The following is a 288,358-nucleotide window of genomic DNA, read 5'->3' on the forward strand; positions in this document are numbered from 1 at the left end:
GCTTTTCTTGCTCCCCCTCCTGACCCGGAGAAGGGCAATCATCACTAAAGCAGAATTCATGTTGTTCTAGTAAGTTAAAGGGACATTTCACCAATTGTTTTGTGTATGTGCAGTCTGTAGTGATGAGTAATGTAGTGGACTGAAGCAATGAAGTCCTCACCGCACACTGTATAGATGGAGATACGGTTGAAGAACATTGAATTTTCCCTCTAAGCATCTATTTTTGCACATGAAGAAATCCCTTGCAAAGATGGAAGCCAAAGTACTTTGACTTTTCATTTCAAATGACCCTCAACCACTAGCCATAAAAAAACGCAAACAACTCGGAGAAATAAAAAACAACAACGAACAAGCTTGCTGGCTCATCATCACTGAGAAGGTCTTGAAAAACATCTTAGTGGACTTTCATTGTTGTTGAGGCGATATTGAATCGATTCATATTTATTTATTTTTGCATCATTACTTTTAGCACGACAGTGATTCGAGAGTCTTGTGGATCTCAAACAGCCCCTCTCTGAATGCGCAGTAAGCCTCCGTTTCACAGGCGGTGATTCACATCCAAGTTTTGTGTGTTGATTGCATCACAGATCAGAGCCTCGGTTTCTCAGTTTTTCTCGCTTCGGGGCATCGTAGTTTGCGTCTTGAATGTTAATGGTGTCCGTTGGTTGAGTGTAGTTGAAAAACTGACACTAGATCAGCGTGGACTGGCAGCTTCGCCCACACAGGCTGTTATCGCCCACGTGGCATCAGCTGCTCCTTGGAAATGAGTGTCTCTGTTACTTGTTGTGTAACTGACAACCAGCAGGAAAGGATGGTTAAAAAAGAAAAGAAGAAAGAAAAGTGGGCTAAAATGAAACAAAGAGACTAACACAAGCACCATTCAGTCAGATGTCATGTCGAGATGTGAGCGAGAACAACATGAAGAATTGAGGAGATGCGGAGAAAAGATTCGATAAAGGGAAATGTGTGGAGTCCTATCCCGTGTGACAGGCATTGTGACAGAGATGAGCATGAACAAGTGAGGGCGTCAGACGAGGAGTGGAAACACAAAGAAATTCACTGTTAAGACGATACTTGGATGACTTTAGTTTTAATTGACAGTTTTCATACTTTTTGTGTTGTTTCTGTGGTTTTTTGGTTTTTTTTTTTGTCATTTTTGTTATGGCAGGCATCTGAGAAGGAAATAATGATGTGGGAAGAGAAAAAAAATATATATATGTGCAGATCTGTCAACTAAATAAACTGATTTGTCAACAGATAATCCATAGAATATCTTCGGTTAAGTTATCGTGGCATGGGCGTCCAGGTAGCGTGGCGGTCTATTCCGTTGCCTACCAACACGGGGATCGCCGGTTCGAATCCCCGTGTCCCTACATGGGCGTCCCTACAGACACAATTGGCCGTGTCTGTGGGTGGGAAGCCGTATGTGGGTAAGTGTCCTGGTCACTGCACTAGCGCCTCCTCTGGTCGATCGGTGATGCCTGTTCGGTGGGGGAGGGGGAACTGGGGGGGAATAGCGTGATCCTCCCACGCGCTACGTCCCCCCTGGTGAAACTCCTCACTGTCAGGTGAAAAGAAGCGGCTGGCGACTCCACATGTATCGGAGGAGGCATGTGGTAGTCTGCAGCCCTCCCCGGATTAGCAGAGGGGGTGGAGCAGCGACCGGGGTGGCTCGGAAGAGTGGGGCAATTGGCCAAGTACAATTGGGGAGGAAAAAGGGGGGGGGGGTCCAGAAGGAGGGAAAAAAAAGATATGGTGGCGTTTTTGTTTCATCTCTCTTATCTTGTATAATGACAGAGGGTGCATTTGATAATGTACTTGTAGCGAGAACAAGACAGAGGACGACTGAGGAGCATGCGGAGGAAAGAGTGAGTCACATGTTAGGTAACTTATAATGAGAGGGAAGAAAAGCAGTGACTGAGAATAGGGGATATAAGTGGAGAGGGACATGGAGATACAAAGGATAAATGATGAAATAGAGGGGGGAAAGAGTGAAATGGAGGGGCAAGAGGAGAGGGACGGAGCGGACAGTGATTTGAACTAATGGGAAGAGGGGCGTCGGCACATTCAGGATGAAAACGAATTCAGCGCAGAGTTGCAGCTTCAAAGTTGCTGCTCTTTGCAGAGTTGCCTCCTACCAGAGTCCTCACACTCATCCTGCTGTAGCGCCTGCCATAACGCTCGCACATGTGTGCCAGAGCATCGCAGCATAACATGTGTAACACGATGACTCACACGCACACACACACACCTACACCCAAACGCACCAAAAGGGTTGTGTAGCAGCCAGCAGCAGTCTAGCTGCGAGTCTGGCTCTCCACGCCTTTAACCGGAAACACCCACATGAGATCTCACCATGTCTAAAGTTTGGTTAAAAGTTAGCCCGCTGACAGTAGGACGGAGCGCGCTCACTGAAAAGCTAAACTCATTAAAACCATTTTAACTGTCACGTTGTGCCAGCCCCTCGTAGCAAAATGAGGTAATCTAAAAGCAATCATGTGTCCTCGGTAGAAAAACAGCGGTCGAGTGACACTTGTTCCCACACAGAGGGCGCCATACTCCCAACTCTGGACCGAACCATCCAATTAAAACTGCAGCCCTAAACAAAATTTACATTTTAATGTAAAGTGTGGTAGTTAAGTCAACATCTGAAAACGTCGGTATGCCCACAAATTTGTCTTGCAGCAGTCAACGGGCCAGCCCTCATTTGTCGTTTGATGTCTTGAGGTTTTTGTTTTCATCTTTCCGGGAGACTTCAGATCGCATCACAAAAGGCTGTTGCATAATGCATGTGAAATGGAATAGATATTTTTGAGCCTCGAGAGCATCCTTGTCCTCCCAATCGCTCCACAGCTCTTGACTGGAGGGTTTACTTTACTGGAGGGATTACTTTACTCACTTCATGCAGTTCTGAAAATTGCCAACAGGGATGCAATGACTGTGGCCCCATCTGACACATTGGCTCTTGCAAAGAAGGAAAGAGTTTTGCTCCGGGGAAAGGGTATAAACTGTGCTGAAATTGGCACCCTTCTTCTTTGAAGTCTCAGGATACCTTCATCCCTCCATCCATCCCCTTCTCTCTGCATCTTGTCCCTTGTCTTTTCCGCTGCTCTAGCCCATTCATCTGTCTTCTCCCTGACAGATTTCTTTCTTTGTGTCCCAAAGACCAGCTAATCCTCAGGAAATCCAGGCAAGAGATTTCAGGCCTTTGCACACCCCTACAGAGTTTGGTGCAGAATTTCTTGAAATTTTTTGTCCGGATCATTTTGACAGATAGGAAAGTGCCTTATGGACTGGCTGCACAAAAAAAAAGAAGAAGAAAAAAAAAGTCCAAAATGTTTGTGAAAAAATGGGGTACTTGCTCCTCTTCCATTCGACCCTTAGTGCAAATTATTTCTGGTTTATCCCATTTAAAAAAAAGTCTGAACCGAAGTTTAGAGTCCTTGTGCGCTGAAACATCAACAAGCCCCATGTCTTCCTCATCCTGAACACAGCTGAAGCCCGAGACAGACCATGGTGCAGACCAGGAAAGTCCAAACCAAATTAAGAAAATGGCGTGATGCAGTGCACTGTTGGTTCACAGGAGGATGTTTTGACTGCAGTAGAAATCCAAGAGATGGAGACTGAATACCAAGGCAAGGTGGAGCATCGCTCAGAATTTAGCCACTTTCCATTCGAACCCACAACTTGTGACGCTATGGTTGTACTCTGCCCTTCAGCCAAACTCAGTTTCTACTGTAACTAGTAGTTAGCAAGCTGAAAGCAACAAGGACATCTCACTGTTAACACACAATGTGTTGTCCTCATTTCCTAATTATTTGAATGACTTTGGATGTTAACCAATGGTGAAACGGTGAGCTTGGTATGAGCTAAGTGAAACGAACCACACTAATTACTGTGTAGCAGTGGTGTGAACTTGAGACTGTCAGACTTTCTGAGGTGAGTTATATATAGGTGCTTTCATTCACGTCAAGGTAAAATGTAGGACATCCAATTGCACCTTCAATTACATTATAGGAAATTGTACCGTCAATTATATTAGCGTGTATTTTATGATCTACTCAAGGCTCAACGTTTTCGGTTTTTACCGATTTTCACCGAAAAATACCCAGATTTTTAAACTGATTTTCACACGGATTTTATGTTTCCACCAATCCAAAAGTTGTTCCTGTTCGTGTGAGGTTATGTAACAGTGCCCTCTTGTGGCGAAATTCGGCATGCTGGATGGCTTTGAAAAATAAAAACCGAAAACGCTGAGCCTTGGATATACTATACTGGCAGAATGGCGGCACGGTGGCACAGGGGTTAGCGCGGTCGCCTCACAGCGAGAAGGTCCTGGGTTCGAGCCCCAGGGTAGTCCAACCTTGGGGGTCATCCCGGGTCGTCCTCTGTGTGGAGTTTGCATGTTCTCCCCGTGTCTGCGTGGGTTTCCTCCGGGTGCTCCGGTTTCCTCCCACAGTCCAAAGACGTAGGTCAGGTGAATCAGTCATACTAAATTGTCTCCGGGTGTGTGGGGGGGCTGTGATGGACTGGCGGCCTGTCCAGGGTGTCTCCCCGCCTGCCGCTCAATGACTGCTGGGATAGGCTCCGGCATCCCCGCGACCCTGAGAGCAGGATAAGCGGTTCGGATAATGAATGAATACTGGCAGAACCAACGCAAAACCAATGCGGTACTCAAAAGCTGAATCACAACACACAACGGGACATCCAGTACCCTCGGTTACATAAGGGCACATTACTGGAATCAACACCCCGGTAGTTAAAGCAATCACCATGTAATAACCTTCAGCTTTGCGTCTCCCAAGTAGCGATGAGATGGAAGCGGTTTCATAATTTCGATCGGCCTTAAATTTATTTTTTGACGTCATTTTGGGGTTTGTGAAACTTTCCGAAGGAGAAGGTGTTGTTTTTCAATGCTCGGAAACCCAAAAAGACAACAGGTTTGAGGTTTCTGCGGAATAGTGATGATACGAAATCAAAATAGCCCCGAGGGATGAGAACGCTGAGCGCGTAGCGATCAGAGGAGTTTGTAACACGGGTTTGATGTTTGGAGCGAACAGGAGAGAGATGGATGTTTGGCGAGGTGGAGCGATTCATATGAGTCAAGACCATCCCACACACACACACACACACACACGATAATTAGCTGCTAGCTCTGTTCGGCCTCATGGCGTTGCAAATATTCAGAAGGAAAAAAAAGATGGAGTCTGCATAGGCAGATTTGTGATATTGGGCTATACAAATTGACTTGACGTGATTTATATGCTTAATATTCTCACCAAAGTATTAGTATACTTTGGTGAGATCATTATATGAAATGTTCAGCACAACTACCCATGCTTAAGACACGCACAAATCGAGTCAGCTTTATTTGTGTAGCCCAATATCACACACTACAAATTTGCATCGGGGGGCTTTACGGCAACACAACATCCTGTCTTTAGACCCTCGCGTCAGATAAGGAACAACTCCCTAAAAAAAATCCCTTTAACAGGGAGGGAAAAATTGGAAGAAACCTCGGGGAGAGCAAAAGAGGACCCCCCCCCACACACACACACACACTCCATCATCAACAACTGCTGCTGTTACTTATGAAAAAACCAAGAAGATGAGGGCTCGAGTAATTAAGAGGAAACAGCTTCCCCCCCCCCCACCACCACCACCACATCAGTACCGTAACATCGTTTATGGGTGTGTTTGGGGTGTTTCATGAGGTATGAAGTTATGTGGGCCACATGTGTCGGCTGTTTCCTGTCCTACGTGTGGCGTAGCTGTACACTTTGTAGAAGTGCTTGGTCTCTCGGCTGCGGGTTGTTCCACGCTGAGCTGCCTCGAACGCCAACAGTGCAGATGACTTAAGTGTGGACCCGTCTACACCTGCTATGATCCAGTTTTGTGTCTGGCCAGCAAGCAGTCCCATCACACACTCGCTCGTTGTCTACATTGTGTTAGCACCGTGGCTAGATATCTGTGTGTTGTGTTGAGGAACTCGTGTGTGGGCACGTGTGCAATTTGCATCAGAATTTGTATTGTCTGCTTATTTATTTACGCTCCTGTGCCAACCTGGTGTACATATCAGTGTTAAGTTACACTTTTGCATTTGCTGTTTTTAATTTTCTTTTTTATTTACTTGTTTGTTTATTTTCCATTTTTTCATTCTGAACAATCATTCACGTGTAGCCACTTGATTAGGAAAGGCTTTCGAAGGAAGAATATTGTGCGAGAGCTTAATTTGATCAAATTTGACTTGGCATTAAAGTAAAGGGTTAAGGTGTTGTGTAGTAAGTCAGTGTCATCACAAGTACGATATAACCGCATGTGTCGAACCCCTCCAGGCTACAGCACCATGAGCCCGCAGGAGGACAGCGAGAACCCGCCCGGCAACAACGACCCTCTCTCCGCCGGCGTCGACGTCGGGAACCACGACGACGACCTGGACCTGGACACGCCACCGCAGACGGCCGCGCTACTCAGCCACAAGTTCCACCCCTACCGTCACACCCACACACACCACCACCCGCTGCACACACACACGCACCACCTACAGGCCGCAGTCACGGTGCACAGCGTGGACGCGGAGTGCTGATCGGCAGCGCGGCGTATACAGCACCCTCTCCCCGGGGATGGAGCTTTTTTTTTTTTTTTTTAGCAAATCCTGTTTTTGAAGGCATTTGTGCTTTTCTGGAGCACACACGGTGGGGGAGGTGATAGGATGGAAGAGGGGGGGGGAGGAGAGGCGGCATGACAGCGATGAACTCAAACCCACGTTGTCGCACGAACTGACGCAACTGAGCCATCAGGAACTGAACTTTTGACCCACTTAATTTGGGTACTCATTAAACGGGATGGTGTCGCTTTCTTCCACCTACACCTTGTTCAATGTGACCTCGTGCAGATTTTGGTTTAGTGAGGCCGGTTGTACACTAGTTGAAAATTGGCAGCCCCCCCCAAAAAAGACAGTAAACATGAGTACAGCTATTTTAAGAGTGGCCGCAACAAAGTTGGGATACAAGTGATGAGACCACATAACCTTTGGGACAAACATTAGACAGTTTGGACCAATTTTTGCCACTAACACAATGAATAAACACAATGGAGAACTCGAATGCCTTAAGTGAGGACTCGATACTCGGATATAACGTTTTTATTTAGAGCAAGTGCTTAAAGGGCTCCGTAGAGCAGCGTGATGCAGCTAATTAGCATGGAGAAACCTGGAGCCCATGATGGACCACTAGCGGCCTCCACACAGGCTTGTATCCTCAGCGAAGCCTCCTCTTTAGCCCAAAACCTCTCCATACCAACCTCCATGGTCCTCACTCTGCCCGGCTGTGCTAAAGGGAAGGTGGGGGGAGGAATTGGATCACTGCCTGTTCGGGACACCCGTGAACGTCTCTGTTTTACACCACTGAAGCTTTTCTCTTTTTTTCTAACATTAGATGGCCGTGTATTCTTCACCTTAAAAACACTGTAACACTCAACCAGCATCGGTTTGCTCCGAATATGTCCAGCTTTACCCAAAGGAGGAAGCCGCTGACCTTACCAAAAAAGGGTTGGGAGTACTTCTGGACTTCTCCATAAATGTCCATACATTTGCCAATAAATATTCTTATCAGATCCATCAAAAAGACAGAAGGATGTGAGGGGCAAAATTATTTTTCTACTATTTATTAAAGAGATGGATTGTGGGGCAGATGGCTGCGGGTAACCGGACGCAGTTACCTGTTGTGGATTGATGCTCACCCGCACACTCTCTCCACTTCCTGTCAGCCAGTGTGTCATGTCCTGTGTCACAGCGATGAGGAGAATGAGGTTGGTAATGCATCACACGTGTTTTTTTCCTTTATCTCTTCCGCTGTGAGTCAGCGAGATCTGTGTGTCCCGTGTTTTCTATACGGAGAACTGTCCTTTTAAACCGCCAGTGGATGGTAGGGCAGCTACCAGCAGATCGGTCGGACGGTTACACCAGCCAAAACCCCGGCTTAAGCCAGCCCTGGGGGATTTAGTGTATCGGGATGATGAGGACCATTTGCAAAGCTGCTCTGAGTCTCACGGAGACTGGATGTCCAAACGTGTTGTCCGGCGTCTGAACAGAATCCAGGACAAAGATGGACTCTTCGATTGGAGCTCACGACAGCGTACCCCCGACATCTCATGGGCCAAGATACGTACCTTGGCCCAAGGTATGTGTCTCTGTATGTTACGGCCGGAAGTCTGTGAGCTTCATAACTGGTGTAATGTGGAGCGGTATTGAAGATGGAGAATCCCTGAAAGCAGAGACGAGATGCTGCTGCTGTTGTGCAGAGGTTGCACCCATGTGTTAAGCTCCTCTGTGTTTAACCACTCAAAACGTCTTTTCTACACTTCCCTGGTGCAACTGTGTGTGTGTGTGTATATGTGTGTCCTTGTTTCTTTGTGTGACTGTGAGTAACAGAAAGAGAATGAGTAGCCGTTCAGAGCATCTTTCCTGAATGCATTATTATATATTTTTTTCTTTTCAAGATAGTATTAGAGAGTAGGGATGAAATTACTACGTTTGAGCAGTCCACTTGTTCTGATGAAGAGTCACTTGACCCAGTCTGTGCTTAGTGGTTTCGATAGTTCAGTCGCTCACGTCAAGTCAGCACGGTATTCATTTAATTTTGGATGCAAAAGAAATGTCTATTGTTTCCAGAGATTCAGTATGAAGTGTAAATACAAAGTCATCAATAGCTGTAATGTTCTGTACACGCCATTATTTTATGTCGGAAATACGGTGACATGGTTCAAATGATGCTCGCGTACTCGGGTTGAAATTGAATTGTTTGTTCATGGTATCTCACCATTATCTTGATGCCTTGGATGTATTTTTTTAGGTTTGTCTTTAGGTCCATATTGGATGGAAGTCGGTACTTGGAAAACGAATACACACTTTTGAATTCAAGTGTTTTTAAGAGACTGCAAGGTTGTATGAGTTTGTCACGTTTTCTTCAGAATGTCAAAGGAAGCTTTTCTCTCTGTGAACTGATGATGAGTCTCAAAGCCGTACTATGTTTTTCATGTAATAATGACCGATTTAGCAGCCATGTACTATCCTATTAGAAATCTTACTTTAGCGGAATATTTTCTTTTTTTTTCCAACAAATACACACTCCCCATGTGTGTTCATGCCATATTTAATAATGCATTATCACAACCAGCGTTCCAAGTCTTTATTTTTATGACTCAATATCAGCGTTTGCCAGATGGCTAAAATGACATTTTAATTTCCCCCCCCTTTTCCTCCCTAATTGTACTTGGCCAACTACCCCACTCTTCCAAGCCGTCCCGGTCGCTGCTCCACCCCCTCTGCTAATCCGGGGAGGGCTGCAGACTACCACATGCCTCCTCCAATACATGTGGAGTTGCCAGCCGCTTCTTTTCACCAGACAGTGAGGAGTTTCGCCAGGGGGGACGTAGCGCGTGGGAGGATCACGCTATTCCCCCCAGTTCCCCCTTCCCCCCCAAACAGGCTCCCCCCCCGACCGACCAGAGGAGGCGCCAGTGTAGCGACCAGGACACAGACCCACATCTGGCCCCCCCTGCAGACACGACCAATTGTGTCTGTAGGGATGCCCAACCAAGCCGGAGGTAACACGGGGATTCGAACTAGGATCCCCGTGTTAGTAGGCAGTGAAATAGACCGCTACGCCATCCGGACACCCAATTTTTGTTTTTACGACAGAGGCCAGGGTAAAACACGTTACAAGTAGTCTATATTTTAACAGTGTTAGCAGGTGAAGGAGGTTTGAAATGTCACCTAAGTCGCTCACGGTGGAGGTCATTATCATTGTTTCCTTCAGACTATAAATCAAAGCTCGTTGCACTCCGAGAGGTTTGGTCCGTATGAGCTGAGGCGTCTCGGGTCAGTAGGTAGTGTAGACGCTTGGTGAGTATGTGACAGTCCGGTCCGAAGCGGCACCATCGGGGGTTCTCCACAGTACTGCACACAGCAAACCAGCCCGCTTTACACCACCGGCAACAACCCATAATCCCTGTTCCGGATGGCACCAAAGCAGTCATTTACAAAACACAAACTTTGGCAGTGTTGTCAACAACTTCCTGTATTTTATATTCTGTTTGACGTAGACTTTTTTTTTTTTTTTTTTAAATGGAGAGCATTTTAACAGTATTTACCAGCTGTTGTAAAAAATGTATATGTGTGTATACAGAAGAGTCTGAATCACATTAATAAATGTACTGAAGGAACTTCAATGTGTGTACACCAACCCCCAATGTATCATATAAAGCTATAAAATGGAGATTTATTGCAATGTGAATGTGATAAAAACAAAGTCCACCTTACACTCAAAACTGGCCCAGTGTTTTCTTATTGTGAACAAATTTGTATTCTCACGTTGTCTCTTATTTGAAATATTTTGGTTGATCACACAAATATTTAACAATATCACTCTTTTTACAATTCATTTCCGGCAAGCGCGTAGTTCACAAGGTATAGAGTGAAGAGGAAGTACACTCTACTTCCTTCTTTATTCTTGGCTTAAGTAAAATAATCCTGTAATGGCCAATAATGCACTCTGTTGTTGGTCTTCCTTTTTAGATAGAAATTACACATTTAGAATGTAAATGTATCCCTTTAATGAACTTAAAAATGCCTTTACAAAGCTTGGGTTGGGCCGCTCTGATGGCCGAGTGGAATAAACCGCCGTTCTTGCAGTCTGCTCGTCATGTGGCTGGCAGGTTCGTATCCCAGACTCGCCGTTACCGGTCACGGCCAGAGTGTCCACAGGGTAAGGCATTCATTAGGCCACGCTTAGTGGGTGTAGATCGGTGTAGTGTTCGGGGACTCGTCGTTCTCTAGCGACCCCTCTGGCCCATCCGGGCGCCCGCAGCCAAGCGACCGAACGCGTTCTCCCTACGTCTCCTTCACAGCCTGAAGGTAATGCAATCCATGCGAGGCTTCAGCGTGTAACAGGTAAGTGAATAACATTCTCGTTAACACTGGCACCTGTTCAGGGGTGGGGTATACGGGGCAGCAAGTGAACAGACCATTCTTGAAGTTGATGTGTTGGAAGCAGGAAAAATTGGCATACCTAAGGATCTGGGTGACTTTGATAAGGGCCAAATTGTGATGGCTAGACAACTGGGTCAGAGCATCTCCAAAACAGCAGGTCTTGTGGGCGTGTTCCCAGTATGCAGTGGTTGGTCAGTACCTACCGAAACTGGTCCAAGGAAGGACAGCTGGTGAACCGGCAACAGGGTCATGGGCACCCAAGGCTCATTGATACACGTGGGGGGTGAAGGCCAGCCCGCCTGGTCTGATCCCACAGAAGAGCTACTGTAGCTCACATTGCTGAAAAAGTTAATGCTGGCTATGGCAGACAGGTTTGAGAACACAGTGCATCGCAGCTTGCTGCTTATAGGGCTGTGTAGCCACACACCGGTCAGAGTGCCCATGATGACCCGTCCACTGCTGAAAGCACCTACAACGGGCACGTAAGCGTCAGAACTGGACCTTGGAGCAATGGAAGAAGGTGACCTGGTCTGATGAATCACATTTTCTTTTACATCATGTGGATGGCTGGGTGTGTGTGCATCGTTTAGCTGGGGAAGAGATGGCACCAGGATGCATTGTGGGAAGAAGGCAAGCTGGAGGAGGCAGTGAGATGCTCTGGGCAATGTTGGGAAGCCTTGGGTCTTGGCATTTAAAAGCCACTTTATTTTGTCATTGTATTCTTACAACAAATTGTATTGTTACAACGAATGTGTTCTCTGCATTTAATCCAGCTTATTGTATAGGAGTGGCGGGCAGCTGCAGCACCCGGGGACCAACTCCAGTTCTTCTTTCCATTGCCTTGCTCAGGGGCACAGCCAGGAGTATTAACCCCAACATGCATGTCTTTTTGATGGCGGGAGGAAACCGGAGCACCCGGCGGAAACCCACACAGACACGGGGAGAACATGCAAACTCCACGCAGAAAGGACCTGGGACGGCCTGGGGTTCGAACCCAGGATCTTCTTGCTGTGAGGCAACAGTGCTAGCCACTGGGCCACTGTGCCCCCCCCCTTTTTTTTAATGTAGATGTTACTTTGACACATACCACCTACCTACATAAACATCGGTGCAGACCAGGCACACCCCTTCATAACAATGGTATTCCCTGATGGCAGTGGCCTCTTCCAGCAGGATAATGTGCCCTGCCACACCCCAAAAATAGTTCAGGAGTGGTTTGAGGAACATGACAAAGAGTTCAAGGTGTTGCCTTGGCCTCCAAATTCCCCAGATCTCAGTTCGATCGAGCATCTGTGGGATGTGCTGGAAAAACAGACTTAAAGGATCTGCTGCTAACGTGTTGGTACCAGATACCAGGGACACCTTCAGAGGTCTTGTGGAGCCCATGCCTCGATGGGTCAAGCTGTTTTGGCAGCACGAGGGGGATCTACAGTACATATATTTAATGTTTTGGCTGATCTATATATATATATATATATATATATATATATATATATATATATATATATATATATATATCCATATATATATACGTATATATACCAATCCATCCATTATCCAAGCCGCTTATCCCAACTGGGGTCGCGGGATGCTGGAGCCTATCCCAACAGTCACTGCGCAGCAGGCAGGGAGATGCCCTGTACAGGCCGCCAATCCATCACAAGGCCCCCCCCCCCCACACACACACACACATACATTCACACCTAGGGACAATTTAGTATGGCCGATTCACTTGACCTATATGTCTTTGGACTGTGGGAGGAAACCGGAGCACCCAGAGGAAACCCACGCAGACAGGGAGAGAACATGCAAACTCCACACAGAGAACAACCTGGGACGACCCCCAAGGTTGGACTACCCCGGGGCTCAAACCCAGGACCTCCTTGTTGTGAGGCGACTGCGCTAACCACTGCAGTTCAACATTGTCTGATGCCTTTCTGGTCTGTATTAACTCTTATTGGTTTACAAAGGCTCTTCGGAGGGCCATATCATTAAGGGAGTATAATTTGTTGGCACATAACAGATATTTCCAACTGTGTTGATGGAGACCAAGTAAATTCTATCTGTCTTATTGTTTGTGAGTGGTTTGTTTTATTTCAAACAAAACGCCTGCCAGGTTCAGTAATACCGTCTTAACGGTTTTAAGGAGGGAGGAATGCAATGGTTCTCAACGGTCCCAAAGCAGGTAATAGCTGGATTCTTTTCTTCCAACATCGAAAATCTTCAAATGTTTCTCTGTCATGTCTTGCTATGTGCAACAACAAAAAAAAAAGAAAAAAAAGTTAGGTTGTAGGCAAAGGGTGTCTTCATTTCCAGCGCAGGACTCGTAAGGAATGTGATCTCGCCTCCTGAAAAAGGCTCATGAAGCTATTAAGCTGTTTTTGCTTTGGTTTTGAAGCGGATGCTTCCAGAAAAAAAAGTGGTTCAAGACCCACTCTGACTCCAGTCACTGAGGAAACAGGCAGTTTGAAATCGATGGTAATCCAGGCAAGATATTTGTCCACAGTCCGGCTCTCACTTGAGAGTACGTCTTTCTCTGAGTGTTTTCCTGCAGAGGTATATGAAGCTCGTAAGCACTGTGTATGGGGAGAAGATCAGTGGTACATATGTTTGCCTGGAAGACTAATTAGTTATTAATGAAGCTTCTCTGTACAAATTGACTGCCCGGAGACTTGGGGAAGAGCCGGGGATGAAGGGGGAACTCTGACATCAGAAAGCATCGGCTGGTTGAAACGAAGTTTTCATGTAGTTAGGGGTTTTCTTAGTTGAATTTTAATTTTTACAGCAGTGGACACTGCAGTCATTTAGCTGGAGTCTAAATCTCACGAAATGCAACCTTTTGATATGTTAATATAACAAAACTTAAAACTAGCCAACATCAGTTATGATGACACAGCATTTACATATGTTAATCTATCACATGATGTATGTCTGTTTTTTATATATATATATACACTACCGTTCAAAAGTTTGGGATCACATTGAAATGTCCATATTTTTGAAGGAAAACGACTGTACTGTTCAATGAAGATAACTTTAAACTAGTCTTAACTTTAAAGAAATACACTCTATACATTGCTAATGTGGTAAATGACTATTATAGCTGCAAATGTCTGGTTTTTGGTGCAATATCTACATAGGTGTATAGAGGCCCATTTCAAGCAACTATCACTCCAGTGTTCTAATGGTACAATGTGTTTGCTCATTGGCTCAGAAGGCTAATTGATGATTAGAAAACCCTTGTGCAATCATGTTCACACATCCGAAAACAGTTTAGCTCATTACAGAAGCTACAAAACTGACCTTCCTTTGAGCAGATTGAGTTTCTGGAGCATCACATTTGTGGGGTCAATTAAACGCTCAAAATGGCCAGAAAAAGAGAACTTTCATCTGAAACTCGACAGTCTATTCTTGTTCTTAGAAATGAAGGCTATTCCATGCGAGAAATTGCTAAGAAATTGAAGATTTCCTACACCGGTGTGTACTACTCCCTTCAGAGGACAGCACAAACAGGCTCTAACCAGAGTAGAAAAAGAAGTGGGAGGCCGCGTTGCACAACTGAGCAAGAAGATAAGTACATTAGAGTCTCTAGTTTGAGAAACAGACGCCTCACAGGTCCCCAACTGGCATCTTCATTAAATAGTACCCGCAAAACACCAGTGTCAACATCTACAGTGAAGAGGCGGCTGCGGGATTCTGGGCTTCAGGGCAGAGTGGCAAAGAAAAAGCCATATCTGAGACTGACCAATAAAAGAAAAAGATTAAGATGGGCAAAAGAACACAGACATTGGACAGAGGAAGACTGGAAAAAAGTGTTGTGGACAGATGAATCCAAGTTTGAGGTGTTTGGATCACAAAGAAGAACGTTTGTGAGACGCAGAACAAATGAAAAGATGCTGGAAGAATGCCTGACGCCATCTGTTAAGCATGGTGGAGGTAATGTGATGGTCTGGGGTTGCTTTGGTGCTGGTAAGGTGGGAGATTTGTACAGGGTAAAAGGGATTCTGAATAAGGAAGGCTATCACTCCATTTTGCAACGCCATGCCATACCCAGTGGACAGCGCTTGATTGGAGCCAATTTCATCCTACAACAGGACAATGACCCTAAACACACCTCCAAATTGTGCAAGAACTATTTAGAGCAGAAGCAGGCAGCTGGTATTCTACCGGTAATGGAGTGGCCAGCGCAGTCACCAGATCTGAACCCCATTGAGCTGTTGTGGGAGCAGCTTGACCGTATGGTATGCAAGAAGTGCCCATCCAACCAATCCAACTTGTGGGAGCTGCTTCTGGAAGCGTGGGGTGCAATTTCTCCAGATTACCTCAACAAATTAACAGCTAGAATGCCAAAGGTCTGCAATGCTGTAATTGCTGCAAATGGAGGATTCTTTGACGAAAGCAAAGTTTGATGTAAAAAAAATCTTATTTCAAATACAAATCATTATTTCTAACCTTGTCAATGTCTTGACTCTATTTTCTATTCATTTCACAACATATGGTGGTGAATAAGTGTGACTTTTCATGGAAAACACAAAATTGTTTGGGTGATCCCAAACTTTTGAACGGTAGTGTATATATATATAAAATTTTCAGACATGACCGAGACCTGACAGTTTTAGGCTGTAGCATGATCTACTCTATCTTAATCTACGTCCACAAATTTATGAACAACAAAGTGCCACTTCATTCTCAAAGGTCAAAATAAATGCATAATATATGCTGGAATGCAAAGAGATAGAATTAGCCAAAAAACAACAACAACAACAACAACACAAAGCTACGTGATATTATGATACAGCTCAAGATGGCATATATACCTATACAGCTTTCTACTGCCACACATATTATATGACATAAAATCACAAAAATGTAAACAGAAAATGTTGAGGTAAATATTTATTACCACAAGCTTTGTTTATTTTACAACCAAATGACTATATATATATGAGTCAGGGGCGTCTGGTCACTGCACTAGCACCTCCTCTGGTCGGTCGGGACGCCTGTGGGGGGAGGGACTGAGGGGGAATAGCGTGATCCTCCCATGTGCTACGTCCCCCTGGCGAAACTCCTCACAGTCAGGTGAAAAGAAGCAGCTGGCGAGGGTGGAGCAGCGACCGGGACGGCTCGGAAGAGTCGGGTAATTGGCCGGATACAAATGGGGTAAATTGGGTAAGTGCCCTTCTACCTTTTTACTTGCAAATTCTTCCAAATAAGTGGGTCATGTCTCGAATTTGTGTTCTCCGTTGGTATTATTGAAGACCTCGAACGTGGGATTAAACGGGATTTCTGTCTGAACGTGGGGCCATTTTCGTGTTAGCAGGGTCTTAGCACTGGTGGTGTTATGGGATTTCTGTTTAATCATTATGAGTCTGGAAACATGGAAAAGCAGGGAAAGAACATGAGTTACATTTCACGTACTCCAAAATGGCTGAGAGGGTTATTGCATTGTGACATCATCCACAATAGCTCGCTGGAAAAAAGAAAAACGATGGAGGTGCATTCCCCGTGCCAATCCCGGACAATATGACCCCCTGTGGTCGTATGTCCTCCCACCGACCCCGTATTGGCACGCCCACCGGAAGCGCTATTCCTCTTTCCATCTCCAACTAAATGAGATCGGTCGATGGCTGTTTCTCTCTCGCTGGGACTAAGAGGAAAACTGCAAATACGCAAGTAATCTTGTGATATACTGGTATATTAGATACTAATTTATAGTTAGCTTACCTTTTATCGCCAAGATGTTCATTAATCCGGTCGATGTGGCCGGATTCTACGCTTGGTGCGGGTGTGTTAAACCGGCGACGCTCCAATGGGACCCCCATCCGGACTGTGTCTCCCATATCCCGCATGTTCACTACACGGGCTACTTGAGGGATGTAGACCGTAATGAGATCGACTCCAATTTCTGTAAAACCATCAGAGGATCGGGGCGCCAAAGGTGGGCAGCCCTGTACCGTCAAAGATGGGGACTTGCAGATCCCTTCGCACCTGCTAACGAGGCGGCTAGCATGGTGCTACCTAGCTATAGCCATGGGGCGGAGGCTAGCAACATCCCTCCGATGCTTCCTAGCTAGAGTCACGGGACGGCGGCTAGCATTAGCATCCCTCCGGAGCCAGAGGCTATCCCACCATCAGGGATAGTTAGAGAGGACTGGATCAATGAGATCCTATCTCTCCCTGGTGAATCCGTGGCATGTTATTCGGCGGGTGCGGAACCCGAGGATTCACTGCCTGAGGAAGTAGACGATCAGGGCGTGGAAGACGACCAGCCAAGTTCGTCTCAACCAAACAAAGAAGGCGACGCCATGCAACGTGGGTCCGAAACCTTCCTCGCCAGTTTCCGCGATCTGTTCGCGCGAGCGGTCAAGTCTGCCGACATCGTTACCGAGCCGGGCAATCCTCAAGATCCGGTGGTAGCCGATTTTCCACGAATGGCAGAGAGGGTCAGGGACTCCACTCTACCACCTTATCCTCACATCGAACGAGCGTTTAAGCGGGCGGAGGCGGATCCGCTACTTAAATCGTCCTCAAAGTTCAGTCAGAAGGGGGTTGACGTCTTAGCAGTCGAGGTTAGGAACCTCAACTACAAAGACTGGAAAATTCCGCAACCAGAGAGGGACGTTTTATCGTTCAACCCTAACACCAAGGTGGGGTCTCGCGATACTCCCAAACACCCTTCGCAGTGGGGCCAACAGGTGGATCGTTACGCGTGTGATGCATGGCACGCCAGTACACGCGCAGCTGGACTCGTCTCAACGGCTGGGATGATAACGGCGTACATGCGCAAGCTCTGCAGCCTATCAAACGTCGAGCAAAGCAAAGCCGCCATCGCTACAGCAGGTATCGACGGGGCCGAGTTCGGTGACGTAGTGGCCAGCGAAGCAGGTTGTGAGTACATCTTGGAAATGGAACGCGTAGCTGACTCCCTGGGATCGCTGCTGTATTCCATCGCTCTAGAGTGCGGTTCTAGCGCAGCTGCCTCCACCCTTTCGCGCAGACGTCTCTGGCTAGAGACAGCCGGGGTAAAAGAGGAATTCTGCAAGGAGTGGATGGCCCACTCCTGCGCAGGGAACCAGGGCCTGTTTGGAACGACCCCGGACATTATCAGCAAATACAAGGCCGCCCAGGCCGAGCGCGAAACCTTGCACAAGGAGCTTCTCCCGATGATGAAGAACCCGCCTACCCCTAAGCCCGCGGTGGGCACAGGGCAGGGGGACAAGCCTGCGCGCAAGCAGAAATGGAGAGAGACTTATCCAAAAAGAGGTGGTAAAGTGGGGCGCGGGCGTGGACAGGGCTCACGTCCAAACTCCCAGTCTTCCACAGATCCAGCGGCCAAGGCGGCCAAGCCGGACAGCACAGTCACTTGCAAGAAGGGAGCTGCCAAGTGACGTGTTTCGGCAGGATGTTACGACCCACACCAACAGACTGATTCCTGAGCCGTCTCCGGCGATATAGACGCTTGTTCAGGGGACACAGCGTGCGCAGGGCTAAACACTGCGCCTTTTATTTTGGTTTCTGATGCACAGTCTACTTGTTCTATTCCAAAGGTTGTGAATGTGAATAAAAGTTTTTATGTTGGTGATGATGGTGATTGCGTTTTAAAAGGTTTGAAACGCAAGTCTGATTGTCTGTCTGAATCTTTAGGTAAAGATGATGATAACAATGTAATAACATCCCTGCTGGAAATATTGGATAATAATGACATGAGCGCAAATGAGCCCCTGGGAGGGGACTATGATGCGACAATGTTTAGTCTCTCTGATGGGTCAAATGGTAATTTGGAAAGGTTCAAAACGCCAATTCCCCCATCTGGGTCTCCTTTCCAAGGACGAGGCCCCCCCATGGATGCAGGGCATGGCGGGCGGGGCTTCCCCAGACCCTTTACGCGCAACTTACGCGCGCTACCTGAACAGCAAGGTACAGGAGGCAACGAGACCTCTGTCACGCATGTTACACAGGTGGAAGGAATTGGTCCCGTCGGCTTCTGTTTTGGATCAGATAGCCCACGGACACCAAATCCTTTTCGAGAACGGTATTGTACCCCCGTACTTGGGAATAGTGCATACGGAACCGGGGTCGGTGGCCGAAGCACAAATCCTAGACAACGAACTCACAGAGTTACTCTCGAAAGGGGCAATCACGGTGGTTCCTCCCCTAGAAAGAGAAGACGGGTTTTACAGCCGTTACTCTCTGGTCCCGAAGAAGGATGGGGGCATGCGCCCAATCCTAGATTTGAAACCCTTCAACAAGTATGTAGAGAAGGTCAGTTTCAAAATGCTACGCACACCGGTTCTGCTGTCAATGGTGACACAGTCCGATTGGCTAACTTCGGTCGACCTAAAAGATGCTTTCTATCATTGTCCGATTGCGGAAAGACACAGAAAGTATCTTGGGTTCTGTTACCGGGGTCAGTGTTACCAGTACACATGCCTCCCGTTCGGATATCGCCTCTCTCCTCTGACATTCACAAGGTGTTTGAAAGCAGCGCTCGGAGTGTTGATGCGCAAAGGTATGCGCTTGGCATGGTTCCTAGACGACCTGTTGGTGTTGGCCCGGTCGCCGGAACAAGCAATACTCCATACTCAGGAGTTGATGGAATTCATGGAGTACATGGGTTTCACTATCAACATAAAGAAGAGCGCGCCATGGCCTTCGTGCCAGGCAACGTATCTGGGTCTGAGTTTGGATACGGTATCCATGCGCGCAACCCTTACGCAAGAGAGATGGCATTCCACCAGGACCACGTTAGCACATTTCGTCCCGGGGACATATGTCACTTATCGGATGATCAGGAGGCTGCTGGGCCTTCTGGCATCGGCTCACCAAGTTGTTCCTTTAGGTCTGTTGTTCATGAGGAGACTGCAATTGTGGTTCGCAGTTCACTTCTTGAAATACGGCAACGAACGCCGGTACAACAACCATCTTATCCTGGTCCCGCGCGTGGTAGCGCAGGACCTAGACCACTGGAACAGAGCCTGCGTGGACATGTCTGGGGTCCCTATGGGCCCCAGGGGACCCGAGGTAACGATTTATACGGATGCGTCCCTCTCGGGTTGGGGGGCCATCCTTGGCTACAAAACAGCGCGAGGAGTGTGGCCGTCTGGGGAGAAGGTCCACATCAACGCGCGCGAGACGGAGACGATTTGGCTGGCTATCCAGCATTTCGCTCAGGATCTCGTAGGCCGTCACATACTGATAATGACAGACAGCATGACGGCCAAGGCCTACATCAACCGCCAAGGCGGTATGAAGTCCAAGCGTTGCAGAGAGTTGGCCGTGCAAATTTGGATTTGGGTCAACAGCAACGCGCTATCAATCAGGGCGCTTCATGTTCCTGGGAAGGACAACGAAGCAGCGGACATCCTCTCGAGAGGCGGCCCGCATGCGGACAATTGGAGCCTCAACCCAGCCATAGTGGCTATGATCTGGGAGAGGTTCGGGGTAGCTCAAGTGGATCTGTTCGCATCGAAACTCAATTACAAGTGCCCTCGTTGGTACTCGATGCTCCCGTCCGACCTAGCGCCGTTGGGGGTCAACGCGCTTGGACTAGATCCATGGCCCGAGGAGATGCTTTACGCATTCCCCCCGCGCAGGTGCCTCCTAGACCTGGTGGTCAAGTTCGAGCGCACAGGGGGTCGGTTAGTTCTCGTGGCCCCGTACGAACCGAGCACCCCGTGGTTTCCGCGAATAGTGTCTTGGATAGTAGGCGAGCGGTTCGACGTCCCGGAGTGGGCGGACGCGCTCACGCAAGCAGGAGGGCTGCTACGGGAGGGCCCCTGGATAGGAGGCTCCCGATTAGCGGCATGGATGCTTACAAAGCCAGGCTCTTAGCTATGGGACTTAGTGCGCAAGTGATTCGTGTCATCTTAGCGGCGCGTAAAGACTCCACGTATTCCAGGTACCAGGGGTACTGGAGTCGATTTGACCAATTTTGCGCTGAACGCGACATGGACCCTTTGTCAGTAGGGATTGGCCCTATACTGACTTTTGTGGAGGTCTGTAGGAGTGATAGACTATGGTCTTTCTCGGTCAAAGTCTGTGTATCGGCTCTCACGTTCTTCCGGGGGGAAGATCGAGGGTAGCACGGTTTTCACGCACCCGCTCATGACGCAGTACCTTTTGGGTGCTAAGAAGCTCTCAGCTAAGGAGCTTACGAGAGCTGAAACTTGGGATGCTTCCCTTGTTCTGCGCGCACTAGAGAAAGATCCCTTTGAACCCATGTCTACGGCAGACATGCGTTATGTCTCGGCTAAGCTGGCTGTGCTCTTGGCACTTACCACCGCAGCGAGGGGTTGTGAGCTCACTGCACTCACCATCAAGGGGATGGTGTTTTCTGGTGATCTGATGGTCACGCTCTTTACAGACCCCAGCTTCGTGCCCAAAACTGTGTCTGTCCTGACGAGTAGGGCCCCGGTGGTGATACACGCGTTTCATCCGTCACCGGTGACTAGGGATGAGAAACGCTTGCACCTCTCGTGTCCTGTACGGGCTTTACGCATTTACATGCGGCGCACAGCAGATATTCGTAGGTCTGACAGGCTGCTGTTGACCTACAGAGTGAGCAAACCAGGTTATGCCCTTTCCTCCCAGAGGCTAGCACACTGGCTGGTGGATGGTATTACAGAGGCGTATACCAAAGCGGGTAAAACAGCTCCTAAGCTGAAGGCGCATTCTACCCGAGGGACTGCTACGTCGATAGCTGTGTTGTCAGGTATCGACTGGGAGGTCATCCGCCAGGCGGCGGTTTGGAGTGGTGAGAACACTTTCTTACGGCTTTATCACCGGCACATTAAGGTGCGGTCGGTTGCCGACGCTGTTCTGGAGCAGGCCTCTTAGGATGCTCTCATCAGAACGCGTACCCCTTCCCACCAGGGGTTTGAAGGGTTCATTGGACGGCTAGGGAACGGAGGCACGAATCCTGTCGTTGTTCAATGCAATAACCCTCTCAGCCATTTCGGAGTACGTGAAATGTAACTTTGGGTTCGCGAAGCGAACCCTAGTTATAGGAACAACGACAAAATGGCTGAGAATAGAGCCGTTCTCCTCCTACCCGGGCCACAGGTGTGGTGCTCATTTAGTTGGAGATAGTTCGACTTACAAAGAGGAATAGCGCTTCCGGTGGGCGTGCCAATACGGGGTCGGTGGGAGGACATATGACCACGGGGTCATATTGTCCGGGATTGGCACGGGGAATGCACCTCCATCGTTTTTCTTTTTTCCAGCGAGCTATTGTGGATGATGTCACAATGCAATAACCCTCTCAGCCATTTTGTCGTTGTTCATATAACTAGGGTTCGCTTCGCGAACCCAAAGTTATGTATAGTCGAAGTCACGCCATCCCAGGACATGGTTGGCACTGCGGTCCACTGGGCTGGCAGGGCCCCTCATCAACAACTCTCAGTATACAGTGGCATAAGAATAGATCTCCCCAGAAAAACATGAAAAAAACAAAAAAGGTTCCTCTTTGAACGTACAAGGACACTGCCTTTTTCTGGGTTTATTGGCCTCTTGAGGTAATTTTTCAAGTTCTGAGAGTTTTTTTAAATTTTTTAAACCAATGACCATGAATGGGTGCTTTCCGGACTGGTGTCTGTGTCCTGTCTGAATTGAGGTCATGGAAATTGCCTGCAGGCATTGGATGTATTTCTCCTTGAGAGGCAGTGTAAGAGAGGGATGAAGTAGGGCTTGCACCCTCTCTCAGTCTATTGGATGTTCGGCAAGAAAGTAGTCCAGTCCTGCTGAAGACCAAAGACAACAGGGCAGTGAAGATCTCTCTATCTCCCCCCCGGCTCACTCTCTCGGTCTGCATCTTAATTTGTCTCGCCGTCTTCATCTGTATCCCTTCCTTTATTTGTCTTTTATTGTCGTTGTCTTTCTCTCTCTCTCTCTCTCTCTCTCTCTCTCTCTCTCTCTCTCTCTCTCTCTCTCTCTCTCTCTCTCTCGCTCTCGCTCTCTCTCTCTCGCTCTCTCTGCCATGGATCTGTTTTGAATTAGCGCACAGAGCTCAGCAACCAAGCATCCTCAGGCAATTTCGGTGTTCCCTGTACACTGTCGATCTCCTTATGCCAACTGGTACAGCAAACATGCACAAGCAGCATATTTTTGTACAGGGTCCCATTTTTCCCCATACGCATCATGGCAGTGATCATCTCTGGCCTCACACACAGGCCGTTTGTAGTTCTTTGAGATTGGTTTGCAAATTGCCTCCAAATCATTCATGGATTTTGGCAGACTTTCTTTACAGGTAGCGTTTTAATTGTTAGCATTTTAGCCCCTCTAACTCATCACATTAAGTGTGCATATAAAATTATGTTCTATCATATCAGCTCAGTTATGTGGAAACGTTTTGGTAGCAAAACTCTTTAAAACTCAGACACCATGCCCCTTACATACACTGATGAGCCAAAACATTATGACCACTCACAGCTGAACTGAATAACGTAGAACATCTCCAAACAAGGGCACATGTCAAGGTCTGGGTGGATTAGATGGTAAGCAAACAATCAGTTCTCGTAGTTAGTGTGTTGGATGCAGGAGAAATGGGCAGGAGAAAAGACCTGAGCGACTTTGACAAGGGCTAAATTGTTATGGCCAGATGACTGGGTCAGAGCATCTCTAAAACAGCAAGGCTTGTGGGCTGCTCCCGGTCAGCAGCGGTGAGTACCTACCGACATTGGTCCGAGGAGGGACAAACCACAAACCGGCGACAGTGCGTTGGGCACCCAAAGGCTCATCGATGCGCGAGGGCAACGAAGGCTATCCAATCTGGTCTGAACCGACAGAAGGTCTACTGTGGCACAAGTCACAGAACATGTTAATGATGTTATGGGAGGAATGTGTCACAATATACAGCGCATCACACCTTGTTGTGTATGGGGCTGGGTAGCCACAGATGGGTCAAAGTGCCCATGATGACCCCTGTCCACCGTCAAAAGTGCCTACAATGGGCATGCGAGCATCGGAACTGGACCTTGTAGAAGGTCCAATTCCAATGCTTCCATGCCCATTGGTCGACTGGTCTGATGAGTCCTGTTTTCTTTTAGAACACATGGATGGCCGTGTACGTGTGCGCCGTTTACCTGGGGAAGTGAAGGCATCAGGATGCACTGTGGGAAAACGACAAGCCGGTGGAGGGAGTGTGATGCTCTGGGCAATGTTCTGCTGAGAAACCCTGGGTCCGGCCATTCATATAGTAATCAATTTGACATGTACCATCTTCCTAAACATCGTTGGGAAGGTACCCCTTCATGGCAATTGTATGATGGTACCGGGTACCCCTTCATGGCAACGGTATGATGATGGCAGTGTCCTCTTTCAGCAGGAAAATGCACCCTGACACACTGCACACATTGTTCGGGAATGGTTTGAGGAACATGATGAAGGGTTCAAGGTGTTGCCCTGGCCTCTAAATTCTCCAGATCTCAATCCGATTGAGCATCTGTGGGATGTGCTGGACCGACAAGTCCGATCCATGGCGGCTCCACCTCGCAATTTACAGAAATTGAAGGATCTGCTGCTAATGTTATAGTGCCAGATACCACAGGACATCTTCGGGGGTCTTGTAGAGTCCGTGCCTCAGTGGGTCTGTGCTGTTATGCCATCACATGGAGGACCAACAGCATATTCGGTAGGTGGTCATAATGTTTTGGCTCGTCAGTGTATAAGCCTAATGCTAGCTATTATTTCACCAACTCTTTAAGACTACCTGGTTAAGATGTTCTTTGAATGCAAATATCACCATTTTGTGTGTAGTTCAATCCACTCATTAGGAGAAAATGGTCAAAATAACGTTAAAATTTGGCTAGTGCTTGCTTCAAAAACAAGGAACACCAGTCAGAACAAAATTATCATTCTTATTAGAGGCTGACCTACCGGTCAAAAGTATGAAAAGTGTCAAAGCAGTCATGCAGTCTATTTGATAAAGGAAGTATAAAGTTGACCAAAGTAATTAGGGCACAAATTGAGCAGGGATCTCTTGTACAGAACGGGGCCCGTTTTTAATAATGTATATTGTCCCAAAGGGCTCAGGTCAGCTGTTTAAGTAGGTCGCGGGTCCCTCAATCTGTTCTACGCTTTAGGTAAGGGGATGCCATCCTACAGGCCCCTATCGATAGCCAGGGCCTCGTAACTGCACGTCTACTAAAAAGGGAATATGTCTACAACTCTGTCCATTGATTGCCAACTTTGGGACCCAGGACGAGTCCAGTAGATTAAATTCTATGCAGAAAGATTAATTACACATATTTACTACCCAGACGCCGTCTACTCCTACAGTGGAAATCTCCTAACCCTCCATCTGTCTCACAGTTGCTCAGAGAGGGTGTGTTTTTTTTTCTCACACTTGAGAAAATTAAATGTACAATGAGAGGACACACGCTGATAAGTTCTCTTCACAAACGGCACCCTTTTTTTTTTATCTTACTTCACAGACTTGCAGGTCCCGCTGGACTAAAGGCTGGGGTTGTTACGTTTTGTTGTGTGTATGTGGCTGATTTGTTCAATTATTTCGTGCATGTGCACTCGTCACTCTAAACGAGCCAGGGTGGGGCGTACATCCGCATGCTCGTCGTTATGACGCCTGTTACTGTTTTTAATAAAAGTACTTTGCAAAAAAAGAAAAGAAAAGAAGAAGTTGCACGGAGCGTGACGGAGCTCGTCTCATAAACAGAGAGCATAAGGCTTTATGCATCCTGACAATAACATTAACGCCGTTACTGCAAAATTAGACGGTGGCAACTTTTCCATACACACTCGTGCAATATAAGCAAACACATAAATATGCATACACCCACTTCCTGTGTACACAGAAGCTCTCTTTGCCATCCAGGACTTAAGGTCCCCACTGCCCGACACCTATTGTGCTCGTACGTATGCATCCCAGGTGCTTCCTTTGTCTGCTTAGCCACTCTGGCCATCCACCCCCTCACACTCAGTCCCAGCAAGCAGCGGCAACATCTCCCACCATCGCCTTCTCCTCTCCTCTCCTCTCCTCTCCTCTCCCTCCCACCCACTCCAAGAGGCAGTGAATCACTGGCTGACACTCTCGAACACCAGCAGGGCTCTTGTGTTTGAGATGCAGAGAGACTAACCCCCCCCTCTTGCTCCGTCCCCATCCCCCCCGGTTTGCTAAGATAGCCTATTATTATGAGGTTGCATTTGCATTTAGGTGAAAATCATTGAAAGTGAGAGAGAGAGCAACAGAAACAGAGAGAAAGAGATTGTACCTATGTGCCGATGGTTGTGGGCTATAGAGTTTATGTGCATGGTGTGTGCATGTGTGTGTGTGTGTGTGTGTGTGTGTGTGTGTGTGTGTGTGTGTGTGTGTGTGTGTGTGTGTGTGTGTGTGTGTGTGTGTGTGTGTCCAAGTGTGCTACACAGCTGTCATGTGTGGAAGGGAACGGAATACAAATTAATTGTCCTCTTGTGGAAACCTCGTTTAGCACTTATCGGAGGGATTCATGCGTCTCCAAATTCATCATGTGTGAGTGACGAGCGGCCCTGGCTGTCACTTCACAGAACCACGGTGCTGTGATTCCCATCTCCCAATCTGTCACCATGCGCTAACTGCTGTATAAGACACAGTCAGGTGACACGCTAGTCCCTTGTGAGAGCCGGCTTTTTAAGAATCCCCGAGAAAACAACCAAACAAACAAACAAACAAACAAACAAACAAACAAACAAACAAACAAACAAACAAACAAACAAAACAGTGTTTGTTGATAACTTGATAATGAGGCTCGTTTTTGGAAAAATAATTAGTTTCAATGGATTTTTTTTGGGCCCTTGGAAATTCTGAAAGCTGAAAAAAATCCTGTAAAAAAAGAAAGAAAAATGGCAAATATGGATAAAATAGGTTTTCGTGGAGTTCCCCTGCGCCAGTGTGCTCGCATCATGCCACCTTATGCCTGGCAGCTACAAATTACTATGAACCCCCCCCCCTTTACCTAAAGGCTCCCCCTGAACATATACTGAGGGGTGCCACATCATAATATTTAAAATGATATTCTCATTTTCTCATTTAGCCGGCACGTTTTATTCAAAAAGCTCCTCGCGACGCCCTGCCAACCTGGAGGCAATGCTTGGGGCTTAGTACACACATTGCTGATTGGATGCCAGGAGCTTGTGTGAGACATCATATTCAAAAGGCCTGAGCTTAGGATTTAATGACAGGTCTGCATTACAGGTGGTAGGACCCGAGCAGCAGGAAGGGAGGCTGCTCAGCCCATCCGGCCAATGAGCCAACAGTCTTTCCCGCTGCTGTCTGTTGCGAGTGCCGGGTCTTTGACGTCAGGCTGTCCTCGAAGGACACAAGCCCTGCCTTCAAATAATTTGCCAGCTAGGCTTAATGTCGAGCGAAAGGTAATAGTCACATCTTGTGTCGCTTGCTTGTGACGAGCGAGCTTGCTATGCTAGCCGGCTAACTTTGAGCTCTTGTCTCACGGCAATGACAGTGTAGGGCTTGCTATTTAAAAAAAAAAAAAAACTGTCAACTTTGTAATTTTACTCAATAATTCAGCTTTACATCTTATTTTTGAGCCCACTTTTGCATGATTTCGTGGACACCTCATCACACAGCCACAGATACTACAATGCCCGCACCCACAACCCCCCCCACTTATAAATGCACGCTATTCAGTGGACGAAGGCACAGACATCATGTATTTACCAATCTACAAATAAACCTTGTATTCACTAAGAGCTTCTCACACACACATATACACACATTTTCTTTGTATTCTCTGAACTGCTTGCATGGATTCTGCTTTAATAATCTTTTTTTTTTGGAGCAAAAGCTATACATATATTTGTTTTTCATAGACTTTGTGGGCTTCTTATCTATGTCCAGCCCCGGGGCTCAAGCCGCAATAAGCTGATGCATTAAGTCAGGCCTGTGCACTTGATATACGAGATGCCAGTGTTCCCATTTAAAGATCCTCCTGAATGCTCTTGCAGTAGCACCCCCCCTCCACACACACACACACTAAAATAGGTGTGCACTTGGTTGTAACTTTTCATGCAAATGGTCTATAGTTGTGTTTCAGCTGCATGGTTCTGTCATTTGGCCACCACATGGTACGATTTTCACCCGCTGACAACTGTGATTGTCTGAATACAGATCTGCCAAGAAATGCTACACACAGATGGCGAGAGAAAGAACATGGGGTTTGTGCGGACGGAAGTTGATTTTCCCCAGTTCTTATATGGTCCCAAGTATAATAGCGCCCTAAATATTTCCTAAGGTGGTTGAAGTGTGGTCACTGACAAGTTTGGGTGCATGTGTGCATGTGTGTGTGGATGTGCCCTAGGTGTCTGAGTGTATGTGTGTATGTGTCTATCAGAGACTCATGCAGCCTGCGGAAGCTACACAGGCATTGTGAGGAGTCGACAGGGAGCTCGTTCCTCTGTTGTCTGCCAGGAGCAGCTTTCCACCCACGGCAGGCAAGCAGGCTTGGTTGGCTGACGGGTTGGCACTGAGTGGATGAGAAAAGGGAGGGGAGGGCACGCAGCCATTCATGGTTGCATTCAGCACACTGGGAAGCTATGGTGGATGAGATATTCTTACTGAATGTATTTCTACCATCAAGTGAAATGTGTCAAAGCATATAGGTTTCTCCATGAACTGTAAATTATTGGATCACATGTTAAATGCTGATTAAAAAATGTGTTTTGAGGGACAGCACATAAATAGCTTTGCTTGAGATATTTGAAATGAGACTTGTTCAAATCCACCACATGGAGTGACATTATACTTGTGTTCCCTCTCATATATGCCCCAAAACCACGAGTTGATCACAGGGATGTTTGAACAACTTTAAAGTACACAGTCTAGGACAGACCATACGGTAGACCATGCTGGATTATAATAGGCTACCTATGCTCAACATTGTGATTTTACTATGACCCATAATGTGTGTGTATATACTTCATGTTCCTATATATGTGAGGACCGTTGTGCTAATTGGGGACATTTTGCCGGTTCTCGGTTCTCCATGGGGCCCATTTTAGAGTTGAGTTTAGGGTTAAAGGTACATTACACACTGATAGCAGCTGCCGCCCCACTTCTGCCGTTGTTTTGGTCTGATGTCGTAAACATATTGTTTGCCAATGAGAAAACTAGCCGATGCCACATCGCTCTCAGTTCCTTTTGAGGCTTTCAGTTGTCTCCATTTTTCAGGCAGACACACACAATATTGTTGGCTGGATGGTGTTGTGCGTCATGTTGCTTGTTGTCGGTAGAGCTCTCGTGTTGCTGCAGTACTCCCCATGTGGTGCTGCATGCCAGTATGGATTGTATTGGTTAGAATTAGGGTGAAGATCGAGGTTAGGTATGTAGCAGTGATGGTTAAGGTTAGGAGCTAGGATATGAATGTAGTCTTTTTTCTTTCCTTCTTTCTTTTATTCTATAGAAAAAACATTCAAACCACAACACATATATACCAAACCAATAGGGAAATAAAAAAATTCACAAACCCACTGAACTCTACCGAATCAAAGAGGGCAAGAATCAAAAATTACAAGCACAGGTAGACAAAACAGAAAATAGTGAGGTAACCTGCGGGCCTTGACACGGCTTCCAGCCTGCAGACCCCCCACCAAACAAAGAAACCAAACAAAAAACACACATATACCACACACACAGTACACTGTGTAGTCAATAAGGGGTTCCCAAAAATACGGGAAGATAAAGCTGAATGCGTGTGTGGGTGTAATGATGGGGAACTTGTGTGTGTGTGTGTGTGTGTGTGTGTGTGTGTGTGTGTGTGTGTGTGTGTGTGTGTGTGTGTGTGTGTGTGTGTGTGTACATGTTTAGCTATCCTTGTGTGGACCAAATGTCCTCATTAGGATAGCAAAACCTGACAGCACCTACCTTGTGTGGACCTTTCAGAGGTCCTCACAAGGAAAAGGGTCTATTTTAGGGTTAGGAGTTGGTTTTAGGGTTACGGTTAGAATTAGGGTTAGGTTAAGGTTAGGTTAAGGGTTAGGGTTAGGGTTAGGAGTTGGTTTTAGGGTTACGGTTAGAATTAGGGTTAGGTTAAGGTTAAGGTTAGGTTAAGGTTAGGCGTGTAGTTTACGTGGTTAAGGTTAGGGTTAACGGCTGGGAAAATGAATGTAGTCAATGAGGGGTCCCCACAAGGATAGTGAAACCAGACTGTGTGTGTGTGTGTGTGTGTGTGTGTGTGTGTGTGATGGGACAGTTTGGGTGTATAAGAGAGCAGAAACAGAGAGAACAGAGAGAGAACAGAGACATAAAAATGGACAGAAAGAAAGAGAGATGCCTGGCTTTATAGTTTTGGTGGTGGCATCCCGATCATTTTGACAGGCGTGAAGCGGCCACAGGAAGGCGAAAGTCCAAAACAAGTACTTAATTGTACATCTGGGCTACTTTTCGTTTTCCAAACGGATGAGGTCGACAAGCGTCCGGCCAGGGACGGAATTGGGTGAGATGCGTAGCCTACCTTTTGCTTTCTCTTTGAGTGAGATGCGTAGCCCCCCCTCTCTCTCTCTCCCCCCCTCCCTCTCTCTCTCTCTCCCTCTCTCTCTCTCTCTCTCTCTGATGCTGGCGACACAACAACGGGCACGCCCACCCCATCTCTCGCAACCCGCTCACTTTCCTCTCCGCTACTCAAGATGGCGACAGCCTCATCTATTCAGCCGCCGAGCGTTCACTCTTCTTTGGACCAGGGAAACGCACTTTTCCCGGAGATGATGAGCAGCCCGGAGAGCCGACAGGAGGAAGAGGCAGCGCCGTCCGACCCGGGGAGCACCAGCCTCCGTGACCTGCCGGACCTGGAGCCGGAGGAAACTGAAAGGCGGCTGGCGAAAACTCGACAGGAGCTGAGCAACAGGAGGAAAATCCTCATCAAGAACCTCCCGCCAGACACAACAAACCAGGTAGACATCTCCCGGATATCTGACGTCAGCCAGGTCATCAGAGTCCTGTCCCCCCCCCCCCCACCGCCCCGGAGAAGTTGTGCGAAAACTTTGTACTCTGGTCGAAAAATTATTTCTTCGAGTGGTGAAATTCATCTCCGCCTTTCGTTTGATATGGGCATATCTGTTGGCGGCGAACGACCGGTTTCGAGAAGGGACAGTCGAGCGCTAACGACGGCGTCCACACGCCAATTTTAAGTTCACAGGTTGTGTTTACTGGCGAATTCTTTGAAAGGCTGCCCGAAAGACGAGCCTGCCCATATCCAAACGCGACTCCGTTCCTGTTAATTAGCCCCCCCCCGTCCCTTCGCAAGTACGTCAATCATTACAATATCGTCGATCCGTTAAAATCCCACCTATACGGCGCATGCGCGGGCTAGGGTTATAATTTGGTTTAGGTTATAATAAACCTTCGACGAGAGAGGACAAATCGTCAGTTACCGCACCGCCTTTGCAAGCAGTGCACTATCAGAGCTGTCAATTTGCTCTAATACGCGACCTCATATCTTTTTCGATAAAACGAGATTTTTTTTTTTCCCGAGGAAAGTTGCCAACTCGCTCGAAGCCAAATACATTTGGCAGGTCGACGCGCGTTTGTGAAAATCGCACCTTTAAACTGAAGAGTCGTTTCAAGTTTTGACACGCGGTTCGAGTTCTTCCCGATTTCTGCAAAGCTGCTCATCCAGAGTTATGCAGAAAGGGCAGCAAAGATGCGATGTTGGTGCAGTTTAATGAAGTGAAGATTTACGTTGTCTCCATTCTGTCTTATGACAGTTATAGCAGAAAATAAGACATTTGAGCATTTTGAAGTCTATTTCAGCGCTTGGGAACGAACCGCACGTGCAACTCCCATGCGCAAATATAACGTTAAAGCACGTGGACTATGTGCTTTATGATTTTCATGACTTTGTGGTTTCTCTACATTAATGTCGCCCAGCAGTCATCTTTATGTGCTACCTACTGCCAAGTCATTAGAGTGCCCTTGGTGGTGAATTCCTTCAGTGTTGCAGCAGACATTATTAGGAAGGGGCGTCCTGCCAACGAGAACCTATAATCGACCCAGAGTCAGTGATTGTCCAGGAGTGTGGAAGAGTGTATTTGAACGAGTGGCACGCGCCACTTTTTTGAACGAAAGAGGGAGAAAAATTCATTCAGCACCAAGTAAATGAGGGGAATATTTTTTAATGTATTTTTTTCTCATTATTCCTGTGTGAAAATGATAATACTAGCTAGGTGGACGCGATTGCTGTACTTTTTACTCCATACCCGAGGGGAAGGTTTTGGTATCTATCGACCCATCCATCCACACACCCACCCAGCCATCCTTCCTAGACCTGTTTATTCCAATTCAAGGTTGTGGGGTTGGTAAATTCACGTTTATTAATACCCTCTGCGGTTGTAAGGTGCCAGGATTTCACTGGCAACCAGTTATTTCAAAGGCAGTGCTGTTTACTATACAATAGGCATATATAATATCCATGTTCAAGTTGAGATCATCCCATTCGTTGAAAAAATGGGCTGTACAGCTAGTTTTGGGTTTGACGCGTGATCAAAGAATCTACCGTGGCTGCTGTTGTAGTAACTTTGTTTAACAAGCATTTCGGATCTGATGTGATGTCTTGCAAACCTTTTGTTGTTTTATGTTTGTGGCGTCTACGTGTCAATTTCTGTGTTGCAGTAAAAAAATCCCCAATTGGATTATTATGCATGGCCACGAAGAGTCACCATTCAGACCCCAGTTTCAGTGACTGATGTTTTAAATGAAATTACATCATACAAATACCTCAAGTACTCATATTTAAACCTTGAAGTAAGACCAGGTGCTTTAGCCCCAAAACCACCAGCTGTGATTTATGCCTTAGGAGTGCATTGCACATCACATGCCAGTTGGTGTTCACCATCATCCACCCCACAAAATGCTTAATAATTCCAGGAATACATCGTGCACTTAGTGTGTATCGCCTCACTTGGAATTGAACTCCTATTTCCAGTCTTTGCAGTAGAAATCGGTCAAGCGTGCCCTGGTTAGCCCTACTAATCTAAACTGTGAAAAACAGACTAATATACCCTTGCTAGCCCGCCTAGGCTCTATATTTAAAATCAGACTAATGAGCAATCCCTATTTGTCCCTTAGTAGAAACCAGGCTAAACAGAAATCCCTCCCTAGCCTTGTTTGGTACTGTTATGGAAACCGGTCTGTATTTAAGCCGCAGTAGTTGATATTATGTTCCATAAGGTTCTATGTTCATAGAGAAAGGAATCTCCCCTTCTCTGTATTATGTAACCTGTTTGATGGACCACCAACCCTCAGCCAGCCAACTCCATATCCTATTCCCCCCACACATTGCCACAGCCCCATTACTGAACACTAACACTATATCACAGTTTGTGAACGCGTGCACGCATGCATGTGTGTCTGTGTGTGTCTGTGTGTGGTGTCCGGAGTGCATGGTGTCAGTATGGTCCTGCTGACAGTCACCATATCGGAGAGAAGAGATGGGGGAGGGGAATGAACGAGGGGAGATGGAAAGACAGGATAAGTAACCGAAAAGGGGATGGAAGGAAGATGAAAGAAGGAGGAGAATGTTTAAGAGAGGGTTGGAAGACATGAGGCTAAAAATAGAAAGGATGGAATGAGGGGCAAGGAATGGAAAAGGGGGATGTGGGGGGGGGGTTGGCTGAATGGGGAAAATGGAGAGATTGGATGGAGAGGTGGATGAAGAAAAAGAGATGATGATGAGGAGAAGAATATGGACGATAAGAGTGCGAAACCGGACGAGAGAGAAAACGAGTGGAAGAGATTTTGAACTATATGGTTTACAGTTTTGCTCGAGTGCATTTTTTTTTTTACTAGAAAATCAATATGGTGTGGATAAGTGTGGCAGACTTGAGACTACAGTAGGATTTTGATATAAAACGTTTCATAGATTATTTTGTTTAACTTCCTCTGAAACATTCAGCAGAGGGAGATGTTAGACACTGATATGTGGGAGCAGAAATTCAACATTGGTGGGATGACAAAAAGTGTGTGTGTGTTTAGCTTTCTACTACACTGTGTGACTTCTGCTGTCACTTAAACTCCCATGAGGCACCGGGTGTTGGTGTGTGCATGTGTTGATTTGCATGTGTATATGTGTGCGTAAATGTGACACAGCAGAGTATGTGCTTGGTCTGTTTCTCCTTCTACCCACTCCTTCCTCTCTTTTGCATGTTGTGGCGTATGTGTGTGTGTGTGTGTGTGTGTGTGTGTGTGTGTGTGTGTGTGTGTGTGTGTGTGTGTGTGTGTGTGTGTGTGTGTGTGTGTGTGTGTGTGTGTGTGTGTGTGTATATGTGTGTGTGTGTGTATATGTGTGTGTGTGTGTGTGTGTGTGTGCATGTGCATGTACGAGTGTGTCAACAGCAGATGTTCATGAAATCTGCCCCTCTGTCAGCATCACACACACACACACACACACACACACACACACAGACACACACACACACGCATGCATATTATTTAGACTAGCTGTATTAACATTGCTGTACTAGCCTGTGTTTGCCTCCTCAGGGAAATGAAAAAGCTGACAGGTTCTTTCTCTTTCTCATTCCCTTTCTTTCTCCCCCGGTTGTCTCCCTTGCCCCCTGTCTCTCGTTGCCTTCATCTTTTTCTTCTTTCTTTCTGTCTGTCTGTGTGACTGATTCTGCTGATGATCATTAAAATAGGAAGGAGCTTGGTTTCAAACATACACGCAAATGTACTCACAGGCTTCAATATTTAACCATTTCTATACTACTTTCTTTTTCTTCATTTTTGTGCATGTCACAGTTTCTTAGATATCCCCAAGGTGATTTTGTGTTCTGTGGCAGTTTCGGTATGTTTAAGCTTAGCTGCTCAGTTAGCCTTACACCGCGGTTTTGGGTGAAAGAGCCGCCTCAGCAGCACATAAGGAAAACCCAACAACTCCTCTCAACAACCTCTTCCAGACCTGGTTAAACTGTGATTTGGCTCTGGCCGTGCCCAACGATGACGCCGCCGATGTGTGTGCGTGTGCGTGTGCGCGTGGCCTTCGGGGAAAGCAGCTGGGACCGTGAAGTGTGTAGCGGATCACGGTCCCGCTGGTGCCTGTTTGCCAGCGTTCTGGGGCCTCGTGCGAGCCAGCGGTCTAAAAATTGCATGTGAAACTTCTGTGCATTTAAAAACCTCTCCTTGTTGTTGGAATCAGCTCCCCCGGGTGGTTTAGTGAGCAGAGAAACTGCCCTTCAGTCTGATGGGCCGAGGTTTATACTCCCTGTCGGCAAGCAGCGGCGTTGCTTTCATGTCCTTGAGCAAGGCGCTGCCACCCAAGATGTCATTATCAAGAGACCTCAACTTTTTACAAACTTTTTTCCAATTCTAAAGTGTGATGTTAGCGAATCTTCACACCTACACTTTTTATTTCTTTATTCGTTAAGTCTTGTTAATTTCATCGAACGGACCGAACTGATTACAACACTGTCCCGTTTTCATGTAAGCCCAGGTCAGTCACGTCGCACAGTTTTGGAGTTTGCCAAAAATCATCTCACTGCTTATTGTACTTGTACATGACGCTATGTGACAAATAAACCTTTGACTTTTGAAACTTGAACCTTTAAATTTTTTTATGGCGTTGGACCATGCAGGAGGCAGACATTTTATTCATTTAGCCGACACAGTGGAGAAACCAATAATGGATGTTTTCACAGTATAGCTTCATCAAAATATTAAGATATTCCACTTTAAAGCAGGTTTATTATTGCCACTCGTCACCCATTATTATTGCCACTCGGAGTGGCAATAATAATGGGTGACAAAATGGGTGACAATGCATACATTTTCCTAATGGGTTTTGGAAAGGCTCAAGTGAAAGTAGCTCGTATTTCTTGGCCATCAATTAAAGCGATTTAATGAACTAAACAGAATGGGTTATTCGTGTGACTGAGTCTGTGTACACAGAGTCGGGTGCAAAGTAAACGTTACAAAACTATAGTCATCACACTGTTTTTCAAAGCTATTAGTTCTTGCAGGGTGCTAATGTAATGTTAGGCCGTAATGCTTTGGCTCAGGAAAGCCTATGTATATTTCTTCCGTGAGATAAATTCTGCAACCAGAAAGGAATTGTCATCTACAAATGCAAGCTCCGATATTTGAAATCGACTCTTAAAACAATGCTATTTTGAGTACCTTTCTTTGTTAAAGTACTGCAGATTCAGTTGCACAATTAAGCGTGTCATTATTCTGCAGTGCAGTAGCTTCGTTTGCACCATTTGCTTCTCAGATTAGAACCACATTATGTTTTGTAAGTTTCAGTGAATGTCCATTCTAATGAGCCGTTGTTTAAACTGCTTAAAATCAGGAATAACAGTAAAATATTTGTATGATGTCACCACGTTTTTATGTCTGAGAGGTTGTCTAAGGGGCGGCATGGCTCAGGAGGTAGAGCGGGTTGTCTAGTAATCGGGAGGTCGCTGGTTCGATCCCCCGGCTCCTGCAGAGAGCGTGTCGTAGTGTCCTCGAGCAAGACGCTGAACCCCTAACTGCTCCTGATGAGCAGGTTGGCGCCTTGCATTGTGGCCTCCTCCATCAGTGTATGAACGTGTGCGTGAATGGGTGGCACACACTGTAAAGCACTTTGAGTGGTTAGTAGACTGGAAAAGTGCTGTATAAATGCATTTACCATTTATTACTGGTAGCTCTCTGTTCTATCCATTTGTAGTGTTTTTGTTGGACCATTAAAACACTCGTAGCTGCAGTTGCCGGCTGAATCTGTCTCTCATACCTGAAATGTGTTATCACTGGCACTGGCAGAAAGCCAAACCACTGCCAAACTATGGCTGCAAGATGTTAAAAGTACACGGCTGTCCAACGCACATGGTGTGATGGGAGGGCTCTGCAAGACACCAAGGCGGATAACAAATCAACAAAATCAGTCTTGTGTAGGTTTTGTTTATAGTGAGGAATTGTACACATCCCAGCTCTCCATTTAACACAGCTGACCACCACTACGCTAATGGTGCACAGAAATCCCTGCTACCTCTTCTGCCTCTTCATGTGTTATTTAATTTTCCACCATCTCTCGCCGACATGATAATTTGATGGTTATAGAAAGCTATCAGCGTACCAGCGTCTGCCCCTCTTCACTCTATTTTTATTGGTTGCTAGAAAGGAAAATTATTCAGGGGCATCCGGGTAGCGTGGTGGTCTATTCCGTTGCGTACCAGCACGGGGATCGCCGGTTCGAATCCCTGTGTTACCTCCGGCTTGGTCGGGTGTCCCCACAGACATAATGGGCTGTGTCTGCGGGTGGGAAGCCGGATGTGGGTATGTGTCCTGGTCGCTGCAACTAGCGCCTCCTTTGGTCGGGGTGCCTGTTCGGGGGGGAAGGGGAACTGGGAGGAATAGTGTGATCGTCCCACGCGCTACGTCCCCCTGGCGAAACTCCTCACTGTCAGGTGAAAAGAAGCGGCTGGCGACACCGCATGTATCGGATGAGACGTGTGGTAGCCTGCAGCATCCCCGGATCGGCAGAGGGGCTGGAGCAGAGACCGGGACGGCTTGGAAGAGTGGGGTAATCGGCCGGATACAACTGGGGAGAAAAGGGGGGGGGAATTAAATTATTCTACAGTTGTACATATTCCAAGCCGGTCTGGCTAAGCTCTTCATCTACATGCTCAAACAAATGGTGAAGTAAATTGAAACAAGAACGAGACCGAGGGAAGGGGGTGATGAAAACAATGTGGGTAAGAAGTCAGGGGAGAGGATCAGAAAGAACAAGAATGTCAGAAAATGACAAAACAGGGGGAAAAAAACAACTATACAAGAGAGAGAGAGAAAAATTGGACATAAAAATACGGAGCGGGATGATGGAAAAAAGAAGGGGAGAAGAAACCAAGGCTGAAAGAGTAATGGAAGGGGAGGAAGGAAAGAAAGACTGCGTGAGAAGTGAAAAGTCAGAGAAAGGGAGGGACCTAGATCTGATTGGGTGCAGCGGGTGTGTGTTCTTCCTCCTTGCCTGGAGGGTAACTGTACCTCGCCATGAAAATTTAACCAGACAGCCAGAAAGGCCAGGCACAGGAAAGAGGGAGAGGAGGGAGTGAGAGAGAGAGGCAGGAAGAGGACGCAAAAGAGAGGCTGGAGAGAGGAGTCGAAGGAGAGAGACACGCAGGCAGCAGGGAGGAATCGCGGAAACGTTAAAAGAAGAACGAGAGTGTGGATGGGGGGACAGGAGATGAGGAGAAAGAGTAGAGACAAACTAGTTAAGCCAAGGACTTCTACTCATGCCAGAGGGAGGGGTTTCTTCACCTGTGTGTGTGTGTGTGTGTGTGTGTGTGTGTGTGTGTGTGTGTGTGTGTGTGTGTGTGTGTGTTGAACTTCTCGCGGTTGGCATTCGGCATTCGATGGGCTTAGTGATGCGTGTTGTACATGGCTCGAGCCACCTGTCTCTAATTTGACCTTGGCTCACTCCGGCTTTCTCACATAGCAGCCTCGATGGGATTTATGAAAACTATCTTGTCAGCTAATTTTTAATTTAATTTAATAATCTGTTGAAGGAAATACGTAGACCCAGATTTTCAAATCGATGTCCGTGTGGCAAGGGAATGAAATTGTCCGTCAAAAGGGAAGGTGATGGACATGTTTCATGAAGTCAGTGTGGACAACACCGCAGACTAAAGGAGCACGAACCATTTACACACAAAACAATGGTCATACTTGTTGATATAGTATTTGCTTCATAGACTTGAGGCAAAAAAAATATTCCTGAAGTGAAAAATCCAAAAAGCCCAAGTATTTGAGTACAGCGTTACTATCCTGATATCGCAGTCCAGGGTCCCATACTCCCACTGCTGACTAACTGGCCTGCAGGGTCGCTAATGCCACAAGTATAAAGGCAATGCTATTCTGGTATTAGCTCTGTAAGTGTTAATAATGAAATACAGTCTCACTAATAGGCCATATTTTGTCCTGTAATCATAGTATTTATGTTTAAGGTTAAAGGTAAGCTTTTTTGTTGGCTGCTAGAGGGGCTTTATTCTCTGCTCTCTGTGCAGCCTGTATCACTCGCTCACTGGGTCAAGGACAGAGCTACCGCTGGCGGAGAGCCCATTCAGGCTGTGTGTGTGTGTGTGTGTGTGTGTGTGTGTGTGTGTGTGTGTGTGTGTGTGTGTGTGTGTGTGAGTGCGAGTGTGAGTGTGTGTGTGTGTGTGCCGGCAAGTGTGGTAGGGATACATTCTCACTTGGCCATTCTTTACTAATCCCCCCCCCCCCATTCCTCTCTTTCACAAATACACACACACACACAGACACACACACACGGGCACAAACTATCTCTCTTGCACAGACTCATGCACGGTTGATCTGACAGAGGCCAGGTCCGCTGTAAATCCCCATGGTCCTCTCTGTGTTTGTAAACCATCTCATTAAGCCTCTGTGACTTCGAGAAGATATGAGAGGTTAGTGTGTTTGTTTCTGAACAGAGGGGCCGTGGAGTCGTGCCGATGAACAAACAGATTAATGGCTCTGAATTCAAGTCCTGCCTTCTCCCTTTTCACGAATAGGGCAGTCGGCACAAATATGTCTCGCAAAGTTATTGTTGGAATTGCAGTGATTGCGAATGCAAATTTCTTGGAAGGGCTAATCTTGCATTTTAAACGTGATTGGACGCGGGTCACCACCACTCCTCTTTTTCTCCATACACGTTGTCCGGCTGGTGCCAGATACTCCAACGCTAAAGTTATTTTCAGGCAGAATCAATGTGCAATGTTGTGGCTCCAGAAAGACAATAACCCTGATGTGGTCATTCATATTATAATGGCGTTGTGATCACCGTTTACTTGTAACATGGCGCTTTAAACACCACTCCCTGTTGTGGGAATAATCCCTCATCTCCCGCTCTCTCGCTCTCTCTCTCGACTCTCTCACATATGTTGACTACGAACCCACTCTCAGCCCAGCTTCTGAGCTTTTGGTGAGGGGGTGTGTACGTCTTATGGGGGGGGGGTGTTATTTGGTTGTACTAGGTGTCAGACGCAGCCTGTCTGATGCATGTGACCTTTCCTCCTGGGATCGTCCTCTGAAGGCAGTTTTCTTAAATGTCACACCAAAGAAATGCTTAGTAAACACACGCAGGCCACTCGCATACAAAGCGTACACACACACACGCCCGTGCATACATGCATGCACACACACAGGGCTGTCTACAGGGGGACTGGCATCGTATGGCACAGCACGGGACCGAGTGGTGTTACTCGGAACTTGAGAAACCCATGAAAACCTGACCCACAAATGTTTGTCGTTGTGTAGCCGCCTCATTCCACCTTAATGGTATGGTATGGACCAACAGTGAACAGACCGAGTTCAGTGCTTAAGCCTGAACATATGTACATGCTGTTATTTACAAATGAAAAACACACAGTCTGTATGTTTGCTCGATTAAATGTGTGATTTTATACAGTGTACAATCTACACATCGCTATTTAAGCCCACGTCAGCAAATGTACATGGTTAGAATTTTTTACTTCATTTAAGTTCAACAAAGAAATGGTTTATCAGCAGTGGGCCAGATTTTTTTTTGTTGACCCCCCCCCCCTTTTTCTCCCCAGTTCTATCCGGCCCAATTACCCCACTCTTCTGAGCCGTCACTGCTCTACCCCTTCTGCCGATCCGGGGAGGGCTGCAGGCTACCACATGCCTCCTCCGATACATGTGGAGTCCCTGTGTTGGTAGGCAACAGAATAGACAGCTACGCTACCCAGATGCTCCCAGTGGACCAGATATTTGATATTAAAGATGGGCAACTCTGGTCTTTATTTCCTCAACATCTTAATTTTGGTTTATGGTTGGATGTATGAAGTCTTCTGAAGTAAAATAGCTGGGCCCTTGCCTTGCAAACCAGAGTTCTCCTGAGCTTGTGTGAGTTGTATGGTTCATAAGGCTAGCAATGCTTTGCTAACACAGATTAATTTAATTTCAGTGTTTCAAGAAAAGCTCAAAAAATTTCTAAAATGGGCTCCCCTATTTGTAATGGTACAGCATGAATGAGAGCATTATACTCACAGGCGTAACGAGTCGGTACCGGGACACGGCCTGCCTATCACAATCAGACTTAACATAATGTCATGTCAGGAGTGAATGAAAGAAGTAAAAGCATGCGGCTTTAAAATGACCAGCAACAGGGAAATACACTGCACAGTCGATGTCTAAATGAAATGATTTCTAGGAGAATGCCGTGCTTTTGAAGAGGAGTCACAATCGCAAGGCCAAGATAATGATAGACTATCCTACGTAACAAAATCTGGTGCCGGGTCACCATAACCGATGAAAACCTAATCCGTGACAGTGCACCTTGACACAGATGAAAACGTAATCATGATGGTAAAATGTAACTTGATTGATTGATTGATGGTGCACCCGCACATTTGACAACATTGTTCATATCTGCATGTAGTGTCACAGCCTCTCGCCCTTGACATCAAAGCGTTCGCCCTTGACACCTGCTGACCCCCCCTGTCAAAGCCTCTCTCCCTTGACTTCAAAGCAATCAGCCTCTCGCCCTTGACATCAAAGCGTTCGCCCCTGACACCAGCTGGCCATCAAAGCAGTCAGCCGCTCTCCCTCGACATCAAAGCGATCATCACCCTTAAAAAGCCTCCACTGTGGTCCAGTCTTTGCTGGAACGTCGCCTTTCATGGACTTCAGCCTGCCTGCCTGCCTACCTGCCACTGAGCCGACTCCTGCTCTACCCCTGAGATCGGTTACTTCAATAAAGACTTGATTCTTCCCTTACCTGGTTGTCCCGTCTGCTTTTGGGTTCTTTCCTGATACGTGACAGTACGTTCCAGCCACTATGGACCCAGCAGACCACTCCACGACAGACCTGGCCACGGTCTGCCAGGCTGTAGCCAACCAGGAATCGGTCCTCGGCCAGCACAGCCAGGTGCTACAGGGGATGGCTGACGCCCTCCGTGGGCTCAGCTCAAAGATCTCCGGAATCCAGACCCAACTTAGTGCCTCCGCTAGCCCGGGATCCGCCCCTCCAGCTCTGCCACCCCAACGCCATCAACTTCGGCTAAGGAACCATGGGTTGCCCCGCCCGATAAGTATGATGGAGATTTTGGACTTTGTCGCCCTTTTTTGATGCAGTGTGAGATTGTGTTTAACCAGCAGCCCCAGTCATATTCCACGGATTTAGCCAAAGTCGCTTACATCATGGGTCTTCTCCGGGGAAGCGCCCTGCATTGGGCTACAGCGGTGTGGGAAATGTGGGCCTCCACGTCCTCATCCTACGCTGAGTTCACCACTGCTTTTCGCCAGATTTTTGATCATCCCGTGCGGGGAGAGGATGCGTCAAAAAGACTGATCTCTCTCCGCCAGGGTTCCCGCAGCGTCGCCGACTACTCAGTTGAGTTCCGTACGCTATCAGCGGAGAGCGGATGGAACAACGAGTCCCTCCAGGCCGGGTTTTCCAACGGGCTAAGCGAATCCATAAAGGACGAATTGGTTTCCTACCCCGAGCCTGGAGGGTTGGAGGAATTGGTTACCCTGGCCATTCGTGTGGACAACCGTCTCCGGGAGCGGAGGCGAGAGAGGACGCGTCGCTTTCCTGGTCACAACAACTTACCACGGGCCACACCTTCAAACTCTGGGGGCCGAGCTCGCTCGACTGAGGTTGCCGTCCTCCAAGAAAGCCCGAGGCGTGACTCTTCCCCAGCTTCGGAGCAGATGCAACTCGGCCGCTTCCGGCTCAACCCGGAGGAGCGTCAACGCCGCATCACCGAGAACAGCTGCTTGTATTGTGGTCAGCCTGGTCACTTTCTCGCCTCCTGCCCTCACCGTTCCGTCAAACTAGCAGGCTGACGAGGGAGGGGAAGGATCCTCGTGAGCCCAACTGTCTGCCCTCTGTCTCCTCGTCCACGTACCCAGTTGCAAGCTACCATCAGTTTTAAAGGTCAGTCCACTAAACTTTTGGCTTTAATTGACTCTGGAGCTGATGAAAGCTTTTTGGATGCAAGTGTTGTGAAGCAGCTAGGTCTTGCCACTGTGAGTCTGGACCAGCCTCTTGAAGCTAATGCCCTGGATGGACGTCTCCTGGCCCGGATAACCTCTAAGACTGAGCCTGTGCGCCTCCTGTTGTTGGGAAACCATCAAGAGGAGTTAAGTTTTTTCGTTATCAATTCCCTTTGTTCCCATTATACTTGGTCATCCCTGGCTGGTTAAGCATAGTCCCCATATTGATTGGTCATCGGCCAGAATTTCAAGTTGGAGTCCCGTCTGTCATGCCATATGCCTCCAGTCTGCTCTGCCTCAGTCTGTCCTCTGTCAGGTGTCAAGCTCTGAGACCTCTGACCTGTCACTGGTGCCTCCAGAGTATCATGACCTCCAAGCCGTGTTCAACAAGCAGCAAGCTCTCTCCCTGCCTCCTCATCGCCCCTATGATTGCGCTATTGACCTGCTGCCGGGCGCTCCCCTCCCCAGCAGCCGCCTATATAGCCTCTCCAAGCCTGAGCGGGAGTCCATGGAGAGATACATCAAGGACTCCTTGGCTGCTGGTCTTATTCGCCCATCATCATCACCCCTTGGTGCGGGGTTCTTTTTTGTGGCCAAGAAGGACAAGACCCTCCGGCCGTGTATTGACTATAGAGGCCTAAATAACATCACAGTCAAGAATAAGTACCCTCTGCCCCTCATGACTTCCGCTTTTGATTCTCTCCAGGGAGCCACAGTGTTCACTAAACTAGACCTCCGCAATGCTTACCACCTGGTCCGGGTTCGAGACGGAGATGAATGGAAGACTGCCTTCAACACCCCCCTGGGGCATTTTGAATATCTGGTGATGCTGTTTGGTCTCACTAATGCCCCAGCTGTCTTCCAGAGTCTGGTCAATGACGTCCTACGTGACATGTTGGATCGTTTCGTTTTTGTTTACCTGGATGATATCGTGATTTTTTCCAGAGACCTGTCAGAGCATGTCATGCACGTCTGCCAAGTCCTTCAACGGCTTCTGGAGAACCGCCTTTTCGTAAAGGCAGAGAAGTACGAATTCCATGCCTCTTCAGTCACCTTCCTGGGCTACATCGTGGCCGATGGGCAGGTGAGAATGGACCCCGCCAAGGTCAGAGCGGTTCTTGAGTGGCCAAGCCCGACCAGCCGTAAGCAGCTTCAGAGGTTCGTTGGGTTTGCCAACTTCTACAGACGGTTCATCCGCAACTACAGCCACGTTGCGGCCCCACTAACCGCTCTTACCTCCACCTCCAGACCGTTCCTGTGGACCCCTGTAGGAGAGGCAGCTTTCCAAGCCCTCAAGCACCGCTTCACCACAGCTCCTATCCTCATCCAGCCAGACCCAACCAAGCAGTTCGTTGTAGAAGTGGACGCCTCTGAGATTGGGGTGGGAGCGGTCCTTTCTCAGCGTTCCGGTGAGGACAGCAAGACACACCCCTGTGCCTTCCTGTCTCGCCGCCTCTCCCCAGCTGAAAGGAACTATGATGTGGGGAATCGCGAGCTCCTGGCGGTGAAATTGGCACTGGAGGAATGGCGACATTTTCTGGAGGGGTCGCAGCTTCCTTTTATAGTGTGGACTGACAATAAGAACCTGGAATACATCCAGTCAGCATAGCGACTCACCGCGCGCCAAGCCAGGGGGGCGCTCTTTTTTGGTCGCTTTAATTTTCCCTTGACGTACAGACCTGGCTCCAGGAATGCCAAGCCCGATGCTCTGTCTCATGTGCATGGGGAGGAGTCTGAGCCCAAGCTCCAACCTGACACCATCGTTCCCTCTACCTGTGTGGTTGCGGCTGCGGCTGTCACCTGGAACATTGAAAGGGAGGTCATGGCAGCACAACAGACTCAGCCTGACCCAGGTAACAGTCCCCCGGGGCGCTTGTTTGTTCCAGACGCTGTTAAATCTAGCGTGTTGCAGTGGGCTCACTCTTCCAAACTTACCTGCCATCCTGGAGTAACCCGTACCCTAGCCTTCTTCTGCAGGCGGTTCTGGTGGCCTTCCATGACGGAGGATACTGGGTCTTTTGTTTCTGCCTGTCCTGTTTGTGCCCAGAATAAGCCCTCCACTCGGGCCAGTTCTGGTCTGCTGCGCCCCCTGCCTGTTCCACACCGTCCCTGGTCGCATCTGTCCTTGGATTTCATCTCTGGTCTGCCCGCCTCCGATGGTAACACCGTTGTACTGACTGTTGTTGATCGCTTCAGTAAATTTGTTCACTTTTTGCCCTTGTCTAGACTGCCTTCGGCCCGAGAGACTGCGGATCTGCTGGTCAAGGAGGTTTTCCGGGTCCACGGTCTCCCCCGTGATATCGTGTCTGACCGTGGCCCCCAGTGCACTGCTGCTGTCTGGAAGGCTTTCTGCTCTGCCATCGGTGCCACCGTCAGCCTGTCATCGGGGTTCCATCCTCAGACCAACGGCCAGGCCGAGAGGGCCAACCAGGCATTGGAGACGGTTCTCCGCTGTCTGGTGTCTGCCAGCCCATCCTTTTGGTCCTCACAACTTCCCTGGGTAGAATATGCCCATAACACCCTGCCATCGTCTGCTACTGGGTTGTCCCCTTTTCAATGCCTTTACGGCTATCAGCCTCCCCTTTTTCCTTCGCAAGAGGTAGACATTCCGGTTCCGTCTGTCCAGGCCCATGTCCGTCGGTGCCGTCAGACTTGGCGGCGAGCCCGTGCCGCACTGCTCAGGACCTCCGGCCGTTACCAGCGCTTGGCGGATCGTCATCGCACCCCTGCTCCGGACTACTCCCCCGGTGACCAGGTATGGCTCTCTACCAAGGATCTACCCTTGAAATCGGACGCTAAGAAACTGTCCCCCAGGTATATTGGTCCCTTTCCCATTGTCAAAGTCATTAACCCCTCTGTGGTCCGTCTGAAGCTGCCCCCCACTCTCCGAGTTCACCCTTCCTTCCATGTGTCCTGCCTCAAACCTGTCTCTACCAGCCCTCTAGTTCCTCCGGCCCCCCCGCCCCCACCTCCTCGTATGATCAACGATCATCCGGCTTACACCGTTCGTCGTCTCCTGGACTCTCGGCGCCGTGGTCGCGGTCTGCAGTATCTCGTGGACTGGGAGGGATATGGCCCGGAGGAGAGGTGTTGGGTCCCTCGTCGCCTGGTCGCGAACCTCATCCGGGACTTCCACAGGACGCACCCTGACGGGTCTGGTAGGTCGCCCGGTGGCGCCCCTCGGAGGGGGGGGTACTGTCACAGCCTCTCGCCCTTGACATCAAAGCGTTCGCCCTTGACACCTGCTGACCCCCCCTGTCAAAGCCTCTCTCCCTTGACTTCAAAGCAATCAGCCTCTCGCCCTTGACATCAAAGCGTTCGCCCCTGACACCAGCTGGCCATCAAAGCAGTCAGCCGCTCTCCCTCGACATCAAAGCGATCATCACCCTTAAAAAGCCTCCACTGTGGTCCAGTCTTTGCTGGAATGTCGCCTTTCATGGACTTCAGCCTGCCTGCCTGCCTACCTGCCACTGAGCCGACTCCTGCTCTACCCCTGAGATCGGTTACTTCAATAAAGACTTGATTCTTCCCTTACCTGGTTTTCCCGTCTGCTTTTGGGTTCTTTCCTGATACGTGACATGTAGTGCTAATGAACACAAAACACAAGTGTGTAGGTTGATTATTAGTAAAAAAAAAAAGTTCTACTTACATCATAGGCACACTCTCCCGGCTTTTCGCTGTGCCAAGTCTTGACATTTCGCTAGTAAGCAAAATCTTTTGTGTGGATTTTGCTATACAGTAGTATGCATATGTCCATAATTACATGTGGGCACACTTTGCACATTTTTTAACTTACCGTAGACTCGGTGCTCGAGATCTTTGATACGATAGTGGCGAGATAAAGTGAGGTCCATGCATATGGGCCCTAAACCGTTGTGGGCCCCAATACAGCTGCATTACCTGCATATACATGGTAGTTTCACCTCTGATTATACTGTTAAATGGCCTTTTAAATGAAATGGCAGATGGGCACGTACTAGCCCACTAGCTAGATTCACAAACAAACAACAGAAAAAATGGCACAGAAAATGTAAAAAAGTTAAAAGCAATATCGAAAAAAGCATTTTCTTTTAAATTTGGAATACACAATACGAACACAGTAACAATGAACATCCATGCAGAATGTGCTGTCATAATTAGCAGAATGGCATTTTAAACCCCTCTACTTGACTACACTATTGTGCTTGGGTTAATTGCAATGGTGCTGAAATAGAGCAGATTTCAATGAGACAAAGGGGAGCATTCATGTTAATGGGATGTTGTGATGAAGAAAGAGCACTTAAACATCAAATGTAAAAGCAAGTAGGAAATTAAATGACCTGAAAAATGATAAAAGACACCCTCAACTGTGAAACACATGTTGGATGATGGGAGGTAGGGATATCTACACCCAAAGTCAAGTCATCAGTTTTATTTGTATAGCCCAATATCACAAATTACAAATTTGCCTCAGGGAGCTTTACAGTAACACAACATCCTGTCCTTAGACCCTCGCTTTGGATAAGGAACAACTCCCTAACAAACAAACAAACCTTTAATGGGGAGAAAAAAGAGGAAGAAACCTCAGGGAGAGCAACAGAGGAGACATCTCTCTCCCAAGATGGACAACATGCAAAGGATGTTGTGTTTACACAATTTACACAATACAACATTGAAAGAGGATAACAGAATTATAATGGAATTATAAAATATATGAAGAATATGATGAGGAGGATGCTAAGCAGTGTCCAGATGCCACCGGAATAGCCCAGGACCCGAGCCACGTGACCACTATCACCATGTAGACAAAAAACAAAACAAAACACATAAGTCACATGTCTAAGTGAGAGAAGGATATAACATTGAAACAAAATTATATGGATTTATAAGATATGTAAAAAGAAAATGATGAGGGGGATGCCAAGCAGTGTCCAGTTGGTGACCACCATCACCATGGAGACCAGGGAGTAGGACAGACTTCACATGCACACAAGGGAGACTCACATCACACCTTTCACACCCACAGAAGAAGAGAAAGGAGAAGACATCATTCAGACAGAGAGAAAAGACATGACAGAAAAAGGAACAGTTGCTATAGTCAATAATCTGTGCTTTATAATTTCATTGGCAGAAGTGCTTGGTAAATTCATCGAGACAGAAACTGACCTGCTATGCAGTACAGGTTGTGAAACACTCAAATTAAAGGCAACTAATTGTAAGCTAAGGCAAAAAAGATGAGTTTTAAGTTTGGATTTAAAGGACTCAACAGACTCTGAATGTCTGACAGCAGCAGGCAGGGTTATTCCACAAGAATGGGGCCCGATAGGAAAAGGCCCTGCCACCAGCTGACTTCTTCTTAACTTTGGGTACACACAGGAGCCCTGTATTTTGAGAGCAAAGCGCTCGAGATGAAATGTATGGTTTAAGGAGATCAGACTGGTAAGATAGGGCAAGCCCATTTAGGATTTTATAAGTCAGCAGAAGCACCTTGAAGTCTGATCTAACATGGATAGGGAGCCAATGAAGGGAGGCAAGAATTGGTGTAACATGGTCAAATTTTCTAGTTTAGCATTCTAGCAGCAGCATTCTGAACGATCTGAAGACTTGTAGTACTAGCATGTGGCAGACCGGAAAACAGAACATTACAATAATCAAGTCTGGATGAAACAAATGCATGTATTAGAGTCTCTGTGTCAGCCATGGACAGGAAAGACCGAATTTTAGCTATGTTATGTAAATGAAAAAAGGCAGTCTTGGTGATTTCTTTAATGTGCTTATCAAAGGAAAGCCTGCGATCAAACGTAACACCAAAATTTTTTTGCTGCCACACTTTGTGTAATCACAGAGTTGTCGATTGTTATTGTTACGCAATCAAATTGGTGTCAAGTTTGTTGTTGTTGTTGTTGTCTGTCTAGCAGGGCCAATGACCAGCATCTCAGTTTTATCCGAATTTAAAAGCAGAGAATTTAGTGGCATCCAATTTTTCAGGCCTCTAAATTAGTCATTTTGAGTATGATCATCAGTCCTTATAGGCACATACAGCGGAGTATCATCAGCATAGAAATGGAAATTTATTCCATGACTGCATATAATTTGGCCAAGAAGTGAAATATAAAGAGAAAAAAGTAGAGGGCCAAGAACTGAGCCCTGAGGTATGCCATAGTTAGCGTCAGATAATTTTGATGTAATATTATTATAGCAGACACAATGTGTTCTTCCAGATAAGTAGGACTTAAACTAAAAGAAAGCTAGGTCAGAGACGCCAAAATTACAGTTTATTCTAATAGTACACAGTGATCAATGGTTGTCAAAGGCTGCGCTAAGGTCCAGTAGTAGAAACACAGAAGTGGAATCAGAGTCCATAGCTAGTAGGAGATCATTCACCATTCTGGTCAGAGCAGTTTCAGTGGTGTGACAGGCCCTGAAAGCCAATTGAAAAGGTTCATATTGATAGTTTTCTTCTATATGGGTTGAAAGTTGTTGATACACAACTCTCTCCTAGTACTTTAGAAAAGAATGTAAGATTAGTGACTGGTCGGGAGTTATTAAGAGAGTGCGAATGGAAACACTGGACCTCCCTTGAAAACATGATTCGGAAAATTTTGGGGTGTCTGTGTTTGTTTTAGATATCAATAAGCAATGTAGTCAGAATCAGAATACTTTATTCATCCCCGAGGGGAAATTGGGTAGTACATGTGTTCTTGAATTCAAAACCGATGAGTTAATTGTGGTGATTCATCACTCATTCACTATGAAGATCCAGCTGTGCGTATTCCTACCACCACCATCCAAACATGGTGATGTAATAACAAACTGACCTTAAGAGGAGAATTTATTTGTTTCTATTTATTTATTCTGATTGATACCATGCTCACGTGTTCCTGTGTTATTGGCAGTTTTATATCTGTGTGGGTATGTGTGTTTGCTTTTTGACTTATCTGCTTCTTATTTGCCGGAAAATTAATATGCTTTATTCTATTTGGGCACATTGTGTTACAGATGATGTTTGTATTTGTCTCTGAGGCAGCACAGATCTGCTGATACAGAGCAAGTTTGTGTGTGTGTGTGTGTGTGTGTGTACACACACACACACACACACACACACACACACACACACACACACACACACACACACACACACACACATTATTACCAATGATTCATTATAAATCCTCTCTGAGACAAGCTCCTCAGCACAAAAAAGCTGAGCTCCCCCGAAAGCTGCTGTATAGTTTGCACCCTGTCTGCACCCATAAAATTAGCCTTAACCATCCCAGTTTTAATGCCGTGCGGACGTAATGGACAAATATAGACTTTTACCTCAATTGAATCTGAAAAATAGCACAGAGCCTAGCAACGGAACAACACCAAAATGAATGGCACAGCTCCAAGCAGCAGGGGTGAGCCTCGCCTCCATGTCACTGAGTGATCTGTGCAGTATCAGCATCCACAGGCTGTTCTCTACAGCACAACACTCACTGAGATGGAGTGACAGAAATTTGTTGCAGAGTCATGGTTAGGATTTGAGAGTTTCTTTTTGCTTGTTTTTTCCCCCACAAAATACCAATTTTTCTCTAATGGAAATTCCTGTTTTGTTGCTCCCCCTCCATTATTTCTTTCATTTAGTCAATGAGGTTTGCCTTCAGTCCTTTATTGTGTTATTGGACCAGTACACAGGAGATGATCTCTTGTTAAGACTCCAAGAGAGTTAGAGTAAATACAAGGGTTTTGTTTAAACTCCTATTGATGCATGGAAACACACAGAATGACTGCAGAGGAGAAGAATTAGGGAGAAGGGGGCAAGAGAAAATGAAGGAAAGCAAGAACTGTAGAGCAAAGAACGACACATAGTGCTGGTGTAGAATGTGATTATATATCGAATCATTTTGTTGATTTTTACTATTGTTTTTGCCAGTTTTATTCTTCTAAGACACTTTTATCTGTAAAGCACCTCTTGTTTGATAGTGAATCTCCAGGATACCTAGGTCTCTGTCTCTCTCTCTGTCTCTCTCTCTCTCTCTCTCTCTCTCTTGCTCTCTCTCTCCCTACCCTGTTCACCCCATCAATCAAAAAGGAGTGGAGAGATGAACGACTGTGGGCTGCTTTGAAATGTTGAACATTTCCCCACCAACCTCTCCTCTATCTCTTTCTGCTTGTCAAGAGATTCTGCTCGCTTTGTTCTGATGTTAGGAGTGACCAAGATGACCCTCTGTGTGGGTGGCCCTTGCAGCCCCACACAGATAAAGCACATACCCTCCACTGTGAGCACGTGTGGGCCAATCTGTGGATGGAGCTCAAAAGTGGTAGAGAAGGAGCGGAGGGGTAGGGCAGGGGTGTAACAGAGACAGAGTGAGAGAAAGAGGGATAGACATGCAAAAAGGGAGTGAGAGAGGAGAGAGATGGGAGGGGTAAAAAACAATTCTTACCACATCATGGTTTGGTCACGCTGAATTGTCTTCTTGGGTGCCTGCCTCTTCTGCTGTGAGTGCACAAAAGCATGCAGTAGTTTGAAAGTTGTGTTTGAAGTGCCACATAGAGTAACCATAAGTCTCGTCTCTGGTAGGAATGTGTGAATGAATGTGTGTGTGTTTTATGTTTTTAATTCTTTTTATACTGATCTTTGCACTGATACGAACTGCACTTTCAAATGTCATTGTACTTGTACAATGACAAATAAAGTTCTATTCTGTTCTATTTACCTTCATTGAAGTACACGATGCCTTCGCTATCACAGAAAGTTGAATCAGTTCATCTGGACACAACGTTTATTGAGAGAAACGTTTCATCACTCATCTAAGTGACTTCTTCAGTCTAAACCGACTGCAGGTATCCCCACCCTTTTAAACAATACAGTGGTATAATGACCGAAAACAACAATCGGTTTCATATGCAAATTGTCGTGACCATTAACTAGCGTTTCTATGGCCATGTGTGTTATTCACAGAGGATTGGGGAATGTTTGCAATCACGGCATTGTAAGATGGCGACAGATATACTCTTGCTCCCCACCCTACCCCCACCCTCGGATCAGGGATGGTCATTCCCACCTTTACATAGATGGCCTCTTTGACTCCCCGTTCAAACCAGCGTTCCTCCCTATCAAGGATGTGCACATCCTCATCCTTGAATGATGAGGCTACTGTATTGTTTATAAGGGTGGGGGTACCTGCAGTCAGTTGAAACTGAAGAGGAAGAGGTCACTTAGATGAGTGATGGAACGTTTCTCGCAATAAAATTTGTGTCCAGATGAACTGATTCAACTTTCTATGAGCTTCTTACCTTGATTATTGAGCATGCATAAAGACAGGATACCTTCACTAGTTCAGACTACAACAGGTAGAGTGTTTTAGCATTTGTACTGTGGACCAAGTATGTTGTTTTTGTATATACCTAATATTCATACAATATATGATTTTAACTGGGCTAGAAACATTTATTTTTTTTACAAGTGATTCATTCTTGGCACTCAAGCTATGTACCTTTTTGTATTGTAGACTTTGGTGAGGTCAGTGTGTCAGCGACAAGATCCACATGGTTGCTCATCTTCCTGTCATTGACAACTATGGAAGCAAACAATCTCCTTCAAGACAGAGTCTGTAGGCTACATTACGATTTCTGTAGCCTGAGAGATTTTATAGGCTACAGCTTAGCACAGGTTTCCTGGCTCAACTCTAGAATGTGGTCTATCCCCAAAGGCACTGATTTGAATCTTGGTTCGTGCTATGCAATTGTGTCTTTCTCTTTTCCTAATTTCCCTTCTGTCCTCATTGTATTCTGTTGCCAAAGAAAATAATAGTGTTTAAGGAAGATGGACTGCCCACTCATTTCTGAAAGATTTTTTTTCCATTTATTACTTTGATATGCAGCAGTGTGCATGGGTCTCTTCTGTGGATTGGAGATCTGTGGTGGGATGGTGCGATTACATGCCTGACAGAAGACAGAAAGCCTTTCATCTTGAAAATAGACTTCTCTTAACATCATTCCCTGGTAGGGAAAACCTTACTGCAATTGGGAAGTCTCTCATGGAAGACTTTATTGCTGATGAAAAGTGTCCGCCCAGCTGTCAGAAAAGAGAGAATGGTTTTTGAATGTTTGTGCACCAGGGATGTGCAAAAGACTATTTAATGAGATGTGCCTATCCTTCAACTCATATGGTCATTGTTTTCTTTATAATTGATTTATACCAAAAATCAAGGCAAAATTAGTCATTACTGTTTGCCTAATCAATAAAGAGATCTTGCAATTCATTGACTGTATACAAACATGACTAGTTTATTAATGTTGCTTTCATACTTTGTAATTTGTAGTTATTTCCAGGGTGTTTTTATCTTTGCGCTATATACGTATGTGTGTGTGTGTGTGTGTGTGTGTGTGTGTGTATATATATATATATATATACATACACACACACACATACATATACATATATGGCCCTGTGATGGCCTGGCGGGCCTGTTCAGAGTGTCTCCCCGTCTGCCGCCCAATGACTGCTGGAATAGGCTCCAGTAGCCTCGCAACCCTGAGAACAGGATAAGCGGTTAAGATAATGGATGGATGGATATATATATATATATATATATATATATACACTCACTGGCCACTTTATTAGGTACACCTTGCTAGTACCGGGTTGGACCCCCTTTTGCCTTCAGAACTGCCTTAATCCTTCGTGGCATAGATTCAGCAAGGTACTGGAAACATTCCTCAGAGAGTTTGGTCCATACTGACATGATAACATCACGCAGTTGCTGCAGATTTGTCGGCTGCACATCCATGATGCGAATCTCCCGGTCCACCACATCCCAAAGGTGCTCTATTGGATTGAGATCTGGTGACTGTGGAGGCCATTTGAGTACAGTGAACTCATTGTCATGTTCAAGAAACCAGTCTGAGATGATTCGAGCTTTATGACATGGCGCGTTATCCTGCTGGAAGTAGCCATCAGAAGATGGGAACACTGTGGTCATAAAGGGATGGACATGGTCAGCAACAATACTCAGGTAGGCTGTGGCGTTGACACGATGCTCAATTGGTACTAAGGGGCCCAAAGTGTGCCAAGAAAATATCCCCCACACCATTACACCACCACCACCAGCCTGAACCGTTGATACAAGGCAGGATGGATCCATGCTTTCATGTTGTTGGCGCCAAATTCTGACCCTACCATCCGAATGTCACAGCAGAAATCGAGACTCATCAGACCAGGCAACGTTTTTCCAATCTTCTATTGTCCAATTTTGGTGAGCCTGTGCGAATTGTAGCCTCAGTTTCCTGTTCTTAGCTGACAGGAGTGGCACCCGGTGTGGTCTTCTGCTGCTGTAGCCCATCTGCCTCAAGGTTCGACGTGTTGTGCGTTCAGAGATGCTCTTCTGCATACCTCGGTTGTAATGAGTGGTTATTTGAGTTACTGTTGCCTTTCTATCAGCTCGAACCAGTCTGGCCATTCTGCTCTGACCTCTGGCATCAACAAGGCATTTTCGCCCACAGAACTGCCGCTCACTGGATATTTTCTCTTTTTCGGACCATTCTCTGTAACCCCTAGAGATGGTTGTGCGTGAAAATCCCAGTAGATCAGCGGTTTCTGAAATACTCAGACCAGCCCGTCTGGCACCAACAACCACGCCACGTTCAAAGTCACTTAAATCACCTTTCTTCCCCATTCTGATGCTCCATTTGAACTGCAGCAGATCGTCTTGACCATGTCTACATGCCTAAATGCATTGAGTTGCTGCCATGTGATTTGCTGATTAGAAATTTGCGTTAACGAGCAGATGGACAGGTGTGCCTAATAAGTGGCCGGTGAGTGTATATATATATATATATATATGTATATATGTGTATATGTGTATATATGTGTGTGTGTGTGTGTGTGTGTGTGTATATGCGTATGTATATATGTATATATATAAAATTATGTGTGTGTGTGTTTGTGCCTGAATACTGAATACACTGATGTTATGTAATTTAATGTTTACAACATTCAAAATGAGTAACTTATTCGGCTGACATTTAGAATACATCTTCAAAAGGCAAACATGAAAGATTTATGCTGTATCATCAATATTATTTGTGTCACATTGTTTGTTTTCTGGTGTTACTGGTATCTCTGTATCATTATCTCGATTTGTGTTGACCACCTGCACTGGTACTGGTAGTGACGGTGCTGGATGTGCATCAAAATTCACTATTTTTTATTTTTTTTTATTCCAACACAGCAATATGTATTTTATTTTTTTGAGTTTTCCAATTAGGTGACTGACTGACTCCTCGCTGATTCACAGTGTTTTTTCCCCACTTACTTAATTTCACTCTCTTTGTTTGCCTTTCTTTTTCTTTTTCTCTGTCTTTTTGTAGGAGGTCCATGAAATCCTGAAAGAGTATGAGCTGAAGTACTGCTTTGTGGACCGCAACAAAGGCACAGGTAAACCTTGTTCTGAGTTGTGCTAATAAGAATTATAAATTTTCAGTCGTAGATTTTATTTGCATAGTGCCTTGCCTGAACTGAGGAGCACTTCACAGAGTAAGAAAGCAGAGAAGATACCAGCAGAACAAAGATTGGTACAATAGCGAAGTAAAAATAACAAAACCCCTTGACCCAACATGAGCGCACGCAGTAGTTCCCCCCTGGTCCTAATGTGTGTCCATTTCCTGGGAAATCTTAGATAGAGCCTATATTTAGTCAGTCCAGTCATCCAAGCACCTGGAACGGAATGCCGTTGGAAAGCAGGGAGTTGTAAACAGCTGAGATATCAAAGCACCAGCCTGTGCAAAAGGTTAATGGCGTTTGACGGCGAATGAGGGCCTGATGAAAAACGGGCCCTCATCGGACCGACAATCACGTCATTCTCCTAATTAAAGCGCAACAGTGGCACAGAGCATTTTCTGTGCCGAGGAGGGTCGCGTGGGAGGGACTCTAGTGTCAAGCAGATCAGAAGCTTTTTAAGCTTAATTTTCCCATACAAGCCTTGTGGCGATGCTGCTGATTGAGCTGTTTTGCTCTGTCTCTTCCTCTGTCTGTCTTCATTGTACACTCTCCCTCTCTCTGTCCGACTCTACGTTCTTTCTGGGTCTTTATCATTTGCTCTGATGCTGTCATACTTTTTCTGCTACCACCTCTACTGTTTTCTCACAGGTTGGAAGAAAAGCAAACATTTGAAATAACGATAGAAGGGACACAGAACTTGCATCATGTGTATTCCACTTTCTTTCTTATCTAAATTTAACATGGTGAAGAAGCCAAAACAGGTACTTTGACATCCCCCACCTCAGGAAAAGGGAGGAATCTAATTTGGAAAGGCTAAACGATTAATAACCGTGTTTCCATCAGAGTATTTTTATGCCAAAATTTGTGTTTCAAGGAAAAAAAATTCTTGATGGAAATGGAATATATCTAATAAAATCTCCCAAATTTGCATAAAAGTTTTTATGCTCACTTGAGGTGGATAAACATTTTCTCTGATAAAAATATGGAAATGCTATTGCTGGGAAAAATGTGTATAAAATTTAATCACGTGATTAGCTGTTTCTTTGTCCTAACTGTTTTTGTGGGTGTTGAAAGTATGGGGGAGACAAAGGACTACATTCAGGGTTGTATTTCATTACATAGAGCTGATGGAAATGTGCCTTGATTCACATAATTTATTTTTTGACATTTAATCATCTTCACCAGGCGGTAGCCTGGAGGGGATGATGCGTTTGGTCATGTGTGTGTGTGTTTGTGTGTGTATCTGTCCACTGTTAATCTCCCACACTACTGGGTGTGTCAGCCTAATAATTTTTGTGCGCTGTTATGACTGTATGATCAAGGACCTCTCGTAGTTGCAGTGATTAAAAACCTTTAAAAAATAAAACCTGTTTTATACTGCAATTGAGTGCTAACTTCTCAGCTGGTTTGTTGAGTAAGTCCGACATACACATTGCCGGGGATCTGCACTGTACTGAGCACACTTTTTTAGTTATTCACTTGAAATGTATTCAAAATGTATTTGAAAGTTGCATGTAAACTTGACAGATGATGATGGGGATTCTCTCATTGGTGCTTAGTGCATTACTTTACACCCTTGTTGACAAAATGTAAACACAGGAGACAATTCTCATCTCATCATCAGCCGCTTCTCCGGGGTTGGGTCGCAGTGGCAGCAAGCTAAGTAGGGCACTCCAGACGTCCCTCTCCCCAGCAATGCCCTCCAGCCCCTCCTGGGGGATCCCAAGGCGTTCCCAGGCCAGATTGGACATGTAGTCCCTCCAGTGAGTTCTGTGTCTACCCCGGGGTCTCGTCCAAGTTGGATGTGCCTGGAAAACCTCCAAAGGAAGGCGCTCAGGAGGCATCCTAATCAAATGCCTGTACCACCTCAATTGGCTCCTTTTGACATGAAGGAGCAGCGGCTCTACTTCGAGCTCCTTCTGGATGTCTGAGCTCCTCACCCTATCTCTAAGGCTGAGCCTAGACACCCTACGGAGGAAACTAATTTCAGCCGCTTTTATCCGTGATCTCACCCTTTCAGTCACTACCCAAAGCTCATGACCATAGGTGAGGGTTGGAACGAAGATTGACTGGTAAACTGAGAACTTTGCCTTCCGGCTCAGCTCCATCTTCACTACAATGATCCGGTACAATGTCCACATTACTGCTGATGCTGCACCAATCTCCCTGTTAATCTTCCGCTTCATCCTACCCTCGCTCGTGAACAAGACCCCAAGATACTTGAACTGCTTCACTTGAGTCAACAAGTCATCCCCAACCTGGACGGAGCATTCCACTATTTTCCGGTAGAGAACCATGGCCTCAGACTGGGAAGTGCTTATTCTGGCCATTTTACACTTGGAAGCAAACCGCCCAAGTGCGTGCTGGAGGTCGCATTCCGATGAAGCCAACAAAACCACATCATCTGTGATGAGCAGAGATGCAATTCTGAGGATCCCAAAACAGACACACTGCTTACCTTGGCTGTGCCTTGAGATCCTGTCCATGAATATCACAAACAAAATCAGAGACAAGGGACAACCTTGGCAGAGTCCAGCACCCACTGAAAACGTGTTTGACTTTGTGCCGAGAATGTGGACACAGCTCTCACTTTGGTTATACAAGGACTGGATGACTTATAGCAACTGCCCCGGTACCCCATACTTTTGCAGTACCCCCCACAGAGTACCCCAGGGTACACGGTCATAAGCCTTCTCCAAGTCCACAAAACACACGTAGACTGGCTGGTCAAACTCCCATACCTCCCTCAGCACTTCCGCAAGTGTAAAGAGTTGGTCCGTTGTTCCACAGCCAGGATGGAATCCGCATTGTTCATTCTGGATCCGAGGTTCGACAATCGGTCGGAGCCTCCTTTCCAGCACCCTAGAATAGACTTTCCCAGGGAGGCTGAGCAGTGTAATGCCCCGATTATTAGCGCACACCCTCTGGTCCCCTTTTTTTAATATGGGAACCCCCACGCCAGTCTGCCACTCCACAGGTGCTGTCCCCATTCCTCCATGCGACACTGAAAAGGCGTGTCGGCCAAGACAGCCCAACAATGTCCAGAGCCTTCAGCATCTCAGGGCGAATCTCATCCACACCCGGCATCTTGCAACCGAGGAGCTTCTTAACTAGAGACCTTTGCCAGGGATATGGGTGGGCTTCCCCCTAGTCTTCAGACTCTATCTCATCCACTGAGGACATGTTAGCCAGGTTCAGGAGCTCCTCAAAGTGTTCTTTCCACCACCCAACAACATCCCCAGTCTGGGTCAGCAGTTCCCCTCTCCGGCTGAACACAGCCTGAGTTAAGCCCTGCTTCCCCTTCCTGAGTCACCAGATGGTTTGCCAGAACTTCCTTGAGGCTAACCAAAAGTCTCCCTCCATAGCTTTGCTGAATTTTTGCTTCCACGGCCACAGAAGCCCTTCTGGCCTCCCGGTACCTGTCTGCTGCTTCAGGAGACCCCTGGGCCAACCAAGCCCGAAAGGCCCCCTTCTTCCACCTGATGGCTTCCTTCACTGCCAGTGTCCACCAGCGAGTTCTTAGGTTGCCACCTCGACAGGCACCAATGACCTTATGACTACAGCTCCTACCTGCCGCATCAGCAATAGAGGCTTTGAACATGGACCCACTCAGACTCCATGTCCCCAGCCTCCCTCGGAATAAACGAGAACTTCTTCTAGTGGTGGGAGTTGAAGACGTCACGGACACGGGCCTCTGCCAGACGTTTCCAGTTCACCCTCACTACACGTTTGAGTTTGCCAGGTCTGTCTGGCAGCCTTCCCCGCCATCTGATTCAACTCACCACCAGGTGGTGAGCAGTTGACAGCTCTGCTCCTCTCTTCACCCAAGTGTCTAAAACATACGGCCGCAGATCTGATGACACAACCACAAAGTCTGTCATCGATCTTTGGCCTAAGGTGTTCTGGTACCAAGTACACTTATGAACTACCTTATGTTCGAACATGGTGTGTGTTATGGCCAATCCATGACTCACATAGAAGTCCAGTTATAAGGCACTGCTTGGGTTCAGATCAGGGAGGCCATTCCTCCCAATCACGCTCCTCCAGGTTTCTCCATCGTTGCCCACGCGAGAATTGAAGCCCCCCAGCAGAACTATAGAGTCTCGAGGCGGAACCCTATCCAGGACACCACCCAGAGACTTCAAGAAGGCTAAATATTTCAAACTGCTATTCGGTGCATAAGCACACACAACAGTCAGAGCATTCCCCCATCGACTCGCAATCGTATAGAGGTGACCCTCTCATTCCCCAGGGAGAACTCCGACACGGCAACGCTCAACCAAGGACTTGTGAGCATCCCCACACCCACTCGACGCCTGTCACCTTGGCCAACTCCAGAAAAGTAAAAAGCCACCTCCATACATAGCCCATGCTATGTATGGAGGTGAGTCCAACTATATGTAGTTGGTACTGCTCCACTTCCTGCACCACTTCAGGCTCCTTCCCTGCCAGAGAGGTGACATTCCATGTCCCGAGGACCAGTCTACAATGCCAGAAGTTGGCACGCCCCGGTCCCCGCCTTTGCCTGCCACCCGGCCTGCATTGCACCCTACCCCAATGCTCACCCTCGCAGGTGGTGGGTCCACGGGGTACAAGAGACAATAGGATTCCATTAAAATGATCAATTGAGCCCCTGTGTTGTATGTCACTTTTTATAGATGAATAATATACATTACATCTTGCATTACATCGTTAAGCCAGTGGGTGAAAGAAGTCAGCATTGAATATCAAAGAAAGTTGAATCAGTTCATCTGGAAACAATGTTTATTGGCAGATACATTTCATCACTCATCTAAGTGACCTCTTCAATTGAAGATGACTGCAGGTATCCCCACCCTTATAAGCAATACATTGGCATAACGACCGAAACCAACGGTCAGTTTTATATGTAAATATGGACGTGACCATTATCTAGAGTTACAACGGCCATGTGTACTATTCACAGAGGATTTGGGAATGTTTACAATTACAACATTGTAAGATGGTGACAGATGCACAGGGAGTCAAAGAGGCTGTTACATGTACATTGGGGAAACTAAACAGATGCTGGCCAAGAGGATGGCACAACACAGAAGAGCTGGCAGTATGAACTCACGTTTGCCGTGGCCTCACCCAGTACCGACTATGCAGTGTCTTTGTCCACATTTACATCTGCGTCTAAGTTTGTGTCATCGTGTGAAGTTTTTATTTTGATTGTTGATTTTTTTCGTTTAATGGCTGGGAGAGCTGACATTGGATTGGCTGAGAGAGCTTGGTCTGCCGCGTCCTGTGAGCCCAGGGACCGTGGCCCTGCCCGGAGCTGCGCCCGAGAGGAAACACCAAAGCGGTCTGGCAGCGGCCTCGCCTAGCGTGGACTGTGCAGTATTTTTGTCTGCATCTGCCTTTGTGTCATTGTGTGGAGTGCGGGGGAGGTGTGTCGAAGGTGTCTGGCTGGGACAGCTAGTGTTTGATTGGCGAGGGAGCCTGGTCTGCTGCATCCGGTGGGCCCAAGGACCACGGCTCTGCCTGGAACTGCACCTGAAGAGGAAACACCGAGGGCGGTCTGACGGGACACAGAAGTGGGTTAGTCTAAACTAACTGCTAGCCCATATAGACCGGCAGTTCCGACAGTCATCCTGGCTGGAGTTTGTTCTCTGAACAGTGGAACTTTTGGACTGTGTTGTACTGAGTGGACTGTGTTGTTTGTTAATTGTTTGTGTTTTTTTGCTTTGTTCCCCCTGTTTTTGGTGGTGTCATTTTTGGGAAATTTTGGATGTGTGTTTTTTTGTCTTTTTTGTTGCACTGCTGTGGTCTGAGGGAAATGAAATGAAATTTTATTTCTTTTGTGTACGCACGTACATGAAAGAAATGACAATAAATTGTTCCTGATTCCTAATAATGCGTCAGGCCAGGACTCCACAGTCTACACCCATCAACAGGCCAGTGGCCACTCTTTCAAGGATGAGGATGTGCACATCCTTGATAGGGAGGAACGCTGGTTTGAACAGGGAGTCAGAGATTATCCATGTGAAGAGGGAACGACCATCTCTGAACCGAGGAGGGAGCCCAAGAGTACACTGTCGCCATCTTACAATGCTGTGATTGCAAACATTCCCAAATCCTCTGTGAATAGTGCACATGGCCTTTGTAACTCTAGTTAATGGTCACGCCCATATTTGCATATGAAACTGATTGTTGGTTTTGGTCGTTATGGATCTGTATTGTTTATAAGGGTGGGGACATCTGCAGTCAGTTTAGACTGAAGAGGTCACTTAGATGAGTGATGAAACGTATCTGTCAATAAACATTGTATCCAGATGAACTGATACAACTTTATTTGATTTTCTTACCTGGATTATTGCGCATGCATAAGTCAGCATTGGAGATTTTCACTATAGCAGTACAAGTTATTGGAGAATAGACCTATAACTGAGGCAAAGGTGAGCAAATCCTTTTCTTTTTTTTAAATGAGGTGGGTTTTTATCATTTAGGGAAAAGGCTCCAGATTCATGAGAGTTCCGGTAAAAAACAAAGAGCACTGAGAATACCAAAGAGTACTAAAAATAGATGAACAGAAGGCATTTTCATTTTGGAAATGAGAAAATAAAAATGAGCGTGATCAGCAGATGATGAATCACAACTGCCACATGTATTGTCACTTTTATTCAGCAATGGGTCATTAATGAGTCTCAAGCCCGTTTTCTTAGCTACTTCTGGTGACAAGATTAAAGGTAGCTCCAGAATTTGTCTCTAATAAAAGATGTTTGAGAGCATACAGGGTGTTTTAGAAAGCAGGGGTCTCATGCAAAAAAACTACATAGGATCTATTCTAAAAACTTGCTTATGCTCAAAACAAGAAAACTATGTATGTTCAAAAAAATCAGACTATAAAACCTTGCATACGCCAAATCATGTGCACTTAGAACTTGCACATGCACAAACCTCTTGTCCCACCCTGTTGTCGCACCAAAGTTACCATGAATGGATGTTGAAATGCCCTTTTTTGATATTCAAATGTACATTAATAGCCCATGTTCGTCAGTAAACTCAATGGCAATGTCTGAACAGAAACTAAAAAAAGATCACAGGCTGTGAAGTGGAGACACTGGTTGATGAGATAAAGCTGGAATATATATATTATTTGGTTGTTTTTCAGTTGATAATGTTCAACAAAAAGGGAACGTGTGGGTGTCTGGGTAGCGTAGCGGTCTCTTCCGTTGCCTACCAACATGAGGATCGCCAGTTCGAATCCCCATGTTACCTCCAGCTTGGTCAGGCGTCCCTACGGACACAATTGGCCGCTCCTGGGGGTTGGGAAGCCGGATGTGGGTATGGGTCCTGGTCACTGCACTAGCGCCTCGTCATGTCGGTCAGGGCGCCTGTTCGGGGGGGGGAGAAAGCGCTATGTCCCCCTGACGAAACTCCTCACTGTCAGGTGAGAAGAAGCGGCTGGCGACTCCACATGTATCGGAGGAGGCATGTGGTAGTCTGCAGCCCTCCCCGGATCGGCAGAGGGGTCGGTGCAGAGAACGGGATGACTCAGATGAGTGGGGTGATTGGCCGGATACAACTGGGGAGAAAAAGGGAACAATCCAAGAAAAAAAAAACAATGAAACGGAACATGTGAGTGGCCAAATATCACAGAAGTGGTAAATATGGCCAACTCTGAGCCCTGCACCATTGATGAGTTGAAAAAATGGTCAGACATGAAAGTGGGACCGTAGGAGTCACCGGGGTTCATGGTTTCTGCTGCTGCTATGAGAGAAACCCACAGGCTGTAGGACACATCAGTGCTGCTAGCGAGTAACTTGTGATTTTCCGCATTTTTAAACAGCACTTATGAAGAGCAGGCCGTGTGTATAGGCTTTCATCACATTACCGTAGGCGTCAAGATTTCCCACCATTTACAAAATGTGCACACGCATGGGTTGATCTCTGCGTGGCTGTACACACATTCTGCAGTGGCGCCCCCAGAAATTTTTCATAGGGGTGGCCAAATGGGGCCACTGAAAATCTTGGGGTGGCACACCAAAACCAAAAGCCATGACTGAATTTCGGGAATTCTATGCAGCTGTTGTAGTATACTGTATAGGCTAGTTGAAAACTGTCAATATGAGAGTTAAGAAAAATATACATTATTGATTTAAATGAACAGCAACTAATGTAAAATATCAGATAGAAGCATATTATGCATAATCAGAAGCACATTCTGCATATGCGACTCGTGGCTGGGGGGGGGGCAGCGGGGGGGGGGCAGGGATAGTATCAGGGTGGCCGTTGCCACCCCTGGCCACCCCTTTGGGGCGCCACTGACATTCTCACGTCGAGTTTTTCTTTTTATAAATCTGACGTATGCGTGCGAAACTGCATACGCAAAGGTTTTGTGCATACGCAGCATCTATACAGGAGTTTCCCCTCTGTCAGGCAGCCGCGGTGTAACCGAAGAAAGGAAGCAAAGTTTGAGCACGCTTGGTCACTGTCTTGAAAGTAAAGAAAAATTTGAATGTAATAAATGTAACTTTACAGGGTACCACGGTGGTGTAGCGGTCTAAACATCGGCTTTGTGTAGATGCAGTTGCCCACTGGGGACCGGGGTTTGCGCCCCGGTCTCGTCAGATCAGACTACGGCCGGACTCGACGAAGCAGCAATAATTGGCAACGCTGTCTTCGGGAGGGGGCGGAGTCGGCTTGTGTTCGTCACATGAATGCGTCTCTGGGTGTGTGGGAAAAAGCAGTGGTTCGGCCTGGAGTCGCCTTGTCACGGAAGTGGCGATGCAGTTGGCGAACGCATGCAATACGAGTTCGAACTAAAATAGGGATCGATTGGCCACTAAATTGAGAGAAAAAGGGAAAAATCAGAAATAAATGTAGAAAAAAAATTAAACTTTACGTTAGTATCAGTCAGTTTTGCAAAAAAAATATTATCTAAGAAAGCGTTTTCAGAGCTGTATAAGAAAATTCAAATAGCAACACTACATTACATCTGTATGTAGTTTTGTTGTTCACATTTTCCTGTAAACAACATCGTGTGTCAGCAAGCCAAGAAATAAGTTTTCACTGTCACAGATTGTCCACCAGTGATGTCACAGGTGGACACAACTTTGGCAGCGTTTCAGAGTCATGTAGAAGACTGCTCACTATTATGGCTGCCAATCGTGTGTTAGCCCATGAGAGAGAGAGAGAGAGAGAGAGAGAGAGAGAGAGAGAGAGAGAAAATGTTGAAAGTCGGGATCGTTTCCCTTTAGCTGGTGTGACCATTTATCGTTTAATATGTGCACTTCTTATTAGTGCACATATTTTAACATTTATCTTTTCATTTTTCTAGATTTAGTTTAACCTATAGTTATACCAGCAAGGTTTTTTTTCCTTTAAATTGGCTGCCCAAAAACAATCAAAAACAAGCTGGAGGGGTGTCCGGGTGGCATGGCAGTCTATTCCGTTGCCTACCAACATGAGGATCGGTTGGACGTCCCTACAGACACAATTGGCTGTGTCTGCGGGCGGGAAGCCGGATGTGGGTATGTGTCCTAGTCGCTTCACTAGCGCCTCCTCTGGTCGGTTGGGGGGGGGGTGCCTGTTCGGGGGGGGGACTGAGGGGAATAGTGTGATACTCCCACGCGCTACGACCCCCTGGTGAAACTCCTCACTGCCAGGTGAAAAGAAGCGGCTGGCAACTCCACGTGTATCAGAGGAGGCATGTGGTAGTCTGCAGCCCTCCCCGGATCGGCAGAGGGGGTGGAGCAGTGACCGGGATGACTCGGAAGAGTGGGGTAATTGGCCAAGTACAATTGGGGAGACAAAGGGGGGGGGGATCCCAAAAAAAAAAAACAAGCTGGATAATTTTACGCCACCATTCTGCTGCTTCTCTCTAAACCTCGCTGTTCCCCCTACTTCCGTCTCTTTTCCTCCACCCCTATCTTCTCCACATCAACAGAGCGCTGTTCGTTTCATTTCAAGGACTTCTTTCAGTGGTTTGATAGCATAATGTGCTAGTAACTTCTTGAGAGTCATCATTAGCCTTTTCAATTAAGATGGAGAAAGCTTGAAATTAAATTTACATGTCTTCAAAGAGTTTTAACCTCGGGTGGGAGAGTCATCGAGAGCCTTTTTTCCAAGGTAATGTCCTCTGAATTCTATTAAGGGCCCTTTAATACAGAACGCTGCAGCAGAGGTGAGACTACTGAAGACTGTCCGCATAAAGGAAAGAAAGGAAGGGGCCTTTGGAAGGAAAGTTTGCAGCTCTGAACTTAAGATTTTAGACTGAAGTTGACCACTAAACCAGGAAAGACCTGAGGCATTTTTGTCTCTTTTTTTTTTGAGAGGGTGAGAAAAGAGTGAGACGGTGAGAGAAGGGGGTAAAGAGCGAGAGAGACAGAGAGACAGAGAGAGAAAGAGAGAGCCAGAGAGTGCCAGAGAGAGAGCGATCCCGATCCAGAGAGAGAGAGAGAGAGAGAGAGAGCCAGAGAGAGAGAGACAGACAGACAGAGAGAGAGTGAGCAAGCGAGAGAGACAGACAGACAGACAGACAGACAGACACAGAGAGAGCGAGAGAGAGACAGACAGATATACAGACAGACAGAGAGAGAGTGAGAGAGAGAGAGAGAGAGAGAGAGAGAGAGAGAGAGAGAGAGAGAGAGAGAGAGAGAGAGAGAGAGAGAGAGAGAGAGAGAGAGAGAGAGAGAGAGAGAGAGAGAGAGAGAGAGAGAGAAAACATGATGGCATGGCTCCCAGATTAGAATATGGCATGCACTCAATGCAGTGTTCCACTGGGCACCAAAGAAAACAATGTGTGCATGTACACTCTCATATGCACACACACACACACACACACACACACACACACACACACACACACACACACACACACACACACACACACACACACACACACACACACACACACACACACACACACATTCTCTTATTCAGCATTGATCACAAAAACTTCATCAGATGCATATAGGTGTGTAATTGTTCCTCGTCTTTACATGTGTCTGTGAGACAGTACACTATAGATGTGTGTGTTTGCGTGCATGTGTGTGTGTGTGTGCATGCACTTGCACGTTTGTGTTGGTTTGTGTTCATGTGTGTGTTTGAAAACACCTGACCACTCTAATCTGTGACGTGAAGGATTGATAGCTTATCACTGGTGTGTCTCAGTGTATGTGTGTGTGTAATTGTATTTATCTGAAGGATCAGATATTGAGCTTTAATCTTCCTCACCCTCACTGCACACCACTGCTTGCCAGCAACCCCCCCACCCAACCCACCCCACGCCATTCCCCAAACCAGCTCCTGTGTCAAAGTCAAATTACCATGGGGTCAGATTCTGTGTGTGTGTGTGTGTGTGTGTGTGTGTGTGTGTGTGTGTGTGTGTGTGTGTGTGTGTGTGTGTGTGTGTGTGTGTGTGTGTGTGTGTGTGTGTGTGTGTGTGTGTTTATGTTTGCGACACTCCAGTGTGGATTTGCCAACTCTCGGATCCTTTTCCGATGCAGTTGGACTACATCTCCCCAGCCAGACCGAGTCTCCCTTTCTTTCTATGTTTTTGTTATTCTCTCTCTCTCTCTCACGCTCTCTCTTGCGCTCTCTCTGGCTCTCTCTCTCACTCTTTCAACCATAGTTTCAGCCCAAGATTAAAAAAAAAGGAAGGGAAAAAACCCCAAACCTGTGGTAATTCCAGCATTGCTTGTCTGTCCCTGTTAGTCCTGCTGTTGACCTCTGCTGTAAGTCACGTTTAAACCACAGCGACCGCTGACCTGCTCTTTTTAAAATGGCAGTACTTCACAGCAGCACAGAGGAATCTCCAGTGATTGCTCCGACTGTCACCATTCAACTGTTGCAAAACCTGAAGTCCATTGCGGGCACAGCATTCTGAATCAGGGTTAAACTGTGGACTTCATAAAAGATTGGGAAAGCATAATGGTGTGTTTTTACTTATAACAGTGTAGAAAAGATGACCAATTTTGAATGGTAATTGGCAGTGGAATTGCAGCCCACATTTCCTAATCTCCTTCTCATTGGGGATTTTTCTCATTGGATTCATTGATATTTTCATTGGGTTTACTTCATTGGATTTTGTCACCGAGGATGAGCTGGCTTTTGTGCAAGGTCAAATTACCGAAACCATACTTAACACTTGTCTCCTCAAAGCGACTCTTTTCATGCGGTCACACCCGGACACCCGCTCTAAGATCAACTCTAGCTGACATCCAGTGAGCCAGGCCGCATGCCGAGGAGGCCTGGCTTGTACTGAGATCAGATCGCCACGAGGTGTGGACAGCATATGGGCACAACCCAGACAATTTATTGAGTGTAAGACTCACACCTTTTTCTCACCATAAACGAGTTCCTTTCCCCTCATGTGCAAAGCAAAGAAAGAGGGATCAAAATGGTGGAAAACTGAGGCTGGAGTACAGCTGAGATCCAATGTACTTGTCCTTTTCGGTGATGAGCAGCACAATGGCTGCGATAATCTCAGCTGCTCTCTCCTCAACAATACACGTCTCTTGTGGGCCCTGCCACCATTAGAAAACAAACCCAATCTAAAGAAAAGAAGATTCTCTCGCACCATATGCCATTCTTCCATACATAACAAGTGGAAACATTTAAATCTGATGTCTGTCCAAACAGGCAGTCCACATTGAAGTGTCAAGTGTGGACACGCATGCAGACACAGCAGAGTTCCAATTTGGCACGTCCGATCACAAAAGTTGCATTGAAAAACAAGTGTGACCATGGCCTTCGAACATTAACAGATGAGTTAAGTGGAGGAGTGGTACTTGAAACCTTAGTGACGCAAAGAAAGGGGTGGCGGAGTAGATATTTGAGCTCTGTATGCATAGGTATGCTCGATTACACAGCTAAAACTGCTTCGCCCCATATTAAAATGTTGTGAGCTCTTCTTGGGCACCTCTACTTTGCCCAGTTCAGTAGGCCAGGGGCTCTTTTGGAGATCGCTGAACATCGACGGCTTGGGACTGAAGGACTGTGTGTTTGTATGACACACACAGTCCTCACCGAAAGTAGCTATGCCCGCTGTGCCATTACAAAAATCAAACACTCAGAGAGAGAGAGAGAGAGAGAGAGAGAGAGAGAGAGAGAGAGAGAGAGAGAGAGAGAGAGAGAGAGAGAGACCTTGACCTTTAACCAAATCTTTAATGGTCCAATTTTCCATTCACATTAAAATAACAATATTAACACATATGCTCATATACATAGTGAAACACAACAATCCCCATACACCGTAAAAACAAAATATACAGACCTTCCCTTTTCAGAAATTAAGAAGAAGAAGTAATTGGTTTTCTACAGTGCACAGAACATCTCCATGTCCCCAGAGAGAGAGAGAGAGAGAGAGAGAGAGAGAGAGAGAGAGAGAGAGAGAGAGAGAGAGAGAGAGAGAGAGAGAGAGAGAGAGAGAGAGAGAGAGAGAGAGAGAGAGCAGGAGAGAGATTTTCAGCATCATTGGTCACAGCCAGACCATACTTTACTACACTGGGCAATTAACGGAGAATTAGCAAGGAAACTGCAAAGGCTAAGCTAAGCAATGTGTTTAGCACATCTGTCTGTCAGGAAATGGTAATTGGAGGTAATTTGGTCATATTTGAAAAGGACACAGTCCTATTTTCTGTAGCTCCACATTTTTCTTTCTCATTTTCTCATATTTCACCTGAAATCTACAAACAATATGTATGTGTGTATATATATATATATATATATATATATATATATATATATATATATAATTTATTTATATAAAAATCTAGTGAGTCAAGTAAATTCTCTATGAGACAGTACAAGCCTGTTTCTTGCCATAAGCAATCATCAGCTGTCAATAAAGCTACTCAGGAAAGAACATACCATTTACTGCCTCGTCATGCACATCACGTGCACAACGTCCAGTGGAGAAGGGGGAGGTGTGACATTCAAACATTCAAAAACGTGATCGCTAACGGTTCAATGGGGTGGGGGCGGGGGGGGGGGACGACCATCAAAATTAGTTACAGCTGCATGCCTAACATTCAACAAATAATATCGGCCCACAACACAAGAATCATGAACAAATCAGTGACACCTTCATCACAACCGGACTCCCCCAACTGCAACTGCCGTGTGAACGACTCATGCCCCCTCGACAGAAAATGCCAGGCGAAAGGCGCTATATACCAAGCTATGGTGACAAGAGACGACAATGGCAAAATAGAGACATACGTCGGACTAACAGAGGGAACTTTCAAAAAGAGGTTTAATGCACACGTGTAGCTTTAGAAACAACCGCTTAAAGAATGTCACATCATTAAGCCATTATATTTGGTCATTGGCAGACGGAAACATTAATTATTCAACCACCTGGAAAATCCTCTCAAAGAACAAAGCATATTCAACCAGTAGTAAAATGTGCAATCTATGTCTAACTGACAAATATTTTATCATTTGCAAACCAAACCAAACTAAACCATGCAAACCATTTGCAAATGTCCACATTGAATAACAGGAATGAATTGGCCAGCAGTTGCAGACATAGATATAAGCACCTATTTTGTAATTAAAAATAAATCATGCCAATAGACAAATAAATACCACGCCCCCCCCCCCGATTGGACCGTTAGCGATCACGCGTTTTTGAATTTTTGAATGTCGCACCTCTCCCATCCCCATTGGACGTTGTGCATGTGATGTGCATGATGAGGCAGTAAATGGTATGTCCTTTCCTGAGTAGCTTTTTGACAGCTGATGGTTGCTCTTATGACATGAAACAGACTTGTATTGTCTCATAAACAATTTACTTGACTCACTGGATTATTTTGCTCTGTATTTGTTGAGCACTTTCCCTACCGTTGAGTGTTTCTTTTAACAAAGTTATGCCTATGTGTTCTTCTTTGTTGAATCACATTGGCAGCTGATGGGTGTGTGACACACAAAATAGGCTTGTACTGTTATGTATTAAAGTTTATTTTTTCCTACATCTATCTTAATATTCCGCTCCTGATTTGTTGAGCACTTTTATCAGCACTACTGACTTTTTCCGAAAGAAAAAACCCCCACTCCATTCATTCATTCATTCATTCATTCATTCATTCATTCATTCATTCATTCATTCATTCATTCATTCATTGATCAGCCGATTCTCCGGGGTGGGGTCACGGTGGCAGCAAGCTAAGTAGGGCACTCCAGACATCTCTCTCCCCAGCAACGCCCTCCAGCTCCTCCTGGGGGATCCCAAGGTGTTCCCAGGCCAGATTGGACATGTAGTACCTCCAGCGAGTTCTGGGTCTATCCCGGGGTCTCCTCCTAGTTGGACGTGCCTGGTAAACCTCCAAAGGAAGGTGCCCAGGAGGCATCCTAATCAGATGCAGAACTGCCTCAGCTGGCTCCTTTCGATGCGAAAGAGCAGCGGCTCTACTCCAAGCTCCCTCCAGATGTCCGAGCTCCTCACCCTATCTCCAAGGCTGAGCCCAGACATCCTACGGAGGAAACTCATTTCAGCCGCTTGTATCTGCAATCTCACCCTTTCGGTCACTACCCAAAGCTCATGGCCATAGGTGAGGGTTGGAAGGAAGATTGACTGGTAAATTGAGAGCTTTGCTTTCCGGCTCAGCTCCTTCTTCACCACATGGTCCGGTACAACGTCCGTATTACTGCTGATGCTGCACCAATCTGCCTGTCAATCTCCTACTCCATCCTACCCTCACTTGTGAACAAGACCCCGAGATACTTGAACTCCTTCACTTGAGGCAACAACTCATCCCCAACCCGAAGGGAGCAATCCACCATTTTCTGGTAGAGAACCATGGACCCCGGAGGGAGCAATCCACCATTTTCTGGTAGAGAACCATGACCTCAGACTTGGAGGTGCTGACTCTCATCCCAGCCATTTCACACTCAGCTGCAAACCACCCCAGTGCGTGCTGGAGGCCGTGTTCTGATGAAGCCAACAAAACCACATCATCTGCGAAGAGCAGAGATTCAATTCTGAGGTTCCCAGAACGGACACACTCCTCACCTTGGCTGCACCTTGAGATCCTGTCCATGGATATAACAAACAGAATTGGAGACAAGGGACAACCTTGGTGGAGTCCGACACCCACTGAAAATGTATTTGACTTTGTGCCGAGAATGCGGACACAGCTGTCACTTTACACACACACACACACACACACACACACACACACACACACACACACACACACACACATATATATATATGTATGGCCAGTGAGTGTATATACAATATGTGTGTGTGTGTGTGTATATATATATATATATATATATATATATATATATATATATATATGTAGAAATGTGTGGGAGCAGGGAAGCCGTTGTCCTGTGTTCCTGCTGAATTGTTAGCAGCTACATTTTCTTCTGAGGTGGGAATTTGTCAAGACAACTTGCTAAACAAAGTATTAGAAGAGTGTAGAGTCCCTGGCTTTTAGAGAGAATGTTGTGTCTTCCTTCATTTCCGTACAGATGTGCTCATCACACCACTTGCGGAAAGCTACTCATTTCTCCTGTAAGGAGCGAGGTGAAATAATGAAGGGCCAACACAAGTTTCAGCGTTATGAGGTTAACATTTTTGCTCATTTTAATCTAAAGCTAATAACCTAAATTCAATTATGTGTTTGCATACCTGGTCTACGAGGAAAATTGGTTGTGTGGTTATTTTTAGACATAATTGAAAAGAATTCTAGACATTTGACTTGGTAATGTCAATATGCTGATATCCCACTACATTTCTCATTGCACACTGGCCAGTGAGACAGAATACACAGCCAACGGTGCGATGACACCCATGTCTTGTGAAAGCAGGTGCTCCCGGGTATAGAGAAATAGGATAATGTTAATTCTCTAACTTGATAACTGACCATTAGCATGTGAACTCACTCAGTTTATCCTCTGCTTCTCTTCAACCACTGTTCTGACTAAAAGTTGGCGCTGCTAACATTGACTTGGGTTTTGCAAAGAAATAACCGTGATCCTCTCCAGGTGTTACTTTTCCGGCGGGGTGCTGTTTGCACAGTGGTGTCTAGTTAGTGGAACCGTCTCCTCTGCTTCCCCTCACAACCTCCCCTCTAATTGAAATATACCGCCTGGAACAGCCTTGGTATGCATCTGCACCTCATGACCATATCAGTTTACAGAGATAGCTACCGCTAGACTTATTAGGTCATGGTGTGTGTCTGTGTGTGTGTGTGTGTGTGTGTGGGGGGGCTGTGTATATAGTGTGTGCATATGTGTGCTCTGAAGTGTGATGTATAAATGTGTGCGAGTTGTAGGTCAGTGTGTGTGTGTTGTGTGTTCATGTGGAGGCCTTTTCTCCATGTGTGTGTGTCTGTGTGTTAGCCCTTATGTGTGTTAAAGTGTGCTGAGCTCTGTGTGTGTGTGTGTGTGTGTGTGTGTGTGTGTGTGTGTGTGTGTGTGTGTGTGTGTGTGTGTGTGTGTGTGTGTGTGTGTGTGTGTGTGTGTGTGTGAGTGAGTGCACGTGCGTCTCTCTCTCTCACCGTGTCTGGCTTTGCCTCGGGCTGTTGCTCCTGCTCATAATAAGGATGATTTTTCCTTCACCTCCCCCCCAAGTAAAGTTTAAACTTCTTCCTTTACCTTCTCTATTACTGCTCCCCTCTTTCTATTCATCATTTCTTTCTCGCCGTCTTTCCCACCCTTCCTCTAGTTGTTCTTAACTAAAAGACCTTTTATAGCCAAAAGATTCTCTCTCCAAAAGTACCGCCCCCCCGACATCCCACTATCCTACCCATCTGGTTTTGTCCTTTTCTCCCCTCCTTCTCTATCTCCTTCATCCTTTCATCGGTTCTTTTCTCAGTTCCTCCTCTGTTAACACGTAGTTTACTAGATTGGAGACCCTGAACCTTGTTAGCTATAACCCAGGGCCCAGTCCGAGATGAAAGCATCCATCTTTACCAGTCCACACTCCCATTAACGGGTCTGGAAATGCCAGGACTGGATGAAATCTCAATTAAACTCCCTTTCAGAGTTGGTTGCCTGAAGTGGCATAGCTAGGTTCTACAGAAAATGAAAGGAGATGCATGGAAATCATGCTTCTATTTTTTTTTTGCAGCCATTATGTAATCAGCATAAATATGCACATTGATAACCTAATGACTACGCACTTACTTCTCCAGTTTCTGTCTGCAGCGATTTTCCCCATAGCAACCACTCTTTTCGACATCAGCATAATGGTGGCAATTAACCAACAAACCAGTTATTATCTACCTACGTTTTTGCGTCACACTTTGGTCTTGGAACCTTATTTGACAGCACACTCTTAGATAGACTGGTACTCTTTAATGTTCAGATGATTATTATTAATGTGACTGAACGAGATTCATCAGATAGTGGGGAATTTTGGAAGTAATGCGAGGGAGGGATGTGAGGGAATGACTCATGACAGGTTTTGTGCTGAAGTCAATCCTATGACACAATATATGTGCATGTTAGGCCACCAGGTCATCAGGAGAACCCAGTAATTGGGAGTTTTGATTTCCCTGCATCGATGTGGGCTTCTAAAAATCCCTTACCGGATAGCTGCCACTGTCAAATTGGGACGGACCAAAAAAGAGTATGAGTTCCTTGGGGAACTGAAGACGGAAAAAAAACAGTTTCATGTGTAAGAAAATTTATAATTGGCAAGAAACATTCACATATGGATAGCCTGAGGCAGCCGTCAATATAAAGGTTATTAATGAATATGTCTGACTCATATTTACAAACTGTTTCACATTATGGCCACATTATTAATACATTTGTTTCTTTAATCATGGCGTTTTCAGGTTTTGAGTGCAAAGAAATAAACACAGGCTGGTTCTCAGTCTATAGTTATTATTATTATTATTATTATTATTATTGTTATTATTTATTATAGTCTTAATAAACACAATAAAGCAAAATAAAAAATGAAAATAAATAAATAAAATAAAACAAACAAAAAGTCCATTAGGGTCCTAGAACTAATACTGTAAAACCAACAGACACACTAGATAGCAATATCTAGGCCAAAGTATGTATGCTGAATGGCAGCTTGACACAAGGAGAGCTTGACCTCCTTGAAAGGGAGTGCTGAAGACTCTGCAAACTGCAACGAAATGTAGACTGTTAAAGCTAGGGCGGCAACTCTTCTTTCACTTTTGAATTTTATTTCGACAAATTTTATTTGTCAAAAATAAAATTCATATCCCTCTTACAGCTATGAGTCATTCTAATAGCCTGAGAGAAAATCAAGCCTCTGTTTTTAATCTTGCATCTGTATTCAGGATCTAAAACTCTCACCTGAGCTCCCCTGATTGGTTGAGACGTTACTGCTCCCGGTTGCACTCAGCCAATCAAGGAAAGCCCTCTGTGACTGGGCGGTCCTCCTGCCTGTCATTCATTCACGTACACGGACTTTCTGTTGGTTTTCTTGTCGTCACCGTGGATTTTGTAGAGGTGAATAGTCTAGACGGTGCTCGTCTTAATAAAAACTTCACCTTTAAGTACAAAAGGGTTTCACATCATCAGTGTTGGGGTAACTAAGAGATTTGCTGGGGGGGGGGGTGTCATTTTTTCATGCATAGATTAACAACTGCAGTGGATTTTACTCTCCACGACATAAGGATGTTCACCCACAAGTACAAAAGGGCTTCATACCATCAGTGTTGGGGTAACTAAAAGATTCACTAAAAAAAAATAAAAAATTTTTTATATGAGATTATCAATGAAATTATAAGTTTTGTCAGTTAGAACAGCCAAATTTAGGCATGCATGTGAACCTGATGTGGAGGGAGGGGTTACAGACAGGAAAGAGGAAACAGTGTTCGGGGGAGGATTTTTTTATGAGGTGTAATGTCAAAATTGCTCACCTCTAAAGTTTCCTACTCCAGCTTTAAAAAGTCAAGCCTGCAGTTGGAGGCAGTCTGCAGTAACGATATGGACTGATAAAGAGGTACTTTTGGCTGCTTGTGCTCCAGTGTTCTGGCATTTTGCAATCTTGACTATCTTTTTTTTTTCTTTCTCCAAAGTATGACTTGGCTTGCAACACCTGTATAAGAGGGAAAATAATGTACATCTGAAAAGCACAACATTTTAACTCTGAAATTGGGACAGAAATGAGGTTTGAGGAAACCCCACCACAAAGTCTAACTGGCACTATAAAATATGAAAGAAGTGGGAGGTACTTTTTGGCTTGGACAGATTTGGTATTAAGTCTGTGCTGGAGTGCGGTGCGGAACATCTACCCCAAAATAGTTCAGTTGGCTTGGGGCAGATTAAATTGTGTCCACAACCATATGAAGATGCACCAGGGGCAGGGAGAGAGTGAATGCTCAGGGTGTACATGTGGCATCCACATCGTGTCATGAGGACTCTGCAGACATCTGGTTATTTTAGTTAGAACTCCTTCTTGTGGCTGAAAATTGTTAAGAAATCATTGCTTTTTTCCCAGCCTTCGCTAGTTAGACTGCCGGTCTAACTAGCCAGCTGACAGTCTGGCAGATCATCAGTCAGACTACGTTTGCACTGCAAGCCTTGATGCTCAATTCTTGTTTTTTGTCTCGATCGTCAATATTCCTGTTTGGAAGTGACCCAGATTGGACCAGTGTGACCAGACCTCTGTCTTGAAAGGATGCACATTTGTACATTTAGAATAACACTGTCACATGTATGACTAGCATGGCTCATCCAACAACAAAAAAACGTAAGTGTGGCAGTGTGTGTGGACCAGCTGCCGGACTCGGGCCATTACAGAGCCGACTGTGACGATGTGCACTGAGTGAGGGAGACCCACCGAGATGCAGATATGCAGAAGCTCTCTCCCATTTCAAAGACTGCAGACTGCAGTTTTGTCATTTTAACTGATTTTAATCTTGAGTGTTTTTAATGTGTGTGTGTTGTTGTTGGGTTTTTTTTTTATTAACTGGTTGCTGAGCTTTTTTGAAAACCATCAGTGTCCATGTCTCTGAGGGAGAAGATGGGCAGTGTCAAGGCTTGTCATAGTATTATTTGTGGGACAGTCTATCATGGAAAAAAAAATGAAATAGCAGTACAGTCGTTTGTTTAAAGGATTATTTGCTGTGGAGGTCGGATGATAGTCTGTCAGCTTGAACGCTTGAGTTGAAGTATCTCCCCAAATGTCAATGAGATTATAAATTTCTCCGTCTCTCGTCTGACTCCCATAGCTTCTGTGGTCCTCCATTATTTAAGTGAGCTTCTGTCAACACCGATGATGACAGTGGTCTTTGCCTCCTGGTTGTGAAAAAAAAAAAACACACGAGATCCGATCTGACAGTTCTCACTGTTGTCGCATGGCCGCCGATTGAGTATATATCTGATTCAGAACCACATGTTGACTTGGTGCAAATCTGATTTGAAAATATCAGATTTTTGCATTCACAGTGCTCAGAAGAAACGAGATCTGTTGTCACAAAAAAAAAAACAGGAGATGGGTCACCTCCATCACCTCCACCTGTAATGTGAACGAAGCCCCAGACAGGAAGTTGGACACACAGATGAACCTACGGACGACCGATATCCAACCAGCATGATGGGAAAACAAAGCTGTGCTCAGTCAGCCAGGAATTTAGCCAGCTAGCCAGGCACTCATCCATCTATCCGTCCATCCAGCCGGACAGCCAGCTAGCCAGCCAGCCAGTCAGTCAACCAGCCATCCAAACAATCAGCAGTCGCTTCCATACAAAACGACTAGTCCAGAGCTTTGTGTGCTATTTCGGCCCCACTCCGGAACCAGGACTCTCCAATACAATGGGGAGGGTTATCCTAGGAATCCCGTCTTTTCAATGGAAGCGTTTGTGTTTGCTGCTTGCTGCTCTCAGTAATGAAGACAACGTAGACAAAGCCCATTGGCCTATGGAATTCAGTGTGTGTGTGTGCGCGCGCGTGTGTGTGCGTGTGCGCGTGCACGTCTGCCCATGTGGCACAAAAGCACAGAGCCTGTGGGACCACGACAGGCCTAATGAGTACTTGTCATTACAAAGTATGCAAGGCGCACAGTCACACCATCTATCACCAGCATGCGTTCTTTTCCTCTGCAGCTCAGCCGCTAAAATACTTATGGAAAAGCCATTGGGCTTAATTCTGTCTTCAGTCATTACTGCCTAATGGTTGTTTACAGCCAAAACTACTTCTCTTAAAGTTGTTTTTTTTTTGTGTCATAGTGCTTGCAAAGATAAACTTTTTTTTCTTCCTCCGGCTGTTGTGAGGTTGTGTGCAACGATGCTGGAGAGGTGATGAGAATGGGGTTTAGCTGTTGTCAGTCATTGCATTCGCCCATTTCGAAATGGGTACAGGACTTGTTTAGAGAGGTGGACGCAATTTACCGCTCATGTTTTTTGCATCTTACTGAAAACATCGCAAGCGATAACAATAAAAACAGTAATAATGATGAATAATAATTGTAAAAAGAAGAATTATTAAAAGAAGAAAAAAAGGAAGACGGTGAAAGAGCAGAGGTAATAGTTGTTTAAAAATTAATGACAAACGGTGTTATGGTGCTTTATGAGCAATAATATTTCATTTCATCTCTCAGCCCATAATGTTGCTTTGTGGTTACTGCAGGCAACATTAACAGATATTTCAAGATTGCAGCATTCTGAATTGTCACTGTGACAGGCGATCGGTCTTGGGACTGTGCTTTTGCTACTAGAACAGCAGAAGCGATTAATCAAACTAATGCGTTAGTGTGAAGTACTGCGACTTGTGGTTTTTGGTTGCTATGTAATGCATAGTGTGTGTATGTTTGTGTGTGTGTGTGTGCGCGTGCGCGTGCATGAGTGTGCTTCCTTGGTCCTTGCAGCACGTGTTAACGGAGCCATTAGGACTTGCATGATGTGTTTTACTTGCTTACTTTTGGCTCCTCTTCCCCCTGTTCAAAGTTACAGCAGTACAAGAGTCCCTCTCTTGCTTATCTAATCGCCTCTCAGGGCAGCAGCTTGTCACCACCCTCTCTCACTTTCTGCCTCTCTCTCTCTCTCTCTCTCTCTCTCTCTCTCTCTCTCTCTCTCTCTCTCTCTCTCTCTCTCTCTCTCTCTCTCTCTCTCTCTCTCTCTGTCTGTCTGTCTGTCTCGCTCTCTCTCGCTCGTCCCTGCCTGTGTTTATCACTCTTTCTGTTTCTTTCTGTCACTCACCCTGCATCCCTCACCACCCTCTTTCATTTTCTGCTCTGTCTCTCTCTCGCTCTCTGTCTGTCTGTCTGTCTGTCCGTCTCTCTCTTGCTCGTCCCTGCCTGTGCTCATCACTCTTTCTCTGTTTCTTTCTGTCACTCACTCTGCATCTCTCACCCCCCTCTTCTTTTTTTCACTCTGTCATCATCTGTCCATCTGTCCCTCGTCTGTGAGTCAGAAGATGTGAATTAGCACAGCCCACACCAATGTGATGTTCCTGTACTTGGAGCTAACACACACACACACACACACACACACACACACACACACACACACACACACACACACACACACACACACACACACACACACACACACACACACACACACACACACACCTGTCTTACTGCTATATATCTTTGGAAGGCAGTTTTGATATTTTGTGTGTGTGTGTGTGTGTGTGTGTGTGTGTGTTGGAAAATTTGTAGAGGATGGCTTATGCTATTTATCTGGGGGAAATGGTGTGCCCAAAATAGAGTGAGAAATATGAAGGGGTTGTGATGAACCTTTTTGCATGATTTGAAATCATAAATGATTCTGAGATTAGTATTGATAAAACTGGAATTCCTCTTTTCAGCAAACAAGATTCAGTGCTGTTATGGCAAGTACGGTTTGTGCATTAACAGTACGGTACCATGCCTAGTCCACATGTGCACGGGTGTTTTTTGAAAATTTTGTTTTTCTGTGCATTTTGGCCTTTCGTCCACATGCAAACTGGGTTTCAGGTCACTGAAAACGGACGTTTTGGACAACTCCTTCCGGGGTGAAGATTTTCAGAAACTCCTTTTTCAGTGTTGACGCGTAGACGGGGAAAACAGAGTTTTTGGCTTGTCGGTGGCGTTTTTTCAGACTTCTGATCGGCCAACATGGCTTTATGATTAGGTTTATGTCACCGCCTGTTGGTTTGCCGTGCTCTTGACAGCGTATTCATTGTGTTGAGTAGTGTGTGTTTTTGCGTTTTCATTTGGACAGAGATTTTTTTAAACAGTGCTTGTGTGGATGGGTTTTTTTTTTTCAAGAACGAAGGAGGAAAAACCCCGTTTTCAAAAATATCCATGTAAGTGTTGGCTAGGCATCATCGGTCTTATCTTGGACACATGCACATATAAAATCTTGCTCATGTACAAACACATGCGTCCTTGTATATTTGCAACCATGCATATGCAGACATACACACCATTTCATCAATACACGTGCACACACTCAGATACACTTGCAGCTATGCATGCACATACAAAAAAAATATGCAGTCACGAAAATGTCCATATACTTTTTTTGCATGCAGGCACACACCAACATACCCAGCCACAAAAATGTGCTTCGCATGCTAACATTCTCTTTCACACGATGCAGAGACACAAACATACTGCTTGACACCTATGGGCAATCTTCCATAGGAAGAACTACACACACTCCGAGGCTGGCGTGAACTACAAGTGGAACTACGCCATAGTCGACCCTCTTGAGCGTCGTGTAGGAACCACCAGTCTCAGGAGACCCCCGCTGAACCTCGTCGGTGGCGTAGTAAGCCAACAAAGCCTGCACCTCCTCGTCTGTACATTTTTCGGCTGATTTCTCCATTTCGCTTGATCGAAATTGTGCTTGCTACCACACAGTTTGGTTGCTGGCTTATAAAAATGGCGCTTGTTGAACACTGAAGTAGTAGGCTGGTTGCTTCCGACGTTCAACCAATTGGCATCGAGCCCTGCCCAGCAGGTTTTCAGGGCCGCTCAGAAGTACCTACCCCAGAGCAGGGACTACAGACATTCCTGTAATAGTCCCAGTAAGAGTTCCGGTCAGGGGTAGCTCCTCTAGTGGAAACACGAGCAAAGCTGCCGGCCCCCTAAAAGGTTCGAGTAGTTCCGCTGGTGGAAAAGCAGCTTATGTTTGCACGCACCAGTGTGTGATACACAGGTTTGATACTGACCAGCCAGAGCAGTCCTTTGTCAGGGCTGTTAACCTTGCTGTATGTCTAAAGGCCAGACACACGTGCCCACACAAGATAAGAGGACAGTGAGACTGTTTAAAACAATCAGCTGACCAGACGCACACACACATATGGACAGATGCATACACACACACACACACTTTTCGTTTCTGTCTGCCCTTTGATGCATTGATTTATACGTATGGCAGAGAGAAAGAGAGCTGTCTCCTGTGGTGATGTAACTGAGATGATATAGCTGATTTTAAATCGTATTTTATGCGTGTATGTATGGTTGTGCCTGTGTTTTGTTTGTTTTTCTTTGTGTGTGTGCGTGTTTGCATAGGTGTTGTGATGTTGCTCTATGTTCTTTTATTTAGACTTATTGTTGCACTGGCTTGGAATTGCTGGTGCTCTTACAAGGTACTACACTAGTAACCAATGTTGATGCATCATCGTCAAGGTAATATTGTCTCATTCATCCAGTCCTCAATTACTCAAATCAAATATTATTCAGTTTGAGAATATGTCCTCACTACCAATATAATAATGATTACTACTACTACTACTTTCGGCTGCTCCCGTTAGGGGTCGCCATAGCAGATCATCCGTTTCCATTTTTTTCTGTCTTCTGCATCTTCCTCTGCCACACCAGCCACCTGCATGTCCTCTCTCACCACATCCATAAACCTCCTCTTTGGCCCTCCTCTTTCCTTCTCCCCTGGCAGCTCCATATTCAGCATCCTTCTCCCAATATACCCAGCATCCTTCTCCACACATGTTCAAACCATCTCAATCTTGCCTCTCTTGCTTTGTCTCCAAACCGTCCAACCTGAGTGGTCCCTCTAATATAATCTTTCCTAATCCTGTCCTTCTTCCTCACTCCCAATGAAAATCTTAGCATCTTCAACTCTGCCACCTCCAGCTCCACCTCCCGTCTTTTCGTCAGTGCCACTGTCTCCAAACCATATAACATAGCTGGTCTCACAACCATCTTGTAAACCTTCCCTTTAACTCTTGCTGGTACCCTTCTGTCACAAATCACTCCTGACACACTTCTCTGCCCACTCCACCCTGCCTGCACTCTCTTCTTCACCTCTCTTCTGCACTTCTTGTTACTTTGGACAGTTGACCCCAAGTATTTAAACTCTTACGCCTTCGTCACCTCTACTCCTTGCATCCTCACCAATCCACTGTCCTCCCTCTTATTCATGCATAGGTATTCCGTCTTCTCCTACTGACTTTCATTCCTCTTCTCTCCAGTGCATACCTCCACCTCTTCAGGCTTTCCTCAACCTGCACCATACTCTTGCTACAGATCACAATTTCATCTGCAAACATCATAGTCCACAGAGACTCATGCCTGATCTTGTCTGTCAACCTGTCCATCACCATTGCAAACAAGAAAGGGCTCAGAGCCAATCCTTGATGTAATCCCTCCTCCACCTTAAACCCATCTATCATTCCAACCGCACATCTCACCACTGTCACACTTCCCTCATACATATCCTGCACCACTCCTACATACTTCTCTGCCACTCCCAACTTCCTCATACAATACCACACCTCCTCTCTCGGCACCCTGTCATATGCTTTCTCTAAATCCACAAAGACACAATGTAACTCCTTCTGGCCTTCTCTATACTTCTCCATCAACATTCTCAAAGCAAATATTGCATCTGTGGTGCTCTTTCGTGGCATGAAACCATACTGCTGCTCGCTGATCATCACCTCTCCTCTTAACCTAGCTTCTATTACTCTTTCCTATGTCTTCATGCTGTGGCTGATCAACTTTATACCTCTGTAGTTGCAACAGTTTTGCACATCGCCCTTATTCTTGAGAATCGGTACCAGTATGCTTCTTCCCCACTCCTCAGGCATCCTCTCACTTTCCAAGATTGTGTTAAACAGTCTAGTTAAAAACCCCACTGCCATCTCTCCTAAACATCTCCATGCCTCCACAGGTATGTCATCAGGACCAACTGCCTTTCCACTCTTCATCCTCTTCATAGCTGCCCTCAGTTCTTCCTTGCTAATCCACCACACTTCCTGATTCACTATCCCTACATCATCCAGCCTTCTCTCTCTCTCATTTTCTTCATTAATCAGCTCCTCAAAGTACTCCTTCCACCTTCTCAGCACACTCTCCTCACTTGTCAGAACATTTTCATCTCTATCCTTGATCGCCCTAACTTGCTGCACATCCTTCACAGCTTGGTCCCTCTGTCAGCATTCTCCTTCCTTTGTGTCTAACCTGTCATACAGCTCACCATATGCCTTTTGCTTTGCCTTTGCCACCTCTTTCTTTGCTTTACTCTGCATCTCCTTGTACTCCTGTCTACTTTCTTCATCTCTCTGACCATCCCACTTCTTCTTTGCCAACCTCTTCCTCTGTATACTTTGCTGTACTTCCTCATTCCACCACCAAGTCTCCTTGCCTCCTTTCCTCTGTCCTGATGACACACCAAGTACCTTCCTAGCTGTCTCCCTCACTATTTCTGCAGTGGTTGCCCAACCATCCGGCAACGCTTCACTACCACCCAGTGCCTTTCTTAACTCCTGCCTGAACTCCACATGACAGTCTTCCTTCTTTAACTTTCACCATTTGATCTTCTGCTCTGCCTTCACTTTCTTCCTCTTCTTGGTCTCCAAAGTCATCCTACAGACAACCATCCGATGCTGCCTAGCTACGTTCTCTCCTGTCACAACCTTGCAATCTCCAATCCCTTTCAGATCGCGCCTTCTACATAAGATATAGTCCACCTGTGTGCACTTTCCTCCACTCTTATTCGTCACCCTGTGTTCCTCCCTCTTCTTGAAATATGGATTCACCACAGCCATTTCCATCCTTTTCACAAAATCCACCACCATCTGTCCTCCCACATTTCTCTCCCTTTTTTTATACACTTTTTAACAGCATTTAAAATACAAACAAACAAAGTACAGAAAAAGAGGTCTTGCTTGTAATCATCCAACACCAAAGACAGATACTATATACACTACCGTTCAAAAGTTTGGGATCACCCAAACAATTTTGTGTTTTCCATGAAAAGTCACACTTATTCACCACCATATGTTGTGAAATGAATAGAAAATAGAGTCAAGACATTGACAAGGTTAGAAATAATGATTTGTATTTGAAATAAGAATTTTTTTACATCAAACTTTGCTTTCGTCAAAGAATCCTCCATTTGCAGCAATTACAGCATTGCAGACCTTTGGCATTCTAGCTGTTAATTTGTTGAGGTAATCTGGAGAAATTGCACCCCACGCTTCCAGAAGCAGCTCCCACAAGTTGGATTGGTTGGATGGGCACTTCTTTGAGCAGATTGAGTTTCTGGAGCATCACATTTGTGGGGTCAATTAAACGCTCAAAATGGCCAGAAAAAGAGAACTTTCATCTGAAACTCGACAGTCTATTCTTGTTCTTAGAAATGAAGGCTATTCCATGCGAGAAATTGCTAAGAAATTGAAGATTTCCTACACCGGTGTGTACTACTCCCTTCAGAGGACAGCACAAACAGGCTCTAACCAGAGTAGAAAAAGAAGTGGGAGGCCGCGTTGCACAACTGAGCAAGAAGATAAGTACATTAGAGTCTCTAGTTTGAGAAACAGACGCCTCACAGGTCCCCAACTGGCATCTTCATTAAATAGTACCTGTTAGAGCCTGTTTGTGCTGTCCTCTGAAGGGAGTAGTACACACCGGTGTAGGAAATCTTCAATTTCTTAGCAATTTCTCGCATGGAATAGCCTTCATTTCTAAGAACAAGAATAGACTGTCGAGTTTCAGATGAAAGTTCTCTTTTTCTGGCCATTTTGAGCGTTTAATTGACCCCACAAATGTGATGCTCCAGAAACTCAATCTGCTCAAAGAAGTGCCCATCCAACCAATCCAACTTGTGGGAGCTGCTTCTGGAAGCGTGGGGTGCAATTTCTCCAGATTACCTCAACAAATTAACAGCTAGAATGCCAAAGGTCTGCAATGCTGTAATTGCTGCAAATGGAGGATTCTTTGACGAAAGCAAAGTTTAATGTAAAAAAAATCTTATTTCAAATAAAAATCATTATTTCTAACCTTGTCAATGTCTTGACTCTATTTTCTATTCATTTCACAACATATGGTGGTGAATAAGTGTGACTTTTCATGGAAAACACGAAATTGTTAGGGTGATCCCAAACTTTTGAACGGTAGTGTAGGTACAGGTCATCACACAGGGATTTCAGCAATGTTGCCTAATGAGAAAGAAGAGAGGGAAAAAAAACCCTAATCAACAACAGTTTCCTTTAAATAGCAATCCCATTTTCCCCAGTATTTCTCCCCTTTGTCCTTCTGTAGACGAAGGGCGAAAGTCATCTTTTCCATGGAGCATATATAATTGACAATTCCAGTAAAAAGGTCCGTATTTGGAGGATTTCTCTGCAGCCAACATTTGGTGACAGCTTTTTTAGATGCTACTAGGAAATGTTTCAGGAGATAGGCATCACCTTTATATAAGTTTTCAGGGGGAACTGCAAGATACAGAGAGGAAAAATACTCATCAATATTAAAGCCCAGGATCCTAGATAACGTCCCACTTTTTCCCAAAAAGGTTGAATATGTTGACACAACCAAAATATGTGGGCATGATCCACTTGAATTGATTGATCCACACTCTATCCAGCATGGGTGCTGGGTACCAGAAAACTTGGATTTCTGATTTGGTGTTATAAAAAACAAATCAATGCCTTCCAGCAGAAGTCCCTCCAGGTCAGTGGGTTGGTGGTGGTGCAGTGAGTTTCTCAGGCATGGAACCACATGTCCTCAGGTATTTCCACCCTCATATCTTTTTCCCAATGCAGTCTTACATAGTCAACTGAATTTTTATTCACTGAGGGGATAGCATTGTGATAGCACATTTCTCTCCTTGACACCATACCTACCCATCACCTCTTCCCTTCACCACCATGCCCATTGAAGTCTGCTCCAGTCTGACACTCTTCACCTCCACCTGGTCTCTTGCACACACAGTATACCTATCTTTCTTATTTCAATCATATCAGCCAGCTCTCTCCCTTTACCAGTCATAGTGCCAACATTCAAAGTTTCAAAATTTCGGACTCTCATCTCCACACTCCTACCCTTCCTCCTCTCCCGCTGCCTCTAGACATGTCTTCCCCCTCCCCTTCTCCTTCGCCCTACAGTAGCATTTTTATTCACTGAGGGGATAGCATTGTGATAGCACATTTCTCTCCTTGACACCATACCTACCCATCACCTCTTCCCTTCATCACCATGCCCATTGAAGTCTGCTCCAGTCACCACTCTCTCCCCCTTGGGTACACTCTCCACCACTTCAACCAACTCACTCCAGCATTCGTCTTTCTCTTCCATCTCACACCCAACTTGTGGGGCATATGCGCTGACAACATTTATCAATACACCTTCGATTTCCAGCTTCATACTCATCACTGTCTGACACTCTTCACCTCCAACACACTCTTGACTTACTCTTCCTTCAGAATTACCCCTACCCCATTTTTCCTCCCATTCGCACCATGGTAGAACCCACCTCTGATGCCCCTGGCTACTCCCCTTCCCCCTGGTCTCTTGCACACACAGTATACCTATCTTTCTTATTTCAATCATATCAGCCAGCTCTCTCCCTTTACCAGTTATAGTGCCAACATTCAAAGTTCCGACTCTCATCTCCACACTCCTACCCTTCCTCCTCTCCCGCTGCCTCTAGACATGTCTTCCCCCTCCCCTTCTCCTTCGCCCTGCAGTAGCATTTTTATTCACTGAGGGGATAGCATTGAGATAGCACATTTCTCTCCTTGACACCATACCTACCCATCACCTCTTCCCTTCATCACCATGCCCATTGAAGTCTGCTCCAGTCACCACTCTCTCCCCCTTGGGTACACTCTCCACCACTTCAACCAACTCACTCCAGCATTCGTCTTTCTCTTCCATCTCACACCCAACTTGCGGGGCATGTGCGCTGACAACATTTATCAATACACCTTCGATTTCCAGCTTCATACTCATCACTGTCTGACACTCTTCACCTCCAACACACTCTTGACTTACTCTTCCTTCAGAATTACCCCTACCCCATTTTTCCTCCCATTCGCACCATGGTAGAACCCACCTCTGATGCCCCTGGCTACTCCCCTTCCCCCTGGTCTCTTGCACACACAGTATACCTATCTTTCTTATTTCAATCATATCAGCCAGCTCTCTCCCTTTACCAGTTATAGTGCCAACATTCAAAGTTCCGACTCTCATCTCCACACTCCTACCCTTCCTCCTCTCCCGCTGCCTCTAGACATGTCTTCCCCCTCCCCTTCTCCTTCGCCCTACAGTAGCATTTTTATTCACTGAGGGGATAGCATTGTGATAGCACATTTCTCTCCTTGACACCATACCTACCCATCACCTCTTCCCTTCATCACCATGCCCATTGAAGTCTGCTCCAGTCACCACTCTCTCCCCCTTGGGTACACTCTCCACCACTTCAACCAACTCACTCCAGCATTCGTCTTTCTCTTCCATCTCACACCCAACTTGTGGGGCATATGCGCTGACAACATTTATCAATACACCTTCGATTTCCAGCTTCATACTCATCACTGTCTGACACTCTTCACCTCCAACACACTCTTGACTTACTCTTCCTTCAGAATTACCCCTACCCCATTTTTCCTCCCATTCGCACCATGGTAGAACCCACCTCTGATGCCCCTGGCTACTCCCCTTCCCCCTGGTCTCTTGCACACACAGTATACCTATCTTTCTTATTTCAATCATATCAGCCAGCTCTCTCCCTTTACCAGTTATAGTGCCAACATTCAAAGTTCCGACTCTCATCTCCACACTCCTACCCTTCCTCCTCTCCCGCTGCCTCTAGACATGTCTTCCCCCTCCCCTTCTCCTTCGCCCTGCAGTAGCATTTTTATTCACTGAGGGGATAGCATTGAGATAGCACATTTCTCTCCTTGACACCATACCTACCCATCACCTCTTCCCTTCATCACCATGCCCATTGAAGTCTGCTCCAGTCACCACTCTCTCCCCCTTGGGTACACTCTCCACCACTTCAACCAACTCACTCCAGCATTCGTCTTTCTCTTCCATCTCAGACCCAACTTGTGGGGCATGTGCGCTGACAACATTTATCAATACACCTTCGATTTCCAGCTTCATACTCATCACTGTCTGACACTCTTCACCTCCAACACACTCTTGACTTACTCTTCCTTCAGAATTACCCCTACCCCATTTTTCCTCCCATTCGCACCATGGTAGAACCCACCTCTGATGCCCCTGGCTACTCCCCTTCCCCCTGGTCTCTTGCACACACAGTATACCTATCTTTCTTATTTCAATCATATCAGCCAGCTCTCTCCCTTTACCAGTTATAGTGCCAACATTCAAAGTTCCGACTCTCATCTCCACACTCCTACCCTTCCTCCTCTCCCGCTGCCTCTAGACATGTCTTCCCCCTCCCCTTCTCCTTCGCCCTACAGTAGCATTTTTATTCACTGAGGGGATAGCATTGTGATAGCACATTTCTCTCCTTGACACCATACCTACCCATCACCTCTTCCCTTCATCACCATGCCCATTGAAGTCTGCTCCAGTCACCACTCTCTCCCCCTTGGGTACACTCTCCACCACTTCAACCAACTCACTCCAGCATTCGTCTTTCTCTTCCATCTCACACCCAACGTGTGGGGCATATGCGCTGACAACATTTATCAATACACCTTCGATTTCCAGCTTCATACTCATCACTGTCTGACACTCTTCACCTCCAACACACTCTTGACTTACTCTTCCTTCAGAATTACCCCTACCCCATTTTTCCTCCCATTCGCACCATGGTAGAACCCACCTCTGATGCCCCTGGCTACTCCCCTTCCCCCTGGTCTCTTGCACACACAGTATACCTATCTTTCTTATTTCAATCATATCAGCCAGCTCTCTCCCTTTACCAGTTATAGTGCCAACATTCAAAGTTCCGACTCTCATCTCCACACTCCTACCCTTCCTCCTCTCCCGCTGCCTCTAGACATGTCTTCCCCCTCCCCTTCTCCTTCGCCCTACAGTAGCATTTTTATTCACTGAGGGGATAGCATTGTGATAGCACATTTCTCTCCTTGACACCATACCTACCCATCACCTCTTCCCTTCATCACCATGCCCACTGAAGTCTGTTCCAGTCACCACTCTCTTCCCCCTTGGGTACACTCTCCACCACTTCAACCAACTCACTCCAGCATTCGTCTTTCTCTTCCATCTCACACCCAACTTGCGGGGCATATGCGCTGACAACATTTATCAATACACCTTCGATTTCCAGCTTCATACTCATCACTGTCTGACACTCTTCACCTCCAACACACTCTTGACTTACTCTTCCTTCAGAATTACCCCTACCCCATTCGCACCATGGTAGAAGAGTTTGAACCCACCTCTGATGCCCCTGGCCTTACTCTCCTTCCACCTGGTCTCTTGCACACACAGTATACCTATCTTTCTTATTTCCATCATATCAGCCAGCTCTCTCCCTTTACCAGTCATAGTGCCAACATTAAAATTTCCGACTCTCATCTCCACACTCCTACCCTTCCTCCTCTCCCGCTGCCTCTGGACATGTCTTCCCCCTCCCCTTTGCCCTACAGTAGCATCATTTCCACCAGCATCCTGCTGGCCAACAGTACTGGTGGCGGTCGTTGTTAACCTGGGCCTTGACGGATCCAGTACCGGAATCTGTTTTATGATCTGCATATTTGATTTGGCAAAGATTTTACGCCGGATGCCCTTCCTGACGCAACCCTCCCCATTTATCCGGGCTTGGGACCGGCACTAAGAATGCACTGGCTTGTGCATCCTCAGTGGCTGGACTTCCAATATAATAATCAAGTCAAGTCAAGTAGGTTTTTATTTGTCCCCACAGGGGCAATTGTTGTGTAGCAGCGGCAACATTCAAACACACAAACACTCCACAGAACACATGAGGCAAATAAACACAAATAAATACATGTAGTGAGGAGAACAGAGCCAACAAAAACCAGTGCAAGAGTAAACAGTGTTAAGTGTTTATCAAGGTGGAGCTGGTATTACCTCTTACTATTGGAATAGTAATAATAATAATGATTATGTGGTCAAAAACAAAAATTCATAATTTTCACTGTCATCGTAGCACCTGGTTGGAGTAAAATTCTTATTTTTTTAAGTGTCCATGTTTGATGTTCTCCTTTGTAACTTCTTGGTCCACCGTTTCTTAAAGTAAGGATGGTGATCCATTGCTGTTTATAGTGAACTACTAGTGGTTCAAACTAAATACAACCTATGTATTTTACATACTAACACCCCAACGTATTGTTTGAAAAAAAATCTATATCTTCAGATGTCCAATGTAATGTATAGGGTTGCATGCAGGGCAGTGTTCCTCTCCCCTGGAATTCCCATAAAAAACATAGTAAACATGAAGGGTAAAATGGCCTTTCCTTTACAGCTCTCACCCTAAAATTTGAGCACGTTGCCTCTGAAAATCTGTTGGTGTTTGAATAACTGCTGGTCAGTTCTGGAGTAAGAGGCTTTTCTTTGACACAGAGTGTGAAACCCGTGGAAGCTCGGGAGTTTGTGGCTTAAGAATGATGAGTATAATAATAATAATAATAAATTGAGTTTGTATAGTGCTTCTCATCTGCAGAGACAGATCTTGAAGTGCTTGACTGATAAGACTATAGTAAAAGAAAAATAAGAAAATGATCACAAAAGGATGAAAAAAGTAATTTTTTTGCAAAATTGGACTCATCCCTCTTTTTCCCCTCATATGTATTCTATAGAAAAAGGAAATCTTATAGTAAATCATACTCTTTTTTTTTACTTCCCCATGTTAAGGGTCGGGATGGCACGGTGGCGCAGTGGTTAGCACGGTTGCCTCACAGCAAGAAGGTCCTGGGTTTGAGCCCCGGGGTAGTCCAACATTGGTGGGTCATCCCGGGTCATCCTGGTTGGAGTTTGCATGTTCTCCCCGTGTCTGTGTGGGTTTCCTCCGGGGGCTCTGGTTTCCTCCCACAGTCCAAAGACATGTATAGGTCAGGTGAATTGGCCATACTAAATTGTCCCTAGGAATGAATGGGTGTGTGTCAGCCCTGTGATGGCCTGGCAGCCTGTCCAGGGTATCTCCCCGCCTGCCACACAATGACTGCTGGAATAGGCTCCAGCATCCCCGCGACCCTGAGAGCAGGATAAGCGGTCAAGATAATGGATGGATGGATGTTAAGGATCCAAGTCAGATGTACTATGACCAATTAGCACCCAGTCTGCATAGCTGATTATGCACATAATGCAGTCAGGTTTGAAGAAGACATTTGCCTTATTGTTGCCCCCACCTATGAGAGGCCGTCCAACACACACACACACACACACACACACACACACACACACACTGACTGAATCCCTTGGAATTGCACCTGGGTGACATTAACAATTCTAGCTCAGTCATTGCCTAATAAATTATCTGAAAAAGGACAGACTGTGTTGGAATTTTAAAATTGCTAAATCCACTCTGTAATTGGGGTCGTTAATGTATTCATGGGCTGCAAATCTCCATATTTCACGCAATGGCCTTTGTGCCTAGATGACCTTTTGCTTCCATTTATGATTTAAGATTGATCTGTTGAATTAGTAACATACCTATTGCAATTACTGTTTACTCTACCCAGAGTAGAAAGAGAGAGATGGATAACTAGAAAGGAGATGGAACAAACAGACTGAGAAAAAACTACATTTAGAATTAATAGGATGCAGTTGGATAAATAGTAGAGGGTTAAGGGTAGGATCAATTTAAGATGACAGATTGAAAAATGCAATGATTGGTGAAAGGATATGTGGGGAGAACCAAGGGAGGGAAGGATATCAAAAAGGATGAAGGAAAGGGTCCAATGGGCTCATTTATCTATCTTTTGTAGACACATCTGTTTGTACACACTGGTTTTTTTTGTTTTTTTTTAGCCTTCACATTTGTCTTATAGAGAAGACTTCGAAAACTTAGACTTAAAAGAAGTATCGATAGGCTGCAACTAGTACAGAACGCGGCAGCAAGGGTCGTGTAACAAAAACCAGGATGAGAGATCACATTACCCCAGTTTTAGCATCTTTACACTGGCTTCCTGTAGCATTGAGGATTGATTTTAATTTTTTTTTACTTGTGTTTAAAGCTCTACATGGTTTAGCACCCTCATACCTGTCTGACTGCTTATCTGATGATGTTGCGAGCCGCTGTCTTAGATCCTCTGGTGCTGGCCTGCTCAATGTCCCTAGAATGAACTACAGAAAGTACAGTGAAGCAGCATTGTGTTTATAGACTCCCCCAACAAATAAGAGAAGACATGTCCATAGATAGTTTTAAGAATCGGCTCAAGACCCATTTTTATGCTCTTGCTTTTAATTAATTCCATTTTATTTCTTTTACTCGTTTTTTTATCTTGTACTGTGGTTTTATTTCTTGCCTTGTTTTATGTTTTTTGCCTTGGTCTGTGTTTTATTACTTTTAACTTATTTTACCTGTATTGTTGAGTTTTATTGTTTCCCTTGTTTTTAATGTAAAGCACTTTGAGCTGCATTTTATGCATGAAAGGTGCTATACAAATAAAGTTTATTATGATTATTATTAGAGAATGGGTACGTCCTGAATGTAATACTGGCTAACACTGATGCCTTTGCAAGCCTGGGTGATTGCTAGTTGAAAGAGGTGGAAGGTGGTGGACAATAAGCATTTGGCTAAATTGCCAAGGCTAAGAATTGAAGGTGGTGCAAAGGGGTGTCTTGGAGATCTTGGGGCCAGTGGGAACATGGAAAATGCAAATTTGCCACCGGGCAGGTTAGCACAGTGGAATGAATTCTCCCAGTGATAATTGGAAAAGAGATTCTCAGCAACAGATTATCAGTAAATACCATTTGCGAACTCAACATGAATATGTACAGTGGATATAAAAAGCCTACACAGCACTGTTGAAATGCAGATTTTTTATTATGTAAAAAAAAATTAAACCAAGATCAATCATATCAGAACTTTTCCAACTTTTTTTAAAAAATTGCAACCTATAAAAATAAAGTGAAAAACATTTTTTCCCCTTATCCCACCCGATTAACCCAATGGCATATGGCCGGAGCTCTTGTCAAATAACTCCCCTGGCTCACGTTTCCACAGGAAAGAGATAGTCGTAACACCAGCTTCCTTCAAACTCGTGTCGGCTGCTCTCACTAATTTACACGCTGAAGCCTCGCATGGATTGCATCACCTTCAGGCCGCGAAGGAGACGTAGGGAGAAAGCTTTCGGTTGCTTGGCTGCAGGCGCCCCGATGGGCCAGAGGGGTCGCTGGAGAATGACGAGTCCCCGAACACTACACCGATCTACACCCACTATCCGTCGGGTAAGGGTGGTCTAATGAATGCCTTACCCCGTGGGACGCTCTGGCCGTGTTCGGTTACGGCGAGTCTGGGATACGAACCTCCCAGCCACATGACGAGCGGATTGCAGGAATGGCAGTTTATTCCACCACACCCCGGAACTAATACTTTGATGAAGCACCTTTTGATTTTATTACAGCACGGAGTCTATCAGCTTGGCACATCTTGACTTGGTAATATTTTCCCACTCTCACCTGCAAAAACGTTCTTGATCAAATTGCGTGGGCACCTATTGTGCACAGCCCTCTTCGGGTCACCCCACAGATTTTCTATTGGATTCAGGTCAGGGCTCTGGCCGGGCCATTCCAAAACGTTGATCTTCTTTTGGTGAAGACATTCCTTTGGTGATTTGGATGCATGCTTTGCGTCATGAAATTCCTCTTCAGCTTTCTTGTAGATAGCTGAAAGTTTTGCACCAAAATCGACTGGTATTTGAAGCTATTCATGATTTCCTCCACCTTGACTTAAGCCCCAGTTCCGGCTCAAGAAAAGCAGCCCCTAGACATGATGCTGCCTCCACCATACTTCACCTTGGGTATGGTGTTCTTTTTGTGATGCGCTCTGTTGTTTTTGCACCAAATATTCCGTTTGGAATCGAGACCAAAAAGTTCAACCTTCTCATCAGACCATAACACAATTTTCCATATGATTTTGGGAGGCTGGGTGTATCTTTTTGCAAAATTTAGCTGGGCTTAGATTTTTCTTTTTTTCCGTGTGAAAAGGCTACCATCTTGCCACCCTACCCCATAGCCTGGACATATGAAGAATACGGGAGATTGTTGTCACACCTAGCAGAGGGTGGGGTCGATTCATGTAAGAATCGCGATTCTTATCGTCAGTGATTCTGAATAGATTGTTGGCAAAGTTGACTTGCCGCGCACCTGTTCCGGAAAACACGACAGTGGCTAGTCAGTCGCTGCTAACGTTGGCTCTTGGTAGCCTTTCTAAAAATGGAGCAGCAACAAATTCAGCCAGTCCCATCGTCACTGAAGACAAGCGTTTGGGCGCATTTTGGATTTTACAATCTCCCGGGGATGAAGGAGCTTGACGTGACTCATTCAATATGAAAGATCTGCAAAACCAAAGTTAAGTATTTCAGGAACACTACAAATGTTAGGTCTCACATCATACGCCGTCACTCAGAGTTGGAAGAAGTGGAACAACGACCTCATGCAACATTAACAAACAACCAATGCACCCTGCACCACTTTACCAAACTCCCAGCCAAGTCTGAATGAGCAAAAAGAATAACTAGATCCATCGCCTGTTTCATTTCAAAAGACCTGCTGCACCCCACCCATACAGCGTAGTTGACAATGAAGGCTTTAGATTTATGATCCAGACAATTGAGCCAAAGTACGACACACCATCGCATTGTTTTGTTTTTTTACTGAGAAAGGTCAGGTTTGCCTTTGTGTGTTCACATTATTGCAATCAATCGATATAACTTTTTCAAATATAAAAACGACATAATCTTATACACAACTTAAGTCTGCTTCCATGCCATAATTTGCCACACCGCCTTTCTTGGCGCACAGCGGACTGGAGTAGATCCTGAAATTAGCACCCCTATGTACCAAATCTGGAATCAATTTTGAACCGGGAATCCTTTTGAATCGAAAATTGATTTTGAATCGAATCATGACCCCAAGAATCGAAATCGAATCGTGAGATTTCGAAAGATTCCCACTCCTAATGTAGGAAGCAACCTGTACTTGGCAGAAATTCCTGCAGCTCCTTTAGTGTTGCCATAGGCCTCTTGGCAGCCTCCCTGAACAGTTTTCTCCTTGTCTTCTCATCAATTTTGAAGGGACGTCCTGTCCTTGGTAATGTAACTGTTGGGCCATGTTTTCTCCACTTGATGATCGTCTTCTCATCACTTTGTTCCATGGTATAGCTAATGCCTTGGAAATTATTTTTTTTACCCCTTCACTGATCTATACCTTTCAACAATGAGATCCCGTTCGTGGAAGCTCTTTGTGGACCGTGGCTTTTGCAGTTGGATGTGACCAAGTAGATGTCAGGAAAATCCTACAGGAACAGCTGAGCTTTATTTGGGGTTAATCACAGCTACTTTAATTGATGGCAGGTGTATACAAACTGCTATTTAACATGAGTTTGAATGTGATTGGCTTACTCTGAACACAGCCGCATCCCCAATTATAAATGGATGTGCTCATTTATGCAACCAGGTTATTAACCAGGTTATTATTGGATGGCATGGTGGCCCAGTGGTTAGTGCTGTCACCTCACAGCAAGAAGGTCCTGGGTTCGAACCCCAGGGTTGTCCAAACTTGGGGGGTCATCTCAAGTCGTCCTCTGTGTGGAGTTTGCATGTTCTCCCCGTGTCTGCAGTGGGTTTTCTCTGGGTGCTCCGGTTTCCCCCACCATCAAAGGAAACATGCACGTTAGGGTTTATACTCCTGCCTGTGCCCCTGACCAAGGCAATGGGAAAAGAACTGGAGTTGGTCCCCGGGTGCAGCATGAAGGTGGCAGCCCACTGCTCCCAGCTACACAGATCACAGTTAGGATGGGTTAATTTGCAGTAACTGAATTTGCCCAAGAGGATTAATAAAGGAAACGTCATTACTTAATTATTGTCAGTTTTGTATTTTTCTTTTTCCCCCCAAAAATGTTTGATTGTTGTTTTACTTTATTTTTATAGGTTGCAATTTCAAAAAAAGTGGAAAAGTTCTGACATGATCTATCTTGGTGTAATTTTTTTTGTTACATCACAAAAAAATGCCATTTTAACAGGGGTGTGCAGAATTTTTATACCCACTGTATGTTTGTTTGATAAGTTAACAAGCCGACCAATGGAGTAGTGGAGTAACCACTGGAGTAAAACCCAGGTTTTATACATGAAAAGTAATCAATCATGGTGACCTCAAATGATTCTTTCGTTGGATGGATATGGTTTTCCCAGTACTTACTATGCACAGCATCTCTCCTCTTGGTTGACTTGCCTTTTTATCACTGCTAGTGAGATAGCCAACCATGAGTCAACTGTGCACATGCGCAACTCACATCTACAAATGAATCACATCGGGCAGTGACATGATCAAAAGTTAATAGAAGGTCTGGGTGGTGTAGCGGTCTATTCCGTTGCCTACCAACATGAGGATCACCATTTCGAATCCCTGTGTTATCTCCGGCTTGGTTTGGGGTCCCTACAGTCACAATTTGCCGTGTCTGCGGGTGGGAAGCCGGATGTGGGTATGTGTCCTGATCGCTGCACTAGCGCCTCCTCTGGTTGGTCGGGGCGCTTGTTCAGGGGGGAGGGGGAACTGGGGGGAATAGTGTGATCCTCCCATGTGCTACATCCCCCTGATGAAACTCCTCACTGTCAGGTGAAAAGAAGTGGCTGGCGACTTCACATGTATCGGAGGAGGCATGTGGTAGTCTGCAGCCCTCCCCGGATCGGCAGAGGGGGTGGAGCAGTGACTGGGACGGCTTGAAAGAGTGGGGTGATTGGCCAAGTAAAATTGAGGGAGAAAAGGGGGGGGGAAATCCAAAGAAAAAAAGGTTAATAAAAGAACTTATAACTTGCAAAAGTTATAAAGGAACAACTTCTCTAGGTTGCAGTCAAAACAGGAAGTGTTGCATATTCATGTCGCTGCCCAATCTGAGTTATTGTGTAGATGTGAGTCACGTACGCATGAGTGTAAATGGTTTATCCAGCTTTATTATATTGTGAAAATAAAGACAGGGTTAGGCAAACCTTCTCTCTTTGAAAAGTGTGAGTTCATATTAGACTTGGTGGCATTTGTTTGAGGGTCCACCTAGGAGGCTGCACATCCACAGACTAGTTTTATTATTAGGTAGATTTTTTAGCTTGAGCGCTACATATTAACAACCCCCCCCCCCCATATTTCCCATTCATTGGACTTGGATGATGCACAAAAGTCTTATAATGGCAGGAAAAACACTTTTTCTGTGTGTATGTGTATCTGTCTGCTGCTAATCTCTCATACTACTGGCCCTGTCACCCTACTAATTTTTGTGCAGTTATGACCGTATGATCAAGGACATCTCGTGGTTGTGGTGATTCAAAACTTTTGAAAAACCTGTTTTACACTGCAATTGAGTGCTAACTCCTCAGCTGGTTTGTCGCCTAAGTCCGGGCACCGGAGAAGGGAAAATACGCAAGGCAGTGCCTTCATATTTTCCCTTCGGGTAGGTGGAAAAAAGGGGTGGTTTGTCACCAAGTCCGAGCATCGGAGAAGAGGAGATACGCCTGGCAGGGACCTGAACTCTACTGAGTATACTAGTTTAGTACTTGAAATATATATATATATATAAATTGCACGTGAATCAATGGTTTGTAGTTTTTGGTTTGAATGTTTGCCTTATTACCCCTGATGAAAATGTTCAATGTGTAAGATTTCAGAGGTTTGCAAATGTATTTGTGTGTGTTTATTAAGTTAACAGGCTGACTGAAGGAGTAGTGGAAACGCACAGGTCTCAACTTTCTCACATGGAGACAAATATAGGATATTTTTGAAATTTCAGTCACTTGGTGACTGTGAAGGAAATAAGCACCCCCTCTGGTCGGTCGGGGCGCCTGTTCAGGGGAGAGGGGGAACTGGGGGGAATGGCATGATCCTCCCACGTGCTACGTCCTCTGGTGAAACTCCTCCTCACTGTCAGGTGAACAGAAGCGGCTGGCGACTCCACATGTATCAGAGAAGACGTGGTAGTCTGCAGCCCTCCCTGGCTCAGCAGAGCGGGCGGACCAGCGACCAGGACGGCTCGGAAGAGTGCGGTAATTGGCCAAGTACAATCAGGGAGAAATAGTGGGAAACCACCCCCCTCTCCAAAAAAACCCCCAAAATCACGGTATACTAACACTGATTTGATGTACCCATAACTGATGATCAGTGTGATCCATTGTCTATTGGAATACATTGTTGTGATTGACTATAAATTAACTATTGATTGATTATAAGTTGGTTATTAGTGATGATTGATTTGAACCTAGGGGATTTATTGTTGTCTTTTCTTATTAAAGATAGATGATGCTACTCAAACTACTGGGTTGTAGTTTGCCTTGTCCGTGAATGAGTATTGTACTAGATCCAACAGTCAGATCCCTCTTGGTTGTTTTATATTTTATTTATGCAGCACTTCTAGCCTGTTCTGCGTTTAGTCTGTAAATGTGCCCCTGAAATCCTACAGAACTGACTACATGGCTAAACCACACACAAGACTTGCCATACCAAACTACATGCACTATTATGTTGAAAATAATGCAACCTTTTTTTAGAGTGAAGCATCCGTAAGAGGGATAGAGCGCCTGAGTGAACAATGTGGCAGTGGGTGGATGAGTGGGTGGTTTGATGGAGAGATCCTGAGTACTAGATGGTGTGATGGTCCACTCGAGCACTGCCTCAACACCCTCCATCTTTCTCTCTTTCTGCATCAAACATTCTTCAATCTGTCTCTCTTTGCTCTTGTCGTTTATATCCACACCGAGTATCGTTCCAGCTCTCTCCCTTCAGCCGTTTCTACATCAAACATTCCTCTCCCTTTCATTTATCCTTTCTAGTGTTTATTGTTCCCATTCAGATTCTTCATTTTTAATTTATTACGTAATAGTTTACAAACACTTAGACAATGATTCAAAGCCAGCAGCACGATTGGCAGAAATTCAGTAATATAATAATAGCAGACAAATCAACAGCAAGGTTGCAAAGGAGCAACGAGCCAATTTTCCTTATGGTAAATATTAAATTATAATAAAATATTCTAGCTTGCTCGAAGGACTCATGGTGGAGGCCTGAGTGGATGGAGAAATGGCGAGACGAGAGAGTGAGTAGGAAGAGGTGGTGTATGTTAGGAGACAAAGGTCTAGAAGGATGAGAGCGGCATTGGGGAGTGGGGACAGAGATGCTCACAGAAATAGGCGGATGGGTTAAAAAGAAGCAAAAATGCAAAGGAAACAAAGTGCTAATTGAGTCGATAGAAATATGAGACTCAGTCAATGCTGTCCTGGTGACATCTTGCGTGTGCATACCTGTGTGTGTGTTGAATATATGTTTGGTAAGCATATAAATATCTAGATAGATGGATGGATGAAATGTGCCTATGTGTATGAAGGTGGAGTGATCTGTTTGGAAGTCAGTTTGATTATGGTGACTCATTTCTATTTTTTTGCTCCACTGCCCTCTCTCTCTGTGTATGTGTGTGTATATATATATAATGGCATGAAACAAGCTTGTACTGTCTCATAAAGTATTTACTTGAATCACTGGATTTATATATATATATATATATATATATATACATATATATATATATATAATATACACGGATGACCCAAAACATTATGACCACCTGCCTAATATGCTGTTGGTCCTTCATGTGCCACCAAAACAGCGTGGAGGCATGGACTCTACAAGACCCCTGAAGGTGTCTTGTGGTATCTGGCACCAAAACATTAGCAGCAGATCTTTCAAGTCCTGTTAGTTGCGAAGTGGAGCCACTGTTGATTGGACTTGTCAGTCCAGCACATCCCACAGACGCTCAATCGGATTGAGATCTGGAGAATTTGGAGGCCAGGGCAACACCTTGAACACTTCATCATGTTCCTCAACCCATTCCCGAACAATGTGTGCAGGGTGCATTATCCTGACATCAGGGAGTACCATTGCCATGAAGGGGTGTTCCTGGCCTGCATCAAATGTTTAGGTAGGTGGCATGTGTCAAATTGACGTCCACATGAATGGCTGGACCTTGGGTTTCCCGGCAGAACATTGCCAGAGCATCTCGCTGCCTCCATCGGCTTGTTGTCTCCCCACAGTTTATCCTGGTGCCATCCCTTCCTCAGGTAAAGGGTGCAGACATACACGGCCATCCATGTGATCTAACAGAAAATGGGACTCACTGGACCAGGCAACCCTTTTCCACTGCTGCAAGGTCGAGTTCCAATGCTCGCATGCCCATTGTAGGTGCTTTTGACGGTGGACAGGAATCAACATGGGCACTTTGACCCCTCTGCGGCTATGCAGCCCCATATGCAGCAAGGTGTATGATGCTTTGCGTGTTGTGACACATTCCTCCCGTGACCGTCAGTAAAATTTTCTGTGACTTGTGCCGCAGCAGACCTTCTGTCAGTTCAGACCAGATGGGATAGCCTTCGTTGCCCTCGCGCATCAGTGAGCCTTGGGCACCTAACACCCTGTCGCTCGTTTGTGGTTTGTGCCCCCTCAGAGCACTGGTGTTAGGTAGTCACCATTGCTGATCGGGAGCAGCCCACAAGCCTTTGTGTTTCAGAGATGCTCTGACCCAGCCATCTGGCCATAACAATTTGGCCCTTGTCAAAGTCGCTCAGGACTTTACTCCTGCCCATTTCTCCTACATCCAACACGTTGACTACAAGAACTGATTGTTACCTTACCATCTAATCTACCCAGACATTGACATCTGCCCTTGTTTGGAGTTGATCAGTGTTATTCGGGTCACCTGTGAGTGGTCATAATGTTTTGGCTCATCAGTGTATGTGATCACACACCAGGTAGCTCCTGGCAAGCAATCTGTGTGTGTGTGTCAGACACACATGCCATCTGTGCTTCTCAGCCTGTAGAGCCCACCATGCACTCCAGCTCAGCGAAGTCGAAGTGATTGAGGAGCCACTTAACACTTTTTATGGCTGTCTCAGGTTTTCATTCTTGTTCCATTTATGGCCTCTTATTTGTAAGCCCACACTGGAAAATCTTTTCTGTCAACGCACACACATTTCACACATGTATTGGTGACCTTATCATTGCTTTGAGACTCTCAAGGATTTTCTTTGCTGTGATTTGAGAATTTGCACCCTTTATCATTGTGCTACTTATCACAATTAATAAACCTTTTTTTTCTGCGCTGCACTTATTCAGGTTGAGACTGTATTGATGCCATTGCCAAAGTACTTACAGTGTAGATTATTGAGTAAGAATCAGACTGTGTTTCATATGTCAAGTTTTCACATACCAGAAAATTGATTTTATGGGCTGCACCCATGGGACATGGGACATAACCTAAACATTACAAATGCAGTTATGCAGATTTAGACTTCTGTGTAATTAAAATTTTGAATTTGATAATTTAGCATAACTATTAGATAATTTGTATTGATTTTACAATAGGATAGTGATAAGAAGTTTAAAATAAGAAAACAAAGTACATTAGTGGATCAAAACTATGTAGCTATCACAGCACATTGTATTCACATCAAAGAATGTTGATTTAAAATATACAGTTTATGCAGCTTCTGACAGAGCCACACACAGCACAGTAGTAATGCTTTAATGAGCCAGGTTTTCAAGTTAAAATGACTTTTTGAGGCATGAGTTAAATCATAATGCAGTAATTTGTTGTTTTAAGAGCCCCAAGTCGCTGATCTTTAGAGAAATGTGTATGTCAAGACAATATTGTCTCAATGATTTGAGGATTTGTTTATCCCAATCTGGGTCGCGGGATGCTGGAGCCTATCCCAGCAGTCATTGGGCAGCAGGTGGGGAGAACCCCTTGACAGGCCAGCAGTCCATCACATTTGTTTATTATTATTATTGTTATTATTGATGTCGTTGTTGTACTCTTACTAGATTGATTCAAAATCACAATTAAGTTCCAGGGAGCTTTACAATCACAATTACATTCTGTGCAATGATCAATAATATTTCGCCTTGTCATCCATCCCAGTCCAAAAAGACTAAATTACTTGGAAGGACGAAACCAGAGCTGCTTTTCTGTCATCAAGGAAACAACTGAGAGAAAGAACAACAATAACGAAATGAACTTCAGTTCCAGTGCATTGTCTCCTTGTCAGCCCACAGATTTGTTTACTTCTGAAAGACTCGCCTCCACTTCAGACTAGTCGGCCCCGGGGCCAAGATGAAACGCTTGGACCACCCTGTGCACAGCATGGGGATCGGCCCCTTGAGCTTTTGGCATCCGCCATGTCGCTTATGATTTCCCTGTTTTTTAATTAGCTGCTATGACAGGGGACGAGGCAACTGAGGCGTTTGAGGGGATTTTGGCAGAAGATTGCTTTTCTTTTCCTGTACCCCTACATGCTCCATAGGGACAGGGAAATTAACTGACATGTTCCGAATCCAAGCCTACAATTAAGAGGTTGCCACTTCTGTATCTGTTTTCCTTTCTTTTCTTTTTTTTAATTAAGATAACATTCACTTGGCAATTTAGCAGCCCACATGGTTGGCTGGTGGTGTATACTGAATTGGCTTTAGTGTCAATTTTCAAGGCTTTATTTTGTCATAGGAAGCAATGGAAAGAAGAGGCTATAGTAGAAAACCCAACTTGTACTTTGTCCTCATAATGCCTAATGTTAGCTGGTATATGTAAAGGATTAAAACCAGATTGGGCTGAAAGCTTAGCACAAGAGAGCCATTAGAAAGTGTGTATTTGTGCGCGTATTTGTGTGTGTTTGTGTGCATGTCTGTATCCATGCACATGTGTGTGTGTGTGTGTGTGTGTGTGTGTGTGTGTGTGTGTGTGTGTGTCTGAGTATTAGATCGGATTAAGGTAATTGATTTGGGCGGAGGAGTACTCGGGAGTCGGATGTAAGTTGAGATGGGAGTCTAAGGATGTCTAGATCAAAGGTAGCCGGAGACAAAGAAACACTTAAAGAAAGAAAAACGCATGAACAAACAAAAAGAATGACAGAAAGAAATATAAAAGGAAAAAGACTACAAAGATAGATTGATGGAGATGGGCAGATAGACTGATAGGCTGATACAGATACACAATAAGAGGGAGTGATATGACAGCTACAGTAACAGATACCACTTTGAGTTGCATTACTGTAGCTTTGCCTGTGCAACATTTTACGGATCGATAGAAGTCAAAAGATGCAGGGAGAGAGAGAGAGAGAGAGAGAGAGAGAGAGAGAGAGAGAGAGAGAGAGAGAGAGAGAGAGAGAGAGAGAGAGAGAGAGAGACTGACAGGGAGAGAAAAAGACACAAACATACAGAAAGAGAGAGAGCGAGACAGATGAGATCCTCTTTGTTTCCATTCCCGGCATTACATTAGGTTTTTCAGAGGAGTGCAGTGTGGGGTTTTTTAAGAGAGCACTTGAGAACCAACGGTTACTCATTTGAACAATCCTTGGCCCATAGCCTTGCCTCCCACTCAGTAGCACCTACCCTTCCATAGTCACACATTTATAGATGCCTGCACAATACACTGCACATACACTCACTGGCCACTTTATTAGGTACACCTTGCTAGTACCGGGTTGGACCCCCTTTTGCCTTCAGAACTGCCTTAATCCTTCGTGGCATAGATTCAACAAGGTACTGGAAACATTCCTCAGAGAGTTTGGTCCATATTGACATGATAGCATCACGCAGTTGCTGCAGATTTGTCGGCTGCACATCCATGATGCGAATCTCCCGGTCCACCACATCCCAAAGGTGCTCTATTGGATTGAGATCTGGTGACTGTGGAGGCCATTTGAGTACAGTGAACTCATTGTCATGTTCAAGAAACCAGTCTGAGATGATTCGAGCTTTATGACATGGCGCGTTATCCTACTGGAAGTAGCCATCAGAAGATGGGAACACTGTGGTCATAAAGGGATGGACATGGTCAGCAACAATACTCAGGTAGGCTGTGGCGTTGACACGATGCTCAATTGGTACTAAGGGGCCCAAAGTGTGCTAAGAAAATATCCCCCACACCATTACACCACCACCAGCAGCCTGAACCGTTGATACAAGGCAGGATGGATCCATGCTTTCATGTTGTTGACGCCAAATTCTGACCCTACCATCCGAATGTCGCAGCAGAAATCGAGACTCATCAGACCAGGCGACGTTTTTCCAATCTTCTATTGTCCAATTTTGGTGAGCCTGTGCGAATTGTAGCCTCAGTTTCCTGTTCTTAGCTGACAGGAGTGGCACCCGGTGTGGTCTTCTGCTGCTGTAGCCCATCTGCCTCAAGGTTCGACGTGTTGTGTGTTCAGAGATGCTCTTCTGCATACCTCGGTTGTAATGAGTGGTTATTTGAGTTACTGTTGCCTTTCTATCAGCTCGAACCAGTCTGGCCATTCTCCTCTGACCTCTGGCATCAACAAGGCATTTTCGCCCACAGAACTGCCGCTCACTGGATATTTTCTCTTTTTCGGACCATTCTCTGTAAACCCTAGAGATGGTTGTGCGTGAAAATCCCAGTAGATCAGCAGTTTCTGAAATACTCAGACCAGCCCGTCTGGCACCAACAACCATGCCACGTTCAAAGTCACTTAAATCACCTTTCTTCCCCATTCTGATGTTCGGTTTGAACTGCAGCAGATCGTCTTGACCTTGTCTACATGCCTAAATGCATTGAGTTGCTGCCATCTGATTGGCTGATTAGAAATTTGCGTTAACGAGCAGTTGGACAGGTGTGCCTAATAAAGTGGCCGGTGAGTGTATAAAAGTAGAGTTTAGATTTGTGGCTACAGATGCAGAATCTGCTGCTCATTTTTTTTTGCAAGCTACAATGATGTAGCCTTTACCACAGCATGGATGCTATAATTGTAGTTTTGCTTTTGTTATGATTGGAGCAGTGGCACGGTGGTGCAGTGGTTAGCGTGGTCGCCTCACAGCAAGAAGGACCGCAGTTCAAACCCCAGGCTTGTCCAACCTTGGGGGGTCATCCCAGGTCGTCCTTTGTGTGGAGTTTGCTTGTTCTCCCCGTGTCTGTGTGGGTTTCCTCTGGGTGCTCTGGTTTCCTCCCACAGTCCAAAGACATGTAGGTCAGGTGAATCGGCTGTACTAAATTGTCCCTAGGTGTGAATGTGTTGGCCTTGTGACGGCCTGGCGGCCTGTCCAGGGGGTCTCCCTGCCTGCCGCCCAATGACTGCTGGGATAGGCTCCAGCATCCCACAACCCTTAGTAGGATAAGCGGCTCGGATAATGGAATGGAATGATTGGAGCGCCGGCCTTTTTGACTTATGGTACGCAGTCGCTCAGCATGTCGATGTTCTTTGTCAATGTTATTCCACCTAATGAGCAGAGCGGACGCCAGCTGCTGTTGTTTGCATTTGAATAATTTAACAAAGTAATCAATCAGAAAAGCTTAAGCTTCAGCCAGAGAATGATTTGTTAATACATAGATGAAATCCTGCTGTGGGGCACCCCGGTGGCTCACCTGGTAGAGCGCATACCACACAGGGCTTGCAGCCTGGGTTCAAATCTGGCCCGGACTCTTTGCTGCATGTCATCCCCTCTCTCTCCCCTCCTTTCCTATCTCTCTACTATCACTATCAATAAAACAAAAATGCTGAAAAAAACAATAAAGAAATCCTGGTATATTTTTCCAGGTCTGGAATCTAATATCCGGTAGTTGGAGATCTACGTCAACCATCAAATGTGCCACCTACCATGGGGACATGTCAAATGTCATGCACACAGATTCCGATATGGCACTCGGCATTGTTTGAATGCCCCCTTTGTTGCTGAAATGTTATGAGTGGTTGTCTATCATAAGCTAAGAGACCTTATAACCCTAGAACAATAACCGCGGTGTAAATCTCTTTTTCTTTGTTTTTATTCTCTTGTGTCTTCTTCTCTTTCTTTCTCTTTCTGAGGATTATTTTTAGATATCTGTAAACAGTATATTACCTTACAGTTCTCACACACACATGCATGCACGCACACAGACACACACATGCACGTGCACAGACGCAAAGCACGTGACCTGTGGACTGCAAATGAAGTAGGCAGGCTTTTGTGTGTCCTCTCTAGCCCTGCAGGTGGATGCTTTTCAATTAAATCTGAGGAGGGAATTTTAGAAAAGGTATATAAACAAGTACCGTGATTACCTCAAACCTTAATTATCCTCGAGTCATTTATTTTTTTCATATATCAATTTCAAACGGCACACGTTTGCTTTTTTTGTGTTGCCCATGTTCCACAGCCAATGTCTTATGTCTACCATTTTGTCTCACCCAAAATATGAAAGATTTTTGGACACAAAGCTCTCGCCTAAATAGAAGCCAAGATTGTTAGTATTTGCCGGCATTGATGAAAAGCAAATATGTGGGCTGTAGAACAGTGGTCTGATAAAACACAGTATCTAACGCAAAGTTTTTGTCACCTTTCTATTGTAATACAGTGTGATGCGTTGTTGACTCCTTTGGTGCCACAAGCCTAGTTTTGGGAGTAGGAAGGTAGTGTCTTGATTATGCTAGCCTTGCATCTTTTTCAGCAATGCCCTGCTTCACATTCAGTTACACAGTCATACCTGAAGCCTGTCACAGCTCTGTACAGTCACAACTCTCTCTCGCCACTTAGCAGCTCCACTGGAGCGGTTACTTTCTCAACTGTACCAACAGTATAGTTGAAGATTTCGAAGGTTGGAAGGTCAGGGGAGGTTATGTATTATTCACTTACCTGTCTAGATTTTTCCATCCTAACAATAGTCCATCCATTCCATCCATTATCCAAACCGCTTATTCTGCTCTGGGTCGCAGGGATGCTGGAGCCTATCCCAGCAGTCATTGGGTGGCAGGCGGGGAGACACCCTGGACAGGTCACCTAACAACAACAACAATAATAATACATTTTATTTCTATAGCGCTTTTAAAGGCATACAACAACGCTTCACTTAAGATAAAATAACCATAAATTCAACACACCAAAAACATAAAACACACATTACTCACACATTAAAGCTATTCTGAAGAGGTGAGTTTTGATTACTGATTTGAATGTGGACAGATCGGTACAGTCTCTGATGTGTTCGGGGAGGGGGTTCCAGAGAGAGGGGGTGGCTATGGAGAAGGTTCTGTCACCCCAGGTCTGGTGCTTGGTCCTGTGGGGTGGAGACAGGAAGTTGGCATCAGAGGAGTGAAGGCTGCTGGAAGGAGTATGGTAGTGGCGCAAGTCAGTGAGGTAGGATGGGGTCTGGCAATGGAGGGCTTTGTGAATGAAGAGAAGGACTTTGAATTGTATCCATTGGGGGACAGGGAACCAGTGGAGGCTCTGGAGGACAGGGGTGATGTGGTCACAGGAGTGGGAGTGGGTGAGCAGGCCGGCAGCAGAGTTCTGGATATACTGGAGTTTGTTTAGGACTTTGGATGATGAGTCGTAGAAAATGCTGTTGCAGTAGTCAATTCTGGAAGTGATGAAGGCATGGATCAATGTTTTGGTAGCGAGAAGGTGAGTGATAGGCGGAGACGAGCTATTTTTTTTAGGTGGAAAAAGGCAGTTCTGGTGATTTGATTGATGTGTTCAAAGGAGAGGTTGCTGTCAAATGATACCGAGGTTACAGGTGTGTGGGGAGGGAGACAGAGTGGAGATATCGATGGTGAGGCAGAAGTTGTGAGGGGTTTTGGAAAGGGATTTGGGACTGATGATGGTCATGTCAGATATATCACAATTTAGTTTGAGGAAGTTGACTTGCATCCATGGTTTGATTTCAGTGAGGTAGTTGGTCAGACTGGAGTAAGTTGTAGTGGTGATGTATTTAGTGAAGCTGTAGAGCTGGACATCATCGCCGTGGAAGTGGAGACCACGATGACATATGACGTTACCAAGGGGAAACATGTTAAGGATGAACAGGAGAGGACCAAGCACTGAACCCTGGGGGACGCCTTGAGTTAGAAGTTGGCTTCTCTATCTGTTCTCATATCCCAGAGGCTGTACAATGTCACATGGCGCCACATGATGTTGTACAGCCTCCACAGAGCAGAATACTTACCATCAATGTACTGGGTGGTGTGGTCAAAGCGGTGCCACCTCCTCAACCTCATTCCACCCTCAGATCAAAGCCTTGTATTTCAAGACATGTCACATTAAGTTACAAAGATCAAAGCTGTGGATCTAAGCTATGACATGTTGAGTTCAAACTCAGGTTCAGCTCACACTTTGTGTTGTGGAACTTTATAATCTTCCAGTGATTTCTATCTTCAGCAATGTTGTCACAAAGTGAATATATTCACTAATTGTCAAGTATTTGAATTCTAATTCAAAAACATTTAATTAGTAAACATTGTATAAGGAGTCATTGGACACTTTTGGGGCATTGGAGATTTCAATGGCACATCGTGTTTTTCAGAGACTAGGTTGAGACCTTGTTTTTTTGTTTGTTTTTTTTCCTGTCAAGTTTTGTCATCATTTAGTTTTGGTCTTCTCAGTGCAAGTTGTTTTTGTTCGTTATCTTTGTTGTACCCATGTGTTGGTTTGGGGGGTGATGTTCTTGTCTTTTTTCATGTCTCTAGAATATGCTTCCATAAATGGAAGCAACTCTTATTATGCTAGGTCATTTTAAACCCCCTCAGACACACACACGTATACTGTAGCTCCTCTCTTCCTCATACGAAGACAGACACACACACACACACACACACACACACACACACACACACAGACCTATATGCATGGACACAAACAGACACACATACACACATTTGCACACACATTTGTTTTTTGGCCACCCCACACATTCCATATCCATTTATTGCCGTCTCATTTCACAGCCCATGAATCCGTAATCCGTCTGTACTCATGTCGGCACGGGGGCATGGTTGTTTCAGGGCGTTTAGATCAGCTGAAAAGCTTGGCTTTATTGGCCTGTAATATTCTATTACACACACCCCTATCACCTCCCCACAGCCTATTGCAGCTGCTCTGTGCTTGTGCTTGTGCTTGTGCATGTGTGTGTGTGTGTGTGTGTGTGTGTGTGTGTGTGTGTGCGTGTGTGTGTGTGTGTGTGTGTGTGTGTGTGTGTGTGTGTGTGCGTGTGTGTCCAGGCCATGCATCCATCTTTGCATTCAATTGAGCCTGACAGATATAGGATTTTTCAGTCAGACTAATGTCAATAAAATAAGGGAACCTTTTAGAAAATATCCCAAAGCAGATATCTCTAACTTGTGTAACAAAAGGTTGCTGAAACATTAAAAACTACATTGACTGGAATAACGGACAGTTACTAGAAATAAAATGTTTATATTTCCTTATGATATTACCATCTCACACTCAACATGGAATTTTAAATCATGTGTTGAGCTTTTTAAGAAAACTGTGTTTTTCTTTTGTCCAAATTTAGTATTAATCTGTCAATTAATTAATCTTTCAATTGTTTTTTGTTAAGATTAACATTAATTTTGGACAAAAAAAACCATTAAAAAGTTCCATTCATGAGTTAATATATATATATATATATATATATATATATATATATAGCGTTTTTGTTTTTTGTTTTTTTCGGAAACCGTCAATGGTATTGATAAGAGTACTCAACTAATGAGGAGCGAAATATCAATATATATATACACATACATATCTTTATATCTATTGATCTATCGATATAGTATATATCCATTCATCTTTTTCTACTCTGGTTAGAGCCTGTTTGTGCTGTCCTCTGAAGGTAGTGTATATATATATGTGTGTGTGTGTGTGTGTGTGTGTGTGTGTGTGTGTGTGTGTAATGAAATCACAGCTAATTAATTAAGCACATTCGATTAAGCTGAAATGTTAAAAGTTGTCATATGCCAGTATTTACCAGTAGTATCAGTACACTGATATCTCTGTCTGGTCCTTCTTTGTAAATAAGGTAAGATGTGCATGTATTAATATTGTGTATGTACACTACCGTTCAAAAGTTTGGGATCACCCAAACAATTTCGTGTTTTCCATGAAAAGTCACACTTATTCACCACCATATGTTGTGAAATGAATAGAAAATAGAGTCAAGACATTGACAAGGTTAGAAATAATGATTTGTATTTGAAATAAGAATTTTTTTACATCAAACTTTGCTTTCGTCAAAGAATCCTCCATTTGCAGCAATTACAGCATTGCAGACCTTTGGCATTCTAGCTGTTAATTTGTTGAGGTAATCTGGAGAAATTGCACCCCACGCTTCCAGAAGCAGCTCCCACAAGTTGGATTGGTTGGATGGGCACTTCTTTGAGCAGATTGAGTTTCTGGAGCATCACATTTGTGGGGTCAATTAAACGCTCAAAATGGCCAGAAAAAGAGAACTTTCATCTGAAACTCGACAGTCTATTCTTGTTCTTAGAAATGAAGGCTATTCCATGCGAGAAATTGCTAAGAAATTGAAGATTTCCTACACCGGTGTGTACTACTCCCTTCAGAGGACAGCACAAACAGGCTCTAACAGGTACTATTTAATGAAGATGCCAGTTGGGGACCTGTGAGGCGTCTGTTTCTCAAACTAGAGACTCTAATGTCCTTATCTTCTTGCTCAGTTGTGCAACACGGCCTCCCACTTCTTTTTCTACTCTGGTTAGAGCCTGTTTGTGCTGTCCTCTGAAGGGAGTAGTACACACCGGTGTAGGAAATCTTCAATTTCTTAGCAATTTCTCGCATGGAATAGCCTTCATTTCTAAGAACAAGAATAGACTGTCGAGTTTCAGATGAAAGTTCTCTTTTTCTGGCCATTTTGAGCGTTTAATTGACCCCACAAATGTGATGCTCCAGAAACTCAATCTGCTCAAAGAAGTGCCCATCCAACCAATCCAACTTGTGGGAGCTGCTTCTGGAAGCGTGGGGTGCAATTTCTCCAGATTACCTCAACAAATTAACAGCTAGAATGCCAAAGGTCTGCAATGCTGTAATTGCTGCAAATGGAGGATTCTTTGACGAAAGCAAAGTTTGATGTAAAAAAATTCTTATTTCAAATACAAATCATTATTTCTAACCTTGTCAATGTCTTGACTCTATTTTCTATTCATTTCACAACATATGGTGGTGAATAAGTGTGACTTTTCATGGAAAACACAAAATTGTTTGGGTGATCCCAAACTTTTGAACGGTAGTGTATGTGTCACAGTCGATTCCCCCAACCAGTGACTCCCTATATTTCGCTAATGTGTTGTCTTTCTCTTTGTGTATCTCTCTGTTTTGTCTGTCTTTATGATTGTCTGTCTGCGTGTGTGGTTTTACTGTTTGTCCAAATCCCTCTCTTTCTCTTTTCTGTCCCGCTTCCTTCACTTCCTTACATTTTTCGCTCCCTTTTTCCTTTGCTTTAACATCACATGAACCGTTTTGTGTGTCATTTAATTGTTTGTTTCCATTCTATGTGAGTTTTTTATGGATTGTTCTCTGTCACTGTGCTTTTGACTGTTTATTTGAAATGGTTCCGTGTGTATTTCCGTCAAATTGTCTTTCTATATATGTCCCTGGACATTTTTACTGTATTTTCCTCTTTGTCTCTGTCTGTCTGTATGTCTGTCTGTCGGTCTCTGTCTGTCTGTCTGTCTGTCTGCCCGTCCTTCTGTCTGCCGTTTCTCCTGGTGCCTGTCCCCATCCTGTCCCCTCCTCCAGCCTTTGTGACTTTGCTGAACGGGGACCAGGCTCAGGATGCCATCCGCTCCCTCCATCACAGCACAGTCCGGGGACGCTTGATAAACGTCACACTGCAGCCCACTGACTCCCTGCTCTGTGTCACCAACCTGCCCCACACCTTCACTGGCCAGCAGTTTGAGGAGCTGGTGCGCACCTATGGCAACATCGAGCGCTCCTTTCTTGTGTACAGCGAGCTGACGGGTCACTCCAAGGGATATGGGTTCGTTGAATACATGAAGAAGGACTCTGCGTCACGAGCTCGGTCAGAGCTACTGGGCCGGCCGCAGGTATGGTATGAGAAGCGAAAATGCCCCCTAGTAAGGGCAGTTTTCTTCTCTGTGTTACAATTTAAAATAATGCATTCAAATGTATTCATATGTTTGGGATGGGGATTGGGGGGTGGGGGTGGTTTTGACACACCTCGGATAAACATCACTGCAACACCAAAACCCTAAGTGATGCTTATTATATGAAACAAAGTTTTTTTCTCTGGATTTCCCCCCCCCCCTTTTTCTCCCCAGTTGTACCTGTCCAAATTGCCCCACTCTTTTGAGCTGTCCCGGTCGCTGCTCCGCCCCCTCTGCCGATCCGGGGAGGGCTGCAGACTATCACATGGCATCCTCCGATACATGTGGAGTAGCCAGCCGCTTCTATTCACCTGACAGTTGGGAGTTTGGCCAGGGGGACGTAGCGCACGGGAGGATCATGCTATTCCCCCCAACCAGAAGAGGCGCTAATGCAGCGACCAGGACACATACCCACATCCGGCCGAACCGGAGGTAACACGGGGATTCGAACTGGCGATCCCCATGTTGGTAGGCAGTGGAATAGACCGGTACGCTACCCGGATGCCCCATGAAACAAAGTTTCGGCACCAGTGCACCACTAGCATAAGTCATCTGTCAAATACAATTTTCAGACTCCTGTATCTGACTTTATCCATACCTAAGTGCGAGTGTTTTAACAGGCCAGCTCACAAGTAGCCAAGGCTCGGTGTTTTCGGTTTTTATTTATGTGTATCTGTAACGTTATTAGATCAGTATATACCAAGGGAAAATTGAAATTATATAACTTTAATTATAAACCTATACTCTAGCCATCAAACACAATAAATTCATTACAACCGTGCTACACAAATGCGTAGATGGTTGGTATGCTGTATGAAAAAAGTCACAATATAACAAGAATCACCCTTTTACCAGAGTGGACTACAAAATCATTTGCCGTCAAATTCATGCATATTCTGGGCGTCCGGGTGGCGTGGCAGTCTATTTCATTGTCTACCAACATGGGGATCTCTGGTTCGAATCCCCGTGTTACCTCCGGCTTGGTCGGGCGTCCCTACAGACACAATTGGCTGTGTCTGCAGGTGGGAAGCCGGATGTGAGTATGTGTCCTGGTCGCTGCAGTAGCGCCTCCTCTGGTCGGTCAGGGCGCCTGTTTGGCGGGGAACTTTGGGGAATAGCGTGATCCTCCCACGCGCTACGGCCCCCTGGTGAAACTCCTCACTGTCAGTTGAAAAGAAGCGACTGGGACTTCACATGTATCGCAGGAGGCATGTGGTAGTCGGCAGCCCTCCCGGGATCGGCAGAGGGGGTGGAGCAGCGACCGGGACAGCTCGGAAGAGCGGGGTAATTGGCCAGATACAATTGTGGAGAAAACGGGGGGAAAATTCCACAAAAATAAAAAATAAAATCATGCATGTTCAAATACAAACAAGAACAAAAAATGGTGGATAGCTACAGCTGCCTTTAGGCCATCACAGCTGAGTTGCAGCTGCCAGCCTGCCACACATTTACTTTGTCAGAAGCAGTTAGTTGACAGACGTGTTGCATGATTATGACATGAGCACAACACTATCAGTAAGTTGATCACCCATCCTTGTAGAGAGACAAGCCAAAAATGTTGTGGAGGGATGAAACTGAATTTTAATTTCTAACAACAAACGAAAGAATAATTTTGCTCTGTTTTGTTGTGTTTTATGATGTAAGCCATCAATTTTTGCTACTTTACGATTATTGTGGGCAGTGTGGTGTGGCGTCATTGCATATTGAAAGGACTGCAATGTATATGTGTGTTTCTCTATCCCCCCCCCCCTGCACACACAGCTTAAATGTCAACCCCCGCCTATGCTAATGGACCATGATATCAGACCCAAGATATATTATACAGCAATATTTTTTTTCTTTTTTACTAAAATATTCTTATCCTGTTTGTGCAGGGGGATCGTTCATTGGTGGTGCAGTGGATGGATGTGAACCAACTAAGCCATGAACAGCACCTCCATTCTAAGTGTCTTTGTGTGGACAGGCTGCCTCTGGACCTTTGTGACTCAGAAGAACTGACCCAGCTCTTTTCTGACACGTATAAACCTGTCTTCTGCCAGGTGAGTCAGCGTCTGTGTGTGTGTGTGTGTGTGTGTGTGTGTGTGTGTGTGTGTGTGTGTGTGTGTGTGTGTGTGTGTGTGTGTGTGTGTGTGTGTGTGTGTGTGTGTGTGTAATGAGTTTTAGCGGATGTGTGTTTTAGGATACTCAGATCAGCACTACCAACCCAACTACTTGTGAGCTCTAGCAAAGTAGCCAGTGATGCTACCAGTCTCTTCATGCCAGTTAGCATAATAAGTGTGTGTTAATTCTCAAATGTATCCCATTGTGTTCCAGCATGTTGACAGCAGGGCAGCACGGTGACGCAGTGGTTAGCACGGTCGCAGCACAGAAAGAAGGTCCTGGGTTCGAGCCCCGGGGTAGTCCAACCTTGGGGGTCATCCTGGGTTATCCTTTGTGTGGAGTTTGCATGTTCGCCCCGTGTCTGTGTGGGAGGGCTCCGGTTTCCTTCCGCAGTCCAAAGACATGTAAGTCAGGTGAATCGGCCGTACTAAATTGTCCCTAGATATGAATGTGTGTGTGTATGTCGGCCCAGTGTGATAGTCTGGCGGCCTGTCCAGGATTTCTTCCTGCCTGCTGCCCAATGACTGCTGGGATAGGATCCAGCATCCCTGCGACCCTGAGAGCAGGATAAGTTGTTCGGAAAATGGATGGATGGATGGATGTTGACAGCAGAGACAACCAAGACTTAGCTGACAGCATGACAGACTTACAATAATGTGACAGGGGCTGCCAAGCCGGTTTGTCATCTTTACATCTCACAGAAAGGTGAGATCAGCTCAACAAAAGCAGATCTGTTGGTTACACTTAAACTAGAAGCTAAAGCAGAAGGCTGTGGCTTGTTTGACGTTGCTTTGCTGTGGAAGTTAGTTTTGAGAAATTTTTTACAAAACTTCTGAATGTTATTCAAACCGCCTTTGTAAAGTTCCATGCCTTTAAACATCAGAAACATCCAAGAAAACTTAATCCATTGGAACCGTCCGGGTAGCATAGCAGTCTATTCCATTGGCTACCAACACGGGGATCACCAGTTCGAATCCCCGTGTTAACTCCGGCTTGGTCGGGCGTTCCTACAGACACAATTGGCCGTGTCTGTGGGTGGGAAGCCGGATGTGGGTGTGTGTCCTGGTCGCTGCACTAGTGCCTCCTCTGGTCGGTCGGGGTGCCTGTTCAGGGGGAAGGGGGAATAGCGTGATCCTCCCATGTGCTATGTACCCCTGGGGAAACTCCCCACTGTCAGGTGAAAAGAAGCGGCTGGTGACTCCACATGTATCGGAGGAGGCATGTGGTAGTCTGCAGCCCTCCCCGGATCGGCAGAGTGGGTGGAGCAGCGATCGGAACGGCTTGGTGGAGTGGGGTAATTGGACAGATACAATTGTGGAGAAAAAGGGGTGAAAATCCCCCCCCAAAAAAAAACCTCCATTGGCAGTGCTTTTGTGGCACTGCTGCAGTTACTCCATGTGATGATTACATGTGTGGTTAATACCGCTATACATCCATCCAGCCATCCATCCATCCATTATCTGAACCACTTATCCTGCTCTCAGGGTCAAGGGGATGCTGGAGGCTATTCCAGCAGTCACTGGGCGGCAGGCGGGGAGACACCCTGGACAGGCCGCCAGGCCATCACAGGGCTGACACACACACACACACACACACACACACACACACACACACACACACACACACACACACACACACACACACACACACCCATTCATACCTAGGGGCAATTTAGAATGGCCAGTTCACCTGACCTACATGTCTTTGGACTGTGGGAGGAAATCGGAACCCCTGGAGGAAACCCACACAGACACGGGGAGAACATGCAAACTCCACACAGAGGACGACCCGGGACGACCCACCAAGGTTGGACTACCCCGGGACCCAGGACCTTCTTGCTGTGAGGCGACTGCGCTAACCACTGCGCCACCATGCCGCATAATACAGCTTTACAATACAAATAATTAGGTGTTCTAGCTTTATGATGTCGATGGATCCCCCGGGCCCAGGGTGTTTAGCACAGGTTGAAATATGTCACTCTGTGTTTTCGTCAATTCTGGCAACAAGCACATAACCTACACATCCACAAAGACACACACAAACACACATACTTGCAAACACACACAGAGTGCTACATAACCAGGTAAGATGTGTTGATGTGAAATAGTTTTCGGTGGTCAACAAACCCTCTGCACCAGCAGTTACAGCAGTTTGGTTGCTTTAATATCAACTCATTACCTAAGTCACTGCATTCTACCGTGTGCGGTTTTTTTTTTCTATTCTGACCTGCATTATCCTCTCACTCCAGCATTTTATCCTGATCTGTTTCTTACATGTTAGTCACTCTCCATGACCCTGTTCTGCTCCATCCTTTTTCATTAAATCCACCCCTGCACGCTCATTTAGACATCACTCAAAGGGTATACACTCACCGGCCACTTTATTAGGCACACCTGTCCAACTGCTCGTTAACGCAAATTTCTTATCAGCCAATCACATGGCAGCAACTCAATGCATTTAGGCATGTAGACATGGTCAAGACGATCTGCTGCAGTTCAAACCCAGCATCAGAATGGGGAAGAAAGGTGATTTAAGTGACTTTGAACGTGGCATGGTTGTTGGTGCCAGATGGGCTGGTCTGAGCATTTCAGAAACTGCTGATCTACTGGGATTTTCACGCACAACCATCTCTAGGGTTTACAGAGAATGGTCTGAAAAAGAGAAAATATCCAGTGAGCGGCAGTTCTGTGGGTGAAAATGCCTTGTTGATGCCAGAGGTCAGAGGAGAATGGCCAGACTGGTTCGAGCTGATAGAAAGGCAACAGTAACTCAAATAACCACTCATTACAACCGAGGTATGCAGAAGAGCATCTCTGAACGCACAATACGTCGAACCTTGAGGCAGATGGGCTACAGCAGCAGAAGACCACACCGGGTGCCACTCCTGTCAGCTAAGAACAGGAAACTGAGGCTACAATTCGCACAGGCTCACCAAAATTGGACAATAGAAGATTGGAAAAATGTCGCCTGGTCTGATGAGTCTCGATTTCTGCTGCAACATTCGGATGGTAGGGTCAGAATTTGGCGTTAACAACATGAAAGCAAAGCAATCCAATAGAGCACCTTTGGGATGTGGTGGACTGGGAGATTCGCATCATGGATGTGCAGCCGACAAATCTGCAGCAACTGCGTGATGCTATCATGTCAATATGGACCAAACTCTCTGAGGAATGTTTCCAGTACCTTGTTGAATCTATGCCACGAAGGATTAAGGCAGTTCTGAAGGCAAAAGGGGGTCCAACCCGGTACTAGCAAGGTGTACCTAATAAAGTGGCCAGTGAGTGTATGTCAGCTACTGCATTTCCAGTTTTAGCTCCACCCCTCTCCCCAAATCCCACACATAAATCAATACACCCACAGCATCCTGGTCCCATGATGCTTTGTGGGTGTTGAGCTCATGTTGCTCCACTGTTGCAGAGCCAGCAGGCTTTGACCTATGGCCCAGCATGTTGTGTAAGTGCATATGTGTTACTGCACATTAGTTCACGTGGAGTTGCGTGTGTGTTTTTGTACTTGAGATGCATTGGTCATGATATTCGTTAGACACACACAGTGTGGGTAATATTATAATGATCTTTACATAGGAAACAGAAACGGCATAGAGAGGGATAAATGAAGGGGTGGAGTACAAGCAGCAGTCAGTTATTTTTTTCTCAAATCATATTTTCTCTTTAGACAAATATGTGATTTCTACGTAGCAGGGTGCTTCTTCCAAGGTGCAGTAGGATTTATTAATGCGATGACTGATGCATATCGAGGATGGCAGATCTTTCTTTTTTCTCCTCTGTGTTTTCTGCCTTAGCTTCCCTTCACAACAAGTTTTTTTTATCTGTTTTGCTTTTCCTTTCCATGCCATTATTATTTAAATTTTTTCTAGCAACATGTTTTATCAACGTAGGCTCATTTAAAGGTGCAGAGGATCGCTGCATTGTTTGCTGATTACGCCCACTTGCTTCGCACTTGCAGTCCTCAGCAAACTATTTAGCGACCTCGGTGAAAAATTTCCACTGAGGGCGTTGGCAAGTGTGCTGTGTATCCGATACCTTGCTATTTGAATTTATTTGTCTTGTGTGCCTTGATCTGTTGTTATTCACATTGCTGAGCTATAGAGGTCAGGATTCAAGCTGAATTACACATAGCACATGAAGTGATGAAAATAATCAAGAGTAATGCATCAATATAATGATTAAAAAAATGAAACTAATAGTGTAAAAATGTTGCCTGTCACAGATTCCTAAAGGGGAATTCCTTATTTTAGAGGTAGCCAGTGGACAGGGTCAGCTGTAGAACAGCGCTCACAATGCAGGCAGGGTTTCATCTGCATTCATCTGCATCTTGCTCAAGGACACAACCCCAGGGTCCTCCACTTGAAAGATGGTCACCCTACACACTTTGTCCCCGTCATGTTGAACAGAAAAGTTCATTTGAGATGCGAACTACATGTTCATCTGTACAGATCAATACCCGATTTCTCTCTGGAAGGCACTTCAAGCGATCTTTATTACATAAACCCTCCACCTCTGGCGTGTGGACCGAAAATCATAGTCCCGTCATCGCTCCCCGATTCCTCACAGCACCGTTAACCTGTCCCCTTGGCCCTAAATCCTGTAATTCTGCTGCCTACAGAAAGACCTCCCCCAGGTAATGCTGTGGAATGATTCAGCCAGGAGAGATGGAAGGAGAAGAGGGTCAAGAATGTCAACTGCATTAGCGGGTTGGACAGAAGAATTGGATGTAGAAAGAGCAAGATGGAAAGAAGTGGAGGGCGAGTAGAGAGGACTTAAAATGCCAGACCTATTAGGAGGAGGAGGGATGGATGGATGACGTGATGGAGAGGGCTGAGCATGTCAGGCCTAATAAAGCGGGGGATGGAGAGAGAGAAAGAGGGATGGAGTGTTGAGGTGAAACAACTGGGTGGGCTCAGAACAAGACGTGGATGAGATATTTACAGACAAAAATGTAACAGTGACTGTTGAAAATTAAGCAAGGGGAAAAAAACTCCCATTCAAACAAAGCAAGGAACCACTCGCCAGAGGGAAAAGAAAATGGGCAGGGGTGCTGTATAACTGTCTGTGACAAGAGGCTGAAGCAGCAGATAGAGCGAGGAAGGAGAAAAAAGGACGGAAGGGATGATGGAAGGCTTGGAGAAGATTCAACAGGGGAATAACGGCAGATTATTCTGATTCGGATAATATGTCTCCTTTGGTGCAGCACAGCCCCGGTCAGGGAATTGGCTGACAAACATTTGCATCGAATACACACTAGATAACGCCCATTGCAACCTTTATTCCTCAACACTACCCACAAACACTCTTTTACCTTTTTTTACCACTTCACAACATCTCCCAGGTAGAGTACTCTGCTACAGTTTGTGCGATGCTTAAACTACAGTGAAACTTAACAGCAGACAGCAACTCCTGTCTGTGGTATAAAGATGGATGTGTGAAGGGACAGACTGACAGTTTGATGGGTGGGAGGATGGCAGAATGGAGTAATGGATTGATGAACTGCAAGACACAGAAGAGTGGCTAGATGCTGGGATGGAATAGAAAACAAAGCATATGACTCATAAATCACTGTCCACAGCTACTGGCATGGTACAGAGGAGCACAAATAATTAGCTTTATTGTGCTTTCAGAAAATGTCAGTTCTCACATTTTTTTTTATTCCGAAGCAGCAATCAAAAGTGCATGTCCAATTATAGGATTTTGTTTTTTCGTTAATGCCAAAAAGCTGATCAAAAATATAAGATATATAAAAACAAATTAACAAGAATTATGAGAATCAGCAAAAAGGATTATTACAGTAAATTACTAGAGGACAACAAAAACAATATTAAACAAACATGGAATGTATTAAATGGCATTATTAAAAAAGGAAGTGGGAAGGCAGGATACCCTAACCATTTCCTGACTAGAAATAATTCAGCTATTAATGACATGGCCATGGTTGCAAATGAGTTCAATAAGTTTTTTGTCAGTTTTGGTCCTGATTTGGCTGAGGAAAGTGCAAAGACCAGTAGCAGAGATAATGTGGAAAGCAAGAAAATATCTGTCAAAGAATCCATATTTATAAGGGGAACAAATGAAAAAGAAATTATTGATACAGTTAAAAATTTCAAGAACAAGAAGTTCACTGACTTGAATGGAATAGACATGTTTATTGTTCAAAATATCATCGAATGCATTGCAAAACCTTTGTCTCACATTTGTAACCAATCCCTACGAACTGGTGTTTTTCCAAACAAAATGAAAACAGCCAAAGTCATACTAATCTATCAGTCTGGTGATAAACACATCCTTTCAAATTACAGACCTGTTTCCTTGCTTCCACAGTTCTGAAAAATACTAGAAAAATATACTTTTCAAGAATACATGACTTCATCACAAAACACAATGTACTGTATGATCAGCAATACGGTTTTAGAGCAAACAGAACAACTTCACTTATAGAATTTATAGATGAAATAACAATGGCAATAGAAAACAAAAAAATATGCAATAGGGGTATTTTTGGATCTAAAAAAAGCATTTGACACTGTAGACCATGAGTTATTACTGAAAAAACTACAATCATATGGAATTAGAGGAACAGCACTCTCCTGGTTAACCAGCCATCTAAAAGACCGATATCAATATGTTGAATTACAAAATTTCAAATCTCACTGACTGAAAGTCACATGTGGGGTCCCCCAGGGCTCAGTGTTGGGACGATTGCTGTTTATTCTTTGTATAAACAATATTTGTGCAGTGTCTGACTCTCTGAAAGCCATTTTATTTGCTGATGACACAATTTTATTTTGCTGTGGGGATCATCTGGATCAACTCCTGGATATAGTGGAAAAGGAACTGATGAAGTTCAAGATGTGATTTGATGCAAACAAACTAACATTGAATTTAAGTAAAACACAATTTATAATCTTTGGTAACCGTAAAATTAACTCAAACAAGAAACTCATGATTAACAATGTAGAAATAGAAAGAGTGACTGAAATTAAATTTCTTGGGGTAATAGTGAACAATAAATTATGTTGGAAACCACATATATAAATTATACCAAGGCTAAAGTATCCAAATCAGTCGCAATACTATTCAAAGTCAAAGATCTTCTAAATCAAGCTTCGCTTTACACCTTGTACTGTTCCCTCATACTTCCATACATCACCTACTGTGTGGAAGTGTGGGAGAACACATATAAAACCAACACTGATTCAATCTTCATTATTCAAAAAAGAGCCATAAGGATAGTAAACAAAGCCAATTACAGAGAACCAACAAACCAACTCTTTATCAAACTAAAATCACTAAAATTCGAAGATCTGGTGGATTTTAAAACTGCTCAAATCATGTACAAAGTATTAAATCATAAAGTGCCCGACAGTATCCAGGGGTTGTTCCAGCTGAGGGAAAGTAATTATGACCTGAGAGGAATATGTGTGTGGACAAATGCAATATATCATTGTGTCACAACCAAAGGAGTCAGGGTATGGAACAATTGCAGTGATGAAATGAAAACATGTGAATCAATAATCAAATTTAAAAGACTCTTTATAAATAATATTTGAACAGATATGGGATGGAGCTGTTCTGTTGAATGAATTCTCTTTGTGTGATTTACTAGACTTCATGGTCACTGGTGGTAGATGATTGAGTTTTCATTTAAATCACACAGTTCACTGTTGAAATATTAAAATAGAAAAAGGGGGTAGGACTAGAAAAGTTTTTAACTTCTGCCTGCTCCTTTTCGAACGGCCGAGATTTGAAATTAATGTTTGATGATGATATCGTTTACTTGTTTTGATTTTTGTTTTCATTATACATTTTATTTTTTTAACGTTCGAAATAAACTGAATAAACTAAACTAAATTAAAACTAAACTAAACTAAACTAGAAAGATGGCCATCACAATTACTGACAATCACTGCTGCACGACTAATTAAAGCCTGTTAAAGTATTAGATTTATTCAAATTAGAGAGTTGACACACTCACTGGCCCCCTCTGCTCATCATCAGAGTATAATCCAAGAAGTGTCTCATTTCATTAGTCTTTCTTATAGTCACAGCTGTAAAAATCAGAATCCATTTATTGGCCAAGTATATTTGTCCAGATGGTTTGATTTGTTTGAGCCAACTGAGATACATATCACAGACACTGATAGCTGTAAACTGAATGTCCATTTTCTATTATCAACTATTATCAATGCATCATGCAATTATGAATAGTATAAGGGGGTAGGACTAGAAAAGTTGGACAGCACGGTGGCGCAGTGGTTAGTGCAGTCACCTCACACACACACACACACACACACACACACACACACACACACACACACACACCTAGGGACAATTTATTATGGCCGATTCACCTGACCTACATGTCTTTGGACTGTGGGAGGAAACCGGAGCCCCCGGAGGAAACCCACACAGACATGGGGAGAAGATGCAAACTCCACACAAAGGACAACCCCCAAGGTTGGACTACCCCGGGGCTCGAACCCAGGACCATCTTGCTGTGAGGCAACTGTGCTAACCACTGCGCCACCGTGCCACCGTTTTCTTTAACATGTTCAATAAAAATTGATTGAATGATTGATTGATATTTGCACTTAAAGGAATTTCGCTTAGCGGTTGCTTGTATATTTGTTAAAGACATAATAAAAAAATAATAAAAGCAATAAAAACGGTATATAAAGAAGAACAGGGTATGTGTGTGTGTGTGTGTGTGTGTGTATATATATATATATATATATATATATATATATATATAAAATCCAGTGAGTCAAGTAAATTCTTGGAGACAGTACAAGCCTGTTTCATGCCATAAGATATATATATATAAATCAAATCAAATCAATTTTATTTGTATAGCCCAATATCACAAATTACAAATTTGCCTCAGTGGGCTTAACAGCAACACAACATCCTGTCCTTAGACCCTCTCATCGGATAAGGAACAACTCCCCAACTTCCTATATATATATATATCTATATATATCTATATATATCTATATATAGATATATATATAGATATAGATATAGATATAGTATATATAATAGTATATCGTATATAATACTATATAAACAACCTAAAAACCAAATATAGACAATAGAATAAAGATGAGAGAAGAAAAAATAGAGTATATTATTGCACTGTAAGTAATTCACTGCAGTAATTGCACTATTGAATATTGCACTTTGTTAGAGTGAATAAATAGATCGCAGTTGGTGGTCGTGGTGGTGATGGGGGCGGGGGGAAGGTGCAGTGTAGAAGTGATTAACCATTAAGGAGCTTTATTGCGTGTGGGAAGTAGCTGTTGCTGTGGCGGGAGGTTCTAGTTTTTACAGTCCTGAAGCTCTCTGGAAGGAAGCGAGTGGTGATCTTGGGTGAGAAGGATCGCTGATGATCTCGTCCGCCCTTCTTCTTGACCTGGAAGCATAGAGGCCCTGAAGGGTGGAAAGGTCACAGGCAATGTTTATTTCTGATGACCCATTGCAGTCTGGCATTAACCTGGGATCGATGATAGCGGTTTAAAACTGGACCATCATCGTCAGTAGCAGGTTGATTTTCCTCAGTTGCCTGAGGAAAAACATCCTCTGCTGTGCCTTTTTTGTGACTGTGTTGATACGTTGCTCCCGTTTCAGTTCTCGGGAGATTGTGGTTCCGAGGAACCTGAAGGAGTCCGTCATGGAGACTGGTGAGCCATGGATGGTGATCAGAGAGAGGGGGGGGTGGGTTCCTGAATTCCACTATCATCTCTACAATCTATAGGGCATTTAGCTCCAGGTTGTTTTGACTTAATGATGGTCCCTCAAGGTCTGTTAGGTTGGTTAGATCCCAACTCCAACAGAGGTGTTTTAATCAACACCCCTTGAGAGTCATGGCTTATTCTTATTCTCTTGAGTTTCTACTTCTGGCGATCTTCTATCAGCAGTCACTCATCATTCACTCAGTCACACGCTTGCTCTCTGTCTGTCCCATTTTCTCTTTAACACACACACACACACACACACACACACACACACACACACACACACACACACACACACACAATTTATCTTCTACCTCTCCAATTCTCATTATAGAACTGTTAAAGTCAGACTTGTCACAGTGACAGTGACAGGTCAAGTGTCTTCCTACATATAGACAGTTGTGACAAGACAGTCATGACATCCTCTCTGTGATCAGATGGCTGATGCTGCCTTTGCACAATATGCACACAGACACACACAAACACACTCACAAGGTTCAGATGCAGCTCAGCCCTGTCATTGTCACAGTCGATCTCTATTGGCAGGGGGCTGGACCTTGAGGTTAAGAGCTGTCACACACACTGACAGGCAGCTTAAGGGACCCAGGGTTCTACACACACACACACACACACACACACAAGTGACCTGAGGGAATGTTTGTGTGTATGAACACTAACACAGCATGTCCTGTAGTTTGACCCCTAGGTCCTTTAAGGGCTAACCCCAGTGACCCCTCGGTGTCAAGCTAAGTTTGTCACTCCTCTTATCAGTAGTCCAGCAAGAATTTTCATGTTTTACTACATGCCAGATTACAAAAAAAACATCAGCCAACATCATCAGACATTATTCCTAATAATAACTTGCTTCATGATGTCATTTGAAAAAAAACTTTTTGGGGATCCCCCCCCTTTTTCTCCCCAATTGTATCCACCCCCACTCTTCCGTGGCATCCTGGATTGCTGCTCCACCTCCTCTGTCGATCCGGAGAGGGCTGCAGACTACCACATGCCTCCTCCGATACATATGGGAGGATCACGCTATTCTCCCCTCCCCCCCGACAGGTGCCCCGACCGACCAGAGGAGGTGCTAGTGCAGCAACCAGGACATACACCCATATCCGGCTTCCCACCCGCAGACATGGCCAATTGTGTCCGAACAAGCCGGAGGTAACACAGGGATTTGAACCGGCGATCCCCGTATTGGTAGGCAACGGAATAGACCGCCATGCTACCCGGATGCCCATTTGAACATTTTTTAATTCTATATTAACAATCCTGACTAAAAGCTTGGAGGACCATACTCTCATGTAGGAAATAGAGGTGGGTGCCGCTTCTGTTTTCTTTGTGTGAGGGAGCAAATTGCCACCATAGATAACAGTTAAAACCTTGCAATGACACCAAAGTAACCCACAATATGATCCCTTCACATAATGCTGTCGAACATTTGAATATTCAGATACCCCCATTCAAGACAGAGAAGCCAGGTTATTCCAACTGGCTGCACTTTTGAGGGATCTTTCTGGTCTCAGGAAAATCTGCTGCAACAACATCTCTGGAGTGTTGCTTTATGTAGAGCTGTCTCATTTGGCAGAGGTCTTTTGAAATATTTTTGAAAAGTTAATTCTTACAAGGTGCATGCACTCACACATGCCTGATAAATCTTTTGCAGACTGAAAACACGCACACACATTTCGTGAAACACTGATTGAAACCACCTTGATTGTCATTGCTTGCTTAAGTCAAGTCAATTTTATTTGTTTCACCCAATATCACAAATTTGCCTCAGGGGGCTTTACAGCAACACAACATCCTGTCCTTAGACCCTCGCATCGGATAAGCAACAACTCCCTAAAAAAAACCTTTAACAGGAAGAAAAATAGGAAGAGACCTCGGGGAGAGCAATAGAGGAGGGATCTCTCTCCCAAGACGGACAACGTGCAATGGATGTTGTGTTTACACAATTTACACAATGCAACATTGAAAGAGGATAACAGAATTGTAATGGAATTATAAGATATATGAAGAATATGATGAAGAGGATACCAAGCAGTGTCCAGACATCACCAGAACAGCCCAGGACCCGAGCCATGTTACCACCATCACCATCTTACAATGCATACACACACGTGCATCCACACACTTACACGAAGTCAGTCATGCACTTTTTTTTCTTTCTTTTTTTTTTAGATTATTTTTTGGCACTTTCCGCCTTTATTTGATAGCGATAGTCGAGAGAGAAACTGGAAAGGCAGGGGAGAGAGAGCAGATGACATGCAGCAAAGGGCCTGGGCCGGATTTGAACCCAGGCCACTGTAGCAAGGACTCAGCCCCATGCGGTACGCGCGCTCCACTAGGTCAGCCACCAGGGCGCCCCAGTCATGCACATTTAATGATAGTTTCAATCCAAGTATAATATGAATCTTTGGTAACACTTTCTATGAAGCTTGTATCTATAACGCCCTATAAGCATCTATTGCATCTATAACGCCCATACTTTCCTATAATGTGTATTACAATGACTAACGGCTATGGCTGAAGACTGTGAAATCGCACTGAAGTCTCATTATGCATCTCTACAAAGCTTCAGTAAACAAGTTGGCTATGATGCATTATGATATTTGACAGATAAACAGGCTAATGATGACATTTATAACGCATAAATCCGTTTTAAATTGACATAATGTATCATAAAGGTGGTTATGAGGTGTTGTGAGGGCGTATACATGGTTATAATGAATCTTACAATGACTTATAGCTACTACACTTATAGGGTGTTATAGATGCTTATAGGGCGTTATTGATGCAAGCTTCGTAGAAAGTGTTACCAAATCTTTTCCATTCTTACTGCATCATGACGTATGCACCACAGTTTGCCCACTGGCTCAATGGCTGCTGGCATGTAGTCATAATTCATCGCAAGTTTTTGTTTTGCTCTTCACTCTCTGACATCACTTCCTTAATCTTTCTCACTCTTCTGCCCACTCTGTCATGGGCTAGTTTACTCATGGACTGGTATTTTTCCTCATTCTCTACTTACCTTACCTCTCTCTCTCTCTCTCTCTCTCTCTCTCTCTCTCTCTCTCTCTCTCTCTCTCTCTCTCTCTCTCTCTCTCTCTCTCTCTCTCTCTCTCTCTCTCTCCTGTCTCCTACTCCCTTTGCCTTCCTCCATCTCTGGAGTAGCAGATTGCTTCAGGCCATTTACATAAAGTTTGCTTAATGTATGCTGACGGTGGTGGCCTATCGACCTACTCCTCCACACAATCATTCTGCTCTTTCCATCCATCCATCCACCCATCCATCTCTTCTCCATCTCAACCAGAGGGAACAGCATATGAAAAAGAGGAGAGTGGGCAGAGTATGAGTGGGGGGGTGGGGCTGCTTCACAGAGAGAGTTGAGGCAAACACTGTAACTATTTGTATAACTGAAGATAAATATTATGAATCTAGATGCTGTAATATTGTAGCTGGCTATGATCTTTAATTCCATAATTGTCTTATACTTGTTTGATAAAATGACTAACAATAAATATGCCCCCCCACTCCCAGGGCTAATCAACGGGCCCTCTGCCCCCCACTGACACACATGTAAATATTGTGATCTGTCTATAAAACCTACTTCCTTTTTGCTGTTTATATTTTACTAGATCTGTTTTATATGTATATATGTATATTACACCGATCAGCCAAAACATTGAAACCACCTGACTAATATTGTGTAGATCCCCCTCCTGCTGCCAAAACAGCTCTGACCCGTCGATGCTATGGGCTCCACAAGACCTCTGAAGGTGTCCTCTGGTATCTGGTACCAGCACGTTAGCAGCAGATCCTTTAAGTCCTGTAAGTTGTGAGGTGGGACCTCTATGGATCGGACTAAAGCTAAATTCCTAGTGCATGTAATGCACATGGCAATAAAAGAACTTCTGATTTTTGTGGAGTTTTGTGTGAAGCTTTGCGATCTGGTGGGCCTTTTTGTGAACACTTAGATAAGGGTTCACTTGTTGTGAACACTTTCACTTACCTCTGTATCTCATTTTTCATTTGACTGGTTTCTAATATGATTTTAAAAACACATTCCTGAGAGGAAAACGAAACACCCGTGCAAAAACAATTGAAAGTTAATGGGTGAAAAACTTGTGCTGTTATACCACTATAACTAAGCTTTTGCTCTACCAGTATTAGTACTACTACTACTACTACTGCTACTACTACTACTACTTTCGGCTGCTCCCGTTAGGGGTCGCCACAGCTGATCATCCGTTTCCATCTCTTCCTGTCCTCTGCATCTTCCTCCGTCACACCAGCCACCTGCATGTCCTCCCTCACCACATCCATAAACCTCCTCTTTGGCCTTCCTCGTTTCCTCTCCCCTGGCAGCTCCATATCCAGCATGCTTCTCCCAATATACCCAGCATCTCTCCTCCACACGTGTCCAAACCATCTCAATCTTGCCTCTCTTGCTTTGTCTCCAAACCGTCCAACCTGCGCTGTCCCTCTAATATAATCATTCCTAGTATTAGCACTACTACTAATGCTACTAATGCTACTAATGATAACAACTATAATAAGCAACAACGAATGAGCCCTGCTAATGAGCGTGTATGGATATTGTTTTATATGTTTGAGCTTTTGTGCCTGACGTCCTGCTAGATATTTAACAGTTTTGAAATGAGGCTGCGCCATGTCAATGGTGACATGAATCTATAAATCACACTATTATTTAAAATGGATTCAGCCACTACTACCAATACATCACCTGGGGATGGTCTCTCTCTCTCTCTCTTTCTTTTTTTTTTTTGTAACTAGAAGCCATTAGCTCTTAGCCATATAAAGGGGTAGCCATTAGCGGCCAACATCCATTAACTATTCACTATCATCCTGTCTGCACTATTTAATTGCACTTAGCTGCAGACGCTAGTTGTAATAGAATTGATGACTCGAGCTTCAGTTGAAACTGGCCTCAGAGTTTTGTTTTTTTGGTGTGAATAAAACCGGTCCGCCGTATACCGTGAGGATCCACATCTACTGAATGTTAACTGTTATAGCGCATAGTCACATAGACAAAAAAAAAAATCAGCTATGTGTGTGTGTGTGTGTGTGAACGTGCACACGTGCATATGTCTGTGTATTCTCAGTTAAACCCCAGAGTGGTACTGCAGGAACAAGAGGATGTTTTTTTTTTTACAGCATGTCAGATAAGATCTTTTCCAGCATATCTGACAAAGGAGCTGAGACAAGCTCTTTTACCTCCATCGTAATACACTGCTGACAGTCTGCCTGTCTCCCTCCCCCCCCCTCTCTCTCACACACACACACACACACACACACACACACACACACACACACACACGCGAAGAACATACACACCCACTTAATAGTAATTGTTGGGATTGTAGGAAAAGTCTATCTGTCCTAAATATATTTACTGTTGTGCAGGTGAAAGATGTGTAGGTGTGTGTGTGTGTGTGTGTGTGTGTGTGTGTGTGTGTGTGTGTGTGTGTGTGTGTGTGTGTGTGTGTGTGTGTGTGTGTGTGTGTGTTGTTGTTGTTGCAGAGTGGGGTGTGTGGACCAGCTGTCCTGAGTTGGTCTAATTGACTCAGGACAGATAAATTGGTTTTTAGTCTCTGCAAAAGTCTCCCGAAAGTCTTCGGAGAAGTTTGTTAAGTAATTGAAAGCGCTTTGAGTGGCAGTTGCAGTTGGAAAGGCGCTATTAGAAAGTGCAACTTGATTGATTGATTAATAGTCTTTTTACATAGGTCTCAAGTCTGGTGATTTTAAAGCGTTGTTGTAATAAATGGGCTGTGGTGACCTCATTTACGACCTGTGTCCCGTGTCTCTGTGCCGGGGAATCCAGGTAGTGGCAGCCCATTTGTGTGTGTGTGTGTGTGTGTGTGTGTGTGTGTGTGTGTGTGTGTGTGTGTGTGTAAAATGTGTTTCCTAACATAATAGAGCCCAGAGATTATAGGAACAAGCTTGAGATAAGTGACACAGTGCCAGTTAAATAACTGGACAAGCTGAAAGTCCAGATGAGGCTGATGATTGTCGCCCACTTTCTCTGAGCAAACCCCCGTGGTTGATGTTAATTGAGTCTTCGTGGTGATTAATGGCGATTGATATATCTTTTTTTTTCTCATTTTTACGTTTCCATCCTTCCTTTCTTTTTCATGATGTTTGTCTATTTTTTTTGTGTGTGTGTTTGAAAGAGCAAATAATATTAGCCCATTACAGTGCTCTGCAATGTAAGTTTGAAAAACCGTTTCACAGAGGAAGTTGAGCGTCCTCTCAGTGCATGACCCGCCTGTCTTCCAGCTTGCTCAGGACGAGGGGAGCCCGGTGCGGGGCTTTGGCGTGGTGGAGTATGAGACCGCTGAGCAAGCAGAGGCCATCCTGATCGAGATGGACAGAATGCTTGTGGGAGGGCAAGAAATCCGTCTGTCCCTCTGCACGCCCGGCACCTCAGGGAGAAGCACCTTGGCAGCCCTCATTGCTGCCCAGGGTGTGGTGAGTAGGGTGCATTCATATTTTACATTTATCCTTGAGGCATTTAGCTGACACGCTTAGCTGAAGCGACGTGCAATAAGCGCAACAGTTGGGTAAGTTTTATTACAAGATTACCAAAATACACAGGGCGTCTGGGTGGCGTGGCGGTCTATTCCGTTGTCTACCGACACGGGGATCGCCAGTTCGAATCCCCGTGTTACCTCCGGCTTGGTCGGGCGTCCCTACAGACACAATTGGCCGTGTCTGTGGGTGGGAAGCCGAATGCGGGTATGTGTCCTGGTCGCTGCACTAGCGCCTCCTCTGGTCAATCAAAGCACCTGTTCGGGGAGGGGGGCTGGGGGGAATAGCGTGATCGTCCCACGCGCTACGTCCCCCTGGTGAAACTGCTCACTGTCAGGTAAAAAGAAGCGGCTGGCGACTCCACATGTATCGGAGGAGGCATGTGGTAGTCTGCAGCCCTCCCCGGATCGGCAGAGGGGGTGGAGCAGAGACCGGGAAAGCTCGGAAGAGTGGGGTAATTGGCCAGATACAACTGGGGAGAAAAAAGGGGCCCCCCCCCAAAAAAAAGATTACCAAATTACACACACGATATACACCCACAGATATATGTATGGGTGAAGACACTGCACTCCCCATGTTTAACGGTCATGTTGCATTTTCCCTTTTACCCTCCATCTCTATCTTGCATCTCTACAAACGTTACATGAACACATGCAGATTATTTACGCACCAAACTTTAAATTTGCAGCATAAACAACATATAACAGTGTTCCCTCATTATCAATGTTCTGTACTGAGTCTCTTTTCTCACCTCTTTTTTTTGTTGTTTTTTTTGTTTTGTTTGCATCTTTGCATTGAAATGCAGTGTGAATTGCAGGAGTAAAACAATATACAACTTGTTGTGCATGTGCAAATCTGAACTGGTAAATAGCAAGGAAAGGCAGAGGGACCAGCTTGTGGTATGCAAATGCACCACACAACTTCTGAAGTAAAGATAAAAAAGACCATCCGGCGTTCCTAGCGCCTGCAAAGTCTTGCTAAAAGCATATCAAAATAATTGCTCCTCGCTAGCTGCATAAAAAGCGCCACTGATTTCCGTGTCGATATTGGAGACATTCTTTCATACCAAATGTCAAAGCAAAAGGAATGAGCAAAGTAGGAAAAAGAGATTAATTCCAGTGCAAGGTGTAAAGAGAATCTCTCATTTTCTCTCTCGTCCTGTCTTCTCTCTCTCTCTCTCTCTCTCTCTCTCTCTCTCTCTCTCTCTCTCTCTCTCTCTCTCTCTCTCTCTCGCACACACACAAACAAAAAAAATCTGTCCACATATTTTAGCAAACACCCTACATCCATGTATGGATCTGATGCCCCGCGGCTAATTTCATTTCCCCGAGGTTTGTATGGACTCAGATTCCACACACCAGTGCAGAGCTGGAATGTTCTGTGTTGCTCCGGCGTCCCTCCCACGGAGTATTGATATGGCCGAGAGGAACTGAAGATAAACACGTTTCCCTTGGCCGCGTTCCTTATTACTTTCTTTATCTGCTTGAAATAAACCACACTCGCAGCCCCAGGGCACGCTACGACCACCGTGCACACTGTCATGAACACACAGCTAGACAATCTCACATGCAGAAATACAGCCGTTCACTCGTACAAAGGAGGCTAAAGAATACAACGATCTACATCACAGTTTATGCAGAGCCCCTGCCGGTCACGTGACCACGGGCGAACACGGTGGACTACCGTTAGCGCCTCTCTCTCTCTTCTCTGTCTTTACTTGGCTGTGGTTTGAAGTGTGGCCAGAGGAACTGGCACCAGGAAACCGCATGCTGAAGGCCAAATAGGTTAAGTAGCCTCTGGAACCAAGTTGAGTGGGTGCAGTGAGTACACGAGTAACGGACGTAAGGGTCAGTGACTTCAAATTGCTCATTAGTGCTGCTGGGATTCTTTAATTTACTTTCATTAGACGCACTCGCCAAAAGAATTCACTTTTCAATATGCACTCTGACTCGCTGACAGTGTGCCAGTTGGTGCATGGGCTCAGTCAGCCATTCAGTCCCCCCACACAAACCCACTACTGCTGCTCTGCTGGAGGAGATCTCATCACATGGAAGCCTCGCACGTCCAGTTTCAATCATTTTTAAGTTTTTACTTGAACTGCAGCTTTTTGGCCTTACATGGGTTTAGTTAGTTACATGACCTTAGTACCCAGAACAGCCTTTTTTTTGTTTTCCCCCATTTTTATCCCCAATTGTACCCGGCCAATTACCCCACTCTTTTGAGCCTTCCCAGTCGCTGCTCCACCCCCTCTGCCGATCCGGGGAGGGCTGCAGACTACCACATGCCTCCTCTAATCCATGTGGAGTCGCCAGCCGCTTCTTTTCACCTGACGGTGAGTAGTTTTGCCAGGGGGATGTAGTGCGTGGGAGGATCACGCTATTCCCCCTCCCCCACGACAGGCGCCCCGACCGACCAGAGGAGGCGCTAGTGCAACGACCAGGACACATAACCACATCCAGCTTCCCACCCGCAGACACAGCCAATTGTGTCTGTAGGGATGCCCGGCCAAGCCGGAGGCAACACGGGGATTCGAACTGGAGGTCCCCGTGTTGGTAGGCAACGGAATAGACTTCCAAGCTACCTGGACACGGGACAACAGTGCAGCATAATTTCCACAATACTGCCATCTGAAAGAAAAGATACATCTTTCATCCGTAAAAAGCTGAATTTTCAGGACACAAAAAGTCCCATCTTAGCAAAGGGGAATGCTGTTTTGTGTTGCCTCTGGGTGTGCCAGACAGGAAGCTGTTGTGCTCACAGAGGGATCCTCTGGCCTGCGGATGGAAGATGTCAGAGTGTGGTCAGTGACCTGCAGAGTGAAAAGTATAGCAGGGATGTTCACAGGCTCTATATCGTGGAAAATTTACCTAGGAAGGAAATGTTTCTTTGTGTAAAGCAGCTGATGGATATTTCCGCAAGAGATAGAGAGAGAGAGAGAGAGAGAGAGAGAGAGAGAGAGAGAGAGAGAGAGAGAGAGAGAGAGAGAGAGAGAGAGAGAGAGAGAGAGAGAGAGAGATGAGAAAGATAAGAGAGAGAGATAAGAGAGAAAGATAAGAGAGAGGGAAAGATAGAGAGAGAGAGAAAGATAAGAGAGAGAAAGATGAGAGAGAGAGAGAAAGATAAGAGAGAAAAAGATGAGAAAGAGAGAAGTGTTAAGGGGAGGGAAAGATTGAGAGGAGAGGGAGTTGACAGTGAAGGGAAGGAGAGAAAGGGAAGAGTGATAAAGATTGGAAGAGAAAGAAAGGAGTGGGGAGGTGAGAATGATGGAAAGAAGAGAGAGAGCGTTAATAGGAGGTGGAGGAGGAGGAGGGGGGTAATGGGGGAAAGAAGGAAAGCCTGCCTGCTAGTGAATAGCACATGGAAGCCTAGCACCCTTGGGGCACTTTCAGGAACACACTGATGAACGGCAGCTGCCAGTGAAAGTAACACAAGCTCCAACCTTTCAGAGGAGGTGCAGACTCACTCTCCTCTGCTCTCTCTCAAGGCGCCTTCAAACCTTTCGGAGGAGGTGCAGACTCACTCTCCTCTGCTCTCTCTCAAGGCGCCTTCAAACCTTTCAGAGGAGGTGCAGACTCGCTCTCCTCTGCTCTCTCTCAACGCACCTTCGAACCTTTCAGAGGAGGTGCGGACTCGCTCTCTTCTGCTGTCTCTCAAGGCACCTTCAGACCTTTCAGAGGAGGTGCAGACTCGCTCTCCTCTGCTCTCTCTCAAGGCACCGTCCTTATTTTCCTCGGGGTTGTGGATTTGAATGCAGTTGGTTCTCAGCTTCTGCTCTCTTCTCTTCTCATTGCCATCTTTTCTTTCTTTCTCTTTACTCCCCATCCCCTCCCTCCATCGCCTCCTTACCTTCCTCTATCCCAAGCTCCCTGGTGTGTGTGTGTGTGTGTGTGTGTGTGTGTGTGTGTGTGAGCCGAGTGTGTCAGTGAGTGAGTGGGTGTATGGCTCCGTACGGTGCCAGCAGCCAAACAGACTGATGCATGCTGACATTTTCTCTGGGACAAAGAAAGGAAAAAAAAGCGATATCTCCTCCTCCTCTTCCTCTCTCTCTCTTCCCTCTAAAGATGCTGTCAGCAACGACTGGCCTTGTTCAAAACGCACACAGATGCACACATACACGCGAGCCCGCAAACAAAGACACGCAAGAACACACGCTCACAATCACGTAGAAACGCACCGACACCAGTTCAGCTCGCCGTAACACACATGCACACAGATACTACACATGCTGTGGCCTCTGATTGTGTGTCTGTCTCTGATGGGTTTCAGCCAGGCCCCCTCCGCCCCCATCAGTAACGCACTCTGTCCAGGATGTGACGGGGAGGAAGCAAGCTCGGCTTGAGCTACAGTCATGCTGGTAGCTCAGGGGCAGACAGGAAGTGCTGCTATCCTGCTCGCCGCTGTTTTAAAGAGCTGTGTCTCCAGATTAGGTGGCCGGCGCCCTGACACCGCACTGCCAGTGCTGAGCATGAGCCGCTAGAGCGAGGGCTGCTCTGCTTGATTCAATTCACCTTAACGTCGTTAGAGTCATCTGAACAGGCGCCCTGACCGACCAGAGGAGGCGCCAGCAGCGACCGGGACACCCACCCACATCCGGCTTCCCATCCACAGACACGGCCAATTGTGTCTGTCGGGACGCCCGACCAAGGTGGAGGTAACACAGGGATTCGAACCTGGGATCCCAGTGTTGGTAGGCAACGGAATAGACCGCCATGCCACCTGGATGCCCTGAAATAGAGTGCTCTTAAATTGGATCATTTGATATTGAAAATGTGAGAGAAAAGACATGACAGCATGCAACAATAGAATAGAAAGAGAAGAAGGAACCCCTACACGCTGAGCAGAGACGTTTGTTTAGATGGCGCTAGGCTCGGAGGCAGGGGCTGATGTGAATGGACCTGCAGGGCGGGGTGGGGTGGGGGGGCATCCCCGTTGCTGACAACAACACGTGAAGCATCGTCTCGTTCACTATCGAGAGAAAAAGAAAAAATGGGATGAAATGGAATCCCCCCCGAACAGGCACCCTGACCGACCAGAGGAGGCGCTAGTGCTGTGACCATACCCACACCCGGCTTCCCACCCTCAGACACGACCATTTGTGTCTGTAGGGACGCCCGACCAAGCCGGAGGTAACACGGGGATTCGAACCAGCGATCCCCGTGTTGGTTGGCAACAGAATAGACCAATATGCCATCCGGACGCCCAAAATGGGATTTTGAGTGTTTATAGTGTGTGTGTGTGTGTGTGTGTGTGTGTGTGTGTGTGTGTGTGTGTGTGTGTGTGTGTGTGTGTGTGTGTGTGTGTGTGTGTGTGTGTGTGTGTGTGTGATTCATCTATATATTTATATGTAAATGTATATGTAAATATGTATATAGACTCACACATTGACACAAACATGTTGTTAGCAATTCTTGACCTTAGTCTTTTCTTTGAATTCACTGTGTTTGAGTGTGTGTGTGTGTGTGTGTGTGTGTGTGTGTGTGTGTGTGTGTGTGTGTGTGTGGACACAGTTGATGTGTGGAGCTCCTTATGCTCTCTCCATCACTCTTCTTTCTGCTGCTTACCTCTCTACCAGCTCTTCCTCTCTGTCTTCCATACTCTTTCCATTACTTTCTGCCAAACCCCTCCAACTGCCCCACAAACACCCACTCACCCACCCCACCGCCCACCCAAGGCAGGTCTTCCTCACCCCTCTGTGCATCTCCAGTCTCGCTCCCTCTCGGCTGGCATAGCAGATGGGCATCATGATGTAAACCAGTGTAAAGACACATCAGCAACAGCACACACACACACACTACCTCCAACTCAGCTGAAAAATAGGTTACACTTTGTTTTGTTACTTTGAACATCTTGTCAAATATGCTAATGCATGCACGTGTGTGTGTGTGTGTGTGTGTGTGTGTGTGTGTGTGTGTGTGTGTGTGTGTGTGTGTGTGTGTGTGTGTGTGTGTGTGTATTCTGCCCCTCCAGATGCTGGGTAATAAGAAAGGCCTTTTACCAGAGCCTAATCTTGCGCAGCTGTTAACCAGTATGACTAACCCTGCCGCCCTGCAAGTCCTCATGAGACCACACCACTCTGGGAAAAGAGGAGGTGAACACACACACACACACACACGCGCGCACACCCTCAACCCATCAACGCAATTGCCAGAGTTGTTTGGGGCTGTGTTATTTCTCAACACAACGTGTACAGTTATATGTCACTGGTGTTACTTCACCCTGCTCGATAAAAACGTTTCTCTCAGAATCCATTCTTTGGTGGTTTGAAAATGATGCAGTATATTTTATTTATGGTTAATTAACTCGTTATAAGAGTGATTGTTGCCAAGAACCTTCAAGAACCTTCCCCTATAAATTCATCCACAACACAACAGCACCAAGTCTGTTTGAGCCTCAGAACTCAAGTCAACACAACAGCACATTGTACCAGACAATGACACCATCACATTTCCATCAACTTTACCTCCTCTCCCCCACAATGTCAACCCCCCCCCTTTTCCCCAATTATATCTGGCTAATTACCTAGGGGTGGGGGAAAAATCGATTCACGCAAGAATCAGGATTCTTCTGTGATTCTGAATTGATTCACAAATTCCAAAAATCGATTTTTAAAAGTTTTTTCCCAGTCTCAAGCAGCCTCCTCGCTGCCGGCAAAGTTGACTTGCCACGCAGCTGTTCCGGCTTCCGGAAAACACGACAGTGGCTAGTCAGTTGCTGCTAACGTTACCTCTTGGTAGCCTTTCTAAAAACGGAGCAGCAACAAATTCCACCAGTCCCATCGTCACTGAAGGCAAGCGTTTGGGCGCATTTTGGATTTTACAACCTCCTGGGGATGAAGGAGCTTGACGTGACTCGTTCAATATGCAAGATCTGCAAAACCAAAGTTAAGTACACTGCTCAAAAAAATAAAGGGAACACATAAGCAATGCAATGTAGCTCCAAGCAGTGTTGTAGTACTCGAGTCCAGGACTCGGACTCGAGTCCGACTCGAGTCCTGATTTTCATGACTCGTGACTCGACTTGGACTTGAGCACTGATGACTCGGACTTGGACTCGGACTCGCGAATTTACTGCATTCGGACTCGGAAGTTGGAGACCCGGACTCGTGACTTTTTAATTGATAAAGACTGTTTTTGTTAGATTTTTTTTAAATAATAGGCCCTATTAAAATATATTGATAGCTATATTAATACTGTAACATTATTCAATTTCGTGTAAGGGCAGGCACGTGGCGTGCATACCTACACGTGGATTCACGTGGCGTGCATACCGTCATGTTCAGTAGCGCGAAGATGCCTAAAGAGACGCCCCGAATTGTGCGCTTTGCTTGCACAGATTTTACAACAAATTCCAGCAAGATCACTGCTAGATGTTCGATATGTAAACGAACTATTGAGGAGAAGACCGGGACAACCTCAAACTTCAACAGACATCTGTCAAGGATGCACCCAGAAAAGTAAGTGATATGCAGTCAGCTGATGATATGGTTGGTGATCAGTTAACGTTAGCTAGCTAGCCATCTAGCTACGGTAACAATAGCCTCTGAAGTAACTCAACCACTGGTCCAAGATGTTGGGTCAGGTCGTGTGGCGGGTATATCATATCACTAGAACCAAGTGAGATTGTATAGGTAAGTTCAGTAACGTTACTGTTAGAATGCTAATGCAGCATTGCACAGAAAAGTCACAGTACGGTTCGCTTTCGGTACGAGCGTGCCATCGATCTCACTAATGATGAGTTGGTAAGTAACACGCAGCGTCTTCGTGTTATAGGGAGATTAAAACTGATTTTTCTTATTTATCATTTAGCTAATTACCAAGTAGCATACACTTAACGGAAAAAACACACCACTCTGAACTACCGTGTTAGCATTAATCTTAACTAGCAATAACAAATCCGCACATTGCAGATCTCCGCCATGAATATTCTCCAAGTGCGGAGAAGGAAGAAGTCTAGCCTATATGCATCCACAAATAATGTTGATAAAATGTGCACAACTTTACAATGCAAATAAAAATAATTGTAGGCTATCACTCGCTAAATGGACTAATTGAAGAAAGCTAATGTGGATGCCGCCACGGGTTTTCTTGAGAGCTGGAGACGGTACAAGATTTGACGGATGTGGCATTCCCCCCCCCCCCCGATGTACCGAAAACTACCGAACCGTATCGTGATTGGTGACACCGCATAGGCTACTGTAAATATGGGGATATTTTTCTTTGCATATATGCAGCATTGGGTGTGCCAAATTCTAAAAATAGACACGCGCGACGTAGCTTTTGAACAGTACTATGAACTGGCTCTATCTTCTAACAAAATCACACCCTCCCTGACCCATACAGAATAAACATACAGACTCACGGAGGATAGAGAGTTAAAGCTCAGCTAGGTAGCATGTAACATACTTAAATCAATAATTAAATGACTGGGTTTTGCTAATTAATCCCTGTCCTGTTAGTCTCATAAATTATGTATCTTTTCTCATACTTTTCATTTATCCAGCTAGTTTACATTAGTTAATCTACTAATATGGTAATGTTAGTTATATAGATAACTAAATATGTAACTTACCTGGTTATGGTTCAAACCACTATGTGTATAATGTGTAACATTTGTATTGTTATTGCATATTGTTATAGCTATAACGTTACACATTTTTTGCTGTGAGAAAGATTACTTGAAACAGTTTGGCATCAGCAAGCTAAAGTGTGTATCCTATCTTCCCCTAGGTTCCAAGAATACCGTGCCTCCACTGCTTCAGATGTGATGCCAGCTGCTCCAGGTCAGAAGACTATCACATCATTTTTAAATGATGGACAGCAAAGGATGTACGACCTCAAACATCCACGTCAGAAGGCAATAAGTGATGCCCTTGTAAAAGATCTAATCATTACGTGCTGCTTGCCACTCTCCATTGTTGACAACGAGGACTTCAAGCACTTCCTGCATGTCCTGGACCCTCAGTACCGGCCCATAGCAAGATCCACAATTTCCTCTGTGACCATTCCAGGAATGGTGGAAGTCAAGAAAGAACAGATAAAGAACCAGCTGGCAGAAGCATCGAGTGTTGCTGTTACCACAGACATTTGGAGTGATCGAAAGATGCAGTCATTCCTTGGAGTGACAGCACACACAGTGGCAATGGATAAAAAAAACAGGAACTCAGCCTTCAGTCATATCTTCTTTCCTGCAAAAGAGTGCATGGGAAACACTCAGGAGAGAAGATTGCAATGATGTTTGAATGCTGTGCTGAAGAATACCTGATTAAGGACAAGATCAACTTTGTCATAACTGACAATGCATCCAACATGAGAAAAGCTTTCCAGGCCAGCTTTCCCCTAGAGGATCCTTGTGATGCTGAAGCTCATGATCCCAGCACATTTGAGGACGATGATGAAATATGGCAAGACCTGATGCCAGAAGATCAACAGACAGTCAATGACACTTTGGCTGAGAACTGTAAGATGCAGAGACTATCATGCTTCACACATTCACTGCAGTTGGTCATAAAAGATGGTCTGAAAGACACCAGTGGGCTGTCAAGCACCCTAGCAAAGCTATCCCGTGCAGCCAACCTCCTCCACAGTGGCACCTCGTTTAAAGACTGCTTTGAAGCGTGTTCTGGTGATGCAACAATTCCAACAGCGAATGCCACACGATGGAATTCCACTCTGAAGCAGGTGAAGGCTTATGTGCATTTAGACATGCAAAAGCTGTCCAGTGTGTTGGAATCAGTGGGGCACAAAAGCCTTATCTTATCCCCGCGAGAGTATGCTCAGCTTAAAGAACTGATCGAAGTTCTTGATCCGTTCTTAGAGGCAACCAACCTAACTCAGGGTGAGACTACTGTCACCGTCAGTGTGATTGTCCCCTGTGTCCTCACTCTGCGCTGTTACCTGCAGGAAATAAGAGGAAAAGCCAGATACTGTGGGCCTCTGGTGAGAGCTCTGGAGAGCTCCTTGAAAACAAGGTTTGCAGAGGTTTTCAGTGCAGTCAAGATACCAGGATGTGAGCCGGCTGAAGGAAGAGGCCCCACCAAATTTCCTTTCACCAATGCCTACTTCATAGCATCTGTGTTGGACCCAGCATTTGGCTTCCAGCGGCTAGAACATGATGTGCAGCTGGACAGTGACGTCAAAGATGTGCTGAAGACTGAGATCAAAGGTGAGAAATGTTTTGATTAACGTTAGTTAAGTGATTAACTATTTGATTGTTGTGATGTTTATATCATTGAAGGTGTTACAATAAAGCACATAGGCGTGTCATTTGTCATGTAGGCCTAGTCAATAACATATTTGTAATGAGTCCCCCATGCCCCCTCTCATTTCAGAGTATATAAAGGCAGAGGGTGACAAGCAAGCGGTATCAACAGCAGATGCAGCGGAAGCAACAGGACCAGGGGAAGGTGAACTTTCAGAGTCTCCTCCTGAGAAGCAGTTGAGAATGTTCTCCCACTATAGGAGGACTCCCTCCTCCACCGAGAAGAAGCCGTCTGGCCAGGCTCAGTTGACTGCATACCTCAACTTGATCGCTGAGCAGGACTCTGACTCAGTCCCGTGCCTCAGGTTTTGGCAGCAAAACAAATCCAAATTCCCTACCCTCTATCAGATTGCCACACAGGTATTCTCTATCCCTACCTCCAGTGCACCCATTGAAAGGGTATTTAGTCATGGAGGCATTTTGATGAGGCCTCACCGTGCAAGGTTGAGTAGTTCCATGCTGTCAGATCTTATGTTTTTGAAATGCAACGTGTATGCTTAAAACTAGTGCCACCAGCCTTTTGTTCCTAACTATTCCTGAGAGACAATGTCTTTTGACTAGTTTTTATGAATGTATTGTATGCTGTGGAACTTACTTCTGCACACTGTTTCCACCATTTGCTAATAGCATGCTATTCACAGCTATCAAATGTGTTTTGAAGCACATCCAGTGTTCAGAATGTCAAAGAAATTCAGACTGTTCTAAAAATGTGTGTGTGCGCGCATGCTTGCGCGTGCATGTGTGCGAGTGTGTGGGTGTGCATTTGTTTGGCTATCGTGTCACAAAGTAAATAAACTCCCTTTGAAATGGTGACAGCTGTGTCATTTTTGTTTAATGTAGACCTTTTTTATTTGTATGTCAGATCTTTGACTGTGCCCGAGTGGATCACTGGAGCCATCTTTGAACTCGACTCAGACTCAACCTTGATGACTCGGACTCGGACTAGGGTAATAGGGACTTGACTCGGACTCAGGTAATGGGGACTCGACTCGGACTCGACTCGACTTTTCTTTGCTGACTCGGACTTGGACTTGGACTCGAACACTGGGGACTCGAGACTCGACTCGGACTCGAGGTTTAGTGACTCGACTACAACACTGGCTCCAAGTCAATCACACTTTTGAGATATCAACCTGTCCAGTTAGGAAGCAACACTGATTTGTGACTCAATTTCACCTGTTGGTAAATTGTCTAATTTCCACCAGGTGGAAATTAGACAATTTGCAAGACAACCCCTATAAAAGGAATGGATTTGCAGGTGGTGGCCACAGACCATTTGCCTGTCCTCATCTTTTCTGGCCGATCTTTGATAGTTTTTCATTTTGCTAGTGCCCTCACCACTAGAGGTGGCATGAGGCGGTATCTGCAACCTACAGAAGTTGCTCAGGTAGTGCAGCTCATCCAGGATGGCACATCAATGCGTGCTGTGGCAAGAAGATTTGATGTGTCTCCCAGCACAGTGTCCAGAGCATGGAGGAGGTACCAGGAGACAGGCCAGTACACCAGGAGACGTGGAGGGGGCCGCAGGAGGACAACAACCCCGCAGCAGGACCGCTATCTGGTCCTTTGTGCAAGGAAGAACAGGAGGAACACTGCCGGAGCCCTACAAAACGACCTTCAACAGGCCACTAATGTGCAGGTTTCTGCTCAAACAGTGAGAAACAGAATGCATGAGGATGGTATGAGGGCCCGACGTCCACAATTGGGGCCTGTGCTCACAGCCCAACACCGTGCAGCCCGACTGACCTTTGCCAGAGAACATCTTGGTTGGCAGATTCGCCATTGGCGCCCTGTGCTCTTCACAGATGAGAGCAGGTTCACACTGAACACATGTGACAGACGTGAGAGAGTCTGGAGACGCTGTGGAGAACGTTCTGCTGCCTGCAACATCCTCCAGCATGACCGGTTTGGTGGTGGGTCAGTGATGGTCTGGGAAGGCATATCCTTGGAGGGCCGCACAGACCTCTACGTGCTAGCCAGAGGTACCATGACTGCCATTAGGTACCGGGATGAGATCCTCAGACCCATTGTCAGACCATATGCTGGTGCAGTGGGCCCTGGGTTCCTGCTCATGCATGACAATGCTCGTCCTCATGTGGCCAGAGTGTGTCAGCAGTTCCTGTATGTCGAGGGCATTGATGCTATGGACTGGCCTGCACATTCCCCAGACCTGAATCCAATCGAGCACCTCTGGGACATCATGTCTCGTACCATCCGCCAACGCGATGTCGCACCACAGACTGTCCAGGAGTTGACCGATGCCCTGATCCAGTTCTGGGAGGAGATCCCTCAGGAGACCATCCGTCGTCTCATCGGGAGCATGCCCAGACGTTGTAGGGAGTGCATACAGGCACGTGGAGGCCACACACACTACTGAGCCTCATTTTGAATCGTCTTGAAGAATTTCCACAGAAGTTGGATCAGCCTATGTTCTCATTTTCCACTTTGATTTTGAGTATGATTCTGAATCCAGACCTTAATGGGCTAATGATTTTGATTTCCATTGATCATTCTTAGGTTATTTTGCTCTAAACACATTCCTCTGTCTAATAAATAAAGATTTTCAGCTGAAATATTTCATTCATCGAGGTCTATATTGTGTTTTTAGGTGTTCCCTTTATTTTTTTGAGCAGTGTATTTCGGGAACACTACAAATGTTAGGTCTCACATCATACGGCGTCACTCAGAGGTGAAAGAAGTGGAACAACAACCTCCCGCAACGTTAACAACCAACCAACACACCCTGCACCACTTTACCAAACTCCCAGCCAAGTCTGAACAGGCAGAAAGAATAACTAGATCCATCGCCTGTTTCATTTCAAAAGACCTGCGCCCCTACAGTGCAGTCGACAATGGAGGCTTTACATTTATGATCCAGACAACTGAGCCAAAGTACGACACACCATCGCGTCGGTTTTTTACTGAGAAAGGTCAGGTTTGCCTTTGTGTGTTCACATTATTGCAGTCAATCGATATAACTTTTTCAAATATAAAAACGACATAATCTTATACACAACTTAAGTCTGCTTCCATGCCATAATTTGCCACACCGCCTTTCTTGGCGCACAGCAGACTGGAGTAGATCCTGAAATTAGCACCCCTATGTACCAAATCTAGAATCGATTTTTGAACCGGGAACCCTTTTGAATCGAAAATCGATTTTGAATCGAATCATGACCCCAAGAATCGAAATCGAATCAAATCATGAGATTCCGAAAGATTCCCCCCTACAATTACCCGACTCTTCCGAGCCATCCCAGTCGCTGCTCCACCCCCTCTGCCGATCCGGGGAGGGCTGCAGACTACCACATGCCTCCTCCGGTACATGTGGAGTTGCCAGCCGCTTCTTTTCACGTGATAGTGAGGAGTTTCACCTGGGGGACGTAGCGTGTGGGAGGATCACGCTATTCCCCCCAGTTCCCCCTCCCCCCTGAACAGGCGCCCCGACCAACCAGAGGAGGCGCTAGTGCAGCGACCAGGACACATACCCATATCTGGCTTCCCACCCACAGACACGGCCAATTGTATCTGGAGGGTCGCCCGACCAAGCCATGGGTAACACGGGGATTTGAACCGGCGATCCCCGTGTTTGTAGGCAACAGAATAGACCACCACGCCACCCGGATGCCCCACAATGTACATTTTTGAGAACCTCCTTCGAAAAAAAAAAACAAGTCTATAACCTCTTAATTGCACGAACAGAACCTGGTTTCTCCTGTGAACATTTTTGTCTCCATGCAAAGCAACACCATCACAGAACAAGTTGACAGCAGCGTCCCTCCACCTGCAGCGTAGGACCAGAAAATCCCTCCAACTGCAGCATAGGACCAGGCCCAGAAAATGTCTGGGACCAAGCAGCTGACTTCCCCAGTCTTTTTTTTTTTTTACTTTTTCTTTTTACCGATACTAATATTTTATTACTATTTTAACCTTTTTGGATATTATGTTGATTCAACAGCGCAGAATAGTTACCACATCATTGCCAGTTGTGCAGGTGCAGTTTGTGGCAGTTCACAAGGGGTAGGTACCCGACAGGGGTAGGTACCCGACAGGGCATTCCAGATTAGCTGGACAATGCCACAAATCATTGTCACAGTAGTGCTTAGAGAAGAAGTTGAGTTTGGATTTTTATATATATATATATATATATATATATATATATATATATATATATATATATTTTTTTTAATAAGCCCCCAACATTTCAACTCACAAAGGGTTGGAAAAAAAAGAGATGGTCCTGAGGGCTTTGGATGATATTCAAAGATCCACCGAGAGACTCTTTCTTTCTGTTAGACTCTCTAATATAATCACCCCGTCAACGGCTTCATTATTTGATGAATGCCTAATCAGGTATTAAAATGAAATCATGTGACATTAATGGAACAAATGAGAACAGGAAGGAGAAAAGATGGGAAGTGGGGGAGCTCTCTTAACGAAGAGCACGCACAATTAAAGTCTAAAATTAGGACTTTGATTAAATGTTAAACTTTCCTCTACCTATTCTAGAGGAAGCAACCATTAGCATTGACGCATACATTTATAATGAGGAGGCCTTGTGGTCCTGAGAGAGTCACACACAAAAAGAGCAATTGGAACCAAGAGTGGAATCAGAGATGGAAGGAAACGAGCACCCCCACCCCCAGTCCACCCACCGTCGCTGCCTTTTCAGCAGGTGACAGCCCTGCTGACCCGCTCATTACCGAGCCGCTCCTTTTTATACATGTATAACATTTTGAACTTTACCACAGAGATGTATTACAAAAGTTCAAAATCTACAAGACGTGACAATTTCCCTGTTCGCCACTGCGGCTTGTGAATATTGAGGGGATCTGTGATGCTCAAGGCATCTCCTCTTTTTAGGAAACTGATGCTAGCTCTGACATGTGATGAGAACAAGGTGTGGAACGAAGCCAAGCTGTCGCCGTGCTGTTTTTCCATGTTCTCCTGGTGTCTGCTTGTTCTGTTTGCACTGAATGTTTGCTTTTTCGACACACTTTTCAACTCCGAGTCCTCTGAGCTTAGATAAAGTGAAAGGTAGAATGCAAGATATTTGTTTACTTCAAATCCCGCAAGCTTTGCGGGGGTTTGCGATTGCTTCCTGTCTTTGTGCTGTGAAGGTCTTCTCTGCAGCAGTTCTGTAGTGTGCCCGATGCAAGAAATGGTCTTTACAATGTGTGATCAATAAATGTTTATGATTTACTGGTGGATGTTAATAAGCAAATTCCACCATCTCTGGCATGGTGCTATTGACATTGTTGAAATGGTAAATAAATAAATAACCGAGCTATTTATCCGTTTCCTGTGTCTGTGTTTTTAGGGAAATATGGTCGTCACCACAGTGTGCCATTCCTCAGACCACCCTCCACTGCAGCCCTGCTCTCACTGGGCAAAGCCCAACAGGTGACTAGAAAATCACTATGAATGATGCTGGTGTTGTGTGTGTGTGTGTGTGTGTGTGTGTGTGTGTATCCATCCATCCATTATCCAAACTGCTTATCCTGCTCTCAGGGTATATACACACACACACACACACACACACACACTCACATTGTGTGCATGCATGTCTGTGTGTGTGATAATAACCTGTATATTTCCCTACCTTTCAGAGTGCCATGCTGGGAAATGGACTCGTGCTGCAGAACCTCCTACACATGCAGCTGGCCCAGCAACAACTCCTACACATCAAAGACAAGCGTATCAGCAGTGTAAGACACATTTTGTTCGTTCATGTGTGCGCACGGTAATGCACATGCATGTGTGTGTGCATGCATTTTTGCAAAGGTTGTAGTTAAGGGTTGACTGTAGATGAGATGTAGAGTATTGTGCATGTGTGTTTGTGCATGAGTGTGGGAGCATTTGGGAGTATACATTTTTAGCTTCATTAAGACAAACATTATGAAACAAAGTGACCTCAAAGCTTTTTCATACATCATGTAATTGATTTTTTATGGAAAGTAAAACCTTGAGGTATTGAGCGTTCTCTCCTGATTTGGCATTGTCTCCAGTGTTGATTAATGTATGCATCAGAAGCTGAGTACTGACATTCTAGTTAAAGTCGAATTAAGAGTTTAGCTCCATCTGCAACAGGCACCACTGGTGCTTTCTGGAATACTTTGTGTGTGTGTTTGTGTGTGTGTATTTGATGGATTTGTGTGCCTTTGTGTCCCTGTTCATCTGTGTGCAGGGCACAATATGTTCCTCTCCTTTATTCTCTCTGGCCCCCTCTTTCTTACATGTCTCTTCTCTCTTCTCCCTCTCATTGTGTCTTTATCATTGTGACTTACATATTCAAGCTTTTCTCTCTTTTCCTCATCCTCAATCCCTACCCATTATCTAATTCACTGACCAACTTCCCACCTCTTTCTCTCTTCCGCTCCCTCATTTTGCCTCCATCTCTCCCCATCCCCTCCTTTCTCCTTCTCTGACACCAATATCGGTACTCCACCTCTCTCTCCCATTGTCCCTGTCTTTCTCTCTCTGGCTTTCTTTTTCTATCTGTCTGCCCGGCCTTCCCTCGCCCCCACCCCACTCTCTTCTCCTCTTCTCTGCGTATCACTCTTTCCCTCGTGTTCAGGTTTCCAGTCTGCTAGGGGATCCATCCAGGTTGCTGCTCCAGAAAACCTTGACCCTGAGACCTACAGGCCCAGCGCCGTTAGGGAAGGGCCTCCTGGGAGACTCTCCTACTGGTAAGTAGGGCCATGTACCACCGGAGTTTTTTTGCTTTGTTGTTGTTTTTAGAGATGCTTGTTCCAGCGCCTCAGGGTTATTACTTGTACTTCTACCACAGTGTCTTTCTACGCTGACCGAAGACATTCTGAAAACACACTGACGTTTCTTTAACATGTCTTTAGACATTTAGACATAAACGTGAATGATTAAAAAATGCTGCTGTAAAAGAGCCCCTTTTTTGGGGGGGGATTTTTCCCCCTTTTTTTCTCTCCCCAATTTTATCCGGCCAATTAACCCCTTTGCCGATCCGGGGAGGGCTGCAGACTACCACGTGCCTCCTTCAATACATGTGGAGTTGCCAGCTGCTTCTTTTCACCTGACAGTGAGGAGTTTCTCAACGTAGCGCGTGGGAGAAACATGCTATTCCCCCCAGTTCCCCCTCCACCTCGAACAGGCGCCCCGACCGACCACTAGGAGGCGCTTAGTGCAGCGACCAGAACACGTACCCACATCCGGCTTCCCACTGCAGACACGGCCAATTGTGTCTGTTGGGAACACCCGACCAAGCCGGAGCTAACACAGGGATTCGAACTGGCAATCCCCGTGTTGGTAGGCAATGTAATAGACTGCCACACCATCCGGGTGCCCCAAAGATCCCAGTTTAAGGATCAAATATTATATTATAGATAACATTTTATAATGAACATTGTGCACTACTGATATGATTCTTTTTGGCCCCAATGATGCTGCTGTACCCCCACCACCACCATCACCACCACCCCTCTCTGCTGGCTCACACAGGTCTGCAGCACCATTGACTCCATATGGGCAAAATAGTGATCGTATAAAATGCCTGAAAGAGATCAAGAGTGCTTCACCAAGGGTTATAGCATCTCCACTGATGGTCGGCCCAGTGTTATCAGTGCTGTTTTTGTTTAATGCATCGAGAAACATGAGTTACACTCTTGCCTCCAGCGGAAAAATGTTTTTAACGCCTTTGATTTATCCTCTTTTGCTGAAGGTTGCTGACAGCCAGTATTTCATTGGGGTTCATATTTGAGATTGGCTGTAATTTTCCTTAATGTGCATTCTCAGGCACACAGGTCCTTTACATGTGAATAATCTAATTTATACCGTGGAGCGTTAAAAGTATACTGAATGATATGGGTACATCCCTGTTATCTTAATTGTCATTCCTGGCATGAGCTCTGATAATTGTTAAGGTTGCTCAGACATGTCAGCTGACAAATACTTTTAAGTATTTTGAATACTAAGAGGATATTGGTGTTACTGTTAATTCCCTTAATGTATCAGGCATGCCCTTCCACCAGCATCACGAATGTCTCACTGCTGTGCGTTACTACACAACCTGTTCTCTCGGGAACTGCAGCACATTTACAATTCAAATCCAATTTGAGGGAAAAGCTGTGTGGTTTTAAATGGAAATGATGAATCACAGCCTCTTGGGCTGTGAGTGCGGCTGTGCGTTTGTGCCGTGTCTTGTTTCCATTTGTGTGTGTGTGTGTGTGTGTGTGTGTGACGTGTGTGTTAGGGGTTGGGGTTATGTGTCATTGTTTGTGTGTTTTTGTGTGTTGTCTTTGCAGTTTTTTGTGTCTATGTTCTGAGGATTTCATCTGTTCCATGTGTATACCAGGGATTTTTATCTTTTAGTGTGCTCTGGAAGTCATTTGTCATGCCAGTGTTGGATTCATAAACAATACATGTGATTGTGTTGGTGTATGTGAGTCTGAGTGTTTGTTAATGTGTTTGTGTTTGCTGATCCCTTTATGTTCGTTCTTCTCTTTGCACACGCTTTCGGCCTGTGTTTTCTCGCTGTATGTGTGCGTTTGTTCATGGCCAGATTTATGTGCATGCACATTTGTGTGTTTGTGCACGTGCCGCTGAATGCACTTATTAAACCCTGGAGTGAATGAGATCCGGTTGTGTGGAGCGAAGTGCTGAGCTTTTGCAATAACCACAATAAGCTATAATGTATGAGCAAATGCCCATTTTGAAATATTGTAACTCGGTCAACAGGGAAAGCTCTGCTGGACCTTTACTTACAAGCTGTCTGAGTAATTTGTCTCTGTCCATAGGAGACAAACATAAAAAATAGTCACCAATCAAAGCCATTTTACTCCTTTCCTTTCCTCTTCCTGTTCTTGTCTCTTTCTCCCCTTTCTCCATGTTACTCTGATCACCTCAATTCCTCCCCTCTTCACCTGTTCCCCAACTTTCTCTGCTCGCCTCTCATCCCCTCCTCCCCGTTTCAGAGTTGGGTCAGGAGGCTGTGCTAACATCTACCCATGGTGCCACAGTGATGGTGTCTGCAGCAGGTATGGTGCCATACCTCCAGGGACGGGCACCGGGAGGAGGAGAGCAAAATGGTGCTCACCCTATTTCTGCACCTCCTACTGCCGCCTCCTCCTCCACTAACAGGCAGCCTGCACCTCCTGGGACCACCATGAGCTCCCAGCCCCAGGGGCAGAGCTACTCCCTTGGAATAAGTAACTCAGGCCTTGGCCCCCCTCCTCCCAAACCTCCAGGATGCATTCAGACATTGACAGGGCAACACAACAGCTCTGATAGTAGCTCTCCAGCTAGCTTGGTGAGCCTGCAGTGCACAGAAACACACACACACACACACACACACACACACACACACACACACACACACACACACACACACTGCTTACACACTCAAATTCTCAATATAGTACAGGATTATCACATCCTCCCACCGGTTTAGCATTTTACATGTATTGCGCAATATCTGTCCTTCCGTATTCTATCTGAAATGACTTCTCTGGTGGCTCTAGTGTTATCTTCATTTCTCTCTCTGCTTGCCTTTTACCCAGTCTCTCCGGTTTTCAGCGGTTGATGTTTGACAATCTCGGAACCCAGAGCTAAATCATCTGAAGACGATCTAGCTCTGGGGACAACGGCCAATATTTTAGGGTTTCCAGTGTAGCTGCTGGCTGCTTGCTTCCGTTTCCTATGAAGACTTCCTCTTCTGTGCGCCCGCCATTTTATACAGTCTGATGAGCAACTCGGGACGCAAGAATGGAGTTGGAGTTGAGAGACGACGTCTACGACCGGATTGTTTCTGAAATATTCAACACTGGGTTGAATATTGTGTGGAGTTTGCATGTTCTCCCGTGTCTGCGTGGGTTTCCTCCGAGCACTCCAATTTCCTCCCGTCATCAAAGACGTGTATGTTAGGGTTAATGTTCATGTCTGTGCCCCTGGCCAAGGCAATAGGAAGAAATAACTGGAGGTGTTCCCCAGGTGCTGCATGGCGGCTGCCCGCTGCTCCTAGCTATGTAGCTAGGATGGGTTAAATGCAGAGAATGAATTTCATTGTACGTACAACGACCAAGTGTATTCTGTTCTATCTAGACTACCATTATAATTCATAATAGGACAATGGCTAGATATAATAATGGTGCTACATGCCAAAGGGAAATTATTTTAATCCCTTTTCTGTCTTCTCTAGAGTCTCTTAACAGAGACACTGGGTCAGAATAATGGAGGGAAACTTTAATTAACAGGCTGCACAAGCCACCCGGGTTTTCCCTGCCTGTTCAGTTCCTCGGAAGCCCATCCTTGTAAAAATCCAATGTTGAGGCTGTTGTGCGTCCTTACAAAGTCTAAATTTTGTAGTACTGCTGATCTTATCTGATGCAACCAGGATATGTAAACTGCGTCCCCTCTAATTGTCCTGTGCTGTTGCCAGTCTATGTGGCAGACAAGGTTTAGAACTGAGATAGGAAAGGAAAGGACTATGATGTTTGCGGATGACAGTGTGATCTGTAGTGAGAGTAGGTTGCAGGTGGAGGAGAGCCTGGAGAGGTGGAGGTATGCACTGGTGAGAAGAGGAATGAAAGTCAGCCGGAGCAAGACGGAATACATATGCGTGAATGAGAGGGAGGACAGTGGAATGGTGAGGATGCAAGGAGTAGAGGTGACGGAGGCGTATGAGTTTAAATACTTGGGGTCAGCTGTCCAAAGGAACAGGGAGTGCAGGAGAGAGGTGAAGAAGAGAGTGCAGGCAGGGTGGAGTGGGTGGAGAAGAGTGTCAGGAGTGATTTGCGACAGAAGGGTACCAGCAAGAGTTAAAGGGAAGGTTTACAAAATGGTTGTGAGACCAGCTACGAAGAAGGACAGGATTAGGAATGAGTGTATTAGAGGAACAGCTCAGGTTGGACGATTTGGAGACCAAGCAAGAGAGACAAGATTGAGATGGCTTGGACATGTGTGGAGGAGAGATGCTGGGTATATTGGGAGAAGGATGCTGAATATGCAGCTGCCAGGGCAGACGAAAAGAGGAAGGCCAAAGAGGTTTATGGATGTAGTGAGGGAGGACATGCAGGTGGCTGGTGTGACAGAAGAAGATGCAGAGGACAGGAAGAGATGGAAACAGATGATCCGCTGTGGCGACCCCTAACGGGAACAGCCAAAAGTAGTAGTAGTAGTAGGTAGGAAAGGTTTGGGGTTTTTTTGACGGAGGCCTGAAATTCAGAGTGAATTTGCTTTGATGTGCCATATTGTGATGAGTATTGTGAACAATATAACTTCATTGCTTTATCTCTCTCTGCACCAATCTCTATTATATCTGTCTTTCTCCAGGTAAGTAGTGGCTGCGTGCAGAGCTCTCTGTTGGGTGAGCCCCCAAAAGAAGTCAGGCTCCCTTCTAACCCCTACTTGAACTTTGCAAGTGTAATGCCGGGAATGGTTCTGCAAGGTACGCGCACACACATACATGATACTGTGGCTGGTCAACAATTTGATAAATATTAACTTTAGCAAGTTTAGCAAGTGTTAATGAAATAAAAGCAACTGAGACCAGCTATGTTATATGGTTTGAAGATGGTGGCACTGACGAAAAGACAGGAGGTGGAGCTGGAGGTGGCAGAGTTGAAGATGCCAAGATTTTCATTGGGAGTGATGAAGTACAGGATTAAGAACGAGTATATTAGAGGGACAGCTCAGGTTGGACGGTTTGGAGACAAGATTGAGATGGCTTGGACATGTGTGGAGGAGAGATGCTGGGTATACTGGGAGAAGGATGCTGAATATGGAGCAGCTAGGGAAGAGGAAAAGAGGAAGGCCAAAGACTAGGTTTATGGATGTGGTGAGGGAGGACATGCAGGTGGCTGGTGTGACAGAGGAAGATGCAGAGGACAGGAAGAGATGGAAACCGTTGATCTGCTGTGGCGCCCCCTAACGGGAGCAGCCAAAAATAGTAGTAATAAAATAAAAGCAACACACAAAGACAATGAAGATAACAATTTGAAGGCTGAGAAATATTCTTTTCCCCAGAGATTGGTTGTTGTATGCATTACTGCCTTGTTTTTTTTTCCCTTCATTTTTTTAAAGGACACGTATGGTATTTAACATTATCTGAGTATTTTTGTCCATTATTGTCTAACCCATCGTTTTCTTTATTCCTCAGGGTCAGAGGGGAATAAAACTCAAGGAGGACAACCAGTTTCCGGGGTGTACGGAAGCTCAGTGGCGGCTGTGGCCTCCCAGGGCTCTGGCTGTCTCTTCCACGGTGCCGCGACTACAGCCACAGCCCAGTACAGCACGGATACCTCCACTGATTACAGCCAGTACAGCCAGGCCTACTCACAGGTAGGAACGTACCAATATGATTATCTTCTCCAAAAACTATCACTGCTTTAAAACAATATACATATTGTGGCAGGAATGAGGAAAAACACAGGAGACCAAGGCGAGTTGGATGTTTATTCCTCAACTCCAAAAACCAACTGCAGCAGGAACAACCCTGCACCAGCGAGCCCGGGAACGTAAACCACGCCCCCAGCTCACAGTCCTGCTGGGTGAGAGGCATAGCCTCTAGTGTCCGCCACACAGCCCCCGCCCCCCGAACACCCAGAAGGGACTCCTGGAAAGAAAATTAGTGTCTCACTGGAGGCTTAAGAAGCCTGCCATAACGGCTGCGCCGTCCCTCAGCCGAAACAGTAGGTGAAACACAGTCCAAAGCCGGCTGAGAAGTAGAACGCTGAACCCGTGAAGACACTGCCGGGGTCCTGGAAGGAGGACGACCCCAACGGGGAACCTGGGCCGGAAACACAACTTCGCCTGCCACCCTGTGCGCCGGTTTAAGCCTATCAAACGTGACACACTCCCTACGCCCACCCATATCTAGCACAAAACCCTTGGGACCCGTTTCAAGAACCCGAAATGGGCCATCGTATGGGGGTTGGAGGGGCGAGCGGTGAGCATCATGCCGTACAAAAACAAAACGAGCCGACATGAGCTCCGCAGGCACGAATGACCGCGGAAAACAGTGGTGAACGGGGCCTGGAACCCGAGTGCTGTCGGACAAAAAAGGATAAACGGCCGGACGGGGTCGAGGAGCGGAACTCCCAGGCAAAAATTCCCCAGGGACGCGGAGCGGCTGACCGAGCACCAGCTCAGTGGGTGACGCGTCGAGGTCCTCCTTAGGAGCCGAACGCAACCCGAGCATAACCCAAGGTAAACGATCTACCCAGTTACCATCCGAGAGCGCAGCGCTGCCTTGAGCAACCGGTGAAAACGTTCACACAACCCGTTAGCCTGAGGGTGATACGCGGTAGTGCGGTGTACCTGCACACCCAAGGATCGCGCAAGTGCCGACCAGAGCTCTGACACGAACTGGGGGCCCCTGTCTGAGGTGATATCTGACGGAGTGCCGAAATGGGGGACCCAGGAGGAAAGAAAAGCGCGTGCAACATCCGAGGATGTTGTGGAGGATAGAGGGACAGCCTCTGGCCACCTGGTGGTCCGATCTACCATTGTGAGCAGGTGCGTAAAACCCTGTGAAGAAGGTAGAGGGCCCACCAGGTCCACATGCACGTGGTCGAAACGTCTGGCTGGGATCGGAAACGGTTCGAGGGGCGATTTAGTGTGCTGGTGGACCTTAGCGCGCTGGCACGCTACACATGCAGCTGCCCACCCCTTGACGTCCTTGCGGAGGCCAGGCAAGATGAACTTGGAACCGACCAACTTCACCGACGCCCGAACTCCAGGGTGCGAGAGGGAGTGAATCGAATCGAAAACTCGACGGCGCCAGGCCACTGGAACAACGGGGCGGGGACGGCCGGTGGAGACATTGCAGAGGAGGGCAGGACTGCCTTCCTGCATCACAGCGTCCTCTAGCTTGAGACCGGTACGCGTTGACCTAAGGGCAAGGACGTCCGGGTCACTGGGCTGGTCGGCAGCCATAGCGGAGAAATCCACACCGAGGTGCACAGGACACACAAGCACACGCGACAGACAATCAGCAACAGGGTTGGACTTCCCGGCCACATGCGAGTGGCTGCCACGCATTCGCCACACGCTGTTCAACCACAGCCCCCACGGCTATGTCAGACGCATCGGTTGTTCAAGCTATGGACGCCGTGGGTGTGGGATGGGCGAGGAGGGCAGCGTTAGCCAGGGCGCACTTAGCTCCGTCAAAGGTCTGGACCTGTTCGGGAGTCCAGTCGACAGGGTCGTTAGCCTTCTTAAGCCGCAGGGCTTCGTAAAGTGGCTGAAGGAGGTGGGCAGCGCGAGGGAGGAAACGGTTATAGAAATTCACCATGCCCAAGAATTCCTGCAATGCCTTAACAGAGACTGGGCGGGGAAATTCCGCCACCGCTTGCACCTTAGAAGACAACGGGACCGCGCCTTGCGGCGAAATGCGGTGACCCAAGAAGTCAATCACCGGCAATCCAAACTGACACTTGGCCGGGTTGACTATCAGGCCGTGTTCGTCCAGACGACGGAAAACCTGTTTCAGGTGCGCCAGGTGCTCTTCAGCTGACGGACTGGCCACTAATATGTCGTCGAGATAAACGAACATGAAAGCAAGGTCACGTAACACCGAGTCCATCAGCCTCTGAAAGGTTTGCGCTGCCCCCTTCAAGCCAAAAAGCACGCGCATGAACTCAAAAAGCCCAAACGGGGTGATCACTGCGGTCTTGGGCACGTCCTCTGCGCGCACGGGAACCTGATGATAGCCGCTCACCAGGTCCACCTTAGAGAAAATAGTGGTACCTGCCAGGCGTATGGAAAAGTCCTGTATATGTGGGATGGGATAGCGGTCATTGGCGGTGACGTTGTTCAGGCGGCGATGCAAGGCCGCCACGACCCATCCACCTTGGGCACCATGTGAAGCGGCGAGGCCCACGGGCTGTTGGAACGCCTCACTATACCCAGACGCTCCATGATGGCGAACTCCTCCTTAGCTATAGCCAATTTTACCGCGTCGAGGCGCCGCGCGCGCGCGCAAAAACTGGCCGTCCCACCGTGGGAAGGAAATGTTCTACCCCGTGTTTAGTAACCGCGGTGGAAAAGGCAGGTGTAGTCACCGATGGAAAATCCGCCAGCAAACGCTGAAAAACATCCCCTAATGCTAAAAAGTTAGCGTGTGTTAACGGCCCGGCTTCCCCTGTCTCGCACGGAAAAGTGGCGAAAGACACAGCATCAATTAAACGGCGGTTTGCAACATCAACCAGCAGACCATTAGCACACAGAAAATCCGCACCGATAATAGGCACAGTAATGGCGGCCACTACAAAGTCCCACTCAAAATGGCGCCCGTGGACGCAAACAGTCACCAACCTTGTGCCAAACGTCGCAATGGACGAACCGTTAGCTGCACTTAACTGTGGGCCGCCGCCTTCGGCTGACCTGTCTGTCTTAGCAGGAGGGAGTAGGCTCTTTTGCGAGCCGGAGTCCACCAGAAACCGTCTTCCTGACATCGTGTCCTTAATGAAGAGCAGCTAACTACGTCCGCCAGCGCCCACAGCTGCTACTGAGCGCTGGCCCGGGAGTTTCCCGCCGCCTCAAACGTGCACGGAGGGACGCAGCGCCTCGCTTTGCCGCCGAACCGCTGGTGGAAGAAACAAGAGGCCTCTCCCGCGCCGTCTCCGGGCAGTCACTTCAGCCACCACTGCCGGGTCCGCGTCCTCCGACGTCGGCTGCAGAGGCTCCGATGCCACACTGCACAGAGAACCGTCTGGTAGCCAGCAGGACCCGATCGGCCTCCTCAGCCAAACCTCGGCAGTCACCAGCGGCCAGACACGGGGAGTTAGCCAAAGCCGCGCGCACTGGAGACGGGAGCTGGCGCAGGAAAACGTGCGGGAAAAGGAATCCACCTTCGTCCGAGCCTAGCAGCGACAGCATATTGTCCATGAGATCCACAGCCGTCCCGTCGCCCAAACCGGATAGGGAAAGGATCCTATCTGCCCTCTCTGCGGCAGATAGGCTGTACCCCCGGAGCAGAAGATGTTTGAGGGCGACGTATTTATCGTGTTGCGGAGGGGCGCGCAACAGCTGCATGGCCCGGCGTGTGGACTGCTGGTCCAGCGCAGCGACGACCAAATAGTATCTGGAGTCGTCCGCGGAGATTCCACGCAGGTGGAACAGCGCCTCGACATGCTGGGACCACGAGGCCGGGTCGCTCTGCCAGAACTCTGGGAGTTTCACAGCCGCGGCGAGAACGGCCGGCTGTGAGAGTTGGGGCGGCGTGGCCGAAGTGGATTCACACTCCTCTTCTGCTCCAAACATGTTCAATTCGGGGTCACCAATGTGGCAGGAATGAGGAAAAACACAGGAGACCAAGGCGAGTTTGATGTTTATTCCTCAACTCCAACAACCAACTGCAGCAGGAACAACCCTGCACCGGCGAGCCCGGGAACGTAAACCACGCCCCCAGCTCACAGTCCTGCTGGGTGAGAGGCATAGCCTCTAGTGTCCGCCACAATATTACATTTATGAATGAATGAATGAATTATCTTTTATTGTCATTATACAATGAAATCTCGCATGGCTTCTCCCGATGTAGTTCAAAAATAAAACAATAAATACAAACAGTACCAGAAAACAGCAGTAATGGCAGCTTGATGTTTAAAAAAAGTGACACTTATGCAAGTACAACTTTTACAAGGCACTAGTTAAATTAAATTCACACTAGTATAGATTTACAGAGGTTGTAAATTGTGTCTGTGGTAGCACGGTCTCTGGGGGTGGAAGTGGGTGTACTTAGACCATTGCAAATATTTATACCAAACAAGGGAACTGAAAAAAAGAAAATGAATGGTGTGAAACTGACATTTATTTTTTTGAATTTTTCCTGGAAACATTTGATACAGTTTTGACATGGTTCAGGCTATTCATAGGACCTACCGTTAGAGGAGCTTTCTGGTACTGTGCAACATAATTCCTGAACCAGCACATATATAGGTCAATGAAATAAATAATGTGGTCTGCAAAACACTTGGCGTTAGGCATACAGCTTGCAACATGGTGTGAGAATAACTTAATGTGATAGACAGCTGAAATTGAAGAAGTCTATAATAGGCTATACTTAGATAGTTTATAGGCTGCATGGAGAATCAAATGAGTCAAATACAGTGATCCTGGAACTTGAGTGATAAACCAGCTCCCTTAATCTAGCAGTGATGTGCAGGACCTTGCACACAGAATTACATTTGAACTTGCGGTTTGAGACACATCATCATCTACATTAAGATGGCTTCACAGATGTCAATTCTCAGAAAACAACGTGGCCTCTGCCTGGTAGGGACAGATCACCAACTACAAACCAAAAGCCTCCCACTCCAGTAATGACTGGTGCCTGGCCAACGATGTGGATGAGTTCTAATGTTGATGTGAAAAACAATGGGACAGTCCTGACACCATCCTGCGTGACTCCATCCACCAGCTCCAGACCACCAGTGTCCCCTCCCCCACCTCAGCAGGGACCCAGACCTCTCCACAACTCCCCACCTCAGAAGCCCCCTCCTCCCCTACCACAAGGATGACTGTCCATACTGGAGAAGGACGTTAACAGGCTGTTCAAGAGACAGAACCCCCGCGAAGCAGCTAGACCAGACTCCATCTCTCTCCACCCTGAAGCACTGTGCCAGTCAGCTGTCTCTAGTGTTCACAGACATTTTTAACACCTCTCTGGAGACATGCCATGGACCAGCGTGCGTCAAGACCTCCACCATCATCCCTGTCCTCAAACCACCAAATACCACAGGACTCAACAGAGCTGTCAACCTGACCTCTGGTAACGGAGTCTTTTGAGCGCCTTGTTTCATCCCACCTTAAAACTATTACTGACCTACTCCTGGACTCCCTGCAGTTTGCATACGGAGCCAACAGGTCTGTGGACGATGCACTAGACATGGCACTCCACTTCATCCTCCAGCAGCTGGACTCTGCAGGAACCTATGCCAGGATCCTGTTTGTGGATTTCAGCTCCGCCTTACACGCAATCATCCCGGATCTACTGCAGGACAAGCTCTCCCAGCTGCACATGCCTGACTCTACCTGCAGGTGGATCACCGACTTCCTATCTTGACAGGACGCACCCACAGATCCTGACAATGCTGCCCCCCCCCCAACCCCTTCTATCTTCCCTGCTGTGCTCTCTGTATATGGACACCTTGCATAAAACCTGCACTTCCCTGTAAATAATTCTTACTGTGTAAAACTCTTGTACATACAACTCCTGCCACCCAGTGCCAGGCATCAGGGGCTGCCACATGTTCTCGTGTTTCAACTCTGAACCGGTGGTGATTGCACCTTATTGCACCTTACTTTTCTTTTTATTCTATTTTATCTTGTGTGTGTGTGTGTGTGTGTGTATAGTATGTATACACATACATAAATATATATTCACAGGATGTTGCAATGAAACCTTCGATGTAGAAAAAAGAGCTCAACACTTGAGGAACAAAGATATATTTTTTTATAGCTCAAAGTTGTTAGATGGCAGAACAAGCTTGTTTCATGCTCAATGCACTTGTAACCTGCACGACAGGGGAATGGGCCTATGCTTGCGCAGGGACAGTTTACAGTCTAATGTCTAAGTTCAGTGGAGATTGGTGTAGGTTTTTTTCTAGACCAGATTCTAGTACTCACCCCAAAGACAACACACACACTCGTGGGTATAGTTTACAATAAAAAACCAATTTATTTCAACAGTTCAAAGTAAAGTTATTTCAATAGCAATACTAAATTAGATGTGTTATATATATATATTTTTTTTTTTACTCTATTATACTTTTTAAAAGTTCTTCCTAATTTTCTATTTATTGTCTATATCTATTTATATTCTATTTTATACCCTTCTAATATATTACTTATGCAGCCATATTCTACACTAACAAATTAAAGAAAATAATTCAAAATAAAGTATGAGTGCACTCAAAGAAAATAATAAAGAAAAGAAAAGGGGGAATGATTCAGTCTTCCAATCTGTGCAAGGTGCAATGTCCAGATCCTACCACAATCACAGGGGCAAGTTAATGTAGAGGCGATGATGATGAATCCAAATCCAGGGCGATGATGGGGGCAATCCAAAGGGGGTATCCAAGGGTTCCAAAAGGTGTAGCAAGGGGGGTTGTTCGGGGTACTAAAAAAACAGTCTGCACAAAATTGTACAGATTCCTTATTAATTGCAATCTCTATCAAACAATTACAAACAAAATAAAAATACCCAAATCTAGAGTCAATTCTCAGAATTAAATCATTTCCTACATATAACTAATATGCGGCTGAATGACAACAGCCTATTGCTGTAAGAACAGTTAAAAACAATGTCATCGCAGCCAGGCTGCGGCACTATCGACGTGAATTCACGTCTAGCTGGCTGCTATGGGTTCCATGGATGCCATGTAGCCCGAGTTGGCTCGGTGGCTAGTGGCAACTGGAGCTTACAGTTTTTTTTAACAACAAGCATATCATTATATTAAAATGTCTAACATTCCTACATCAAATAAACCCTATGGACCGGGTGTCCTGACTGGTTTTAAAGCTCTGAATCATATGGGAACTGCTAAGGATCATAGATATACGTTTTAGCTGGGTTAGCTTAGCTTAGCAACCAATGGAAAATTGTCAGTCTTTAGATTTCAAGATTTTAAACTCTTATCTCACCAGGATTCCAGCAGCGTACAAAACACAAGAGAAAAGAGTCTTTCTTCTTCCTTCAACAGGAGATCATCTGTCTTTGGATAAAATCAAGATATCCTACGTAAATGGCTATGATTACATGGAACACAGAAAGCTGTTTACTTTTTAGCTTTGGCTAGCGGCTCACCAAGGAAGCTTCGTGGGAGGGATCTTTTTTGTCGTAGTTCAAATGTCCTGTAGCTCAATATCCGTAGTTCAACTATCAATAATTCAAGTATCCATAGTCAAAGTTGTCCGTATTTCTAAATATCCGTATTTCTCTTCTCTATTGTTGACGGTTGTTTGTATGGTTTAAACTCTGTAGCTCGTGTGCCTCCTAGAGGCTACTCGTGGAACTTACATACGTCACAGGGTACATGTAATCATGTGGGTTACACACTCATCAGCTGCTATGCATATTATTATTATTATTATTATTATTTTATTATTCTTTTTCACTTTTATCTTTACTGTTAATCTTTTCCTCTTGTGTTAACAAATTCCATGTGTTCTTGAACTTGGCAATAAATACGATTCTGATTCTGATTTTGATCATTATTTAGATCATAATGGTGTGCAGTCATGCTGGTGTACAGTTCCATCCCTTCACAAAGGCAACACAAGCACAACATACACACATAATAATGATAATAATAACAATACATTTTATTTGTGGCCGCTTTTCAGAGTACTCAAGGACACCTTACAGAACACAGTAAAAAAAAAAAGCAGCACTGTATCAGACAGCCTAAAATCAAAACAAGCAGGCTAGACAATAAAAAAGTTAATACAACAGATTAAGAAAATTAAGCATAACGGCAATTTTGCAAAAACCTTGCTGGATATCGAAATATCAGTTCAGCTCAACAAAGTCTGAAGTCTTGTGACCCGTTTAAAGTTTCAGTCAGTCAGTAAATGGTCTTATACTTAGTCTGAGTCGACCATCAAACAAACAACACACCCCAACATGAACAGAACATTTGAACATGTAAAAATACAACATAAATCCTAATTTCCTTCCCCCATAATCCTTTAAGCGGAACAAAGCGCAATACTATCGTCCATCCCCCTGTGTTGCTACACAATATACACTATATATATATATATATATATATATATATATATATATACGTTTCTTTGTGTTTATAACTTTGTTAAATGAAACACTCAACGGTAGGGAAAGTGCTCAAGAAATAAGGAGCAAAAATAATGCAGTGAGTCAGGTAAATTGTCTGAGACAGTACAAGCCTGTTCCATGCCATAAGCAATCATCAACTATCATTCAGCTGATGATTGCTGCTTTACTTGACTCACTGGATTATATATATTGATATTCCACTCCTCATTAGTTGAGCACTCTTATCAACACCATTGATGGTTTCCGAAAAAAACTCTCTCTCTCTCTCTCTCTCTCTCTCTCTCTCTCTCTCTCTCTCTCTCTCTCTCTCTCTCTCTCTCTCTCTCTCTATATATATATATATATATATATGTGTGTGTGTGTGTGTATATATGTATATAGTATATATATATATATAAATCTTTTTTCCTGTATCCGTGTATTAAAATCTTTTTTCCTGTATCATTGTTTATATATATATAGCTAGCTGGATAGCGCCGAAGAATGTTATCTTTCCCACCAGAGATCGGGGGTTCAAACTGCCTTTGGTATGAGTCTCCAGTAAGAGTCCGTGGTTTAGATTCCTAATACTATACAAGCCAACTACCTCAAGCATGACTGAGAGTAACAAGAATAGAGTCATACCCACTTGGACATGAATAGTCATACCGGGTTAACAAGGTCCGTGTCAGGTATTGGGGAAATGGGACAACCTGATGAGAAATCTGCTACTGGAACAAGACATTCATGGACAAGGGCAGAGAACCTGGAACTGATGGAATGCTGCTATAACAGTAGACCCCAGGAGAAGGGCTATATGAAGCGAATGTGGGAACTGTGGACCAGTAGGAGACCTACTTCCACACTGACTCAGAAGCAGCTAGTAGCTCAATGCTCGAACATCAATAGAAGGAAGCTACTGTCACAACTTGAGATGGAGGGTCATCCAACAGGATGACTATACAATTCGGCACCCTGAATGGCCGCCCAGTAGGCAGGAGATACACGATGAGAGACTCCAGCCAGCCGAAGCAATCCTACCAGCCATGACAGCTGAAGCTACTGAAGTTCAAATGAGAATCATGGCCAGACTAAAGACAGCCAACCCCTGGGCATAGCTTCAATGACTCAGTGACAAAGTACCATCACAAAGCCTGCTTGCGGATGTGAACACAGCCTTATGCAATATCTCAACTGCCACCATAACAGAGACCAACGAGCTTGTATATGCCTCTGCAACTGCAATCCTGGAGATGCTTGGGTACAGGATTAAAAATACAGGTGAAATACAGCAAGATGTTCATAAGTGAGGCCCTGGAAACTGCCAAACAAAGGCTCACAGCTCTGTCCGCCAGGCTGAAGAGATACATCTGAAGTCTATTCCCAGCTGCAGAGTAACAAGGGAACAACATCAGATAGGATTCAGTACTGAATACAGACTGGAAGTTTCCAAGTTCAAATGGGAGACACCACCAAAGGTGGTTGAGGATGGCAGAGCTAAGATCCTGTGGGACTTCAAGTTCCAGCCTGACAAGCAGGTGCTGGCTAACCAACCAGACATTGTGGTGGTCGACAAGGATCAGAAGACAACAGTAGGGATCAATGTAGCAATCCTCAGCGATGGCAACATCAGGAAGAAAGAGCAAGAGAAGCTAGAGAACTATCAAGGGCTGAGGGAAGAACTAGATCAGCTGTGGAAGGTGAAATCCACAGTTGTCCCAGTGGTAATAAGAGCAGTAGGGGCTGTGACCCCCAAACTGGGAGAGTGGCTCCAGCAGATTCTAGGGACAACATCCGAGGTCTCATTCCAGAAGAGTGCAGTCCTAGAAACAGCTAAGATACTGCACAGAACCCTCAAACTCCCAGGCCTCTGGTAGAGGACCCCAGCTTGAGGAAGACACACACCAGCCCAAAAAGGGTGAGAGGGAGATTTTATATATACACACACTAGCATGCTGTCAAGTATTATTGGACCCAAACAGTAAGGGAGTGATGGGTGGATGGATGAGTGACTGAGAGGGAAGAGATGTAATTGGAGAAGGCAGAAAGGTGGAAGATATGGAGATTTGGATGGACTGTTCAACAGAGAATTAGAGAGAAAGAGGGTGAGAGCGGCATTGGTAGAGAGTGCTGTGTGCCTCCATCTGTCCCTCTCCTCTCCCTCAACACCTCCGTCAGACGACAGGAAACCTCCCTACTATCACTCATGGCACTTAATCCACAATACTAGACTCTTTTCTTTCTTTCTTTCTTTCTCTGTCACTGTGTCACTCCTGCCCTCAATATGTTTAATGGCTCAGACTCTCAGCAGGAACTGGCATATCTGATATTTGCAAAGCAATACAAATTCAATTTTAAATGCTAATTAAAAATTATTTATCCAAACAGATGAGTCATAAGTAGATAAGCAATAAAATGGTTTATTTCATTTGTCTGCTCAGACTGACAAAGACGAGCCTTGGGGAAGGAAGAAAGAAAGAAAGAAAGAAAGGGGTGTCCAGGTAGCGTAGCGGTCTATTCTGTTGCCTACCAACATGGGTATCACTGGTTCGAATCCCCCTGTTACCGCCGGCTTGGTTTGGCGTCCCTACAGACATAATTGGTCGTGTCTGCGGGTGGGGAAACTGGATGTGGGTATGAGTCCTGGTCATTACACTAGCACCTCCTCTGGTCGGTCGAGACGCCTGTTCGGGGGGGAGGGGGAACTGGGGGGAATAGCGTGATCCTTCCACGCACTACACCCCCCTGGTGAAACTCCTCACTGTCAGGTGAAAAGATGCGGCTGGCGACTCCACATGTATCAGAGGAGGTATGTGGTAGTCTGCAGCCCTCCCTGGATCAGCAGAGGGGGTGGAGCAGTGATCGGGACAGCTTGGAAGAGTGGGGTAATGGGCCGCATACAACTGGGGAGAAAAAAGGGAGAAACCCCTCTCCTCCCAAAAAAGAAAAAAGAACGAACTTTTCTCACAAACTTTTTCTTGTCTGTTGACTGTGTGTGTGTGTGTGTGTGTGTTTGTGGGGGGGGGGGGGCGGCACACGCATGTATACATGTTTGTACTTGTACCACAGGAAGCCATGCAACAGTGGTACCAGCACTACCAGGCAGCACACAGCTACAGCACACCTGCCACACAGGACGGCACACCTACAGACTACAGTAAAGAGCACACACAGGTAACATACCACACTGTGTTTTACTTCTACACACACATATACTTACTTGTTCATTTGCATGTCTTTGATTGTTTGGGTTTGTGTGTGTGTGTGTGTGTGTGTGTGTGTGTGTGTGTGTGTGTGTGTGTGTGTGTGCACACGTAACCCACCCTTACTCTGTTCCAGACTACATCCATGACTTCCTATGGAGATTACAGTTCCTACATGCAGGCAGTCACTCAATACTACTCACAGCCTGCAGCAGCTAACCAGGCCTACACAAGCAAGGTACACACACTCACACACACACACACACACACACACACACACACACACACACACACAAGATGCTTTGCTTCTCCATGCAGCCACTTGGTACACGGTCATCCTGCAAACAGTAAAATACAAGCACTTTGAGATGACACCAAGTTAGACAACTTCCTGTCTGTCCCCTGGACAGCGGTGTGTAACTTATCTGGGCAGAGTGTGCCTGGTCGTACCCCCTCGGGCAGTGTGGTGGTGTGAACATGCGGTGTGTTTATTTGGAGAGTATGACCTCTGTCTTAGTAACCGATACCCTATTAGAGAGAATACATCACTCCGCACCGTAACAGCTGCCCTTGGCCTAGCTGGCTTGTTGCTGGTGAGGTGTGAAGGAGGAATGCGTGTGCGAGCGCGGTAGGTGTGGGTGTTTGTGTGTGTGTGTGTGTGTATGTGTACCTGCATAGATATGTCTTTGTTGGTAATTAATTCCTCCAGTCAATTGAATGAATCATATGTATAATGTGCTGGCCTGTTATGTGTGTGTGTGTGTGTCCCTTTCTTTCAGGAAGTAGACGTGTGCAAGCCTCACGGAGTCGCCCTCCATGCGGTCGGCAACGGCACCGCCCCTCCTCAGGCGGTTCTACCAGCTGCGGCCGTCTTGCCCGCCTATGGCGCCCTGCCTTTAATGCCGGGGTTTGTTAGCGCCCCCCACCCAGCGGCAGCCGCACCTAGCCCTGTCACACACGCACACACCGCGGCTACTGACTGGAACGCCTACTATTATGTGAGCCAAGAAAAAAGTGCCGTCTTGTAATTGGCGTGTCCTTGTCAGCACACGTCAGTGAGGGAAGTGGAGAATAACCGAGGCTCAGCGTTTTCGGTTTTTTAAACTGATTTTTAAACTGATTTTCATCCGGATTTTATGTTTCCACGGATCCAAAAGTTGTTCCTGTTCGTATGAGGTTGTGTAACAGTGTCCTCTTGTGGCGAAATTTGGCATGCTGGATGGCTTTTAAAAGTAAAAACCCAAAACGCCGAGCCTTGAGAATAACACTTTTTAACCTTCTTCTGAACGTATTAACACTTAGCTGGTCTGGCAGCAAGTAGAGTGTCATTCTATTGTAGGTAGATAAGGGTAAAAAAAAAAAGGCATGTGTGGGAACCCTGGAAGGCCGAGGTGTTAATGCTGTTCCAGTTTCATTAAAGAAATCCATCACGCCTAGCATCTGGTCTAGGGTATAGCGTTACTTGTGGCTCTATGCTTTCTTGGAAGGTGGATTTAAGCGAAACCGTTCGGGAGACAGCCATGAGGGGTATGACTAGAAGATGCCTCAGTAATTAGAGAGGGAGGGATTCAGGTTGCTGATGTGAGTAAGCAGAATCCAGCCCAAACACTTGACTCCATTTAAACCTGTTTCTTGAAAGATTTAGTTGTGTTTGTACATGCGGGCTCTTCCTCTTTCCCTTTATGTCACACTACACACACACACACACACACACACACACGCGCGCGCGCGCACACGCAGAGACCAGATGCTTCCATGGCTGTCAAACTATAGAAGTAGTCAGAAGACGTTGCCCTCTGCCATTTCTATTTTCTATTAAGCTTGCATCTATAATGCCCTATAAGCATGTATAACACCCTATAAGTGTAGCTATAAGTCATTTTAAGATACTTTATAACCATGTATACGCCCTCACAACACCTCATAACCACCTTTATGATACATTGTCAATTTAAAATGGATTTATGCATTATAAATATGTCATCATTAGCATGTGTATCTGTCAAATGTCATAATGCATCATAGCCAACTTGTTTTGCTGAAGTTTTGTAGAGATGCATAATGAGACTTCAGTGCTACTTCACAGTCTTCAGCCATAGCCATTAGTCATTGTAATACACATTATAGGAAAGTATGGGCGTTAGAGATGCAATAGATGCTTATAGGGCGTTATAGATGCAAGCTTCATAGAAAGTGTTACCATGGTTATAATGAATCTTACAATGACTTATAGCTACACTTATAAGGCGTTATAGATGCTTATAGGGTGTTATAGATGCAAGCTTCATAGAAAGTGTTACCCAAAGTTTTCTTGTGGTTTGAAAGCAAACGTTACAAAGTGTGTTACGACCGGGTGGGTGATGCAGCGAAACAATTAAGTATTCCTGTTTTAACTAGCTCTCTTTTTTCATCTCCGTCTCTCTAGAACCAGGCAAGGGGGCAAAAAAGGGAGTACCCTCAGCTGGGGCTACAGGAAGTGACATCATCAGAAGGTGCCTACATAGGACAACACTCCCAAGGCCTTGGGGGGCAATATGCCGACTACTTTAAGAGGAAGAGGCTCTAGGATGGACTCAGTAACCTTAAACCCTAAAGCTGAGGGGAGGGGGGGGACACACATACTGTATCTCTGCCATATTCAGCTTTTACTGGATGTCACAGCGCCCCATGTGGCCATTTTGTCACTGCCAATTTGCGTCTCTCCCACTAGGCAATTAGTTTCGACTGGGGATGCAAAGTGGCTCGACTGAAAGCAAGCCATAGTGCTCTGTGATGCTAGCACTGATAGATCCACACACACACACACACACGCACGCACGCACGCACGCACGCACGCACGCACACACACCCACACACACACACACACTTTTGTCCTGTTCAAGCCTTAACTCTTCAACTTAAGCTATCTTATCTCGGTCGTTGTGTAAATGTTTCTCGGCTAATTACAACCTGTACATCTTTTTCTGATCTCATGTACTCTGTATGTGGACGAGCTGCTTTTGTATTTTCAGCCAGTCTACCCGCCTGCCTTCTGATACCATCTACCAACTGGCTTTAGTCAGTTCTCCCTGCCAAGCTCGCTGTTCCTCTCCTTCCTTCGTGAAGAGGCAGTGGATAAAGTGTTAAACACACAGTCGTGACTTGTAACTTCATCCGACAGGGTTTTTTTCTCCCCTCCTGCTTCAGTATCATTTCTCTTTCTCGATTGCCTACATTTCATTTTATATCACCCAGTGGAAGCACTGGCTTGTGTGACGTTATACTGTGACCGAAGGAGGTGATCAGCCATTTCACAGAAAAGTTTGGGAGCACATCAGGAAAATGGGTTTCAGCCGATCAAAACCCGTAATCCTTCACCCTTATCATTACGTTCATCGGTCTGATCTAGTGGCTCATAAATGGACACGCCATGTTGGACTTCTGACAGAACTGGATGACAGAACAAGTCTGGAGGACTCTAACAGCATCACGTGGAGGATATTAAAGCCATGTGTGACCCATAAGATCACCCCGGCTCTTTGGCTGCCAAGTGTCCTGACTTAAAGCCGGACTTTCATTCAGATCTGCTCATCTCTTTGTCATCTATTTTGGCACCGTGGCAAATCTAAGTGAAAAAAGAGGAGCGATATTTCGAGGGAATCAAAATTGCCGTTTCATCAAAGTTTCACAATGATTTGTGCGTCCACTTCTCCTGCCTTCTCTGTTACTGGGGGGGGGGAGGGATCCAAGTTTAAGCTGATGTCCGGAGGGTTGGTTTGATTTGTATTCTGACAGACGGTGCTCAGCTATTTTTAATATCAGGATTTAGGCGTTAGGCTTCTGCTGGTGTAAGCCGCCCCCCCCTCCCCAAAAAAACCCAGGCAATAACTTAATGAAGGCTCCTGCTAGTGTTTGCCTCACACGGTGTCCTCAGTAATGGGGTAGTTAAGGTCCTGTTTGATATGAGCATCTTCATATCCTTCTCATATCTGTGTGATTATACTTTAATATACAGAATATTACTCATCCTGCCACAGAATTCGGGCTCGCTCAGACTGCCATAACCGGCAGTAAACAAGATAAGGCAATACATCGACTGCTCAGCGCCCGGGCTCATACCGGTACACGCCACGCATCCTGTGTATCTTCAGCTCTCATCCGAGTCATATTCAGAAGTACATGATTAAAGTGCACCAGCTCACAAATGGAGGGGAGAGTGCAAATGAAGTCCAGGCCCACAAAATGGCTTTAATATTAAACAAGGCCAATACTGTATTTTTTTTTATTTGGAGTGCTGAAGATAGTCTGGCCAGCTCATGCTTTTCTGCGCTTTCTCTCTTACATCCGCCATCACATATTTCATCCCTGTATCACTCTTTTGTCCCCCCCCCCCCGTCTCTGTCTCTCACTCTCTCTCTCGATCCAGTTAGATGTCATCTAACTCATTTTCAATGCGAAGTTTATTGTGGTGTCATATATCAGGACTTCTGTGGCTGCGGCATTACTGAGTCATATTCAACAACTGACAGGCATACTTAGTCATGGGGGGGGGGCATGCCCTGGGCTGCTGTTAGCTTACACACACAGTAGATTGTGTCAAAGATAATGTGGGTTCACTTCTGGGTGAAATCTGAATCTAATTAGCCACCATTCAGGTGCATTTCAGCACTGACTGACAAACTGCATCCTTAACACAAAACCGATGTCTCATTCTTCATCAGCAGCAGTTACGCCGAGGCCAATTTCCATATCCCCCGATGTTAGCTTATTTTCATCTCATTTTGGGACAGAAAACGGCATTTCGGGCAGAAAGTGTAACCTTAGCACGTTTCTAACACCCCCCCCCCAATGCTCTTCACCTGCCACTTTAACATCTTTAGACACATTATACTGCAAAGCGTTGTAGTTAAGTACTACAGCTGGCTGGCAGCAAGCCGACATTTGATTTGCTCGCTTCTCGTTGAGAGTGAATGAGAAAAAGCCAGCTGGACTCCAGTATGAGCTGTTTTCTAGCTGATTGCTCTCTTCCCCACCTCCGTGTTCAGCCACGCTTAGCGACGAGAGAAAAGTGCAGGCGGCCATGCATTAGTGTGTGTGTGTGTGTGGTAGTGTACTGTAGTGGGGGTACTGTGTGCACATGCTCCTGTAGTTGCTTGCGTGTAGATGTGTGCCGATGAATGTTCATATTGTCTGTTGGGTAGCGTCAGTGTTCATAGCCGTGAACCATTTCTGTGTGCCTGTCTTACATCTGAGGGTCGGTAGTGTCTGTCTGCCCGCCTCTCATGATGGATTCCATTTCACTGTTGTCTCAGTGGTATCTCAGTGGTCACATCTGCTGTTTTTGTTGTGGGTTACACTCTGAAGTTAGAACTGTATGTACCAAAGAGCAGTACAAAGTTGTGTGAAGACTTGTGTATTTTTGCCTGTCTTCAGCACTTGTGAGAGTTGAAATAGTGTTCCCTTGTCCAGGCGAGGCGCTGTGGCTCTGCTGTTGTATTGCATTGTTGCTATTGTATTGTACACCGGAGGGTGTGCTCCAGTTATCGGGGCATCACACTGCTCAGCCTCTCTGGGAAAGTCTACTCTAGGGTGCTGGAAAGGAGGCTCCGACCAACTGCCGAACCTCGGATCCAGGAGGAACAATGCGGATTCCGTCCTGGCCGTGGAACAACGGACCAACTCTTTACCCTTGCGGAAGTGCTGAGGGGGGCATGGGAGTTTGACCAGTCAGTCTACATGGGTTTTGTGGACTTGGAGAGGGCTCATGACCGTGTACCCCGGGGCACTCTGTGGGGGGTACTGCGGGAGTATGGGGTACCGGGGCAGTTGCTACAAGCCATCCGGTCCTTGTATAACCAAAGGGAGAGCTGTGTCTGCATTCTCAGCACAAAGTCAAACACGTTTTCACTGAGTATTGGACTCCGCCAAGGTTGTCCCTTGTCTCCGATTCTGTTTGTGATATTCATGGACAGGACCTCAAGGCACAGCCAAGGTGAGCAGTGTGTCCATTTTGGGAACCTCAGAATTGCATCTCAGCTCTTCGCAGATGCTGTGGTTTTGTTGGCTTCATCAGAACACAGCCTCCGGCACGCACTGGGGCAGTTTGCAGCGGAGTGTGAAATGGCCGGGATGAGAGTCAGCACCTCCAAGCTTGAGGCCATGGTTCTCTACCAGAAAATGGTGGATTGCTCCCTCCGGGTAGGGGATGAGTTGGTGCCCCAAGTGAAGGAGTTCAAGTATATCTCAGGGTCTTCTTCACGAGTGAGGGTAGGATGGAGCGGGAGATTGACAGGCAGATTGGTGCAGCATCAGCAGTAATGTGGACATTGTACCGGACCGTTGTGGTGAAGAGAGAGCTGAGCTGGAAAGCAAAGCTCTCAGTTTACCAGTCAATCTTCATTCCAACCCTCACCTATGGTCATGAGCTTTGGGTAGTGACTGAAAGGGTGAGACTGCGGATACAAGCGGCTAAAATGAGTTTCCTCCGTAGGGTGTCTGGACCCAGCCTTAGAGATAGGGTGAGGAGCTCGGACATCCGGAGGGAGCTCGGAGTAGAGCCGCTGCTCCTTCGCGTCGAAAGGAGCCAGCTGAGGCGGTTCGGGCATCTGATTAGGATGCCTCCTAGGCGCCTTCCTTTGGAGGTTTACCAGGCACAGCCAACTGGGAGGAGACCCCCAGGGTAGACCCAGAACTCACTGGAGGGACTACATGTCCAATCTGGCCTGGGAATGCCTTGGGATCCCCCAGGAGGAGCTTGAGGGTGTTGCTGGGGAGAGGGACGTCTGGAGTGCCTACTTAGCTTGCTGCCACCGCGACCCGACCCCGGAAAAGCGGCTGAAGATGAGAGATGAGAGAAATAGTGTTTAGGAAGTATGTGTGTGTGTGTGTGTGTGTGTTTCACCAAAAAAATTGGGCTTCTGGCAGGTAAGGGGTAAGTGCAGATTGTCATGTGATAGGAAGGTGGGGGGGGGGGCAGAACAATTCCAGCTGTTTTCAGCTGCTCAACCCGGGTACATCTTTTTTCTTTCCCTCTTCCATTTGATGTGTGTGCCAGACTCCTGTTGCATGTTGCTTTCCAGGCTGTCATACACCCCACGCCAGGTGTCTGTTCTGACCTGGTGCTTTATGGGTGATTACAGCATGACCCGATTTGGGTTCGCACGGTCTAATTTAAAGAATGTGGAGGATAATGTACATGTGAGCTACAAATTCATGTAATATGTCACGCATCCCTTCCCTGAAATGGCTCTCTTTCCTGTGTAACAGGCGGGAAGAGCAGAATGTTCCCCACAGCCAAGGCTCAGTGTTTTCGGTTTTTACCGATTTTCACCGAAAAACACCCAGATTTGTTTAAACTGATTATCACACGCATTTTATGTTTCCACGGATCCAAAAGTTGTTCCTGTTCGTGTGAGGTTATGTAACAGTAGCCTCTTGTGGCGGAATTCGGCATGCTGGATGGCTTTGAAAAATAAAAACTGACAACGCTGAACCTTGACCACAGGCAATGTGACAAACTCCGATCTTCTCATCTTCGCCAGAACTTCATCTGTCGAAAGCTGTATTTCCATCAGACCCCTGTTTCCCCGTGTTCAACCAGTGTTTGAACGCAGTCCCGAAAAAGAAGCAGCATGACAAAAGGTCACGATTGGCAGCAGTCCTCAGCACTTGTCTGCCGCTGCATAGGCAAATGTGATTAATTGCTGAATAATCCCACTAAATCTGCTCCAGTCACAGTTGTGACGCTTAAATCCGTTGACAACTGGGTCACCAGCCGCCATCTAGCTGCCACCAGGATGCACAGGATTATTCCATGTGACTTAACCCAGATCCTCATTGGTGGTGACAGATGACACTCCCTCCCCCAACACATGGGGGGGGCACACGGAAGAGGTCTTTTACTACCTTGGTATCATTGCCTCTGCAGGTTGCATTACCTTGCATGCTTATTTACGCTACACTTATTTTACACCTGCAGAAATTAAATTTGTTGATAGAATGAAATGCCTCTTGACACACAGTTTTGTTATGTCAAGGATGCTGTCATCCATTGATAAACGGTTACATTATGATATTGGATAGCCAAAATCATTGTGTTGTTCAATAGCATCCCATTAATATGGACATGACTGAACCCCTCTTTCCTGATGATGGACTGTGTACCCAAATACTGGTTCAGTTAAACCCACTCTCCCCACTGGCACCAGTTGCTATGGTTATAACAACATAATGGTGGCCAGTGACCATCATCACAGATAATGACATTCATCCCGTCGTTTGTTATGGCTTCCGTGTTTCTTTTTTGTGAGTCCTTGGGCTGACGTATTATTGTTTACCACACGTGAGATTTGTGCCGCTCTCTACGTTTCCTTAAAGTGGAACGGCGGCAGTGGCCGCCATAAAAGAAGACAGGGCAGTTTTATGATTACCCACCAAATTCTGCAAATCTCAGGGTAATACTTGTCTGTCGAGGCTAACATCTACTGTCCAGCGATCCAGACAGTCACAAAGCCCGGTCGGATAACTTCGGCATGTGCCACGTGAGGTGGGGGAATGAGGTTTTCTGCTCCTTTTTTTTTCTAAATCAGGGGTTGTTTAATTTCAGTTGTTACCATCCACTGCACAAGCTGAACAGGTTTCCCACTACTCTTCCATACAAGGAGCCCTGGAAGGGCGACAAGAAGCAGATGGTGATTGTGGAAAAAACCTGGGTGAGCTCTGCTGAAGGAGACGGATAAAAACAGAGCGCAGTTATAGTACTTCCAATTCTGGACATCCGGGTTTTCATTCAGAATGTCACTTCAGCTGGGGTGGTGATTCTGTGTTCACTTTAACTCCCGTTGTGAATGTACAACCAGAAGTTCCTTTCTTAACACATACACACACACACACACACACACACACATATATATATATATATATATATATATGTATGTATGTATGTATGTATGTATCCCTCACCCTTTTTGGGCTGGTGTGTGTCTTCCTCAAGCTGGGGTCCTCTACCAGAGGCCTGGGAGTTTGAGGGTTCTGTGCAGTATCTTAGCTGTTCCTAGGACTGCACTCTTCTGGACAGAGACCTCAGATGTTGTTCCTGGAATCTGCTGAAGCCTCTTTCTCAGTTTGGGGGTCACAGCCTCTAGTGCTCCTATTACCACTGGGACTACTGTGGATTTCACCTTCCACATCTGATCTAGTCCTTCCCTCAGCCCTTGGTATTTCTCTAGCTTCTCTTGCTCTTTCTTCCTGATGTTGCCATCGCTCAGGATTGCTGCATCGATCACGACTGCTGTCTTCTGTTCCTTGTCGACCACCACAATGTCTGGTTGGTTAGCCAGCACCTGCCTGTCAGGCTGGAACTTGAAGTCCCACAGGATCTTAGCTCTGCCATTCTCAACCACCTCTAGCGGTGTCTCCCATTTGGACTTGGAGACTTCCAGTCTGTATTCAGTACAGATATTCCTGTATACTATCCCAGCCACTTGGTTATGCCTTTCAGTGTATGCTTTCCCAGCTAGCATCTTACACCCTGCTACTAAGTGCTGGACTGTCTCAGGGGCGTCTTTGCACAGCCTGCATCTTGGGTCTTGTCTGGTGTGGTAGTGTATATATATATAAAATCATTACAAAATCATTTCAGCACCTATAGTTATCACTCAACTGCTCATAAATCTAGAAAATAGTCTGCTGTCTGTCAACAAAGGACCTACTATACATAAGTAACTATACTCCTTTAAGAGGTATCATTGTTTTGTTATGTACAGTAGTATTAGTTTTGTGCCATTAATGATTTTCTAAGTTGTAATGTCATTCTTATGAACTGTTATTGTGCAATGTGAAAATTTTTGATTTCCGAATGTTAAGACTTGGAATCTCCTCCAACAGTTTCAGAATGTCGGTAATTTGATGCCTTTGTGTGTGTCTGTGTGGTACTAGAATCGGTCAGAAGCACCGAGTCACGATCCATAATTTAAAACCACAAGGTCCGAGGGCTCTTGTCGATATTGTGGATTAACAAATGAGATTATATTCTGTATAGGTCACTTTTTTTTGGTATGGAGGCATGACATTCATGGAAGACACCTTTGAGGGCCTCTGGGTAGCATGGCGGTCTATTCTGTTGCCTACCAACACGGGTATGGCCGGTTGGAATCCCCGTGTTACCTCCGGCTTGGTCGGGCATCCCTACAGACACAATTGCCTGTGTCTGCGGGTGGGAAGCCGGATGTGGGTGTGTGTCCTGGACGCTGCACTAGCGCCTCCTTTGGTCGGTTGGGGCCCCTGTTCGGGAGGGGGAACTGGGGGGAATAGCGTGATCCTCCCACGCGCTACTTCCCCCTGGTGAAACTCCTCACTGTCAGGTGAAAAGAAGCGGCTGGCGACTCCACATGTATCGGAGGAGGCTTGTGGTATTCTGCAGCCCTCCCCGGATTGGCAGAGGGGGTGGAGCAGCGATTGGGATAGCTCGGAAGAGCGGGGTGATTGGCCGGGGAAAAAAAAGGGGGGGGGGTCCAAAAGAAAAGAAGACACCTTGGAGTTGTTTTGACCTTTTCTTTGACCTTGTTTAAGGAAAGACATGGGACTCACTGTCCGTCTCCGCTGCCTCTCCGTGCCAACAAGAGAAGATGTCTTCATGATTCTACACAAAGGGCCTCTTCCCCACGAGCACAACGGCTGCATTTACACAGAAGCAGGAAATGTGTTAAGTTCTTTGTACAACTTCTCACATCTGTTCAAAACAAGGGCAAGTCCGGTTCCTTGGAGTTTGTTTGCACTATAAGGGTTAAAAATACAGCTTTTGTTTTTTCTGTTCAGTTGCAGGTTTCTGTGTAGATGCAGGTTTCTGTCTAGAAGCAGGTTTCTGTGCAGATGCAGGTTTCTGTGTAGAAGCAGGTTTCTGTTCAGTTGCAGGTTTCTGTGTAGATGCAGGTTTCTGTGCAGATGCAGGTTTCTGTGTAGAAGCAGGATTCTGTTCAGTTGCAGGTTTCTGTGCAGATGCAGGTTTCTGTGTAGAAGCAGGTTTCTGTGTAGATGCAGGTTTCTGTGTAGATGCAGGTTTCTGTGCAGATGCAGGTTTCTGTGTAGAAGCAGGTTTCTGTGCAGATGCAGGTTTCTGTGCAGATGCAGGTTTCTGTGCAGAAGCAGGTTTCTGTGCAGATGCAGGTTTCTGTGTAGATGCGGCTTTATTTCAAACCTTTTCCTCGGTTCACGACGGAGCAGTGAACCGAGCACAATGATGCTTTTGGAACACAGCTACAGTTTTCAGTGTTTGTATTTTTTTTTTTAATTTTCAAGAGAAACGATTCAAGAAAAACGGAACACCCGATTTGTTGCCCATCAGTTAGCAATAAAGCTTTTCTTTTAAGGGCAAACACGAAGGACAAAAATCAACCGGTCCGGCTGGGGTTAGAACAGGTTCGGTTTTTCTTGTGCAAGTCGAGCCTCTGGCGCGTGCCCTCTATGCTACACTGCATCGCCTTTGTACCGTGTTGGTTATACGACAAACTCATCAGTGAGACTGAATGTGTAGTATTGAATGTGTGTGTGTGTGTGTGCGCGTGTGTGAGATCACAAAGCTTTGCAATACTTTGGTGTTTCTGATCTGAGCTACTTTGACAGCTGTAGATATATAGATATAACCTGCTGTGCTCATTGCCATGTACAGTTTGCTTTTCAAGTATTTGGAATTTTTCTTTTCCTGAAACTACTGTAAATTTTGCAGTATTTTATATCATGATGGCACTGATATTGTTTTACTGTGAATAAGGTATTTCTAGAAGCAATTTAAGCATGCTGGCTTACCACCGTAATACAGTGTACAAAACAAAATTGTTCACCAACCGGATTTCCTTAGGTGATGACATCGCGTTTGACGCTTTTGGACTGACACGACACCAAGATGAACGTTGACTTTTATTTATTCCCCCCCCTCCCCCCTAATGTGTATTTATGAACATTTTTCTCCATAAGACGTTGTCTTTTCTTTTGAAAAATGTTTTGCTCTCTCCTTTTTTTGAGCAGAAGGAATTGTCTTTTACATTCCTAAAATAAACTGTGGACTGAAACTCAAGTGAGTCCTCGGACTCGTCCCCAGTTTTTGCTTTTCACAGTAATTGCCGTAGGATAAAAGTGAGTACTGACCAATATAAAACCGCTCGGCTCATACGTTCAATCCCTATTCATGGACTTATCCCTCGCTTCAGACCGGACCAAACCCTCTGCTCAAACCACTTCCTTGTTATACACAGTAGATATTACATACTTCGATATTTTTCAGGCATATTTGTGAATCGAAAGGGTGTACACGAATAAAAAAAATGCCCATATTGCTGATGTCAATAAAAGTTGCAATTCAAAAAAAAAAAGAAAAAGATAAGATGCAATAGGAAGAAGTGCAAAAATATTAGCTGTTATCTCACCTGAGACCCAATCTGTGGCAAACCTCCTCCCACATACAGTTCCAGACTACAGGCTCAAAATAGAAACGACACAAGCTGACAATTCTTTTCTTACGAAGACTTGACGTAGGCCAAGTTTCTGTGGCTCATGCACACGTAAATACGCTTTTAAATGTAACCAAAGCGACGCATAGAATCAATTGAGCTACCCTATACTGCCCTCAAGTGCTTGTTACAGGTACTTTATCTTAATCTCAATAGGAAACTCGCATAAAAGACTGACGATATTCGTAGGGTTTTGACATTACAGGGAGAAGAGCTAGTTCCTTTACATGAAGAGGCTCAGAAATACAAAAAATAAAGGGAAAAAAAAACAACTGACAGGAAACCTTGTGAATCATCCTTTGGATTCTGATTTAGATCTTTCCCACTTTGTGGCACAGATCTGAACCCCCAAGAGACCGCGGGAAATCTGACGCGGTTGCTCTGAGAAATCCGCAGCCTCTCCCGTTTTCAAGCTAACGCAGCTTAAATATCCCCTCCGGTCCCTGGGTATCGAAGGCGTCTGGTTTGACTCCAGAGGGTGACGTCCAACTCCCGTTAGAGATGGAGCGAAAACAAAACTTGGGGGACATCACCGACCGCTTCCAACTCTACATGGCTGCATTAACACGTAACGAACCAAATACCTGATGTGTAATGTTTCACGGTGCCGATGACTGAATGCCCCCCCCCCTTCCCTCCAATAGATAGTATCTGGAAGGATCATCTGCACCTCCAGTGGGGTTCGGTGACCTCCACGAAACACAAGAGGTTCAACACCACCGTCTGTCACCGCCACATGCCCGTTCACCAACATCACAGGCAATATTATCGTCCACTGCTCAAAGTCCACATCATTAGGAGGGCGCGTAGGGTTGCTACAGGCTTTTGACTAAACTTGAAGTTGTTTGTTTAGATTTAAGTTCACATTCAGCATAGAGTACAGCTGCGAGGTTATACTGGGCATACCTTTGATAGGTCATGATTAGAACGTAGCACAATGTCTTAATATATTCATATGGTAACATAATTATGACAATTGGAATAACATTTCAGCAGATCTGTATGAAGAAAAAAAAAACATTGAATGAAAAATAGAGCGAACTTAAAAACAAGGTGGACTGAAGTTGCTGTCTTTACACCATAGAGGTGATGGGTAGATACATAGAACGGTTAGGGATGTGGCCCGTGGTCGGGGAGGAGCAGGTTCCAAGTTGGGGCTCAAAAGTCAGCCTCTTACTCAGACCCTCACTAGTGGCCAGTTTGGTCAAAGTCTGCTGGTTCGGGATCAGTGCTGCTGCATGCTGGTCAGCTCCTTAATCAGGCACTTGAAGGCGATTCTGTTGTCAGGGAACTGCTCCCAGCATTTACGCATCAGCTCATACACCTGCGAAATACACACAAATGCAAACACACACAAAATGAGAATTTATGCCTTTACACCCAAGCTCTGGCCTCAGAACTTGATCCAGGTCTTTACAAAAGACCCCCAGAGTAAGACTGCAGCAATAACAGCTACATATGAGGACTATGATAATGCATATCATGCTGCAAAGGAGTTATGAGAGAAAGAGAGAGAGAGAGACTCAGAAAATGCTGCCATTTTTTAAAATGTGTCACTGAATCCACATGTGCAGGAGAGATGCAAGTCATGTTTCAATTATGACCGATTCTTACCTGTTCAGGACAGCTCTCAGGACGTGGCAACCTCCTCCCTTCCTCCAGCACTTTCACCAATCGGGTGACAGTCATCTGACCATGTGTTCGGCCAATCATGTTGAGGAAAAGCTGTGTGTGGAGGCGGGAAAAGCGTTTAAAATCCCCCAACGCCAGAACTGTTTACACATTTTTACAGCTCAACTTTTAACAACTTCAAATTTACAACTACAGCTTCAATTTTAGAGGAACATGGGATTTGCATATGAAAAGCTATGTTTTTTTTTTGGGGGGGGGGGGGTGGTTTCAACCTTTAAAAAAGAATAACCAGTTAAGCAAGGTCAAATACTTCTTTAATTGGTCAACAGATCGTTAATCCAACCTGTGGACCAAAGCTGCCATATTATTTATATTAGCCATATAGGAGGTAGAACGTCTGTGTATGTGTGTGTGTGTGTGTGTGTGTGTGTATGTGTGTATGTGTGTATGTGTGTGTATATATATATATATATATATATATATATATATATATATATATATATATATATATATATATATATATATATACTGATGGGAGTTGTACTGAGAGTATGAGTGAAGAATTCTTTGTTGTTAGCACTCAATCCCTTGCAAATAACGATGACAGAAAGTGTGTACATGTACGTATAAGTCACTATGACAACAGTGGTAGTTGACAGGCTGATTGTAAATAGAGTCAGCCTTTGGTATATCAAGCCCTTGGAACTGACACAATACAGTTTGGCCACAGCCCCTGGGTGCGTCTGTCATCTGCCTCTCTGGGCAGAGACTGCCACCACCTGCCACATACAGACTGTGTGTTGCATGTGCACGAACGTGTGAATGCTTGTGTCTCTCTATCACTACTTCCCCAACAATACTTTGAAAATATAAAAAGACTAAGGTACAGTGTGTAGGGCTATTATCATCCAAACAAAAGTGTTAAGTCTCCCACCATCCATTAATAAAAACACAAGTAGACATAAACTAGATGGACATAATCTACTACTACTACTACTACTACTACTACTACTAGATGGACACAATAACATGCCAATATAGGCTCCTTTGGGGGCAAAAGCCCAAATGAGTGGTTCTTATACTTTGGATGCAAGAGAATTCCCCAACCATGTACCTTATTGTGTTAAAACCAACCTCCCCGTTCTCCCCAGCAACCATCCAGTAAAAATAACACAGGTATATTTAATATTATGTTTAATGTAAAAGTGTATACACACATGGGAACTGTAACTAATACTGGGAGCCAGTACCAACAACCTCACCCATTCAGCTCTACTGGACTGCCGCACTGAAAACCAACTGAAGGACCAGAGGACAGCCCTTTTGAATCATAGGACATCTTTGGGCCCATAGATGAATTATGGGTATAAAGACATTTGTGGGGGATTCTACTACTAAAATATAAAAAGTTCAAATTCAATCAAGTCACCGGGTGCAGTAAATAACATTAATATTACGAAATAAACCATATGGACTGTAATACTTTTTAATCAAGTAAATCTGAATAACATTATTATCACCATCATTACAACAAAGCTTAATTTATGATTCAGCTCTGTTATAACTGGCTGTTAGATATGTCTACATTTTTACACTTCTGTGGCATGAGCTCAGAGGAAAAATAAAACTCATTCAATATCATATCTAATCTAATAATTATTCATTTTTTGCTGACATTTTGAATGACAAAAATACAACTCGTCATTTAGTTCAGAATTTAATAGACTAAATGGAAAATGGATTTCACTGAGATTGGTATTCATGCATCTGTTATCACAAAATCTCTTTGCACCTTCTGGTTTCTCATGGCGTCACTCGCACTGCTGTTGACCTACAGTCTAATAGCAATCATGGTCTATGAGTCAATTTTCTAAAATTATGCTATTCCTATTTATAGACTGGAAAAATGATCAGTCACCAAGTCCAAATCTAACAGTTACAAACGAATTGTAGGTCCTAATACTGATGTCAAAAATGAGCTGATTTAAACACGCACGCTGAATTTGACAGGCAGTCACTGAGAAGAGGACTTTTTTTGGGGCGCATCACTATTGCTCCCTTGTGGCTACTTTAATTTTGCGTTCATTTTATTACGGCCTTTGGGGAATTGTTGATCCTACACCCACCCACACACACACATCTGGGAAAAGACAGGCAGAGGTCTGTGTGTACTAACCGTCATGGGGCTGAAGGATGGGTCACAGTAAGTGATGAGCTCATACATAGTCACACCGAAGGACCACACATCTGAAGCACGGTAGAACTTAGAGTGCGTCAGACACTCTGGGGCATACCTGACACACAAAAGGCAGAAAGAGAGCCAAACATGTTAAAAAATAATAATAATGATAATTTTTATATATACACTACCGTTCAAAAGTTTGGGATCACCCAAACAATTTTGTGTTTTCCATGAAAAGTCACACTTATTCACCACCATATGTTGTGAAATGAATAGAAAATAGAGTCAAGACATTGACAAGGTTAGAAATAATGATTTGTATTTGAAATAAGATTTTTTTTACATCAAACTTTGCTTTCGTCAAAGAATCCTCCATTTGCAGCAATTACAGCATTGCAGACCTTTGGCATTCTAGCTGTTAATTTGTTGAGGTAATCTGGAGAAATTGCACCCCACGCTTCCAGAAGCAGCTCCCACAAGTTGGATTGGTTGGACTGGCACTTCTTGCGTACCATACGGTCAAGCTGCTCCCACAACAGCTCAATGGGGTTCAGATCTGGTGACTGCGCTGGCCACTCCATTACCGATAGAATACCAGCTGCCTGCTTCTGCTCTAAATAGTTCTTGCACAATTTGGAGGTGTGTTTAGGGTCATTGTCCTGTTGTAGGATGAAATTGGCTCCAATCAAGCGCTGTCCACTGGGTATGGCATGGCGTTGCAAAATGGAGTGATAGCCTTCCTTATTCAGAATCCCTTTTACCCTGTACAAATCTCCCACCTTACCAGCACCAAAGCAACCCCAGACCATCACATTACCTCCACCATGCTTAACAGATGGCGTCAGGCATTCTTCCAGCATCTTTTCATTTGTTCTGCGTCTCACAAACGTTCTTCTTTGTGATCCAAACACCTCAAACTTGGATTCATCCGTCCACAACACTTTTTTCCAGTCTTCCTCTGTCCAATGTCTGTGTTCTTTTGCCCATCTTAATCTTTTTCTTTTATTGGTCAGTCTCAGATATGGCTTTTTCTTTGCCACTCTGCCCTGAAGCCCAGAATCCCGCAGCCGCCTCTTCACTGTAGATGTTGACACTGGTGTTTTGCGGGTACTATTTAATGAAGATGCCAGTTGGGGACCTGTGAGGCGTCTGTTTCTCAAACTAGAGACTCTAATGTACTTATCTTCTTGCTCAGTTGTGCAACGCGGCCTCCCACTTCTTTTTCTACTCTGGTTAGAGCCCGTTTGTGCTGTCCTCTGAAGGGAGTAGTACACACCGGTGTAGGAAATCTTCAATTTCTCAGCAATTTCTCGCATGGAATAGCCTTCATTTCTAAGAACAAGAATAGACTGTCGAGTTTCAGATGAAAGTTCTCTTTTTCTGGCCATTTTGAGCGTTTAATTGACCCCACAAATGTGATGCTCCAGAAACTCAATCTGCTCAAAGAAGTGCCCATCCAACCAATCCAACTTGTGGGAGCTGCTTCTGGAAGCGTGGGGTGCAATTTCTCCAGATTACCTCAACAAATTAACAGCTAGAATGCCAAAGGTCTGCAATGCTGTAATTGCTGCAAATGGAGGATTCTTTGACGAAAGCAAAGTTTGATGTAAAAAAAATCTTATTTCAAATACAAATCATTATTTCTAACCTTGTCAATGTCTTGACTCTATTTTCTATTCATTTCACAACATATGGTGGTGAATAATTGTGACTTTTCATGGAAAACACAAAATTGTTTGGGTGATCCCAAACTTTTGAACGGTAGTGTATATATATATATATATATATATATATATATATATATATATATATATATAAGCAAAGACACAGCAGCACTTTGGCGTAATTAGCACAGTCCTGGGTTCAATTTCAGCCCATCTGTGTGGAGCTTTCATGTTCTCCCCAGGTATGTGTGGGTTTCCTTGGATAGAGGAGGTATAGTTAATGGTTGGATGGACAAAGACATGTGCACTAATATCTTACAATGCCTTTTTTTTTTTTTACAAATCTATATACAAATCTATATACATAAATGCTTTCACTCAAAAATATAAACCATAGCCTTGGGACTTACGGTAAAGTGTATGTATGTTGTGGTTCTAACGTTGCCACTAGGGGGCAAGGCACTAATAGGAAGATCTATTTGTTCTGATTTATATACTTGGTCTGACTTTTCTAGTATGCCCCATATAAAACACTCAAGTCCGGATGCACTAAATCTCCAAAGTAAAGAAGAGGACCCATGGAAGACTCTAGATGTTCTCTTACAGATGTTGTTCATCAGCCAGAACTACCAAGACATTATTCACTCGTACTTCAGCTCCAGTCTAACTTCCTCGTTCCAAAAGCTCAAAAACCAGCTTCCATCATATTACTCAGAATTGGATTATCAGAGTATAATTTTGGGAAACCTGGGTTCCAGTGAAAAGCTAATCAAGTGTCAGGGAACAAGAACAGACCTCTCAGTAAGACTGTTGGTGCCATACAAACTTTTATTATAACAGAACTTCATGAATACTGTCCCGGGGCCTGGCTAGTGAGCATACATAAACCTTCTAACACTCTTGTACCTGACCCTCGTACCACTCCACTTAATACCAGCTTTCCTATGTCTCCTCCATGTTCCCAGTCCTTGAGGCGAGGTTTTGGTCATTCTGACACTCCACTTAATTCACTGTACAAAAGGGACAGTTTTATGACAGGCTTTTCAAATTTTGATTGCTTTTTAAAAAAAAAAAATCATCCACTTCCTGCCTCTGTTGACGTTAAAGTAAAATGACCCTGCTTAGTGTACTCCCTCTTTTTTCCCCTCTCAGGGGCTCTGCCTCCTCTGGCCTTCCCTATTGTCGCTTTTGTTCCTGCTCTCCCACTCACCAGTGTCTCTCTCTTCCTCCTCTTCCCTCTCATCCTCTCTGTCCCCAGATAACCTGCTAACCCCCCCCCCATTTCTTTACCTGACACTTCTGTCTTACCAGAACACTGGACTGTCATGGTCGTCCTTGACAGTGTAATAGCCCTCATTGTCTTTGATGCTCTTGGTGAGGCCAAAGTCGCCGATCTTCACTGTGCTCTCGTTCTCTACCAGGACGTTCCGAGCAGCCAGGTCCCGGTGGATGTAATTGCGAGATCCCAGGTAGTCCATTCCCTAGGCAGAGACAGACAGAGAAGCAGGGATCAGAGATTTAAGTGATACAGTGTGTTGGTACAGTGAATGGACGGTGAGACTGCTTTCATGGAACCAAACAATCCTACTAAGGAGGTGCTCCTGAGAAAGTGGAGCAATACACAAAATCCTGGGGAAGCAATGGGGAGTCTTACCACTGCTGTTCATGCAACATTGTACAGTAACACTATTCCAGAACAGAATGCTAAAGCACTCATACTGTGCAAGACCTTTACAGGTGGAAAATATACTGTAACGACTGGACAGCAAAGCCATAACAAATGGATGTGTTGTAATGAGGGCATTAAGATGTAACTCTATTCTAAGTACACATACTGGTATATAGCCACTGCACGGAACACCCTTTACAAAGTGTTTTTCTGTATTGTTACACCATTGTTTGTTTGTCTGTCTATCTGTACAACAGTGTCTTGCTATTAAGTGACCATGTACAAAATTTTATTTTGACTTCACCATGCTGAGTCCTACATGTGGTATAAAAGTATATGACAGGAACCAGCTCAGTCTTATGGCAAGCTACGACTGAATACAGATCACTTACTCTCTTCTTGCACTTAAGTTGAGGACCTGTTGTCCCTGACTGTGCATGTAAATGTGTACCCATTACAATGACTATCCCTTACTAAGAAAACTAACGAAGCTTCGGTTTACCAGAATTGATTCCAACTCATGAGTTTCTAAATTTGTCGCCTCTGGCAGTTTACATAGCACCTCAGTGTAGACTACACAGCAAGGGCTGGCCAGAAAGCCACTGTAAATGCCTTGCATTTCCGTTGTGTATCCTCATGCTGACAGAAGTGTCCTGTGGAGTTTATTTATCTGAGCCAACAGGTGGAAGGGAGAACTGTATTACCTGGCAGATTTGGACAGCATAGCTAAGCAGGACATTGAGGCTGGTCTTGCTTCTGTTCCTAGGGAGGTAATCCTTCAGACTGCCAGCTGGAAGGTACTCCATAATCAGCTTGATGCCCCGACCACCTAACAAACAGATACACACACATTAACATAAAGATGCACGTGCCCATATACCTTCAGAAACACACAAATATAAACGCTAGAGTGTGGGACTTTTACATATAAATGATCGTCCGTTAAATTCAAGCCCTTGCCAAATGTGTTCAAACAACACCGATTAAGCCTATCACCGTAAATCTATTTCACAGTATCAATCTGGTGTCTGCGGCAACTTTCCCACGCTGGAGCACCGGTACCAATGTGTTTTATGTAAATCAGCAAACTCTGCCTCTCATTGGTTAAGGGTAAGGTTAGGCTTAGCCAATCAGAGGCATGTGAACACTTTCATCACACGGAAGTTGGATCTAAAGTTGTTTGGAAAAATGATGGACGTGACTGCTTTGCCAGAGCTGAAGTAGGGACAGAGTAGTTTCTGATGCTCCAGAGGAAAATGAAACTGCAATCAGAGGAAGGATTAAAGTAAAAAAAAGAAAGCGATGGATGGTGAGGACAAACATGGATAACCACTGGTATAGCCTTTCCTTGTTGGAGAGTGTGTAAAGAAGAGAAGCCATTACACTTACTCTACCTAAATAATGGATTATTATCTTGGAACTGTGGAAATTTCTGTGTATTTTTGAAACTATTACCTAAGTACATGTTGACAGTGTTTGTACAATTACTCTCACTGCAAGAAGGGGGAGACAAAAGTTCTGCACTGCAGGTTTAAAATACAAATATCTATAAATAGTATATGAATAAATATATATGTAAGTTTGATGACACAGTCATCAACTCATATAAGAAGGTTCATAACAGAGGAAAGAGATGTGTGTGTGTGTGCGTGCGCAATAAATGCACATTTCTGTGTGTATCATCTTAAGCTCACCTTCCTCCTGGCATATGCCCTTGTACTTGACAATGTTCTCGTGGTAGAGCTCTTTAAGGATGCCGATCTCACTCCAGAGATTGTTGCTCTGCTCCTCTCGGTTCTCCGGCTTCAGGGACTTGACGGCAACCATTTCGCCTGTTTTATCCCCCCGAGGATCATAACGACACAGCTCCACCTTGCCGAAGTGGCCCTGGACAAGGGAACATACCAGAGGATTACATCACAGGGCCACATTATGTGTTTTACCAGTTCTGAAAAAGCCCAGAAGAACCACTGCCATTTAAATAGACTCAGGATTACACACTACAAAAAATTTAAAAAAAGATCATTAGTAGATACTGTGAATATTTACAGGCATATAAATATCCCAATTACTTGGTGTAATCAGTTTAATGCAGATTTGATTAAAGTATTTCTGAAGTTTAAAAAAAATGCATCATTCTAATATCCAGGAATACATGGATGCCTAATCTAGTGTCTTTGAATTACACAAACATTCAGTTCACTGCATCTGGTGAAGTTTCACGTGTAGTTGAAAAAGGCAAAAAGAAACCCGACTAAGCATATCACATGCACTATAAATAAATGTAAGGTTTTTTTTTTCAACGTAACCCCAATAAAGAGGACCAGATAATGTCAGTTGCATGATTGTTTCTAAACACATAATACCTTTGTAATGCCCCAACTGGTTTATGATCATATTATTAGTGTGGATGTAAACATATTCATTGATAACAGCACTCAGTAGCTAACCACACTAAGGAACCACAACAACAACAACAACGACGACTACTACTACTACTACTACTTTCGCCTGCTCCCGTTAGGGGTCGCCACAGCGAATCATCCGTTTCCATTTCTTCTCCCTCTGTCACACCAGCCACCTGCGTGTCCTCCCTCACCACATCCATAAATCTTCTCTTTGGCCTTCCTCTTTTCCTCTTCCCTGGCAGCTCCATATTCAGCATCCTTCTCCCAATATACCCGGCACCTCTCCTCCACATATGTCCAAACTATCTCAATCTTGCCTCTCCTGCTTTGTCTCCAAACCGTCCAACCTGAGCAGTCCCTCTAATATAATCGTTCTTAATCCTGTCCTTCTTCGTCACTCCCAATGAGAATCTTAGCATCTTCAACTCTGCCACCTCCAGCTCCACCTCCTGTCTTTTCATCAGTGCCGCTGTCTCCAAACCATATAACATAGCTGGTCTCACAGCCATCTTGTAAACCTTCCCTTTAACTCTTGCTGGTACCCTTCTGTTGCAAATCACTCCTGACACTCTTCCCCACCCACTCCACCCTGCTTGCACTCTCTTCTGCACTCCCCATTACTTTGGACAGCTGACCCCAAGTATTTAAACTCATATGCCTTTGTCACCTCTACTTGCATCCTCACCATTCCACTGTCCTCCCTCTCATTCATGCATATGTATTCTGTCTTGCTCCTACTGACTTTCATTCCTTTTCTCTCCTGGGCATACCTCCGCCTCTCCGGGCTCTCCTCAACCTGCACCCTACTCTCGCTACAGATCACAATGTCAGCCGCAAACACCATAGTCCACGGAGACTCCTGCCTGATCTCGTCCATCAACGTGTCCATCACCATTGTAAACAAGAAAGGGTTCAGAGCCGATCCTTGATGTAATCCCACCTCCACCTTGAACCCATCCGTCATTCCTACTGCACACCTCACCACTGTCACACTGCCCTCATACATATCCTGCACCACTCCTACATACTTCTCTGCAATATGTGATCTTTGCATCTCAGAACTACCGACCACTTTAATTATACTCCGTGTTCACCTATACTACACTGAAAATACACTGACACAGCACCTACTTCTGGCCCACATCAAACACTGCGTTTTCTAACTTAAAGCTGAAGTAAGGGGGCGCCCCAGTGGCTCGCCTGGTGGAGTGTGTACCACATGGGGCTGGGTCATTGCTGCAGCGGCCTGGCTTCGCTGCATGTCATCCCCTCTCTCTCCCCTGCGTTTCCTGTCTCTCTCTTGACTTTTGCTGTCAAATAAAGGCAGAAACGGCAAAAAAAAAAAAACTTAAAAAAAAAGAAAAGCTGAAGTAGGTAACAATAAACATTCCAGTCAAATCCTTCTGCCTCTCTCTGCTGCCTTATATCACTCTGCTACGTCCCTCCCACCAAATGACCTCCGCATTGCTCTTCAGCCCCTTACACCACGAAATGTCAACGTGAGATTCGTGAAACTTGCATCATAGTTAATAATCTACCCATGTAAAAAAATGTTTTTTCAGCAAATCTCTTAACTACACTACACTTCACCTGAACAACCATTTCAAGTTGATCTTGTTCATTTTTAGGGTTAGGTTTACAACCACAAGCGACCAGCGGGGCAGGGCGGATGCAAATTGACACGTACGCGTACATCTGCATTTGTAGAACAGCCAATAGGAACGCCCTCTCTCTGAAATGACCCGTGATTGGCTAAAATCTTCCGTCCCGGGCTGGATTTTTTTTTTTAAGCCTGAGTACAGAGCCAAGAGGAGGTGCAGAAGTCTAGTTTTCTCTCAGACCACTTGAATTACAATATGCTGAAAGGTTATTATGGAATTTGTGCCCAGTGACGCCATACAAAAAACTGCCTACCAAAGCTTTAACCTAGGGGTGGGAAATCTTATCCAGAAAGTGCAGGTGTGGGTGCAGGTTTTTGTTACAACCAAGCAGTTACACACCTGATCCCACGAATCAACCAGAAAAGTCTTTGCTGAGGAACTTGATTAGGAGACACAGGTGTGTAACTGCTTGGTTGGAACAAAAACCTGTACGTTCTAGATAAGATTGCCCACCCCTGCTTTAACTCATTTGATTTCAACAATATTTGGTTGAAGAGAGGGCTGACCAAAGCAGAACAACCTGCTTGGCACATTAATGATATTTCTGAGTATAATCCATCCTTTTTCCAAACCGCTTATCTTGCTCTCAGAGTTGCGGGGATGTTGGAGCCTATCCCAGCAGTCATTGGGCTGCAGGCGGGGAGACACCCTGGACAGGCTGCCAGGTCATCACAGGGCACACACACACACACACACACATTCACACCCACCTAGGGGCAATTTAGTACAGCTGATTCATGTGACCTACATGTCTTTGGACTGTGGGAGGAAACTGGAGCACCCGGAGGAAACCCACACAGACACGGGGAGAACATGAAAACTCCACACAGAGGACGACCCAGGACGACCCCCAAGGTTGGACTAGCCCGGGGCTCGAACCCAGGACCTTCTTGCTGTGAGGTGGCCGCGCTAACCATTGCGCCACCGTGCTGCCTCTGTGAGTGTAATGCCATATAAAATGTTGTTGTGATTACCTCTCCCAGATCTCTGATCTTCTTCAGGAATCTTTTCTCAAACACAGTGGGGTCCACCTCTGGTGTGGGCACAGGTTTGATGGATGGGTCTGAAAGACAGAATAGTTCTCACGGTGAGATATACTCCTATGACAGGAGGCAAAACCAAGTCAAAGTTCCTTCAAACACATCTATTAACTGCAGGTGATGGTTATTTGATTATTCTCTACCTCCAAAGCACTTACAGGTAGAAATTAATGAGGAAATTCTTTTTGGTCCATTTCTGTTGCATCGAGTTATTTGGAAACACATTTTTGTACAGAAATCATCTAACTATGACGGACATAACATGTTTGGCATTAGAGTGAGGTATGAAAGGTGTGTCGAGCAAAGCGTCAAATATGAGTATCACACACACAAAATCTGTAACACGGTCAGGACATTGACTCATTTCAGTCCCCTCTTGGGTGTGTACAACTCGCAATTAAATGTGATTAAATAATGTGCGTGTGCCCATCATGGGGTTTTAATCCCAGGTGTCAAAGAAAACAAGCTAAAGCTGTAGTTGGTGTGCTGTAGTATCTGCTTAAGGCCGCCAGGTGGCAGCATAGAGCCGGCTCCAGTTTTGGTGGGGCCCCAGATAAGGGAAGCTTGCAGTACATGAACTTAGTGAACTTCCTCAGGCCAAGTAAACAACTCCTTCCCCCGATCACAGCTCACTAGGTTGTTTCTAGGTGACACTCTCAACACATGCCCAGTGTGAACCATTGTCTTGAATTTGTGCACTTCTATCAAGTTGTGTCTTCCTTACAGTGTATATATGCTACATGTCGCTCCAACTTTTCCTTCATGGCTTACATTTCCAGCTTTTTCCTTTTTAACAACACCAAATAAAGAACGGCCATTTCAGTGTTTTGCTCTACCTAGGTGTGTAGTGGAAGGAACTAAGCCAGATCATTGTTTCATTTTCAAATGTGTACACACTTTTGTCTCTATTTCTTATGAATCTCTTTAATTTTTTCAAAATATATCCCTCAATATTTAATATGTTCACTGGTTAAAAAAGAAAATATCGGCCTTTCTACTGGAAATAAAATCAAGTAAGACAGCTCTGGTCAAATGAAGCCCTGGCTATCAATACTGATGAAGCCTTGAGCTAGACAAGCCATGTTCACCTGATTTAAAATTAAGTCAGACAACATCTTGCCAGCACCAGCAAGATTAGCAGTTTGGTTCATCAGTTTTTTTTTTTCTTGTTTAGTTTGTCCATATGGGACATACTGCAATAATACTTTTTCCACACTACCAACCAATGTCTCCTCACTATTTACACAGAGCAGATGACATTTGTTAGCCTGGTCAGTTTCAGCACCCACCTGGATTGTACATAAAGCACTTAACAGTCTGTGTATCCTTAATGTAAATTCGTATCAAAGCTGTGCTTTTGTTTGGAACACACTCACATCTTTCCACCGAAACATCTTTCAGCTGGAAACTTGGGACACTGTTGAAGCTCACACTGCCAAACGCACACACACCCACACTCCCTTCCACTTGTGCATTTTCAATCTATTCAAGCTATTTTAAATCAGCCGTTTCCCTTCAGTTTCATTTATTTGCTGTTCCCATACCCTTTTCTTTGCTGAATTTTTTGATCAGAAACTTTGTTATAAATTCAGTGTTGTTTTCACTATCTTTATATTTTCCCAAGCCCGTTTTCCTACTTTCTATATTATCTACACAATGTGCCATTTCTTGTTTTTCTTCTTTCCATGTCTCATATAGTTCAAATCCCCCACAACTCTGAAATAAACATGTCTCAACAGACAGTTAGTAGGAAAGCAAAACACACTAAAAAAAACAAAACAAAAAAACAAAAAAAAGGAGAAGAACAGCCTGATGCAATGGCAAAGGCCATGCTGCAATACTGCTGCAACACAGTTGTTCCATAAGACTGTGGTCACATTTTGTGTTAATCAATCTACATGGGTGTGTGGGCTAAAAGAAACATAAAGCCCATCACACTCATACGGTCTCACACACACGCCCTCTGTTAGCACATACATATCTATCCATCATGCATCTTGCCCTTGTTCTTCCTTCCAGCATGTCTGAGTATGCATGTGATGGTGCTGAAGAGCGAAGCACTGTTTTACTCCATAGCTACTTTAACACACATGCACACACCCAACCCAAACTCCCTCACACATACTCTGTTCCTCCAGCATGTCTATGTCTCTGACGATAGCCCTGAAAAAAGGTCTCTTCCTGGGGTCATAGTTCATGCAGTGGGTCATCAGTTCAGCCAGCTCTTTGCATTCCGGGGTGGCCAGCTGGCACTCTGCAGCATAGAACCGCTCCTTCTGCTCAACACACACAGAGAGCGAGAGAGAGAGCGAGAGAGAGGGAGGGAGAGAGTGAGGAGTATGAACAAGGGGAGAAATGAGAGATATATAAGAGAGGGAGAGGGAGAAACAGGAAAAGAGCGATAAGAAAAAAAGTTGGGACCAGCTGGAGACAGTAAAGGTGTGTGTATGTGTGTGTGTGTGTGTGTGTGTGTGTGTGTGCGTATGCTTGTTCCTCACCTCTGTGAGTTTCTTGTCTTTGAGAGGGACCTCTCCATCATAACAAATTTCCCACAGGGTGGTCCCGAAGCCCCACTTGTCTGCTGCCACACTGAGGTTGTTCACATTCTTCACACACTCCGGAGCGATCCAGGGGATACGGTAGACACACTCTGCAGAGTCAGGAGTCATCAGTGTGAGAAAGGATTTAACAATAAACTGATAAAAGTCCCCACTAAAATCGAAAATCATTGTCTTCCAATAACATGAACTCTTCCAGTCCCATCAGGAAACATTAGTTTGGCAATTACTGGGACTTGTTTCTAATGTTCATCTCCAAGTGAGGATGCCAACTATTGCTTTGTGTGTGTGTGTGTGTGTGTGTGTGTGTGTGTGTGTGTGTGTGTGTGTGTGTGTGTATGTGTTTGTATGTGGCCTAGTGAGCTTCATGGTGAAAAATGAGGCATACTACTGTAATTTCAGTACATACAATTGCTGGTAAGATACCATCCAAGACGAAATGCACAATGTACTTATGTAAGAAAGTACATAGAAATTCTCAGAGCTGTTTCAGAGGTTATGCTCTGCACAGCGGTAAACAAAAACAGGAAAAGCTTATATGTGCACATACACATTTTGACTACGCATGCACCCAAGTGTCCCTACACCCAATTTGCCGGCATTGCTCCATCACAAAGCATCTTTTTCTGTAATTCCAGCATGTGGTAATGGAAAACCATGTTTCCAGAGTTTTCAGCCATGTTACTTAGAACACAAGAGGTTCCATCCCTAATCGGGATCCATAAATTGAAAGACTCAAAACATATACTGGCAGCCCAAGAACATTATCCAAGTTTTATTTATTGAGAGGGAAAAGGGATAACTATGTGCTGTTTATTCAAATTATGAAAAAAGGTCAAATTTTAAACAAAATTCAAGAAAATCTGTGGAATTCTGAGATCTTCTCCCATGGTACATCTATTTAATGTGAAATCACTTTGCATATTTAAAAAAAGAAAAGAGGCTATGCTAAAAAAAAAATTAATGGTAAAATGGAATCATGGTAGGGGCGGGGCCCTCAAGTCTCTGGCTCTGAGCAAACATCGTCCCATAGAGGCCTGATAGACAGGAATATACAGGATATACTGCCCTGACAGAAACATGGGCGGGCTGGCTAGTTGGATGCACAGCTGGGTAACCCCAGATGGCCCCAATACCTCAAAGGGGAGTTAAGAAGAATGGAAGCAGGAAGAGCATTTTCAGTAAGTTTTTGCGGATATGAGCATTTAAGGCATTTCCTATTTGCATTTTTGCCTGTCCTTCATTTATAGCCACTGTCCATCAAACACAGCTATGAGTGAGATACACAGACTTATGCACGCGATGGACTGAGGAGAAAGGACAGAAAGAAAGAATGCTGGGAACAGGGATGAGGCATTTTCCCAGGGGCCACTGTTGGTTGAACATGAGCAGAGAAACATTTCCCGTCCACACTTTGGTCCACTCCAGTATTATACACAACTCATGGCTCCAACAGACCAAGCAGAAACATGCGGTGCCAATTTGAAGGGACTCATGCAATTTGAGAGCTGACCTTGTCCTGCTATCTTTCCTTTGACCCATATTAAGCCTTTACCATAACAAATTATGTTCCATGAGAGAAATGTGCCCTTAGCGCAGGCTGCATTGGACCCATATATGACAGTCACTGTTCAAGGAACTTGTATCTGTCAGCGTAAGTTGGAGTGTGTTTGTTTGGCCTTAGCTGTCCAAAGAAATCCACAGGAAAAACTCCCCTGCTAAAAATGCAACCCATCTGCTAATTTTGGAGAATATCTGGGGGTTAGCTCATGGCTGTGGCCACATCGCATGCTGGTAGCAGAGGACTTATGGGTTACACATTTGGGAGAGAGTCACCCTGGAAAGACTAATTAGTCCTTTCTGATATTTTGTTTTTTAACGTCAGAGTACATGTATGTTTCAGTGAAGGCACAGAGGTATGAATCCTAACCCTCTCTGGTGAGAACTGTAATGGGAATTCCTGGGTCGCTGAGCTTGATGAAGGGCCCTCCCTCATCCGTGCCTAGTCCGTCCCTGGCCAACAGGATATTCTTCGTACACACAAAGCCATGTACCAGTTTTTTATCCTCCTACACACATATATACACACACACACACACACACACACACACACACACACAGAAACCTGTCAGCGTTAGATCAAGATTGAATATTTTGATATGAATAAGAAGGGTAAAAGCTTATGTTTTTGATTCCATTAGTAATTTCATGTATTTGTTTATGCAAGACAGAACAAAAAAAAGAATGAAAGAAAACGTGAGAGAAAAAGAATAACTGTAAGGAATTACAAACAGAGCTGTCTGCTCTAACAGCCCATCTCCATGAGGTCTCACATTAAGTGTCTGTGTATACGCCCCAAACCAGTCAGTCAATGTGTGCATTTGTATGCATGTTTGCCTGTGTGTATGGCTGTTTTTGCGTTTGCTTGCAAGTGTGTCTGTGTATAAGTTCTCTGACTCACCAGGTAGCTGAGGACTGAGGCCAGCTGTTTGGCTACCTGGAACTTCCACGGGGTGCTGAGCTGGGTGTGCTGTCTCCTCATAAACAGATCCAGCGGTCCCAGTTGGACGAATTCCTCCACCATGACATCTGCTCAACGAAAACACAGAGTGAAGAATTACACACACACACACATACATAGTGGGCTCCCAGTCAGGGGGAAAAGGCTAGATGGGGACAAACTAGTGTTGCAGAACTCAAATACACTATTAATTAAAAGGTGGGGCAGGGAGTGGGGCTGAATCAAACTGAGGTTCTTCCTGGTTGGGGTCCTTCTTTACAGTGCACAAGGAGACTTAACAGGGGTCTCGCTCACAAGTGGGAAACAAGGTACCAAGCCGTCTTTGCCGTTCATCCGTGTCTGTGTCTCACTCCGCTGTCTGGTTGCCGGGGTCACTCTTCCTTCAATGCCTCTGTCACAAACCCACATCTCTTTTCAACAAGCTGTACTCACCTTTCCCCCCTCCCCTCCACTCTACCCCCCATCTTCCAAAGTCTTGGTCTTTTTGGCTTGTGTAGAGTGATTGCAGACTAGCAGCAGCTGGTGGTTAGTTGGATATGGCCGTCAGCTGTCCTCTGTCCAGGTCTGCTAGAGGTAGGTGTGGTAGTATTGGGAGTCAGGACTACTCCCAATGGCTTCCTTTTAGGTGAGCCCCCCCTCCCCCCATAGCTTCATGTCGGTGCAGGGAACGACAGCCCAGAGACACTCATCACTGCGGGAGAAAGCATCCACATTGCCATGGTCCTTCCCAGCTCAGCACTCTACCTTGAAGGCAAAGTCCTACAACTCCAGAAATCAGCATATGATACATGCATTTTCCCTTTTTTTAGGTAGAGCCATTTCAGTGGCGCATGATCTGTCAATAGGGTGAACTTCCTGCCTAATAGGTAATACTGCTGTCTGTGCATTGCTCATTTCAGTGCCAAGACTTCTTTTTCTATAGCAGCATAATTCTTCTCAGACTTAAGTAGTCTATGGCTAATAAATACAACAGGGTGCTCTTTTCCATTTACCACCTGTGACAGAAGTGCTCCAAGGCTGGACCCTGAGGCATCGGCCTGTAAGATGAAGGGGCACTCTGAGTTTAGGGTAGCCAAGACTGGTTCTCTGCAGAGGGCCTCTCGTAGTCGGAAGAAGGCCGCTTCAGCTTCTTGAGTTGGGTGAGATCATAGAATAGGGTGGCCAGTCTCTGCTGTGGATGACAATGTCATTCAGGTACGATGTTGCATATCTGATGGGGCCAATGTTTCTTATTAATCATCTGTTGGATGGTGGCTGGTGCTCCATGGACTCCGAAGGGAAGGACTGTGTATTGGTATAGGCCATCTGGTGTTGAGAAGGCTGTCTTCTCCTTGGCCCTGTGGCTGAGCAGTACCTGCCAGTATCCTTTGGTGAGGTCCAGGGTGCTGATGAACTGGGCAGTTCCTAATCTTTAAGTGATCCTTGGCATTGGATAAGCATCAAACTGTGATACCTCATTCAGTTCTCTAAAATTACTACAGAAGCGAGGAGTCCCATCTGGCTTAGGAACTAGCACTATTGGGCTGGACCAGGCACTGTGCGACTGCTCAAGCATCTTCAGAACCACCTCTCTTACCATCCGCCTCCTGGCCTCTGGTATACCATATGACCATTGGTGGACTATTCTTCCTGGTTCTGAAACAATGTCATGCTGTATTATTGTGGTCCTACCTGTCTGGTTGGAGAACACATCTCAGAATTGCCCCGTCAACTCCCTCAGATCTTGCTTTTGATTTGCTGAGAGTTGGTCTCCCATGGGAATGGGCTCCGGTGTCATGTTTGGATCTTGGGCAATCAGGGCTGCTGCAGGGGCTGGGTCTGGGTCTTACTACTTCTTCATGAGGTTCACATATATTTGGTAGGCCTTGCACCGCCCCGGTTATCTTACTTTGTAGTTCACTGATCCCGTTTTTTCAATCATCTCATATGGCCCCTGCCATCTCGCTAGGAATTTATACCCGGTGGAAGGGACCAGTATTAGCGCTTCCTCACCTGGCTTGCCTTTATATAATCAATCCTTGTGCTTATATCTGAAGATTGTTGTGCTGTCGTGTTATTATTCTATGTTAAGCACACCGAGGGAGCCGTGAAACCAGAGTCCAATTCCATCTATGTGCAAACCTACATGGCCAATAAACTTGATTCTGATTCTGGATGGAATTCTCGGATCCGGGCCCCTCGATTATATATCCATGCCTGCCTCTTCTTGGCTTGTGTAGAGTGATTGCATACTAGCAGCAGCTGGTGGTTAGTTGGATATGGCGGTAAGCTGCTCTCTCTCCAGGTCTGCCGGAGGTAGGTGTGGTAGTATTGGGAGTCAGGACTACTCCCAATGACTTCCTTCTAGGTGGGCCCTCACAACACGCACACATGCACACACACATCACACACATATACATGAATTAACACCCTTGCAAACAAAGAACTCCTAATATCGACTTACTCTCCAACTGGCGAACACACACTCCGTAGAGCAACACAATATGCTTATGGGACACCTGCCGCATCATACTGGCCGTCTCGAAGAAAGCCTGGCGACCAAGAGAAAAGTAAGAGAGGGAGGGCAAGAGAGAGAGAAAAAGTAATAATATAAAACATTCTGCACTGTTAAAATCTATTTTTTTCCAACCCTAAGATGCCCGCATTGAGACTAACTCATTTTCTGGTTTGTTTTTGAATTATAATTTTTAGGGAACTGACAAGAGCTCTCTGTGGCAGAGTTTGAAGAAGCAGCTTAGCACTTTTTTTGTTCATCTAAGTGACCACTTCTGTCTAGAACTCTATTCTACCTATTTTTGTTGAAAACAGACTTTAAATAGGAGTCAAGGTCATCGGTGGAGCATCTCTGGAACGCCAGGTAGGTCTACGCATGTATGTAGCTGGATGTGTTGTCTCACCAGGGAGATATCTCTGTGTCCGGAGCCCAAAACCTTGAGGACCACCTTCACCTCCTGGAACGATGAGTAACCTACATCCTCATCCTCCTCATTCTTCACCCTCAGTGTGCCGGAATAGATGTTGGTTCTCGTCCCCCGGCCCAGGTGCTCATCCTGAAATGCAGCAGGGACACAGAAAATGGTGTTAGACAAGACAGCCCCTTCTTGCATTCAAACTAGGGCTGCTACAACTTCCACATTATCACCATATTAGGAAAATAACAGGTGGGAATTTGATGCTTCAACGGTTGTTTTATTATTTAGTAGTCTTTCTTGACTTATCATAAACAGTAATAAATAGTAATTAGGGTTCATTGTGGTGAATCTTTTTTGATATTGTACGTTATCTTCTTCATTCTGTAAGGTCGGAGGACAGAGTATGTATTTTTTGTTGTTGGTTGCTGACCTACAAGTTGACTTGTTTGGAAGTGTGGGGGGGGGGGTCATTGTTATTACTGCATCATCACACATGGATATTTCAATACATATATTGGTCAAGCTTTCTTATTTCCTTAGCAAACGTACCAGTTCGATCTCTTCCTTGAGGATGCGATGGAAGCTGAGCTGGCTGTCCTGCAGAGGTGTCTGCAAATTCAGCGCTCTATCATTAGTCACCACCAGCAGGTTAGACACCTCTGTATTGCAACACACACACACACACAAACTGTTTTATTTATTGCATGTGTACATGCGACACAAAAATCACAAAAAAAATATGGCCATTGAGGAAAAACCATTATGGTGCAACCAATATTAACTGTCAATGCACTGAATACAAGGTCCATGTGTACTGAAACACACATACGCAAAAACACACATGTCCACACATTCGTTGGGGGGGGTTGCATACATGTTCAACAGGAAACCAAAGCCGTATTAACATGTGGTCCAGTAGGTTCTAAACAATCCCGTTAATGTGGCAACGATGACAAAAGCTATTTAGGTCAAGTTACCACGTCGATTTGACACTTGTTTAGTTTTTTATTCTTCTAATATGCAAGTCTGTGTGGGAGGATGACGTGAAAATGTGTGACTGTCGTCTGTGTGTGTGTGGGGGCCATTTAGGAAGCAATGTTGTGACAACGAAAGTGTGCTGTGGTTTGAGGGAGAGAAAAAAAATATCTGCACTCCCAAAACTATCTTGCACCAAAGACGTGTACCAGACATGCCAAGGGTGATGGCAAAGTTTGAACATTTAACCAAGGGCTGGGCTCACACGCGTGTATGAGTCACACAGCCACACAGCCATCCAAAATATGCCACAGATTCTATCGCCCCTCCCAAGCCCTTACCCCCGTACCTCCACTGGGCCCTGAAACCACATTCAATTAAAGCCAATAATTTCCACCCTTCATGGCAGAACTGAAACAAATGTGGAACAACTAGTTCTCACTTTTTGCGCCCAGAAGCCAAACTGGTCCCTGCAAGTGTTTTTACACAAGTACACGCACATGTACACTGTGGAACACGAGTACGCACAACCAGTCATGCAGCGCTTCTTGAAGTCAGCTCAGGAGTTCAACCCTGCTTCTTGCACAGCTCATGACTGGAACAAAATAAGAAACAAGGGACGATAATATGTTGGGAGGCGAGGGGGGTCAGAATGCATGTTGTGTTGGGGGGAAAAAAAAAGATAAAATAAAAACCCTCAGGAGCTGCCATTATGTTTATTCTCCTGGAGCACATCAACAGAGTCGTATACTAAAACTCACAAAACAATACCACTCACCCCAAAACACATAAATGGCTCCACCTTTCCCCACGTGAAGGAAACAGGTAAGGGGTGCTTTGGCTCCGGAAACCCGCATTTACTACTCTCTCCTTCCTCTCTTGTGCTCTTTGTCTCGCATACCCCCACCCCCGCACCCACTCACTCAACACACACACACACACACACACACACACACACACACACATACACACAGTGTAATGCACTTACTGGCTTAACCATGCACTCGGAAAGTAGATTAAATTGATTCTTTGTTTTAAAAAGGAAGGACCTTCTTGTCATATATTAAAACATATAAACACGGTCTAACTAATAAAGATGAAACAAACAAAAAAGTAAATATGGTACAATTATAATTAGAAATGCCAACTGTACAGCATGCCATGCCTGCAACAGTACATCACTCTCACTACAGCACCACAACTGATAATCAGATTTCTCCTCACAACTGTCAGCATCCTAATCTGGCATTTAGAAATGTTACAATATGCATATTTTATTCTACAGTATTGGAGAAAAGATGGACTACAGGATATATACTACACCCTTCATCTGATGGAGTAATCTTTACCACACCTACAAGCCTAGCTGGAGTCATCAATTCCAAAACAAATTTTGCTCATGAGCAATTTTGTTTACTGCAGGTGGTAACTACACCAGCTTGACCACATTATCCATAAACCCATCACAGTCATCTTTAGTGATTTAAGGTTGTAAACAGAATTGGCATGCAAAAAAAAAAGTTGTAAGATCAATCCGGTATCAAGAATGGTCAATGTGGAGGACAACGGATGTTTTCTCCTCTGCAAATAGGACTTGTTTTTTGAGTGGCGAGGACAAAATCTTCAAGCCAGATAACATTTCCTGTGTATTATCTGTAATACATAGCCAGGGTCATGAAAACATAAAATTCTTAAATAAAATCTTTAAACAGCAAGCTTAATGCAACAAGAGATGGGGGACTTAATTTAATTAATTCAAAATAGTTTAAAATGTTCAGGATAGAAACATGCAACATATTTGCTCCTTTCTAAGAGTTTGTTTAGCGAAAAACAATACTTCTTGCTAAACACTGGCGCAGTACATAAGCTGTGCTACATGAACGCTTTTGTTTTCACATTTTGTTCTTCGATCTTATCCTTTTAGTGCCGTCTAAAGGCTGAGGAGCTCCATCTACCACTGTTTCAAGCTCCAAAACAATCGTCTGCTGTTCACATTCAGGAGATTCCCCAAGGAAAATTCACATGCCGCATTACGTTTCACTTATCGTTACATTTAACGCATCACATCCTGCGGGCCAACAAGATTTCCAAAAAAGGCAAAATACCCGACCAGAAAGTGTGACAGAGGTGAAAACGCAGGGTTTAATGGTTCACAAACAGGTGGGTTTTATTGTGTAGGCTCTCAACACATGTTAAATGGAAAATATGGCGATATGTATTAATTTGAATCATAAAAAGTGGGACTTCTTGGGGGATTTTTTTTTGAATGAATATCTGACCAAAAAGAATTTGTTTTATTTTTCGAATCGCTTTATAGCAAAAAAAAAAAAAAAAAAAAAAGTACAAAATTTAACAGTGCACTAATGTGCCTGTCTACGTAACCTTCTGACTGTATAAACCTACCGCGAGGTTGAGGAGGGCAGCAGCGGACCAGTTGAAAACTGAGGTTGTCAGTTCGAAGACTCTGGCCCGCCAGGTGGTCCAGCAGCTCCCGAAGAGTGGGCCGGAATGTATCTGTGCCATAGAGACGGAACCCACCAGAGTCCACTTCGATTTGGAAGTTCTTATACTGATGCACGATGCGAGACTCCTTCAGGTCCATCTGGGGGAGTTACAAGGAGAGAGAGGACATGAAAGGGTGGAATGGGGTGGGAGGAAGTAAAAAAAAAAAGTCAAGATTGGGGAATGAAAAAGTGGATGGGTGAAGGAAAGGGGGAAATATATGAAGGAAAATAGGGGACATGGGTTGGAAGCAGAAAAAGTTTTATCTGGATGTTATGTCAGCTCTTTGGCTTCCTAGTTGATCAACTGCCCTAACATATGCTGTGGAATATAAAGTACTGTTAGGCTATTAAGACTGCCAATTAATGTTAGCAACCGAACTGTCAACAAGCATAGCACACATTTTACATACATACACACACCTATCTATCTATCTATCTATCTATCTATCTATCTATCTATCTATCTATCTATCTATCTATCTATCTATCTATCTATCTATCTATCTATCTATCTATCTATCTATCTATCTATCTATCTATCTATCTATCTATCTATCTATCTATCTATCTATATCAGTGTGTTTTATTATAAACTGCATGTATGTATTGACTATCTGTTGTTTTGCATGTGTTGTCTTTTCCTTTGTAAACTCATACAAACAATGACTGAGGAAACATGGTTCCCAATGTATGACTTTTCCCTATGCAAAACAGCTTTCGAGCTATTTCACCACCCCATCTTGTGCTTTTTAGCCAAAACAGTGGTTAGGTGTTTGTTAAAACTGTGGGGCAAATTGATGTCACTAATGTTGAGAACCTTCTTCGTGTGGCTGTTACAAAAGAGAAGAGGAAAGCTACGGTACTTCTGTCTTGTTTTATATTTCCCCTTTAAGATCGAAAAACATTACATTTTAGAACAATTCATAAAGTGGATGTTGAGGGGTGTGGTTATAATTTTATTTTTCCCGTTAGTCTGCCCCGTTTTGTTGTGAAATTATCCAGCTTTCTGGCAAAAACATTTTAGAGAGAACATAGTAGTTTTCAGTAAATAAGTATGTGTTCAAAAGCAACTACTTGATATTCTCTTGCTTACTTAGAATCAGTGATCAGCAGTGATGTCACTTGCTCACTTTGTTTTATTTCCTCACTGTTCTGCAGCACGTCTCAAAACAAGTAATTTTTTTCATTATCCACAGTACTGCCAGGGGCAAATAGTTGCTCCAAGGGATTTTAATAGACACACCTGAAAGTGTACTGAACAAGGCAGGTGTAGTACCGAAGTCAATTTATGGCTACAACAACAACAGGCTCACAGGAGGAAAGTGCCTGCCTACCTCACTGCAGACCACAGTGATTATGATGAACTGGTAGTCAGTGCAGCTCCAGCGCAGAATATATGTGCCATCCTCATTGCCCTCCTGACGCAGCTTGTGGTTGGCATACTCGGTACTGGGGAATAAACAAACATAGCCAGGGGTGCAGTTAATTTGAAACAAGATTAAGAGACTCTAATAGAGACTTCGTTCAGAAGAAAAGATGTTTGAGGTCCTCAGTGAATTATGCACTGATCACTGCAAAGTGATACCTACTAAAGGCATTTAAAATTGGCACATTTAAGCAAGCATGCTGGCTACCTTTCTATTTGAATGTTCTTGTTTTGTCTTATCTGAATTGAGTAAATGTAGTAAAACGAAAAAGACAAATTGTGAAACCAGGAATTATTCCGACTTAACAAAATCACTAAAATAATGCCTCCCAAAAGACATCTGCTGCCACAGTGATGACAAAATAGCAAAACAAGTTTGGAAAAATGCATTGAATTGCAGGAAATGGTTTCTTTTCTTTCCCAAATAAGACATTTGCTTTCTTGACCTTTGACTCACTTGACCCGACTCTCTACCCCAGCATGTAAGAAGCTATTTCAACCCTGATTGTAAAGGTTCTATGTTGGATAAAAAAAGCAAAACTGGGTTGCATGCCACATGGCAAGGAATCCTGAGGGCTAACTTCTGTCTGTATGTAACCTATGTTTTTCCAGAGACATGTTAAAATGGAATTTTTGGACACTTATGATTTAACAAATATATGGTGCTAAACCCAGCAAAATATCTGCTTCCTCAAAGCCCCATGAAGGGAAAGTCTTCAACCTCAAATGACCACTTTTGTGGCAAAGCAAAACAATACCCACTCCGACCCCTAGCCCACCCACCACTGCTCTTTAGGCCAATTCATTTAAAATAGAGCACATAGTGATAGTGCAGTAACCATAGAAGGACACTAGAGACTGAGAAAGAGAGGGAAGCATGCAGACCTCTCTAGTGGATGAGGGACAGGGAGGCCATGGGTAAATGCAACTAAAGGTCAGGAACAGCACGTGTATTGAGGAATATTTCTAATGATATTCTGTGCTTAAACTGTTTGCAGCATTTTATTTTTATAAAGAAGCAGGTGTGCAACATAGACAAACACACATGGACACTAAAAGACACACAGAGCAGCCACAGAGACAAACACACCCACACATGGATTCCCAGAACTGACCAGATGGGTCCATGGCATCCATTGTTGATGTTGTGGACTACTGATGCAGGGGCCACCTCCTTGCACAGGTAGTGGTGGGCGTCCACAGTGAGTCGGAAGTATCCATCCACAAGGGCCACGAAGGACAAAGCCCTGGCCTTGGAAGCCAGCTGCAACTCCTGAAAAGAGAAACAAAGGAAGAAAGAGTAACAAGGTGATGTGTAGGGAGAAAAACAGGGTAAAACAGGGAAAATAGAAAAGGGGAGAAGAGGGGAAACAATATAGAGTAAGAGCTTTTAAAATCATTCTCCACTGTGTAGGATGTTACTTTTCATAAATCTGAGTTTCAAGATGACATGCCTCCATAAGAGGTGAAACCCAAATCAAGTGCTTAGAAAAGGATTGTTTTACCATGACAGTGCAGTGCAAGCAGAGAAGGATGATAATGCATGCTATGATCTAGATTTATTGAAAAGTAGTGAGAGAGACTAGTCACCACCTGTCTTCATTAAAGAGCTGCAGTGTTTCCTACACATAAGCTGTACCTAAGCTAACTGCTAACCCACGCAGACCGGCGGTTCCGACAGTCATCCTGGCTGGCGTTCGTTTCCTTGGACAGTGATTTTTTTGTTTTTTTTGTTTAGTTTGGATATATGTGTTAGTTTGGATATGTGTGTTCTTGTAGGTTTTGGATGTGTTTTTGTCTTTGTGTTGTACTGCTGTGGGCTGGGGGAAACGGCATTTCATGTATGTGCATGAAGTGAAGTGATAAAGTGTACCCGATTCCTGAAGTGTTCCTGATTCCTGATATCTGGAACCCAAAATTAACAATTTTTTCTTTTTTTTAATCCAACCAAGAAAACAACAACACATGTCATATGACCCCATGCCTTAGATTAACTAGAGAACCATCTACCCCCAACTCTCCCCTTCCCGTCCGTGCTCACTCTGCTCGCATGCTCAGCACATGCAGGGTGATACACACAATAGCATGCACTCTGCAGAGAAAAAGAGAGAGAAATAAATTAAGTCATAATGCTCACAATACTCATCACAGTAGGGCTCAGAGAGAGAGAGAGAGAGATGACAGCACAGATTTTATGTAGTTTTTGTAAGGACCTACAGCTTATTGTGTAAATATTTTCTAACTGGTAGTTGTTTCAAATTCTATGAAAGAAAGCATGCCCTTGTATCCCCATGGCAACTGTGTTGTACTTGTTTTCTCTTTGGGCTTTTGTAATTAGAAAAACAGACTAATTAGCTTTATTAAACTACCAAATTTCTGACCAGTAAAGCACCCTTTAATATCACTAACAGACTGTTTTCTGCGATGGTGGACGCAACCGGCCTGACACACACACATGCAGAGGCTGCAGCTCACCTAGCAAATTTGTAACGTTGCGTGTTTATTACATCCAATCAGAACAATGAAATTGGGATTTCCATTTTTTTCCTTTCCTTGTGTTTTATGTGTGAGGAGGAAAGATAAAAGATAGCTTTCTTGAAACATCCCATGCACTAGTCTGGATGCAGCAGCGCGAGGAAGGTAATGCAAGAAGTAACACTAAACTTTCAACGGCTGCTGTGTAGAGGCAGCGACCTTCACAAACATTGGTTGAGTGTGATGAAACATCCTATTTATGATGGAAACACACCGGCAAGTACTGTTAAAAAATATGCAGGTATGCAGTTTGCATTTCACTAGCATCAAGCCGGTTAACGCTAGAATGCAGACAAGTTCATACAATGCTGATTAAGCCTGCCACCACCAGGTAAATCTCTCTGTATTTCGCAGTATACCGGAGTTTTAAGTTTGGTGTCTGGGGCACCATTCCCACACTGCATTCCCCCACTGGCGCATCAGAAGTGATGCATAGTGGTGCATTTTGTCAACCAGCAACGGCTGCTTTGCCAGAGCTGAACTTCCGTGTGACGAAAGCGGTCGCATGCCTCTGACTGGCTTGCCTTCAGGGCTTTCTGTCAGAAAGCTTCCAGGCTTGGAAACGATGACAGAAAAACCTAAGAAGCATCCAAAAAAGGTTTCTGAAGCTCCAGAGAAAAAAGAAACTCGGCGTTCAGAAGAATGATTAAAGTAAAAAGAAAAAAAAAGAATGCTATTAACGGCAAGTAAAAACGCAGATAACATTGGTGTAGCTTTTCCTCATTGGAGAGCGCTGAAAGAGAAAAAGTAATTACTCTCAGTGCCAGAAGAGAGAGACAAAACTTCCACGCTGCAGTTTTAAAGTTTTAAACCAGGCACAGTTAAGTTTTTATTGTTCTCACTGACAGGGTTGCAAAACAAATAAGGTTTTTGATCTGGACATTTTTTTTAAAGATTATTTTTTCTGCATTTCCTGCTTTTATTTGGCAGCGATAGTTGAGAGAGAGACAGGAAAGGCATGGGAGAGAGAGAGAGGGGATGACATGCAGCAAAAGGCCCAGGCTGGATTTGAACCCAGGCCGCTGCAGTGAAGACTCAGCCTTATGCGGTACCCGCTCTACCAGGTGAGCAAACTGGCCGCCCTCGATCTGGAGATATGTTCACTACTGGCAAATTATACTACAAAAAACATCTATATTATTTCAGCCATGCAGTTGGGTCTTGTCTATTTTCTACCAGAGTCCAATGCAAACACACAGACCCACTGCTACACTTGAAGAAACTCCATAGACTTGCATTTCTTTGCCAACTCTCATAATTGAATGCCTAACCCAAACCATTACCTAACATGGAATAAGAATCTGAAAGTAGGTATTTTCTAATGTGAAAGCAAACAAAAGACTGCATCTGCCGAACACACACACACACACACACACACACACACACACACACACACACACACACACACACACACACACACACACACACACACACACACAAAAACCAATCGAGCATCTGTTGAGGTAGCTTCTCCTTCGGTGTTGGTCCATGGACATCGCTGCCAGCTGTTTCCAGCTTCCGCCTTCGTGAGATCGACAACTTTTATTTTCTTACTATCTCTTCTATATATTCTGCCCTAACCTCTTCTTTTTGTACTGATTTAGCCATTTTCTGTGCCTAGTTCACTTATCGCTAGATGCTCTAGTTTTCTTTCTCATACGATTCGTGTTTAGTAGGCAGCTTCTCGTTCCTAGTTTGTTACTAGCTCTGAGCTTAGCCTAGCTTAGCACTTAGCTCAATTACATTCGCAGTCAAAGCAGTCTCATTAAAACGATGGTTTGTGGTGACTGCTCCGTAGTTACAGATAGGTTGTCTCTACTAGATAGACGTGTCTGTGACCTAGAGCAGCTTCTTTCAGCTAGGCTTACGTTAGATGTGACAGGCACTCCAGATAGCCTTAGCCTCGGGCCTGACAGAAAACCTGATATTGTTAGCACTAGCTCAGCCTCGTCGGCAGATGCGGCAGAGTTTATCTCGGTTTACCGGTGTGGGAAGGCTCGCAAGAGCAAGCCACCGGTCGTGTGGCCTGGTCTGCAGTCACCTCTCCTGACTGCAAACTGGTTTTCGCCACTCACCAGCCCTGTTGGTAGTCCTACCAGCCAGCATGCTTCTCCCACTCCTGTTGACAGAGTAAAGCACTGCACGCTAGTGATAGGAGACTCCATTACCCGCAATATTAGATTAATTTTGCCAGCCTTGGTTCACTGTTTACCCGGGGCCAGAGTCTGACATAGAGGATAAACTTAAGGTGCTGGCATCATGGAGGGAGAGTCAGGGAACCCAGGCACACAGCACCACTACTTTCAGCAACATTGTTATTCATGTCGGCACCAATAATGCTAGGATGAAGCAATCAGAGATCACAAAAGCCAGCCTAGTCAGAATGCTTGAGTTTGCCAGAAAGATGTGTCGGCATCGATTAATTGTCTCTGGTCCCTTACCTGTGAGAGGTAATGATGAGCTGTACAGTAGGTTCACCTCAATGACACGCTGGCTGGCTCATTACTGTAATGAGCAGGGATTTGGCTTTGTTGATAACTGACCTTCTTTCTGGGGCCGTCCTTACCTGCTGAAAGCGGATGGTGCTCACCCTACTGGGGACAGTGCCGCACTTTTGTCTAGTAATATAGATAGCTGTGTACGTCTAGTTTGACAGTAGGGACTTATCATTCAGCAGGTTACAGGTCATTAGAGAGCTTGCTAGGTTTAAATCTAGTGCAGATGTGGAGTCAAGTAGTTGAATTAATATGATTAGTAATATGATATGTCTCCCTACCCTGTTGCATTGCTCCCAAGCTCCCCTCTCCTAAATGTGTGAATCACAACTATCTAATAATTATTCCTACCACTGGTACTGGTGAAATGTGCAACGAAGTACCTAATAATCTACAGAATTAAACATTTAATGTTATCAAAAATGTGACCACATATCGTCCAGAGTGATGAATGAGCTTTTGTTAGCTATGCACTCTGATTCCACTTCTGTGCTTCTACTACTGGACCTCAGTGCAGCCTTTGACACCACTGATCACTGTATACTATTAGACAGATTAAATTGTAATTTTGGCATTTCTGGCTTAGCTCTCTCTTGGCATAAGTCCTACTTATCTGGAAAAACACATTGTGTCTGCTGTAGTAATATTGCATCAAAATTCTCTGACGTTAAATATGGTGTACCTCAGGGCTCAGTTCTTGGCCCTCTACTTTTCTCTTTATATTTCACCTCTTGGCCAAATTATATGCAGTTATGGAATATATTTCCATTGCTATGCCGATGATACTCAGCTGTATGTGCCTATAAGGGCTGCTCTGGCTACTGTGAAAAATCGGATGTCACTTAAACTTTCTGCTTTTAAATTCAGATAAAACCGAGATGCTGGTCATTGGCCCTGTTAAGACACAGACAACAGTTTGATCAAGTAATGATAACAAGCGACAACTCTGTCATTTCACAAAGTGTGGAAGCCAAAAATCTTGGCGTTACGTTTGATCCCAGCCTTTCCCTTGATACGCATATTAAAGAAATCACCAAGACTGCCTTTTTTCACTTAAGCAACATAGCTAAAATTTGGTCTTTTCTGTCCATGGCTGACGTAGAGACTCTAATACATGCATTTGTTTCATCCAGACTTGATTACTGTAATGTTCTGTTTTCAGGTCCGCCACATTCTAGTACTAAAAGTCTTCAGATGATTCAGAATGCTGCTGCTAAAATCCTAACTAATACTAGGAAATTTTACCATATTACATCAATTCTTGCCTCCCTTCATTGGCTTCCTATCCATGTTAGATCAGAATACAAGGTGCTTCTGCTGACTTATAAAATTCTAAATGGGCTTGCCCCATCTTACCTGTCTGATCTCCTTAAACCGTACATTCCATCTTGAGCTTTTCGCTCTCAAAATACAGAGCTCCTGTGTATACCCACAGTTAAAAAGAGGTCAGCTGGTGGCAGGGCCTTTTCCTATCAGGCCCCGTTCTTGTGGAATAACCTGCCTGCTGCCATCAGATAATCAGTCTGTTGAGTCCTTTAAATCCAAACTTAAAACTCACCTTTTTGCCTTATCTTACAATTAGTTGCCTTTAAGTTGAGTGCTTCACAACCTGTACTGCATGACGGGTCGGTTTCTGTCTTAATGAATTTACCAACCACTGTTCTGCGAACGAGATTATAGCATATAGATGATGACTAATTGATGATTTAACTGATTATGACTAATGACTATTGTAAACTTCTCTTCTCGCTCATGTCTTTTCTCTCTCTATGAATGATGCCTTCTCCTTTCTCTTTTTCTGTGTGAATGGTATCATGTGAGTCTCCCTTGTGTGCACGTGCAGTCGGCCCTCCTCCCCGGTCTCTGTGGTGATGGTGGTCACCACCTGGATGCTGCTTGGCATTCTCCTCTTCACATTTTCTTTTTATATATCTTATAAATCCATATAATTCTTGTTATCTTTTTTTTTTTACATGGTGATGCTAGTCACGTGGCTTGGGTCCTGGGCTGTTCCGGTGGCATCTGGACACTGCTTGGCATCCTGCGCATCATATTCTTCAAAAATTTTATAATTCCATTATAATTCTGTTGTCCCACTTCTGTGTTTACCAGTGACATCACTGGTCAGCCGAATAATCATGTAACTTCAGCGATGTTGTTGGTCACCTGATCCAGCGGCCCAATCGTGTAACTTGTTCTCTCAGTCACTCTAACATGATCACTCAGTCACTCTAACATGGTCGCTCAAGGACATTCACGGTTCTAAGGCTGGCCTGGCCGGTCAAGCCAAAAAGCTAGGCTCCAAGACAGACAATTAGATGGAGGCCATGGGACAATACAATACAGTTCAAATAAGTTCACAATTAAATTGTGTATTTGTGTGCATGAAAGTCTGTGGCTGTGTATCTTACCATCTTCTTGTAGTCCTGTCTGTAGATGGTGACCGTGGCATCTTTGATGACAGTGTGTGTGATTTCATGGAAGTCACAGAAGACAACCCAGCCATCCCCAGCTTCTTTCTTTAAATCCTTCTTCTGTTTCCCATCCTGCCTGTTCTTCTTCGACTTACCCTTCTCTTTGGGAATCACCACGTTCTGCAAAACAAAGTGTACAGGAATAAACTTTCACTAATTGCAGGCAATGATGTACTTGGTTCTTTTTCTAACTTCACTCGGCGTTTCACTATGGGAAACACTTCAGCAGAACCAACTACAGAAGCTACACTGACACCATGTGTATCAGTCGCAGACAGGTTGAGAGGTGATCAGGTGCTGCCCTTCTTATTATTACAGTCAACTGCCCTGAAGATGTCACTCTCACTTTCTTCCCACGAGAAGCTATTGTAAACTCCATCAATGCATCTGGACTAGCTTGGATACTCACCCAACTGTTCACAGACAACCCATCATAGGAGCCCGGCTCCAAACATGGTACCGGCTACAGTTCTGGTTCATGCTGAGCAATCCCTTGCAACGAAGTGCACTCTAGTGGAACGGCACACACATAAAGGTGAGCTTGTCCTTGGGCTACACAGTATTTATTTAATTGTGTAGTCGGTGTGGTGCTAATAGGCTAACACATCAAGGCAAGCCTGTTCTGTCAATCTATCTAGCATTAGCTTGTTAGCCGAGCCAACACACTCGGAGTCTAGCTAACACGTCACAGCAAGCTAACTCAAGTAGCAGTTTTTTACGGAATACACCCTATTAGCTAGCACGACAAATCAAATTATGCTTATGTGTCTTGATGAGTGTTTGGTAGCTTGGCTAGATTAACTCCTGGTAGTATTACCTTGCATTTTTAACTAAACAGCACTCTCCTTTTCCACTCAGTCACCATGTCTGTGACTGTAACCCTTGCCACAGGAACAGAGCCAAAGGTTAAAGAGGCTGCAACCCACCCGTATCCCACGTCGTGAAGACAACATTTCAGGCAGGGACCCGCAACCCATGTACATAGTATGCATGGGGGTGAAACATGCTCAAGTGCTCAACTGGACCATGGAGCAATATAAGAAGGTGGCTAGGTGCACTATGGGAAGAAGGCAAGCCGGCGGAGACAGTGTGATGCTCTGGGCAATGTTCTGCTGGGGAAACCTTGGGTCCTGGCATTCATGTGGATGTTACTTGACACGTACCACCTACCAAACATTGTTGTAGACCAAGTACACCCCCCCATGGCAATGGTATTCTATGATGGTAGTGGCCTCTATCAGCAGAATAATGCACCCTGCCATGCTTCAAAAATTGTTCAGGAATGGTTTGAAGAACATGACAAAGAGTTCAAGGTGTTGCCTTGGCCTCCAAATTCCCCAGATTTCAATCTGATTGAGCATCTGTGGGATGTGCTGGAAAAACAAGTCCAATCCATTGAGGCCCTACCTCATTATTTACAGGACTTAAAAGGATCTGCTGCTAATGTTTGGGTGCCAGATACCACAGGGCACCTTCACAAGTCTTGATGAGTCCATGCCTCATGGGTCAGAGCTGTTCTGGCGGCACGAGGGGGACCTACAAAATATTAGGCAGGTGGTTTTAATGTTTTGGCTGATATATGTATATCTCCCAATGTGAAACACCGAACGGGGTTAGAAAAATAACTTTGGGTTACTTAACGTAATCCCTGGTTATTTGATAACAGAGTGAGGCGGTTCACTGACATTTCCCTCTTTGCATAGCTCACAGGAAGAAAACTATTGGAGAATGACCTGATTGGCAGTCGACCATGATAATAAGGGAGGAGCCTGATCACCTCTCAACATGTCACTGCCATACATGGTGTCATTTGGAGCTGCCATAGTTGGTAACGCTGAAGCATTTCCCATAGTGAACACCTCAATCTGTTATCAAAGAACCAGGTATTACGTCAAGTAACCCAAAGATTAATTATTTTTTTTGGATTTCCCCCCCCATTTTCTCCCCAATTGTATCCAGCCAATTACCCCACTCCTCCGAGCTGTCCCGGTTGTTGCTCCACCCCCTCTGCTGAGCTGGGGGAATAGCACTGGGGGGGAACAGTATGACCCTCCCACGGCTACGTCCCCTTGGCGAAATTCCTCACTGAGCATGTTTACATGCACACTAATAAACCGATCATTATCGGATTTATGGAGTTACCAGATTATTCAAATGGTCATGTAAACAGCATAATATGATATACTTTATCGGATAAAGGCCGTTATCGGATTATGAAAAATCCGATAAACACACCTAGCTTTTTGACCAATATTCCGTTTTATTCTGCGCATGTATACTGTTAATCTGGTTTATTTCATTCTTTTACATCTGCGCATGTGTAAAAATGTAAAAAAAATAACATAAAATGGATGTTGTCAAAATGTGCGCGGATGCAGTTAATCAAACATGACATCATCAGATCACACACTTTCACAAATGCTCTCCGAGACATTCTGAAATTCTCTCTCCACTCCTGATATGAGAATTCCTTGAGCACCACTCTCTCCCATCAGTCCTTACTCCTAACGTGCATCCAGCAAGCACGAGTTTTAGGTAGGAGTAGAGGAAGACCTATGCTGCTTAGACCAATGGCAGATGCTTGCCGTATAAATGCTTCTTGTCGTTTTCTGCTCATATGCAGAACACGAAGAAGGAGAGCGGTATTTTGCATGTTTTGCAACAAATTCCACTTAAGGACAGCCCTAACCGGCGGAGATACCATGGTAAGCGACGCCATGTTGACAGGAAGTTTTGAAAATAACAGTTTTACATCATGTACTTGGCAAGAAATCCAACTATTGACTGAATTATGTAAACCTGTTTTCTTCAATTATCGCATTACCAAAGTGCATGTAAACATGTCAAATTACCATTACCTGATTATTCCCAGTTATCGGTTTATTGTGGCCATGTAAACATGCTCACTGTCAGGTGAAAAGAAGCGGTTGGCAACTCCACATGTATCGGAGGAGGCATGTGAAAGTCTGCAGCTCTCCCCAGCTTGGCAGAGGAGGTGGAGCAGCAAATAGGACGGCTCAGAAAACAGGGTAATTGGCCGGATACAATTGGTGTGAAAAAGGGAGAAAAATCCCCCCCCCCTCCCAAAAAAGACTGGATTATGCGTCATAGTAAATACTGTCTCTCCCTCATTTTCTCACTCTCTTCCACTCTTTATCTCTCATACAAACACTCACAGTAGTAGGGATCCTCCTCCAGGAGATACCAGTAGTGCCAGAAACCAAAACTTGCATGTCGGAGCCGGTCTCCAGGCTCTGATCTTGGCTTTGCCCTTGGCTATGGCTGTAGTATCCTAGGATCAAGAATCAACAAATTAGGGTTCCTTCACTCCCTCACAGCTGTCCATCCCTCTTTTTATAGATTAGTTGTGCTGATTTTCCACCTCCAAGAGGCCAGTGACACTTAATGACAGCAGCGTCTCACTATAATTTTATGTGAGTAGTTAGGTGAACACTGTAATATACACAAATCAAAATTTAAGTTTTGTGGTTGATTTGCTAGATGTGTGCTCGTTCATCAATCACTGCAGTTAAAGAGGACACCAACAACTAGTTAAACAAGGAGCCAAACCTATAATGAGGTGTGGATCTTTTTACTTACTTTTTTGTTCTTTAAGCCTGTCTTATGTTCAACTTTTACCGTTGGATTTTGTTTACATTAAGCTGTATGAATCTCTCTTAATAACTCAATCATTTGGAGGGGGCAGTTTTGTGCACAACATTTGAATAATTGTGAGACTGCAAAAAACACTTTAGTTGAAATAAATTTAGTTCATAGAGCCCAACTAGACAATTTCACATGGAAATGTGAACCTTACAGTTTGATTAAAAAATGTTACCTGCTTTACGCTACGCCTTGGACAATCATATTGAAAGGAAATTATACTATCCAAGGACCGCTCCATTGATTTGGTTGATGCTGTATGTCTACCTCTTTTGCAATATTGTACCGTCAGCTCCTGAGCCAAATCACTATGGTAACTGCTTCCTCTTCCCCTAAATTCTTACCATTGTAGCCTCTGTTGCTGAGCTCACCCTCCTGGGTGATGGTGACAGACTTGGGCTCCAGTAGCTCAAAGCCCAGGTCACTGGTCAAACTCTCCAGCGTGGCCAGGTATTTGATTTTCAGGTCATACGGTGTGATGTTGCTATCCTTGACTGTGCGTCTGTTGAACTCGTTGAGGAATTTCTTGAAGACGTTATTGATGCGGATGCGCGTCAAGACATTACGCTGCTTGATGTTTCGGTTCAGCAACTCAGGAATGAAACGCTTGTAGCTGGTGAGATGGAGGGAGCAAGAGATTGATAATAAGGTTTGTTTTAACCTACATTCTACCATTTGCACGCACATGTGTGCATGTATCAGTCAAAGGCAATGGCAGGGAAACATGGATTCAAGAGTGACTGCCACAGAGGGGGAACCTTTGTCATTATTTAGATAGTTATTGTGAATATACAGAATTCCTCGTCTTTGTGTATATGTCATGAGTGAGGAGAAAATTACATATCACATGGCAGGATAAAAAAACAACAACATTGTATTAGCTCTGGGAGTAGACGAGTGCGTGAGAGTTTGTGTATATGTGCAGAGAGGTTTGTTGAACGTGAGGATAATGGAAGAACAAAGGAAAGGGGTAATAAATTAGACAACATAAATAAAGAGAGTAACTGCAATATCAATTCTTACAATCTATAAATCCAAAGTGACTAACCCTCATTTATGAGCAAATCAGGTAACAGATTTTATTGTTAGTTACTGTCAGTTACACATTCACATTTAATTAACTGGTGACCAGGTACATTCAAGGGTTGTTGCGGGTTGTAGTTGACAAAAACTTCACAATTATCATAAACAACAGTACTGTGTCTGACATTCTTGTGTAAAAGTGGGGTTGTTGTGAAGCGTCTAGTGTGTTGGTGTAGTGTTCTGTGCCTGTCATGTCTCACTCTCAACCGTCACTGCTGGCTAGCAGAAATGCGAACAGGAGAGCTGAGCACCTAAGTCTCTCCCTGCCAGTGCATAGCCTCTCCAACAGCAAGCCCAATGTAGCGCCTCCTCGTGGCAACACACGGTAACTGGGTACACCTTGAACCCCGGCTGAACTACAAGGGACTCGGAGGAGGCCTGCCCCCTAGATGTGCGGTACGCAGGCCCACTGGTGTGTGGATATTCCCTGATGCCCACAAACCAGCCCCCAGCTATGGGTTAACTAGTGCCACTGCCTAGTGCAGGGGTCAGGAACCTTTTTGACTGGGAGAGCCATAAAAGCCAAATTTTTCTAAATATATTTCATTGAGAGCCATATAGTATTTTTAACGTATAATAAATTAAATATGTCTTACTTTTAATGCGACTTCTGGTGCTGCATGGTTTTGCTGATGGCCTTGTAGTCTGGTTCATACGTGGTGAGGTTGAGCTTCATGCAGGTGTTGAGGCTTCCATCAGTTAAACGTGAGCGTAGGTTGGTCTTAATGTTCCTCATATGCGAGAATGACTGCTCACATGCATATGTAGAGCCAAACATGGTCAGTACGGCAATACTCACACGCTGCATTGTGTGGTATGTCACAGGAAGCTCGTTCCAAGTTTTAAGAATCAGCTGGTCTTCAGGTTGAAGATTTTTCATTTCTGTCCACTTGTGTTCCCTTGCCAGCTCTGCTCGCTGTTGTGCAAGACTTTCCAACTCTCCATTAAGTGACTTGAACTTACTCATCCACATGTCTGATGCCTTCAGGTCAGCAACTTCCAGCTCAAAGTCTCCGATAGAGACCCCGGGGATGCATGTCAGGTCGATTTTGTCCACTGCACACTCATGTGGATGAGTGATGAACTTGAAAAGACCAGTGCGCGCACGAAATTCTCCAAAACGTGCTTTGAATGACTGCAGGAGATTGGACGTAAAGCCAGCTAGCTGCTGGAGATCCAGATGTTGAGTGGAGTCACTTGCTAAGCATGCATCTCTAAATTGTTGCAGTCTTTCAAAGTGCAGAAGACGACCTGTTTCAATGTCCCTGAGAAAGACTTCCAGCTTGCTTTCAAATGCAAACACTGCTTGTTGAAGGGATGTGATTGTATTTCCAATACCTTGCATTTTCAAATTGAGCTGGTTCAGAAGGCCAGTTATGTCCACGAGATAGTTAAACTGCAGGAGCCAGTCAGTGTTGTCTAGCTCAGGATGCTTGACGCCTTTAATTTCAAAAAAAGTCCGGATTTCACTCAGGCAAGCTGCAAAACGGCTGAGCACCTTCCCCCTTGACAACCAACGCACGTTGCTGTGTAAAAGCAGACCGGGATAATGATTCCCAACTTCTTCTAACAGAGCTTTAAACTGGCGATCATTTAAAGCTCGGGCAACAATAAAGTTGACCACTCGAATGACCAGCGACATCACCTCGCCAAGCTCCTGGCCACACGTCTGAGCGCAAAGCGCCTCCTGGTGCAGGATGCAATGAAAACTTAGGATGGCTCTCTTTTCATGTTCACGGAGAAGCGCTACAAATCCTTTGTTCTTCCCCAACATACAGGGTGCACCGTCAGTACAGACAGAAATAAGTTTATCCATCGGTAGTTTTTTTTTCTTTAGCAAACTCCATGAAAGATGTGAATAAATCCTCTCCTCTTGTTGTCCCTTTCATTGGCAAAACAGCCAAGCTTTCCTCACGCAGTGTGTCACCTGCAGCATACCTGGCAATTATACTGCACTGAGATAGATGGCTAACGTCTGTTGACTCATCTAACGCGAGAGAAAAGTATGTCCCGGCATTTATGTCTTAATTTGTGTTTCCTCGACTTGATTTGCCATCATGATGCTACGATCGTGCACAGTTCTTGCTGACAGGGGCATGTCTTTTATTCGTTTGATTATCTCGTCTTTATTTGGGAAGTCATCAAACAGTTCATTGGCCACATCAAGCATGAATGTTTTGGCATACTCGCCATCTGTGAATGACTTTCCATTCCTTACTATTGCCAAAGCCCCCGCAAAGCTAGCGGAATTCCCGTCACCTTGCTTGGTCCACACACGTAGTTGCTGCTGACCCATCTGCACTCTCCGCTGTAGCTCCTCGCATGCCCTTTTCCTGCTGTCCCCCGCTGGAGATTTCCATGCAAATGAAGCATGGTGCGTATCGAAGTGCAGCTTTATAATTGACCGTTTCATCGAAGCAATTTTATCATTGCATATTAGACATACCGCAGATCCTGCTCTCTCCACAAATGCAAATTCCTCTGTCCACGCAGCCTGGAATGCACGGTAATCATCGTCTTTTTTTCTTTTCGCCATCTTTTCCGTTACAAGGGTTGAAGCGGATAAACTAGTTGGCTATCTGATAAAATTGATTTCTTCACTTTACAATGACCCGGACATGCTTGCGAGCCATTGGTTCCCGACCCGACCCACGGGTGACCCGTGACCCGTGAAATTTATCTTCAAAACTAATTTCTGTTTACTTTAAAATGACACAGTATTATTAAGAAATATCACAAGTATTTTAAAATCAGTTCCAAACTGATTTTTTTTTTTTTAAATTTTCAACTCAAAATTGTCTGGGAGCCATATGCCGTCACCGGAAGAGCCATATATGGCTCGCGAGCCATAGGTTCCCGACCGCTGGCCTAGTGGATACCTCGGGAGAGGAATGGGCTATGGGAGTAAACCCCTACAGAACATCGTCTACGGTGCTGTTGTTTTTTTGTTTTTCTTGCCCTTTTGTATGTGTTTAAGTCGGAGAGTACTGCTGGCGTCGTGTGTGGCTGCCGCTTCTCCCTCTCATAGCCCCCCTTCCCATCCACCCCTGTATGTCTGTGTTAAGTTTATCTGTTGTCTTGTTTCACCCTGTTTATTGTAAAGTGACTGAATGTTAGAAAACCGCTATACAATATTGATTTATTATTATTATTATTACTACTGTGTGTGTGTGTGTGTGTGTGAGAGAGAGAAAGAGAAAGAGAGAGAGAGAGAGAGAGAGAGAGAGAGAGAGAGAGAGAGAGAGAGAGAGAGAGAGAGAGAGAGAGAGAGAGAGAGAGAGAGAGAGAGAGAGAGAGAGAGAGAGAGAGAGAGAGAGAGGAGAGAGAGAAAACGAAAATTACCTGATTTCATTGGAGGCGGCGGATAGGGGCATGTTTTTTTTCATGGCGTAATGAGTGATTGCTAGAACAGCCATGCCCAGGCACTCATTCTCGATCTCATGTTGCTCTGCCTCTGTCTGGGGCATTCTCAGTGGGGCCAAGCCTATCTGAAAGTCATGCTGGCCCTGGAAAGCATACATCCAACATACAGATTGACGACATCTAATGTGTTTGATGCTGTGGCTCTCCCCTCTAATAGCACTCTAATATTTTCTGTTAAATGGCAAAATTAGACAATGTCTAATTTTCAGAGAATTTTTATGCATATGAATGAACGGCTAAACTACTACAGCCATTTTTATATAAGCCCTCTCTATTTAAAGGCGCTAAACATATGTGACCAACTTAATAACGTGGTCATCTTATTTTGTAAACATATATTTACCATGCAGCACAATAACTCCTTGACTTCTAAAATTTAAACAAACACGGCTTTTGATGTTTTCTTTTTCCCGGTCTGAAAAAGGGAGTGTCCTGTGACTACACCTGGCTCTAAATCACTGAGGCAGGAAGGAGCATGTGATTTAGATCAATTACACCAAATGAATGAGGGTCAGAAATCTTACGCAAGCCTTAGAAAAACTTCCTGGTTAGGAAGAACAATTAGCAGAAAAGCAGCTTTTTTACTATTAGGACAAAACTGCCCTTTTTAACTCAATGCAAAATTTAGCGGGTAGAGAAAAAAAATCTGCCAGTGTAATCTACTTCTGTGTTTATGTGTATATGCACAATCACACAGGCACAGAAAAACACACACACCTGGGCGAACAGGTAATCCAGGGAGGCAGCGTCCAGAAGAGGAATCCCTTCTGGTATTTTCTGTGAGCTGACACCTCCTCTAAGTTTACTAATGCAGTGTCTCCAGACTGGAGACTCTCCCTCAGTGGTGCCATGCCAGTTGGTGAAGTAAAACCTGATAGAAGAAAGACAGGACAAATTAATAAAATTAATTAAAGATGTGCCGGGCAATTGTAGCGCATGTGACTTCACTTTGAGAAACGCTCCTAAAAGAGTCAAGGAGAAAGAGGGAGAGAGAGAAACCTTGCAGGAGAGAAGCAGTCACGATGTACATCCTGGATGTACATCCGAAAGTAAATCCTGGAAAACATGCGACTACGAATAACATTCAGAACAAAATTTTTTACTTGCATGCTTTTGTTTTGCTTTCATTTCTGAATTGTTCCCTTGAACTCACATCTAAAGGGGCAAGAACAACCACAAACACATGATAGCTTTTTCTTTTTGATTATTTCTGTAGGTGTTTATCATAATTATTAATAATAATAATTTTATTTATGTAGCACTTTTTAAACCAACGTTACAAAGTGCTTTACAAGACAAAAAATAAATAAAATTAAAAAGTGTTAGACAAACAATGATTAAAAAAAAATAAATTTCAAGGGCGTCCGGGTAGCATAGCAGTCTATTCTGTTGTCTACCAACGCGGGGATCTCCAGTACGAATCCCCGTGTTACCTCCAGCTTGGTCAGACGTCCCTACAGACACAATTGGCCGTGTCCACAGGTGGGAAGCTGGTTGTGGGTATGCCCTCCTCTGGTCGGTCAGGGTGCTAGTTCGGGGAGGGGGCTGGGGGGAGTAGCGTGATCCTCTCACACGCTACGTCCCCCTGGTGAAACTCGACACTGTCAGGTGAAAAGAAGCGGTTGGCGACTCCACGTGTATAGGAGGCATGTGGTAGTCTGTAGCCCTCCCCAGATCGGCAGAGGGGGTGGAGCAGCGACCGGGACAGCTCGGAAGAGTGGGGGTAATTGGCCAAGTACAATTGGGGAGAAAAAGGGGGGAAATCCAAAAAAAAAATTTTTTACAAACAGTTTAAAAGTTAAACAACATTGGGAAGGAAGTATAAAAACAAGAGGAGCTGGGCTAAACACCTAAGCTAACCCCTATATTGCTTCTGCTGAGCACATAAATCTAAATTCTGCTTGATGAACTGAACAAACAACTAGGGGCAGGTATGAAGTAGTGACAACAAAAAAAAGAAGGAAAAAACTATACAAAACTATAACACCAGTGTTAACTATGAATAGGTAAGTGTACATGTACATGCATGTGAGTTTGTGGGTTTGAAGGGTCACATGCAGACAATAGAACAGGAAGTGCTCTGTTGCCTCTTCCATTGCGTGTGCGTATATGTGTGTGTGTGTGTGTGCATTTGTGTGCATTTATGGGTGTGTGTGTCAGATCTGTGAGTATCTATGTGTGACTGTGAAAGTTTTGTTAATAACAGACATCTGTATCCAAAACTTGACCACAGTTACCCGTTTGTTGGGCAGATTGCACAACAGTATGCAAAGCTGCCTGCAGCATAACACAAATCAGCACACACCCTGATACTCAACCACACATACCTCTCTCTCTACTGGTTATTATCAAAAGAAAACGCGCAAACAGAAAAATGGGGGTGCATGGGTGTGACACCACACTTCCACTCCTCTTCCTCTTCACAGGACACACCACCTCGCGTTATATGCTTCGGGTTTCTCAAAGGAATCAGGTAAAAATATCGACTTTTTTTTTTTTTGCCCTGAAATAACCAACCAATCACCACTCAGACCTCGTCGGGGCTGGTCTGGGACAAAAAATAACACCAGCCTGGCAATTTTGGCCCAGACCAGCTTCCCACAGTTGGTGAAACATCACCCACCAAACAACATCCTTGTGTTCCCCTTAAATATGCGTACTGTACTATTCTCCCAAAGGGCAGGTATACAAAACAAAACAAAGTGTGACGTTCATTCGAATACGTCAGCCACTTCCTGCTTATGCCATCTCTATTGGCGAACACCTTCCTCAAGACATGGTTTTTAGCATCTTGTTTGGGGTGGTGATTTAAATACAACTGTATCATAGTAGGCTGAGGACGGGCAAGGTAGTCTACAGCTTCTTGCTCCTCCCTGTCGCTCTCCTCCAGTGCTACCTCAACAACCTGGCTTGACTAGACAATTACATAAGGAGAGAGGGAGAGATGATTACAATTAACTGGGTGGGGTATTAACATGATTATAAATTCAGATCCAGAATTGTTGGAAATCCCTGACAAAGATGTGCAAAAAGCTGTACAATTTAAACAATAACATACTGGTAATGACCAAATAGTTGTTTATTCAATTAATGCATGGAGCTGTTCCATCTCATTTCATTAGATACTAACTATTCAGTTCATACAGAGTTCAAGTATCCACATATTGATGATGACAATTGCATAAGGTGTTTACACAATTAATAGAGCATATTTTTGTTTTAGATAAATGTTAAGAGAGGAGTAATAGACCTGTGTATGTGATAGGGCAATTAAATCATAGGTGTCCTTGTTTGTTTGGGGAGTTTGAACTATAGTTGAGCTCTCTCGCATGCACACTGGCGCTCATGCACCTACCACGTGAACGTTGTATGCTTACTGGGCAGCAAAACCAGACAGTTTTTGACCAAAGTGTAGGAGAAAGGTCTGGAGTAGAATACATATAGGCCTACATCACCCCAGATAGTAATAACAGCACCATACCATATATATCATAATAGTTACCACATACCTTAAAATAAACATAGGATAACTTTGTTGCCTGTTGTTGGAAATGAAAACCATTGTTTCCCTGTACGTGGCTAATACATAAGCAGGCATACATTTCAGCACTTAAGAGCTACAGATGTAACCTATTATATAGCCTTTTCGCACATCTTTATCAAGGGAACCTTAAGCCTAATAATTTTAATAATATAATGATACAATATCACCCTAGGTCACTCACTGCTTAGCCAATGCTAATGTTTGATAGTTAACGTTACAATAGTCAGACGAAGTTGCGGGGGAACTATGCTAGGCTACAAAAACAATGCCAAATAGCTTATGCTACGCTATATGGCATTGATTGAGTGGGCACCAGCAGTAGCTGACGGTCTCACTTTATGCTAGCGCAACAATCATGTTAGTTTATCTTATTATCATCATTAATTGAATTAATCATCATTCATCATCATGGCATGACACACACTACCTTCCTGAGAGTCCCTGTTTCCCTGCATGCTACTCCCTGCTTACCACTTCAACTACACTCTTCTCCTGCTCACTCTGTTCCTCGGCTTCCCTGTCAGATGCCTGCACCTCTTCCAGCTCCTCTGGCTGCTCCTCTGCCTGGCAGTGGCTATGGCCAGCCACCTCTCCTTCTTCCACCTGTTGCTGCATAATGGCGGGTACTGCTGTCGCCATAGATGTTGAAGCTACTGTTGCAGAGCCCCTGCAGCAAACATACCTGTGATTTTTGCCCATTTGGCAGCACCCGCATCTAGATTCATTAATTTTTTTGGCCTGCAACTTCTCCACACCCCCTTCTTTTATTTTTGCTTATCCATCTTGACAATTGACAAAGATGCCCTCATTCATCCACAGATGTTTGGCTCTGAGCCACGGTATCTGACACGAGAAACAGAGGACAGAGGGGGGAGGGTGGGGCTGGCCCAGTAAGAGATGTGATTGGGCCAGCCTAGTGTCATTATAGAAAATTAACCAATAGGCCGCTGCCCCTGCTTAATGGGCTGGCCATTAGCAAAATTAAAAATTAAAATTGCATTGGCCCCAAGGTGCTTCGACCCACCAAGAAAATGCCTGGTATGCCAGATTACCAGTCCAGCACTAGTCCTGATCCCAACAGTTTTAAAGGCCGAATCTACATAAACTCTTTCAACCCTTTTCCATAAGGGATATCAAGTCTCTAAGGCCAAATACATACTTTAATTATGCAACGCATATGCAAAGTAGTTGCCACACAAGTGGCATTGTTTACATACTCGTCTGCATATTTTGTATGACTAGAAGTTTGAAAGGTATCCACTAGAGGACAGGTAAGGTACAGGTTCTGTCAGCTTCTAGAGCAGGGGTGGGCAATCTTATACAGAAAGGGCCAATGTGGGTGAAGGTTTTTGTTCCAAACAACAAATTACACACCTGTGACTCCTAATCAAGTTCTTCAGCAAAGACTCTACTGGTTGATTAGTGGGATCGGGTTGGAACAAAAACCTTCACTCACACTGACCCTTTCTGGATAAGATTGCCCATCCCTGTTCTAGAGTAATGTTTTAGCCTGCCATCTGTCATGTACATGTACGTCACTGGACATTAACAGTCCACCCCGTTACAGGGATGGCTGTTTCCTTTTCACACAGATGGCCTCTGACTCCCTGTTTAAACCAGCGTTCCTCCGTATCAAGGATGTGAACATCTGTTGCAACTATTCCCCAGTCCTCTATGAATAATACACTAGTCACAGCAATTTGCATATGAAACCGATTGCTGGTTTCGGTTGTGGCGCAACTGTGCCGGTTTCGGTCATTATACAACTGTGCTGTTTCTAAGGTTGAGGATACCTGCAGTCAGCTGAGACTGATAAAGCCATTCAGATGAGTGATGAAAAGTTTCTCCCACTCCAGATGAACTGATTCAACTTTCTGGGATTTCCTTACCTAGATTATTGAGCATGCATCGAGACATCTTGAAATTGTATTTTTATAGCAGAGTTTTAACATTGGAGTCTGTGGCATTTCTACATCTAATCCCCCTCATAATGTCAGTTAAACAATCATGGCAGCGAGGTGAATAAAGTGAATTATTTTTGGCTCATCCAGTGTTCCTCCAATATGCCTGTGCTGAGATCAGTAGTGAATTATTTGCTGATTTGCAAAATACGATCGACCGCTCATTTACTTTAAACACTCATATCCGAATACATACTGGGCACTGTCACTGCCCGATCTAAGCACATGCGTGCAGTGACACAGAGCAGTGTTGGTCGAGCGAGCTACAGTGAATGAAGAGAGGGAGTGGCAATAGTGAGAACAAACATTTTCCAAAGGTTTCTAATCACCGCAACTGCAAGAGGTTCTTAAGCATACGGTCATAACTGCACAAAAAGTTTTAGGCTGATAGGTCCTGTAGTTTGCGCAGGGCCGGCGTGAGGCAATCAAGCGCTCAGGACAAAACAACGAAAGTGCGCCCCCCATGTGGACTTCACAAAACTCGTATAAAACACCTCATATTACTGCCAACTATTTAAAACAAGTACGCTGTTAACACCATCATTAAATGTAGGTTATAACATCGTTACTGACCACACACAACGATGGCAAATAAGCAGGTTGCAGGCTCTAGAATGAACGAGGTACATGCGCTGTACGGCTCATAGGCGCGCGCTGCGCACTGGTTGAAAGTCAGTGGCAGGAGCTGTCATGTATATCACTCTGAAAAAACATTTTTTTTCATCATGGAAATACAACAGTTAAGTATCCCTGTGGTTCTAAAGCCCTGCCTTAAATTAACACCGTAGTTATTTGCGAAATTAAATACACACACAGCTTTTTTTTTTCCATTTCAAAATAAAACCGTTATAATGACCACTGTCAGCTGTAACGCGTCTTTTCAGAGCGTCGCTGGTTAACTGTTAAACAGCTCCCATATTTTCATGTTATTGTTTCATATTATTTGGCTCTTGTATCTTTTCAACAACATTTCATATTCATTTCGACATTGAAATGATGTAGCGTAACACAGTGACACACACTTAGGCCTAGGTCTATCCCATGCATTATCGAATAATAGGTTGACTCACCCCCCTATAAGTGGACCTTTCTTGGTTTGGCTGCAGTAAACTCCTCAATTATCTTGGAGTAATCCAATTTGTGAGATATTTGGTGCTCAATTGCAATTTCAACCAGTCCATTCACACGGTCTTGAGACATAGTTGACCGCAAGTAAGTTTTCATGAGTTTGAGTTGAGAAAAGCTTCTCTCAACAGAGGCCACTGTTACCGGCTAAGTCAACAATATGCGCAGGGCAACGCTGAGATTTGGGTACAGATCCAAGATGTTTTCCCGGTAAATGTAACTCAGTACGTCAAAGGGAGAATCAGGCAAGCCACTGGGATAGCTCTTGACCATTATGCCTATCTCAAGACGCAGGTCATCAGGATCTATGTCCTCCATCTACTCCACAAAATGCTGGCACCTGTCACGCAGTGTGCTGTTTTCGATCACTGTCCGCAGTCCTGAAGAGAAACCCAAACAAATCACTGAAAACATCCAGCTGTGAAAATCTCTTTGTTAGACTGGTTAGAGCTGTATCAACCAGGGGGAGAAAAAAATCTCGCTTGTAGCTCTCCTCAGGTGTCATTTGTGGGCGATCATCTGGACTTTCACAGTCAAACATTGCCATTTTCTTTCGTCGTCTTTGTTCTGGAAACGCCAGATCCACACCAGCCTTGTCGGCGATTTCTCTTGCCTCTGTGCGAGCAGCCACGAAACCGTTCTCTGAAATCTCGCAAAAACTCGACCACAGTGCGGGTTTCATTTCTGAGGGTTTCCATACTGACTGAGGGACTCTGGAGTATTTTGCTCACGTGATTAATATGATACAAAATGTTGTACCACATAACAATACACATGATAAAGGGCCCTGATGAAATCTCTTTAGCCAGGCTTCTGGCCTCTGTCGCTGTTATGCCATCTCTTTTCTCGAGAGAATGATCCGCCAGTGCTTCCAGCGCACAATGCACTTCTTCCAACTGACACCGTAACACTTTCACGCTGTCTATACGAGATTCCTAGCGAGTGTCTGAGAGGGGTTTGACGGTCAGCCCAGAGACATTATCTTTCAGTATGGACGAGCGATTAGTTGAAGAGCTAAAGATGACATAAACTCTCTGCAGGATTCCAAAAAAGGTTACAGACTGCACAGAGGACTTCGCAGCACCGGAAACAACCAAGTTTAAGGTGTGGCTGCCACATGGCATGAAGAGCGCTTTTTTGTTCAGATCAAGGATTCGTTTTGGCACTCTCCATTTCTTGCCTTTCATATTACTGCCGTTGCCATAACTTTGACCTCTGCATTCATCAATATTGAGACCCAGATTTTCCAGCTGGCCCAAGAAAGTATCACATAGTGCTTCGCCTGTTGTGGACTCAATTGGGAGAAATCCAGTAAAGTGTTCTGCAATCGAAAACAGCAGCAGGGTTCTCGCAATACACAATACGTTAAAATGATTGACATCTGTTCAACATGACTAATGTCGGGCGTACAGTCCATAATAGCTGCATAGTATTTCACATTATGAACCTTTTCAGTAATGGCCTGAGGAACCATCGCTCCCATCCTCACAATCAGTTCGTTCTGAATATCCTTGCTTAGGTAGTGAGTTGTTATGTCACGTCTCTCAATTCGTCTTAAATGTTCACTCATTACTTGGTCGTATTTAGCCATCAGCTCCACCTGCCCTGAGAAATGCCCATTGGTGGGGTCGTACAGTTTATCTGTTGTCCCATGAAAGGCCATGTTGTGTTCAGCTAAATGACAGATGATGCTGATAATTCTGGTTAGCACTGCCCTCCAGTAATTTTGCTCTCTCTCAATTAGCTGCATGTTTTCACAGTCCACGGGTCTTATACTGGCCATTCCAGCCTTAAGAGTGTGCCATTCCTCCATACAACGGGTGTGTGTATATCCATCTTTTGACAGACAGACAGACATCATGTTTCCCGAATAACATGCAATAAAAACAGAAAACAGATTCCGAGTACAATAACCACGACCGCTTTATTTTTTCTCCATTTTTAAGCGTCACGAAAAAGTTCTCCTTATGAAATCTCCGTGGAGGGGAGTCTTTATTTTGCTGGAAAATATTGTTCATCAGCAGCCGACCCACCTGCTCTTCTTTCTTTCTCACTCTCACTGTCTTCGCCAAGTTCGCCCGCAGCAGCATTTGCTAACTGTGCTGCTGTCTCTCCTGTTGCTAGCTGTGCCTCACTCTCAGTCTCAGCCACAGCACTCTCTTTGCCCGCCACTGCAGGCGGTGCGTGCTCCATTTTGCCATCCCCGGTAACGTTAGCTGAGGACTCGCCGCCGACGCCACCCGCAAAGAACGCTGTTAATTTTGGATACGCTTCCAGGGCTTTTGTCTTTTCGAGTGCATGGTTTCTATTTTGCGCCCCACTTAATTTAGACGACCGTTTCATTTTTTGTGGTTTTGTTTTCTGTGTTAGCTAGCTTATGAACACACAGACACAGTGTGCTAGCAGTAGCACACAGCAACGTTTGAGATGGAGAGAGCGTAATATATATTTTTTCAGCGGTGGCGCGGTGCCGTTTGGCACCCCTAGTGGCTTGGCGCCCTGGGCAATTGCCCAGTTTGCCCAGTGCATGCGCCAGCCCTGAGTTTGCGATATTAGCTGCGGACCGACACACACACGCAACTAAATGCATAATCCCCTCCAGGCTAACGCCTAGCGGAAATAACAAGCAAGTGTCCACAGTTGATGTCGTGTTCACCAGTCACTTGTGCAACTTCAACAAATTCAATACAGTAAAGTCACAATTCAATTCAATATGAAAAATGTGCACACCAACCTGGAGTTGAAGTTCCACCTCACTTGAAACTCTTGGCAGCCTACTCTCACAAAATTCATCCAGTGATTTAGTCCAGTTGGGAAAACGTGTAAAAAAAAAAAGCAAACAACCATACCAAATTCGCAAAAAACGAAGTAGATCGGCAACAAGATCGTCAGTAGGTGTGAATGTGGCGGCCATTGTGCTTAGTTCGCTCACAACTTGCCAAAGGCTCAAGCTCAAAGTTGATGATGACACCGGTGCTAGCACCGATACATCACAGGGCCCTGGGGCACTCTGTCGCTACACATCAAGTTTGATTGGCTGATGACACGGTCACTCAAAGCTGTAATCAGTTTGCAGCTTTGAGCTTCAACGAAAGGCTAGCAATACCACTAATGCTGGTCCAAGGAGCTGTGATGCATTTAGATGATGTAGGAAATCCCTCCTCAGCCCCACAAGAAAACACGTAATTGAATTCAAACACATTTCAGGCAATCTTCAATTTCTTCTTCTTCTTTCGGCTTGTTCGCTGTTTCTCAGGGTCGCCACAGCAGATTTTATAGTTTCCATCGGTACCCTGTGAGGGCAAAGCACCAATGGCGGAGGTTGTTAATCCAGGCCTCGACCAGTTCCGTATGGTCTTGTCAATCCACATAATGATTTGGAAAAATGTTATGTCGGACGCTCCCTTCCTGACACAACCACTAACGCAATGGACGGCACAGGTAAAGTGCTGGATGCCATCCCAGTCAGTACTCATGGACTTGCACCTAATTTAACTATGAAAAACAAATTATGATTTTGATTTTGACAGGGCCAACAGAGAAGGCCCTGATACCCCTGACAGCCCACCACTGGTCTCTTCCTATTTTTTCTCCTTGTTAAAAGGTTGTTTTTTTTTAGGGAGTTATTCCTTATCTGGTGCAAGGGTCGAAGGCAGGTGTGGGCAATCTTATCCAGAAAGGACCACTGTGGGTGAAGCTTTTTGTTCCAACCAATCAATTACACACCTGTGTCTCCTAATCCAAGTTCTTCAGCTACTACTGGTTGATTTGTGGGATCAGGTGTGTAACTGCTTGGTTGGAACAAAAACCTTCACCCACTCTGGCCCTTTCTGGATAAGACTGCCCACCCCTGGTCTAAGGACTGGATGTTGTATTGCTTTAAAGCCCCCTGAGACCAATTTGTAATTTGTGATATTGGGCTATACAAATAACTCCCCACCCCTTTTCTCCCCAACTGTATCCGACCAATTACCCCACTATTCCGAGCCATTCGGGTCGCCACTCCACCCCCTCCGCCGATCCAGGGAGGGCTGCAGATTACCACATGCCTCCTCTGATACATGTGGAGTCGTCAGCAGCTTCTTTTCACCTGACGGTGAGGAGTTTCACCAGGGGGACATAGCACCTAGGAAGATCACGCTATTCCCCCAAGTTCCCCCTTCCCCCCGAACAGACGCCCCGACCAAGCAGAGGAGGCGCTAGTGCAGCAACCAGGACACATACCCACATCTGGCTTCCCACCCGCAGACACGGCCAATTGTGTCTGTAGGGATGCCCGACCAAGCCAGAGGCAACACAGGGATTCGAACCGGGATCCCCGTGTTGGTAGGCAACGTTATAGACCACTACACTACCCGGACGCCCCATTATACAAATGGATCTGACTTGACTTGACTTACTAGCAGTACTAAAATGGGATGCATTTCCTACAGCATTCATTCTTTCATTCATACCACATTAATCCAATTCAGGATCATAGGATCATGAAGGGCTGCACATATTGGGAAAGTTGCCATTCATTACTGGACCCACCAAACACACCCAACCAGCAACACACACACACACACACACACACACACACACACACACACACACACACACACACACACACACACACACACACGTGTGTGGGGTTGGTCCCCAGGCACTGCACAGTGGCAGCCCAGTGCTCCTTGTTAGCTAAAATGCAGAGGATGTATTTCTCCCTGGGGATTGATAAAAGTGTACCTTAATACCCCCACCCCCGACAGTGAGGAGTTTCGCTAGGGAGACGTGGCGTGTGGGAGGATCACGCTATTCCCACCAGTCCCCCCCCCCAAACAGGTGCCCCAACCGACCAGAGGAGGCACTAGTGCAGCAACCAGGAAACATACCCACATCCAGCTTCCCACCTGCAGATATGGCCAACTGTGTCTGTAGGGACGCCCAACCAAGACGGCGGTAACACGGACGCCCGACCAAGCCGGAGGTAACACGAGGATTCGAATTGGCAAATCCCCGTGTTGGTAGGCAACAGAATAGACTGCTATGCTACCCGGATGCCCCGAAAAGTGTAACTTAATTCTTGGTGGGGGCAACAACGCTAGCCATTAAGCAGTCATGCTGCTCAAATCCTACAGTTAAAAGACATTTAACCTGCACATCTACACACACACACACACACACACACACACACACACACACACACACACACACACACACACACACACACACACACACACACACACACACACACACACACACACACACACACACACACACACACACACACACACACACACACACACACACACACCCATCGACCCTCACCTCTTTCATAACTGTGGTTTGGGTAAGCCCTCTATGGCTCAAAGCAAAACCTGCCCACCCAATAGAAACTCTGTTATTTAAGGTCTAGGTGGAGATGCAAGGGCAAGATCATAACTGACTCCTGTACCTCTGGGGTCAGTTATGATCTTGATACGTGTTGTTATGAGCTATGATATATACTGTCACTACTATAGCTGCCTCCACTTTCCATGTGACCACTGCTCACACTGAACTCAAACTGTATGTACAGATAATAAAGTTAATTGAATTGTAGGCAGTCTATAATATGCTTATTAGTGTGTAATGTGTTTAAATCCACCAACCGAGGGCAATTTTACTGAGATCTGTAAACATTCCTTTTTCCACACTACCCAATATGTGTGAATACTGTGCAGAGACCTACTATCTATTTTTCTAATTTGTGAAATGGTTAGTTTTGCTTTTAGCACTCTGTATACTCATTATGCCTTAAATTCGTGTGATCCCTTTCCTTGCCTTATAAACTCATACATTCCTAAACAATCTACTTTATATTGTTGTGTTATGTCCTGTGTGTTATGTTTAAGTATCCAATCAAGTCAATTTTCTTTCATGTGACATTATGCTATTAGGTTTTTAAAAAAATTCTGATTCATATCTGTATCAGAATACTTTATTAGTTCCTCTTATTCATTTACCTTTACAATCATTCTATGGGGGGGAAAAGTGTCTTAGGTGGTATCCGATGACGCATGTAGCATTTTACTCACTTGACTAGAAAGTTCTGAAGCCTGTTGTGAATACTAAGTAAATAACTAAACTCTAGACAACAATGCTGTGTGCTGCACACTGCGGTATTAGTGAAACATGTTCTTTTATACAGCACACTTGTTTTTTTACATGGATGACTGCACTTCTAAAAACAAGAACTTATTCACAAACAAACAAGAAGTGAAACATGATTCCACCTTTCTGTGATTCTGAAAACAAGCTTGTATGAGGGAATATTAGGAAATTGAATGAGGTTCGGAATTCTTAAAGTGGCATTGCCTCGCTACTTTGACATTTGAATCCCCTATCACTTCCTTCTGATGATCTCAGGTGCACTTAACAGCCTGCACTTATTTCTTTTTAAATATGTTCTAAACTGTTGTTTTATGGAAAACATATGACTTCAACTATATCTCTGATTGTTTTGTTCAAATCTGTCAACCACATAACGGCTTCCTTGACTTCATTTGGCCCTCCAGCTGATAAATAACAATGCCAGCCTCCAATGGCAAACAAAAAGTCTGGGGTAAAGTTGGCACATTGACAGCTATATCTTATGCCTGCACACATGATGTGATAGAGTGCATCTAACTAAAGAGAACAATCAAACCAAATTTCCCCAAGCATGAAGTGCACTGAAATAGGGGGACCATGCAGTCACACTTGTTCTACGGTTCTCACCTCATGCGATAGTGCAGCTTGATACTGGTCTCCTCTGTGATGATGAACTCATGGTTGGGAGGGTACCACAATCCAGTAGTCTCATCATACAGGGCAAACAGGTTATGGCACAGTGGAGAGATTGCTGTGAATAAAGGAAGAAAGTTATGGAAGAAAAGGTTGATAATACAAAAAAAACAAAACAACAAAAAACTAATTGATTTGTTGTTCAAAATAGCCTCTGGAAGCAAGGGCAAACCCCCTGTTTGTAAAAGGAAAAATACAGAAAGGCAACATGTGCTCCACGATAACTATACTCCTTGAGACCAGGTCAAGTCAATTTTATTTGTATAGCCCAATATCACAAATTACAAATATGCCTCAATAATTCTGCATGAGGGATTAACTTATCATACCCTGATCCAAACAAATTTCCAATTTCAAGTGGACTTGGGCATGAAGAAAACTGGCTTTTAATAGAGCACCTGAAAGTACTGTTATGGCTTGGAATTTATCTGGTGCTCAATTTTTGTCTTTTGACTGAATTGGATTTGAACATTTGACTGCCAAAAGTGTTGTGACTTATGCTTGTTGCTATAGTCAAATATGAATTAAAAAAAACCTACAATGTAAGACATCACACAGACATAGACTATATGATATGCAAAACAATAATCGCAATAACATCTTTCAATTTACACTGTTATAAGTAGGCTCCAAGATATTACTAAGTATATGGCCCAATTATGCCGATATTGTACTGGCAGTGTCTGGCAGATCCATGCATCTTTGCATGAATGTGTTTTAAAAAGAGAGGGAGAGTCCTTCTCCTTGTTCATGCATCATGTATGTATAGAACTTACTGGCCTCACTGGCCAGTAAGTTCCAAAATTTGCCAGGCAGGAGTTACCAGAGCTCTTAATTTCTGCCGTGTGTGCAAGATGAAAAACACTGCATACTGCAAATGTTTATTATTTTGCCATCATATTGTGATTTCCAGTATTGCAATTGTCCACTTTTACTATGCCTTTTATCAGACTATTAGACAACTGAGACACTAGCCCTTATGGACGGAAAGTATCTGTCAATTCTGGTTAAAATGCGCCCACAGACACATATGTGTGGTGAAAGAGTGAAAGATTTGTTAACCTTCAAACAAGCAAAATCTGACTGGTGGTCATGAAAAGAGAAAGAAAGAGAGACAGTGAAAGAAGCTCAGATGCATCTTTCGTTTCACGTTATGCCGCGTACAGCACGTACTTACATAGGCCTGAGTAATAAAAAAAGTACAAACAAAAAAACTGCTCTATTTTTGCACTATCAATTATCAGTCCTATTAATATCCTATACTACTGCCCTATCTTCTTGTCCTCTTCCTCTCTCTCTGGTGCTGTGTTTTGGTCTTGTTCCCTTTTTTCCCCTGCTCTTTTTTTTTTTGCCTCTCCTTTTCTCCCTTCCTCTTTCCCTTTCCCTTTCCATCTCGCTTGTTTGCTATGGACTTGGCTTTAACTTTCCCTCTGGAAAGCGATATTTGGTCAAAGTCCAGAACAGAAGCCATTTTCTATTTCTTTGTGTGTGTGTGTGTGTGTGTGTGTGTGTGTGTGTGTGTGTGTGTGTGTGTGTGTGTGTGTGTGTGTGTGTGTGTGTGTATAAATCCAAACGAACCCAAAAAAAAAAAATAAATAAAACTCAGGTTTTTCAGAACCGGCAAATACATCATTCACTCACTGCATGTCTTGGCAGCCTCCACACAGAGATCCTCAGCAGTATGAGAGTCTTTGAAGTACTCGAGCTGACGTGTGTCTGACAGGTAGAAGTGGATCTCCAGACCCCTCAGAGAGGAGGGAGTGGGAGAGGAGGAGAGCATGGCCCTCCTGTTGGATCTCCTCATCTTCCCACACAGTTGCCTGCTCAGCTCCATTATCCCCAGACTTGGCATCCAGATGCTGCATGAATTGAGATAAGGAAGAGAAATAGGGGAAGTTATTCAACTATGCTTCTGCTTTGACTAAATGTCCCATCTTCCATGCTTTAACTAAATGTCCCTGGGGGAGGGAGTTTGGTGCAAAATCGTGATGCTATGTTCTGTGAATGATACACATAAATGAGGTGTAAAAACTTGTCTTCGGGGAACCAAATTTTCATTACAACATTTTGGGGACCATAAACTCATTCTGGGGGCCAGCTGATAGATTATAATTAATAGGTTCTCTCTCTTTAACTTTGAATCCTGCTAAGTAGTCTAGTATTAATAGTTTTACAAGTTTATATTTATATTGTAGAGACATGATTATGCCTTACCACATAATGATAAAGCCGCAGTAGGCTACCTTTTTTGGTTTAACTTATCCTTATGAAGTAAATGTGTAATGGCAATAGAATAATGACCCCATCGGCATTTAGACTAGTTCCCTATAAGCCTCGGTTTCACTAGGGGTGGGGGGGGGTGGATTCTTAGATGCATCGAGATTCTCTCATAAAAGATTATGTTTCGATGCAGAAAACTCAATAATCGGAAATTTAAAGCTCAATTCTTGACTGGGCTGTATGCACCTCATGGCTGCCGCTGAACCAACTGGATGGTGAAACGTAACGGACATAAAACATGTGGGTCATGTTTATGTTCTAAGCTAGGCTACTTCTTCAGTTTTGGTGAGGATGGCTGAGCGCGAGGAACCGAAGTTGGATACAATCCGACCGGCACCCTATGGTTTAAAAGCCAGCGTATGGAAAAGTGACCTGGACAAGAGCCACACTGTATGCAAGTTGTGTCTAACTAAAATAAAATATTTTGGGAACACAAAAAACATGAGAAACCATTAGGGCTGCGATGATACTGGATCGAATTCCGAATTGTTTGATACGGTCTTCACGGTTCGATACGCTCCCCATTTTGCGAGATCGTGTGTTATTAATTGGGCGAACATACCAATTAATAACAATGCTTTGGTGACATTACATAGCCTATTTTGTAATGGCGAAAATGCAAAAATAAAACACCATAATACAAATAGTAATTTTAAGCCTTCCCAAATCATTGTAACATCACTGTCTAGCTATATTTAGGCTAGCTATATTTATTGTATAAATATAGCTAGCCTATTAGGCAGGCCACTTCAACAAATTCGTTTGTGGGCGCAGAACCTTTGACTGTTGGCACAATTGATGGATGCGCATTCAAGTGTTGCACTAGCTAAATAGATGGTCCACATAAAGCGAAAAATGGCAAACGAAGGTGAAAACCTTAAACTACAACTTGAGGACACACCACCGTCTAACAGGTCAGCTGTTTGGAGGCATTATGGATTTAGTTTTACATTGGATAAAGCAGTGTTTCTCAACCCAGTCCTCAAGGAACCCCTATCCTGCAGATTTTCTTTGCAACCCTGAATAGGTACCTGTTTGTAGTTATTCAACCAATCAGCAATGAATTATGTCAGATGATGCACACCTTGCATAATTAAGTGCTGTGAGATGATTGGTTGAGTAATTACAAGCAGGGCTACTACCTATGCAGAGTTACAATGAAAATCTGCAGGATAGGGGTTCATTGAAGACTGGGTTGGGAAATGCTAGGATAAAGACAGGAAAAAACAAGTGGCTAGAAGGGAGACAGTGTGCAGGCATTGCTTGACACACATGGCTTAGACAGGTGGGTGCACAATGAACAATGTTTGCCCATTTACGCCGGCATCATCCTACAGTGTCATTAACATCAGGCTTAGGCAGCAAAAAAACAATGCAGCAAGTTATTCCTGTTGCTTTGAAACAGCCGTTGGCCACCAATTCAGACAGAGCAAACAAGCACTAAAGCATTAGAACGGTTCATAGCCAAGGACATGCAGCCACTTGCAATAGTGGAAGATTCTGGATTTAAACGCACGATTAAAATATTGGAGCCCAGCTACACTTTACCATCAAAGCGCCACATCGCATGCAAAATCATTCCCGACCTGTATGATGAAACACAGCATATAATTCTGAACGAATTAAGTGAAGTGCACCACTTGGCTTTGACCACCGACTCGTGGACCTCAAGAGCCACGGAGAGTTATTTGAGTGTGATGGCTCATTATATTATTTCAGCGTGGGAGTTAAACAGCTCTGTGTTGCAGACATGCCCGTTGTATGAGAGCCACATAAGTCAACACTTAGCTGATGTGCTCGTGGTTGCTGTTGAAGAGTGGAAATTGCTGAAGTCCAACACGTCAATCCCAGTCACCAGTGATAATGTGAAAGACATAGTCAGTGCAGTCGAGGGAGCAGCTGGATTGGGACCACAGATTGAGTGTTTTGCCCAAATTCTCAATCTTGCTGCAAAAAATGCCATCTCCCTCAACCAGGTATCCCAGCTACTTGGAAAGATTAGACAGGTGGTTTCATTCTTCCATCGTAGTTCCTTAGCTGCACATGTGTTGAAAACCAAGCAGGACATGTTAGGATTTCCTAACCACAAACTAATACATGATGTTGTAACCAGATGGAACAGTGTATGACATGCTGGAAAGGTACATGGAGCAGCAAGCAGGCTGCCATATATTCAGCTGTGATGGATAAGACCATCAAAAAGAATGTGAAGGATTTTGGCATCTTGACAGATAATGAGGTGTATTTGGCAGAAGGGCTCATTCAGGTCCTCGAACCACTGTAGATGGTGATCTCCCTCATGAGCACAGAAACAGCCCCGTCAGTGTCCGTGATTCTCCTGCTACAGAAAATGATCTTAAACGCAATAGTAACTACAGAAGAGGACTGTAGGAAACTTAACTCAGGAAACTTAAACAAGCCGGTCTCCCCTCTCAGCTGCTGGTCAACTTTTACAGAAGCACAACAGAAAGCATCCTCTGTCAAAGTGTCACAGGTATGGTATGCCAGCTGCCTACCAAAGAATAGGAAGGACTTGGCCCGGGTAGTAAAGACAGCACAGAGGATTGTGGGAGCTGTGCTCCTGGACCCGGATGCTGTGTATGTTGGCTGCCTGCCTACAGAGAAAGCCAACAACATCAGCGAAGACACAACACACCTAGGTCACTGTCTGTTTGTTCCCTTGCCATCGGGGAAAAGATACCGCACCATCAAAACCCAGACTAACAGGCTGAGGAACAGCTTCTTCCCCAAAGCTGTAGCCTCCATCTCCCCCCCACCCACACACACATCTGTCTATAGCTGCTGAAGACTAACTGGTACTAAAGCTGCTGCAATATTGACAACTATGTGCAACAATCCCATGCACTATTTTGAGCTTTAAAAGCTGCTGCTATCTTTTACTGTCTCATTATCATTTTTGCTACCTCACTTATTTTGACTACCTCGCTTGTTTATACTAAATGTTGTTTTTTTGTTTGCCTTTTTTAGTCATTCACCTTGTCTAGTGTTGCTGGTCTGAGAGTCACCAAACGAAATTTCATTGTGTGCGCACAATGACAAAGTATCTTATCTTATCATATCTTATCACAATCAGATATATGAAAGCAGCCATTAACAGTGATCTGGATGGGTGATACACCAACGAGGATCTCAGTGGCTTCCTCAACCGGGCCACAGCCCTCAATCCTCGCTTCAAGTCACTTCCGTACCTGCAGGAAGCTACGCGCAACAAAGTCTACTTCAATCTCGTCATAGAAGCTGAAGAGCAGGTAGGCCCACACCCCATCACTACATTGTTTATGACATTGTTTAATATAGTTTCACTAAATTTAAATAAGTTAATCTTTTATACCAAAGACGATCTTTTTCACTCAGATGTTTTCTATTTTCAATAATGTGCTAAATCACTTCTCTTTATTTTGAAGAGACTGCACCAAGATGCAGAAATGCCTAGTTCATCAACAGCAGACCAAGAACCACAGCCTGGAAAGGCCCCCCCAGGAGGAGTCAGGAATGGTTGAGCTGTTTGGTGAGCTCTTTACAGCAGAGGCAACTGCACAGCCTTTGTTAAAGATTGTGGAAGAGGAGATGGCTTCGTACAAGGTAACACCATGCATTCAAATGGACTCAAATCCATTTAACTGGTGGAAAGCAAATGAATACAGATTCCCTTATCTAGCCAAGCTGGCACACCACTACCTGTCTGTCCCTGGGACATCTGTGCCAAGCGAAAGAGTTTTCTCTACAGACGGTGACCAAGTCAGCACAAGCAGATCTCGCCTCTCATCTGACAATGTGGATAAATTGATCTTCTTACAAAAGAACTTAACACTGGCTTGAACTCAACATACTGAAGAAGTAGAAATGATATGATTTAGTTGTTGTACTTTATGTTCATTTGAGCACTCATTGGCATATGAGCCCCTTACCAAGCCATTTCATGGGAAATGTCAAAAAGGCACTTTCATTTTATGTTGACATTTTATTTTGTATTTAAGCCTGAACTAGCTACTGAATTATGTTTTAATGGTTTTATTAAAGCAATTGTGTTACAAAACAAGAAAAGATGGCACAACATTTTGTTAGAACTTTTGCACTTGCATTACATTGGAATACGTGCCTTGATAATGCCAAAATGTTGGGCCTAATTCTTAAAATAAATGAAAAATAGATGACTGCAATGGTGCTTTGTCTCTTGCTTACCAAGGCATCCACTGTATCGTATGGAATCGAAATCGTGAGCCCTGAATCGTGAGACGTATTGAACCATAAGATCTGTGAATTGTCTCGCCCCTAGAAACCATATTTCACGTTTCCACCCGGAGTTGGAGGAAAAACAGCCGGTTGTAGTTGCTGCTTCCACCGAACTCAGAAAGGGCGAAGCAAATCACAAAGTTGATCGCAACTTTTATTGCCAACGATTTGCACCCCTTCTCAGTGAGAACCAGGGCTTTCGTGCCACGCTGAACACTTTGGAGCCGAGATACAACATCCCATCTTGATGTTTTTTCACGGGCACAGCGATACCCACACTCTACAACGAAACCAAAATCAAAGTCATGGAATCATTGAGGAAAGCAGGTAGGATAGCAATAACACCTGTTACAGCAACACAACAGCCTGTCCTTAAACCCTCGCATTGGATAAGGAACAACTCCCTGAAAAAAAAACAAAAAAACAAACAAAAAAACAAACCTTTAACAGGAGAAAAAATAGGAAGAAACCTCAGGGAGAACAGAGGAGGGATCTCTCTCCCAAGATGGACAATGTGAATGGATGTTGTGTTTACACAATTTACAGAATAAAACAATTGAAAGAGGATAACAGAATTATAATGGACTTATAAAATATATGAAGAATATGATGAGGAGGACGCCAAGCAGTGTCCAAATGCCACCCGAACAGCCCAGGACACGAACCACGCAACCAGCATCGCCATGTAAAATAAATAAATAAATAAATTGGTCATGGCTCTTAGTGAGATAACATTAAAACAAGATAACACAATTATATGGATTTATAAGATATGTAGACCAACTCCTGTTCTTACACAAAAACTTACACATTCCAGCATTTACCAGCTAAGCATGTCCATCCATTTCCATGATGTAATTGTGGCCTATCATTTGTATTTTCTCAATTATTTATTGTTTTACTGTCATGGGTGTGAGATCTGGGTCATTAGGGCTCGCCCGTCCCCATCCCGATCGGTGTTTCGGTTCACCTGCGCCTGTTTGCCTGAGTGACCCTGATTGTCCGGCTTCACTCACCTGTTCCCCTTTCTCCGATTGGCTGTGCGGTTCCTGTGCACCTGTGCCCAATCTCCCTGATTGGCTCCCCCATGTATATATTCCCCCCTGGCTGCCCAGGCTCTCTGTCAGATTGTCTTACAGAGAGACTCTTGGTCACTGGATGTGCCACGTCCTGTTGCGAGCCTTCCTCGCTGTCTGCAAGTTCGTTATTTGATTATATAGCTTTGTTCTAGCCCAGTTGTCTCTGCTGTCTGCACTTGGGTCCTCTTCCTGCTCCCGGCGTGATAGAATGATCTGACCATCCAGCGGATGGATCGATGTTTCGGGGACGACGTAAGCCTCAGTCCAAGCCTGTGTCTGGTGTGAACAGCCTCCGGCTAGGAGTTGTCCGGCTTGCTAGCCAGCAGCCCATCTCCCGGTCTGCTGGCTCTGGCCCTGCTAAATGCCAGCCTGTCTACTGGTTGGTAACCCACCACTCTAAGGATGGTGTCAAGCTGGCTCCAACCCTAAACCCATTCTGGGGAACCCACCTGGCCAGGGGAGGTCCCCGTGGTTTCTGCCAGCCCCATGTACCCCACCAGCCAGCCGATGTCCTGTCCGTCTACCAGCCGCCGACCAAACTGGCCGACGCCTTCCACCGGTTCCTGTGCCGCTGCGCACCTCAGCCAACCTGTCGGTTTCAGCTGCCAAGAATCCCAGAGCCTCAGCTGCCCAGCGCTTTCCTGTTCCAAAATGTGCGGTCTGTTCCCGAGCGGCCTGCCGCCGTGCCACCTCTGAAGCCTGGTCTGAGTGGCCGCTGTGCCACTGCCTCGGTCCTGCCTATGTCTCTAGGTCATCCACATGCCTGTCTGCTGGAACTGCGCTGCCCTTTGGTCCTGCATCCTGGTCACCCTCCAGATTGGGTGCAGCCATCTGTGTAAGACCCCTGGTGCTCCTGCTCCGTTCATTTGGGATGTCTGGAATCTGTCCATGGGGGGGGGGGGGGTTCTCCTGTCATCAGGGCTTGCCCGTCCCCATCCTTATTGGTGTTTCAGTTCACCTACGCCCGTTTGCCTGAGGGACCCTGATTGTCCGGCTTCACTCACCTGTTCTCCTTTCTCCGATTGGCTTGTCTGTTCTTGCCCTGTCCTGTGCACCTGCACCAATCTCCCCCGGTTGCCTGGGCTCGCTGTCTAATGGTCTGAGACTCTTGGTCACCGGATGTGCCACGTCCTGTTGCGAGTCTTCCCTGCTGTCTGGAAGATCATTTGTTTTAAAGCTTTGTTCTAGCCCAGTTGTCTGCACTTGGGTCCTGTTCCTGGCCTGACATTTACCACATATTCCACAGAGAAGTCTGTAGTTACTCAAGGACGGGATATACATTTTCTTCAGCAATGGGTGAACAATTGCAGGCTTAAAACTGTCTGGAAAAGGGCCAGAGAATTACTAAAAAATTGCAGAATAACGAGGCTAATGATTGAAAATACCTCCTTTGAATAACTTGGTGGCAATGATGTCTAAGATGCAAGAGGAGGAGTTCACATAGGAGATTGTACTCACTAAACACTGAATTGTAATTGGTTGAAACTGGGTAAAAAAAAGGCCGAATTAACATGGGGAATGGAATGAATGCAAGAGCCAGCCTGGATTTGGGACCTGATATTCTCCATCTTATTTACAAAATGAGAGACTTTTCAGACAGTGCAACATCAGGTTAAAAAAAAAAAAGCCGTGGCAGTGGAGGGACCATTTAATAACAATCAGTTAGCCCAAAGAGAACTTTAGGATTATGGTTACGTCTTTATCAAATCGGAAGTACACCGATCTCGCATCCTGAACTGCCTTCTGGTAAATTAACATTTGGTCTTTAAGGGTTTTATGTGCTAATACGGACTTGCTGACCTAGTATTGTCGTTCTGATAAATCTTGCAAAAATTGTCATTCCTCTATTGCCTCCACACGTAACAAGCGCATGCTTGGTATGTTTGTCTAAGCGTGGGCCTCGGCAGATTGGCGTATAAGATATGAGCTTGACGCAAGAAACGTGATGACGTTGGGGACGCTGCGTTGAGCATAAACCTAACGCATCAAAGCAGTTGCTGATAAAAGGCACAATAGTTTTGGTGTTTTAAAGGGGGGGGGGGGCGACTTTGCTTGAATTTTCAACAAACTCGGAGGGTAGTAATACAAAGGTGGCCTGCCTTTGCGTGAGATAGGCAGGAAAACCCCTTGGTAAGTTGTTACCCTGTGATCATCAAAGCACCTTCCTGTCAATGTGGCATATTTTATTTGCCAACGAGCAAAGGGTGCAGTAAATGCGTTTTGGCATCGAGTGGCTTCCCTAAAATGCCTAGACGGTTGAGATATGATGCGTGAATGAAAATGTGATTTTTTTTTTTTTCAGTTTCAGAATAACAGAGGCTACTGTGGATCTGCCGGTCCATCTCATTGGCAACACAGTAACTCAATGGACTATCACGCCAGTTTTTACCAGGTTGAGTCTGACTGCAGGCATGTTATTCTGGTTCCTTTACCTATTTTTGAGAGTTCCAGCCCATTGTCTCAAAATGTTAGACACTATCGTGGAGCATTACGGTTTGTTACAAACTGTAGAGCCCTCACTCATCACTGTGTCCTTTACTCCAAAGTCAATTGGCCTGCTCTATCAACACAGTGACTTGGTCACTGGTATGTTTTTATGTATAAGGCCATTCTGGGTACCCTCCCCTGTTATTTATCTGCCTTTCTGTCTATGAAACATGGCACTTATGAGTTACGGTCTCCGGACACCTTGCAAATGACTGTTCCAGAAGTTCGGATTGAGCTGGGCAAGAAGGCCTTTGTTTTCTGCCTGGAATAGTCTGCAAAATAGACTTAAACTCCGGGACTTGGTTATCTGAATTTAAAGGAAAGTTAAGTCTATGGAATCTGAGTCTATTGGAAATTGTAAATGTTTCAGTTGATAACAGGTTTATCTTTTCTCTTCATTTTTATGCTATTTTGCACTTTTAGATATTCTGTTGTCTTCATGTGAGTGTGTGCTGAAACTGGTCTACTGCTGCCATTCTTGGCCAGGTCTCTCTTGTAAAAGAGATTTTAACCTCAATGGGACTAACCTGGTTAAAGGTAAATCAAAATGAGTTCCAGGTTAAAGGAAGGAGGTAGCCACTGGATACCCAACACTGATTTGAGAGTATTCACGATAGACTGTGCATATGGAGAGAGGGGAGCGAGGCGACTAATGAAGACAGTACAAATGTGATTAAGCATTACCAGATGAAAACTTATAAATACACGTGTGACAACGACAACTAAAAAAAAAAAAGCTAGTTTTTGCAGATCAGGTGTGTATGTGGGCGTTAAAGAGAATAGAAAAGCACTGATTTTATAGTGAACATAAAACGGTAGTAGTAATGCTGAGCTCTTGTCTTCCTGATGACTCATATGTGACCACATGCTACCCATAAGTACACGCGCACACGATGACCTCACTGAACCCACACAATACCAGTGAAATGATGTCAGCCAATCGGCAGCACATTCCCACTATGCTGATGACTTATACAAATCCCCTAATGGTTCTAAACCAGTTGCTTTAAAACATAACCTAACCTCATTGACTCTAAAATCATGACTCAGTTCCTTGTATAGTTTATCAAGTTAGACAAGCAACACAATGGGCTTACTGGCCAAACTGTAATGACAGTAGGAAAGCTTAATTATAAGAAATATATTAAACTGTAGTGCTGTTGGCCTAAATATGTTATTTGTTTTCAACAACTGACCAACTTCACAGCACACCTGAGCTGATTCCATAAAACACTATTTAGACACACATCGTTATACGGTGGTAGGACATCGTCGTCACGATTCCTGCTTAGGCCCTGTTTCCCTTGCCCATTCTTCCTCTGCCCTTGCCTTCAGCATTCTCTCCTCTAGTCTTTGCCATTTCTCACCTGTCCACCAGATGCCCTCCATACTTTCCTTCCTGTTTACCACACCCACCTGTGTACCTGCTGCCAATTCCCTCATCAGTTCTTCAGTAATTATACCGGTCTCAATAATCCATTTGCTGCCAGTTCATCAGTGTCCTCTATGGACTTGTTTGTTCTTGCCAATCTGATCCTGCCCGTTTTGATCTCCGCTGTGGCGAAGTAGCTGTTCTGATTCCTGTGTAGCTGAGGGCCACCTGTTTTCCTGCGGTCAAAGCTTCTGTTCCTGCCTGATCCTGTAATCTAGACCTTCAGCCTGTTTTTGGCTTGCCTGCCTTTCCCCCCTTTTGAACTTTCTTTGCCTGCTTTGGAATCATTCGCCACTAACTAACTGCAAGCCTGTCATTTGTGTTTTGAGCATTAAAGCCTCCTCATTCAATCCGTCGGTCTGCATTTGGGCCTTCCACGGGTCTGTTCTATTCTCATTCATGACAATATTAGTTACTAGGGAGGCTGCAAGCTTATTTAATAGCTGTTAGCAATTAAATACTCCAGATGCAGCGAGTGAGGACTATAAACCTATCAATTTTTCCCCCTTCAAATGCTCTCTATGGGTTTTGTCCTCAACAGGAATTATTGATAAAGACTTCAAAAAAAAAGAAGAAACAAGCCCCCCCCCCATATTCTAGTCACAGCATCATGGGCCCATGTTGCAGCTTCAAAAGTAATTTTAATAGGCTACTCGTGGTTTACCTTTTTCTTTTGCTATCAAAGATACCCATGTTAATAAAAAAATAAAATAAAATTGTCATTTCTGTCACCACTCTTGTGCCCCTTTTCCACTGCATGGTACTGGCTCAACTCGACTCTATTCAACTCTACTTGCTTTACTTTTTGGGATTTCATTTTCCACTGCAGATAGTATCCCCTCACGGCGAAGACCCACTGGTCATTTGTGAGCGTGTGATTTTTTTTTATAAAGATTTTATATTTAAATATACATGTATTTATAAAATTATTTCTGATTTTCCCTTTTTTCTCCCACTTTAGGGGCCAATCAATCCCAATTTATTTTAGTTTAAACACCCACCCTTGTACTGCATGCGTTCGCCAACTGCATCCGGCAACTCCGGCCGGCAGTCTCGAAGGAGACGCCTCCCCACTTTCGTGACAAGGCGAATCCAGGCCGAACCACTGCTTTTTCCGACACACAGAGACGCATTCGTGTGACGAACACAAGCTGACTCTGCCCCCTCCCGAAGACAGCGTTGCCAATTATTGCTGCTTTTAACCAACTGAACTTGAACTAACAGTTGACCAAACTGTTGACCGTGTCCAAAGGAAACCGTGTATTATTTGGAAGCCTTAGCTCTGGCATTACCAACAGAATGAAACAAGTTGGTTGGCAGAAAGTAACTGAAGCAGTGAATGCTGTTAGTTCTGAGCTACAGACTCTGGAGGAGATTAAAAAAAAATCTATAATACAGAATAATCCTTATTTATAAAGATCGTGTACTATTTATTTATAAAGCTCATTATCATAAATGCTTTAATGCTTAGTGACAAACCTACTTAAGATGGAACAAAATCAAGGCTTGTCAAACAAACATTTGGTAACCACTCACGCATCACTATGTACTCATAGTGAAGGTTGTTTTTTTTTTTAACTATAGATTACATCCTAACACAATGTAGTGAAAGGGGGACAAAAAGCTCTAAAAATGTCACCCAAATTCACACTTATCTTTGTCAACTCGCTACATCACAATAATTGGACTCAAAGACTCCGTGTACAGTGCACATGGTGTGAAAGATGTGTACCAGTAAGCACACTCGCCTCCCATGGATTTTTATACATTCAAAAACCTGCATGGAAAGTGGCTAAGTACAGTTTTCATGTGAACACATGGTTTATACATTTTGGCCCAAGGTCCTTTTTAAACAGGTGCATGAGCTGAATGCATATAAGATGAGATATCGAAAATTGCTCGCACACTGATGTCAGTGACCTAAAACTCAAGTTTACGGATGCAAAATTTTCTCAAAAAATATTTCATGGTCCCATAGTGCTGCACAAACAAGTGCTACCAAAAGGTGTGGGGTGAGAAAAAATGTTCCAGTAAAACCTTCAGTCTTGCCATCAAGCTTGACAATATTATATATCTGAGGGCAATATTGTCTATAAACCAGCAGATAAGGGAAGAGGCATAGTCTGGTTAGATAAGGATTATGCATCGGAGGTTCATTCTCAGTCGACCAATGGCTTTTATTATGACAAGCTCAATGGGGATCCTACAAACATCTTCAAGAAAGAAATTGATCATTTTCCAGAGAAAGCAGCATAGGCTGGCAACATTTCCTAAACAGGTAAAATTTCTGAAAAAAAAGACTACCATTCCTGTGATAAGTCCTTCAATCACCTCCCAGGTCGCCCCATCATTGCTTGCAATAGCAGCATTATCGAACCCATTTCACACTGGATGGTTAAGACCTTTGGTTGTCCAATTGCCCTCTTAAGAGATGCCACGGACGTTCTAAGACAACTGTTCAAAGTTAAACTGTAACCTCTTGACTCTGATTTACATCTGATTACTTTGGACATTTTTTTTTAGAAACAGAAACCTGAAAATCCCATGCACTTCCTTTCTCTTAAACCTAGCACCAATATTGTTGAAGAATTACTTGCTATTTGAGACTGACCTCTATCTTCGGAAAAAATGGCGCAGCTATCGGCTTTTTTTTCCCTTCTTCCCCTGATTATGTAAATCGATTCATGGGCTACTTGGAACAAAGGCATATTTATAATGACAATCCAGTTTCTGACTACATCATACTTTGGCATAATTATTTGGATGATATTTTTCTTTTGTGGAAAGCCCCACTTGAAACATTTGATCTTTTTTTTTTGGAATACCTCAATGCTATGGTCCCTTCCATCAAGTTCAATGCAGAGGTGAGCAAGATTGATGTAGCATTCCTGGACACCAGAATAAGCCTGAATGCAGGGAGTATATTCTCAACCTTATACACTAAGCCTACAGATCGCAATAGTCTTCTACATGCATCTAGTGCACATCCAGCTCCCTTAAAGAGGGGCCTTCCATTCGCAGTTTTTGAGATTGAAACGTATTTGCTCCAGCACCTCAGGTTTTGAGCAGAAGGCCAAAGAAATGTATGATCATTTCCTTACTCGTTCCTATCCCTGTTCATGCTTGGACACAGCCTTTAATAAGGTGCACCATATAGGCATCAATGGAGCAGGACATGGCAGAGAAAAACAATACTCTTATTACTTGTACTACTACTCTGTGAGCCAGGCGATAAAAGAGATCATTGGCAAAAACACTGGCATGTATTGAGCTTCAATCTTGTGTGTCAGACTATTTGCTCAACCATCTCTGTTTTGTCACTACAGACCCAAAAACATTAAAGACTTCCTGGTTAGAGTGGACACATATAACCCATCTCCTGCCTCTGGATGCCTTACCCAAATGACATGTTTCTACCCGTCACGCTTGTGCAGCATGCAAGGACTCATGTAAGTGCACAAGTACTTTTGGTAACCATATTACTGGCAAGTAGTATGATATAAGATGGCCATATTTGATTTCCTGCCCAAGCGGACTTCAATATATTGCTAACATGACAAGTAAAAACAAGGATTATTGAACACAAAAGTCCAACCAGGAGAGCTGATGAAAAATCCTCCATTGCCCACCACTTCGAAGATGCCAAAGACCCCATTTCCTCACTTACTGTGTGAGCCAACAGATCAAAACACCACACAGCGAAGGGGATATGAAACTGTCTGTTACAGACAGTGTAAATGGGTATTTTACAAAAACTCTTCACCCTGCTGGAATTGCTTTATCTAACACATTTATATCAACTACATAGGTAATCCTGATAATACTATGAATCCTTCTGTCCTAGTCACTTAACCAAGAGCCTGCCTTTTTTGAAGTATATTGATATATTATTGTCACCGTATATGCTGTAAGTACATTATTTCACTGCTGTAATATATATATATATATATATATATATATATATATATATATATATATATATATATATATATATATATATATGAGATTACAATATAGAGAACAGAAACCTATATACAGTGCATCCGGAAAATATTCACACCCCTTCACTTTACCCACATTTTGTTATGTTACAGCCTTATTCCAAAATGGATTAAATTCCTTTTTTTTTTCATCAATCTCCATACAATACCTATAATGACAAAGCAAAAAAGATTTTGTAGAAATTTTTGCAAATTTATTAAAAATAAAAAATTAAATATTGCATGTACATAAGTATTCACACGCTTTACTCAGTACTTGGTTGAGGCACCCTTGGCAGCGATTACAGCCTCAAGTCTTCTTGGGTATGAAGCTACAAGCTTGGCACACCTATACTTTGGGTATTTCTCCCATTCTTCTCTGCAGATCCTCTCGAGCTCTGTAAGGTTAGATGGGGAGCGTCGCTGCACAGCTATTTTCAGGTCTTTCCAGAGATGTTCAATGTGGTTCAAGTCTGGGCTCTGGCTGGGCCACTCAAGGACATTCACAGACTTGTCCCGAAGCCACTCCTTCGTTGTCTTGGCTGTGTGCTTAGGGTCATTGTCGTGTTGAAAGGTAAACCTTCGCTCCAGTCTGAGGTCCTGAGCGCTCTGGAGCAGGTTTTCATCAAGGATCTCTCTGTACTTTGCTCCATTCGTCTTTCCCTCGACCCTGACTAGTCTCCCAGTTCCTGCCACTGAAAAACATCCCCACAGCATGATGCTGCCACCACCATGCTTCACTGTAGGGATGGTATTAGCAAGGTGATGAGAGGTGCCTGGTTTCCTCCAGACGTGACGTTTGGCATTCAGGCCAAAGAGATCAATCTTGGTTTCATCAGACCAGAGAATCTTGTTTCTCATGGTCTGAGAGTCCTTTAGGTGCTTTCTGGCAAACTCCAAGCAGGCTGTCAAGTGCCTTTTACTGAGCAGAGGCTTCCGTCTGGCCACTCTACCATAAAGGCCTGATTGGTGGAGTGCTGCAGAGATGGTTGTCCTTCTGGAAGGTTCTCCCATCTCCACAGAGGAATGCTGGAGCTCTGTCAGAGTGACTTATCGGGTTCTTGGTCCCCTCCCTGACCAAGGCCCTTCTCCCCCGATTGCTCAGTTTGGCTGGGCGGCCAGCTCTAGGAAGAGTCCTGGTGGATCCAAACCTCTTCCATTTACGAATGATGGAGACCACTGTGCTCTTCGGGACCTTCAAAGCTGTAAAAAAAAATGTTGTACCCTTCCCCAGATCTGTGCCTTGATACAATCCTGTCTCGGAGGTCCACAGACAATTCCTTTGACTTCATGGCTTGCTTTCTACCCTGACATGCACTGTACAGTAGGACCTTATATAGACAGGTGTGTGCCTTTCCAAATCATGTCCAATCAATTGAATTTACAACATCTCAAGGATGATCAGTGGAAACAGGATGAACCTGAGCTCAATTTTGAGTGTCATAGCAAAGGGTATGAATACTTATGTACATGCAATATTTCAGTTTTTTATTTTTAATAAATTTGCAAAAAATTCTACAAAACCTTTTTCACTTTGTCATTATGGGGTATTGTGTGTAGATTGATGAGAAAAAAAGGAATTTAATCCATTTTGGAATAAGGCTGTAACTTAACAAAATGCGGGTAAAGTGAAGGGGTGTGAATACTTTCCGGATGCACTGTGTGTGTGTGTGTATATATATATATATATAAATTGGGTTCTGTTCTCTATATTGTAATCTCTTATGCTTTTTAACATTAGATTATGTATCTTATTTGTTTATATTGTATTTTCTTGGCCCTGTACCCTGTAAGTATTTGGTGATTGGGAAACCTACCCCTATTAATAGGACTTGGGTGTGTGCCCTGCCCTCTTTATGGCAGACTGAAAAAGGTATTTTACTGAGACCTACCTTTTCTCACCCCCACACCTTTTTGGTGGCACTTGTTTGTACATCACTACAGATCATTACATATTTTTGAGATTTCTTTTTTTTAATCCTTAAACCCCAGTGTGGACATTTCTTCTAAAGTCAGTGTGCAAGCAACTTTCAGTATTCTCTGTACCACACTCCTGTTTCATTTCTTATCTATTACAGCTAGGATAACTTTTCTTGAGAAGTTTAAATGAGTTACCATGACATGAAAAGTATGAATGCTGGAATGTTACACAAAATTTTTTTTTTTTTTTACCGAGTTGGGGTATTTGTCTTAGTTTTTTCCATTGCTTCATAGCAATTATGTCAACATTGTCTTCATTCCTCATTCGATATTACATGTATCTCATGGGGGTGAATCACTTATTGATCATAGTATACAGATTGCAATTTCCAAAATGAACTATGTAAATAACTGTGCTACATGATAAAAACAGTACCCATGACATCCACCAGGAATGGATGTAGGTCCCCGTTGGTATAATCAGTTACAATTATGTAAGCGTCAATTACAAGCCACCTGCCATTTTGACCACTTTCCCAACACCATAACCAAAATGTCAGGATTCAGTCAGTTTGGAGTGACATCTCATTTAATGATTCATCTTTCATAAACTATTTCATTCAACTACACAGCATCCTCTCATGGAATGCCGACAAGTCATACAGCATTGAGTAGTGAACACAAAAGAGAAACGCAACACCTGGCAATTTACATTGAAAATCAGCAAATTAAGCTCTGCACTCACACTTGCCATTTACTTTGGAATGGATATACACCACTAAGGGTATAATGTAGTGAAAGGCAAATTCTCCAAAGGCAACCAATACTTGCAAATGCTTTTCTCTTTATTTCTTTTTATTTTTTGATAACACAACAGTTTGTGCACAGTGTGAGTGCTTTATCACTTAAAAGGACACTTATTGAACAGGGAGGTTGCTTAGCCACTTAAAAGGCACTTATTGAAACCTAACATCACATTTTCCACTTTTCCAAAGGTCACTTGTAATTCACTCAAACTTTTAGATGAAAATATGTCTAATTTCTCTCCTGCACTAAAATCCCCATTGAAGGGTGAACAGATGACAGAAAACGTTCAAGAGGCACTTTGAAAGTACTGCCCTACCTACACTACTGGGCAGTAAAGTTTAGGTATCACAGAAGCTATGTGATTAGCTGACTCATTCTTATTCATAATCTAAAAATACATGTGAACTAGAGCTGATAAATAATCTAAGTTCATTATGAAACTGAGGAATGTGTATTCAAAATAATTATCATTTTTAATCTCAGTACTACTTTCTCCTCTTGCTGCTTCTGAATATAAAGGGAAAGAGCAACAAGCATGACATCACAAACACGTTCATTGGTATTTTTCACCTTCATTGAACCAGGCGATCCATTCAAAATGTCTGTTCTACACTTTTTCTTTACAGGGCCATGTTGTGCTGTGCCATGAAAGTCACTGGGGCAAATAAATGTATTCTGTGATCCTAAGAGCATGTATGCAATCATATATGTTAATGAGCCTATATTTTAGGAAATTGGGTTTGCCTGGTATTGGCACTGATTGAGCACAAATGATATTTATATACTTGGAATTGACAAAGTCAGTGCTACTTCCTACACTGGCTCCTTGTTATATTTTGAATTGGTTTTAAATTTTTATTGCTCACTTTTAAGGCTTTAAATGGTCTTGCCCTTACATACATTTCTGATTTATTGACCGGGTATACGCCCTCTCAACCATTACGGTCCGCAGATGGAGTCCTGCTGGTTATTCCCAGGTCTCGGTTTGTCACAAAGGGTGATCGGGCTTTTCCTGTTAGAGCCCCCCACACTATGAAACGCTCTTCCTATTGAACTAAGACAACCAAGGTCTCTAACTTCTTTTAAATCTCGTCTTAAAACTTTTCTTTTTATGAAAGCTTTTCCAATTTTTTTTAAAATTATTCATACTGTTTTTATTTTTACTCTTATTTGGTCTTATTTTTGCCTTGTCTGGTTTTATTTCTTTGCAAAGCACTTTGTAACATTGTTTTAGAAAAGTGCTATATAAATGTATTATTATTATTTCTTTCACTGGTCTTGTATGAGGGGAAAAAAAATTACCACACTAAACAAGCCAGTCAGAATTGGTCCCATATCACACCTGGGCCTCTGATATCAGCCCATCATTTCTGACTTTGTAATTCACAAAGATTTTTTTCGCCTGTGAGAAAAATGTTTTTTAATGGATTATTTTTGTGGATATTAAGCATCAAACTACCTACACTCATAAAATTAGCCTGTTATGGCATTGCAAGTGACAGCATCACAACACTGTTGCCATCACCTAATGGGGCTGAACTAACAATACTGAAGCCCTTCTCTATTGAGTTTGGCAAAATGCCTTCACTATTCTTTAAATATAATTAGTGGACTTTTTTTTTTAAAATTAAATAGTGAGGATTTTATCTCCGGGTGCTCCGATTTCCTCCCACAGCCTAAAGACATGTAGGTCAGGTAAATCGGCCATACCAAATTGTCCCAAGGTGTGAATGTGTCGATCCTGTGATGGACTGGCGGCCTGTCCAGGGTGTCTCCCCACCTGCCACCTGATGACTGCTGGGATAGGCTCCAGCATCCCGCGTTGGATAATGGATGGATGGATGGATAGCCTGATCGGTACAATGGATCCCTAGTCACTGACAGACGATGAACTTTTCCCCCAAGCTGGTCTTACCTACTTCCTGACCCTTGCTCTTGACGCAATGTAAACTGCACTGTTGCATTCCTGCAGCCCCAAGTAAGTCATCAGTTCACAAATTTACCCATGATTATCTGGTATTCATGAGGTGCTTCCATTCATATGCTCTGACTGCTCCAAGCTTCGATGAGCCAATCACTATAGAGCCCTGGTTGTGCAACATGATGACAAACTAGTAATACTACTACTACTACTACTACTATTTCAAGGTACTTGTATGCCATTTTTTTCATAGCTGTTATGCATCAGTTATAGCTTTATGACTTGGACAGCCATTGTAGTGCTACCTCTTCACGGGTTATGTTTATCTTGACGAGGAACACCCCAACGCAGCACGTATATTCTAGATCTGCTGCAAAACTGGTTGAGGCCGCCTGTCATTCACCAGGGGCTTGCTTGTCACTCATTTGTCAGGCTTCTCATCAAAGCAGACAGGAATAAATGTGAAAAAGTAATACGCCCACAAAAGCATTGTTCAGTTTGAGAGGACAGAGAGGCAATCTTTAACCAATACAGAAAACTAGATTCAGATTTATTTTTTTGAGAACTTAAATAACATGTCTTTGGGCATGCTCAATAATCCAGGAAGAAAATCAAAGAAAGTTGAATCAGTTCATCTGGACACATTTATAAAAATAATAACAAAAATAAACATTGGGCCCAGATGAACTGATTCAACTTTCTTTGATTAAATAACGTGATGAATAGATCCCTGGGGATTCTATAAAATTAATAAAAACATAGCTAGGACCTGAAAACAAAACAAAATATTTTGTGTGATGCTCATTGACATTCCAGTAAATTGTACCACTGCATTGCCACTTTGGTACTGCAGATCTCTTGTACCTACAATAAAATAATAATTACATCTCCCACCATATAGTCTATATTTGCCATAATCTTCTCCTGGCAGATGATAATCACTTAGGTGAAGCAGCAGCATGAGAGCTCCAATGGATGTTGCTAAGCTACTCTATACGTATCAACAATTTGATATACTATTGCTATTACTTTGATTCCTTTTTTTTAATCACACTGGAAGCCAGAACAAAACGAGAACGAAAAAGCCTAAACAAATGATTAAGAGGGACCTACCATCCCTTTAACCCATTTGTTTAATAAAGTGATATGCAGCAAACAGTAATAAATATATCTACACGTGTCGTGCAAAATAAACAGCTGGATCAGCTGAACCTCTGCCCGGAACACAGACTGCGTCTTGGGAATACGGCGTGACCACACCAGAATACTGCTTTTATTGTACTTTCGGTCAGTTTTTGTCCATCGTTTGTCATTGTGCTCAAATGAAAAAACAACGGACCTCCAAGTAGTTAGGAAAGAGACAATCTGCTCGGAATCTAAGTTTAAAAAAAAACAGTATTTCAAGAGGAAAAAACAACAACATGAAGCAATATAAAGTGTCGATACTGTTCAAATGCCAAGCACTTTAAGGACACTAACACATCGATGCTTTATAGCGTATACATTACACGCACGTAAGCATTACACTATCGTGTATTATATTATTAGAGAAGTGTTGATTTAAAAAAACAAAGTACGGTTTCGTTGGTTTTAATAACGTGACGCTTTCAAACTTTTTTAGCGTCCTTGTCCGACGGACGCTAGGGGCTAAAGGGAACGTTCGTGTGTGATGCAAATGCCTAGCTTAGGCTAGTTAGTTGCTAACGCTAAGCAGGCAACAAATGAGCTCTCCCTCTCGACGTGTATCTGTCAATCGGGAAACGTACCTAAATACCGAGAACGACGAAGGTGGGAAATGGTAACTGATATCAGACAGGCAGGAAACTATAAAAAAAATCGAGCAATTTGGGAAGAATGGGCACTCACCTCGTTAGCAAGCTAGCCAGACAGCTAGCAAGTTATTTCCGTTTTCTTTATAAACACATTAGTAGCTTGAGGAAAGTCAGTCGGGGTTTTCTAACTTACGACAAAGCTTAATGTAAAGTCTAGTTCGGTGGGTGCCCGATGTAAAAACAAAAACAAAACACAAAAAACCAAAACGGAAAAGTGTCCAGTATCCAACAGAAGAAAAAAACCTGCTATTCCGTCTCGATTTGTTGCCGTGTCAATGGCTCACGGCAGATACAATTGTCTCGTACCCTTCCTGAAAAGACACGTCCTATTCCCGAAAGCGGCGCAATAGTCAGTAAAGCGCAGCAGCTGATTGGTACCTACAGTCCAACACGAAGTCTTTAACCCTTAGTTGACGAGAGTCCTTGTGCGCGCGCGCGCGCGAGAGAGCGAGAGAGAGAGCGAGAGCGAGAGCGACAAAGAGAAGTGTAATTGTGAGGGTCTTCGAAAGACCCTATTATTTCATCAGTCACGTCTGACATAATGTCAGTGATATGATATTGATAACCTTTTTTTTTAAATTATGGCGAACTTAGCACATCCTGTCACGACATCCTCACAATATTTATATATAACACTGCATAACCAGCCTGCCGTGCGTAGGTCGGCAGAATACTGGAAACAATAATAAGCGTATTTCATTGGGAAGCCCCTATGATTAAAATGGTTTCAGAAATCCTCCCTGCCGCGCCTGATCTTTAAGTAATCTTATATTCACTTAACCCTTCGGTTCAGACATTCACAGATTCAGTCATGTCTCATTTCATTTTCTATCAATAAAGGGAAATTTTCTTCTATAGGCAGCATCCATCAGAATTTGGACCGATCAGTTTCACGTTTGCGAAAAGGTTTCTCCCCAGAACTAGAAACGAAACACCAAAGACTCTCTAGATAAGGTTTTACAACAGATCTAGCTGATTTGTCCTTGAAAAAGACTTGAGTTTGCGAAAAGACTGATAACAGAGTAGGGATACACTTTGGACTTAATAAAAACTTAGTAACATTGTTATTAAAATAATAAAGCTCAAACTTTGTATGACCACAAAGTTGGTTGCCAAGCCATTGCCAATTTAAAAAAAGCAACATTTGTTCTCTTGCTTTCTGGCTCTGATTACGTCAAACATATCAGAATTCTGCTTTGGCATGAATGTTCAATTTAATCCTCTTCGTTTAGCCAATTAGCTAACAATCCATGAGCATGTACTTGACTTAAAACACAAAAGTGGTAAATTGTTTTTGATATTATCACAGCACCATTGTGTAATACACATCATTATGAACAACCAAATAGACTGGGAGCTTTTTCCATTAAACATGACTTATTTTGATCACGCCAGTCCACAGTGTATCTAGGGTGGAGGCCACCATGTCCAAGTGTATTCTTCTAACACAAAACAACACAATCTAACGACAGATTCAACATGAATGGGGGAAACAACTTCATTACTGCAAATGAAGGAGAACAAGATTAGAGCTTCCATATGAAAAATAAACAGATGGTTCGCTTTGTTGTTGTTTAAGATAGGGACTTCCCATGCCATACATATCCCAGCAATTACTCAGTGCTTTTCATTCAAAGAACTACATTGGAAATTTCTAAGAACAGTGTAGTCATGGGCAAGTACAGTACATGTTTGTGAAAGCATTGATTAAGAGAACCTACTGTGCAAATCAGAGACGTCGAAGTCGCCTCCATCTTGAAGGTCAGGCTTACTGATTCATTTAAAACTGTATCTTGACCCCTTTTATGTATTGATAGTGAATTATGTCAGGGAAATGTATGCACAGACAAGGAGAAGGGAGAGTTGTGACGACAGAATAAGAGGGAGCTACAAGTTAAACATGTTTCCTGACAGTAAGGGGGTTTCCATGGCTTTGTAGGCCATAAGTGAGCACGCTAAGGGGCAGGTGCATTGACCTTTAACATACAAAAAAAAAAAAAAAAAAAACTTTGTCATCCAATTAATTTAGTTTTGGGTCCCCCCCCCCTTCAAAAACACGCCACGTGTAATATATTTGCTTTGTTAAAATGAACTCATTTTCAGTCATCTTATTTTTACGTGCCAGATGACGTTGACTGGCTGTGGCAAAAAGACAAACTATATTTTGATAGAACGCATCTCAATAGATGATCAAGTTAATTTTTTAGCGCCAGATCAGTTGAATTTAATATTTTGTATTGTTAGAAATATTCCTTATCTTATTATTATTATTTATTTTTTTTAATAATAGCCTAAATGACATTTTGGTACTATATATATTACCAAAACAGTATGCACGTCTGTATCTACCCTGCAGTGAGACACAACCCTGCGCCTCATTGTACCATTATTCAGCGAATTCAATCTGCGACATCGTCCACCTCTTACTCCTTTATGGGGACAAAGTAGGGGGATTACTCAACATTTACGCATTTAAGAAGAGCTCACGCAAGGTCGACCTGAAAGCACAGCTTCCGTATAGTGATAGCGCCCTCTATCGGGAACTTTGCGTCAGCACAAGTGTCATAATCGTCTCCAAAGCCACTTGAACGTGATCTAAAATGGAACTTGTTACACGCAACATGATTTGTGGAGAATTCTGAGGGGGGGGGGCAAAAAAACATTCTGGGGGGGGGGGACAAAAAACAAAACATCACTCATTTTAATGCTGACGTGACGTGAACATTTCATATAATTTCAACTTATTATACTGTTTTTTTCTTTCTTTTTCTTCCCTTTATTCAAACTTTAATTGGTCATTAACTGTCTGGGTCACATGATGAAACTCATTTCAAATGTTTTTTTTTCTTTCCCAAAAATACCTTTCATTGTGCATCTGGAAAGAAAGGGAGAACACAATTATAGAATTTAAAAAAAAAAGTTTTATCTTTTATTGCTTGATACAAGACCACATCAACCGAAATAGATTACAACAAAACGTTTTTTTACTGGGCATGTCCCGAGCCACAGCTGTAGTCATTGTTATATTCCAGTATAAAAATCAAAAAGTGAACATTTTCTTTATGCTTTAAATTAGAAATTTCATTACCAAGAGGATGTCACATATCACATTGGGTCAAAACTATTTCTTGGTGTTCAACGCGAGTCCGTAAGTGTGCAGCTTTATTTTGTCCATTGTTAAACATGCCTTGATCCGCAGTCAAGGTGGCAGCCATCCTTCAGTTATCACAGTACTGTACCTTCGATGGGGACAGCATCAGCACTGTGATAACTGAACCAGGGCAGCCTGTCAAATCTAGCAGTCTGCAGCCGGGTCTCTGTGTTGCTGACATCCATACGTTCAGCCAACGCCCCCATCTCTCCTTCTGTTCATCCGTCTTTGCCCTGCAAGGTCAACAGCTGAACTCCATACAGCACAAACTTTTGAATTTTACATTTGGTAAGCTGAGTGGTAAAGGTGTTGCGTCACCACCATATGTGTTTATAGAGTCACTGTACTGGTCACTGGACTTTGCCTAGTGACTAAGGCAATACTAACAAAAAATTCCATTAGACTGTTTTTTTTAAACTAACCACGTAGCTTCGAGATTTAAGAAGGGGAAAAGACTGCAACATGACATTTCAATAAGGGGCAAAAACAAATATTTGCATTGCCTGTGTGGGCTGAAAGAAACCAATTGACTCAAAAGGCGTGGATTGATCAGGAATCGCTTTATTTTCCTATGATCTTTGGCATATAGTGCTGTATTTTCTCAGAAAAATCTAGATTTGGTGTTGACGGGCATAAAAGCACATAAAATAGATCCTGAATAAAACAAATCAGTGGCAAATTGGACTACAAATATATAACTGGTTTTTCTTTACTCTGATCAATTTTGTGGTGTAATGCATCATATAACAGTATGTAGTGGACCTGTGTAGCTAAGTATTAGTGTATTGATGTATGTGTGTGTGTGTGTGTGTATGTATGTATATATATATAAATATATATATAAAATCCAGTGAGTCACTGGATTATTTTGCTCCTTATTTGTTGAGCACTTCCCCTACCGTTGAGCGTTTCTTTTAACAAAGTTGTGTGTGTGTGTGTGTATATATATATATATATATATATATATATATATATATAGAGTTTGTATGGAGGAAAACCTTTCAATTTACTATACTATAGGATGATAAAGGATCTATCTATCTAATCATCTGACGACTGCAGGACCATATATTTCCACCCACCATGTTTTATGACATGCAAAGGCAACGGTGGAATAATTTCAGGTACAAATAAATACACATATATTATTATTCCTCCTGCAAGCCTCGGTTGAAAACTACATAATTCATTCCAACCACAAGGCCGAGTGACGTCAGACTTGTTATGATTCTTTCCGAGCTCCGCCCCCTCGGCGAGAGAAGCCTCTCCAGTAGTCCAGTCGCGTCTGTGGCTGACCGAGACTCCGCCCGCCTCGGTCCGCCCTCTGCACTTCATGTAAACAACTCGATTAGCCCCGCTACTGTCTGATACCAACAGGCCAGCCACGCCGCTTGCCAAAAATATGTGACATATGAAGAAAAACAAAAAAAGCACAACAACAATGGGACGTACAATAATAAAAAAAGGGGGGGGGAGGGGGGAGACAAACCACTTTCGCCGTTTAAAAGCATCATCACGACAACAACAGTAGCTCCAACTCCACACAAGGCAACCCTTCCTGCATTGCTTAAATTCTTCATGTGAAAGACTGCGAATGGCGTGCGATAATGGAGGGATGACCAAGCCTTGTCGCCGATATGCACGACCAACACGTTTCCTTAGAACAGGTGACTGCTGATCGTGTTAGGAGAAAAAAAAGAGCCGAGGTCTGAATTCTGCACGGTGCCAAAGCTCGTTACTGTTACCTATAAATAAACAAAAGTTGGACAAAAAAAAAAGCATACCGATACTGTTGTCACTTTATCAAATAAGGCTACATCGACTTCAAGGTGGAAGCGTCGGTTATTTAAAAAAAAGAGAAGCAGAAACGCCACGTCTAAAGCCAGCGTTTATCGCATCGAATCTTATTATTGTGTAGCCACACGTTAACGCCCAGCATTATACACACCCCTCTCAAGGTAAAAAAAAACAAAACAAAACAAACAGCGTGTTGTGCAAGGATCTAAAATAAAATTCCGCATTCTTACTCACTTTCAACTGCCGCCCGACTATCGGGCGACGATCGGCTTCACTTACCTGCGAATCCCCCGTTAATTTCCCTTGTTTTTGTACATTCATATTTTTAATGACGCAGCAAGACCACACAGAGCAACGTGATTGTCGCCATTTTTTGTTGTTATTGAAATCTCCAAAAGCCATGTGACAAAATGATAATACTTACGGAGGCTTCCGGGTTTAAAACGTGAATCTGCTTTGAGCATTAAAAAAAAGAAAAAAAAGAAAAAAGAAAAAAAGAAGCTAATCTTCCCCCCCGAGTTGTTTGTCTGGTGGATTAGCCTGGTTTTCCACTGGCTGAGCGGAGCGGAGCTGAGCGGAGCGGAGCGCGTCAGGCTTGTGCGCAGCGTTTGACAGCTTTGGGACACTGCCGCCGCCGTACGGCTCCGCAACAAGTATATTCCCCGTTCCGCTAATGTTGCGTGGAATGACACCGTCTCGTGCGTTTGTGCGCCCGTGGCCGGTTTGAAACAGCGCCGCGAAACGATTATCGGGAAAACGCCTCGGCCGCTTCGCCGTGATGTCAGCAAGCGGCGGTGGAAGTGGGCGACACTGAAACGTCCATTTAGGCTAATTGATCCATTAGTTGTCCGTGCCGTAGTTATGTGGGGTTTTGCGCTGTAACGTCCTCAAGAGACATTCTGGACCCGTTTCTTCTCAATCATTAACTATCTTGGGGTTGGGCAGAACGGCCAAATGTGCGATGTACATTGTTCTCTTTCTAACTCTGTTCGGTACCACAGCCCCACAGTTAGAGCCTTACTGGTTTGACTGGTTAGCTCCTCATATAATGGGGAGGGGGCGCATGCAGGTGCATGCGATCCACGTTATGCCCATTTCTCTCTCTCTTTCTTGATTGCTTCTCACACACATCTCTTTTTCTGTCTACCTCTGTTTCTCCCCCTCGCTGCGTCTCCTTTTGACAGGGTCATAAGATATATACCCCAAACTAGCGCGTCACGCACTCCTAGACGGTGTGCGCTGGAGACTACATTAACCAGATAACCCTGCGGATGTCTCGCACACCACTCGTCCGCATTCTTTGTGTGTGATGTGTCAAGCAGGCGCCGAGAAGTAGGGCGTTGTGGAAGCTCCCTCATTCATTCGCGGAGAACAGGCCTATCTTAAAGACGTAGGCAAGCCAATTATCTCGAAGCGACAAAGCAACTCTTTGCTATGACTCAGAGTCTCTGTGCCGTGACATGTCCGACGCATGTGGAGAAGGGAGACTGTTAAAGGAAGAGCCGCAGACCTCTGAAAAGAGTAAAAGTTATACCGGTAAGTTTGCTCTAGTTTCTCCATCTATCCGGGGTTTCTGCACCGTTCGGTATGCGTCGTGCTGACGACTTAAGAAGTTTCGTCAAGTTACTTCTTCTTGCAAATTGGTTTTTTTGTTGTTGTTGTTGTTTTGTTTCCACGATGCAAACGAGCGATAATGTCCCCTGCAAAATGTGAGTTGTTTCAGCTTGTCCAGGAAGACATGGCCAAGTTATTCCGAGCCGCTATCATGGGTCCGCCAGGATCGGGGAAAGGAACCATCTCCGAGAGGATTGCGCAAAGTTTTGGCCTGCAGTATCTGTCCAGTGGTCACTTTCTGCGGGAGGCCATAGCAGCAAACACAGGTAGGGTGCGCACAACGCATCTTCAGGAGTTGGGGTTACTGAAACGGAAGTGCACAAAAAAAGTAAAGAAAAAAGTTAATGTATATGTGTGTGCACCGGTCCACTTCTGACCTGTCACTATTTCACTTTTATAAAAACAAACAATGGTGACGTTGTTCATGATGAGGATGATGACGACGACGTTGATGACGACGACGTTGATGATGATGATAGTAGTATATGGGTACCAGTAGTAGCTGCTGGTAATAACGGTCCTGGCATTGCAGCATCATTAGATTATCACAGTAAACAGTTAAAAGTTAATTAATTACTCTTTGGCGCCAGTAATTCACCCATTTATTTATTTGTTCTTTACTTCAGAGAACATGTTGGTCTTCTTCAATTATCATTGTAAATATTAGGAAAATATTGATTATGTAAATAATTAAATGAGTGATATTTAAGTTGTAACTTGATAGTTTTTAAAATCTTTTCTTCTTCTTCCTGCTTTCGCCTTATTTTCACTGATGATACTTACCATCCATCTCTCTGTAAGCTCGTATAGCTACTTAACTGGAGCCATTTTGTGCCAAGCTCTGTGCACCACTGATGAAATTTGAGCACTTAAGTACAAACATATGTGCATGGCTGCAATTACTTAACAGTTTCATGAGCGTGCCAGGTGTGATACGGTATCGAAGACTCCCATCTTTTCTTGGCTTCTTGAACCATTATCGGGATTAAAGTCAGTGTAATTGACCTGATTGTTGGAATGTCCTGGCATGAACATTCATTTGAATGCCCGCGACTAGCCACAGATCATGCCGTTTCATGGAGAACGCTTTTTACTGAGGAAGAGTGTGCTCTCCGCTCAGTTTTCTGTGCTCGAAATATTCTTAATCGTGAGAAGAACACAGACGACCCAACAGAGCTGACTGCTAGCTATCTCAGGGCACTGTATAAATAACGCTTCATGAACTTGCTCACGAGGTGCATTTTGTCTCCAGTTTATTCCGTCACCATGGCTGTCTGCTTTTCGTTTATCTTGAAGAAATTGACAATTATCTTGTTTTGACTGTCATCTATCATAACCAGTGTGTTTGCTATCAGAGGCAGGTGTACTGGTGAAGAGCTATGTAGAGAGAAGTGTGTTGGTGCCTGATCCTGTGATGACCACACTCATGCTGCCTAGACTGGAACAGCTGTCCAACCACAGCTGGCTGCTGGATGGTAAGAACCACAATAAAGTTCAGCTCCGTTTCAGTGTGCCATGTTGCCATGAGAGATTGTTGGACTGAAAATGAATTAAACCACCCATTTGTTTTTGACACAGTAGAAAGTGACAGGAAAGAGGGTGGAGACAAAGGGGAAAAGACTCAATAAAGGTCACGAGACAGATGTGAACACACATCAAGAGTACTGCATTACACCTTAAGCCCCTGAGCCACAAGGATGCACTAGCTTCCTATTGTTTGTCCTGCTAGACCATTAATCTCCTTCCTCCTTGTGCACTCACAAGGATAGTACAATTCCCCGTATCGTATTTGGTTTTTAGTTTCATTTTGACATTTTTGGAGCTTTCTACTGACATCATCTGGCCTTTCCATGTGCATAATGCAGTCAGAAAATACGTAAGGTTTCCAAACTTGTGAGAGAGAACACTGGTATTTGACCACATTGCAATGTAGGACCAGTAATCACATTGAACCTGAGGACTATCATTTAGTATATGCATCTTTGGAGTTCTCTCTAGTACATAAATAATTAGATGAACAGAAAAATATATTAACCTAAAGACCCTCCATAATGATGATGATGATAATAATAATAAAACACCCAGGGCCACATTATCATAAATCTTTGAATGATTGTGATGCAATGAGGTCCTGATTTCAATTCCAACAGGTTTTTTTTCATGCTCGTAACTTGTATGACACATACTTTTGAAAATCAAATGAAACATACTACAGGTTATAGCACACTACATATGAACACAAAGGGTTAAAGGAGATATGTGTTGGTCTGTAATATTACACTGGCTAATGTCATCAATCTAGGAAGTGTGTTGGGGTTAAATTTGGCAGTAGCTTACTTCCTTAACATTTCAATCAGGAGAGACAGTGAATGAAGTAGAGATAATTGTTTATTAGAGCAGATGATTTAGTGGAAATTAAGATATGTCAAGAAAGTCTTTGGCACTTAGACTCAACAGGGAGATTTTTTTAATCAAATCAAATCAATTTTATTTGTATAGCCCAATATCACAAATTACAAATCTGCTTCAGTGGGCTTAACAGCAACACAACATCCTGTCCTTAGACCCTCTCATCGGATAAGGAACAACTCCCTAAAAAAAAAAAACTTTAACAGGGAGAAAAAATAGGAAGAAACCTCAGGGAGAGCAACAGAGGCGGGATCTCTCTCCCAAGACGGACAGCGTGCAATGGATGTTGTGTTCACGCAATTTACATAATACAACATTGAAAGAGGATAGCAGAATTATAATGGACATAACATTTATGAAGAACATGATGCACAGGATGCCAAGCAGTGTCCACATGCCAACGGAACAGTCCAGGACCCAAGCCACGCGACCAGCATCATCATGTGAAGAAAAAAAACTTATGTGAGGAGATGAAGGGCAGGCAGCATCCAAATGGCAACCACCATCACCACGGAGACCTGGGAGGAGAACCGACTGCATGTGCATGCAAGAGAGACTCACATGACACCATTCAAACACAGAAAAAGAGAAAGGAGAAGACATCATTCAGAGAGAGAAAAGACATGTTAGAGAAGAGAACAGTTTGCAATAGTCATTAGCCATAATCAATTAAGTCATCAACTAGTCATAATCTATACTTGATAATCTCGTCGGCAGAACAGTGGTTGGCAAATTCATTGAGACAGAAAACCCATCCATTACAGGTTGTGAAGCACCCAAGTTAAAGGCAACTAATTGTAAGCTAAGACAAAAAGATGAGTTTTAAGTTTGGATTTAAAGGACTCAACAGACTCTGTCTGATGGCAGCAGGCAGGTTATTTCACAACAATGGAGCCCGATAGGAAAAGGTCCTGCCACCAGCTGACTTCTTTTTAACTTTGGGTACACACAGGAGCCCTGTATTTTGAGAACGAAGAGCTCGAGATGGCATGTAAGGTTTAAGGAGATCAGACAGGTATGATGGAGCAAGCCCATTTAGGATTTTATAAGTCAGCAAAAGCACCTTGTATTTTGATCTAACATGGATAGGAAGCCAATGAAGGAAGGCAAGAATTGGTGTAATATGGTCAAATTTCCTAGTTTTAGTTAGGATTCTAGCAGCAGCATTCTGAACCATCTGAAGACTTTTAGTACTAATCGAGGGGCATCAGCCCTGAGCAGCAGCATAAATAAATCCCCCCATGGAGTCCAGACACTGGTGGTGGTGGTGGCTGATGCCCTCTGCTGAGATTGATCAGGTTGACAAAGAGATGAAACTGATGAATGTGCGAGGACCAGGCGGGGATGGGGATGGGGAGGTGGAGGGGCGTGCATAACAGCAGCACGAATGCACTAGATCAGGGGTTTTCAAAGTGTAGGAAAGTGAGCCTCCCCTCAGAGAACATAAAAACAGCTGCGCCCCCCCTCCCAATTATTATTGCTATTATTACTATTATTGTTGTTGCTATAATGTATGTTCCACTCAGGTATAAAAACGAGTTTCAACACTAAATGATGTATCTTTGAAGATGATCTTTTATTTTTTTTAAACATCTTATTCAAACATTTTTAAACATCTTTATGTTTTAAACATCTTTTTAAACGTTTTAAACATCTTTTTAAACATTTTAAACATTTTTCAAACATTTTCAAATGTTTTAAACATATTTTTCAAACATTTTTAAACATCTTTATCTTTATGTTTTAAAGCGGGGTTTACCTGCCTTAGCTGTGCGCAACGCCACTCGGTATGATGCTTGGGTTGCCTTGGTATTTACAGTGCTAAATGTGTCAATGACTTTCTTCTGTGACCGCAATTCCTTTAGCTTCCTATCAAGAAACTCCTGTGGCTTGGTCACCAAACTTGGGTGTTTCGTATCAATATGACGCCGGAGTTTACATGGTCTCATACGGTCGTTAGCTAGCACGTCTTTGCAGATAACACACTGCGCCAGTGGGGCGTCATCAGGACCAATCCATGAAAATCCAAACTTTAAATAATCATGGTCATACTTCCTCCGTTTTCTGCTTGCCCCAGACGCTGTCTCCTTTCTCACTGTAGGTAATGTTACTAAAAATCGATCCATTTTGCTCCAAGCATTGCTGAAGTTAACTAAATTTAGCTAGATGTTTACGGTTTTTTTTCTCACGCTGCGCCTCCCCTGAAGCTCTCTGGCGCCCCCCAGGGGAGGCGCGCCTCACACTTTGAAAACCCCTGCGCTAGATAGCAGCTGAGGGAGGAACATATTTAAAAAGACAGCAGCAAAATGATAGGCTAACCACGTAGGTGTGTCGCTGTGCTATTGGCTAGATGAGAACAGGTGATATGAACAGGTGATGTGAACAGCTGATGGCTCAACTAACAGCCCCAGAGGATGACAGCAAGGGACAATATGAGTGAGCATGCGTGAGAGATGAGAATGGCAGGACAATATAAGGAATATAACTACAGGCCTATGCACACAAAAGTCTTCCTGACTGAAGTTTTGCTAAACCTCCAGTTTATTGAGCTAGCAAGGTAACCAATGCAATTCTGGTGGCTCTTATTGCTAGGCAAAATAAATGTACAAATGAATGAATGGATGGATGGACTGATACAGGACTGCATAAACAAACCAATAGACGAATGGAAGAGATAAATAACACTGATGAATAAAGACCATATGTAAAATGTTTATAGCAAATATGTAATTAATTAGGTTTAAATAGGTGAAAAAAATTGTTCCAGAGGCAAACTGTCCCATTACTGGAGATTTCAACTCGGGTCGAGACATCTTCACAATACCCAATTTGGCACCATCAAGTCTGCTTCACGACTCTGACGTGCAGAGCCAAGGCAGTGATGTGGCGGTTGTTTAGGAGAATTATGAGTGTAGAGGTAGATGTTAATAAATTTATTTAATGGAACACAGATTGTAAGCAATGCTGGAACTGAATGATTTTGAGAATTGAATGCCTGTCCGGGAAATACAAGTTGAATCATGTCCTTTTGGCAGACAACTAACTTGAGCAAACATTTAGTCAAGGTTTACAAATGAAAAAGCGGTATCAAAACCCAAGGTCTCACACATGCAAAGTCACGTACTTGCACATTTATAGATGCATACACATGCACACTTATCTTGGCTCATCTTTTATCTCACCTGATGTGGGAGTATGACATCTCGTCCCCGTGACTGGTGAGAGCAGAGGGTAACAGTGAATTACAGAGTACAGGAGCGTATCGATTTGCATGTGGTAGCACGTGTAGCTCTTTAAATCTATTGGCTTGATTTATTTACTTTTGTTCCTGTGAACTTTTGCCTCACTTGGGCACCAGCTCTTGAGCAGACGCTCTCGTTTATTAAGTAAAATGCACATGCTATATGGGAGGGAGATATAGAGGAGGAAATATCTTTAGAAGAATGGAGTGAGGCATGTAAAGAGGCCCAGAGACAGACAGTTAGCAGCAACCTAAAGCTTCTACAGTATAAATGGCTGATGCGTACATATATAACTCCTGTTAAATTGCAGAAGTTTAATGACAATATTCCTGATACCTGTATTAAGTGTAGTGAGGCAAGGGGGACGCTGTTTCACTGTATATGGGAATGTGTGGAAGTGAAAACCTTCTGGCAAGATGTTGTTGATATGATTGATCAAATTTTGTCAAAGAAATTACCATTGAGTCCAAAGCTTTTTATTCTTGGTTTATATCCTACCACCCCACATTTACATAGCAATGAGTTCAGATTTATAGATATGTGTATATTACAAGCAAAACGTGTAATTGCTCTTAATTGGAAAAGTGTTGATGGACCAAGAATTGGTATGTGGGTTAAAGAAAGGGCTTCAAACATGTCAATGGAAAAGATAATGTATATTGTTAGACGTAAACAAAGTGTTTTTGATAAAATCTGGGGATTGTTTCTGTACTTCCTAAGACGTAATACTAATGTTGGTAACTTGCTTCATCAAGAACAAGCTCTGGGGGAGTAGAACAACTCTATCTGACTGTTTATATGCGTAAAAGCAACTGGAAAAAAACCACACCCTCTAATCAGTCTGTGAAAGAAATTATTGTTATTATTATTTTATTTTATTATTTTTATTAATTGAATTTTTATCTTTATTATCTTCTTTAACCCTGCTTTGAATTGTATTACTTGTTATAGGGACAGGGTTATGGGGGGGGGTAGGGTGAAAATGTTTGCTGCTCTGTGCTATTACTTGTTTTGATGTAATTTGCAAACAAAATTCAATAAATATACTGCTTAAAAAAAAAATGCACATGCTAATTTTGTTACTTTCTTTCATTAATGACACGCTCCAAGACTGAATCAACCCTGTGATGAACCTACATTCTTATGAGCACAAACTTCTTTTTTTTTTTTACCTCAATGGTTATTTCTCTTGCTTAGTCACACTTATTCTCTCTCTCTCTCTCTCTCTCTCTCTCTCTCTCTTGCTCGCTCGCTCGCTCGTACGCACACACACCCTCTTACACATGTGCAAATACTGACTCTTGTGCTGTCTCACCAACCCTCACTCCACCCGCTGCTCTCCCCAGGCTTCCCTCGGACCCTTGCCCAAGCCCAGGCCCTGGACAGTATATGTCAGCTGGACCTGGTCATCAGCCTCAACATACCTTATGAAACACTGAAGGAGAGGCTAAGTGACCGCTGGATCCATCCAGCCAGCGGCAGGGTCTACAACATGGGCTTCAACCCTCCACGAGTTCAGGTCAGACAATGTTGGTTGCTGTGCACTGAGACGTGATATTACATTTACAGACTTTCTGGGTTTTTCTGTCACACAACTCCAAATTACCCACCTTACCCAAGAACTCTTGTAGGCCAGTGGAGCCGTGTTTACAGTATGAATTTAACCACACTAGGGGGTCAGAACATAAACGCCAAAGCAGAGTACACAAAACTATCCATCCTTCCATTATCCAAACCGCTTATGCTGCTCTCAGGGCTGTGGGGATGCTGGAGCCTATCCCAACAGTCATTGGGCGGCAGGCGGGGAGACACCCTGGACAAGGCCGCCAGGCCATCAGAGGGCCCACACACACACACATTCACACCTAGGGACAATTTAGTACGGCCGATTCACCTGACCTACATGTCTTTGGACTGCGGGGGGAAACCGGAGCACCCGGAGGAAACCCACATAGACATGCGAACTCAACACAGAGGACGGCCTGGTACTACCCTGGGGCTCGAACCCAGGACCTCCTTGCTGTAAGGTGACCAATAAACAAAACTAAAACAGAGTAAACTAAAACAGAGTAAATCTGCTGTGTTAACTTTTTATTTGTTTCGATTTTATGCTGTCTGATTTAGTGCTGCTTGTTTTTTTTACTGTGTTCTGTAAGGCAGCATTTCTCAAACCTCTCCTGGAGGACCACTTGTCCTGCATGTTTTAGATCTCTCCCTGCTCCAACACAGCTGATTCAAATGATCAACTCGTTATGAGCTCCCGAAGCTGCCTAATAACAAAACTGATCATTTAAATCAGCTGTGTTTGGAGCAGGGAGAGATCTAAAACATGCAGGACAAGTGGTCCTCCAGGAGAGGTTTGAGAAACGCTGCTGTAAGGTGTCCTTGAATGCTCTGAAAGGCGCCCACAAATAAAATGTATTATTGTTATTAAACAAAACGAAAACAGAATTTAAAAAAAATAGAATAAACAAAACTGAAACGGAGTAAACAAAACTAAAAAAAAGATTAAACAAAACTATATTATAGAACATAAAGGGCAGAATATGTTTTAAATGCTATGCTGTTAGGCACTTCTTCTTTGGGTTGCCACAGTGGATCCTGTCCTCTGCATCTTCCTCTGTCATACCAACCTGCATGTCCTCCCTCACCACATCCATAAACCTCCTCTTTGGCCTTCCTCTTTTCCTCTCCCCTGGCAGCTCCATATTCAGCATCCTTCTCCCAATATACCCAGCATCTCTCCTCCACACATGTCCAAGCAATCTCAAGCGCACCACTCTTACTTTGTCTCCAGACCGTCCAACCTGAGCTGTCCCTCTAATATACTCATTCCTAATCCTGCCCTTCTTCATCACTCCCAACAAAAATATTAGCATCCCTAACTCTGCCACCTCCAGCTTCACCTCACCTCACTTCACCTCCCGGTGTCAGATGTGCTCAGCTCCTTTCACATCTTTGAAAAATGCTCAAAAATAGGAAATGGAGGGCCTGTCTATGAGAAAGGGGATGTGGTTGATATGGATCAAACTGTCTCTTTGATTAGTTGCAGTGATGACATTTATACTGTTACTTGAACACGTCAGTATTTGGGACAGCACACCAACTCAACCGGCTCAACCGGGGTTCAATCAGCAGGGTTACAGTTTTGGCAGCCTTATGGATAGAAATGCAAATGTTATTATAGTAGTTCAGAAATAAAGATGCCATACAGGACTGGTTTCTTTCACTGAAATGGAGCCATGTAGTTCAGCTTTTTACTAAACAACTAACTAGCTAAGTGTGAGCTCTTTAAATAATTGACAATAGAAAGAGATGCTAAAAATGGAGGGGAAACATGTGATTGCATGTGATGTATGGTAAATTATGAACTGCATTTGAAACCACAATGTGCACGATGTGTTCTTATGACAAAGTTAAGAGGCTTTAAATTAAGGGCACAAGCAGTTTACAGTTGTTGTGTTCAGTCCAAAAGACTTTTTGTCTTTGTCGGCTCAAAATGACACATATTCACATAGAGGTTAACTGGTTCCATGTGCGCCTTGTTGACTAGATGAATCACTCCAAAATCTCCCTCGTTCCACACCGATGCCCAGACCACAGCCTGTCTGTTAAACCCAGCACACAGAGACTTCAGGATGTTTCAAGAAAGCCACTTTATTTTGTCATTGCACAGTTGCAATGAAATTTGTCGTCTTTTCATTCCTACTGAGCTGTAATTCTCAGACCAGTTCAAGAGCCAGCGCTTTTAGCCTAGATGACATACATTTTACTATCTTTTTAAAAAAAATAATTTTTTTTTTAACATTTTTTCATTCAGCAGCCTCTCGTATTCAGGGGGCTAGGTGAGAGAAAAGTCTGGACCTAGAGTTTATCCCATTTTTGGAGCATCAATACAGTTCTGAAGCTCAGGTTGACCTTCTCCCCATTATCATCCACCATGCTTCTGTTAGTCACACATACATGAATTCCGGTCGACATGCAGAAGCACATCTCTCCTTTGGCTTTGTGTCAAGTTTCGGCGTAGGAGAAGATAATCACATATCCATCAGTGGAATTTAGTTCGCCTGTACTTATGTTAGTTGCAATAATAGCCACCTGAGTTGTAAAAATGCTCTGTTACATCGTCTAATCCTGATAAATGTTGTTTAGTGTCTTGACGCATGCTCAGTAATACAGGTAAGAAAATCAAAGAAGGTTGAATCAGTTCATCTGGATACAATTTTTATTGTATTTCATCACTCAACTAAGTGACATCATCAGTCTAAACTGGCTGCAGGTATCCCCATCTTTATAAACAACACAGTTGCTTAAAGACCGAAACCAACCACCAGTTTCACATGCAAATATGGGTGTGACCATTAACTACAGCTTCAATGGCCATGTGTACTATTCAGAGGATTTGGGAATGTTTGCAATCACAGCATTGTAAGATGCTGTGATTGTCTTCAGTCCACATATTTCACATACAGGGGACATTACTATAGGTGGAGGCATGGGTGTGCTATGGGTTCCCCAGTCTCACCTATAGTGGCCAATTTGTATATGGAAGAAGTTGAAAAGAGGGCTCTGATGTCCTCTCCAGGGACACCACCTAGCCATTGGTTCTAAATCTCAGGATGTACCACATTTCACCGACCACATTAACTCTGTGGACAACCACATCAAGTTAACCAGGGAGGATGTGAAAAATGACAGGTTAGCCTTCTTAGACTGTGAAATTGCAATTGGTGATGGGGGACATTTGATTGTTGATGTTTACCGTAAACCAACACATAGTGATCAGTACTTAAGGTTTGAGTCTCATCAGCCACTGGAGCACAAACTGGGAGTCATCAGGACGTTGTTCCACCGAGCTGACAACGTCCCCACCAACACAGCGGCCATGGAAGGGGAGAAATCTCACATTAAACAGACCCTGATTAGAAGTGTGAAGTGTGGTTATCCTAACTGGGTGTTTGTCAAAGCCAGGAAGACGCCCAAACAGTGCACCAGCCAACTGAAGAGAGGAGAAGGACAACAGCTGTCTTAAGTGTAAACCAGTGGTGATTCCGTATGTGGCGGGAGTGTCGGAAAAATTGAGACACATATTTTCCAAGCGCTGTGTCTCAGTTGCTTTCAAACCCCAAAACACGCTGCGCCAGAAGTTGGTCCACCCCAAGGATCAGGTCCCCCGGCACAAACAGAGCAATATAGTGTATGCGGTTAAGAGCCAGGAGGATTGTCATGACTTGTACGTTGGGGAAACTAAACAGACGCTGGCCAAGAGGATGGCACAACACAGGAGAGCTAACACGTCAGGCCAGGACTCTGCAGTCTACACACATCTACAGGCCAGTAGCCGCTCGTTCAAGGATGAGGATGTGCATATCTTTGATAGGGAGGAACGCTGGTTTGAACGAGGAGTCAAAGAGGCCATCTATTTGAAGAGGGAACAACCATCCCTGAACCGAGGGGGGCCTAAGAGTACATCTGTTGCCATCTTACAATGCTGTGATTGCAAACTTTCCCAAATCCTATGTGAATAGTACACATGGTCATTGAAACTCTAGTTAATGGTCACGCCCATATTTGCATATGAAACTGGTTGTTGGTTTCGGTCGTTATGCAACTGTATTGTTTATAAGGGTGGGGATACCTGCAGTCAGTTTAGACTGATGTCACTTAGTTGAGTGATGAAACGTTTCTGTCAATAAACGTATCCAGATGAACTGATTCAACCTTCTTTGTTGTTTAGCATCATTTCTGTGTTGGGCTGACAGTGATTTACCCCTCTCCCCCCCAACAGGGCAGAGATGACATCAGCGGAGAGCCACTGATTCAGCATGATGACGACAAGCCAGAAGCCCTCATGGCCAGACTAAGGCATTACAAAGATGTGGCCAAGCCGGTCATCGACCTATACAAGTTAGTCCACTCCCAGAGTACAGTCCACTCAGGCCACTCTGCTATAGTACTGTCTCCCAGGGTGGCAGAGTAAGAGATATCCAAGAAAAAAATGTTACGGTAGCAATAAACTACCGTAACACCGACAGCAGAGAGCATGATTTTTGCAGGAGGGGCTTCAGGCTTCAGTGTTGTTGATTACTTCCAGCTATGTAATTTTGCAAAAAAAAAGACAAATATTATATTAATATATATATGCAAAACTTCATTTAATCTGCAGGGAACGTGCTCAACAAACTACTACTACTACTACTACTTTTGGCTGCTCCCGTTAGGGGTCGCCACAGCGGATCATCCGTTTCCATTTCTTATGGAACGTGCTCAACAAACAAGGAGCAAAATAGATCTAATGCCGTTTAGCTCTAATGACAGCTGATGATTGCACATAGCATGAAACAGGCTTGTACTGTAATTAAAAATTACTTAAATCACTGGATTTTATATGTATATATATATATATATATATATTTCTTCATTACTATGATTACAATGTGCAATGTGTTGTTTAGTGTGCAGTCAATCAATCAATCAATCAATCGCACAGTCAACTGCCCTATCTATCTATCTGTCTATCTGTCTGTCTCTCTGTCTGTCTGTCTGCCTGCCTGCCTGCCTGCCTGCCTACCTATAACTTTTGTCCTTATTTGTTCTGTCCTCCCTCAGGTCACAGGGTATCTTGCACTCTTTCTCAGGTACAGAGACAGACCGCATCTGGCCATACATCAGCTCCCTCCTCAGCTCCAAGATTTCCACACAGCCATCAAACACCTGCCAAACTCCCACGCACTGATAGAGCCCAAGCAGAGGCCACAAGTGACTGGTAAATATTGATAAGAAGTAAGGGGGGAGTAGAAATTTCTATTTGCTGATCTTGAAGTTAATGTTGTATGTTCTCCATTTAACAGCCAGGTTTAGAAAAGTAAATTAGGGGAAACTGATAAAACTTAGCCCAGTTCTTCAACAAATATGTAATTTGGCACCAACAAGATTATCTAAATAAAGAGCAGCTGTCTCTGCAAATATTGCTAGGGCTTTGCATTTTTGCCATTTTCTGCATATTATGACAGGCAAGTGAAGCAACCCTTCAAATCCCTCTAAGCAGTCAACAAGGAACTGATAGTCTAGTCAAGCACTTATCAATAAGCAAATCAACGAAATTTTGTTCTGCGACTTGCGATTTTTGCCAACCACACTTGTGCTGTGCTAAACACAGGGAAGTTTAGGAAGACGTCTAGCAAAGGCAAACTTATTTGGTAACGGTTAACAGGAAAATACAACAAAATCATTGACAGACTAGTGCCCAGAGTGTCCTTCATTACACACAGTAGCTGTGTGTATACAACATTTTTTGTAAGAAATCAGTGAAACTGGCAGCTGCCTGAAGAAGCCATATGAAACCCTCCAACAAAAAAGACCAGATCTAGGACTTGTTTTACGAACACCTAAACTAGATGAATGTGGCTTATCACAAGGGGCAAGAAGGTCCTAGGAATTTCAGTCACGGGAACGTTATCTGTTTAAGCACTGTTTAAGCACCGCAGTGTTGGCATGCACATTTTACATGCATGTTATAGCTTCTCGGGCGCTGTTATGTTGTGAAACCTTTGCCTTTGTCCCTTAAACGGCAAAATATTTGAAAGCGCACTCACGATTCTATGCACTGTATGAATCAACGTTATCTACTTCTTTTGTGCTGGAACACAGTGTTCTGCAATCAGTAAGACATCGCTTTCTTGTGAAACCACCAGGTAACTCTTGGATGCTGGTGGGATGCTGGACCTAGAAGTCTAAATACCCTTCTGACACTGTAGTTGACTTCGAAGCTAGAATGAAGATCGAAAGAGCCTAGTATGTGTCTATATCTTGATCATTTTGTTCTTCCACCCAAGAGTACTTTTCGAGTGTAGGCATGGTTAGACATCTGGTCTGAGGGAGGCTTGTAGCCAAACGTGTCAATCTGTGACCAATGTGAGCAGAACGGGTTTCAGAGGAAATAGGAAATAATCATTGATCAGTAAATGAAAACCCAGACATCAAACTTTCCCTTGATGGAGTGCCACCTTATCCTTCTTCAGGGATTATTCTAGTCTATATAGTGTATTTTCTGTTTTCAATTTTTTTTTTCTTGTTTGAAGATTGCTGGATGCTACTGTAGATGGTAATAGTCCAAGATTCTGAAAAACAAAAAGGTCAAAGTGTATTTTTTATATTATTTTACTGTGCAAATTTAACTTTACAGTTTAAATTGAAGCATCATCTTCTGTTACAGCAGCAATACTCTGAAAATGCCCTTGTAAAGAGTTACTGATATATTATAAATGTGTCTGCCAGTGAGGGTTGTGCAGATGTGAAGCGTATGGACAACCTTGGCATCGCTAACCCTCATTACTTTGAGTCACTGTGAAGCCACCGAGCCAAAGCATATTTCAGACATAAGGCATGACTTATATTAAAGATAAGATTTTTTTTTCAAGTTTCCTTGCTACAGTTAAAAACTAACCCTTTAAACCGTCGATATTATATTTTTTCAACCTCATAGGGGTAATAATTTTTAATTACTATTTTCTATGAAAGAGTAGCTTTTCTTCTAGGATGGTAGAACAGACGGATCTGAGAGAGACCAATGGTAACAAGGAAAGATAGCGACCAATCCTGTTGGCCTGACCATTTTGCATGGATATATGAGAAGTTTAAGTATTAAGTAAGGGTACACAGGGGTCTTTATAAGGATGCAGAGAGCAGTCATTTTGTCTGCAAAAGAGTTGGAAATGGACAACTGGAACAAAGTTGAATAACTGGGGGGAAAAAAAAGGGAATGAAGTTGTCCTGAAAAATATCTCTTGGTTTTAGTTGTTGGCAAATTGCCTTTACATAGGCCTTTATATATATGTATATTTAAATTTCTTACATCTTTAACTAGGATGTAGACCATTCCAGGAATATCTTTGTCATATGTGTTGTAAAGATGCTACGGCTCTCCTTACATTTGGTTGGAAAGTTGGTTTTACAGAAATTTACATTCGTTGTACTGCTGCAACCGTTGTAAAGTATTCTGGGTATGCATTAAAGCTGGGTGCCTGAAATGTGAATGTAAAAGCCTGCCCAAGTGCCTTAGAGAGAAGAGATATGAACATCACCAAGTTTTGTTTTTATTTTTTTTGCGTTGAGGAACATCTTTTACACCTGCAATCTAGTAGTGTATGTGTTTTTTGGAGTGTGGAACCTATTTTGCCGCCTGCACAACAGATGATATACTTTTCCATTGCTAAGCGAGCCTGGAGATTCTACTGTGAGGGAAATGATCTTTTATAGAGTGGAGCTGTGTAAAACCACACCCTACTGCTGTTGTGTAATGCCACGCTGCATTTTTTTTCTCAGCCCATTTCTTTCCACTATGCTGTCCCAACATGTCACAGCAAATACAATAAAACTATTTTCTCACAACTTTTGTTTGTGTGTCTTTGTGCCGTCATCGGGTGGTGGCTGTGCACTGTGCATGCAGTTACCTTGCCCCAGTTGCCCCCCGTTCATAGCTTAATTGGCACTATATAACCTGATTAGTTAATGTCTCATAAGGGAATGTCAGGTGACTTATTTTAGGGGAATGTAATTGCTTTTTTTTTTTTTAGATGCGGACATATTTTTGAGCCAAAACATCACCCAGAGAAATACACCACCACGAAATTGAAACTTAACTGGGGCCAATCTTTTGTTCCGTTAGCTTAGATGACATTTGACAAAACGTCTTTCTTGCCTAGTGGCTTCCCGGGCTGAACAGATTTTAAATGCGTCAAAACAATTTTAACTGTCTGTGTTAAGGAGAGCGCCGCAGAGGTTTATCAGTCTGCAAGTCCTGCATTAAAGGATGTACGTATGCATATAAAACCCATAGTCAACATATTATGATGTTTGGCTTTACTTAACAAGATACTTGATCTACTTGAGGTGAGCTCATCCTGTCAGATACTTTAACTTCGGAGTAGAAACAATTAGAGTAGGTGTCTTGAGTAATTTCAGAGAGCATAGGAGCTAAGGAGTATTTGTTAGCACACAACAGATACACACACACATATACAAACAGACATGCATATATACACATACTCTATTCTTTCTTTCACCTAATCCTCTTCCACCCGTCCAGATCTCTAAATAATTCCTGTGTTGTGTGCATGAGAGCCTGGTTGGAACTCCTGGTGTGTACTCACAAGGATTAGATTGCTATCACCGTGTCATCTGCTGTATTTACTTTTCACGCACTTAACAAAGACCCTTTTGCATAAACCGCTTGTGTAGGCTTATGATAGAAAGAAGCATATCAAATCCATCACCACTGCAGCTTACTGCAGTCAGGCCAACTGCCTCGCTGAAGTCAGTTCGTGCATGCAAGCCAACTTCCTCAAACTAAATTGTGATAAGTTTGACATGATCATCATCAGTCCCAAATCCCTTGCCAAAACCACTCAACTTCTGCCTCAACATCGATAACTCCACTCTGCCCCCCCACACACACACACACATTCGCAACCTCGGATCGTTTTTAACATTCTGTCCCGTGAACGCCACGTCAGTCAAATCACCAGAAGTGCCTTTCTCCACCTAAAAAACCACAGCTCGTCTCTGCCCATCACTTTCCTTCTCTGCTGCTGAAACCTTGATCCATGCCTTCATCGCATGCAGAATTGACTACTGCAACAGCATTCTCTATGGCTCATCATCCTAAGTCCTAAACAAACTCCAGTGTATCGAGAACTCTGCTGCCCACCTGTTCATCCACACCCACTCCCGTGACCACATCACCCCTGTCCTCCAGAACCTCCCATGGCTCCCTGTCCCACAACGGATCCAACTCAAATTCCTTCTCCTCGTTCACAAAGCCCTCCATAGCCAGGCCCCCTCCTACCTCATCGACCTGCTCCACTACCATACTCTTTCCTGCAGCCTTTCCTCCTCCGACGTCGACCTCCTGTCTCCACCACACAGGACCAAGCACCAAACCTGGGGTGACAGAGCCTTCTGCACAGCTGTTCCCTTCCCCTTGAACCCCCTTCCCAAACACATCAGAGGCTGTACTGATCTGTCCTCATTCACATCATTAATCAAAACTCACCTCTTCAGAATTGCTTGTAATGTGTGATTAATGTTATGTGTTTTACGTTTTGGTGTGTTGCTTTTATCATTATCTTATCATATGTAAAGTGTCTTTGAGTACTTTTAAAAGTACTCTATGAATAAAATGTTGATGTCGGTGTTGTTTGTTTATTAGTTGACCATCAAGTGTAAGCTGTCATGGTGCATACCAGCAAATAAAATAAAATAAAATAGTGCAGAATAGAAATGAACGAATGAATAAATAAGTAGATAAATGGATAAGATATCTGCAGTTGGAAATGTTTTCAGATTTTATCATGCATTGGGTTCATTTCCCACCAAACCCTCAATGGCCAATTGCGTTTTTATCTTGAGGGAAATGCCTTGGGCTTGTTAAACACGTCTGCATACAAGAGTTAGAGGAAATGTTTTTTTTTTGTAACACTGCAGACACTAAATGGGTCATTAAATCAGATATTGATTCTGTTGGTATGCACGGGCAGACTAAACAGGTCTCCTTGGACACACTGAAAGGATATATAAGGTCTGGAACCCACGATTTATAGTAACATTACTTTAATAGGTGCAAATTAACTAAGTATTTTTACTCTTAACTTTGTGCTCCAGAACTTTTCCTTCATCCATTTTCTAAAAGTATTTTGATTGTATTGTTGCTGAAACACAGTTAATAATAACAGCAATACTTTAATAGGCGCAAGTTTCGCCTATTAAAGTAGGTTGGTACCACTTTGATCAATGCCAATTGTACCTCGTTAGGTATTGTTACTATTAAGCACGTGCTCCAGATCTAGTAACAATACTACTAATTGCACCTATTAAATAGTTGTCACTATTAACCATGTGCTCCAGGCCTTTTCCTTCATTCACCATCCGAGGATATTGACGCTATTTGGCCCCGTTTGGAACTCTGATGGAAACTGTCAAATCCGCCGTGGCGACTCCTGGGAAAACGGGGAACAAGCCGAAGGAAGACGAGGAAGAGTCCCGTTCAGACGTCTATGCCAGGTTTTACCGAGGCACACATGTTTTTATTGGCGCATCCATTCGGTCTCTTGCAGGATGCGCCCAGCAGCGCGGAGAGGCGCAGTTTCTACTGTACAGATCCACCAATATCTAATTGCACCGCCACTTCCTCCGATAGGCTCACGCACAGCGTCTAGAGATCTGTGATTCTCCATCGCTGGTACCTTGGAGGAAGCTCATATGAGAGAATGTGATGATGTGATGATGCGGTGGTCCTGCCACTGTCATTTTGTCATCTGATAATCACCGTGAACCCGTGCACACATTATAACGCGTTGAGCTTTTTACAACCGGCCAGTGACATCTCAAAGGTCGGCGTTGCTGTGAAATCAGCGGGGCTCCAGGTCGCATCTCTGCACACACGGCGGCACGGGACGGCTCTCTTCCCGGGAGAATGGTAGAAAACGCCCTGAAAGGTACGACCGGGGTAATTCAGTTTGTTCTAACCGTTGATGTGTCGGCGATGCATTCGCCTTTTGATGAGTCTACCGCTGTCTCTCGACCCAGGGGAGAGCAGATCGTGATGTGCACTGGTACAGAGGGATGTTACATAACGCCCCCCCCCGGAAATTTACAGCGGGGCCCCCCTATCGAGAATCTGCACGATTTTCGGGAGGAAGTTTTAGTCGAATCGCTTTGACTCGAAAGACAAATCGTTATTTGTTTTACAATCCCCGACAAGGCGAGCAGCGAACAGAAGCTGCAGGCTTACCTGTCAGCCGGAGCCGTCAACGACAGCGCGCGCCCCCGTTAAAAACGTATGATTTTGGTTTTGAGGGGTTTCCGTCGTTTTATTGATATGTGCCCAACAGCTGAGCACAATAGTGATACGAGACAAGCGCTTGCACCCTTCTTGTAGCCTTTTTTTTTTGGTGTGTGTTTTTGTGAACACAAAAGCTGACTAGTTGCATTGAATATTGACGATATTTTGCAGGTGGCTCTCTGCCAAGATTATTGCATCGAATGAAGATAAGCTTGCTGATTTCATGCGTTATGTTTGACCTTTAATCCTAGAAGAAAAAAAGGAAAGAAAAAAGCGAAACCATAACTATGACAATGCTGTATGGTTGGTGACAGTAATGCAAGGCTGGGCTTTTGGTGGAATGGGAATGACGCATTCAGTCAGCTGTCTTAAAAACAGCCGAAGTGACTCATTTCGAGAGGAAAGGCGGTTTGCCTTTAGCGATATTTTGTTGAGAAGTGAGAATTTCCCCTTCATCGACATTTAGCATACGGTGCACGGGCAGTTCTACGCAGGTTACCAGCTGATTGACGGCGTTGTCGCGCCTCGCTTCCGTCTAATACCGCGCCGTGACGTCACATCCCCCGCAGCGTCACGTCGCATGAGCGGCTTAACGGTGCCTAGTTTGGTTTTATATTCCGGCCAAGTCACGCTGATCTAGAGCAGCGAATTTATTTTTAATTTTTTTACATTTTTTGTAATCTCTGACATGTTTCCTTTTTCATGCAGTAATTAACAGGTATCCATTAAACGACAGAGTTTGAACAATTACGCATTTGAAATACACCGACTGAAGTAAGCGCCATAGAGTTCGACGCAGCATGCATGCAGCATTTTTTTGCTCTTCCAGCATACAGCCCAGTGCTTATTTGTTAACTATTACCCATGCAGTACTATTAATCCCCGAGTTAAACCCTTTCGTCACATGGACTGATCAACCGAGTTGCATGGTATGCACTGTGTCTCCCATGGAAAGTGAATGCTGCATGTAGCAGATGCCAGGGGTTCGACTTTAACTGTCGTGGGGAGATAATCATTAATCCCCTGTCTTTCCTTTGGGACGATGAAAAAGGCTTTGAGTTATGCCAACAAATATTTTTGAAGTATAGAGACCGTAGTCAACTATATATCACCTCACCTCACCTATCCTCTCGAGAGATCGTTGGGGGCACCGCTGTTGAATCGCAGCCAGTCACTAGTCATATATCACTAGTCATGTCAAAATCATTAAATGGAATTGCTTGTTGTTATTATTATGATTCAACAATTTTTCATTTGTTTAGTGCATTTTTTTTCTTAATTTGCACAGTTTGAAAAGGTCCCCCCCCTATTGTAAGGGAGGGAGAATTCGTAAAGAGGGGACAAATATCCATTTATGATTGCCTTTAAACCCATCTCAAGGCCTCTGTTGAAGTGCAAACCTTAAAGGGACAGTTCACCCCAAAATCAAAAACACATGTTTTTCCTCTTACCTGTAATGCTATTTATCCATCTAGATCGTTTTTGGTGTGAGTTGCCGAGTTTTGGAGATATCGGCCGTGGAGATATCTGCCCTCTCTCAAATACAATGGAACCGGATGGCCCTCGGCTTTTGTTGCTCAATGCACCAAAAATATGCATTTGAAAAACTCAATAGCAATGTCTCTTTCCAGAAGTCACTCAAGATGATCCACAGACCTTGTTGTGAACCGTTTCGTGTAGGAGCTAGTTTCTTAAGACCTACATGAAAAAAAAAACAAAAAAAACCCAACTAATTTCTAAAGCAAAACACAAATCCTCACAAATAATGGCATCATCACACAAGCTGTGTGTGCACTTCAGCGGAATATGGTGACAACAGGCTGGGATGCAAAAGGCACGACAGCCATCCCCTCTTACCACACAAAATCATCAAAATTTCATTTACATCATGATAGTGATGATAAGCCTCAGACACTTCAGAACCATGGACAGTTAACAGAGATCATGACATTTTGGGAACCCACCGCCACAATCAAGCAATATTGTTAATACATAATATTAGACTGGCAGGGCTGCCTATTATATATATATATATATATATATAAACTACTAATAAGACACATTAGCCTAACCGGTTACATTGGTGGCAGCGGGTATTTTCTTGCCCGGTGCGGGATTCGATAGAGGGTTTACTGCACCACAAGGCGACGTCACTAACCGCTCGACTAAATGGTCAGACCTGTTAGCTAGGGGCTAATGTGTCTTATTAGTAGTTTACATATATAATGTTAAAAATGTGCATAATTGCCGCTGAGTTGGTAAAGTTAGAGACTGACCGGTAATTCTGCATAATGGCCGTTTTCCACACAAAACAGCGGCGGCGGAAGCCAGAATGAAATCAGTTGGAACGGCGGCCTATTAGATTTTAAATAACTTACCCTTTGTGTAGGTTTTCCTTCGCCGATTAACTCCCAACTTTTGATTAAAAGTGAATCTTGAAAACAAATTTGTAACGATGTCCTCCTCCCTAGCGGTAACGTTACCCACGGCTTCCGTCGTGAACCGACAGGCTAACTAGCTAGCAGTGTAAACCGGTTATTTTATTGCCCGGTGTGGGATTCGATACGAGGTGTACTGCACCACAAGTCGACATCACTAACCGCTCGGCTAAAGTGTCACACCCGTTAGCTGGGGGCTAACGTGTCTTATTAGTAGTTTACACTAGCTAGTTTTCCCTCGCCGATTAACTCCCAACTTTTCATTAAAAGTGAATCTTGAAAACAAATTTGTAACGATGTCCTCCTCCCTAGCGGTAACGTTACCCACGGCTTCCGTCGTGAACCGACATGCTAACTAGCTAACTAGCTAGTTTTCCTGCGCCGATTAACTCCCAACTTTTCATTAAAAGTGAATCTTGAAAACAAATTTGTAACGATGTCCTCCTCGCTAGCGGTAACGTTACCCACGGCTTCCGTCGTGAACCAACAGGCTAACTAACTAGCTAGCTAGCTAGTTTATTGGCGCCCCTCCCCCCCGCTAGCTTGTAATTCATGTCCCCCTACAGCGGGCGGAACTTGTCATAAAGTTAGCGATAACAACGGCCACCCATTTAGAGTAGGAAGATATGATTGGTCAAATTTACTCATTTGAAATTACTCTCATTGAATTACTATTGCTCGGACCTCGGTGAAATTATAGCTCTGTGGTTACCACAGAGCTGGAAGCATAGCATTCTCTTCCTAGCAACTACAGGGGCAGCTAAATGCAGATAGGGAGACAAAGGGGCTTCTTTTATTTAACCCTTCACATTCCAGCACAAACAGGTTTGAAGGATTTATTTCCTCAGGGAAAAATTGTTGAGATGTTGATTGTCAAATTACGAATTTATAAAATAAAAGTAGAACCGATTGATTTTTATAAATTCACTTTTAGAATATATTAGGCTCTCTCTGAGGGCGTAGAGGGCCCTGACGATTCCCCTCTTGTCTACGGCTGGTATCTCCAAAACTCGGTAACTCCCACCAAAACAACCTAGATGGATAAATAACAATACAGGTAAGAGGAAAAACATGTATTTTTTTATTTTGGGGTGTGTAATGATCTGTGCCCTCTGGCTATGTTAACTTATAACATTAATGAAGCAAGGACGACTTCTCTCGTGCTGGGTGTTTATTCATCGACCGGATTCCGACTGACGTTGTTACGTACATCACGTGACTTTGTTGTGGCGCTACGGAAAGCCGTAAGGGACATTAGCAAATCAAATATTACTAGCAAATATTACATCTCCCTTTTTCTGAAAAGTGCTGCTTTCTCTGCAGAGATACAGACCACGTTGAGCACGTTTATAAACGAATACAATCTTAATAAGAAAGAATATGAAAATGGAACTCTTATATAACTGGACTGCAACAAAGTAGTGTAAAACATTTCCTTCCCTGTCTAAATGTGACACCGTAATAACATTTCATCTTTTTTTTTTTTTTTTTTTTTTACATTCATAAGTCAAGGATTTGTCTTGGTTTGACCGTGCGACCTGACCTCGTGGTGTAACCAGGCTGTGTGTCTGGTTGTCGCTGATTGTTCGTGTCTGGAGGTTCAGCATGCTCTTGCTGATGGGCTTGTGTGTTGTTGTTAGCGCTGGTAACAGTCTGCTGTGAAGTGTGTGTGTGCGTAGTGTGAGTGTTCACTCTGCTTTGTCGCAGGTGTTGACGGTTGCGTTGGTAGATCTGACCTTCTTTGGTTTGGATGTGGTAGCTCCTGTCTGTGTTCGCTGGTCTTTCCACAGTTGCAGGTCTCCAGGATCCATCCTCCTGCCGGAAGCGGATTGGTGTGCCTGCGGGCAGGTGGGGCAGAGGTTTGGCTGTTCGGTTGTAGTATGCCTGCTGGCGCTGTTGACATACCTCTCTCCTTTTGTGAACATCCTCCTGACTGGCGATCTGTGGCTGCAGGTGTTTTGCTGTTGATGGGAGAATGGACCGCAGCCTCCGACTCATCAGTAGCTGTGCCGGTGATTTCAGGTTGTCCACCGGTGTGTTGCGATACTCCAGTAAGCTCATGTAGGGGTCTTTGTTCTCAGCTTTGGCTTTGTCCAGGATGCGTTTGGCCGTCTGTACAGTCTTCTCGGAGAGGCCGTTGCTCTGTGGGTAGTGGGGGCTTGTGGTGGTGTGTGAGAAACCCCATGTCTGTGAGAAGTTGCGGAACTCACCAGAGCTGTAGCACGGACCGTTGTCGCTGATGATAGTCTCGGGGATTCCGTGTCGAGCCATTGCTGCTTTCAGCTTCATGATGACGGCAGATGAGGTGCAGCTGTAAAGTCTTTCTAGCTCGAAGAATCTGGAGTAGTAGTCCACAGTGACTATGAAGTCCTGTGAGTTCCATGTGAATAGGTCTGTGCCTATCACTTGCCACGGCCGCTCGGGTATGGCGTGTGACATCATTGGTTCCTTTGCATTTGCGCTGCGCCGTTCTTGGCATATGCTGCAGTCTGCTACCGCATCCTCGATCTGTTTCCCCATGCCAGGCCAGAACAGTAAGTCTCTTGCTCGGCATTTGCTTTTTTCCACGCCAAGGTGGCTGGCATGGATGCGCTGTATCATGTCCTTGCGAAGCTTTTGGGGGACAATGATTCTCTCACCTTTGAACAGGATACCGTCCATTTCTGAGATTTCTGCTCTGTGGTTCCAGTATTCCTGGATGCTGGGCGGGCACTTTTTCTTTGTGTCTGGCCAGCCAGTGAGTGTGGCTCGTCTGAGTGCGGTGAGCTGTGGATCTTGCGCTGTTTCCTGCTTGATTTCTGTGAGTCTTGTGTCGCTCACAGGGATGTTGCTGAGGACTGTGTGCACTTGGGCCTCCATCCCTTCCTGTAGGTCACTGTCGTGGTGTTCTATTGACTTGCGTGACAGTGTGTCGGCCACCGGTATGTCCTTACCGGGGCGGTGGATGATTTGGATGTCGTATTTTTGGAGCGCCAGGATCATCCGTTGCAGCCGGGGTGGTGCTGCTGCCAGTGGCTTTTTTAGTATTGCCTCCAGAGGCTTGTGGTCTGACTCCACAATCACTTTTCGTCCATACATGTACTCGTGGAACCTCTTGCAGCCGAAGACCACAGCGTAGAGCTCCTTCTCTATCTGTGCGTAGTTTTCTTCAGTGCTGTTGAGTGACTTGGACGCATAGGCAATTGGTTTGCCATCTTGGAGCATGACAGCCCCAAGGCCACTTTTGGATGCATCCACTTGGAGTCGCAGCTCTTTCTGCGGGTCGAAATATGAGAGTACTGGACCTGGGTGCTGTGTAATGAGATTCTTCATCTCTTGGAACGCCTTGTCGTGGACTGCATCCCACACAAACTCACTGTCCTGTTTCAGAAGCTGTCTGAGGGGTGAGTTTATCTGTGAGAGGTGTGGAGCGAATCTGGCGAGGTAGTTGATCATGCCGAGGACTGTCTCCAGCTCTGCTTTGTTCTGTGGGGGTTGCATGTCCTTGACCGCCTTCACCTTGTGTGGGTCTGGTTTGATGCCTTCGTGTGAGAGCGTGTGGCCGAAGTAGCTTACCTCGGACACGCATATGTGACACTTGTCGGGGTTGAGCCGCACCCCTCGCTCCCTTGTGCGCTTCAGCATCGCTCTGAGACGCTGGTCATGTTCCTCTTTAGTCTTGCCGAACACTAGTATGTCGTCCACTATGGCCGTCACACCGTCCAATCCTTCATATGTTTCATCCACGCGTCTCTGGAACTCGTCTTGAGCGGATACGATTCCGAATGGCAGTCTGAGGAAACGATACCTGCCAAACACTGTGTTAAATGTCGTCAACATTGAGGATTCAGTGCTCAGTTTGATGGCCCAATAGCCTGACCGCGCGTCTAACACGCTAAAGTACTCAGCTCCAGCAAGCTTTGTGGTGGCGTCCTCCAGCGTGGGGAGGGGGTAGTGAGGTCGTTGTATCACTTTGTTAAGAGCTCTGGGGTCTAAACACACTCTAAGTTTGCCTGTCTTTGGCTTCTCAACAATGACGAGTGCGTTCACCCATTCTGTGGGTTCTGTTACCTTACAGATTATGCCGCCTTTCTCCATGCTGTCAAGCTCGTCCCTCAGTTTGCTGCGTAGGGCGATGGGGATTCTGCGTGGCGGGCAGACGACCGGCGTTGCATCTGGTGTGACGCGGAAGGTGCACTCGCCTGGGAACTCTCCTATTCCTTGGAAAACATCTGCATACTCATCCATTATGCTCTGTGATGTGACATTGTTTTCCTCGCTCACAGCCATCACTATTTTTACCAAGTTTAGGTCACGGCATGTTTTCATTGCCATGACTGGTGGGGCGTTTGTGTCAATGACGTAAAAGTCCAGCATCATTGCATTGTCTCTGTACTTACATTTGAGTTTGCATGTGCCTTTCACGCTCAGCGCGCCTCCTCCATATTCAGTGAGTCTGTGTATTGCTGGTTTCAGTGTCACATTTTTGAACAGCGCCTGGAACAGGTTGGTGGGAATAGTATTGGCCTGTGCCCCAGTGTCTAGTTTAAACTTTACCTTCTGTGGAGGTGTGCCTATTCCAACCTCTACGTAGGCCTGCTCGTTGCTTTTTCCGTTGTTCTCTATTGAGATGCAGTCTATGTACAGCTCTGTCTGTTCTCCCACAGCGGTGCTCTCCACTGTAATGTTGTCGAAGTACAGTTCTTCCTGCTCTCTGTCAGTGGTGTACTCTTCTGGGTTCTCTCCGACGGCATGTACTGTGCCGCGGTAGTACTTTGTCTGTCCCTGGGAGCTAGACTTGCATACTTTAGCAAAATGATTGAGCTTCTTGCATTTAATGCATTGTTTACCCTTAGCTGGGCAAGTGGCTTTAGCGCCGTGTAGCCCTCCACAATAGCTACACGCCCTGGCGGCGGTGCTAACGTCCCTTTGTCTGAAGTTAGCGTTAGCTGCTTTGGGTGCGTTCGGTTTGTAAGTCTTTCTGCCTAATGCGTGCACCGTTTCATGTGTGCTGCCCTGGCCCATAAACGTTAGCTGTTGCTTTGCTAGCTCGTGTGAGCGGGCTACATCTATGGCCTTTTCTAGCGTTAGCTCAGCTCCCTGGCTAAGTAGCTTTTCTCTCACTCTGGGTGAGTTGGTGGCAAACACGATGCGGTCCCTGACCATCTCGTCGGCATTTGGGTAGCCACAGTCTTTGACTAGGAGCTTTAGCTCAGTTATAAATTGTTCTAAGGATTCACTCTCTCCCTGCATCTTTTCATGAAATTTATATCTGGCATAAATCGGGTTTGCTTTGGGGGTGATGTACTCAGTGTACTTATCGTAGTACGTTTCTAGCTTCTTGGCTTGTTCTCCGCTGAGTGTCCAAGTGTTGTGCACATCGCGCCCTTTTTCCCCTATCCAGAGCAGGAGGTAGCTGCATTTCTCCTCTTCGTTCTTCCCGCGCAGGGGGCCCTTGAACATTAGCTCCGTTGTTTGTCGAAATCGTCTCCATGCTTCAGGTAAGTTCGCCGATTCCCAGTCCATCCGTGGAGCTGGAACGCCGTACGAATCCATATTGGGTATTTAAACTCCGCTACTCTGACACCATGTAATGATCTGTGCCCTCTGGCTATGTTAACTTATAACATTAATGAAGCAAGGACGACTTCTCTCGTGCTGGGTGTTTATTCATCGACCGGATTCCGACTGACGTTGTTACGTACATCACGTGACTTTGTTGTGGCGCTACGGAAAGCCGTAAGGGACATTAGCAAATCAAATATTACTAGCAAATATTACAGGGTGAACTGTCCCTTTAAGACCACACCGCAATGTGAGGAATGCTACGTGATACTCGCTGAGTCAACTCTCTTGTGTTTTGCCTAAGTCAATATAAGGGGTGGGGAGTGGGGTGGGGTAAGGGGGTAGTTGGAGCAATCAGGACACCTGACTTTGACCTCATGCTTGATGGACAATGGAGTTCATAGAGAATGATCAGCTATAGTGTAGTCCTCCCCTAATTTGAAAGAAGACACTGCAATTACTGTAATATTTGCTAGTAATATTTGATTTGCTAATGTCCCTTACGGCTTTCCGTAGCGCCACAACAAAGTCACGTGATGTACGTAACAACGTCAGTCGGAATCCGGTCGGTGAATAAACACCCAGCACGAGAGAAGTCGTCCTTGCTTTATTAATGTTATAAGTTAACATAGCCAGAGGGCACAGAACATTACATGGTGTCAGAGTAGCGGAGTTTAAATACCCAATATGGATTCGTACGGCGTTCCAGCTCCACGGATGGACTGGGAATCGGCGAACTTACCTGAAGCATGGAGACGATTTCGACAAACAACGGAGCTAATGTTCACGGGCCCCCTGCGCGGGAAGAATGAAGAGGAGAAATGCAGCTACCTCCTGCTCTGGATAGGGGAAAAAGGGCGCGATGTGCACAACACTTGGACACTCAGCGGAGAACAAGCCAAGAAGCTAGAAACGTACTACGATAAGTACACTGAGTACATCACCCCCAAAGCAAACCCGATTTATGCCAGATATAAATTTCATGAAAAGATGCAGGGAGAGAGTGAATCCTTCGAACAATTTATAACTGAGCTAAAGCTCCTAGTCAAAGACTGTGGCTACCCAAATGCCGACGAGATGGTCAGGGACCGCATCGTGTTTGCCACCAACTCACCCAGAGTGAGAGAAAAGCTACTTAGCCAGGGAGCTGAGCTAACGCTAGAAAAAGCCATAGACGTAGCCCGCTCACACGAGCTAGCAAAGCAACAGCTAACGTTTATGGGCCAGGGCAGCACACATGAAACGGTGCACGCAATAGGCAGAAAGACTTACAAACCGAACGCACCCAAAGCAGCTAACGCTAACTTCAGACAAAGGGACGTTAGCACCGCCGCCAGGGCGTGTAGCTATTGTGGAGGGCTACACGGCGCTAAAGCCACTTGCCCAGCTAAGGGTAAACAATGCATTAAATGCAAGAAGCTCAATCATTTTGCTAAAGTATGCAAGTCTAGCTCCCAGGGACAGACAAAGTACTACCGCGGCACAGTACATGCCGTCGGAGAGAACCCAGAAGAGTGCACCACTGACAGAGAACAGGAAGAACTGTACTTCGACAACATTACAGTGGAGAGCACCGCTGTGGGAGAACAGACAGAGCTGTACATAGACTGCATCTCAATAGAGAACAACGGAAAAAGCAACGAGCAGGCTTACGTAGAGGTTGGAATTGGCACACCTCCACAGAAGGTAAAGTTTAAACTAGACACTGGGGCACAGGCCAATACTATTCCCACCAACCTGTTCCAGGCGCTGTTCAAAAATGTGACACTGAAACCAGCAATACACAGACTCACTGAATATGGAGGAGGCGCGCTGAGCGTGAAAGGCACATGCAAACTCAAATGTAAGTACAGAGACAATGCAATGATGCTGGACTTTTACGTCATTGACACAAACGCCCCACCAGTCATGGCAATGAAAACATGCCGTGACCTAAACTTGGTAAAAATAGTGATGGCTGTGAGCGAGGAAAACAATGTCACATCACAGAGCATAATGGATGAGTATGCAGATGTTTTCCAAGGAATAGGAGAGTTCCCAGGCGAGTGCACCTTCCGCGTCACACCAGATGCAACGCCGGTCGTCTGCCCGCCACGCAGAATCCCCATCGCCCTACGCAGCAAACTGAGGGACGAGCTTGACAGCATGGAGAAAGGCGGCATAATCTGTAAGGTAACAGAACCCACAGAATGGGTGAACGCACTCGTCATTGTTGAGAAGCCAAAGACAGGCAAACTTAGAGTGTGTTTAGACCCCAGAGCTCTTAACAAAGTGATACAACGACCTCACTACCCCCTCCCCACGCTGGAGGACGCCACCACAAAGCTTGCTGGAGCTGAGTACTTTAGCGTGTTAGACGCGCGGTCAGGCTATTGGGCCATCAAACTGAGCACTGAATCCTCAA

The 288,358-nt window shown here is 44.5% G+C and overlaps 4 protein-coding genes and 2 long non-coding RNA genes across 7 annotated transcripts in view; 3 read left to right on the plus strand and 3 right to left on the minus strand.

The window, feature by feature from the left end:
• The window catches only part of cachd1 (cache domain containing 1), a 165,833-nt gene extending 159,247 nt beyond the window's left edge, over window positions 1-6,586 (plus strand). The window contains 1 exon segment of the mRNA XM_056276772.1: window positions 6,336-6,586. Within this exon segment, the coding sequence (XP_056132747.1) occupies window positions 6,336-6,586 (251 nt within the window).
• Window positions 6,587-30,601: 24,015 nt separating this feature from the next.
• raver2 (ribonucleoprotein, PTB-binding 2) lies at window positions 30,602-166,748 on the plus strand. The gene is made up of 16 exons (XM_056277653.1): window positions 30,602-30,883; window positions 55,254-55,320; window positions 111,203-111,510; window positions 113,445-113,609; window positions 129,725-129,916; window positions 135,944-136,064; window positions 145,554-145,636; window positions 145,843-145,941; window positions 146,811-146,922; window positions 149,179-149,513; window positions 151,535-151,649; window positions 152,361-152,542; window positions 164,049-164,153; window positions 164,319-164,420; window positions 164,962-165,180; window positions 166,608-166,748. The coding sequence occupies exons 1-16, from the start codon at window positions 30,620-30,622 to the stop codon at window positions 166,746-166,748; spliced, it is 2,610 nt and encodes an 869-aa protein (XP_056133628.1). The 5' UTR covers window positions 30,602-30,619.
• On the minus strand, window positions 37,413-72,967 carry LOC130110528 (uncharacterized). The gene is made up of 3 exons (XR_008810048.1): window positions 72,864-72,967; window positions 51,326-51,375; window positions 37,413-37,503 (listed from the first exon to the last, which is right to left on the minus strand). It is a non-coding gene; the product is annotated as an uncharacterized LOC130110528 (long non-coding RNA).
• An 8,690-nt stretch (window positions 166,749-175,438) lies between the features above and the next one.
• Window positions 175,439-253,241, minus strand: jak1 (Janus kinase 1). Its single transcript, XM_056277910.1, has 25 exons — window positions 252,953-253,241; window positions 232,568-232,785; window positions 230,861-230,984; window positions 218,207-218,360; window positions 217,409-217,572; window positions 213,328-213,596; window positions 212,497-212,612; window positions 209,258-209,440; window positions 202,932-203,089; window positions 201,725-201,839; window positions 200,290-200,488; window positions 197,461-197,570; window positions 196,897-197,049; window positions 196,443-196,530; window positions 193,940-194,067; window positions 193,409-193,547; window positions 191,419-191,570; window positions 191,046-191,196; window positions 188,855-188,943; window positions 185,506-185,698; window positions 184,516-184,640; window positions 183,451-183,623; window positions 180,473-180,590; window positions 178,279-178,389; window positions 175,439-177,988 (listed from the first exon to the last, which is right to left on the minus strand). The coding sequence occupies exons 2-25, from the start codon at window positions 232,776-232,778 to the stop codon at window positions 177,890-177,892; spliced, it is 3,522 nt and encodes a 1,173-aa protein (XP_056133885.1). The 5' UTR covers window positions 232,779-232,785; window positions 252,953-253,241; the 3' UTR covers window positions 175,439-177,889.
• Window positions 253,242-256,192: 2,951 nt separating this feature from the next.
• On the minus strand, window positions 256,193-258,867 carry LOC130110240 (uncharacterized). The gene is made up of 2 exons (XR_008810032.1): window positions 258,291-258,867; window positions 256,193-257,814 (listed from the first exon to the last, which is right to left on the minus strand). It is a non-coding gene; the product is annotated as an uncharacterized LOC130110240 (long non-coding RNA).
• Window positions 258,868-259,241: 374 nt separating this feature from the next.
• Window positions 259,242-274,515, plus strand: ak4 (adenylate kinase 4). Of its 2 annotated transcripts, none has more exons than XM_056277274.1 (7): window positions 259,242-259,402; window positions 259,581-259,746; window positions 260,836-260,955; window positions 266,478-266,650; window positions 270,920-271,038; window positions 271,741-271,897; window positions 272,826-274,515. In XM_056277274.1, exons 2-6 carry the CDS (start codon window positions 259,605-259,607, stop codon window positions 271,865-271,867), a joined length of 681 nt encoding a protein of 226 aa, XP_056133249.1. In that variant the 5' UTR covers window positions 259,242-259,402; window positions 259,581-259,604; the 3' UTR covers window positions 271,868-271,897; window positions 272,826-274,515. The 2 variants fall into 2 exon arrangements, with proteins under 2 accessions (XP_056133249.1, XP_056133250.1); XM_056277275.1 differs by having other exon boundaries at window positions 259,590-259,746.
• The last annotated feature ends 13,843 nt before the right edge of the window (window positions 274,516-288,358 follow it).

Source organism: Lampris incognitus, chromosome 3 (assembly GCF_029633865.1).
Source record: "Lampris incognitus isolate fLamInc1 chromosome 3, fLamInc1.hap2, whole genome shotgun sequence".
NCBI classification, from domain to species: Eukaryota; Metazoa; Chordata; class Actinopteri; order Lampriformes; family Lampridae; genus Lampris; species Lampris incognitus.

What these genes read in the sequence shown, in the direction of transcription:
- ak4 (XM_056277274.1), top strand. Translation starts at nt 259,605, where the DNA reads ATGGCCAAGTTATTCCGAGCCGCTATCATGGGTCCGCCAGGATCGGGG. An exon ending in CCACAGCTGGCTGCTGGATG is followed by an intron (nt 260,956 to 266,477) that starts GTAAGAACCACA and finishes TGCTCTCCCCAG; the next exon opens with GCTTCCCTCGGACCCTTGCC. An exon ending in TCAACCCTCCACGAGTTCAG is followed by an intron (nt 266,651 to 270,919) that starts GTCAGACAATGT and finishes CCCCCCCAACAG; the next exon opens with GGCAGAGATGACATCAGCGG.
- jak1 (XM_056277910.1), bottom strand. Translation starts at nt 232,778, where the DNA reads ATGCCAAGTCTGGGGATAATGGAGCTGAGCAGGCAACTGTGTGGGAAG. An exon ending in GGATGCCATGGACCCATCTG is followed by an intron (nt 201,840 to 202,931) that starts GTCAGTTCTGGG and finishes TTTATTCCCCAG; the next exon opens with TACCGAGTATGCCAACCACA. An exon ending in AGACATGCTGGAGGAACAGA is followed by an intron (nt 188,944 to 191,045) that starts GTATGTGTGAGG and finishes TCTGTCTTTCAG; the next exon opens with ACCCATCCATCAAACCTGTG.
- raver2 (XM_056277653.1), top strand. Translation starts at nt 30,620, where the DNA reads ATGGCGACAGCCTCATCTATTCAGCCGCCGAGCGTTCACTCTTCTTTG. An exon ending in CGCCAGACACAACAAACCAG is followed by an intron (nt 30,884 to 55,253) that starts GTAGACATCTCC and finishes GTCTTTTTGTAG; the next exon opens with GAGGTCCATGAAATCCTGAA. An exon ending in GTAGCTCTCCAGCTAGCTTG is followed by an intron (nt 149,514 to 151,534) that starts GTGAGCCTGCAG and finishes GTCTTTCTCCAG; the next exon opens with GTAAGTAGTGGCTGCGTGCA.